The 211,725-nt window shown below is 32.0% G+C and overlaps 7 protein-coding genes across 20 annotated transcripts; 3 read left to right on the forward strand and 4 right to left on the reverse strand.

Annotated features, from left to right (window-relative positions):
• Nucleotides 1-10,067: 10,067 nt before the first annotated feature.
• Nucleotides 10,068-11,342, reverse strand: LOC132758295 (neuronal acetylcholine receptor subunit alpha-6-like). The gene has a single exon (XM_060749870.1). It carries the CDS (start codon nt 11,340-11,342, stop codon nt 10,068-10,070), a length of 1,275 nt encoding a protein of 424 aa, XP_060605853.1.
• Nucleotides 11,343-28,084: 16,742 nt separating this feature from the next.
• LOC132758288 (transmembrane protein 117-like) lies at nt 28,085-60,163 on the forward strand. Of its 2 annotated transcripts, none has more exons than XM_060749853.1 (6): nt 28,085-28,335; nt 31,173-31,923; nt 47,355-47,590; nt 52,322-52,579; nt 56,948-57,071; nt 57,591-60,163. In XM_060749853.1, the coding sequence occupies exons 1-6, from the start codon at nt 28,243-28,245 to the stop codon at nt 58,274-58,276; spliced, it is 2,148 nt and encodes a 715-aa protein (XP_060605836.1). In that variant the 5' UTR covers nt 28,085-28,242; the 3' UTR covers nt 58,277-60,163. The 2 variants fall into 2 exon arrangements, with proteins under 2 accessions (XP_060605836.1, XP_060605837.1); XM_060749854.1 differs by lacking the exon at nt 28,085-28,335 and adding an exon at nt 28,344-28,485.
• Nucleotides 60,164-69,946: 9,783 nt separating this feature from the next.
• LOC132758289 (splicing factor 3A subunit 2-like) lies at nt 69,947-78,790 on the reverse strand. Its single transcript, XM_060749855.1, has 8 exons — nt 78,636-78,790; nt 76,262-76,404; nt 75,358-75,476; nt 74,877-74,986; nt 72,339-72,388; nt 71,881-72,021; nt 70,817-70,885; nt 69,947-70,594 (listed from the first exon to the last, which is right to left on the reverse strand). Exons 2-8 carry the CDS (start codon nt 76,385-76,387, stop codon nt 70,139-70,141), a joined length of 1,071 nt encoding a protein of 356 aa, XP_060605838.1. The 5' UTR covers nt 76,388-76,404; nt 78,636-78,790; the 3' UTR covers nt 69,947-70,138.
• Nucleotides 78,791-79,002: 212 nt separating this feature from the next.
• LOC132758296 (uncharacterized) lies at nt 79,003-107,404 on the forward strand. Its single transcript, XM_060749871.1, has 20 exons — nt 79,003-79,149; nt 81,868-82,820; nt 83,673-84,127; nt 84,360-84,773; nt 85,018-85,216; nt 87,013-88,931; nt 92,073-92,406; nt 92,647-92,743; nt 93,160-93,413; nt 94,070-94,618; nt 94,735-94,856; nt 95,784-95,810; nt 98,418-98,464; nt 98,951-99,104; nt 99,621-99,781; nt 100,697-100,851; nt 102,291-102,483; nt 103,326-103,531; nt 104,359-104,475; nt 106,185-107,404. The coding sequence occupies exons 2-20, from the start codon at nt 81,892-81,894 to the stop codon at nt 106,384-106,386; spliced, it is 6,534 nt and encodes a 2,177-aa protein (XP_060605854.1). The 5' UTR covers nt 79,003-79,149; nt 81,868-81,891; the 3' UTR covers nt 106,387-107,404.
• A 6,916-nt stretch (nt 107,405-114,320) lies between these two features.
• Nucleotides 114,321-179,877, reverse strand: LOC132758293 (DNA damage-regulated autophagy modulator protein 2-like). Of its 12 annotated transcripts, none has more exons than XR_009629558.1 (8): nt 136,936-137,221; nt 131,988-132,098; nt 131,490-131,611; nt 119,088-119,233; nt 117,283-117,469; nt 116,722-116,801; nt 115,764-115,843; nt 114,321-114,458 (listed from the first exon to the last, which is right to left on the reverse strand). XR_009629558.1 is itself a non-coding variant. In XM_060749868.1 (8 exons), the coding sequence occupies exons 2-7, from the start codon at nt 132,056-132,058 to the stop codon at nt 115,793-115,795; spliced, it is 636 nt and encodes a 211-aa protein (XP_060605851.1). In that variant the 5' UTR covers nt 132,059-132,098; nt 136,936-137,223; the 3' UTR covers nt 114,321-114,458; nt 115,764-115,792. The 12 variants fall into 12 exon arrangements, 10 of the variants coding, with proteins under 10 accessions (XP_060605851.1, XP_060605849.1, XP_060605848.1 ...); XM_060749868.1 differs by having other exon boundaries at nt 115,764-115,822; nt 136,936-137,223; XM_060749867.1 differs by lacking the exon at nt 114,321-114,458 and adding an exon at nt 114,771-114,911 and having other exon boundaries at nt 115,764-115,822; nt 136,936-137,222.
• On the forward strand, nt 144,222-150,257 carry LOC132758291 (uncharacterized). The gene is made up of 2 exons (XM_060749856.1): nt 144,222-144,591; nt 148,588-150,257. The coding sequence occupies exons 1-2, from the start codon at nt 144,408-144,410 to the stop codon at nt 149,154-149,156; spliced, it is 753 nt and encodes a 250-aa protein (XP_060605839.1). The 5' UTR covers nt 144,222-144,407; the 3' UTR covers nt 149,157-150,257.
• On the reverse strand, nt 152,189-157,636 carry LOC132758292 (DNA damage-regulated autophagy modulator protein 2-like). 2 transcript variants are annotated; one of them, XM_060749858.1, is made up of 6 exons: nt 157,479-157,636; nt 156,784-156,905; nt 155,644-155,789; nt 155,002-155,188; nt 154,480-154,559; nt 152,189-152,632 (listed from the first exon to the last, which is right to left on the reverse strand). In XM_060749858.1, exons 1-6 carry the CDS (start codon nt 157,547-157,549, stop codon nt 152,453-152,455), a joined length of 786 nt encoding a protein of 261 aa, XP_060605841.1. In that variant the 5' UTR covers nt 157,550-157,636; the 3' UTR covers nt 152,189-152,452. The 2 variants fall into 2 exon arrangements, with proteins under 2 accessions (XP_060605841.1, XP_060605840.1); XM_060749857.1 differs by lacking the exon at nt 154,480-154,559 and adding an exon at nt 153,541-153,620 and having other exon boundaries at nt 157,479-157,635.
• Nucleotides 179,878-211,725: the final 31,848 nt, after the last annotated feature.

Raw genomic sequence — 211,725 nt, forward strand, 5'->3', positions numbered from 1 at the left:
GGATACATTATTTGAGGGTCTTTTTTAAATCCTAGTATAATGTAGAACCCATTTCAATAGAATAAATTGTTGAAAACCAGATTCTGAAATTTGAACATCATATCTTTAATTCTACTATAAAGAGGATGAAGTTCATCTTGCTATTAGACACTTGAAACAAGGGAAAAAACCTGGACCAGATGAGATTATACCGGAGTTCTTTTTATATAGTATTGACATCATAACACCTATTCTAATAAGGTTATTTTATAGGATATTTGCCTCTGGTGAGTTCCCATCAGCTTGGTGTGAATCAATCATCGTTACAATACATAAGAAAGGTGATGTAAATAATGTCGAAACTTATAGAGGCATTTCTCTACAAAAGCAAAATAAGCAAAAATATATCGTTGTATCCTTGTTAACAGACTCAATTTCTTTGCACAAGTGTTTAAGAAAATTTCTGAAAATCACTCAGGTTTTTAGGCTGACTGCTCAACGATAGATAACGCATTTATATTAAAATCAATTGTTGATAGTATATTAAGAAACAGAAGACGAAAATTGTATGTTGCTTTTGTCGATTTCCAAAAATGCTTTGACACTATTAATAGACAGCTTTTGTGGGATATATTAAAACAGAAAGGTATGGTATCAAAGGAAATTTATTTAAATCTCTCCAGAATATGTATGAAGGTGTTAAGGCATGTATACGTTGTAATGTCTCAATAACTGATTATGTTAGCAGTACTTTTAGGCTTGAAGCAGGGCTGTTTGGCAAGTCCGATTTTGTTCTGTTTTTTTATTGATGAACTGGAACGATTATTGTCTGAGAGTAATGAACAAGGCATACAGCTTCATCATAATATACTACATTTATACATGTTAATGTTTGCTGATGATGTAGCTTTAATGTCCGACACTGTAGTTGGTCTACAAAAACAATTAAACGTTTTTTTTTTCAATATTTTTTACTGACTATAAGGTCAAGGTAATCGAAGCAAAAACGAAAATTGTTGTTTTCAAGAATGGTGGCTTATTATCAAGACATGAAAAGTGGTTTTATAGAAACACAAGATTAGAAGTTGTTAACAATTTTTGTTACGTATGTTTAATACTGACACAAAAATTGTCTCTGAATTCTATGGTTCACGAACTGTGTGTAAAAGCAAAGCGTGTATTGATAATCTATTTTAAATTTATTGTATCATCATGACCAGTTAACAAATACTGTCTTTTTTAAAAATTTTGATAATAAAATTTGTCATCAACTATTATATGGATCTGAAATTTGGGGTCTAAATAAATTTGATGAACTTGAACGGGTACAATATTATGCTTGTAAACGGTTTATGTGCGCAAAACAAAAATCATCAAAGTGTGCTGTTTTAGGTGACTGCGCGGTATCCACTATATAGAGCTATAAGATATTTGTTGAAAATTATAAAGATGCCTAACGAAAGAATTGTAAAAAAATGTTATATAATGATGCTAAATGATGGCTCAAATGGTTAGATGCCAATTGGGTTACATCAGTGAAAAACTGCTTAGAAAGATACGGATTTGGTTATGTGTGGCTAAACCAAGGTGTACAAAATGAAAATGTATTTTTAAATGATTTTGTAATTAGAGTGAAAGATATAAGCCTTCAAGAGTGGAATATGAATTTTGACGATAATTTTAAGTTAGAAAGTGACGAATTGTTTAAAAATGTTTTTTCTTTTGAGCATTATCTTAATGTTTTGGATTTGAAAAAAAATTTCGATTCATATACACAAACTTTAGAATTGGTAGTCTGGATATTGAAGTAAAAGGGGAAGATATACGCATACTCCAAGAAATGTACGAATTTGCAAATTGTGTGATAAAAACAGTGTTGAAAATCAATATCAGTTCTTACTTATATGTGACTGTTATGATGATTTACGCAATAATTACCTGCCAAAGAAATATTACATGCAACCAAACTTGAATAGGTTTAACATAATTATGTCAACAACAAATGAATATCTTATTAAATCTGTCGCTGTTTTTTGTATTATGCATATGGAAAAAAAACAATATCTGCAAAATATATAATATGATAAATGTTGCAACAATATATCTATAAATAACAATATTAATAAACATTTGTTGTATTAAATGGTTAATATGTAAATTGATGTGCACTTACTATGCTCTGTAAATATGTTGTGTATTATATTTTGCATGGGCTGGAGGCCAAAAAGCAAATAAATTTTGTCATTGTCACTTAAATGTAGGTTACTCTTTTACTGGTCAGGAGTAATGTTTTATTCTGTTTAAATTATTGTATCTTATGCCTCCTACTCACTTTAATTTTATTAAAATTGATATAACATCAGCCCAGTGAATATCTGTATATAGTCTTACTAATACATCAGTAGAAATATGTAAGCTCTAAAGACTATTCTTTTTTTCTTATTTGTTAGGTTTTACGTCGCACCAACACAGTTAATGTCATATCACGACTTTCCTGCTTTAATGGTGGAGGAAAACCTCAGGTCTCCCTCCGTACATTATTTCAGGCACAAACGGGCTCTTGAGTAGAACCACCGAGGTTTCGTAAGGTAGCTGGACGTAGAATATCACACATAGAAAACGACGACGCTTGCGCGGCTACAACCTACAACGATGAGAGGTAAGTGGTTTGAAGCAACATCAAGGGTCAAACACCACATCATTTGCTGGAGCTTAGAGATGCATAGACTCCAGTTGTTGAAGCCCATTTAGTCACCTCTTACGATCAAGCAGGGATAAAAAGCTACAGGAATTGTAATCCGCTAATGTCTTACCATCTCACATAATTCTGTATTGAATGTCATGTGTATTTTAATCAGTTTTATTCAGTTTGATTGTGATGTGACTAGACGTAAAAAAACTATTTGACCTTGAACTTGTACAGTTATACTTTCTATGGTGTGAAAACGCTGTTGATCGGTTTACAGTTTTGATTTGCTTTTTGCTGATTATAAAATGGCATACAATTGTACGATGTATAGAAATGCAATACGGCTTCAAATTGTGTAGACAAAATACAGATACAAACGTCAAGCATCTTCATCAATACATGGGAGGTAATCTTGCCTGTGTTAGTTTCATTATCTATTGAAGATTTAGTGTTATTTCTCCAAACTGATATAAATTCATATGTAAATATCGGTGATGATATTATAATGTAACTATGTTCTCGGAGATGGTAACAACTATTTTGAGGAAATAGAATGCTGGAAACCCATTTGTTTTTTGGTGTTTTTTATGTAATACTGTACTTTGAAAAGTGAAAAAAAATGAATTAAGAAACATCTGCAGATACGGAAGTTATCATGGAATCTCCAATGGAAAACGTTAGCGGAATATGCAATGGACGGAACTAAATAAAATGTTGTTTTGAAAGGGGGCCATACCTTTATTATGAAACCTGCATGTCACGGGCAAGACATGAAATATTCCTACTGGTATATGTTTCATGACTCTTAGGATATGTGACCTGTTTTTTTTTCTTGTTTGTTTGTTTTTCTTTTTTTAATTAATGAATTAATGTGTCTGTTGGCGTCTTATCTGTAATATGCGGGCTTAAAAACCTCTGATGACCTTTCAAAGTTCCGTTTTATTTAGTTCCGCCGCATTCAATAGGCCGCTTTTCATGGAATGGACATTAAAGGTTACATGATCATCGCCATCTGCGGATTTTTCTTACTTCAAAATGTCACTATTACATGTTTAAATGTTGAATACTGTTTAAGCCGGTGCTAAGGGCGTGGTCGGTAGTTTTCATTTTCCAGTACCCTCCAGGAACAGGCTCAAACCGAGCCTGCAATATTGTCAACAGCTCTTTTTCACTATTTTGTTTATATCAAATATTAGGAATCTTTTAAAAGTTTATGTGTAGGTTTTGAATCTATCAATCCAAAAAGTCTTCAACTTACTGATCACTTGGTTGATTGTTTCCTTGCAAGATATATAATTTTGAAAAGCTGCATGGGTGTAATTTATAGGCGCAGTTCCGTTTCTCGAGAGGTTTATTTAAATAGCATTTTGATCTATTTGCTACAAATTTATTTGTTTTCTTATTAACTCAGCTGTCTAAGTTTGAACTTCTTGTGTTTATCAATACGTTCAAGTGTTCATTTTAAAATTCCGGAATTAATTTCTAGTTTCCTTCTGATTTACGATTTAAAGCGCTGAAGATTTAAAGAAGTTATATATATATATATGAGACTAAGTCAAGCATGATTATTCCTGCATGTGATTTATTGTCAATTAAAGCTGCACGTTTAAGTTTTTCTTGTTCATTGTCCCATAATAATTTAAATATAATTTCTTGTGCACAACTATGGGAATATAACATGTAACGAGACAAAGGTATCAATAAGATTTTATAACTTGAACATTTCGTTTAATCTCCAATCTATTCAGTTTTTTTTCTTAAATAAATAAAAAAAAGGATCGCTTTTCATGCAGTCAATACTATTTGAGTTTCTTATTAAACTGGCCAGCCATATTTTCAGCTGCAAAGATAAACAAGATAAGATATTATGGGCATCGTTGTTTGTAGTGTGTGCATTGTAAAAACAACACACGATTTTTCTGTCATGATCCACTTTAGGAAGTTTGTAAAAGTCAAGTTGTTTCAGTACAGTTAAACTTAAAGTCTCAGCTTTTTTTAATAAAAAACATTGTTGCACCATCTATTTATCTATTTATTTATTTTTATTTTTTATTGTTTTACATCACACGTATGTTATGTCCCTTTATGTTTTGCATTACACATATGTTATATCTACATATAATGTTATTCCAAGCGCATTATAATACTCGTTTGTAATATATTATATTAAGTTGCTATTTTATGGCAAGACAGTGAGCTGCAAATATTAATGAGATAGCTCGATATTTCTCTGATAATGATATTGGTCCCCTTTTGTAAACCAAAGATAGGCAGCTTATTTTTGTGAATAAAAATTGTTGTCTATTTATTTACAGATTCTGTGTGAGATATCCACCTAAGATATAGGAAACTTCTCGATAAAATTCTGTTCCTTAGGAATGTCATCTATATATAATCTCATCGGTGGTTTTGTATTTGGTACCTTTTAGTAAGCCTTAGAGTGTTGATTTTTTTTCAGGGTTGTAGTAGGGGTCCAGGGGCAGATAGGGGTGGGGTGTCCAAACACTGATACTGCCACCTGTGGCCGCAGGCAGGCGACCAATTATTTTTGTTAATACATATTATTAAACATTAACCTATTTAATGATCAACATTTTTTTTTCAACCAAAAACAAGGCATTTCTCTAAATCACCGATAGCTCCACCCTTTCGCTCTACAAGATGTCTACACCTTGTCAAGTTTCTAACATTTCACATTTAGATAAGCTAAATAAATGGCCCTTTCAACATATAATCTTATATAATTTTACTGAAATGTCACAGAATTTATACTTGTATCTACAGTAATTACATGTAGGTTAAAATAATGGAGTTAATGAAATGTGTACATCCTTTTAAAATAAATGGAAAATGTGACAAAAATTAGAGATTATTAATTGATACAAATTCGTTATTAGCTTCAAGTTATTCACTAACATTTAAAATCCCTATTGATTTGCTCATTTGAAAAAAAAAACAGTTCTTTTTTTTCTGTGTGTCAATTTTGGTTAACAGGTGGACGGGGTTAGTTTAAAATGAGTTTTCCAGCCAAAAATGTAATCATTGTATTCTTGATATCAAGGATTGTTAATGCATAATTCCTATCAAGTGAAAGAAAATAATTTTTTGGTGACTTTTTCTAGAAAATATAAAGTTAAAACAGTCAGCAATTTATAACAGACATTTTTCTTAGAGTTAAAAGGATATAAAAAAGTTACTATGTAATCATTTGTCTCTGCGTGCCCCACATGTATTATCTATGTAATAAATCAATTGATTGTATCCTCACATTTAGAAAGCCTAATTATTTTTACGTTGGCATTGTTTTGCTAACCTTTATATTTTACAATTCAGAGTGTAAACCATACCTCTAACTCCTCCCTAATATAATGCATTACTGAAATTTGTTAGACTGGTTAGACGACAGATTAAGTAAATTTTATTTAGTTAGTACACATTAACCAAAGTTAGACTTAGCAGAAATTTGAAAAATACTACAATGTGATTGGACAAAAAATAATGTTGATCATTAATACTTTTTTGTGGATATTATATTTAATTTATTTTTGAGCGAAATAATCGTTTTCCGTGTTTGTCCTGACTTTTTCATATTAAAACAAATAACAAACAAATTTTCATATCTAGTTGAAATCTACGCGAAGTGCAAGGGGTGTGATTCTTGCAGATTCTGAAAATCAATACTCAGATTACATGAAAATAGAAAGTGTCCAAGGCAGCAGATTAACCATAAAGCCGTCGTTTTCTGCATAAAGCTATCAACGAAACTGCTAAGTAAAGGATTGTCGATTTTATCAATCTTACTTTCACTTCTGCAAACATTTTTTTAAACTGTTTGTTCTTACACTATCACTTCAGTTAAACGTTTATTCAAATCCCTTAAAGCTCTGTGACATGGTGTACATCAGAAAAGCTATTTTTACTAGAAAATTTGAAAACATTGTGATTTTGTTAAAACAAAAAAAATACACAAAATCAAGTCAAAAATTTTCCCCATTGTTGTACGGACAAATGCATATCTACTAGACGCCGCGTGCAATGGGTACAATGAAAGATGGCTATTTTACGGAAGTCACGATTTTGTCTTTGTTTATACATTCAAGACTTACACTTTCCGGGCATATAATGCTCTGCCTAGCGGTGCTCAAGATTGTTTGTTTTCGCAGAACTACCTGTTCAATACTGCCAGTCTTTGATTAGTATTGATTTTGTCTATAATTATCGAAATTTCATGTGGATAATAACTTAAAAGTTCGAAAAGTTTGTTTATTTATACAGGCCCGTCTATTATATCCATTATTTGGTTTTAACTATTTAATATTTAATTGTAACTTTTGTTTATTTTTTTTGCTCTAGTGCTGCTGTATACTAGAGTTTGTACAATGAGCATAAATAGTTTACTGTTGATTTTAAATTGAAGTGCGGGAAACTTATAGATAATATATATATATATATACAGGGTACCGGGTATTTATTATTTATTGATATAATAATTAAAGTCGATATAAGTGGTAATTCTGTCAAAGAAATACATATTTTTGTATGATGCATGCACATCAGTGTTATTCCAAGTTTTTAGAAGTGGAAATGAGAAACAAATAAAACCAAATGGCTTGAACAAAATGAGTTTAATTTAACGATCGCCAGCCAAAAAATATCCTAACACAGGATTTAATCAGGTTCACTTTATTCCATCGAAATGCGTAGAGCTCTGTGTTCATACTTTAAATATGTTGAATATGGTCAAAATACATTGGATTTGTAGCAAAGTTAAATCTCAATCATGTAGTTATTGCAGAATGTTTTACTTTTAATTTAAATCTGGAAAAGGGTTGACCCATTGGAAGCAATGAAAACAACAATATAATATTGTTAAAGAGTTTTTTAGAGTTTATTTCATTTATTCCATAAAGCTATTCGCCAATGATGGCACTACAAGCATGCATATATACATGTACTATACATAGAGAGCATGATTAAAATGCATAATACAGCGAGCAAAATTAATATTAGATCTATATAAAATTTTCAGCATGACATATGTAAGCTTAATATTCTTAATAATTTCATTTCATATCATTTATAGTATGACTTGAATATAAATTTGTTAAGACTAGTAATCTGAAAACATTATGTTCTCCTTAAATTACAATCAGAATTTGTAGATATATACATTCAGATACATGTAGTAATATATTATCTTTCTCGTGACCAGAAAGATAACTCTTGCATGAATTTAGTACAATATTAACAATATTTGTATACTGTATAACAAGAACATACAAATCACATCCATTTTAACTTACATAAGACATTACTTTTCCGCATGTCTTTTTTATCTAGACCAATGTTTTAAATTCACATTTTAAAAACTATGCACATAAGTAGGTTTACAAGAAAAATAAATTATTACTCAACTGAACCGTATAGCATTTCATTTCTCTTTTCAAAAGATTTATATACAAAAAATCCTAGTTTCTTTCTATTTGTATCATTTTCATTGGTTAACAATTCAATAATTTTACCATATTTGGATGTTTCCAGTATTTCTTATGAATTAATTGTTTTCTTAATTCAGTATACATTGAACATTCTAATATAAAATGGTATTCATCCTCTAAAACATTACACGTTAAATATTTTCGTTCATTAACAGGAGTTCTTGTAGGTCTGGACAAACGTCAAGCCTCTATTTGTAGCCTATGTAGGAAACTCGCAATCTTACCATAGCCTGGCACACTTTGTTTGCATTAAAAAATATCTAGATATGATTGAAACTCAAAATTTGCTATTGTCTAATAAAATAAAGCTCTACTAGAATTATGTAATCTTTCATGCCAGTTTTGAACAAAATTGTCCTATAAACGTTGTTTTAAAATTGCTAGAAACACATCAATATCTCCTACACTCTGCTGTAACCAGACATCATAAAATCCTAAAGAACATAAAAGTTTTTTTTAATTTCGAACACCAGTTTACTATATTTGGGTGATTTTCAAAATCACTTTTCATCAATTTATAAACTCTACTAACATATTTGTTGTCATTACTACACGATATTTTCATCCAAAATTTTACAATATTGAGAAGATGTCTACAATAAAAAGATCTTCTACCAAGTTCTCCATAAATAAAATCATTTTGTGTAGTTTTTGAACTCCCAAAATCTGTTTACAAAATTGTAAGTGTACCCGTTCTATTGTAAAACCCATTATCTCATTACCGTAGTTTAATATAGGTGTAATTAATGTATCAAAATATTAAGCTCATGCCTTGGTTTTATATACGTAAATATTTATTTAGTTTAAAGATAGCTTACTGTGCTTGTCCAGCTAACATTGTTTGTGCTTTAGTAACGGATCCTCCACAAGTAAATACAATACCAAGATATGTAAATGTATTAACAATTTCAATCAAGTTACCATCATAATAAAATTGAAGATCACTTGGAAGTCTACCACCTCTTTTGAAAACATAACTATTGTTTCACCTCTTTTGAAAACATTACTATTGTTTTAGATACATTGACTTTTAACTTCCATGTATTGCAATAATCATACAAGAGACATATATTGTGTTGTAGTTCTTATGCTGAGTTTGCAAAAAATACGATATCGTCCGCATATAATAACAAGAAAACTTTAAACATATTTACTTCTATTCCTTCAACACCACTTCTTAAAAATGCATCTTCTAAGTCGATTAAGAACATAGAAAAAAGAAAAGGTCACAAACATTAACCTTGTCTTACCACTAGTGTACATGTAAATTCATAACTTAAATTATTCAAATACTTATTTTTTGATTTTACACATTTGTACATAGATTGAATGACATCTAAAATTTTCCCTCTTTGCCCTAACTGAATAAGCTTGTACAAGATATTTTCCCTCACAACGTAATCAAATGCTTTACTGTAGTCAAATTGTCAAAACAATTGTTTTCCTTGATTTATAAAATGCTATATTAAACAATTTAAAACAAAAACATTATCTATAATACTCATATTTGATCTAAAACCAGCCTGAGCTTCAATGTAGACATTATATTCTGCAGCCCAATTTTTTAACCTTGCATTAATTACACTTGAAAATAATTTACCAACACTACTTAACAATGTAATACCTCTATAATTTTCTACTTCATTAACACTACCTTTCTAATGTAACGGAATGACATATCCTTCTGATAAAAGTAATTAATTTAAAAATGCAACATCTCTTAGGCCAAAACAGTATTCACTTGCACTTGAATTTTCCGTCAGGATCTTTCAAAATATTTCTGTTATATAAAGACCCTGCTTACACGTGTAATTACTAGTGTACATTAAAATCTTCATAACATCTGTACATTTTTTTTTATATTCGAATGTTTGCAACAAAAACACATGGACGAGTACATTTTAGTTTTCTGGTAGAATTTGTGTTGATACCATGCTAAAAAACACCAATGCAGTCAGGCACAGCCATACAATGGCGCTGATACCGAATACAAGATCTACGGTTTCACTAACGTCACGCCAGGTAATAGACTCTGTATCATCAGACTCGGTGACCCAGTTGTCTTTAACAACTACTTCCGGTGATTTCTTTACGTCTGCGTCTTTACTTTCCGTTAGAGCTTCCACCTTTGTATCGTTTGTATAGCGGAATTTTCGCTTGCATTTCAAAATAAGCACGCACGACCTCAACCACCGAGGAACCTCTGTCTCTTTGTAATAAATTCTAAGATTTACCACCGTTACAACCATGATCAAGGAGCTAAGAACTAGATTTGTGAGGAGAAAATAGCATAATATCGACATTGGCTGTGATGTTTTCGGCATGTTGTCACCAACAAGTGTTAGAAAAACGGCTATTGCAAGCAAAATTGTGATAGCAAAAGAAACTCTCTCCCCTGAATTAGCGGGTAAATAGAAAACAAGAGCATTCAGCAGTCCCATAAACAATACAGGTAACACGGCGTTAACGATTATATACGTGGGCCTTCTCTGAAGTTCAATTACAACACTGTAGGTGGGGTACATATTGTCAATTAGACCAGTTACAGTTGTTGCCTTTTTAAGTTTCCATACTCCATTTTCCGAAAATAATTTTCTAGAAACTTCCTTTTCGGCTACGTGTATGAACATTTCACTTTTCCTTGATCCCCATGGAATGAAAGTTACCTCACAGCTTTGTTTATCAAAGGGGTAAAATGTTATATCAATGTTACACGTTGTCGTCATCACATCACCAGGGGCCCAAAGTGCAATTCCATTGTAGTTATAGCGCACAGGGTACCAACTGTGATCAAAACCAATTGCCTTTGTCATATCAATAGGATGAGCAAGGATTAAATCCGGCTTCCAAACATTTTGATTTGATATTTTTGTCATAAATGTGTTGTTATATGCCAAAGGGTTCCATGAAATTCTTGGATCTTCCCAGAACATCCATAATATTCCTACTATTGATATCTTTTCCATGATTTCGTCAAGTTCTCGTATTGATATGAGTTCAAATGAGACATTGACAAAGACAGGTTGTGATTGGTCAATAGCAGGTCTTATATCTTTGTTATAACCAGACATTACAGTTTTGTGTAACTGACTGACATCATCTATCGTCTGTGCATCAATGAAAGTCACGAGAGATGCCGCGGTAAGAACTGCACCAACATAACCAATTCTCAACATGTTGTTTGACGATTTGATTTGCTAATTCGCTTTTGTGGGTATGGTCGGCACATAAAACTATGAAAGCATGAAAATATTAATTTACAAATATTTGTTTAACACATCCAAGTAACATTCAGATAATAAGAACAATTTTCCTTCAACATTTAGAGCAAGGCATTAGAAAAACTGATTAATACTGATATTATATAATAAAATATAATTATGTTGTACAATATTCAAAATATTCTAGTCATTCTAAACCTTGTGTTGCAACAGCATTAGTTGCCTCCTTGTTTATTTTCCATGATTTTTTTCTCTAAAACTTTATGTGTTCAATAAATCTTTCTAATCTTTCTAATACATATTTTAAATATCTAAACATAACTTCTAGAAATACTCACATGTCACAAGAGCGCCTCTGTTTAAATGTTTTGATATCATTGAAACATGATTGTTTTAATCAGCCTGATATCACATGAGAAACGCTTTCCGTTGTCATAACACGTATTTCTTTTATAAATAAATCGAAAATATATTGAATTAAAATGGAGTGTCAGAGTATTTTATACGCCTTGTTTGTTTGTCAATATAATTTATATAATAGTGAGGGAAAAAACTCAGCTTGCCGTCCAGTTAATACTACAGTGAATTCTAATTTATAATTAATATAGCTATTCAGTAAATTTTAATCGTTTTAAATGATAGCATGACCGAATTCTCGTAAAAGGAGATCCTTCGAGTGCAATGAAAGGAATATTGAATAGTTGAAAATATTGAGTCTGTTTATGAAGATAATGACACATTCAAATTTACGCCCCATAGCCCAGATGTTCGATTTTGAAGAATAAATGACCAGGTTTTAACATTATAATAATAATTCATCAAAACAATGCGTTGTCAAGGCGAAACAGAGGTTGATAAGTTAGGAAACTTGCACTTAAAAAGAGATACACAGTGTCAATCTATTGAGCTTCTACTTTGTTTGGTCCGGATGTCTTCGCGCATGCGCAGTACGAATTGCTATGTCCCCCTCGCGTTTCTGACAAAATTGGTCTCAAAATATAGAGGTATTCGATAGAATCAGTACAATCAATCCTAAAAGACCTGAAAAATGTTATAACAATGACGTAAAGTATAGGGAACTCAGATAACTGATAAAACTAAATAATATACTTCGCTGGAGGTAGATTTTTTTAGATTTGACCCATTTGATTATCACATCCAAAATGTAACTTATGTAACATATTAAGCAGATATAAGATAACAAAGAGTAACCGTACCTGACGGCCCTTTAAATATTCTCATATATTGATGTTTAAATATTTAAAGATAATAATATAGGATATATTTACTGATTGCGTGATTATGACACAGTCGATTGGTATATAGGCTATCTCAATATATTCTGCTTTTTAAGTAATTTAAGTAAGATTTACAACGTATGTACCATTGGTAACGGTAACAGACCTTACAGATACATTGTAACTAAACTTTCTTCACCGATATATGATCAACTGAAAAGCATTGAATGTCAATTTAAAAAAAAACTTACCAAACAGAAGTAATTATGAACATTACATATCTGTATTCAAAATCATTCTCATTCTAGTAAAATGAATTGTCGATAAACAATTAAAGCAAACAATAATGATCATTCGTATCAAAACAAAATAAGCTCAGTTAGCTTTAAAAACAGACTTAATTGCTGGTGAAACACAAATCTGTTTGCGATTCTTGGTCAAACGTGTTTGCAACCAAAGAAATATTTAACTAGTTCAAATATTTGACATGTCAGAAATTACAAATAGGCGGGAAAGAAAAATTTTATTCTTTTATTATGTAGAAATTGATAATAAATGTAGTCAATAATTAGTCAGTTTAATTGATAATAGAACATAAAATGTGCATTTAAAAAAGCACGTTCCAAAGTAGATAAATAAAGTTTTAAATACTTTTAAATCATGATTAGCCAGGTAGTCAACACAATTTTCTTTCCATTCGATCCACAAACTAACTTTGTCACATACAGGACGAACACGTGTTAACCACAATAAACACAACCGAATCTAATTGTAATTTGTTACTGAATCACTTTGGTGGCCATGGAAATCTTATAGAACTAGAAAACGGATTTAACAAATCATTAGACGGAGGGAAAGTATTTCAGTGACATTTAAATAACATTGTTTAAATTCATCAGTTGCATTGTCGCTCAGTCATTGATCATGCCGCTTTCATTTAATTTATTGGAAGTGACCATCGCACCACCTTATCTGTACGGTTTTACATCTTTAAATTTCTTAGAAAGTAATATAAGATTTGGTCAACAGATCACTTTTGAACAATCAAAATAAAAAATAATCATTTTTTTGGACAACAAGTCATAAAAAGGGTTGATAGCGGAAGTCGCGTTATGAAAGCGATTGAATATACATATTATTGCACATTATACTAGTCTTTTTAACTGTAAACTTACGGAACGTCGGTGGTTCTACTCAGGTGCCCGTTCGTGCCTGAAATAATGCACGGAAGGGCACCTGAGGTCTTCCTCCACCAGTAAAGCTGGAACGTCGCGATATGACCTATACTGCCGTTAACTCATTTGATATAATTATGAACGTTGAGAAAATGCATATCGTTTTCCACAACCCATGTGTAACAAAGTTTACAGCAAAAGCCTGTTTTAATATTTCAAAACATAGGCGCCTTTTACTTAAATGTAGGTAACTCTTTTACAAAGATGTATATTATATGTCAGAGAAATGGTTGGGATTCTGTCAGCTGAGGGGATATTTTATTGGTCAAGTGTGATGTTTTATTCTTTTTTAATTTGTGTACGTTATGCCTCCTAATCTCTTAAATTTCATTAGAATTGATATAACATCAGGCAAGTGAATAGCTGTATATAGTCTAACAGTAGAAATGTGTAAGCTCTTTTTTCTTGTTTGTTAGGTTTTACGTCGCACCAACACAGTAAAGATCATATATGGCGACTTTCGGAGGAAAACCTCAGGTGTCCCTCTGTACATTATTTCAGTTGAGTAGAACCACCGAGGTTTCGTAAGCTAGCTACGTAGAATACGACGACGCTCGCGCGGCTTCAACCTACAGCGATGAGCGGTAGGTGGTTTGAAGCAACATCAAGGGTCAAACACCACATCATTTGCTGGAGCTTAGAGATGCATAGACTCCAGTTGATGAAGCCCATTTAGTCACCTCTTACGATCAAGCAGGGATAAATAGCGACAGGAATTGTAATCCACTAGTGGCTTACCATCTCACATAATTCTGTATTGAATGGCCATGTACTTTTAATCAGTTTTATTCATTTTGATTGTGATGAATATGATGTGACGAGACGTAAAAAAATATTTGACCTTGAACTTGTACATTTATACTTTCTATGGTGTGAAAACGCTGTTGATCGGTTTACAGTTTTGTTATGCTTGCTGATTTTAAAATGGCATACAATTGTACGATGTTCAATACATGGGAAGTAATCTTGTCTGTGTTTGTTTCATTATCTATTGAAGATTTAGTGTTCGTTAATACCGGTGATGATATTCCTATAATATTCTATTTTTACATATGATCTCTGAGTTGGGAGGAAACAGAATGCTGGCAACCCAATTGTTATTTTGTTTCTAGTGGATGAAACGCCGGTTATAGATATATCTTCTTCGACTTTCTATGAAAATGGAAAAAAATGAATTTAGAAACATCTGCAGATACGGAAGTAATCATGGAATCTTCAATGTGAAACGTTAGTGGAATATATGGTCCCCAAGTAAAAGAAGGCGTGTATTCTAATGAAATAGCAATGGGCGGAACTAAATAAAATGTAGTTTTGAAAGGGAATCATACGTTATGAAGCCTGTCTGTCACAGACAAGATATGAAATATTCCTACTTGCATATGTATAATGACTCTTAGGATATGTTGTCTGCTTTTTATGTGCATTTTGGCGTCTTAGCTAAAAAAAAACTTTGATGCCTTTTCAAAATTCCAAGTGATCTCCCTTGTGAGAGGTTGTAAAATTTTAGTGCTCTGCAAAAAAATAAATAAAATGTAATATTCTGGAGATTTACTATAAGCAAATTATCGGAAATTGTGATGTGAAATCTTGGACTTAAAATAAATGCTTTTGGAACTGCAGGTATTGTGCATTTTATACCGACAGACGTCAATTTCTTCATAACATTGAATCATATTGGCGATCGCCCGCCATTTTCCTAATCCTAGAACTGCAAACCTCCATATAACTTATGAAAACGACCAATATTGCATAACACATCGAAAATATTATAAATACTGGATAACTGTAAACTGTAACCGTTAAATTAGACATCACTCTACTGTTATTTTGTTTACCAAGAAGTATTTCCCGGACATACGCCGTTAAGAGTCAACAGGTCAATGGATACGTTCCACCCCTAAGTCAAAAGCATCATCTAAACGCGAACTGTCATCCCAATTGATGTTTTGGACAATAAAAAGACAAAACAGTCTGAATCATTAAACATAAGCAATACCGAAATACTAGCAGGAAGTCAAACAATGACCCAAATTACATTAACGTCGGAGAATCTTGAGTTCATCTCTAACCAGCTAGCAACAACTTTTAAAGCTGATATGTCTTCAATGATAGAAGACCTAATTAATAAGCTGGTACCCAACGCTCATTAACAATATTCAAACGGAAATGGCCAATCGGCTCGAACTCGTCGAGGCTGAAAACACTACATTGCGAAAAAGGGTCACTCAACTGGAAAATGATGCGGATCGTGCCCAGCAATATAGCCGACGCAACTGTCTGCGTGTATCAGGCCTGCCAGAAAAACCGGGAGAAAATACCGATTCACTTATACTGGACATGGCAAATACTATTGGCTCGAATCTTGCCTTAGACGAAAATTGATCGAAGTCACTGGGTTGGAACACCGAAGCCCATGAAACACGTCATAGAGACATTATTGTTAAATTCGTCTCATATAGAGCTCGACAAAAACTTTACTCTAAAAGAGCTTCACTTAAATCAAAAGGGTATAAGAATTCCTATATTAATGAAGATCTTACAAAAAAGCGAAGCTCACTACTCTTCGAAGCACGACAGCTGGTCAAGCATAAGTCGATACTTAGCACGTGGTCTTCTGATGGTACTATCCTGACTAAAGATAAATTCAATCAAGTGCACGTGATAAACTCAGAAGAGGATCTAGCGCACATTAAGACACATACATATGCAGAAGTGGTTCTAACCTCGGGATCTTCTGGCAGTTAATAATGTAACTCATATTATGAGAGTTCATTAAGACAACATTCATGTATATACTAAAATACTCATTGATATGCTACTTTAATAACTGTTATTTGTCATACAATTTACATTCAGTGATTAGAACATGATACAGTCGTTGTTGTTGTTTTATTGCATGTAGTAATATTGAGAAATGTGAAGACTGTTATATGTGCTACATTGTTATATGAATTATATAACCTTATTTCATACGATTTACGGTCTATAACATCTGTGATCTACATTCCACAAGTAATTGATATATTATCTTAGTAGAACAATTTTATTTATTATTATCTGTAACAAATACATTGTATACCTATACCATTAACATTACCAGGTCTCGCTTCTCTTTTTTAAAAATCTAATAAATTATGATAGATAGTTGATTATTAAATCTTATCAAATTAAAATAAATATTGTATATCTCTATCATCAAGTACTACCGCGGCTTCAGATAGTCGAATATGCCCGTTGTTGTGTTTTCATGCGTTATTTGACATGTTGACATCAACGTTATAATAATTATAATACTCAAGTAATATCAATCTCTCTTTTTATAATAATTAAAGTGCATAGTATATAATTGATCGATATTTAATAGTTCAATGAAGAATAGTCATTAAGTTTATCAGAATTGGCACTCGCCTAAGTTAAATTGTATAAACTTATTTAAAGAGATGTTTTTATTACTAAAATACTTTTGTTTTCCATAGTATGCTTTTTCTGTTTATGTTCTTGTATAATAAATACATTTGTATTTTACCCTGGTAGCCGATATATACATGCATTACTTTGAATGTACATTAACTATGATTTTAAGTATAATTAATGTGTAAATATTTATGTGCTTATAGGTCATTTTGCGTATATATACAAATGTACTACTGACAAATTATGGACTTCTTCGCTGATATTAATGCGTTTATTCAATACTTGTTTTTTTGCTTATTATGCAAATGGATTTAATCATCATATTTCCCCTTCTCTTTTTTTTTATTCTTCTTAATATAGGAAGTTCAAATCTTACTGCACACACATCATATAATGTAGTTTACAAGTCATAATGAACACTGTTTAATTCGATAATTTGCTTAATTATATATTTCACATACATGTATAACATGTTAAAAGTTATTATATATTTTTTTCTTTTTTTCTTCACTATCCTTGAAGATCACTTTAGCAGTCATGACATTCATAGAAATCTTGCATATTTGTAAATATTTGTTGATTACAACTTATCAATTACTATTATTTCTCCTTTCATCAATTACATAATGGAGTGTACTTTTGTTTTCTGGAACAGAAACCTGTTAGTAGAATCAAGATTTTGCCGTTTTCACTTTTTACTCCTAACAATTTGGTTGCTTCTTAATAATCCTGTATATTGCTTGTCTTTTAGTCAATATTTCGAAGTCAACGCTAGTCGTCTCCGTTCATTGAAAGGACTGACTAAAAACATATTCTGTAAAGTCTAGGGCATTCTATAGAAATCTTTCATTTTCCAAAACGTAGCTATTGTTTTCACTGTTTGTTTAATAATATCGTGGTCAACAATTTTCCTTTTACAGTGTGGAGACGTTCATCCGCATCCTGGGCCCGACAACTCATTTTCACATGCATCACTTGATACATCATTTGATATTTCAAATAACTTGTCCATTCTACATTACAATGTTCAGAGTCTTTTACCCAAACTTGACATTATCAAGACAGAGTTCGATTCTTTTGACATATTAGCATTTAGCGAAACATGGTTACATTCATCGGTTAGCACAAGTGCACTACTATTAAATAATTTTCATATTCCCGAGCGCAGAGACAGAGGACATGACAAATATGGTGGTGTTATATTATACGTCAACGAAAATTTAGCTTATGTTCGAAGGCATGACTTAGAATTCTTAGATATTGAATGTATTTGGATTGAACTTATTCTAAAGCGGAACCTTAAAATGCTTATTGGACTCTTCTACCGCCCACCAAACTCTGATGCCCAATATGACCTTAAAATTGAACAATCTTTTGACCTTGCACTTAATTCTGGTATTCAAAACATTACAATTGTTGGCGACTTTAACCTCAATCCTGCCATTCCCGCATCCAAGCGAAAACTTTTACACCTTTGTAACCAATTTGGGCTTGCTCAATGTATCAATGATCCAACTCACTTCACTGAAACGTCTTCATCCGTCATAGATCTTATTTTTTTTAAAAACATACGTAGTTTGGTACTTAGTGGCGTTGGTGAATCAGTTTTCGATCAGCAAATTCGTTATCATTGTCCCACTTTTGCACTTTTTAAATTTACTAAACCAAAATGTCAGACTCACTCCCGTCAAATATGGCTGTACGACCGAGGAGATTATAATGCATTGAGATACTCTTTAGAACAATTTGATTGGCAGACCATTCGTAACACTGATATTGACCAATGGGTCTCTGCATTTACATCTACCATATTTAAATTTTGTAACCAATATATTCCTAATAGGTTAATCACTATCAGACCCACAGAACCACAGTGGATATCAGGTGAAATTAAACGACTTATACGCAAACGCAAGCGTCTTTTCAAACAAGCTAAACTCCATAATCGAACTTCGGACTGGTCGAAATTCCGCCAACTTAAAATAAAATAGTTTCCCTTATTAGAGATGCTAAATCAGAATATACAGCCAAATTAACCCAGACTCTCACTAATAAAACATCTAATAAATCATGGTGGGCCACAGTTAAAATGTTTATCTCCCCTAATAGTCAAATAAGATCTATTCCTCCACTGCTCAATGACTCAAATATTCTATATGACAACGAGGAAAAGGCGGACGCCTTCAATCGTTTCTTCGCTCAACAAACATTTCTTGACGAACCTGATTGGCAACCCATTCCACCAATTTATTCTTTCTCCTCAACTCTATCATCACTTCACTTTGAACCATCTGATATCGAACCATTATTACGAACACTACCACTTGGGAAAGCAGTTGGTCCTGATTTAATAAACAATCGCGTTTTAAAAGAAATATCGTCTCAATTAGCTGTTCCTTTATCAGATATTTTCAATTATTCTCTGTCTATCGGTACTTTTCCTACTCAATGGAAGGTTGCAAACGTATGTCCAGTTCATAAAAAGAATGAGACCAATGTAATTAGTAATTATAGACCAATTTCACTTCTCTGTTCCCTAAGCAAAGTTTTAGAAAAAGCTGTTTACAAACACGTATATAATCATCTAATTAGCAACAACATTTTAACAGAATATCAGTCTGGTTTCCGCCAAGGCGACTCAACTATAAACCAACTATCAGTAATTTATAATTCTTTCTGTGAAGCAATAGACAATGGAAAGGAAATTAGAATTGTATTTTGTGATATAAGCAAAGCTTTTGATCGGGTATGGCACAAAGGACTCATAACTAAATTGTCATCTGCTGGAATTCGTGGAGATTTACTTCTTTGGTTTCAAAGCTACTTATTCAATAGGCAGCAAAGAGTCACTGTCCAAGGATCATCATCTTCTCTTCTTTACGTCAAGGCTGGTGTTCCTCAAGGATCCATTCTCGGTCCACTGCTTTTCCTTATATTTATAAACGACATTGTAATAGATATCGACGCCAACATCAGACTTTTTGCAGATGACACAAGTTTATCCCTTATCGTTAATACACCCGAAATAACAGCAAATGTACTAAACTCTGATTTACAAAGATTAACCAATGGTCTAAAGAATGGCTGGTTTTCGTTTAATCCAGCAAAGACCATATGTATGACTATATCTCGGAAAGCTATCAAAACACAACATCCTCCCCTACTTCTGCAAAACCAAGTCATTTCTGAAGCTTTTTCTCACAAACATTTAGGAGTTGTTCTATCAAACGATTGTTCATGGTCAAATCATCTAGAATATATTAAAAACAAAGCTTGGACAAGGATCAATATTCTCCGTAGTCTAAAATTTACACTCGACAGAAATACATTAGAAAACATTATATTTGACATTTATCCGTCCATTATTAGAGTATGGAGATATACTTTTTGATAATTGTTCAGCTAGCGAAAAGCATGAATAAGATATGATTCAAAACGAGGCTGCCAGAATAGTCACAGGTGCTACTAAACTTTGTTCTCTTGAAAAACTTTATGACGACCTAGGATGGGAATCATTATCAACTCGACGTAGTAATCACAAACTGGTCTTTATTTACAAAATTCGAAATAGTTTATGTCCCACTTACTTAAACACTCTAATCCCAACACGTCAAAACGAAAGATACACCTTCAGAAACTCCTCTGATATTCCTCCTATCTATTGTCGAACATCCTTTTATCAAAACTCTCTCATCCCGTCTAGCATCCGTTCCTGGAACACGCTCCCTCAGAATACAAAATCATCAGAATCTTTACAACAATTCAAGCGACTTCTTTCAAACCCACACAAACCTCCTAATTATTTTAACACAGGGCCTCGCAAACTTCAAATCCTGCATACTCGCTTAAGACTTGGCTGTAGTTCCTTAAATGATGATCTTTTCCGAAAAAATATTTCCGAATCAAACACATGCGCCTGTGGTCAAACAGAATCAGTGTGTCATTTTCTTCTAAACTGTCCTTTGTATCAACATATGCGAAATATTCTCTATAGGAACATCATACAACTGGATAGATCCCTGATCATAACTCACACTCTGCTATTGCATGGTTCTAATTCCATTTCAATCAACCAAAACGTAGAGCTTTTCAAGTCTGAATACCTTTATATTGATTCTACAAAACGATTTATATAATGTCTGACTGATACTGCTATGCTACTTATATTCTTTTCTTGTCCTTATCTTTATTTGTTTAATGTCCTTTTTGTGTTTTTTTCTTAAGTTGTTTTCTGTAGTTTGTTTTACTTAATTTTTGTCAAAACTTACTAAAATTTTGTTCTTACCATTAACATTTCATTTTTCCTTTTCAATCTTGCATTATCAAATGTGTTTTTTTTTTGGGTAACTTGTTAATTACAACCACCACAGACATTGAAGATTGTTATTGTTAGATAATGGCTTCTATAAGCTTCTGCTTTCGGCCAAAATCTATAATTATTGTTATGTTATTATTTACACATGTACAAATATTCTAAATAAAATATGTTTAAACCAAAATTCCATTTCATTTAATTCCGCCGCTTTCAGTATGCCGCTTTTCGTGGAAAGGCACGAATGTGTCATATTGAAGGTTCCATAATCATCGTCATCTGCGGATTTTTCTTAATTCAAAATTTCACGATTAGGCCTACTTTTTTTAATGTTGAAAACTGTTTAAACCGGTGCTAAGGGCGTGGTCGGTAGTTTTCATTTTCCAGTACTCTCTACCGTCCAGGAACAGGCTTAACCCATTACGCGATATATACGCCTTTTAACGCCTTTTCCACCCCCGACCCCCTTTTTGGTGTCTCAAATGGTGAAAAAATGTCCTATTTGGGCCCCCCCAACACATGTTTTCGTTTGAGAAATGTTGCTGAAAAAAGTGAGTACTTTTTCGGCGCCGCCCTCCACCCAAAAGATACATCAGGGGGTTGCCAGAAGGGGGGTGTGAGAAAAAGAAAATTTTTGGACTTGTGAGAGGCTAAAATGACCCCAGATCGATCAAAAGGTAACGGGTAACCAACGCTGAAAAGCATTTGACTCTATCTCAATCCATTGAGAAGTTGCATCACTTTGAAGTCAATTTTGATGGAAAAAATCAACTCAAAATAGTGATTTTTGGCAATTTTGAGATGTCCCCTCGTTGCCATGGTAACAGGAAATTTAAGCCTAGGCATGTTGTTGCAAAGGCAATGGTCTAGACAACATTTGTGCCAAGTTTGATTAGTATTGAAGCAGCTTTCATAGTTTTATAACAATTTGAACTTGTAACGGGAGACTTTTCAATGAAAACAGCCATTTTTTACAAAATGCTCATGAAGTATTAAATGGGTTAATCAAACAGAGCCTGCAATATTTTCAATAGCTCTTTTTCACTATTTTGTTTATATCAAATATCAGGAATCTGTTAAAAGTTTTTGTTGAATTATACCTATACTATATAAATGTGCAATGGTTTAAGCGAATACGCACTAAGATTTGATGTATAGGTTTTGAATATATCAATCCAAAAAGTCTACAACTTACTGATCACTTGGTTGATTGTTTCCTTGCAAGACATATAATTTTGAAAAGCTGCATGGGTGTTATTTATAGGCGCAGTTCCGTTTCTCGAGAGGTTTATTTAAAATATCATTTTGATCTATTTGCTACAAATTTATTTTTTTTCTTATTAACTCAGCTGTCTAAGTTTGAACTTCGTGTGTTTATCACGACGTTCAAGTGTTCATTTTAAAATTCCGGAATTAATTTCTAGTTTCCTTCTGATTTACCATTTAAAGCGCTGAAGATTTAAAGAAGTTATATATATGAGACTAAGTCAAGCATGATTATTTCTGCATGTGATTTATTGTCAATTAAAGCTGCACGTTTAACTTTTTCTTGTTCATTGTCCCATAATAATTTAAAAATAATTTCTTGTGCACAACTATGGGAATATAACATGTAACGAGACAAAGGTATCAATAAGATTTTATAACTTGAACATTTCGTTTAATCTCCAATCTATTCTGTTTTTTTTTTCTTAAATAAATAAAAAAAAAGGATCGTTTTTCATGCAGTCAATACTATTTGAGTTTCTTATTAAACTGGCCAGCAATATTTTCAGCAGCAAAGATAAACAAGATAAGATATTATGGGCATCGATGTTTGTAGTGTGTGCATTGTAAAAAACACAAGATTTTTTTCTGTCATAATCCACTTTATAAAGTTTGTAAAAGTCAAGTTGTTTCAGGACATCTCAGCTTTTTTAATAAAAAACATTGTTGCACCATCTATTTATCTATTTTTTTTATATTTTTTTTTATTGTTTTACATCACACGTATGTTATATCCCTTTATGTTTTGTATGGCATATATGTTATATCTACATATAATGTTATTCCAAGCACATTATAATATGTAATATATTATGTTAAGTTGCTATTTTATGGCAAGACTGTGAGTTGCAAATAATAATGAGATAGCTCGATATTTCTCTAATAATGATATTGGTCCCCTTTTGTAAATCAAAGATAGGCAGCTTATTTTTTGTGAATAAGAAGTGTTATTTATTTAGAGATTCTATTTGAGCTATATGAAATTTCGATAAAATTCTGTTCCGTAGGAATGTTATCTATACCTTGCGATTTTCATTAACAGTAATGTTCATCTTATTCGATGCATTGTCGGAGAGTTTATTTTTATATTGAATATCGTGAAAACTTCCATTCGTGGACATTCGACTCGATGTGTAAAGTGTTTTGTAAGAAGTTCGTGTCATCATTCGCAACAATTCAGCCCTTTCAGCCAGTTGTCGGATAAGCTGATTTGTGAATAATCGCCGAGGCCTTTCGATTAAGTTTGTGTTTTAGTATCACTTTTTTTCTTTCTTTTTTGTGGAAATAATAAGTAATTTATTTTTGAGCGAATTAATCGTTTTCCGTGTTTGTACTGACTTTTTCATATTAAGAGTTTGTTTCGAAAACAAATTTTCTCATCTAGTTAAAATTTACGCGAAGTGCAAGGGGTGTGATTCTTGCAGATTAAAAATTAACATTCTGAAAATCAATACTCCGATAACATGAAAATAGAAAGTGTCCAAGGCAGAAGATTAACCCTGAAGCCGTCGTTTTCTGCATAATGCTATCAACGAAATTGATTAGTAAGGGATTGTCGATTTTATCAATCTTACTTTCACTCCTGCAAACATTTTTTTTATTTTTTTAACTGTTTGTTCTTACACTTAAACCTGCATGTGAAATAGGTAATGTGAATATTATTAACTCCTGTGTTCATTAAATACCACCTTCCTTGTTGATGTTTGTTTTCATATTTCATGTATTGTTAAGAAAAGATGATTATGTCATTGAAAACTCTTTCAGAAAGTTGTATTGTAACAAACTGCATATAAAAGCTTTAAAATACATACTTGGTGTTCACATAAATTCTGGGAATGATGCTATTCTAGGTGAAACTGGGAGATAGCCTTTATATGTAAATATATTTACGCAGTCAAGAAACTACTCGATATATACCGGCTGATGAATTCAGTTCACATTTCTGTTGTGATGTCACCTTTAAAGTTCTCAAATATATTTATATCATGACAAAACCAACATAATGGGTTTGCGACCAGCATGGATCCAGACCAGCCTGCGCATCCGCGCAGTCTGATCAGGATTCATGCTGTTCGCTTACAAACCCTATTACAAGTAGAGAAACTGATAGCGAACAAAACCAACATCGTGGGTTTGCGAGCAGCATGGATCCAGGCGTTTAAGGCCGTAAATTATTCCTTGTCTCTATACAAAACGTTCCTTCCTGTTAGGTCGGAGCCAAACTGTCGTAACTGGTGATTAACACTCTATAGAAGTCCCTGTAGATTCTGGCGTCCCCCAAGGCTCTGCCCTTTGACTACTCTGCTTTCTGGTCTTTATTATTGACCTTCCATCTTCTGTCTCCAAGTTTCAAATTTGCCTCTTTGCAGATGACACTATGATCTACAACACTATAAGCTCTTCCTCAGATCACAATCCCTACAGGATCTTAATAAGATGCAAATCTGTTTAATTAAAGCGAGTGGGACATGGAATTGAACCCCTCAAAATGTCAAGTCCTTCACATCACAAAAACAAAAAAGTCATCAACAACACTTAAGTACTTCCTCCATGGCCAAGCTTTTACAGCAGTTCCAAACTCAAAATATCTTGACTTGAACATGTCCGCAAACTTAAACTACAGTATACACATCTAAAAAATTGCATCAAATTCAAGCAAAACCCTAGGATTCATCAAACGGAATATGAATACAAAAAAGTAAAACAACTAGCATATTAATCCCAAGTAAGAATGCATCAATTGTTTGGAGTCCCCATACACAGTCAAACATAAAGACAGGTCTCGACACTAACTTTTTCAGCAGGTGGTATGCCGGATCACTGGATCCAAAATTCAGGTGGTCCTTTCTGAACAAAGGTGGTCCATCTTTTTTTTTACTCATTTGTTTTTAAGGAAACTCCCGATTTAGAATCCGAGAAACCGAGACATATTTATTATTAGATTTATAACAACTGAAGAAAACATGTATATTTTCTATCTCAATTTTAGATCAGATAGTAAGTCATTGTTATTCCTATTAAGTATTTATTATCTCATTGAAAAATACATGACAGTACTCATACTTCGGTTAAGTGACTTCTTCCGCAGCTCAAGTTAATGAATAGTGAAACCATCTGTGTATGACTTATTTCCTTACTGTTATTCAAATACTCATTGCTGTTTCCTGGTACGACTTATAAGAATAATACTTGCTTTTTATAGATTAACATTTTTAATTAAACTATTAAGTTATTATTTTCTTGTCTTTGAAACAATGAAATATTATTGATAACCAGAAAAATTCCTACATTATAATTGAGCTTATCTTCCTCACAGATTTATTATACATGCTTGTTTGTTGAAATTTATTTATTTTTGACAAAGTATTTATAACCTTTTAAAGTACTTTAAATAAGAAAAAATGGATCTCTGATCGTTTAAAAAAGTAGCCAAAGATTACTAGATATTTAATTTTTCCTTTGCCTTTGTTTGCACCATTATTCATGTGTTTATCCATTATCCCATAGTGATACAATGTTATAAATTCAATGCAGTACAAGAGACATTTGAATGAATTCTATACTATAATTATTAAAATAATTTTCTACTTTTTTAACTACACTGTTAGCGAGTTAATAAAAGGTTATGGATGTCGTAAGATCTTTTTGAACTTATGAGATGAATGTACATATACCTGTACATCGGAGAAATGATTTAAAACGACAATTATAGAACACGTTTTTCGACCAAATAACCATTCTCCTAGATGAGCCCTGCACCATTTGGAAAATTCAAGTGGTCTAACGGACCAGTTGCCTGTAAAATTAGGTGGTCCTTGAAAAAATCAGGTGGTCTCGGACCAATGGACCACCGCTAATGTCGAGGCCTGAAAGATGATCAAAAAGGCGAGATCAATGAGTGACACACGCATATTCCTCATTGCCATCACTTCAACCATGCATGAAGATCTTGGCTGGCGTTTTCTTGAGCATCGAAGATTAGACTTTAGGCTTATTATGTTTTTCAAAATTTACAATACATGTATAGTTGCCACTAGCCTTCCTAACTACATTAAAACTCCATATAGGCTTATTAGACATATGCACCCCTCTCTCTTAGGCAAACACAAGTTACATCAGACAACTAGTCTATATAAGTTCTCGTCCACCCCCCCCCCCCCCCCCACCACACTCTGGAACCAGCTTCCTAGTAACATTGTTACCCTGTCTTGATATTGATCTTGACCAATTCAAACAGGCGGCGGTTTTAAAAAATACAGTATAAATTCAATTGTTTTGTTTTTACTTTTAATCTTTCTTTCACTCTTACTAATCAAAACATTTTTAATGATATGAATGTCTCTCACTGTCCTGATAATGTTCATTTTCAGGTTTTTACTTTCTCTCACACCATTTCCTATAACGAGATACTATACTTCATATTGTTTGTTTCAGAAAGGAACCATTTCAGTTCACTTCCATGCTGTACAGTAGGCCCTAAATTATTAATGACAGTCCATGGTAACTGGTCACTGGTTTGAACCTATGTGTCCGAGTTACTATGTCATAGTGGAAATATTTCTCACATAAATCATCTATTTTATAGAAAGTTGATCTCGTACTATGTACGAATTCGCTTTTCCTATCCTATGTTAACATGGTTAAGACTACTGTAAATATTATATAATATAAAAATTTAATCAATACATCACAAAATATACGTATGTTAGTGATATAGCCCTTATCTCTATATAAAAACAGTGTTTTTTCATACGTATATTTTGTGATGTATTGATTAAATAGATGATATTTGTTTAGTTCTATGTGGCTATGCCACTCGTGAAATATAACTTTTGGTGCTCACTCGGTGAAATAAATTCCGATCTTACACTAAACTAAACAAATTTTCTTTTTATTATGTGCAAAGAAACTTTTAAAAAGACGTTTTAACTTAGAACTTAATGAAAAGCGCGCCAAATGATAATAAAACGTGACGTCATTTACGACGTCACGTCATTAAGTTGGTTATACGCTGGTATTTAACTGAATCAACTAAACGGGCTTAAATTCAAAACAGTGAAGATTATCAAATTGATAATTTCACTGTTTCAAACAGTGAAATTACCAGTTTATAACTCACTGATATATTTCTATAAACCACCGAAAAGCATGTAATAAATTTCAAGTTTCTGTGAAATAACCAAATATCGTTTCCTTCCTATATTATTTAATCGAGTTAATATGAATATATTCTGATTTCTTGACGTTATAATTTATGACCAATCAAGCCGACCAGTGATATAAACAAAAAACATGGATACTTAGGAGTGGAAAATAGATAATAAATAGATCATTAAGACCGTGACGGTAAAATCAACGACTATTGGATAAATTTGTGCTCATAAATATTTATGAGGATGTCTGATGATGCACATCCAATAAGTGAAGTACAGACGGGAGCGAAAAATGACGGAAACAAACAAGATGAAAAACGGCTGTCACTGGTGAGTGGATTTTTCTGATACACGGTGTTTTGGTCATTTATCGTTTTACTTTCGTCAGTCTGGATGTTTATAAGTTATGAACAGTGCGCACTTTTGTTTAATGTTATCAAAACAGTGTTAGCTTATATGAACAGATAATCTGGACATAAGGTATTTCTCTTAGTTTATAATGTAAATTATGATTTGCAATATTTAGTAATAAACAGATGATTATAAGCAGGGTCTTTCAAATAGAAATTTGAAAGACCCTGTTATAAGGAAGTGGTTTAATATAAGTGAATGTATGAAAGTAGATAAAATAACAATGTGGATCATAATCTTAAAGTGTATGTAAAATTTTATGTTACTATGTGTGTCAGTCATGCTCTGTTTGTGCACATCCTAATCTAATTGAGTAATCTAGGTATATGTAGATTAGTATAGCTGTGTATTATTAATTAGTGATGACAGAGGGTTCTGTATACTACTGTTCTAAATGCTTGAACAAACAGACCACTGAACAGGTTATGACAGCATTGAAATGAATGCACCCCAGGCTAGACGTGAAGCTAAAGATATTTTAGTCTTTATTATGATTATGTAAATCAGCATTGATCACTGATCAATGTAGAGTTTTGTTTAGCATGAATGTTAACTGTTTTTCATGATCCAAGATACTGTATATATCTTATGTTTGGATCATTTGTTCTTGATTGCTTAACATTCAGGGAACTATTTTGATATAAATGAAAAAAAATTTTATTGATTGTAAGATAGACTGATGATCATTTTACTGAAGTACTAAGAGATGATAATCATGTCGCCCTCTTTGATCCAGTTTGTCAAATGTTAGTTATGTACATGCATTACAGTTAACTTGAATACAATTTCAGGGCCTTTTTACCTTCTTTAACAGGGGCCGGTATAGGGCTGCTTTCCTTTAAAATCATGCAGTTTTCCACAAAAATTGAATTTACATCAAGTTTTTTTCTTCCCCTTTTGCAAATATACCGTGTAATTTTTCCCCAAAATTAAGGGCTGGGCTGCTTCCCCAAACTGTTAAAAAAAGTCCTGAATTGATATTTCCTTAATTCCTTGTCAAACATTTCTCTGTTCTCGGTAATTCTGCCTTTAACTATTTTGGGGTCATGTCAGTCAGTTTTAAATTGTTAATCCTTTTATAACAATAAGTTATTGAATAAACTAATGTTTTATTCACAATAATAAGTAACTTAGATAATGTCTGTGTATCTTCAATTTTTAGCTCCTGATTAAATCATTTTACTGTGGTCATAATGGCCACTGACATTGAATCACTTAAACAACTTACCTCTGTGGATTTGATTCTTTTAACTGAGACAGCTTTCCAGCACTATGCTTGCTTATGCCAAAAATAACTCTTAAAGGGGAATCAGATGTCTTTGAATTTCTGTAAATTTGCCATCCATCTATCATCTGACACGGAAAATACTTATAACATATTTTAATGGTGCCTCCGCTTTTATCTGAAATAATGTGAGGTCCTCCTGCACCATGGAAAGTTGACATGTGTAATTGACAATGTTAGTGTCACTTAAAACCCATCTTAAAATAGAAAAAGGTAAATAAATAAAATTGTTTATCTCCACATTAAAATTCTCCAATGTTATTGTATTCTAAGCATTTATTTTCCAATTTCTTTATTATGAAAGAGAGAATGGTAAGGAGATATTTTAGGTTAAATATTGTCATTCTTGACTGTCTGTATTGAAATATGAAAACTTATTCACCTACTGCAATGTAGACAATTTATCTTGTCATAAACACAAATAATAAACATTTAGGTTTTACATTTGAAACTGTAGATGATCTGTAGCTTTAACTTGAAATACATTGTGTACATGTAAACTTTTTGTGACTAAAAATGAAAGAATATAATTCTAGCTTAAGTGCCTTACTCCCAAACAATGAACATATAGTACATATCCATTTATGTAGTTATGTTTAAAACAGTGAGCTATTTCGCGACACTCACAGTAAGCTATTTCATGACATCTACTGCCAGTAAGGTTAAAATTGTAAACACAGATTTATAGGTCATACACAGGTGTATATAAATACTCAGATACTCTAAAAGTTCAATATCAAGTCTGGATTTTTTGTGGTTTATCAGAATACTGATATCAGGGCTCTCGATTGACACCGGGATCCGGGTTTTGACTCGTGAAAATCGGGAAATGCACATATTTGACACGTGATAAAATCTGAAAGGTTTTACAGGATTTTATGCTCATTTGATATAGGATAATCGATTCAATATTTGTGTGTGGATAGCTACATTGTAAGTAACTGTTTTGCAAGTTTATTGTGTCTGTTGATGGGTGGTGCACTAAATCTAGGTTTTACACAAGTCACTGTCTCATTGAGAATTTGAAATTGTGTGAGTTTTTAGGTTTGTTTAACCTCGGCCCCGGGAATAATTAAACTATAGGGGAGAGCATATACATCATTTATGGGCGTTTAAATAGAATACCTCTAGAAATTTATATCACAAACTTGTTACACATCATTAAGCATAGATATATAGGGCAATATATGCTGTATAAACTTTAGTTGTTGCATATACATCAATATCTTCAATAGTTGCACAGCAATATCTTCAGTTGTTGCATATACAGCAATATCTTCAGTTGTTGCATATACAGCAATATCTTCAGTTGTTGCATATACAGCAATATCTTCAGTTGTTGCATATACAGCAATATCTTCAGTTGTTGTATATACAGCAATATCTCCAGTTGTTGTAGCAATATATGCTGATATAAACTTGAGTTGTTGTGAGATAGTAATAATAATTTATATATTTTTCATCATTGCAGAGACGACAAGTTTCCAAAAACAAAAATGGAGGTGGCCCAGTTATGATACAGGTACAGGGTCTGACAATGGATCCAAGCAGTCCAAGGTACGAAATTGTTAAAGATATGGAAGAACCACAAGATAACACAGAAAATCTTGACCCGCTTACAGAAGCAAAGAACAGCAAAAATAGAAATGAAGCAGAAGAATTGGATGTGGCAGAAGATGACAAAGAAGATGCTAAAAACAGGAACTCTTTAGTTAATGATAGAACTACTAGTGATTTAATTGACGAGTCTGCCGAAAATACTGAAGATGGTGCTGCCAATAATAACGATGACATAAAAGTGGAAAATAATAACATGCCTAAGGATGATGCTGAAATTAAAAAAGACGAGACTAAGGATGAGAGACCTGAGAAGAAACTAGATGATGATATAGTTGTCCTTGTTGCTGGTAAAGATGATGTTGATGCAGCAAGTACATACTCTCTGTTCATGGAGAAAGACTTTCGTTACTATTTCCAGCATCCTTATTGTCGCTTGTTCATCTCATATTTTGTAGTGTTTTGTAACTTTCTCATTTACGCAGAGGACCCAGTGGCTCACAGCAGAAAGGAGTGCCTTATTCCAATGATTGGGAATGATTTTGCAATGGTTTGCACAAGATATCCGCCCAATGCATGGAGTTTGTTAAAGGTTGTATTCTGGTTAACTGGACTTATTGTTGGACTATTCATTGGCAAACTCCTTGTCCATGGTCTTCTCTTTAGTAAGTATGAAATATTTACATATATTTACTTTCAATGTGTGGTTGTTCAACTTGTTCTACATATATTTACATTTTTATTGGATGTTAACATGTTAACATAAATTTATTAACTTAAAAAATTATAAGGCCTTTTCCTAGCCATTTTTGAAAAAGGACCTAGCGCAATACAGAAATTTTAGGTTGTAAAATCAGAATTGTGAAATCTTAATTCAAAAGTTTTTTTAAGGTCTTGAAAAACCCTTGAAATTGATGTCATTTTGCTTTTAAAACCCTTGAAAGACCCTCAAGAATTAACTGAAAAGTCCTGAAAACCCTTGAATATGAATATGAAATTTCAACATTGATCATAAAAAGTTTTTATAAAGTTGATAGAGAACTGAAAGGAAACAAATTTTTAATGAACAGTACAGTCAGAGATGTTTCACCTGACACAGTAGATGCCTATAACTTACATTTAAAAGGCTGCTTCCCAAGAGAAATTTCTTTTAAAATCATGCAGTTTTTTCCCCAAAATCTAAACATACATGTACACCAGCTTTTTACTTTCCTAAATCAGCAAATTTAGCAATAATTCTTCCTAAAATCAAGAGACTGAAGCCCTCTGCCCAATTAGAGAGAGAAAGTTCAAAAAACTTCTGACAGTGTTTAGGGCTTATTAAGCATCTCACTTACTGTTAAATTTATTTAAGGCCTTAAAAACCTTATTTGTAGATCTATGTTCAACCTGGCTTGCTGTATTGGCAGTGAATTCAAGCTTTTATCAACACTAGCATTTTAACAAAAACTTAAATTGTTAACATTAATGTTTTTTAATATCAAATACCACATTTTCTTTGCTGGTTGTTAAAATATTATATTAACTTAAAGGAAGTGCTGAGCGTAGGAGTGAAATAATTAACGAAAAACATGTACCTTAATCAGTCAATAAATTTTAGAAGGTTTTACATTGTAATATCAGTCTCAGTCCTTGATGAATTTCAAAATGTAAATAATTATCATTTAACTTTTAAGAGAGATATCTAGGAGAATTTAACCATCCTGAATTAATGAACAATATGATCTTATCCTACTCTTATCCATTGACCCGCTGATATATTTTGCCATTAGCTAGATTTATTAAATTTATTAATATTATAGTTTACAGCACATGTATGCATTATTCAAATTCAATTAGCAATTATTTCCCAATTTAGAATCCCTATTATAAAATTGTTTAAACATTTTACTAATGTAACATGATAGCAGAGTTATTTATATAGGAAATGCACATTATCAGTTTTTACACCCACTCAGCAAACAGTGAGAATGTTATCTTCAAGCAAGTCTTGCCATTTATTTACTTTTCTGCTCCAAATAGCATGAAATATTTGCAAATCTTAATATAGATTACCATATATTTCCTTATTTGAGCACCTAGTGTGGGTGTGACATTTTAGTTGCTTAACAGATTACAGTAAAACTAAATTAAACCTTTCAAAACCGTCATACACTTGAAGATGTTCAGATAAATTTTAATTTCTTTTATTTAGCATAAATCTGTTATAATTGTGACCATATTTTATTTCATTCGCTGTTCATTATCTAAATCTAAGCAATTCTGTTTTTATAAAAAAATGAAACACAATTGAACAAAAAATTGTACTTTTGGGGGAGTGTTTATTATAAGAAAACTAAAAATGAAAGCGAAACAGGATATGTACTTTACAATATTAATACATCAAACAAAGGTTGCACCTCAATTAAGTATGTTAAATAAATTACCAGGATATAAGTTTTTATCCTAAAAGATAACTTATTTAAGCAGGATGTAAATCTATGAAATAATTGGCATTAATAGGTCAAAATTGAAATGAGCATTTGAAGTCTCAAAGCACTGATAGTTTAAAAAAATTCTTTTAAAAGTCGCTTTTTCTCATAGAGTTGTATTTTTTCTATTTTACTCATACATGTGAACTTTTTTCAATGATCAAGTGGGAGATTTTTCTTCAAAAAGAGGGAGATTTTAGAATTTGCAAAAAACAAAGAAGAACGTTCTGACATCAAAAAGAGGAAGATTTCTTTATTTTGGGAAAATACCCCTTATTTTAAGAAAAATCTTTGAAAATATAGCTGCAGAAAGTGGGAGTCTCCCGCTGAAAGTGGGAGGGTTCACATGTATGTTAACTGGATACTCAGTAATGATAGAGGATATATAAGTAATAGAAAGAGCATTGAAACACGAGGCTTAGAGATCGGATTTGTACAAGGGGGCATAGCCCCTGAGTATAAATCAGATTGATGAGTGTTTTGATGTTCTTTCTCTTTTGTATCATAGTCAAACATAAAAATATGTTCCCTGTTGTCACAATATGAATCCCCAGAAAAAAGTAACCAATGAACGAGCATCTGAATATGATATTTCTATCACTTTCCCTTTCTCTGCCGTCACAATAAGTAAACCCCAGCAAAAATGAGCAAATCAACGGGCATGCTCTGGAGTGCGGGTAATTAATATACCTGTACACCAGTTAAGGCTCTGTGCATAATATATATTATTATTATGTATATATACGATTTAACTCTGACACATTTTCAACAGAAAGGTCCCCAAACTATGATACAATGTCCTGTATTTATAGTTTTGGCATTTCTTAAATTTTATGAAGAAGAGAAATGATAATATGTAAAGATTGAGTAACTTGCTTATTGCAAACCCTTCTGTCTTACTTACCAATGATAAATGTATTAAATGGACTAACCCATCTCTGAGTCTGGACATCAGGGGTGTCCTTGGAAGAGTGGTTAAGATTGTTGACTTTAAAACCACTTGCCTCTCATCCATGTAGATTTGAGCTGCGAAAGAGTCGTTGAACAAGGTTCTACTCGGTGTCTGTTTTTGCCTAATATAATATATACAGAAGGGCACCCCCAGTAAAGGTTAAATTTTGTCAGGCACATTGAGAATGAATGACCATTTCAGAATTGCCTGTTATTGATTCCTACATATTCTCTGATTGTAAAACAGGAAGTCACTTGACATCAAATAACTTTTAAATAGAAGAAATATTTAGAAAAACAGCTTATTACACGCAATTTGCTGCTTATAATAATAGACAGACTGAAAAGTGAACAGTCTTTTCTCTTGTTTATTATACTCTGTAACTGACATGTTACCATTCATTTATATTGGGGAGAAAAAAGGTGTTAAACTCCATCATCTCATTTTTCACATAAGGTTCAGTTATTGATGTCACTTCATTTATCAAAGTGTCAGATAATATTATCTCTGATTTAAGAAAAACAGCCAAAGTTAACAGTTACCTAAGATCATTGTAAGAAAGGTGTTATATGTGACTCTAGGGCATATAGCATTGTACCTGTGAAGAATTACAAAATGTATAAAGTTCAATAAGTACAAACAGTTATTTGTTGCCAATACAGATTAATTGATCATCCTTCAGCTTTTCAAAAATATTAGAAGAAATAAAAGAATCTATCTATGACTATGTACATTAATTGCGGTCCCATTAATTGTGTTTTGAAATTCAGTAGTGCCTGCATGAATAGTTAACGGCACAGATGATCGAGTGCCGGCTGTTCTTAGTCCTTACTGGTTGTATTGTTAACATTAGTTTTACAATTCAAATTAAAAACTTTATTGTCAGAGTCTTAATTTACATTCATTTGCCACCAGCTGGCTATTGTGAGATAAAGATACTATAATATTATAATAGTAATAAAATTGAACAAGCAACAGTTAACAAGAGTCTGGCTACACTGGTTAAATCAAAGCACAGAAGGCGCTGAATTTGTTTGGGTTTCAGAATGTCAGAAAGATGAAGGTTGTGAGATTATAAACTAATTTGTTTTTGTATAGTGCCACCAATGCTTTCCAGCGTTTTAATTGTAGTAAATTGGCTATAAGCCTAATTGCAACACTGATATTCAATTCAATGTTTATTTGACTTAAACAATTTGAAAAAAAAAGAGTTGCCTTAACTGGGATTTGAACTCCAGACCTCTCGCTTCCTAAGCGAGCGCAGAAACCCCTCGGCCATGGTGAAGTTATATGTTAACGGCCTGAAGAAAACCATATTATTCTAAATTAGGGTTTGTAACTCTTATTATTTCGACTTTAACACAGATGTAAATAATCATGGAGCTTCCACTATAAGCATGTATATCTATTAAGAATAAAACAATATTAGAAATCTTCGACCATTCGGGAACTATTTTGCTTGAAAATTAATGGGCCTGTCATTTGACCATCTTTACGCAGTGATCTCCCCTGAATTTATTTTTCGGCATTAGTGTACATATAAAGGGAAGTAACTGCTTCAATAAAGCGGACTACTTTCGGCATTTGCAATTAACAGCATCAGGGTCTGAATTTTCGCTACCACTGACCTTGCTGTATTAATGTGCTGACTGGAAAAAAACAGTCATTATCAGTGTAGGATAAGACAACTTTACACCTGACCTGGACTTGAACCTGTGACCTGGAAGTACTGTTTTGCAGGTCTTAACTGACTGATTTACCAAGTTGCTTAAACTCTTTTTAGTGACCAATTTTATACTACATAAAAAGCAAACATTTCTAACGCCTTTATGGTTATAATTATGTTGTTCATATTTGGCATGTTAAGAATTTTCTGGTATTATAATTATTATATGCATTTATATTTGATAAATTATGGCTGGGGTCAAAAATGACACGCCTAATGTGATTTTAATATACGCTTCTGCATTGAAGAATTGATACTTTTTCTAGCAGTAGATCCCAGCTAGGTGAACAATTGAGGGCCACAATGGTCCTCTTGTTTCGGAATTTGTTTAGATTTTATCAAATACATATACACATGTACTAGTTTTACATTTTAAATGAATGTATTCATATTTTATGTTTAAAATTATTTACAGAGGCAGGGTAATTGAAAAGAACTAAAAATAAAATCAATTAAACCATTGCTGTTCAGTGAAACTGAAAATATACCCAGGGCTTTTGCACATGTAGAGGATGTGGCCTTTCCCTTAAAAAATAACATGGTAACATGTCTTGGAAACTGCCACTACTATAGAAGGAAAAAAGCCCTCACAGCATCAATTTAATTAACATGTGTACATGTGTTCGATTTTCAAAAGCAGACAGTATAAACAATTTTTAAGCAAACTTTTAAAAATCGTTGAGTCACTGTTTGGTAGTAAAACAGAGAGTTCCAAAATCAAAACTGGGTATTTAAGGTTCATAAAATTAAATGATTAATGAAGAACAAGACTAGTGCTGTACCTCAATTCATTGACTGGAATCAAGACATAACAAAAACAAATATAGCATGATAATTCTGTGTTTTATAATAACTGTGTGTTATATTTGCATGTTTTTATTCTACTGGGAACAAAGCTGGTAAACAGACAAAGAGAATCCATGAATATTTAATGAGCCAGGTTCCAGTGGGAACCATAATAGAGTGTATAATCTGATACATTGACTAATAGATTAGATAATCACTCCTATAGATTTATGATAAGCTGGAGGGATGGTATCTTGTTTAAATATTATATCCTCTCTTAAATGTCTGTAAAAGATCATATTCATATAATATTTAGCTGAAAAAGGGAAAATCATTCATGAAAATTTATTGATAATAATATATAAATAATAATAAGTAGAGACTGATAAATACTATTTATGTGGGGAGTGGGGCGTCATTTTCCAGTGCTTCAAGCTACAGTCTCACTTACATCCCGGCAGAGCCCCGGTAGACGTCCGGGGTGATCCGGGTACGCCCAGGAACAACCGGAGTACATCTGTAACTCTGCCGGCAATGTCCGGGATGATCTGGGAACATCCGGCATTTGACCCCGGATGGAATAAAATATTAAATATCACCGGGATTATCCGAGAAGGTATAGCTTTGCAGGCTTCATCCTTAGCTCTGCCAGGAACGACCGGGGTTATACCGGGGAAGCACCGTAGCTCTGCCGGCACAAACCGGGGGTTGATCCGGGGATGATATAGCCGGTAGAGCTACGGTAGAGCCCCCGTATATAACCGGCAGAGCCCCGGTAACTACAGGCAAAAGAAGCCCCGGGGATAAAGGTATATAGCTACGGTTGATCCCGCAAAGCCCGAATCACCGAATTTCAAAGAAAGGAATAACGACCAAATTTTGATGATTGCACTTATTTGTATTAAAACCCTTCCATTTCCCTTCTATCCAGTATGGCATAAGGATTTTCCAGAAAATCATCATGAAAATTACTATTCTGGAACAATAGATATTATATTAAATAACAATTATGTATCAATGTTATCATTTTCGGGCGTTTTCAATAGATATTATATTAAATAAAAATTATGTATCAATGTTATCATTTTCGGGCGTTTTCAATCCACCGGATTCTACTGGGGCTCTGCCTGATCGTCCTGGGCTCTGCCTGGATTGACTGGGCGACGGCTCTGCCTGGGTCAACCGGGGCTCTTCCGGCATCATCCAGGATACGGACCGGGGAAGCACGGCATGAACCGTACTTCACTTGGGCTCTGTCCTGGATGAACCGGAGCGCATCCTGGGTGGTTAGTTGGGAACTACCGTAGTGCTGCCGTGGTAAGTGTGACCGCAACAACAATTTCACCCCGGATCGTCCCGGATCATCCCGGTAGCTTACCGGGATGGTCCTGGGCTCTGCCGGGAGTAAGTGAGACTGCAGCTTTAGGATACTTTTGGTATATAACCCAATCATTTGAGTGATCTAGATAGGTTATATGGTTATATGAAAGACTGGTTGTTCTTACTTGGGTGCTCTTTTCACAGTGTCTGAAATATTATACATGAGGAGGTTATCTGAGATCTAGCATAACTCTTAGTCTCTAACAGTGTGACTTAAAAGTTAAAACCCAACTTAACAAAATAAAACAATGCTGAACTATTGAAAACCTACCACATACTCTACATCTATCTGCATGTTTTCATTGTCACTAATAGTTTTTTGTTCTTATAATGCAAAAATACCCACTTTAAAACTACATGTACTTTTATCAGTTTCATCTGGTAGCCAACTTAGTATGTATATTCAAGTTAACAACTTTTTTTTAAAAAAATATCATTTGTTCAGTAATTTTATATTATTAATATTTTTTTTTCAAGAGCTTAATGAGCATAAGTTTCTGTTTCAATGTACTTTTATTTTATTTTAGGATTACAATGACTTTATTGAAACAGGAAAGTAGAAACTATAGTGCGGGTAGTTTTGATTTACAAATTACATTTATATCAAAATAAGAAGGTCAATTATGATACATTTATGTGCAGACAAAATGTATTATACACTTAATGTTAACTTTGCTTTGTCATAGCAACAAGGGAGAAGCAATAAGAGAAAATTAGCAACACAAAGAACAAGTTATTGATTACTGTATTATCTGATACATTGAGGTTGTAAATTTTCATTTGTAATGGTTTATGATAAGGTAGATAAGTAGCTGTTAATTAATTCTAGCACAAGATCAAAGTGTCAAGGTTTTCATAATGTCTGTTCCTCTAATTGTATGAGAGAATAAGATAATTTTCCAATCAGTAAAATAATGGATATCAAATTAAGCTTTATTAATATAGACTTTTGGCTTGCATTAATACTACTGTTTTCTAAAAAGTAGGTGTTCCCAGTCAAATCTGCTGCATTTTCAATATTGTCATCTTGGGCATTCTTTCATGTTTCTAATTTTTCTATTTCTTTAGCTTAATTTCACAAACTTTTGAATTTTTAAAGGTACAAAAATATTTTTTATTGAAATAGAAGACACAAACACCTATAAACTGATATAAAGGTTCTGCAACTTCACTGGTGTCAACATTTTTCACTTCTGTCGCTTATACATTGACATTTATTGAGACAGGAGTTGCACCTACTGTACTATTAGAACACACTATATTGTCACACTGTATTGGCTGCCTGCAGGGAATTGTGTCACATTTTCAAGATTTATTCTAAATGTCAGAATAATTTTCATTTAAATGGTAGCTTTACTATATGGATGTCTTACTGGGTAATAATTACCTGGAAAACAAAAACACCAACTACAATGTTGAATATGTGTAATTATTTGAGCTCACAAATCAGCGTGAATCACCAGTTGTTGAAAGGATGGTGACGTTGTTAGAGATGTACAATTTTCGACAGATTTTCTCAGCATTAACCCGTCATTAGTTAGATGAATAAATGACAGTAACTTTAATGGAAATTCCTGATTATACACAGATATAAGAGCCTATAGACTTTGAAAGACAAAACATGAAACCTATTTATATCCCTCACTGGAATACTAAACATGAGATTTTCCACTAGTTACATACATTTTGTTGATAAGTCAGATTTTATTACAATGTAAAAGGCTATTTTTGTAAGCACTTTTCTTGTTTCATAGAAACCAAAGCAGTATGTCTTATTTTGTCATTGGTATAAGATTAAGAAGCTTCATGTTTTAGAGAAGTTGTAGGTTTTGATGTAGTTAAATGTTTCATTGCAAAAGGATATATAAGAATATTGTATATTTAATTTTAGAAATTTATAAAAATGTTATCTTTTTTCATAATTGATTGCACAAATTGTGACAGCGTATGTTCAACTTAATATATCTACATTTAATGTGTACTGTATATATTATGTGTGATGTTGAGGAACTTCTTATATTCACATTATGAAATAAAATCTAATCCTTGCTGACGTGCCAATGTTTGTGTGCTTATTGCAATGAAAGTGTGCTTATTGCAATGAAAGTATATAAACAACATTGATTATATAGAGCCATGTTGGTTAAGCATTTGTTATAAATCAAAGTCCCTTTAGCCCTTTAACTATATATATATACTGAATATCTTAAATGAACTTTCAATATATTAAATTGTTCTGGAAAAATTTCTAAATAAGTGCAGTGTTATCATAGTCTTTCAAGTCTGCACTGGTCACGTGGGTAGATTCAGTAAATGCTGTGCCAGCAAGCCAAGGGTTAATGGAGTTACTTAGCACAAATTAGCTAAAAGGCTACAGATCCTTTAATATTTCATTTTGTTCACATTTGTTAATTTTAGACTGTACCAATAATATCTTTCTCAGTCATCATATCTAGAATTTATTCTGAAATGACATTTTATTCTTGTATCTGCTGGAAATAAATGTTATTAATAAGGATCATTATTATGATATCTTTTAGATCAATTCATAAATATTTTATAAATATATCCATTTCTACTCATGAATGAATAATATGTTAGTGTTACATCTATATTTTATTTGAACCACTTGTGCTGGTATTTTAAGTTTGATTTTATTTTATGCACAATATTCATCTTTTGGCAGAATCCCAAATATACATATGTTTGTAATTAAAGTCATATGTTCAAGTTATAAGTCTTTGGTAAATTTTTTAAGCCAAAAAATATACTGTTTCATAAAAAAATTTATCATGTGTCAAGATTACTTTTACAGTTACACTGCTAAATTTGTGTAGATAAATCATTAAACTGTGATGTCTGTCCATTGTTATGAAATTTCTTTGTTAAAACTTGCTGAAGTTGAACTGTCAGTCTGGTCAGACTGGTTAGATGTATTAGATGTGACATTAGCCTTGCTTTATACTGGTGCCATTATAGGCAAGACATTCCCACCAGCACTGGATTATAGTTTCTTTAGTATAGTTGATGTGATTATAACCCTGAGTATTCTTTGCTGTCTATTGAATGAAGTGCATTTTTGCTTGACACTTTGAGAGCTATTGAACACACCCAGCTGTTGTAGTGGCTTTCACACTATGGTGCAAATTGGTATCTTGAAAACTACTGAAGGGAATGGGTTGATATTTGAGAGCATATTATAGGAGGTCATTACTAAAGGCATATAACTCGATTTTGACAGTATTATCCCCCTTTAAAAAAAAACTAATTTTTTTTACTTTATCCACACTCTAATGTTTTACTATTTTAATCAAGCAGGCTATCCCTCTTGCAGCTCTTGTCTTTGGTAAAGAGGTGTTCAAACTGACAATACACTGACAATACAATGGTAAAACAACACTGTCACTGGATTTTCATTGGCAATGTATTTTTTTGTTCATTCTCTAAATATTGACTTGTTTATGTAAGTTATTAAAGCCGTGAAGAGTATGTTGTATTCCTAGTGTGTTATTGATTTAATGACAGAGGAGTTATAGCCCCTTACTGTTAATTCATTTTAAATGTTACAGTATTTAACATAGGCAGATTGGTTCAAGCCATAAAAGATTATGAAATATCAATTCTGATATATAACAGTTTTCTAGCCAATATTGTCTGATTAACAATGGCATCACTTTTTCTCTTATAATAGAATCAAATTCCATCTGTACAACAAGTGTATGGTTACACAAAAATTGATTTTCACATGTTTTATTATCAATAATTAGACAATAAAATCCGAACAATACTTTTTATTGTATTATTACAGTGTAATTTATTACAGTAAACAACAATTTGAATAAAAAAAAAACTTGCTTATTGTTCCAATGTGGCAGTTTAAAGCTGTTACATCTTTAAATGAGCTATGTCACGACAAAACCAACATAATGGGTTTGTGACCAGCATGGATCCAGACCAGCCTGCGCATCCGCACAGTCTGATCAGGATCCATGCTGTTCGCTTACAAACCCTATAGCAAGTAGAGAAACTGATAGCGAACAGCATGGATCCTGATCAGACTGTGCAGATTCGCAGGCTGGTCTGGAATCATGCTGGTCGCAAACACACTATGATGGTTTTGTCATGACGCGGCTCAAATGTAAATTTGTGGCATTTTGTTTTAAAGTAATTTAAGATAAAACATTAATTTGTTATTTGATTTAGAAGTGTTATTTCAGTGCTACTTTTTCTACAATCAAATCTAAATGTTATCGATATTCATTTGAATGTAATAAAAAAAACATTGGGTTTAAAAATAATCTAATTTATCTGGAGGACAAGGTTAGTTTAATTGAATGAACTGATTTCATTATTTTGATTATTTTCAATGGGGAGAAAGAACTTTACACAAAATGTACTTTTGTTGCTTTTTCCGTTGTACTTCAGGGATCTTAGACAAGTTGAATTCCCCAGTGACAATGTACATTATAAAGAATATTCAGTGTAACGTTTTAATACAGTGTAACCCATGAAGAGTGACCACCTGTGAACAATGTACATCAATAACCTGTTTACAACAACAATACTGATAGTTTCCAAGAGAAAATAATTGCATAATAAGCTGGTTTATTTTTGAATTCCATAATTCCACAATAATGAGCATTTGGACTGAAGGGCTTTTGAGAAGTAATCCCACTAAAAATATCTATATTTTCATGCAGTTGGGCATAATTTGAACCTGAAGAATCATGATTATGATGTCTATATTTGAGGACAATAATGTACATGTAAATCAGTATTGATGAAGGATAATTTCTTTATTCTAGCTCAACTGAACTAGAACATATTCCATCCTCTCTCACAAAAATTGCTAATCAAGAATGCAATCTCAACTTCATTTATAGACAGAATTCATATTGATTTGGCCAGTTAGTATTACATGCAGCAATCTCAAGTTTATCTATTGTACTCTTGTTATATGACAGACATGCGTTTTGTCATCAATTAGGAAATAAAGAGATAGAGACAGTAGAGTGAGTGAAGGAATTAAAAGTAAGATGCAGACTGTTGGTGATGATTTATAACATTGATATAGATATTATTCTTATGGTCAGCAAGTGACAAATAAAATTAATTTATGTCATATAAAGGCCGATACTGAATGAGTGTAGGTTCAATGCAGAATTTATTGAACATACAAGTTGAATAAAATTTATATTATTATGTTAGCCTCTGGCAAAGGAAATATTATTTAATTGAAAGAGTTCAATAAATACAGTAATAAACCTACATGAATATAATATTCTATTTATTACGCACCCAAAAACAAAACAAACCCAAAATCAAGACACCGCCTCCGGTAGGTAACATACTTCGGCGTGGTTCCATCCGAAAGTACGTGTAACTTCTCCAGGAACGATGGTAGGAACAACGCCTATAACTAAATATTTGGGAAAAGGGTAAAACAACACAGTTAAGTGAAATACATTTCACAGACACGCTTATATAACATTAAGCGCGTTTTCACACTTAGTATGTATAATGCAAAATTTTAATGTCAAGTCAGAATTATGGGCCCTGCAATACAATTTTTACGGAGTCGCAAAATAGGCACTGATAAGCATGTATATTAATAACCTATCACAACTATAATTTTTGTGAGGCTGAAATAATTGAAAGCTGCACTTTGAGGTATTTCAATTTTGCATTTTAAAAATAATTTTGTCCAAGTCATTTCATATTGAGGAATATATAAACTATGAATTATGTAAATCTAAATTATGTAAAACATTTTAATGTAGGAACACATTATAAACATGCAACATATCTCTGCATGTGCTCTTGGGAAATGAATTAATGGTAAAAGTGTGACATTTTCATTTTGATTACATATTATGGATCCCTGCAAACACAAATACATAATGCATGTCGTGCAAACACAAATACATAATGCATGTCGTGCAAACACAAATACATAATGCATGTCGTGCAAACACAAATACATAATGCATGTCGTGCAAACACAAATACATAATGCATGTCGTGCAAACACAAATACATAATGCATGTCGTGCAAACACAAATACATAATGCATGTCCTGCAAACACAAATACATAATGCATGTCGTGCAAACACAAAATACATAATGCATGTCGTGCAAAACACAAATACATAATGCATGTCCTGCAAACACAAAATACATAATGCATGTCGTGCAAACACAAATACATAATGCATGTCGTGCAAACACAAATACATATTGCATGTCGTGCAAACACAAATACATAATGCATGTCGTGCAAACACAAATACATAATGCATGTCGTGCAAACACAAATACATAATGCATGTCGTGCAAACACAAATACATAATGCATGTCGTTCAAACACAAATACATAATGCATGTCGTGCAAACACAAATACATAATGCATTGTCGTGCATAAACACAAATACATAATGCATGTCGTGCAAACACAAATACATAATGCATGTCCTGCAAACACAAATACACATAATGCATGTCGTGCAAACACAAATACATAATGCATGTCGTGCAAAAACAAATACATATGCATGTCGTGCAAACACAAATACATAATGCATGTCGTGCAAACCAAATACTATAATGCATGTCGTGCAAACACAAATACATAATGCATGTCGTGCAAACACAAATACATAATGCATGTCGTGCAAACACACAATACATAATGCATGTCGTGCAAACACAAATACATAATGCATGTCGTGCAAACACAAATACATAATGCATGTCGTGCAAACACAAATACATAATGCATGTCGTATGATACATTCTGAAATGATTTACACAATGTTGACACTAAGTGCTGTCATACATGTAATGTAGAAGTTCTGTTAGCAACCTACCAGCGTCTTTAGTTACCAGGGTCTTATTATCATTATATAATTTGTTATGCCAGTTACTTAGAGACTGCATGTAAAGTGTTATACAAAATTAATAGTGTACATATATAGCAACATTGTCATAACTAGAATTACTGTATAACATCAAACAATCATTGATGTATCAGGCTTAAAATCTCCTGATTTTGATTAGAGAGCTAATAAAGACTTTACTTAATTAACTCTTTATACCTAAATTTGTGTCATGGACTTCAACATGCACCAATATTCAGACTGTTTTGGCTGTAGTTATCAGCTAGAGGCAGTTTTAGGCCATTAGCACTCAAAATGTTTGATCATATTTGATGAAATGTTTTCCGCATGTCAAAACATATGATTTTATTCTACTTGTTCAATATATTCAGTATTAAATCTACATGAATATAATATTATTTTGACCGCATATCCAAAAATAACAAGGGTTTACAGTTAAAAGGGGTCAGTTTTCATTGACACACTTATTATTGTAATGCTAACTTGATATGGTGCGATTTAAAGCAAATAATGTCACATCAAATTGTTATTACACTTGTGTAATATTTTTCTTATTTAATGGCTTTATTACACTCCTTTGCCATGGATTATTTGATAATAAAGTGTAAGAATATCCCATAAGAAATAAATATACATATAGACACAGTTATATATAGGTTTACAACATTAATACTTGGGTCAGCATTATGAGGGTCACAAGACTTGTTTTTATGGCACATTATTTTGTTGCAACACTTTTTTTGTCCATGAAACCTTTTACAATTATAACATTTATATAGATTTGAATGCAAACAATCCAGCGTTTCTAGAGATATATCATAGTGTGATATATGTTATTTCTATTTGCTAAAAGTGATAACAGCATCTCTTTAATTACAGCTCTAACTGATACAGACGTTCTCTTTCTCTGAGAGAAAAAAACATTTCTCATCAAAAAAAGAAAAAGCAATTTTATTATTGATGTTGTGCTGTAGGCAGGATTCAATAACAAGAATGAGTATTGGGCTACATCAGTCAAAATGTCTGTCTCGATTGATAGTGTGTCAGGGCAATATCACACCTACTGGAAAAATATTGGCCCAGTTTATCACTTGTCTTAGTTGTTTCCCATTACTTCATTGTCTAATTCACAATCTTATTTCATTTATAAATGAAAAGAGGCTCTAATACTTTAGCACAGTCACTCGTTCTTCTTTCCCCCCCCCCCTCCCCCCCCCCCCCACTTTCTTGATCTTCTCTAAAAAGGGAGATAATTCTGTTGTCATTTCGTCTTTTCTGAGATGGATCCATAATTGATATGTCTAGACACATAGGAAATGCCAACAGTTTTGTTTCGTCCCGAGTATTTCTCACTGACATAGATTTTAAGTAAATCAAAGATAGTGGCAATAAAATGTTCATCGCATAATGTTTTGAATTTGAATAAAACTGAGCACTTGAGTTTTTGTTTTGTATTTAACTTAAATATATAAGAGGTGTTTTTCAGTTCTCTAAGATCCATACTTTTTTAGCAATTTTTTTTTAAATTTATGTCTTGAAATAGGCCTAATCTTATATTTCAGCCTGTACTGGGAAAATATACTTGTAAACGTAATAAGTGAAGTAAGATAATATCAAATGTTAGCATCAGACAGCCTAGAGATATAATTAGTGTGATTGCTGAAGTAAGGTGACTACTTTTGTCCGGGAGAATTTTTACTAAGTAAAAGCATTGTATACTTAGTTGTTTAATGAGAGATAAAAGGCTGATAGTATAAGGTCATGGCAATCTGGTGTGAGTATATATAATAGTGGTGCATGTGATCACAACTGCTAAAATAGCTTGTAAATTGTTATGTTATATAACCATGGTAACATATTGACATATTTTTATATTTACAGATGGTATATTCCGGTTGAAGATGTTCAGTGATGACCAAGGATCATGGATGGTTATGTTTCTAATATCTCTAATCACAATTTTCATCATGTCATTGTTCTATAACCTCTTCCTGATGATAGGGGGCGACGCTACAGACCCGTACAGGATCTCCGATCTCATGGGTGTCCGTAATGATATCTTTATGAAGGCAGCAGCGTGTGGCACTTGGTGTGGAGATTTCTTTACAGCATGGATGGTATATTGATAGTCATTCTTTTACATTGTGCTTATTAAATTATATTCAATTTTTACATTGAATATAAATTTAGAAAGAACTAAAAGCTTATTACAGTCAGGCTCAAACAGTACAAGTTGATAGACAGGCATTTTTGTCACAAGACCCACTGTCTTATAGAAAGTCTTAACAATACTTTTTACACTATGTTGATTGAACTAAAATAAAATATTTATGGTTGGTTCCAGGAAGTGGACTCGAAAGTGATTAATATAAGTTGCAAGAACTTGTTTCACAATCCAGATTTAATAAATATGTTTAAACCAAATGAAATAGATAATAAAAAGAATAGGAATAGGCAGTAACAATCTTATCTAAATAGATCTTAGACATTAGATTCTATAATATTAATGACTTTCCCTTTGTAAATTTAAAGGAATGATTTACTGAAATTCTCAATTGTGCCACAGTTGTTTTGTAATTTAATTAAAATGTTTGATCAGAGTCTGTTCATCATAGTAACATATGGTGCTTGCAGGTTATTTATCTTACCAGTTGGTAAAATTGCTTTATTGAGTAGGAGACTTAAATTAAAATCTTTCAATAGCCAGCTCTGACAGATGCCATTGACTAATATATCATCATGGTATTAAATCATGTTGTAGTACTGCTAGAATTTATCTTGTATGGTATTTAATCATGTTACACTATTGCTATATTAAAACATCATATCAGTATCATGTTACTATATTGCAATGATTTGTTTATCATGGTATCAAATCATATAATCAAAGTATCAGTACAATATTGCAATTGTTAGTGATATATTTTCAAATAAGAAAACCGAACTCATTTTTACATATCTACCTCCAGAATCATCTCCATTTTATACAGACAATGTTAAAGGTGTTAAGCTTTTGGAAAGTCTCTTAAATGAACTTTGTATTGATGACAATGTTGAACTTATTTTGATGGGGGATCTTAATGCGAGGACTGGTATTGTTGCTGAATTTATACAGGGAGTAAACCATTCAGTCGAAATAGATGCATTTGCTGATCTGTTTTCAACAGATGAAAATTTTTCTGCTAGAGTGTCTAATGATACAAAACTCAATACATTTGGTAAAGATTTAATTGAAATGTGTAAATCTTATATATTACGTATTGCCAATGGCCGAGCTGAAGGTGATAACAGTGTTGGCCATTTTACATACATAAGTGGAACAGGTTGTAGTGTTATAGACTACCTTATAGTAACAGATGATATTTGGAGTCGACTTGTTCAATTTGCTGTGGAAGAACGCTCAGAATCATCACATATGCCTATTACATGCAAAATACTTCGTAGAAAATACAATAAAGATTGCAATATAAAAAGTAATGATAATCAACACAAAACACAAGTAAAGCGCAATTTTAATAGTGGAAATAGTGCGGACTACAGAAACCAACTGCATAAAATGATTACACAAGAATGGGTTTTTAATATATCTAACATGATCAAGGACCTTGGTTCAGATATCAACCATATAGTTGATGTATTCAACAATCTTTTACATCAATGTGCTGAATGTTGTAAGAAGCAAACAAAGGGATTTAGATTACAGCAGCCAAAGTGGTTTGACACTGATTGTCGCACTGCCAAATATAAGAAAATTAAATCCTTGAGAGTATTTCGGAGAACCAGGTCTGACAGCAACCTCCAAATATATTTAAGTGCTCGTAATGAATTTAAAACTCTGTGTGACGTCAAACAAAATGAATATCATACTAAGAAATTAAACGAACTTATTGATAGTTCAGCTAATCCAAAATCATTTTGGAAACTTATTAACTCTATATGTGGTCAGAGAAGGACTGTAAATAATTCAATTACTCTACAAGAATGGCAATCCTATTTTGAAGAATTATTTTGTTCACATACAGTACCATTGGACGAAAGTGCAGGAATGAACCATTTACAAGGTATTGAATTAGATGAACTGAAAAACTCTATCTTTAACTCTGAAATAACAGAGGAAGAAATTTATAGGGCTGTAAAATCCCTCAAAGGTGGTAAAGCTGGGGGAGAAGATGGAATAATCCCAGAATTTTTTATCATTGGAATTGATATGTTTATACACATACTTACTCGACTATTCAACAGACTGTTTGATACAGGTGAATTCCCAGTACTATGGAACCATGCTACTATTGTTACACTGTATAAGAAAGGGGATGTCAATGACCCTGGAAATTATAGGGGAATATCATTACTGGACATATGTGGTAAAATCTATACAAGTGTGCTCACCAGAAGAATTAACTTCTACGTAAATGCATACGAAAAAATTCAGGAGCCACAGTCAGGATTCAGAGAGGGTTATTCAACTACAGACAATGCATTTGTTCTCCAATCCATTATTTCCAAACAGATGTCAAGGCCAGGTGGTCGGCTATATGTGGCATTCGTAGACTTTAAGAAATGTTTTGACTTAATCAGACGTGATAAATTGTGGGCTGCCTGTACTAATAATGGGTTTAGTGGCAAACTGCTGCAGGCTATGTATGGGATGTATAAGTCTGTTAAAGCCCGAGTTAGAACAACTGATGGTTTATCGGAACCATTCAACTGCCCAGTGGGCCTCAAACAAGGCTGTTTGGGGTCGCCAATTTTTTTCGTAATTTTCATAAATGAGCTAGTAAAACTCTACGAAAGTTCTTCCACTCATGGAATACAGCTATTTCCAGACACATATGAAGTAAAATGTTTGTTGTTTGCTGATGATTTAGCTTTATCAGCTGACACTGTAGTAGGGCTACAAAGGCAACTAGATACGTTAAAGAATTTCTGTGACGATATGAGTGTTCAGGTCAATAAAGATAAGACTAAAATCATGGTTTTTAAACATGGCGGTTGCCTATCACGTCATGAAAAATGGAATTTTGATGGTACCCCAATTGAAGTTGTTAAAAGTTTTTCTTATGTAGGAACTACATTCAGCTCTAACCTTTCTTTTTCAAAGATGGCAAGTGAACAAGCAACGAAAGGCAAACGTGTACTCATTCACACATTATCGAAACTATATAACTATGGTCAGTTACCTAGACGTGTTTTCTTTAACATTTTTGACACTAAAATAAGCCCAATTTTATTGTATGGTTCAGAAATTTGGGGCGTTCACCGCCAAACCTCAATAGAACTGATACATAACTATGCATGTAAACGATATATGTGTGTAAACAAAAACACTATAAATGCAGCTGTCCTTGGTGACTGCGGAAGACATCCTTTATATATTACAGCTGCAAAGCGAGTTATTCGATACTGGTGCAAAATTGTGAAACTACCTGACAGTAGATTAGTAAAGAAATGTTATAATATGCTATTGTATCTATCAAATAATGGAAAGAAAAACTGGGTTACAGATGTTAAAACATTATTATATTCAAATGGTATGGGTTATGTTTGGGACAATCAATATGTGCAAAATGAGCAGCTATTCTTAAATCAGTTTGTAACTAGATTAAGAGATGAATATTTACAAAATTGGCATTCTCTTATAAACGATTCTCATAAACTTGTTCTTTATGCCATGTACAAACAAAACTTTTCCCATGAACAGTATCTTGATGTATTAGATATACGTAAATTCCGTAGCGTAATGGCACGATTTCGTACGTCTGCACTTGACCTTGAAATTGAACGTGGTCGATACAATGGAGTAGAGAAGCATTTAAGAATATGTAAATTATGTCAAGTTGAGGTAGAAGATGAGTACCATTTCTTATTAAAATGTTCTAGACTTTCAAACATTCGAACACAATTTATTCCTAGAAAGTTTTATGACAAACAATGTATTCAATCATTTGTTATTCTGATGAGTAGCAGAAACCACTCATTAATTAAAAATGTTGCTATGTATATTTATTATGCTCAATTAGAAAGAAAACGTTTACTTGAACAACTTTAGATATATTCTCTGTATAAGAAAATTACTGTATTGATATCACTATATATGCTCTTGTATCACAGTAAGCATTGTATTATATGTATTTATGTCATTTGTTGATCTTGGGCCGCTGGCCATATGTCAATAAACTTTTTGTCATTGTCATTGTCATTGCAATGATTTGTATATCATTGTATTAAATCATGGTACATGATTGCTTTCCTTTGTGTATCAAAGTAACTAAATAAATCATGTTACAATATATTACAATATGTAACAGTATACAGTTATTTCATATGTGATTAAATGGGAACAGTCAAACTGTTGGCCAGAGGTGGAGGGGGTAGTGTTTTGAACTGTTGCCCAAGGCCGTAGGCCGAGGGCAACAGTTCAAAACACTATCCCCAACTGTCATAATTATATATATCTCACGCATGAAATAACTGTTTTATTACCTGATCAACTACTGTTTTAACAGTATTTGCAGAAGAAAAAAGGAACAAGAAAATAGTTTTGCACATATGTTAATAGTTAAACTTAATATTTTAACCATGTCACGTCACGTCTGGTTCATGATCGAGATCGATGAACGCTTCAAGTGGGAATCCTCTATGACGTCAATGACATCAGAGCACGAGAGGGAAACAGTCAAAACTATTGACCGGTCAACAGTTCGCGAACGTTGACGTTTTTAGAATTTCAGAAAACAGAAAATAATAACAAATTACATTTATATAAGGTATCAGGTAATGATACAATTTGTTCATTTATAAACTTTCTTACATTTTGTAGTACAATATTTCCTTTTGTTATTATTTAGGTAACAGACATCATGTTACAGGAGAAGTTGTATCCCGGCTGGGCGCGACCTGTCAGAACCTGGTGGAAGAGAGGCTGGAACCGGATTATTTTGTTTTGGATCGTTGTGCTTGTCACATCATTTGTCGTAATCTTTGTCATTGCCACCGACTATATACAGTGGGACAAACTCAACCGTGATTTCCTGCCAACCAATGAAGTCTCCAGAGCTTTTCTTGCTTCATTCATTCTTGTGATGGACCTTCTTATTGTCATGCAGGTAAATTGATAATTGCATTTGTTATGATAAACCAAGGTAGTACATATAATTTTTAGGCTCTTTTGTCACATCAGGTACATTATCTGCCAGTCTTGTAAGTGTTTAGTGAGTTTGTCACTAGATGACTGGCAATAGATAGATCTAACATAATGTAAGATAGGTTATGACTTTACCATAGTTTAAAAGACTGTCATACTTATCTATTCAATAAAATCATTTCAATGTTGCCTGACAAGATACCAAATTTGTTTTATGAAACTGAGCTTTCATATTCTACATCCTTAAAATGAGCTTCCATATCCAAAGTTATGAAATTGACTTACCATATTCTACATTCTGAAACAGAGCTTCCCTTTAATATGCCCTGAAATTGAGCTAATTAAGCTTCAATATTGTATGTCCTAAAATTGACTTCCCATATTCTAAGCCCTGAAATTGAGCTTCCATATTCTATGCCCTGAAACTGAGCTTCCATATTCTATGTCCTGAAATTGAGCTTCCATAATTTATTCTATGTCCTGAAATTAAGGTCCCATATTATACATTCTGAAATTTAGTTTCCATATTCAACGTTGTGAAATTGAGCATCCCAAATTTAATAGTTGTCAGGGTATTTATATGTAAATTCATGTAAATGGAAAGTCTCTCAAGATAAATTGGTTATAAAAGTATCTCTATTTATACAGCATCAGGATTATATTGTCATAGTCAATCAATATGATATGGTAAATAAACTTGTTGTTATTCCTTACATTTTGTTAGAGAGAAAAATATAGAATTGACACAAATGTTCATACAAAATAGAGAAGTTTGAAATGCGGTCTGTAGGTACTGGTGTAAAGAATGTGAAGCTTATATTATAACAAAGACAAAGGCTAGGTGGAAAGTTGCCACATGACCTTTTTAGAAATATAAACAGACTTGAATACAATAAAATTATGCAATCATACCAGATTTATACAAAACAGGTAATTACTATTTTATTATGAAATTACAGAAATTTACAAAATTAACAGTTTTTAAATTCAAAACTAGACAAAGCTATGACACAAGAATTACGTGAGAAGTGGAGATATAGTTTTCGGTCATTTCACGTCAGTTTAGAATTGAGTTCAGGGTGACAACTGCAATATTTAATTTGATGTAACTATAGTAACCACAAAAATCATAATCAACTAAACTTCACTTAATAAAAACTTTTTTTTAATTGAAGTATACAGGAAGGATTACTTTTAGCAGGTATGAAGTGTATGACAACAGTTATAATTTGGTGAAATATTGATTGATTTCTGATTATTGATAAGTGATCAATTTATCTTTCTTTTGTATGTTTTACTCACAATAATTCGCCTGTCACCATTTTAATGTTACAGTTTGTTTCTTTTCAAAGAATGGATCCTAGCTTTATAGGCACATACAATATTAATGAACAGCTTTTTTATTATGCATAATATGTAAACACCCGTATTTTTCCTATTTTATTACCCCCAAAATAATGGTGTAATGGTGTTTGATTGCTTTTATAAGCGCTTATTTTAGATATTCATATCTGGGGGGGGGGGGCTGAACGGTAAAGGTCACTGAATTTTGTGAAATTTGCGTGGTTTTTGTATTCTATCAATGGCTCCAAATTCATTCAAGTGAGGAAGCTATCCAGCTAGTTCAAGAAACTCAGTGGTTTTACATTGGTTCTAGCTTGTTCCTGAAATAATGCACATAGCGGGGCACCTGTGGTCTTCCTCTTGCAGTAATTATAGAAAGTCAACAGTTGTGACCTTTACAGTATTTGTGTGTATTAAAAAATTTGAAATCCAAAAAAAAAAAAAAATCCTCATTTAGCAGATATCATATGCTGTATTATATGCATACACCTGAATATACATTGTATGTCATTTTCATACAAAATGTAATTTGGTTAATTTGTATTTCGATATGACTGAATGACAATATTTGTATGAACTTGTATTATTTCTATATGATTTAAAGTCACTTAGGGAATTCATCATATCACACAATTGTCATTGTGTATGTTTTCAATTATCTATAGAGTGGCATGCAGGGAACCAGGCATTGTTTGGTATATGAATAAACTGAGTCTCATGATGACATTTATTATGTTTACAGTTTGTTTCTATATTGTTACATGCAGACTCATTTTGGAATGTCACTGAATGTTTATTCACCAACTCACATTTCATTTCATTGAGCTTGTCATTTCATATTTTATTATATTCAACATATTTATAAAAGTAAGTAATTATGATATCTGTTATAGGAACTGAGCGCAATTTGTTCAATATATTTTTACATACTTTATTCTGGTTATAGACCGCCTCTGTGGTCAAGGGGTTAGAGTCGATGACTTCTAATCCAGTTACCTCTCTGGCGTGGGTTCGATCCCCGGGAGATGCTTTGGTAGTTTAGCACGGAGGAAGGTAGTCTATTACTGGTGTAACTCTCCAGGAACGATGGTTAGGAAACTACCCGCCTATATGACTGAAATACTGTTGGGGAAAAGGGGTAAAATGAAACAAACAAACATATAGTTTAACCTTAAATAGCTATATGTGTTTGTTAACGCTGTTACCAAGAAACGTGAAATATTCAGTAATTTACTGTCAATCTACTTAAAACTTTTAAGATAACAAAGTGGTATACAGTGACAAGTGTTAGTGTAAGATTAATCAAACTAGCTCAAATCAAGTCTGCAATATTCAATATATAAATCTTGTTTAATTGCTTCGGATTGTTCACCGAATCTCCAGATTTCGATATGGATGGATGAGGGGAGTGGTTTTTTGTTGCATAGCGTTTTGTAACAAATCAACAACATGTTCATTAATCTATAGATTATTGTATTCCAATTTTCTATGACTGAAAGGGTTATATAAAGTTTCTGTAAATATGTCCAATCTCCATTTCCCATTGTTGATTACATCCTGGGTAATTACAGTATTTGTATGTTAACCTTCAGAGATAAGGGGACATAAATCTTCATAAATACCGCTGTAAAATGCTAACAAACAATAGAATAACTTCCTATTCCACTGGCAGCTACTATTTACTTGGCCACTTTATTGGACAACTTGTTTCATAGGAGGAATATGTATTGGCTTTAAGATAAATTGCCAGCAGATTTTTCCCCCTGTATTGTTCATTAGAGGCAATAGGTTTTTTTTTTACTGATATATCCTAAAGCAGTGTAGATTGATGTCTGGTAAAACTTATCTAGTGTGATCTTTTTTTATGGGCATATGGCTTTAACTTAATTTGGACTTTGGTTTTGCAACAAGATATACCATAGCTTAGATGATAGTAAAACAAGTCTTCTGGAAGTATGAAGTATTATTTGGAGAATTGTACGATTATCTCTTTATAAAGGGTCGTTTTATTGCAGTTATTTGAAGAAAAAAAGTTATTTAAAGATCTCCAAAATCTTTTATTCCTTTAAAAGGCATTGAAATATGTTACCATTTTATAGTCTGCAGTATCTCACAAAATGTCTGCACTTAATATTGATACATCGCCTGCAGGCAACCATTTCATTTTCCGAGATTATTTTAACTCTCCTACTGTAGAACTGTAATGAATTTATCGCCATGGAAACTAAAATGTTATTAATGATAAGGAAAATTGACGGAAAACATCATAGAAAATGTCGAACAGAAACAATTGATTTTGAGAATGTTAATGTCATTTCTGCTTGACAAACAATTTTGATATAATTTGACATTGCGCAGACAGAATGCTTAAAGAATCTGTTAAAATTAATGTTGATTTTTTATGTACCTTCAAATGTCTTAGAGAAAGGAGTCAGGTAGGGGGTGGGGATTGAGGGTGGTATGAGGGTTTCGGTGGGGAGAAATCAAAATTAGTTGCAATTGTTTTTAAGGCATTTTAAACATACCAATAATAAATTATTAACCAAAAAATAAAAATAAGAAAATTTTGCACATGTATTAACTAATTAATTTTGATAAACTTGACAAATTTTGTTGTTTTTTTCTTAACTTTGAAAAACAACAAAAAGCATCAATTTACATAATGCTTAACTGCTGCATGTTTTCATGAAACTAAAATGTCTCAAAACAAGTTATATTATGTCTACATTTTTGAGAATGTTTGGTAATTTGAATATTTTCTTGAAAAAAAAGATACCTTAATTTGATGTTCGGAGTTTTAAGTTTTGGAAATAAGCATTTTATAGATTTTCAATGTTTATGAATATTGTCTCAATGGTATAATAATATTGATTTGTATTTAGAGGGGAGTAAAACGTAACAGCCATCAATGATGACTGAAATATATACTTAACATGAATGTTTTATGTATATAATTATCATTTATATAATATGATATATATTTTAGGACTGGGATTTTCCACATTTTATGAGTGCAATAGACATTAAGCTGCCAGGTTTGAACATTGCACATATCAGGTTCAACATCCCAAAATTCCTGAAGAAAGAATCATGGCAAGTTCATATAACAGGTGAAATTTTTTATTCCATTCTTTAACAGTTTTATGTCAGCTTACCAGAATTCGACATGATATTAGACAGTATAATTATATATATATATATATATATATATATATATATATATATATATATATATATATATATATATATATATATATATATATATATATATAATATGTCCATTTTACCTTTCTATATCTTCCATAATGTATACCCCTTGTCAGGCTGTATTGACTGTTGCATTGTAGTTTACTCAAAGTTTTTGAAACTGTTGCAGTTGTAGTTTCCAACTGGCAGTGCAAAAGGTATTCAGCATGGTTTAACAACTGACTGTCCCAGCAGGGTAGAGTCTTTACCAACAAGGAATTTGATTATCCAACATTCGAAAGACCCTGCTATTTCCCAGGTTGTATTGACTGTTGCATTGTAGTTAACTCAAAGTTTTGTGAAAATATACTGTTTATTATCAAAATATTTGAATATTCTAAAAGCATATTCAATGATTATTTTTATTTTTTTGTTATTTACAGGAAAGTGGTTCAACTATGGTGTTCTGTTTCTGGTAATGTTACTGGATCTGAACATGTGGAAAAATCAAATATTTTATGCGCCCTATGATTACGGTCAGTACACAAATCCTGATGGTAGAATATACACAGTCCAGGATGACTACAGCTTGGAAAACTTCAATGAGACACAGATAACATATTCGTTCAGAAACGCAACAATTAATCCTGAAACTGGAAAACCGTACATAGATGGCGACACTCATATGAATACAAAGTTTTTCGATAACTCAATTGCAATAAAAGGTTTAGCTTTTATTCCAAGCATAGCTGCCTTTATTGTATTTGGCGTTCTTATTTGGATGTTTGGTAGATTTAAGCCTACAGAGCATGACCCATATGCTGGGAGGTTGAAGAAACGACTGAAAAAGAGGCTGTCCTTTAAGAATCTCTCGTTTAGGTTGCCATGGCGACGGAGGGAGGAAGTAAGGAGGAAAATTCATGCTGTGCCTAAGTTGCTGTATTTTATGAGGAAAGGTACGAAAGGTGAAAAAGAGCAAATTGAACAGAAAGAAATTCCGGCTGAAGGGTTTACTGATGATTCTGAAGCTAAGGTTGAAAATAAGATTGAGACAACTGTTGTTGAAGGTCGTGAAATAGAGGAAACAGAGGAAAAAGTCGAGGAAAAGGTCGAAGTAATTGATAAATAGATAAGAAAATCATGATGATTCTTTTAGATGAATACTTGGAAATTATATTATTTTTTCCACTTATGTAATGAATGAATTGGTAAAATGATTTTGTTTGGCAGGTTTGATTGACTTTGTCAAAAGATAACAGGCAATAATTTATATACAAAGGCAGTCAATGATTTTGTAAATAGTATATAAATGTATCATCCCATGATAATTTTATTTGGTATGTAAATGTTTTTTAATGACATAAATGAAGTGGTGACATCCACATTTTTATTCTAAGTTTAAAAAAAAGTTGGATTGGTCATTGAAAAGCATATTGACCTTTCCCCAGCCCATTGACCCCCCATTTGTACCCAGTAAGTTTCACTGAGCATTAACCAAAATATCAGAAGCTGTTATTTCTTTGTGAACAGACATTTTGTATAATTTTTCTGAAGACACGGTAAATTTTCTTTCACTATTTTATTGACGGGTTAAACACTTATGTCATAGTCTCAGTGCAAAACTGTGTTATCTTTATAAAATGAAGGAACAAGATACTTTAGTTTGACTGGAGCCAGACTAGAGATTCAAAAGTCATTATTGGTTGTCACCACTTCCTAATTGATGGATACAAGAAAAATACTGGAGTTTTTCAGTGTCTGTTAAAGCTGATATATTGTGAGGAAATGTCTTGTGTTATCATAATGTCAACTTGGTAATCTTATATTGTCTTATATGTTGTTTATACATATAGATGTGTTCCATGTTTCTATCAAGTGTAGATAATGTGCCTAAATTTTTTCTTTGTACCCATTTTGTAGAAAAAACATACAAACAAACCCTATATTTTACCATGTTTAGAGAGTATATTTGTTATGTGTTAGAAATGTGTATATTTTATATATTGTTCTACATTTTCTGTAAATTGCTGCTGTATGTAGTGTATTGAGGTAGCTACATTGTGTATTTATAAAATCTCTTCATTATCTTAAATGCCATTGTATTTTCTATTCAAAGATGTCTATTTTTCTACTTGCCATTCTTACCTTGATAAAATATATTTTGTAAGATAGTCAGATTTCAAACAAATCACCCAAGTATGTTGATGGAAGTATAATTATCCTAGAGGGTTGGTAGCACCTACAGTAGACCTAAGGCAAAAGTATTATACCAAATTAGCTTGAACATGTGTATAAACTGACCGGTCTCTGTTGAGATCCCTTTATCTTAGCTTACAACAGACTGTTCCAAAGTCCAGTAAGTCAAAGCATAACAAGTATACAGCTAGTTTTTAGATCTGTTTTGTAAAGTTTGTTGAAAGGAAACATGTATTTGGATTTTTAGTTATAACAGCAATATATCACAGTGTGGCTGCAGTTATAACAGCAATATATGACAGTGTTGCACGTTGTTATGACAGACTTGTTAATTAACATCACTGCAGGCAGTTGATTAAATGATCTAGACAGTTAATACATTAAGTTATCTAATTGACAAAGCAGTGCTAATGTATTTGATTGATTGAAGTATGTGATTAAAGAGAGAGATAGACAGTTGGAAACAAATTGCTTTCTGTTTTTTCTCAAATAAAACTTGCAGTGCAGGTCTTAGTTAATACTTTCACCACAGATTTTGTTTAATTTATTTGACTTGCTGCAAATCAGGAACTGTTCATTGTAAATTTTAGGGGTTTTAAGCCAAAAATATTTAAAAAGGGTTGGTTGACTGTATGGGGTCAGGTCACTTGACATGGCTTTTCTGGCTGTGTCATCCCTTATAACCTGTGACATTGGTGTGGGTTTATACCTGCTAGTTTTAAAATTGAAAGTACCACAGGACTGAGATTTAGTAATAAATAAAACCACCATTATTGTTCACATCTATAAAAAGACTATATATTTTAGACTTTCCTGAAATTGAATAGAACAGTAATGCGATAGTTATGTTTTAAAATTTGTAAAGTGACATAACGTGATGTTCTGCTAATGAAGGTAATCAGTTAGAGCCCGTGAAACTTTCTATTAGAGACTTGGGTGATGGATAATTTGACAGAATTTATTTTTCTAACTTGCACTAATTGATAGATGAGCACTTGTAGTTACAGTATTATATAATGGTTAGATCTGTTAGAAATATTATAGATATATAGAGTATAATCATAATGTTATGTCTTGATATTGAAATAAAAACACATTTATTTTAAATCTTACAAATGAATCTACTTAATATGTACTTGTTAAGTCTTTCAAATAAGTCAAAACTGTGTCAATGGCATTATGTATGTTCTGCTGTAACTTCTGTAAATTCACTTCTATTTTTACTATGGGGGCATTTTTTTGTGTTTTAGCATGAACTGTTCTTTTAGTATATTCTATATATTTCAGCATCATATTGTTATTTTAGCATGAATTATTCTTTTCATATAGGAACAAATAATTGGGAACATTTTCTTTCATGATTTAATGTTATTCATTTATTATGTTTTTATAGTCATAAAAAAGAGATATTTAGAATGATATCTTACTTGGCAACGTGCTCACATAATATAATTTTATACAACTTGTTCAATAAATTCAGTATTGATCCTACACTGATTCAATATTTTATATTTAAAATTGTTTAATATCATGGGTCTGTTATACAGTTTGTCGTAGGAGGATTATACATGCAATTAGCAATAGCCATATTAATCCTGCCTGATAAAACTGATAACAGAAAGACAGTAGCTTGATATTGTGTTTGTGCTATAAGTTAAAGGGACTCCACTGAAGTTTTTTTTATGTGACAGGACCGGGAATATTTTTCTGAGAATATCACATGTTCCATTTGATGTAGGTGGTATAGACAAATAACTGGTGTGCAAAACTTTTGATCATTTGCACACACTTTATCCAGAATAATTATTTTAATTGTGAAAAATGTGCCAGAATTGAAAAGTGTTAAAAGGCTTTTCACAAAAATTGGGCTAAGAGTAGCACAAAAATACGATTTTCAATTATTTCAAAGTATATTTCTGTATTAGCTTTTGCATATCTTTCTGTTTTAAGTGAACCGGCAATCTATGAAAGAAATTCAAATTAATGTTTTCATGTTTTGGGATCTCGGTTGAGTTCCTTTAATAAGACTGTTTCTACATGAGAGAGCCTGCCAGCCACACAGCCTATTCTGTATGTTTGGTTTACTGATCTTTGCCACCGGAATTACGCTATGTGCATGTCTATATTGTGTATATCATATAAATACATTTCTATATGTTGTAAACTATCTAGGTGCTATCTCTTCTCTGTAGTCATATTTTATAATGTTATATATTATATTGTTATTTCATTGTGTTAATAAACTACATATATCTTGTATCTTGGTTGCCTATAGCAACAATAATGTTCCATACCAAATTCGTTTTAGTTGAAACCTTAAATTTTATGCCATCATTGTTGTTGTTTATTGAATGATATACAATACAGACCCACTGATATTATATTCTACTTAAACCAAGAAACAGATACTATGTAACTATTGAAGACATTCTTTTATGTTAAAATCTTTTGAATAGAATAACTAACTTATTACAGAAATTTTGTCATCTTGTTCAAAAATATGGCCGAATAAATCACAAAGGGGTCAGTTGAGGTCTTCTGTCACCATTTCAGCTAGAAACTCAAAATTATCTTCACTTCCACTGGTTGTTTTAAATTTATCATGATCTTATTTGGTGTGATCTTTAACAAATGGCTTTTAAACTGGTAGTGCATTTTACTACACATCTTTAGGAAAATATCTTATACAAAAATATATATCAAACAAACATTCTATAGAACAGCTGGTATGGATATTTTATAATGATTTTCAATCACTTTCTTGCTGTTATATTTTGAGAGCTTTGTGTAATATTTTTGTAACTATGTATAGTTAAATTGAGATCACACAGTTTTGTGCTAAGCCTGTGGATATATTGACAAACTGCAAGCTTTGATCAAAATATCCTGCAGTGTCTTTTTCAATCATTTGTTATGTGGCGTTTTTATTAAACATTCACTCATCAATTCAATGTTGTATTTGTAAAATGTTTTACTAGAAAAGTGTCTCAATGCTATTATATTATTATTTTTGGTCCAATTTATATTTACATATCTCAAATTCATCTTTTTTTTCTGTGGCAGACATGAATTTTAAATATTTTAATACATATTATAAGTAACATTGTCTAAGTTTTACGTATAAATTTCAACAGATTTGGGTTATTGTTTGATATTCAAAATTTGGATCTCTAACTTTTCTTATTGTACTGAAGAATGGTATTTATATAATAAATGAACTTGGTCCATAAATTCATTACTAGCTTAAGATTCTAGAAGTTTTATTGTTACTCTGCTACTGATTATATTATTATTATTATACATAGTACTTCCAGGGTCATTTTATAGATTTGATTCATTTTTTTTAAATCACTTTTTGCATGGTATTTGTAATAAAAAGTTACTGCTGTTACAAAGTTTTCTATTCAAATACAACCTAACTGAACAAAAAAATATTGACTGAGCCATCAGTTTTTAATATTTTGAATATGTTTTAAAAAGTATAATAGCCTAAAGTGATCAGTGTAAGTAACAATGATCAAAGCAAAATCAGAATCACTTGATAATGATCCTGGTTACTTTGTGGACACTATAATGTCTGATAATGAGTAACATAGGGAATGTGACAAGGTAGATATACTGTAGAAGTTGCCATGGGTAATTATAAAACGTAGGCAATGGGAAATATAGGAGTAAGAATTATGTTAACAAATATTGCTAAGATATCATGGTTAACCTCCCTTTACATTGTTTACTATAGTTACCTCATTGTAGTAGTTGTTTTGTTTATGATTTTAAAAAATGTGATAATCTTCTAAAAAAAAACTAACAGAAGCTAGATATTTTACACTTAATTAACTTTTTTTATTGATATTTAATAGTTTTATTGATCATTTAATTACGAAAATAAATGTAATTATTTTATCACCAGGGTAATCACAAGTTGGTGTTCATTTTCTCAAGACTAAGTTGAAATGTATATTTTTAATTTAGCTCTCTTGTGCTAGCTGCAAAACAGTTTAATCCATCCCACTATTTGCCAACAAGACATGTATGCTAGCTGTTTAGATATGAAATGATTTAATTTGTTTTATTGTATCTCATTTTTTATTCAAGGTCAGGACATTTTTTTATCACCTTTTTGGTTCAAGGTTTGAAAAAAAGAATTTTATGTTAACTTATGATTGTGATTGGTTTCTTTTATAAAAATGCAGGTTTAATATATATTTTATATACATAAAGTGGGGAAAAAAAATCTGTTAATTCCTGTAATTCTTAGAAATGTCCCAGTTGCACAATGGTTCATGTGGAAGATTATTCTTTGGTCTATATAAAAATGGCTGGTAGAAATTGTTTTTAGAATATACAAATAGAATAGGAGAATATGAAGATGAATGGCAAGAATGACATTCGAGATAAAATTACTTACTTTTAAAGCTTTATTTTTATATAAAGGTTTTTATATCAAAGAAGTATTAAAATTGAAATCAAATAATTGCTTTATTTTGAATGGTATTTGAAAAAAGACTAGTAATATGCCAGTTTATATGGATAATAAGTTAAGAATGAAAACATAATTATCTATTGAATGGTAAGAAATCAAAATATATACATGTAAGTATGAAGAAAAATATAAGTAATGCTAAAATGCAAGTAGTTCTTCACCAAACCATATTTTTCTTCATCTAGAAACATTTACTGGTGACTGGACAAGAAATTGTTAAGAATTCTTACAATAACAGTGTATTTTGCATTTCAATTGTAATAGAAGATAGTTTTAGAAAGCCTTAGAATAAATGATTGAAATTATCATTGTATTGAATTATAGCATGATCGAAATTATTGATATAAATGAAATAGGGTACAATTAAAATAGAAACAGGTAATTATTTAATAATTTGTGTAAAAATATACATGTATTTATTAGTCAGTTAAATTTATATTGAACAAATTTACATTCACCATTATTATCTTATAGTTGATTATATCTTCCATTATTTGATGGCTTGTTAATGGTATAAATACGGTATATATTATTACATATAGATGTATTATATATATTGTAGTCCATGTGTACTTTGAAGCATTGTGATAAATAAAAAAGATAATTTCTGTAACTTGTCTTAAGTTCTTTTTCAAAATTTTCTTCTCCTTTTTAGCTCACCTGTCAAAAAGTGACAGCGTGTGCTTTTGTGATCGCTTTTCGTCCGGCGTCCGGCCGTCCGTAAACTTTTACTTTAAATGACATCTCCTCATAAACCACTAAGCCAATTTCATTCAAACTTCACAGGAAGGTTCCTTTGGTGGTCCCCTTTAAAAATTGTTCAAAGAATTTAATTCCATACAGAACTCTGGTTGCCATGGCATTCGAAAGAAAAAACTTTAATTATCTTCTTTGAAAGAACCCAAAGAGCTAGAGCTTAGATATTTGGCATGAAACATTTTCTAGTGAGTGTCTACCAAGTTTGTTCAAATAAAAGCCCTGGGGTCAAAATTGGCCCCGCCCAAGGGGGTCATTGATTTTCCCTATATGTATATAGTAAAAACTTAAAAAAATTTCTTTTTAAGAACTCAAAGAGCTAGAGCTAAGATATTTAGCATGAAACATCTTCTAATGAGTGTCTACCAAGTTTGTTCAAATAAAAGCCCTGGGGTCAAATTTGGCCCCACCCCAGGGGGTCATTGATTTTCCCTATGTGTATATAGTAAAAACTTAAAAAATCTTCTTTTAAAGAACTCAAAGAGCTAGAGCTAAGATATTTAGCATGAAACATGTTCTAATGGGTGTCTACCAAGTTTGTTCAAATTAAAGCCCTGGGGTCAAAATTGGCCCCGCCCCAGGGGGTCATTGATTTTCCCTATATGTATATAGTAAAAACTTAAAAAATCTTCTTTTAAAGAACTCAAAGAGCTAGAGTTTAGATATTAAGCATGAATCATCTTCTAGTGAGTGTCTACAAAGTTTGTTCAAATAAAAGCCCTGGGGTCAAAATTGGCCCTGCCCCGGGGGTCATTGATTTTCCTTATTTGTGTATAGGAAAAACTTAAAAATCTTCTTTGAAAAAACCCAAATAGCTAGAGTTTAGATATTAAGCATGAAACATGTTCTAGTAAGTTTCTACAAAGTTTGTTCAAATAAAAGCCCTGGGGTCAAAACTGGCCCCGCCCCAGGGGTGTCATTGTTTTTAACTATATGTGTATAGTAAAAACTTAAAAAATCTTCTTTTAAAAAACCCAATGAGCTAGAGCTTAGATGTTTAGCATGAAACATCTTCTTATGGGTGTCTACCAAGTTTGTTCAAATAAAAGCCCTTGGATAAAATTGGCCCTGCCGGGGGTGGGGGAGGGCAGATCATTGTTTTTCATTATAAGTGTGTACATCATGAAACATCTTCTTATGGGTGTCTTCCAAGTTTGTTCAAATAAAAGCCCTGGGGTTTAAACTGGACCCGCTCCAGGGGCCTACATACAGGTGAGCGACCTCAGGGCCATCATGGCCCTCTTGTTTTGTTATTGATTGCCATGTAAACAACTCTTCTGCTGACTAAATGCATCCTAATGGACCTTTCCAGTTTTTCGTAGCGGAACATTAAGCCACACCTTTTCCATTCATTGCTAGGTCAACTGCTCACAAACAGTATCACAAACAAAACCATGTGTTCTTTTGTGCAAACCAGGTCAACCAGTGACTATGTATTATCTCAGTGTAGCAATTGGATAACAAGTTAGCCAATTTACATGAATCTGTAAACACTGGAAAGGTCCATATTGTTTTATACTTGTAATATAGGACATTTAGAAATATATATGTATAGGTTAGAGTGCATATTGGGTGTTCTTCGTAAATAAGAAAGCTAAAAAGGAGCGGAGCTTGCGAAGCGACTGTAGCTTTCTTATTTACGAAGAACATCCAATATGCACTTTTACCGGCTTAGTGCTCCGCCCAATTTTTTTCCGCCCAACACACTGTGTGACCTCACACGATAGCCTAGATGTGTATAACCATATTTGGAACACAGTAGCGGTATATATATACATTTTCGGGTTACATGTATGGCGATATGGAGTTTATCGGGAAGAAATATTTTGATTAAACAATTTAAACAGTTTATTTCGACCACTTCATGTTTATAGCCTGTTTGTTTATCCACACATAGTGCATTTCTTTGAGATAAGAAATAGTTAACAAGTTTTCAAATACCCATACAATTATGATTTAAATAGGTTGTCTACCTTTACTCTTTAGCAAATATTTTAAATATTTAAAATAATATACATGTTGCCCATCATCTGTAGATGCCAGGTCAGGGCAACATTATACTTGTTTACTTTTTCTATTACCATTCATTACAACAAGTTCAATTTACAAACTGTGCATATGGTCTAAATTACATAACTGTACATCAAAGGGCAAGACAAAGGCGATCAGTGATGACTTGACTGTGTCTCCTCATGATAGCAAATTGCATGTTTCAGCCACTGTGTTATAGGAGACCCAAAAATCATTAACAGGGCAAAACACTTTATAATTCAAGGGTTATAACTCAGCTGAAAATCATTTAAGCGTAAAACTTGTGTACATGTATTATATATAACAAGAGGGCCATGATGGCCCTGGATCGCTCACCTGACACAACCGTATCCAAGCAATGTCTTAAACAAGCATCATGGCCAAGTTTGATGACAACTGAGTCAAACATGTGACCTCTAGTGTGTTATGAAGATTTTTCCATATTTGGGCTATGTGACCTAATTTTTGACCAGACCCGACCCATATTCAAACTTGACCTAGAAATCATCAAAACAACCTTCCTGACCAATTTCCAGGAAATTTGGATCAAAACTGCAGCCACTAGAGTGTTAACAAGCTTTTTCTATTTTTAGCTCCTGTGACCTAGTTTTTGACCGGACATGACCAATCTAAACACTTGACCCAGAAATCATCAAAACAACCTTCCTGACAAATTTCCAGAATATTTGAATCAAAACTACAGCCACTAGAGTGTAAACAAGCCTTTTCTATTTTTTAGCTCCTGTGACCTAGTTTTTGACCGGAGATGACCCGTCTTCGAACTTAATTTAGATATCATCTAAACAACCTTCCTGACAAATTTCGAGAATATTTGGATGAAAACTGCAGCCCCTAGAGTGTTAACAAGCTTTTTCTATTTTTAGCTCCTGTGACCTAGTTTTTGACCGGAGATGACCCATCTTCGAACTTGACCTAGACATCATCAAAACAACCTTTCTGACAAATTTCCAGAATATTTGGATGAAAACTGCAGCCTCTAGAGTGTTAACAAGCTTTTTCTATTTTTAGGTCCTGTGACCAAGTTTTTGACCGGACATGACCCATCTTAAAACTTGACCTAGATATCATCGAAACAACCTTCCTGACAAATTTCCAGATTATTTGGATGAAAACTGCAGCCACTAGAGTGTTAACAAGCTTTTTCTATTTTTAGCTCCTGTGACCTAGTTTTTGACCGGAGATGACCCATCTTCGAACTTGACCTAGATATCATTAAAACAACCTTCCTGACAAATTTCCAAAATATTTGGATGAAAACTGCAGCCTCTAGAGTGTTAACAAGTTTTTTCTATTTTTAGCTCTTGTGACCTAGTTTTTGACCTGAGATAACCCATCTTCGAACTCGATCTGTATTTCATTGAGACAAACATTCTGACAAAGTTTGATGATGTTCCAATCAAAAATGTGACTGCCAGACTGTTAACAACCCAATTGTTGACGACGCACGATGACGGACGCCGGACATAGCCCCATCACTATACCTCGCCTTGACCACTTTGTGGTCAGGTGAGCTAAAAAGGTGACAATATGCACAACTAGACTTGGTGTAAAGTTTGGATGAAATTGCACCAGTAGTTTTTGAGAAGTAATCCGGACAAGCTTTTGTGTATCTGGCAACACACAAGAAAAAGTTGAAAAACCACCTTTTTCATTAATGGGCCATAACTCGGCCAAAAATCATTCAACTTGAAAAACTGTGCAATATGCGCTAGAACTTGAACTAAAGATCAAGCCTGTAAAGTTTCATTGAAATTGTGTTAGTGGTAAACAGGAATAGTTCGGACAAACTTAAACAAGAGCCCGGTTTGGACCGGGTGATGCTTTTGACACAGGAAAGTACACCTCTTGTAGTTTTGTGAAAGTTCAAAGTGCATTAATTCCAGAATAAGGCAAGGCAGAGTAACTGTTCTTTACACTGGACTTCTAATAAATGAGATCAACATCTACCTACAAAGTTTCTTGATGATACCTGTTATGGTTTCTGAGTTATGTCCCTGACAAAGTTCGAAGTGTAAAAATAATAAAAGGGCAATAACTCCAAAATTTGGCAAAGCAGAATTACTGTTCTTGTGCACTGCACATCTACTCATTGAGATCTATCTACCTAAAAAGTTTCATGTTGACATCTCTTATAATTATCGAGTTATGTCTCGGAAAGATTTTTCTAAAAGGGGAGATAATTCGAAAACGGGGCTGAGCAGAGTAATAGTTCTTTTGAAATGCACTTCTACCTAATTAGATCTGTCTACCTACAAGCTTCATGTTGATATCTCATAGTTTTAGAGTTATGTCCCGGACAAGATTTTTCTAAAAGGGGAGATAATTCAAAAACGGGGCAAAATAAGAGTTATGGTTCTTTGACACTGCACTCCACCTCGATGTCCTCTACCACTGTGTGATGTTTAAACAAATTAAGGTCAAGGTGGCGACTATATGCTCTCCCTTCGGATAAATAAAATTTATTAAAGGGCCATAACTCTGACAAAAATCATTGAACTGGAAAATGCTGACAATATGCATACTACACTTGGTTCTAACCATTCCTGTAAAGTTTAAATCAAATAGCACCAGTAATTTATGAGGAGTAGTCCGGACAGACGACGGAGAAGTGACCATTACTCCGTAGAGGCGACACAAAAATAGGTCATTTTATCAAATTATCTAGGTTAGCCTATATCAAAATTCAATTTCAAATCTAAAACTGTGCACATGGTCCATATTTCATAGCTGTAAATCAAAGGACAAGAAAGTATGTATCTCGGCCAGCTGATATCAAAGTTCAATTTTTTCATCTAAAACTGTGAATATTGTCGACATTACACAGCTGTACATCAAAGCACAAGAAAGTGGGTAACTTCATCAAATTGTCTAGGTCAGGGATAACTATCTTAAGCCTGAAGTAAAGCGTTTTACAAATTAAGAGAAGTAAAGAATATTTTACTGAGCAAACATCTGGTCTCAGATGCCGGCACTAGTGTGACAGCTCTCCATAAACTTAGTGCAGTCAAGCTAATTCACTTCTTTTTGGACAATAATTTCAATGACACAAAATCTATATCATATATTTCCACTATAATTGGTCTATTCCTACAGAATTGAACCATAGCAATTAAATAACTATATATCTACATTGGATAATTCTATATTTAATCTTGAAATATTGATTACTTCAGTTGTCTGGAAATTTTGCTGATACAGCATGACTCAGCAAATTTAATGATTGGTAATGTAATATATGAACATTTAGCTTTGTCGATGCCATATATCAAATTTGTGGTATCAAATTTTCTCACAGAAATAACAAACACAAGATTTAATAAAAATCTTTACTGAGGCTTCAAATTTACCAAGTTTTTTTTTCTTCCTGTCCATTGATTTAATATACACAAATATTTACAGTACATTTACTTAACAGTAGAGATTACTTTGATCACTTTTATTCTTTCAATCAATGTCCTTGATAATACAGATGGTCCACATGTTTCATGACAGTCATAACTATATTTATGATGATGGGGGTGGTGGAGGGGGAGGAGCCATTCCTGGTATTCCTGGAGGCCCACCTCCTGGTATTCCTGGAGGCCCGCCTCCAGACATTGGCGGAGGCGGAGGAACTGGTGGTGGAGGAGGAGCTCCCATTCCAGGGGGTCCTGGAGGACCACCTCCAGCCATAGGCGGCATAGGGGGTGGAGCCATAGGGGGCGGACCAGGAGGAACTGGAGGTCTTTGCATTGGTGCCATTCCTGGTGGCCCACCTGCCATTGGAGGCGGTGGCATTCTTGGAGGAGGGGGAGGCATTCTTGGAGGAGGAGGCATCTGCATGGGGGGTGGACCACCTCCAGATGGGCCTTCTCTTTCCTCCTCGGAAATTGGAGGCTGAGATGGTGGTTCCCTCTTTGGTGGTGCTGGAGGAGGCTGTGGTAACTTTGCCTCTACTTTGAATGCAAACTGCAGGAAAAACTGAAAAATAAACCAAATAAATTTCAATAAACAAAATATCCAAGCAATTTATACATAAATCATTCTGTTAGTTTAATATTAAATCATGTATCCAGAGAATGTATTCTTTAAGTGCTTTTAGTTAAATATCAGAAATTGCTTATCTTATTTTCACTTAATGATAAAAAAACTCACATGTTGTTTAGATTAACAATATGTGTGTTTAAAGGAGTATAACAATACCTGTTTTGTTTCTCTGTTCCAATGACTCCACAATTTTTTAGGATCTTTGTCAACTTCTCTGCTGGGAACCTGTCAATACATCAAATATCATAAAATATCATACTCTAACATTACATAAAATATAATACTCTAACATTACATAAAATACCATACTCTAACATTACATAAAATATCATACTCTAACATTACATAAAACATCATACTCTAACATTACATAAAATATCATACTCTAACATTACTTTAATCTTCTCAAAAAGGCACACTCTATTCAAACAGGAATTCATTAATCAAAGAAGAAATAATATGATATAAAAACAAAACATTCTAGATTTCAATTTAAGGTGGTAACCGTAATCATTAACAACTTCTTTGGTCTATTGTATGGAAAGCTGAAAGCATTTACTTTCTGGATTCTGGGTTACATACACAAACATGGTATTCCTTTTGAGGGTAAAAACACCGGTTAATAAGGCACAGCAACACCACCTAATGTTACCTTCATTACAGACATAATTATAGTCTGATTTTTTTGTGTTTTCAAGTTAAGCTAATACTGTATAATAATATCATAATCTTAGGAGTCAGAGACCCAAACAACTCGATCAAATGTCTCACGGCATCCACATCAAAGTGACTCCACTGAAGTTTTCAGACATGAAGGGACTGGCAGTATTTTTCTAAAATTGTATACCATTTGATAAAGGACTGTACTAATAACTTGTGTGCAAATTATCAGACCAAACGCTCAATCAGTTTTCTCAAAATACTCGATCTTTATTGTGCAAAATGACCAAAACATAATAAACATTGCAATGCTTTTTGCTCTGCAAGGCTTGGGTCTAAAACCAAGCTAAATATCATACAAAATGATGATTTTCAATTGAGTATATTTCATTGCACATTTTTCCCTTTTAAGTGTATCATTTTATCTATATAAAAATTTCACATTTTATGTCTTTAGACTTTTTGACCTGAGTGGAGTTCCTTTAACCACAAACACTACCATAGTCCTCATTTATTGATATACACATTAAGTAAAATAGGTTATACATTATATAGTTTACCTTGAAAGCAATGGTTTCATAAGGTTCTGCTGCAAACAAGAGATATTGCCATCGCCTGTCTGGAGGCTCAACTTTTTGTTCGTAAGCTGCCATAAATCTATGTCTAGGTATGATCCCCTCTACGATCTCAGGGTAGTCAATCTATTATAAAACAAATCCTACTGATATACATGTATTATCCATGTATTATGTATCATATTGAAACTGATAAAACATAATTTAAACTGTACTTCTTAAGTTTTGATATTTCTCAAAAATTGTATACCCAGTATGAATAAATAGGTATTATATATGATCAGATGTAACAATTGATATAAAACAAATACTTAACTAAATAAATATTTTCTTGAAAATACACCAAAACAATTGATCAAAATGTTAAAACCAATTAAAGCAGTGGTATCCTAATGAACATTGAGTTTAACAAACCCAATAACAGATAATATAAGCAACATTACCTGAAATAGTAAACTTTGTTGTTGTGACTCAGGATCTCTTTGTTTGGTTACTGTAAGTAAAATAAGCAAATAATTTTGCTGTATTACATGTATATAATGATAAAGAATATACATAGAATTAGTTACTATTATTCTCAGACTTCTGTTTTACCAGGTTTCTCTATGAGATAACGGAAGACTTTTGCCAATTTCAATTATACAGCTTAACAAATCTAAAGCAGTTGTCTCAAACCCACATGGGTGCAATGCATTTTCCAAATTCTTTATAATGAAGAATAAATCATCACTTGATTTCACTCTAATATCTTCAAGCTTCTTTATTTCTGCAATTCTAGTGTAATGGAACAGATAAATTAAAATTAACTCTTATAGAGCAGTGAGAGCTTTGTTTGAGAGATTCTTTTATAAATTCATAGATTTCTGCACCTACTTTTGGTGGTTTGGAGATTTAGATAATTTTTATTAAGGATGGCAATGAAAACAAAAATCAATACTTGAGTACTCGGTCATATTTCCGATCGAAATTTTCTTAAAAGGTTTTTTTGAAAGATTTTCCCAAAGATCTTAATTAAATTTTTTACACCCCTAATTTAACCCCTGTTTTTGCAAAGCTTTTCTTTTGGGTTTTCCCATTCGTAAATTAATAGGATGCAAGGGAAAGGGTTTTAAGGAATTAACCAATAAAAAAAAATTTTAAAAATTTATCAAACAGCAAATTTTACATGTTTTAATTTTCAAAACGTAAAAAATTATTTTCAATACATTGGGATCAAAATTTAAAAACCAAAGTAAAAACAGTTTTATAAAAATCTTTTTTTTTCTTCTTGAAAAATTTGAAAATGCCCCTGCCCTGGGGGTGAATACCCCCCGCATACCCTTTGTCAGAAAACAACCCGTGGCCCCTTAAGAAATTTAAAGGACAACCCTCCCCTACCAAATCTGAGGTTTTCTAAAGCAGTGCATTGCTAAGTTTGCTATGTATTCTACATGCTTCAAATGTGAAAATGTCAAAATCAATACATTGCTGACAGGACATTCTTTAGCAAATTGAGAAGAAAAGCTTTTTTTTTGTCAAGGTCCCTGTGACCTTGACCTTTAACCCAGTGACCTCAAAATCAATAGGGGTCTTCTTATAGTCATGATCAACATCCATGCCAAATATGAAGACTGTGGGTCAAAGGAATCTTAAGTTAATGGGTGGACAAACTTTTTTGAAGTCAAAGTCCCTTTGACCCTTGACCTTTGATCCAGTGACCTCAAAATCAAAAGGGGTCATCTACTAATCATGATCCAACATCCATGCCAAATATGACGACTGTAAGGTCAACAGGAATTCGTTATTGGGCGGACATGCTTTTTGGGGGAAGTCAAGGCCCCTGTGACCTTGACCTTTGACCTAGTGACCTCAAAATCAATAGGGGTCATCTACTTATATGACTAACCTTCATGCCAAATATGACGACTGTAGGTCAAAGGAATCTTAAGTTATTGGGCGGACAAGCTTTTTGTAGTCAAGGCCCCTGTGACCTTGACCTTTGACCTAGTGACCTCAAAATCAATAGGGGTCATCTACTAATCATGACTAACCTCCATGCCAAATATGAAGACTAAGGGTCAAAGGAATCTTTAAGTTATTGGGCGGGACAAGCTTTTTGAAGTCAAGGGCCCCTGTGACCTTGACCTTTGACCTAGTGACCTCAAAATCAAATAGGGGTCATCTACTAATCATGACTAACCTCCATGCCAAATATGAAGACTAAGGGTCAAAGGAATCTTAAGTTAGTTTGGCGGACAAGAAAAAAACCGGCGGAGCGCCGGACGGACGGACGGCCGGACGTATGGACGGACAGACCGGACGGACGGACAAGCTGATTCCAGTATACCCCCCTTACAACTTTGTTGTGCGGGGGTATAATAATAGAGACTGATGAGTGGCAATGGATATAGCTAGCAAATACACAATAAATATAAGAGAATGTCAATGACAGCATATATTTATGTTATTATAATTAACAAGTTTCGGCTAAAAACTGTTACACAATTAAAGGTGATAAAATATCATAAGAGACCGAATGATGTAAGCAACACAGGACTGTGTTCAATTCCATGCCAAACTGCTGATCGCCTAGTCAAATTTACGATCTCATTTTCACACCTCTGCAAGGATGTTTAAATTGCATTTAAAAGGTGTTTATGAAGATATGCGTACATCTCCTAATTTCTGAACTATATTTGTAATTGGATACACCGCAAGAAAAGGAATTATATACTTTTTTTGAGTTATCGAATATCAATTTTGTTAACCGATATTCGGACGTTCAATCGAGTACTCGATTAACCAGTTACTCGTTGCCATCCCTTATAAATATGAAGGCAAATGCAAAATGTGAATGTATCTACATCAAAATATATGCATAGTCATCCAATACCAACTATGCACAGTTGTAAAATCAGCAAGGCTATGTGATAAAAACTAAATACTCAAATTCTTCTTAAATTGTTTTCAAATAATAAATCTTGTACTGATTTAAAATATACCTTTATAACCAGGTCTACCAATTTTAACAAACTTTTTGATATCAACTCGAGGTTTTTCTGGAGCAGGCTGGGCAGGTGCTTCCTTTGCTTCTTTGGCCGCCCTTCGAGCCCTGCAGAAAAAAAAACACTCACAAGAATACAGTTTTTGTAAATCATAAATATTGAAATAACTCCTATTTTGTAACACCTTGATAAAATAATATAATATACATACTACACATTTTAAATTATTAACTTAACATACATTATTAACTATCTTTTCATTTTACACTTTTCATCAAATTTTAACAATACAAACTAAAAATTTTAAAAAACATTTAAGAGGTTATAACAGTATATTTCAATAGAAACAATGAACTTTTGAATGTTTATAATAAACTAATCTAAGCAGGTTTTCAGTATTTAAGTTTACACAGTTGTAAAAATAAGGACATATATTTTTCTAAAAAAAAAAATCAGTATAAGAAACTAAAAATCTTACAGATTGGCCTGATGTTTTTTGCCCTGTGTATGTGCTAGGTAACTGCCTTCATTGTTGTGTAGTGTCAGACATAGTTTACATTCATATGATCCCAAATGATTCTTCATAAAATATGGGTCCTGAAAATATCAACTAGACAATGACAATACCTTATCCTAAACAATCAAACACAGAAAAATATATGAATACTAGTCTACAAAATTAATGTTAATGCAATATTGAATATTAACAAGTCAGACCACTCTTTTTCCATGCTAAATACCTCTGAAAACAAAGGTACACCCAAAGTCCAAAAGTATAGTTTTTATCTTAATTGGAAAAAAAAATCTACCCTTTTCATTACCTACTGGAGCTTTTTTAAAAGACAAGAACATTCTCCTTTAATGCCCTTTTTGAATATTTTGGGGTTTTGTTTTTTGTTGTTGTTTTTTTCATTATTGGATCTGGAAGTCCTATCAACACTTTAAAGATCACATGAAGACTTTCCAGCTTTACTGGTGGAGGAAGATCTCTGTGCATTATTTAAGGCACAAACAGGCACCTGAATAGAACCACCAACATTTCGTATTAAGCTAGCTGGATAACTTTCTCACAGGAATAAATCCAAAGACGCTTGCACAGTTCAAAGCTTCAGCAGTGAGAGGCAAGTGGTTTGAAGTCAACAACCTTAACCACTCAGCCATGGATGCCCCTGCCCTTTTAATGTAAAGAAGTTAGAACCCCATTACTATCCTATAAAAACAATTCTACTATATTATAGAATTATTTAATCTTACCACTTAAAGTGAAAAGCTGTATTTAATCTTATATCTGTTTTTGTTTCAATACACAATAGTGTACAAAAACTAACTATCAAAAGGCTACATGTACATAAACTCTGGTAAAACTATTATAAAATGATTACCTTATTTAGGTCTATAGTTTCCAGCGCAAGCTGTCTCAGTCTTTCCCTGCGGTCCCTATTGGTCTCAGAAGAGGAGGCCACTCCTCCTGACCCAGTTTTCCCTCCAACACGGTTCTGGAAATCCATGACACCTTATTATCTACCTGCAAAATACAAAATGTTTCAATAAATTTAAAAATACTACCTGCATCTAAAAGAAGATTTATTTAATGAAGGAAATTATTTTATGTGGGATGAATTGAATAGGCTGAAGTTACATTGATGAAAGCACAGCAAACTTGGCAAACTTCTAAATAATTTGAAAAAGCCTTTCAACATCAAAGCAAACTTTTACTCTTGATTCTACTTACTATATTTTTTATATTTATTTTTCTATACATTTAAGCACTAATGAATTTGTTTAAAAATCATGACAGTTATGCAGTCAACAAAATTTCCATCTGGTGGTAGATCTTTGACCATGTTTACAACACTGTTTTGTTTATTCTCTAAACGGTATTGCTAGTCATTTTTAAAGCAGCATGCCTCCAGATTCATGCTAATTTTCATGAAAATTTTGAAAATGTATTTAGAAGTAAAATATTGTGAAGTAAACATAGAAAGTAATTTACACATTGCAAATGGCACTTACAACCCATGTTAATAAGCAAAAAGAGGTCAAAATATACATAAATACCTCTTACTGCGTTAGTAACGCAGTAGAATTATAGTGATTGATACTGCAAAAATAGTAATTAATCGCACATATCATGTAAATAATTAATAAGATTGAATCTTTTTACTTTCATTAAAATCTTAATACATTTTTCATAAGACTGAATTTCTTGAAAAATTTTCGCTCTTCTGGACAATAAATTTGCAAGTTACAAGCTTCACACTATTCCCCTTAGTATCAAAAAGATATCATCATACCAAAAAATAAGGGTAAAAAAAGATAATTTCAGGATTAATTGGTTAGGGATGGAATTTTTGCAACAAAAAAAAAATGTGAAACTATAAAGGACCATTTGTAATCATAAAGTAGTGTTTACCTTTAACAGGTATATAATGAAAACACTGCTGCTTGCAATGTAAATATCTATCTTTGAATACAACCAACCCCTCTCACTGGTGTTATAGACAAGAAATAATAAATATTTCATATTTTAAGTAACCTAGATAACACCTAATTTCATATTTAACAGATATTTAAACAGATCTATTTAGAGTGCATTGTTTTATACACAGTAAGTCCGAGCGGGGCAACGTCTATAATAATTATTATAGACGTTGAAATATGAATTTTTTCAAAACGGCTTATATTAAGTTATATAGATACATATGATCAGTACATGTGTTGGGATTGACAAATATGCATTTTATTTGGATTTTAAAGGCGTTTTGAGCTCCACACCCAAAGTGTCTGTGGTTGCACCTAATCAGGCTGGTGAAATTGCCAGATCGGGCTTAAAATGAAAAAATGTAATTTCTCAAAAACAGTCAAAGATATTGCTTTTAAACTTGTGATATATCTTAGGCATTATAATTAGATAGACTTTAACAAATGTTTTATTTTTTATTATGAGTAATACGGATTTCACATCACTTTTTTTCATTTTATATGGTCCAATTTTTTTAAGTCCATAAACACATCTTTTGCATTTGCCTTTTTCCTCAAATCTGGATTATTTTGCATCCTGGGTATCTCTTCTAATGCGCCAGCACCTTAAATTTCTGTATTGTATGCTGTATTTTTAATTGCATAACAATTGTTGACCACACTCACCCACAGGGGTTACATGTTTTTGCTAAAAAAAATTTACACAGATTAGAACTGCCATATTTTACATGATGGCGCATTAAAATGAATATATCTGATCATATAAAACTCAAAATTCAATTGGAATTCATTTTAAAAAGTCATGTTCTTGGACTTGAAAATTTTAGCTGCTTAAAATCGAACAAAGGCAAAATATTCTTGTGTAATAACTAAAATTCATTTAATTTTAGTTCTTATACATCACAAATTAGGTAGGAAATAATATGCTTTAAAAAGGTAAAAATAACTTTGATACTTTCCAAGAAATGTGCAATTTTCATTTTAAGCCCGATCCGGCAATTTCACCAGCCTGCTAATTTCATATCATGCACTTTTTATCACATGTCAATGTTCTGGGTGAATTTTCATTGCAATTTTCCTTTTCGAAACATTATAAGCATGGCCAGTGACTGTGTAGTTCGCAAAATGACCTTTTGCCAGAGAAGGGAAAATCCACTATGACGAGTCGCGAAATAACATGACAAATTGCAATTATGTTCCTTAATGTACGCTTTAGTCTAACATCTTCAGTTACAAAGAAAATGAATTGCATTTTAATCAAATCTATAAATATACCTGTTAGAAAATTGTTTCAACTAAATGATCGCAGATTATTTCATTCTAATGACCAAAAAAAAACAACGTACGCTATCGTTTGGTTTGTTTGATTGAAAAAAAAGAAGAATTAGTTCACACAGATAGACAAAAAAAACACACAGAACTTCAGAACCTTCGTAAAATAAACGAACCAATGAAATTTCATACTTCCAAATGTTATAAATTAAGTTTTGAATATCAAGTCCATTGGGAAAAAAACAACAGAAAATTGATTTTGGGATCTCATATGTAATTTATTTGAAAAAAAAATCAAGTTTCGAGTACCTGCAAAGATGGACTGCTTCTAAATTTTTGCGATAATCATTCAGATTATAACAGAAATATGGAGAACCAAACAAAAGATTGTTTACTGGAAACAAAATGGATGCCAGACATTCTCTGAGATGCAAGTTGTCGGAAATTTTAAAAACAGTTAAGCTTTCATTGTAAAGCTTTATCATCCATATAACAGTTGGTCAGATTTGTTGTACAAGTATGCATTATTTTAATCGTAAGATTTTTATGTAGAAAAATAAAAAGAAGAATTTATTTTATTCTGTAGAATTCACTGAACTGCTGATTGAATTCATAGATGATCGACTTCATGATTTTTAATTTAATCTCTTGCAATGTTACTCTCCTGTAAAAATTAAAATATATTCTTTTGGTCTTAAATGATAACAGGGATCGAAATATCGTTAAGATTCACTCTTCCAACATGTCCAAGACGACTGACAGTGACTACGACTGACAAATTATAACAGTAACAGACCCTTGACATGTCATCATAGTTCATTGCCTTTATATGAAATTAGGCAAAGCCAATGAACGGGGAAGTCGGATAAAAAAATTGTTCATTTTTCCATTTTAAAGGTGTCTTTCGGTATTTCATGCACTGTTTCTGTTTTACTGTAAAAGACCCTTCCAGATTATTAGAGAGCTCGAAGAGCTGGCCCTAAATGCCTGCATGCAAAGCGAGCTTTATGGTAACGCGGAACTCCCTAGACAGTGATGGTTTTGAAAATTTTCATCCGAAGTACGAAATTGACACATCACAACTTTTGGAATTACAAGATAACGATAAAAGACTAGGTATTCTGATTGAAAACGGAAGCGTAAACTGGTGTCCTGCGTACTTATATGACAACCATAATAGGACAGAGAACCAGAAAAAAGGAAGCAGTGTATAAAATACCGAATGACAATTTTAAAACGAAAATATAAAATAAAAATGAACAATTATTTTATACTATTTCACAGTAAAAGTAAATCGAGCTCGCTTTGAGGCTTTGCCTTTTTCATATTATTAATCTGAAAAGTTGCGATTGTTGGTTATCGGAATACCCCTCATATTTAAATGATATTATCATTGATTTACATTGAAAATGGCGGAGCCCGACTAGAACTGATACAAAAAATTTCATTGAAAGGTATCTAATTTTATATATTCTTTAATTGTTTTTTATTTGATTATTTTCTTGTATACATATGAAGTGTATAGCCAAGCAAGCCAAAGCCGGGGCCTTTGGCTTGCCCAGCTATAGACTAAATGTATATATTTAAAAAAAGATCAAATAAAAACAATTAAAAAATATATAGATTTCTTTACCTTATATCAGTGAAATTTTCAGTGTCACATTTAGATGGGTGCTGCCATTTTCAATGTAACTTTGTGATAATTTGAGCGAGGTATTCCGAGAATGGAAACAATCGCAACATTTTGGGATCTCAACTGAAGACAAAGGTGTCAACTCAGTGTGCACTCAAGCTTTTACATCATGTGTCAAGTCATGTATACTTGATCCCATTATAGTAATTAGTTGTCTAGAGTTATTCAGGGCTCGAATTTAACACTCGCAAAATGCTAGTTGAAAAATGATTTTGCGAGTTAGATTTATGACTACTCGCATTTTTTTACGGAATACGCTCGTCAGGAAAATCCGAAATATAAATGGGACATAATATTCGCAGGTAGCCGAGTTATAAACTATGCGCGCACTTGCTGTCTGATTTACATTTTCTATACCTTAACCTCGCTTAAAAAAGTACACAAATTTAAACCAGTCCAAATGTCATTTTGTCCGTGTAAATCAAGCGTGATCGGAATAAAATGTCTAAATGAAAAATAACGAACTTCTTCCCACTTACTGAACTTCAGTGAAGCAAATGTGTCTTCCGATAACAATACTCTGAGTACAGAAGATGATTCACTGTCTATCAAAAGAAAGGCAATCAGACGTTCAGTTAAAACGGTTAAAAAATGGGAGAAAGAACTGCACGTCAGTCTTTCGTACGAACTTGATGACGATGAAAATGCTAAAATGTTGCCAAAATATTTTGCGCCGAATGTTGTGCGCATAATCAAGACCAGACATCGTCGGTATGGCGACAATATTGCATTATTATTTTTTTTACATGTAGATTGACATTTGATAAGAATCCCTGTCCCCTAAATCAAGTTTTTGAGTAGAAAGTTACGTTGCTGATTCGTACCCAGGGCAGTTCGAACTCGTCCAAATAAATTACAATTTTAATTTTGTTAATGTAGTTTAAAAAATAAAATTTATTATTATGATACATAATTATAACAACAATGAATTAATTATTATGGTACATGATGATTTAAACAATTAATGAATGTACACAAAAGTTTAAACAATTTTGGAATTAAAAAATCATTGTTGTAAAAAGTGCTAGTTGAATTCAGTTTTTGCTAGTTAAAAATTTGTCCACTAGCAAATAATTGCTACTGGCCAAAAAAGTTAAATTCGAGCCCTGGTTATTGGATTTTTTTTTCTTCAAACATATCATTTTTTATTTAAAGTTTTATTTTGATAAAGTTATCAATGTAAAAATAATTTAGAAAATTTACACATGTAGAAAGTTGCTGATTTACAAAGAAGCAAACTTATCTTGGGATAAAATTTAAGCATATTATATTGTATTTCAGTAAATTACTTGATGAAAATATGGATCAAATTTAGGATCAATTTCAATCATTATAATATTAAATAGCAACAATTTTTACATTTACAGAGAGATGTGTGATAAAAGCAAGTTGAAAATTTTTTAATATTAATGATAAATGTCTACATTGTGGATGACTTGTTGAGATATAATAGCTCTAAAAATGTTTTTAAACTTTATAGTTTGATAATTAAAAATAAAATCATTAGAATATATAGAGAATTTCTGCTTCTATTGTTTTCAGCACAGCACTAATTAGAAGTGTAAAATGGATGAGGATGAACCAGGTGAGGGTCTTGATGACTTGAGGAAGAAAAGACTAGCATACTTCCAGACACTGAACAACTATGGTGCTGAAAATGTTAAACATGTGGATGCTCATGAAAGAGAAATCTTGCTTGGAAATGTTTCATCTTACAAGGAACATAAAGAGGATAATTCAATAAGCAATGGAAACTGTACTCATGAAATTGAACATAAAAGACCACATTTCAGTGAAAATGTGGGCAATAATATCTCCAGCATAAATAATGTTAAATCTGATATGCAAACAAAATCTTCTTTAGATATTCATAATGTTACAGGCAAACAGAATCATTTGACAAGTGATGTAAGGGCAAAACCAAGACATGAGACTGTTTTAGAATCAAAGACAAATGTAAGGGAAACAAAATGGCAAGACTATAATAGACAGTCTGAACAAGTTCATCATAATCAAGAGCATCAGCTCAAAACATCCTCATTCTTTTTCTCTAATCCTGAACATCAGCAAACTACAGTTACTGAGAAATCAGAAAATAAATCAGACAATCTTGATGCTTACAATGAAACTGTTGAAAGGCTTATTAAAGCTACAAAGGAAGAATTGTTGGGAATCAAAGTAAGTGATGATATCTGGACAAATTTTAGAAAGGATCAGATTGAGTTAACTGATGATGAAGAGCAAGATAAAAAAGATAAAAGGTTAGAAAAAAGTAAAATGCAATCAGACTTAAATGCTCAAAGTAACTGGACTAATGTGCCAGCTGCAAAAAATCCAAGAGATTTCAAAAGGTCATTTTCTGAATCAGGTTATTCTACTCAGAAAGATATGAATGGTAATATAACTAAAGAACATGAACAAAAACAGGGCAAAGAGAGCAAAGATCTTTATTTTAAAACAAAAACTTCTGACACTAAAACCAAGATATGTTTAAGGTGAAAACCCACTCCAAAGTTTTACCCAAAGATACTGCTGAAAATTTGAAAAATTATAAAAAACTTCAAAAAATTAGGAAAATTTAGTTTCCAAAGGGAAGGATGCAAATTTTGAAAGCAAAGAGACAAAGCATTAATGCATGGTCTCGGAGTTTGAAAACCAGTGGGGTTAAAAACACCCGGGGATTTTAAAATTTAAACAAATGATTTTGGGGGGGACTTTTTTTTGGGCTACTCATAGACCAGGGGGCTGAGAAACAGATACGTAAAAGGGTTTAAACAGAGGGTATCAAACTTTGGGTACGTTTACAAAAGAACTGAGAACTTTTTTTTAAAGGGGAGGAAAAAATTTTTTTCAGTTTGTAATGAAAGCTTAAAAAGGATATAGATGATTTGCACCATGACCGGGTCAAAATGAAAAATTCTGCCTCGAAAAGATAAAACTCCAAACTGGTTTAAAGAATAAAACCGAACTAAACCATTAAACTTTCAGTCATACCTTTCCTAGTGAATTCTAAAGCAGAAATCCTCCAAAATCTTATCTTAAAAAAAATTTAAGAGAGTGTTCAGAAGATAGAAACAGGAACCAGAAATTCAGCAAGAAAACAAAGAAGCATGGGCTGAATCTAAGGACATGCATAAGTTAGTGTTCATGATTCCAATGACTTCACAAACCCCAAGACAGCCAGATGGGGAGGTAGTTGAAAATCTAATTGGAGAGTATTTTACTATCAAAGGAACAGTTTTTTAACCCAAAAAGTTCTTACTTCAAACCTGCTTATAAGAACAAAAAATGGTTGAGAAGCCCCAAGTGAAGCTGAAGATCATGTGAAAAATTTGCAATTCCCTGCATTGGATTCTCGAAGGTATAACAAAAGCAGAGTCTCCTAGACCAAAGCTAAACAGACCAAAGTATGAACCTCCAACAATTTATCAAGAAAGGTCTGATAGAGAGGAAAACCATCAGGAAAAGAAAAAGCCAAGGGATATGAATCTAACAAATAGTAAGAATTATGAACAGGTTACAGTTCCAAGGAATGTGGCATTTTCATCAAATGAAATATATAACCAAGCATATGGTTCATTTCACCCTGGCCAAGCTGCTCCAGTGACTCATCAGTTCCAGGGAGGGCCTGTTATATACTCACCTTACAGTTCCCCACCTGGCACAGCAACCAATGGTCCAGTAACCCCTAGCACACCAGTAGGACCTGCTGTTATTGCACAGAATTTTCATAACCCAGACCAACTTGCAAGTCAAGAGTTTAACAATTACAAGAGTTATTCAAGACAAGCTTCATTTAGTAGTGAAAGGGTCTCATATAACCCCCTCCACCTAAAACCAAAAACAGACACCTCATCCTTCCCAAAACAGCAACACATTTCTCCAAACCCCCCCGTAGCATCAACAATAGCTCACCCCGCCAGGTCTTTCAAGGAATTCCAAAAAGCATCCCTACAGTTCGTATTATGTTATTCTGCTGACTTAAACAACTTTTTCCCCCAACAATTTTTTGCAAAGGGTTTTCTACTCCAAAGACAACCCTATGATCAACCCTTTTTATGTTTCCCCACCCCCCCACAAAACCCCCGGTACTTCCCTAACCAGGGGGCTTTTGGGCCCAAATAAATTTTTTCCCCCACCTTATTTTCCCAACCCCACATGGAATTCCCTTCCCGGGTTTTCCAAAATCAATATCAAATTGGGTACGGGGCCAAATATGGTGGGACTAGGAGGAGCCCATGCTCCTTACATGCAGGTTAGTGGGAGTGGCCAGGTGTTCATACCACACCCACCTACGAGTCTTGGAGCACAGGTGTACCAGCCAGGTCATACAACATACAAAAAACATGAAGTAAAAACTGAGGAATCGCAACAGCCACCACCCACGCCATCTACATCAAACGCAGAAGTTCAAACTGACAGAGAAGATTTTATAGAAAATGAAAAAGGTAGTTTTATTAAGAAAAATAGCTACAAATTTCTCCTTATTGATATTTTTTTAATATTGTACATGTTATATCTTTCTAGTTTATTCTAACCAGAGTATGATCAGGGAAATAAAAATTTGAATTATCTTATCATAATGGTACTCCAAAGTTATATTTTATGTAAATTAAAGTACAAGAGACTTTGCTTTTGAGAATTGAATACTAAGACATTACAGTTACATTACATGTGTCTTTATTTAATTAGCAACTATGGTAGAAGAGTCAACATTTACATCAGTAAGTCAAATAGTGGATGAAGATAAGTTTATACCCCACCCACCTGCAAAAAAGAAGGAGGGAGGTCCGTCCCCAAGGCGTGCTCATCTCAGTAAAGATATAACACCTAGGAAAGCTCAGGATGCTAAACGCCATATAGATGGAATTAGACAACACCATGAACAAAGGTAGGCATATTTCTTGCTTATTCAAGGTATGACACAAATTTTCTTCTGAACAAAATACCTTTAAAACAAGCTTTCATGCTATGAAGTTACAGTTACTTTTTAAATTATCAAGGCTCTTATTTTACTATAAAGCACTGAGAATAGTTGAGCACACTGTCCTAGATAGCTCTTGATATATACCGTTTGAAAAACAGGTCATATTATTGGTCTGGGTTAACAAAGGTCAAGTAAAAATATGAATATGAAAAGATAAACCTATTTCACACCCCCTATATGAGACAAGTCATGTTCTTTGAATGATATCATTCTTGCAGGCCTTTAATAAATGAATGGTATTGTTAGGATGATGTCATTTTGCCGTAATGAATGAAGTTGTAAATTCATATTATATTCTTTTAGAAAAAGTGCTAAATGCAAAAATGTTTGCAAAATTTATTTATATGTTAAATATAAGAAAAAGAATCCAACACCAACTGCCAACACAGACAAGAATATCTTGCTTCTGTATAAGTTAAATTTGGGGGAAAAGGGGAAAATTAAGATGATATTTTTGCAAAGGGAAGAAAAACTTAGTGGGAAAACTGCATTATTTTAAAGATATTTTCTTAAACAGCCCTTGCTATAGAAGGACATAAGGTCTGCATTGTGAGGCAAATATTGGGTCCTAGTTGCCAATGTCAAGGTCACATATGCAAGTCAAATATCAGCTTAAAAAATAAAAGATGTCTGTATGGGCCATAATTGTAGTTGTCTTAAATTAAGGGATTATGTTATAAATGTTCACAATCATGAGAATAAATGTACCAGCATAATCCAGGTCAATATATGCAAGGTCAAGGACACTGCAAAATAGTAAATGTCCATATTTTGTAAGTAGTGTATCTTCTATGGGTTCGATCCCCAGGAGATGCTTTGGTAGTTTAGCGCGGAGGAAGGTAGTCTAGTACTGGTGTAACTCTCCAGGAACGATGGTTAGGTAACTACCCGCCTATATGACAAATACTGTTGAAAAAGGCGTAAAATGAAACAAACAAACAAACAAAATCTTCTATGGATTTAAACATCATCAAATCAGATTAGTATCACAATGAGATGTAGTATTCTGAACATTAACCAGGTCGCTAGGTCAAAAAGTCACCCTTATAGGCAAATGGAAAGTGCTTCTCTGGAGCAGAATATCTACATTCATTGCAAAGTTTATTATGACTTGGCACAAATGTTCATCATTGTGTAGCAGAGATGTGTGGTGTATTATCTGGTCCCTGTGGCCAAGTTCAAGTTCACACATAAAGGTCAATTGTCAGATAAAAATTATTAAAAATATGTGTATGGACTATTTAAATACAGTGTTATAGAGAGGAGTTTATATCACAAGTTTTGACAATTATGAGACAGAGTGTTACCCACATAATCCAGGTCAATATACTCAAGGTCACCAGAGATAATTAAATGTTAAGACTTTGTTTAGACATAATTTCTTCATGCATACATTGAGTTTTACTTGATGCAAATGTTCACCACCATGAGATGTGGTGTCTTTATGTGTAACAGGTCTCCAGGTCAAAGATCATGTTCACGCTTAGGTCAGGTGAAAACATTTAGCCATAGTTAAGTCTCTACATGCATTGATTTGATGTATTTGTAACTGAGATAATAATTTGACTTTACATAATGTTATCATTGTGAGAGACTGGTAGCTTTTGAAATCATTGTCATTGCAAGCAATTGAAACAAGAGGTTGATGATATTATCCTGGTACATTAACTTGATATAAAATATGAATTTCCTGTTTTAAGGAGGCAACAGTATGAGGGAGACAAACTTTCTGAAGAGCAGATTATTGAAAGACAGAAGAAGTTTGCAAAGGCTTCGCTTGATAGATACTTCTCTTCCCTGGAAAATATCTTCTCATCATCATCAAAGGTCTCTGGGATAAAATCTGAGGCGAATTTACCTACGGTTGAAGATGAAGATGATTTAAAAGCCTCAATAGAGACTGATAATGAAGCTGGACAAGTTGAAAATACTGTTATTGATGATGTGTTGAGCAATGTTCATGAAGAACGTGATCTGAAAGTGTTAAATTCTGGAAGTCAGGACAAAAATACTAAAACTAGTGGTGATTTTGTACCAGTTGTTCATGGGTTTGTTGACTTTTCTGAAAATGAAGAGAACAAAATGACAGTAAAAGCCCCAGTGATCAAAAGTTTTGTAGAAGAGATCAAAATGACAGTAAAAGCCCCAGTTATGAAAAGTTTTGAATTTGAAGACAACAGAAATGACTTTGAAAATGAAAGAAATGAATTTGACAATGAAACTTTAGTTAATAGCATGGCTAATACAGATGCTACACTGCATGCTGGTGGACTTACTGAACGTCTCAATGAACTTGGTATAGATGTTTCACATGTAAAATATTCAAACAAAGATAAAAAACAGATTGGTGAGGATAAAAAACACGGAGGAAAGAAAGGAAAAGTTCTGATTGTTTGTCCAGATTGTGGAGGTCTAAATAAAGAATATATGTCCTGGTGTACACAGTGTGGGGAAATGATAATTGGTGTTGAGCCCATGCTGGTAAGCAAAAATAGGGATGGCAAAATACGTATGAAACCTGTAGACAAAAATGAAATTGCTGAAACAGATGAAATAAGAATTAAAAATCCTGAAGTGAAAGAAATTAATATGTTGGCACCCAATACAAATGAAGTTGATTATGTACAGGAGGTAGATGAGAAGCCATTTTCTCTAGATCTTGATGGCATAAAATCAGAAAAAGAAGAAAACATAGAAGTGTATGAAAGTAAGAAAGTTTCTCCAATAAAATCAGAAGGCAGAGATAGCGGAAGGCCTTCAAGTGATGACCCTGATTTAGAATTACAGACTCAGAAAATTGAGGAAGAAGTTGTGAATGATATTTGTGCGTCAATTTCTGACCCAGTCTTAAAGGGTTATATGAAATCACATTTTAGTAAGTCCAAATCATGGCATGATAATGAGGGGAAATCTGAAGAGCCTGGATTCAATAATGATATTGATATGTTTCAAGGCACTGTTGAAAGCAAAAACAAAAAGAACTTTGAAAGTAGAACACATCACGATGTTGTTAATTTTGGTTTTAATAGTAAGGGTTTAACCAGTAATAATAAAGATATTGAAATAGATGTTAGATTTTCCAAGCAAGACATTAAAGACAGGCACAGAAGTGATGAAGATTATAACCCAAAAACATATGAAACACCGATGGAAGGTGAAGTTCAAGCTAAAATTGCAATGTTTAATCAAAAACAGTCTGAAATTGATACTGAAAATGACAAACACCTTTATAAACACAAGAGTAATGATAACTTTGAGGAGGATGTTTTATTTGAGCCTCCGCCTCTTCCTAACTTTAGCTCCGCCCTTCCAGTATCACATAATGAGCTAAAATTGAAGTTACCAGCAAATTCAATGGATTATTCTACAGATATGTCTCAGGTTGTGTCACAAAACTTTGACAATGCTCATAATGTAACTGAAAAAGGAGATAACATTGTTGAAGTTGATAAAGAAGCTGCTGAAGAAAGAGACCGTCAGAAAGCAGAGAGAAGAAAAGAAAGGAGGAGAAAGAGAGGGCATGGTGCTATTGATGTAGAGGTATTTGGATATGAGGAGAGCAGGGAAAGTAGGAACTCAAGTAGGGCAAACAGAATGGTACCACTGCTTAATCTAGCAGGTAGGAGCAATATTTATGTAAATCTGTGAAATTGTACGTACGATAGTGTTTTTAAAAAGCAACAAGTAAAATGTTTGTCCAACCTATACTTGTGGAAAAGGAATGAAACTTATTATAACTGCTAGCATTGAATGATAGTGAATTTTACAATGTTATAAATTAGTTTACACAAATATTTTAATTTGATTTTGTTGGGAGATATAAGCTTTTTGAAACACTCAAATTCATTTCTCGAACCAATTAGTACCAAGCAATACATGTAAAGTTTCTTGCTCATGGAAACAATGGCTTGCCTCAGACATGGTTTGAACTGAGACTTCCAGCAACCCTTAAATTACATGTTAAACATTTATGATTGTTTTGCAATAATCATGTTAAAAGCCCTAGATTCATAGGTCATAAGTTTTAAGATTGCTTTATTTTTAAGGTACATGTTTTGATGTTGATAGTAATTTATTGTCAGCCTGTAGATAGGGCTGTTGTATGTTAATCAACTAAATATCATGTATCTCTTGAAGTACTGGATTTGTTGAAATGTATTTTTTAAAGGGACTCCACTGAGGTTTAAAAGCCTAAAAACATGACATTTGAATTACTTACATAAATGAGCTGGGGCACTTTAAACAGAAATTAATGCAAAGGTAGTAAAGAAATATACTTTGAAATAAATAGAAAATCGTATATTTATGCTTTTCTGAGCCCGATTTGAGTGAAAAGCGTTTAAACGCTTTTCATTTTGGGTCCTTTTTTTACAATTTGAATAATAATTTTTGAAAAACAAAGTGCGCCAATGATCTGATATTTTGCACAAAAGTTAGTGGTCTAAATCTACATCAAATGGTACATTTATCTTGAAAAAATATTTTCAGTCCCATCATGTCAAAAAAACCTCAGTGGAGTCCCTTTAAATAAGAATTCACATTGGAGCATACTGTATTTAAGTTACACAATTATATGTGTACAATATCATGTAATTCTTAAGGTAGTGGTACTGAAATTATTGGAATGTACTTTTAAATATGAATTTTATCTTGGAGCTGTATTATATTGATTTTATTATCTTTGTTTATATATTTAGTTATATATTTAATATCAAATGATTATAACATGATTATTATATTGTTGTGTATTATATTAACTGGCAGTTTGACTAATATATTTCCTATGTTTGTTTTTTATTCACAGAGACTAGTGAGGAAGATTCCCAGTAACAATGTCTCAGTTTCTATAACACTTGACTTGTTATAATATAACCCAATATTTTATATATAATATATTTTATATCTCATCATATTATACATGTACCTCATCAAAGCTTTTAGCTTGATTTTTAGCTCACCTGTCACAAAGTGACAGGGTGAGCTTTTGTGATCGCTTTTCGTCCGGTGTCCGTCCGGCATCCATCCGGTCGTAAACTTTTACTTTAAATGACATCTCCTCATAAACCACTAAGCCAATTTGATCCAAACTTCACAGGAATGTTCCTTTGGTGGTCACCTTTAAAAATTTGTTCAAAGAATTTAATTCCATGCAGAACTCTGGTTGCCATGGCAACCGAAATAAAAAACTTTAAATATCTTCTTTTAAAGAACCCAAAGAGCTAGAGCTTAGATATTTGGCATGAAACATCTTCTAGTGAGTGTCTACCAAGTTTGATCAAATAAAAGCCCTGGGGTCAAAATTTGCCCCGCCCCAGGGGGTCATTGATTTTCCCTATATGCATTTAGTAAAAACTTAAAAAATCTTCTTTTAAAGAACCCAAAGAGCTAGAGCTAAGATATTTAGCATGAAACATCTTCTAGTGAGTGTCTACCAAGTTTGTTCAAATAAAAGCCCTGGGGTCAAAATTGGCCCCGCCCCAGGGGTCATTGATTTTCCCTATATGCATATAGTAAAGACTTAAAAAATCTTCATTTAAAGAACTCAAAGAGCTAGAGCTTAGATATTTAGCATGAAATATGTTCTAATGGGTGTCTACCAAGTTTGTTCAAATAATAGCCCTTGGGTCAAAATTGGCCCTGCCCTGGGGGTCATTGATTTTCCTTATATATATGTGTATAGCGAAAACTTAAAAAATCTTCTTTGAAAAACCCAAATAGCTAGAGTTTAGATATTAAGCATGAAACATCTTCTAGTGAGTGTCTACAAAGTTTGTTCAAATAAAAGCCCTGGGGTCAAAATTGGCCTCGCCCCAGGGGTGTCATTGTTTTTAACTATATGTGTTTAGTAAAAACTTAAAAATCTTTTTTTAAAAAACACAATGAGCTAGCGTTTAGATGTTTAGCATGAAACATCTTATGGGTGTCTACCAAGTTTGTTCAAATAAAAGCCCTTGGGTTAAAATTGACCCTGCCGTGGGGGGGGGGGGGGTGGGGGGAGAAGGTCATTGTTTTTCATTATATGTGTGTAGTAAAAACTTAACATCATGAAACATCTTCTAATGGGTGTCTTCCAAGTTTGTTCAAATAAAAGCCCTGGGTTTAAACTGGCCCCGCTCCGGGGGCCTATATACAGGTGAGTGACCTCAGGGCCATCATGACCCTCTTGTTTTTGTTTGTATCACATTCCAGACTCTAATCATTTCACAAAAGTGTGAAGAATTTTTTTTCTCAATTTTCATTTGTTTCTTTTCTTTATAAAGGAACTGAAATAACTGTTATATATTTGTTATATAAGTGTTATATATTTAACTGTGATATGAAAAATTAAAAATAACAACAAAAAACAACCACTAAAAACTTGTTTTCCTCATTTAAAATGCTTTCTAGTGATCCTTTCTTAAAAAGATTCTTTATTCTATCATTTCAAAGGCATTCATGCTTAAAGCACTTGTGTTGTTATAAAAGTCTTCAAAAGGCTTTACTTTAAATTTCTCAAAGATAATGAATTTCTAGTCAGTCTTTTGTTTTTGTTTCCACATATCCATGAAGTACAGTCTGTTTTTTTTTTTGGTTTTCTAATATAATCTTCATAATTATATATTAATATTTTGATTTATCTATTTCACAGGGTAATCAAGTTTGCTGTGTTGACACTGCCCTCATTTTATGTTTTACACCTCTTTAATATTAAATATTTACTGCCAGTTTTATATCCCAGCATGCTTCCTTCTTTTATCTCTAATCATTAACCGTTACCTAGGCAACAGTAGTGATGAGGATGACAGTATCCTCTCTGACACCAAACCAGATTATAAACCTGAAGTCCAAGAAAATCAGCCAATTAAACAGAAGCCTGGTTCCTTGTCTGAAGTGAAAGCATCAGTGAATGCATGGGGACCAGCTGTTATCCATGAGGAATCTAATGAAACAGATGAGCAGTTTTCATGGCAACAACCAATCAGGGCAGAGAATAATTATTTAGATGAGAGCCCATCACTATGGAAACATAATGGTTCACCTGTGAGTTATGAATATTCTGAAGAAAAAGTTGATCCACAAGCTTATATAGAAACTAAGGCAACAGACAGCACAAGGTATTCAAACATTTTTACATCATTCTGAAATATATACATATTCTAAATTGATGAAGACGGGAACAATTGTAGTTTTCTTTTTTTATTTAAAAAATTGTTTGTAGATTTTTAGTCGTGTATTGCAAGACAGTGAGTGTGGCATGAAAATTATAAAGTATTAAACATAACACTGGCTTTAGAGAAGACAACTTTAAACTTTAATGGGGAAAACCAAGATGATTATTGTTCAATATATTACAGGGGTCTAGAAATTGTGAGTGTTGATCGTGAGTCAGAGATACCGGAACAAGACAGGGAGGAATGGAAACACCTGTTTGATCCAGCTGTAGAAATACAGGTAAACAATGTTACATGATTTCTAATGTGTTATGAAGCATGCTATTTCATATTAATTACGAGTACATGATAGTAAAATAATTGCCCTTCCAGAACTTGATGTTAACATTTCAGAGGAAATGGATATTTATAATTAGGGTCTATCTGCCTGTTAAGGCACAAAACAGCTTTTGCTATTAATTATGAATCCCAGACATGTCATCAATATTGCCCTTTTAAGATTTATTTTTGAAGCACAAATTAGTGATAATTTACCTCTGTGCATTTCCACAGTGTATAATCCAAACAAATGAAATTTAAGCCAAATTTCATGATTAGAAACCTATCATACTTACAACTTACCTTTGATCTGTAAATTAAATTTTTCAAAAGATTTTATCTTCTATGATTTGTCTTCTATCAATTTGCTGTATTAAGCAGGAAGAAGTGCAGGAACCAGCTGAAGTTGTAGAAGATGATGTGGAGGAGAACCAGCCATTCCTTATGCAGCTCATTAACCAACCAAAACCTCAAAAATCTAAAAAGAAACCTACTTCAGCAAGAGGGAAACCAGTAAAGTCAAGAGTAAGACAATCTATAGAGGAAGCTGGGTACCAGAGGAAATGGAGTCGTTCCAGTACAGCATGGTCATCATACAATCAGGGAGAACTGAATACAAGCTCTAGTTTAAGGTAAACTATTTAACACTAGAGTTCAGTAAAAACAGACTGCCCAAAGTAGGTTTACTTTATGTTTAACAGCGAAATTGTTTTTGTTTATCTCAATTTTCCATTTAGACATGTTATATTTAGTCTTCAACAGATTTTCTGATTTGGTACAAAATAGCTATGTCAGTGTATACTTAGTATATCTTAAGCATATCATTTTATTAATAAAAACATATTTAAGATCTTAAATTGTTTAATGGAAATGACAATAGCTGTCATGTAAATAGCTTGGCTTAAAATTACAAAAAATATAAATGTTCAAGAAATCAAACTTTCTTGTTTAAGAAATGTCGCAGGGTGCGTAAAAACGTGTAGCCTGACCGGGACTTGAACCACTGGGACCTTTAGAAAACCGTATCGATTGTATTTTGCAAAATATGATGGAATTTGCAATATTCTGCCCTGTCAATGATGGACTAAGAGAATTCTTATGCAGTATATTTTGAGTTTAAGGCAACATTTGTAGATACATGTAGTTAGATTAAATCACATTATTTGTACATTTGAAAACATTTTTACTCATTTGAACAAAACTTTTTTTCATAAAAATATACAGAAATCTGAAAGAATACTGTTTAATATATTATTTTAATATAAGTTTATTATACTTGTTTTTTCAGATCAAGTTCTGAAATTACTAAAGCAAGACCTACAAGTGCCCCAAAATCCAGGTTTAATAGCAGTCTTGATGTAAGAGCATCAGGTGGGAGGAACTCACCAAGTACAAGTATCATTGGACAGAAAAGAAGACCTGGTAGTGCCCCAAAATCTCGAGTTCTAAGCAGTGATGTACAAGCATCTGTTGATACTGACATGCAAGCATCTTTATATCAAGATGCTAGAGTCAATTCACCTAGTAAAAGTAGAGACAAGCTGGCAAGACCAAGTAGTGCTCCCAAGTCACGCACTGCTTATAGTGATCTGCAAGCATCTGTTAACATTGATGTGTCTGAAGTCAGTGAAGGACACAGACTGCTAGCTAACCTATCACAGGCTCACATTGGGAGTAATGACATGCAAGCTTCTGTCAGCAATGATGAAAACAAAGCTTTTGGTGATGTTGATGATCTTTTGGCAAGATGTGATGACACTTTAGAACAAAGACCCCCACAAGGTGACACAACAGAAAGCAAAAAAGTTATGCCATCTTCTTCAGAATCACGCAAAAGGTAAATTATTTTTGTAAAGTTACTTGATCAAAGTAAAAGAAAACTAAAATAGAAACAAAATTTCATTATTTGCTACTTCAGTTCCTTTTTAAATATATACATGTGTTACATTCCAGGAAATTCCAGAAAAAGAAAACAAAGAAGAATGATGACCTTGGCCTTGACCTTGAACTTGAACTAATTAATGAAATGGTGGAGCATCGCCTTCCAAAACCAAGTGCGATGGACAGACTGTCAGGTAAATTTTTACAAAATTATTACCATTCTACATTAACAGTAAATTATAAAGTTAATATTTCTTAATTAAATATGGAGAAGTTATAATCTTCCTTGAGTTAAAATATCTTAACATGAGGATTTATTTTAAAAAACACACAACCACTTCTGAAAATAAAGCATAAGTGATAGACCTAATATATTTTTTGGTAAAGTCATACAAAAGTGTACAATTAAACAACATGACCAGAGTGATACAAGTTTAAATGTCACATTATTATAGCTATTCTTGAAGTTTTATATATTTCCAAATTAAACTAATTAGAAATTGTTTTTCATGTACTTTGTTCTGTTCTCCAATGTAAGATGTGTTGCATGTTTTTGCTAGTATCCTTTTTATGTGTTTCTAATGTTTATCTTTTGTAAAAGTATATATGATATTTATCTAAAACTATTTTTATAAGATACTTGGAAACAACAAACCATTTACTTGTAAGAATGTTTATAAAATATCTTAGATAAGTCTGAAGTCCACATACTATATATAGGTACATGTACCAAGGTTATTAAGTTGAAATACATGCACACAGATAAAGGGTAAAATATGCAGTTTAAACAGAGTAAATATGCAATTTAAAAAATGAAGTATAGTTGAAGAATCTTTTTTTTTTCATTTGAAATACTTTTAAAATTCAGTTATAAATATATTCTTAAACTCTTAAGAGTTGAAGATTTTTTTTTTCAGATTTTCATTAGAGCTATAACTCTTTTCAGTGTTATAATACAAAAATAAGACTAAGTTTATGTACTTATGAACATCAAAATGGAACTATTCATTATATATTATGTTATGTTAAGACATCATGTACTACATGTAGTTTATGTGCATGTTTGCTTTAAATGTTTGTAACAACTCATGTAATCGAGTCGTCATTACACCAAATTTCAGTTAAATCACCAGAGTCAGCTGACCCGGGTATATCATCTTTATATAAATACCCCCCATGTTTTATTTGTTGCATTCTCTCCCTTGGTTTTTATATTGATGTATTGAGTTAAAGTCAAAAATTATTGTCAAAGTTTTTTAACTTTTTTTATATCACATTATGATCGCACAAGTTATCTGCAATTTCTTCTATCTCACCATACTACATGTATATACAGAGTGTGCTTAATACTTCTTCTATAAAGTTTATATTAGTTTCATGTAGAGGTGTTTTGTTGATATGTACATGTACAACAAAAAAGCTAACTAATTTAACTACTACCATGTAACTTTCATATTGAAATAAAATTTGAAATAATACAGTCAAAGCTAGTAAAGGTTTCATTTTGGACTGAATATGTTGTGTCTTAGAAGTTTTGTTTTAACATAAGTTATGTAAATAGAAATGAAAATGAAAAATTGTTTTTGGACAAATTTCTTGTTTTCACACATGTATTTTAGTGTTCAAAGTTGTTGTGTTCACAATATACATGTATGTCTGTTCACAAGAAATATGTCTGTTTACAAGCTACATGTATGCTTTATATAAAATTTAAATGTTAATTTTGTAAAATTTCATTGTGTTTTGTTAGTTTGATCCGATAGCAATCAGTATACAGTTATTTCATATGTGATTTGGGAACAGTCAAACTGTTGGCCCGAGGTGGAGGGGGTAGTGTTTTGAACTGTTCAAAACACTATCCCCGACACCGAGGGACAACTGTTTGACTGTTCCCAAATCACGCATGAAATAACTGTTTTATTACCTGATCAACTACTGTTTTAACAGTATTTGCAGAAAAAAAGGAACAAGAAAATAGTTTTGCACGTATGTTAATAATTAAACTTAATATTTTAACTATGTCACGTCACGTCTGGTTCATGATCAAGATCGATGGACGCTTCAAATGGGAATCCTATATGACGTCAATGACGTCACAGCACGAGAGGGAAACAGTCGAAACTATTGACCTGTCAACAGTTCGCGAACGTTGACGTTTTTAGAATTTCAGAAAACAGTAAATAATAACAAATTACATTTATATAAGGTATCAGGTAATAATAAAATATGAATTAAACCTTTATTTCCACAGCCTCATATTTACATGCCGATTTGAACACTGTTTCTGATATAACAGAACATAACATAGCAATTATTCAGTTATCTTCATATACAACTATATCATCTATTTTCTCATGAGCTTGAACCTAAATACCAGGACATACAAGACTCTGTGGTTACCACTGATTTCAATTATTTGGAGATTAATTTGTTATTTGATTTTGACTCAATATATCAATATTAAACCAGGGCTTTGCCTAACAGACTTTCTATACTTTCATTTTGTTAACCTATTTTTCTCTCCTATACTAACATATGTCTTGTTTTATGCTATGAAATATGATAATAAGGGGATGTAAAACTTGATGGGTTTATCTTCATAACAAAAATAAAACTGTTGCGCATTTAATCTTGAAAATGGGCTAAAAGTCTTTTCCTGAAAAAAAGGTTTTGTAAGAAACTCTAAAAACAAATACATGTATAAGAATAATTTTTAAGTGACAGTTAATTGACCATTGTTTTTGAAAAATTACATCTTGAAAAAAGAAAAGGAAAATATGTTACGGCTCTCAAGATTTCTTTCATATTAGTTTACTGACGAAAAGTTTAACATTTAATGGAATATCTGATATAATCAGCTAAGTGGTAGTTTTGAAGAGTTTACTGTAACAATGTCAAGTCATGTGACACAAGGAAAGGATCTTATTTAGGTGTACTCAGACCACATGACCTTTCATTGTTACATGACCTTTCATTTTCTTTTTCAATACTGAATTGTTCCAAGTAATTAAGATATCCTGCTGACTTACTGGAGGCTTGCTGTTCTACCAATGTACTAATTTATGTCCAAAACGACATATGGAGGAATCTTTGGTGTCTTTAGATAATCTGAGCTTAAAAGAGTTGTTGTCACATAATATCTGTACTATATCAGCATGACTTTAGACTTGTCAAAGTAGATACACTTTTAAAATGCATTAAATGTTGCACTACCTGCAAATTTCTATCACAGCTTGCCTGCCATGTAGATATTTGTTGTCTTTGGTATTTGTGTGTTGATCTATGTAGAGAGCTTGTACTGAGGGTTAAAGGTAAACTTGAGATTGTAAACTAGTCTCAAACTCTGTGATATGATTGGTGGATTCTGAATATTGATTTAGAATTGACCAATGACAATGTTTTGTTTGTAGATTGGTCTCCAATTTTAAGTTTGTAAACTTTTACCCCTGGAATATAAAATCAGACTAATCTAATGCCTTTAATGTTTTATTCTTTAATCTCAAAGAAATAAGCTTTGTTTGATACTACACACTTACTTATGGTACACCCAGCTTTCTTTTAATCTTTCCTCTTCTTGATGAAAAGGTTTTTTGAAGAAAATGTGACATTTTGTATCATGGATTGAAAGGAATTGAATGCATAAACATAATTGTACTCTCACTTTATATATTTTACTCTTGTTAAAAGTTTAAATACACTTTTACTGTTTAATACATAAAGTGTTGATGATGTTATATTTTAACATATATTTACAGAGCACATGGCATCTCCCAGATCAACATATGATAAATATATTGAAATGGTAAGTATGATAAACACATGACAGATCTGTTAAGAGTAGTTTCTACAAAGATTTTCTAGTTAATTTTATTTAATAAAATAGTTGTTAAGACAAATATTTATAGAAATTATCAATTAGTCATGATATGGTCATTATTTTTTCTTTTCTTTTCGATTTAAACATACTTTATTGTCAAATAATAAACATGTGAATTGTGTGCATATAATGTCCCATCAGTACATTGTATTAAAAATCTATCAAAAAGGTTGACCAACAAAGTCTTAAAACATAGCAAGTATTTCCTGATTAATGAAATATTTACTTAGTTAATTCTGATATAAATGTTGATGTCTTTGATTAACAATGCTTGTAGTCTGTTTATTTAAATACATTACAGTATGATATAAACTGGTTAATTTCACCTGCTACATGTATATTGCATTATTTTTTCATCTTGCATATTACGCTATGGTATCAATTGGTTGATTACACCTGATATATTTTCAGACACCCCGTATACAGGCAGGAACTGTATCCAGGTGGCAGTGTTTACCAGATGAGATTCTCATACATGTTTTCTCATATCTCGACCAATCATCATTGACCAAATGTGCTCAAGTTTGTCAACAGTACTATAGAGTTGCCATGGATGAAAGTTTATGTAAGTTCTAAAGAGTAGGCATGGATGAAAGTTTAAATAATTTTTTCACTTTGACATGCTTATATTTAACATACTGATAACTTAAATGTTTGATGTTCAAGTAACTTTAAGTGCATCTCTCAACTCCTTTTGCTATGAATTGTCAATTTGCCTTATGTAGGCCTAATGAGGAATTTTCAGAATTTCCTAATGTAAATATAATTGTTATAACAATTGTTTCAATGTTTGTTTTATGACATACAAGTGTTCTACACTAGTACAAACCTATATTTCTGTAAGTAACACATAAACCAGTTGCATTGGCTCTCAACACATCATTTGAAAGACTGGCTATAGGTTCAAAATTTACACCATGCCTTCACACAAAATAACAACATCTTACTTCATAAGTTATTGAACATGTGAACCATCAGTTCAACTTTTATGGAGTACTTCAGTTGTTTAGTGTTTTGAAGTAATTTATTAATGTTTTAGAAAAGCACATAACTATAATGACATAATTTATGCATGTTTTAGGGAAGTACATTACTATAAAGAAGAATGATATAGATGATAGTTGTTTGGAGGAGATTGCTAAACGACACCCGGTCAGTCTAGCCCTCATACAGTGTCAAGGTGAGAGAGTCACAGCTAGGGCTCTGAGGGATCTCTTCAGGGAATGTTCTCAATCTCTCAAGGTAAAGTGAAAATCAAATCTGTTGCCCCTCATTGCTTTTGGATGATGTCCCATAAGGAACTTTGGATTCATTCATGTTAGGGAACTTTCCAGTAAGCTTATGAAAAGTTAGATGTTTTTTCACAGGTATCCTCTCGTGCCTAAAATGTATCCCCTCATATGTAAAGTAATTCATGGAGGGGCATCTTAGGCCTTCCTGGAGAGTTTCCATACAACCTTATTAGTGTTGGTTAGACTTAAGGTAGTGAATGCAAAACTTTATGTTTCATGTCAGATTTATTAAAAAGCCTATTTTAAAAAATACTTTCAATGTCTTTATTATGACCCAGAACAAAAATGGTTTTCTTTGCTCAAATCACCACATGACCTATAATTATGTTTCTTTTACTCAGATAATTTAGTCTTTACATTACCTTTAATAGTGAGCATTATCTTTACTTTGCTAATGTCTCCATTTTATTTTGCTTAAGCAGGGTGGTCGAAAGTATAAATTAATTTGTTAAATTTTGTGTGGTTATCTTTTAACTATATTCATCCAATTTATTTGTCTAACATCTTCAAAGATATTTAGGGCTTGGAAAAAAAGAAGAAAAAAATGTTACTGCTCTCACACATTGTATGTTATGAGCTTTGTTTGAATTCATACAGCTTAGTGAGCATGAAAATAAATTTGTAAAGTTTAACTTGTATGGGTTGATGGTTTGTAATCAGTCTTCTTTTATTACATTATTAACAACTTTTTCTTACAGATAAATCCATGTACATTTGTGCAATCAGTTTTTTTATGAGAACTGTTTGTCAACCAATTCGCCTATTTTGGTCAATTTAATGTTATATGTTTTTATACAGTTATAAATTTTGAAATCTTTCTTTAAGAAGAACACATGTATTATGTTTTGATTTTGAATGATTGCAGGAGTTGAATATTGCAAGATGTAGTCGAGGAGCTTTAAATGGTGACAGTTTATTACTACATGCCGCGGCACGATGTCACAATCTGACACACATTGATGCTAGCTGGTGTAGTCTCACAGATAGTGGGCTCATGGCGATATCTAATAGTTGTAACAGGTAAGGTGTAGTGTGACAGATAGTGGGCTCATGGCCATATCTAATAGTTGTAACCGGTAATTCTTATTCTTACATCATCTTAATGCCATGTGCTACTTATTTTACAGTTAACAAGTACTAATGCATCATATTTGTAATCTAGGGAAGGCTGGCCTGGTGGGTTTTAAAACCATGTCAGGTGCAAATGTTTGTTTCTTTAAGCAAAATTAATCACTCATTGCATAGTAATGGTAGGTTCCAGGAACAGATTTGTGTCCATAAGCTTATTGCTTCCTATACAATCAATCTGAAATAAATTATTTTAGTAACTTATTAAATTCAACATTTAAAAGTTTGGCCTTAATAAATATTTTTGAGTTATAATAATTATCCAGGCAATATTTTTACATTAGCAGTAGACAAAATATAGAGCCTTATATCATGTATATACAGTAAAAAACCTCAATTAAGACCACCATCGGGACTGGACCAAAGTGGTCTTAATTGCGGGGTGGTCTTAATTGTGGATATTCTTATCATTGCTTACACACGTTATGACCAGGGCCTATTTTAGTCATTTTGTATGAACAAACAATATGTATCTTAACCTGCAAATACAATATGAAAGTATGTTATAATGTTACATCTGATGGGAAGAAAACATATTTCTGAAGAAATTTAATATCAAATTTTCTTTGTTCTGATTTCAATAGTAATTATTGTATGATGTACATAATTCACATATCATATCAGACATTATTTCTTCACAAAACAAATGTGCATAAAGCAACATTAAACCACTATGAAATTAACATTCTCACCTTTTTTCATTAAATATCCCATAAATAACAGTTTTTGACACCTTGTGTAATCAAGTGTCATGCCTAAGAGCAATCAAGCAGATAATAACAACATAACAACACATTTAAGATCTAGGTAGGTGTTAATTTTAATATCAGTGGTCTCAATAGTGAGGTCAAATAAAGAACAAAATAATGAATTGGGACTGAGTTTGGTGGTCTTAAAAGTGGATAAGTGAGGTGGTCTTAATTCTGGATCATGTAATAATTGACATAAAGAACAGAAAATTCTGTTCTTTTAAAAACTGGTCTTAAAAGCGGGGTGGTCTTAAATCCGAGGTGGTCTTTAGTAGGGATTCTACTGTATATATGTAGTGTAAAGCTGATCCTTCATAAGTAATACTGTTGTAAATGTACTACTAGTATACATATACAACATATAATGATGAAATATAGCAGGAACAGCATTTTCTAATATACACATTTTGTTAACAATTCTGAGTGAAACTTGACTGTGATTTTCATTGTTTAATGTGCATTTACAAATAGGAAAGCTAAATTATAAATTGGTAGTGACATTTCCCATTCCTACTTGTTAGTTCAGAAATATAGATCCTGTTATGGTGTGATAGTTTGAAACATTTGTAACAAATATTTCAGACTGGAGAGTTTATGTATTAATGGATGTAGTGCAATCAGTAATGATGGACTTGAGACAGTCATGAAGAAGCATGGAGTTCACCTCCGGGTCCTAGAGATGTTTGGATGTTTTAATCTATCTCCAAGAGGACTCAGATCAGTGGCCAATAACTGTATAAACCTTATTACACTCAACCTAGGACAGTGCTATAAGGTACAGTAGTAAAGTGACACAAGTTAATTGATGTAACTTTAGGAAACATAGTAACCAGTAATATTATACCTTTATAATACTGCACATTTGTAATGTCGCTTTTCATTGGATAATCATGAATGAGCAGTTGTCAATTTATGAAGAAATCTCAGTGTTTTGTCTAAAAAAAATTATGCTTGCTGTATTATAAATTCACAATAAATATTTCTGACGGGTTATATGGTGGTATGTGAACGGTTGTTTGCAATATAATCCTTACCTAGCGGGTTGGTCTTAACAATTTTATCGGATAGCTAAAATTTAGTTGTATATAACCTCCAGGATGATTTTACAAAGTCTCCAATCTGATTTCCAAAAATTTTCAGTACATATTCTAAATACAAAATTTATTAACAATATGATTTGTTTCTTCATTGAACTTCACCATTGTGGTCTGGTAAAATATGGTATGATATAAGAAATAGCTTACAGTACTTCACACATTATACATGTAGTGACCTCCCAGTCAGCCCTAAAGATTTAAATGATTGCTTGCTTACTGATCAGTCAATATAATACTGTGAGACCCTCAGTGATGAGTAGTTTTTTCTTTTTAAGAGTATTTTAAAACTTCTCTGGGTACCAATGTTTTATTTCTAAAGATGATTCCTACTTTGCCAAAAATTCTAGCAGTAGAACTTAAATGATAAACTTTTGAATTTGTTTTGCTCAAAAGGTCGGAGAAAGTTGGCATAAAATATTTTAGGTATGATATAGCACCTAGAGTAATTCACCATCATTCTATATTTGGTTTATGCCTACATCATAGAAGAATGGACATTAATTGTTTGTTTTTGTTTCAGTTAACAGATTCATGTATATCACAACTATCTACAAGTTTAGGTCGGGTAGAATGGCTGGACCTGCGCGGATGCAAACAGATTAAGGACAACTGTATGAGGCGTATTGTAAAGAATTGTACAAGGCTCAAACATCTGTCCCTGGCCAACTGTCCTAACATTACTGATGTGTCTATCCTAGAAATCTCCACCTACCTCACTGATATTAGGTCTGTTTTTGTATTCTGCTGTGTAAATATAGCAAAAAAGCTTATAGGATATCAAAGTCTTTGATTAAATAGATTCTTATACCATATATTTTAATGTTTTCAAGTTTTACCAATATTTTGAAAAAAAAAAAACAACTGAATTTAGTTATTTTGTTTTAAGTTTGAAATACTAACAAATACAACATAACATATTGTCAACATATTTTTTTTAGAAATAATAAGACTGTAAGGCTTAATTAATGGACTTATAGGATTTAAATAAGGTAGCACAAAATCTAGCCTTGATAAGACATGGTAGATTGAGATAATGAGTGTCAAACCGCAACTTTTTATCACTTTACTGTTTAGTTAAAATGCATTTGTATGTAATTATAAAGTTTTATTTAAGAGATGATATATCCCCAACAGTGACAATGTGCATACTTATGCACATTTTCAATCCTTCTATGTTCAATATGGAAAAATGGGGGTCATATTAAAATGTATATTTGTATGTGATGTATTTACATGATTTAAGCACAGAAACAATGATAATAATAATGATAATAAATAATAAAGTCTTTATTTAAAGAGGCTACACAGTTGCAACAAAGGCAATCTACCCTCTGGGCCTTATGAAATGTGCATATTACACAGTGTACATATAACGGGATGGACCAAAACTTATGTTTACCTACATTATCTAAGGTCCTTGTATGTTTATGTTTACCACTGCCTGCAAGATTAGTATAAATATTGTTTTAAAAGATGATGCAAAAAAAACTATAATTATTTGGGTTTTTAATGCTTGAAGATAAGTGAATGTTGAATATAATATTTTGTTACAGGAGCATAGATCTGTGCGGATGTAAAAATATAACAGATGGAAGTATTCGGGCATTAGTTAACACATGTTCCAATCTCAGGCATATAGATATCAGCTCAACTAGTTGTACACATAGAAGGTATGTTACATTATTTATTCAATATATTTATTTAGCTAAGGATAGTTTTATTGTAAAGATGAATAAGTACCATTGATACATACTCATTTATTCTCTTAATGTAATTTAGGTATTATTATAAGTAAAGGTGTCATAGATAAAGTTTTCATAAATGACACATAATTTAACATATTCTTATTTATTATGTTGGTTAAGACTCGATCAAACCGAGTCTGCAATTTTCATGTCATTTTGATGTAATTTTGAGGGATCACCTCTGTCCAGATTTTAAATTAGACGTTATTGGTTAATCCTTAACACACTAAATAGATTTGTCCATGTTTTATTTTGGATGAAACCATTATTATATTCAGGGGAATTTCCATTGTATTTACTGATTATAACAAACATTTTGATCATGAATGTGTTGGGTTGATCTTGATCTGCAGTGGTTGAATGTGTAGAGTTTGTTGAAATCATCGGGCATACTGGTCAGGGACAATCAACCTGACACTTTTTCAACATTTTTCCATACATTTCATAATTTTAAAGCTAGAGAATTTAAAAGTACTGGTTTCCTAGCAGATTCCGTCCCCTAGCAGTTTTCCGGCCGTTTATCATTTTCGTCCAGTACAGTCTATTTTTACCGGTAAGACATCCACATTACTTCATCAATCACAGAGACATTTGTTTTCTATGCTAAACATCATTTAAAATAGTACAACGATTTACATAAGTTTTGCCTGTTATCTAAAGTTACATAAGAGAATATGCGACTTTCAAAAATAAGCAACACCTGGGGAATTCTAGTTTGAATATCCATGCACAATAACTAAGACCCCATTTTAGGAAAATCAATTCTTCAGAAAATATTTTTGCAGACAACATGAATAAGGTTGGGAAGTTCTGTTTGTCTGATAAAACCATCTTAACAGTGCTTTAGGGTACTGAATTATATTCAAAATAAAAAAAGGTCCGGAAAACTACTATGAATTTTTGAATAAAGGTGAAAAAAGGTGTTACATTTCAGGCATATATTCAAATTAAAAAGTAAAATGAAAGTGCAACATTAAAGACGTGGCAATGCTGGACAGGTACCTAACTTTGTTCTGTCAAAGTTTTGTACCACTCCCTAGACTGATTTTTATTTTATTTGTTAAAAAGTGCGATTTGTGGCCGGAAACTGCTAGGAAACCAGTACCGTTTGTTTATTTCTGACTATGTCAAAGAGGGTATCAAAATTACCTAAATTGTCCACACTACAGTATCATGTGTCCATACCGATATGCATATGACCTCTATTTAATCCAGTTAAAAGCTTGAGTGGTTTAAGTTCTTATTTTTAACATGATATACAATATTTAAGCAGTAAATGCTGAAGTTTTGAATATTCTATTGTTTACTCTTTAAACAATTATAGCTAGTATAATAGGTTAGGTATTGCACTCTTGATGTCCAAATTTTCAGTGTCAATGTTCTTGAAATAAACATTAAAATATTATCGTTTACAAAAGAAAAATAATGAATTTAATTACTTTTCTTATATAAGAAACATGCATTAATTGTTGATAATAAGCAACTAATTCACTTTAAGTAAAAAAAAACTAAATCCGGCATTTTCAGGGCCATCCAGGTTTGATGAATGACCGGGTTTGTTGGTCCCCAACCAGTAGGGCTCATATTTTAACTAAGTAATAAATAATAGGCTAGCTACATATTCTTTATTTCAGTGTGTCTATGATAGCAAATTTTAGTGGTCAGAGACTAGAAACATTGAAGATCAACTTCCTGTCAGATGTTACCGAGCAGTCGCTGATTAAACTGGCCAAACATTGTCACCGTCTGCAAACAGTGCACATGTACGGATGTACCAGTGTTAGAAACATTGACAAAATTAAAGAAGAAAGACCAACCTTCACTATTGAAATGTAAACTCTTCACAACAAATTATACAATCAATCAAGTGTCAATGAAACGTTTTAGAATGAAGAAAATTGAAACAGACAAAACCTTTGTTAAGTTTAGTTGGCTCTTTGACTGTTTAAATGTTGCAAAGATTTTGTAGACCGAAGATCTTATAATACATGCCCTGTGTAATCAGTATAGTCACAAAACATGCTGTACATCACTATTGTTTCCACAAGTTTAGTTTTGTAAGATTGTAAGAATTAATAAATAAACATTAGAATTTCAAAATGAGCTAAATCATTAAATTTATTAAGAGGGGCTTAATAAAGGGGAAGTTTTTCTTGTTACCATATGATACTTACTTACTTACTTACTGGCGTTCGCTGTTACCATATGATGATCCTCAATGTTTTTCAACTAAGTTTCAAGTATTTAAAAACAAAAATAAAACCATTATTTATAAATTAATAAAACTATTATTTATACATAAATATGTGTCATCCAAACTTTTTTGTGAATTTGGTTAGATTGAGACTGTTAGGGATAAAATTGAAATTATTACTGAGGGTTCCTCAGAAAGTAAAAAGCAATGAGTTTCCTGTAAAAGTCTTATATTTGTTTAAGAATCTATTCTTGTGTTAAACTTCATACATGCTTAGATTTATATTGTGTAGAAATTTATAATTTTAATCTTATATAAAAATAGAAAGATAATGAATAACTTAAATCATGATTATAATGTGCTGAGATAACAAGATTTATAACAAAATCAGTTTCTATTTTGATACACATGCTATCAATGTATTGATGTATAAAGGCTAAATATTGCCAATAAGGTATTGAAGAATTTAGTTCAACTAATATAATGTCTCTTGTTCAGAAAATATTTCAACACTGTTACGGGAAAATTGTTCTAACTGACATGTTATAATTGCATAAATGAAATATTTAAAAAATGTAGAAAATTGCAAATTTTGTAACTGTTATATGTTAAGAGCAAGCATATTTTATTTGAAATCATAGATTGTAAGTTTTAAGAATTTAGTATTTATAGCCTGACGAAGTTAGGTTGCTATTGGAACTTTCATAGTTACTCATTTATAAACTGATTTTCCAAAGTTCCTCAAAATTTTGTGAGCAAGTAAAGAAGTAAATTATTTTATTAATGTATACTTATAGAAGATCTTACTAAATTTTCATTTCCTCAGTAATTATTGTTATTTTGGGGAAAAAACAGTTACAGGAAACTTCCATAAAGATGATAGATTATTTTTTTTATTATTAAATGTATACATTTTAGACTATAAAAGAATTGAAGGCCATTGTATAAATAAGAGTGAAGTATTGTACTAAAATGTTTATTTAGCATTTATGATATTTGATCTTACATATTGATCTGATTCCGTCCCAGCAATTGTCTTGTTTATATATTATACATGTTTATTGATTCACATTCATTCTTTATTATATCATCCATAAAATATTCTGTGATATTTTCCAGTTCAAGTTGTTTTCTTTGTTTAAACATGTGATTCTCTGCATCATTTTTTTTCTTCAAACATTCATGTAATAGAAATAAAAATAGGGTAAATTGTATTTCATTAATATATAAATAATTAATGTAATTGGATATAGATTAGTTCTATTACAATGGTGCAGAGATAGTTTATTTGTTTATTTATGTAGAGAATCTCTGTATTAGAATTAAGGTGGTCCATCCATCCATAGATAGTATAAATTCAGCTTTATTTGATCACTGTTTTTATTTAATAAGGTAGTTAGTAAATATTAATTAGCATGTTGCTTATTGTTGTTGGTCCGAAAATAATTAACATGATGTTTATAGGAAAAATACATCAGTTTAATATGGTAAATATATATTTAAATATAATAAATGATATGGTGAACTTGTCACCTTAAAGACATTCTACCTTTATAAATCAAAGCACTAAAAGTGATGTTTTATATATAAAATTGTGTGATTTTGTGTGTTTGTCTTTCAATGTTGATGAAGCTATAAAAATTTAATGAGCTGGGCCATGACAAAACCAACTTAGTGCGTTTGTGACCAGCATGGATCCAGACCAGCCTGCCCATCTGTGCCAGTCTGTTTAGGATCCATGCTGTTTGCTATCAGTTTCCCTACTTGAAATAAGATTTGTAAGCGAATAGTATGGATCCTGATCAGACTGTGCGGATGCACAGGCTGGTCAGGATCCATGCTGATGCACAGGCTGGGCTTGATTCATGCTGGTTGCAAACGCACTATGTTTGCCTTGTCATGGAGCTTCTCAAGTAACTGATTCTTTTACTCTGCCATGCTCAATTATGTTTTCATGTGATATATTCATGTATTTATATGTAATGTTCTTTATTTCTCTGTCCCTGTGATCGACTGCTTCAATGAACTGTGTTCATAATTTATTAATGCATTTATTCTATGTAAGTCCTTGTACACTATCCATTATTCCCATCTATTAATTTACAAATGAGCTGTGTCATGACAAAACCAACATAATGCATTTGCGACCAGCATGGATCCAGATCAGCCTGCGCATCCGGGCAGTCTGATCAGGATCCATGCTGTTCGCTATCAGTTTCTCTACTTGTAATAGAGTTTGTAAGCGAACAGCATGGATCCTGATCAGGCTGCGCGGATGCACAGGCTGGTCTGGATCCATGCTGGTCGCAAACCCATTATGTTGGTTTTGTTGTGACACGGCTCAAATCATTTAATTACCTGATGTTGGTCAATATCCTTGTGTCAAATTTAAGATCCAACTCTTTTCATGTAATGTGACCTTTGTAAGAAATACGAGTACATTTCAAAATGAAAATGCAATACTTTAATATAAACTCTGTATCTGTTGTAAAAATATATTTTTTAATAGAAAACACTTAAATTTGATGGCATTTTGATAAGATTTAATCATGTTTCAATGATGGCCTACAAATCATGGTGAATAATTAACAAGTTATAGAAGTCGGTGCATTAAGAATAAAAAGAATTTCTAATATTACAATTAAACAGATTGACATATGTCTACCTCTGAAAGTATATTTTTCATTCAGATTAAAATTTAATATTTGGTACTTTACCTGTAATATCAATAAAATTTGTTATGATCTATTGAGAAACATGATATTGTAATAATATTTTAATATTTTTAATTCATTGAGGATAAGATTTTGACACAAACTTTAGTAAAATTAAATTTAGAGTTAATGTTAAGCCATGGTTTGTTTTATGTTCAATTAAATCACATATTGTCAAAGCTAAATAAGATGTCTTGGTGTCTTATGTTACAGTATTGTTCAAAGTTAAATCAGATGTTTTGGTGTTAAGTGTTACAGTATTGTTCAAAGTTATATAAGATGTTTTGGTGTTAAGTGTTACAGTATTGTTCAAAGTTAAATAAGATGTTTTGGTGTTGAGTGTTACAGTATTGTTCAGAAAGTAATTACTTCAACTATGCAATGTTTTCACTACAGTAGTGATACATGTATGTTCTTATGTGTGTATTTTCTAGAAGTGTTTGTTAAAGTTTATCAGATGTTTAATATCTTGTTTTGGCTTGTAAAGTTGTGATGTTTAAGTTTGTCTGTATATATTCATATTTTCTATTTATTTACAAGAATTAATATATTGTTTAGCATAATATATGTTTTAAAATGTTCAGAAATGCTTCAATGTTCATGAGCGATCTATCCCTTTTAGATTATATACAAATGTAATAATTTGTTTGTATAGTAGACACGTCAAGTAGTAGTACATGTAGTGGTATTCCAGAAACAATAAAGGTCATTTTGACCATCTAGAGGTCACTTTAACCTTTAACATAAGTGGTCACAAGCCGTTTTGTGTTAATTAAGTGTATTTTGTATTCTTTTTTTTTTTCGATGTTCAGGTTAAATGTTTCGAATTCTTGAAGGAAATAAGGAATATATTAAATGTCCGTATTATTTTTTATTTTATTTTTCCCCGAAATGGTCATACATGATACTGTTATTGACTTATTGATAGATCCCTACTTTGACCTTTTTATTGGAAAAACAATAGATTTAACCACAAGCATTGACATGTGCTCTTTTGTTAACAAATATGTTGTGGTAAAATTCTTATTGTATCCACTAATCTGATAATTTTAACTAGACATTAGACAGGTTAGGGATTGATGGATAAAAGGCATTCTAACTAAATCATAGCACAGAAATGTTTCAAATGCTAACGAAGATTGTGCTTTGACTACTAGTATGTCATTACTTTAAAGCAAGTTTACAATATCATAACAAACTGGACAAATCTATGATATGTTATGATATTGAAATCCCTAAAACTGATAATGGATTATACTAAATTAAAAGCAGGACAAGTACATTTGAAATAGATAGCATGGTAAGGATTAAAATACAAATGAGCCGCGCCATGACAAAACCAACATAAAACCTTTGCGACCAGCATGGATCCAGATCAGACTTCGCAGATGCACAGGCTGGTCTGGATCCATGCTGGTCGCAAACGTTTTATGTTGGTTTCGTCATGGCGCAGATCAAATTATATAATTTTCTCATGAATATTTTATAGGAATATTATTACCTTAATTCAGTTATGGGTTAATTCTTTATATTATTTAATAGGATTTAACCGAGTACTGCGCTCAGGTGATGATATGCATATGTTTGTTCAATTCAGTTTATGAATTTTGTACTTCTGGTCATCAATCAATACTTGTGAATAAGTACCACTCCCACATTTTTATAATTTATTTTATTTCCTCTATTTAAGGTAGGTTAGGTAAATCACATGCTTGGATTTATGCCTGGTAAATTACCATTTTTTATTATTGTATATTTATTATGCTTACTATCTTTCAGTTGTTCTTATTGGAACAGTTAATCATAAATAAATCTCTAAACTTGTTCTTAGTTTATCTTTCCTTGTATCAATTTTATCTTTGAGGTTAACACAAATGTTACAATACAACGTAGCATGAATAGAAAAAAAGAAGATACATTTTATATATATATATATATATATTTTTGTTATTATTATCATATGAGTCATAAATCATTTTATTGCCGACTACTGTAGAAGAAATCACACAACATTGATGGGAGAAATATTGTAACAAAAAGCAGAACATACAAATATCAACCCAGTGATGTTAGTCTGAAGGAATACATATCTGTTACACAATATAGTATGAGTTGCTTATTAAGAGAAACTAGTTTGCATGCATTACTAGTATACTGATTTTGGACAGTAAGCAAAGCATTGTGTTTTTGGTAAAAATAACACGCGGAATATGTGTTATGTTGTTATTTTAGAGAAAAATCGAAAAGCATAATTTTATGCATTGTGTTGTTGGTAAATAAATAGCCCACAGAATATGCATTATGTAATTATGTTACAGATTATACCACACAAATATGCATTGTGTTAAAATCGGAACAAAACACATGGTTTGTGATACATGGTGTTCTTTTTGAAGGAGTAAACGCAATACAAATGTATGCATAATTGCTGATGAAATGGAAACAAAACACAGAAATATGCATTTTTTTTTGTTGCTGGGAGAAAGAAAATTCGTGATGTTTTGCATTGTTTTGTTGTTTGGAGCGAAAAAGATACACGATAATATACATTGCTGTGTTGCTTGGAGAGTAAACACCCACTGATATATCATAATATGCATTGTGTTATTCTTAGTAGAAAAATATAGGACATTCATTGTTTCGTTGCTTGGATAGGTCATAAACACAATGTGATGCATTGTGTTCTTAAACACAGAAATATATACGCCGTTTTGTTGCTGGGAGACAAAATATACAATGATATGCATTTTGACAGAAAAACATTTGCTTCACCTATAGGAAAGGCATAAGATTGTCTTACTTGTGTCTTTCACCAGCACATGAACTTATAGAAATGAAGAATATAAAGCTAAGCACATTTGCAAATTTTATTTCTCGGAGCCAATGATAGTGTTACAAGTATTGGTTCTATGGACGAATAAACCAATAATGTTGGAAAATAACATAGCATTTGCAGCGTCAATTTACACTGAATACATATCAAAGAAATAAAATAGCTTACAGTAATCTTAGTCTTCTACAAATTGTTTAAAGGTATTCAGTCTGATACTCATAGAGATAGACAGAGAGTCAGTGAAGATTAAAACCAGAGATGTAGAAATACTGAAAAGGACAGAGACCGCAGGGAATAACTTACTAGTAATCTTAGTCTTCTACAAATTGTTTAAAGGTATTCAGTCTGATACTCATAGAGATAGACAGAGAGTCAGTGAAGATTAAAACCAGAGATGTAGAAATACTGAAAAGGACAGAGACCGCAGGGAATAACTTACTAGTAATCTTAGTCTTCTACAAATTGTTTAAAGGTATTCAGTCTGATACTCATAGAGATAGACAGAGAGTCAGAGAAGATTAAAACCAGAGATGTAGAAATACTGAAAAGGACAGAGACATGTAGCAAGATTTATACATCAAATAATACTGATTTAATATTTCATAATATATCTACTTTTTTGTGTGTAAAATATGTGTATAAAGTTCTTTCCTTTGTCCTGTTCAGTAGGTCATATTTTGGAAAAGTTTATGTTTAACTTGATACATTATCGATACCACATATTTTACCAAAAATGTACTTTAATTCACATATTCGTGACCTTTCAAAACAATGTTTGAGTACTGATAGACAAACAGGAAATAAGCAATTATAATGTATATTGTGTTAAATTTGATTTTATCTGCACTACTAGTATATGTAGAGCATTAATAAAGTATTTTTGTTACAAGTAATCAAAACAATTTCAATCTAACCAGGATACCAATTTATTCGCGCATTCATTGCACTTCACTGTACTTTCATATTTAATAATAGTACTTTCATATTTAATAATAGATACATATCTATAGATAGAAATAATATTATGTGTAAACTGAAAAGGGTCGATCATGTTTATAAAATGAGACAAACTAATTTCACTGGTGAAAAAATCACAAAATTTAAGCATTGTAAAGAAGCGTACAAGCACGACTCATCCGTTTACAGTACACAATCAGAGTTTTAAATAGTTCAATTTGTTATTTAATAAGTGATATTTTTATTTGTACAGAAAAAAAAACATTCCAAATGTAATAGTAAGATTACAAAAAAATAGATATACTGCTATTCCAAAACGGTGGGTAAATGGCAAAACATTAAACTGATTTATAAAAGAAAACCAACTGAAACTGTAAATTTCTTTCTGTACGTTGATTTCAACTTCCACAATGAAACTCACGGTGTTGTATAGTATGACAAAAATAGTATGAATGTGTTAGTATGGTCCATTATCACGACATGTTTGTTTCAACAATTTTGATTCAGTGTTAACGCCTATACTTTTGCATGGTGACGAAATATGGGGAACACATCACCAAGATGCAACTGAAACCGTGTATAAGTACGCAGTTTTAAAATATATGAAACACGCAATATGGCCACTTGACATTGTGATCGAGAGTAACACTCTGTTCATTGCAGCTACAAAGGGTATAAATTTTTGATAAAAACAAAAAAATGCAGATAAAAAGGCTGGTTAAAAAGGGTCTTAACAAATGAGCAACTGGATATCAAGAAAGAGACTTTGATTACGCACGGAAAGGGGACCAAACTACATACGAAACTATTTTTTTGCATATGTGTTGCCATTAAGTGACTCTTAAATGTCACTAGAAGAGAAATGAAAATAGATAGAAACTTATATTTTATAGTCAATGCTCGTGTACACAAGTCAAACACATCTTGTTTACACTTTTATCTGTTTATATATATCTAGACAATTGAGATTAGCAAAGTCCAACGACATACATGTATATTAGAGAAAGCACAAAGCTTTTTTCTGAAAAAAATACCTTTATGAAATTAAAGAAATGTAAAATTTTCCCAGAAATTTGTTCAATAATCTCTTAAGGACAATATATAATGAGTATAATTAAAAGTACGAAGCAATGTTCCTTTAGTTAGTAGCCCCTGTAGAATTATACGAAGGGTTGTTTGTGTAAATTCTTGTCGTTTCACCAGGTGGATCCTAAAATAAATGAACAACTTTGTAGAGTACAGTAACAATTTAATACAAAACAGTATCACAGAAGATCGTGCATGCATTATAAATGATTTATCATAATTGTACAATTTGATCTATATATATGATGTAAAGGACTAGACAAGTAAAATATTTGTCCGGCGATGTAATGATGATATGTATTGAAGGATGAACTTAAACATTATGCTGCTCACAGAACATTCAGCTTGAAATACGTATTGTAAGATATTTTTTTGTTGCTTAAAAGTCTGTCTGTTTTTGTCAACTTATTACAGATATATTTAATTCTTGCTCTTGTTGTTGTTGTTCATAGTAAACGACTTCCGGTGCCTTCATTCGGAAATGTTTGAACTCTTTGTAAAACGTGGCAAAATATATCACGGTGATAAATGCGACCAACCATTCTGATATCGTCGCCACCAGATGTTCTGCATAACCCTAGAATGAGTTTTCGAAGTTTCAACATATAAAATTTTAACAAATTATCCAAATTGTATTTGTCTGCTTCACATTTTCTTTGGCCCAAAAAAGAAGCTAAAACAATCCTTTTACACTTAAATGTATATCGAATACAAAAGAAAAAGAAAACGTATCAAAAAAGTATTGGTATTTCAATATAACATGTTTAACTATATTATTATATCACTTATAATGATACATGTACATATATATTCTTACCGTAGTATATGTAGAAGCAAAATATATTTGTTCAAGTACGAAAGTATATGTGTTAAAATACGATGGTTTTAATAGTATCATGCAAATTTACAATGATGTACACATATAGTAACAAAGTTAGGATAAGGTTATATATTATATAACTTAGCACCGGAATTATTTTTGTTGTTCACACTTTAAATGTAAGATATTTCACATTTTTATATGTGCTTTCGAAATAGAAAACGAACTTCAAAGATTGTCAACAGATAGTCAAAGTATTGCTGTGTACATATACAATTCAACAACACTATAAGCAAAGCTGTTTATTTAAAAAACTTCCATAAATTACGAATTTATAAACAATGTCCTTTTTGCCATAAACTAATTGCAGACTAAAAATAGCTCATCCGGAATATTCACACATTAAAAACAATCAAGAACATGACTCGCGTGACAGTGGAGATATTTACATTGGTAAAGGGCACAGCTAGGAAAAAAACATGTAATCGGTGGTAAACTGTGTATATTTGTACTGATTGTTTTCATTATTAATCATATCATTAGCATATTCAATGAATAGGAAAACGCATTTCCTGTTCCCAACTAATATTGGTATAAGATAATACATACCGGGTGATCTGACGTCCAATCATATATTTCTATACCTGGTCCAGGACCTTTCTCTCCTGCTACAAGAGTCATAACGGATACTGCAGGCATCAGTGAAGGTAACATAGATAGAACGGGAGAATTACAAACATACATGTGCGACTTAGATACTTCTAGCATTCAAAATGAGATGATTGGAAAATAGGATACACGGAAAAAGAAAGGTTTGGTGCATCTGGCATTTATTTCCACAAAACTAGCATTAACGTAGCCTAATTAAACCTACAAATGCTTGCATAAACAGCAAAAAAAATCAAAGTCTACTTATACAATTATGATATCTTACAACATAAAACATTTAAAAATGTATCTACCATCAATAGTCGAATTAATGCAATACAATGTATTATGAAAAGATTATGATTATACATTAACATTTTATTTGAAGTTTAATAGGACTTCAAGACATTTGTACTGTAGTAAAGATGTTGTAAATATTGTTTTCTATTTGGTAACTTTCATCGCGATTATTGGCCGTGTCTATAGCGTTTCAAGATTATTGTTTGAAGACTGTCATAAATAAGCCCGAGTATCGTCATATTTTATTACCACAACATTTTATGATTATTAAACATAACTGTAAATTTTTCAAATCTTGTAAAATGCATATATAAAGTGTAGACAAAGGAAAATAAGTTTCTTTAAATAGGAAATTTTTTTTTAGAATAAATGTCATATAGTAACGTGCAATAATAACTGGAATGCTAGCATACTACTGGGGGGAAATATATATAATACATTGTAAATAATATGTACATTTCTATACATGCAATTAGGTCTGTTCTGTGTTTATGTATAAATTAACCCTCAAATCATTATTCCGAATCAGAATTGTTGATATTGAACTTTTTAACATGTACATGTATATAAAGATACAGTGTTTATATTGGATACCCAAACCTTAAAAGAAAAAACTTACAGGTTCGTCGGAGGACCAGTGTTGTTTAGCTTTACCTGGCCCGGGACCCTTGGAATTTGCAACTACCGCCGCTATCACCACTGGCTCGAGTTAAGGTAATTGTAGTACCTAAGGACATATTAGTGTATCATTGGAAAAGACAATTTCAGAAAAACATGGCGAGGAGCTTGAGCTATACAATCCGCTTAAAATTTTCCATTAAAATGTTGTTGTTTTTTCTCTAGAAATACCATGACGGAAACATTTTGAGTAAATGTCTTACCTTACAAACGAAATCTAGGCCCCTTAGTAAGGATAGGTGATATGTTTTGCACAAAATTTAAATACAAGGGTGGATAAAAAAATACATGGCTTTTCGTTACATTAATTTTGTTTTTGCAGATAATAAGATCAATTATACATAGTAGTTATATATCGGCATTTTTATGTACATTGTATATGTTAAATTTGGTGCTAATGTTGCTTAAATTATTTTTAAATCAGAAACATTTAATCCACATGAACCTAAACGGACTGTATGACTGATTTGTGTCTGAAATGAAATAGTTAATCAAAGGATACACATAATAAGTAAAATAAAGTCTGCAATACACAGTAATATCCTAAACTTTGTTATAAAAAGAGTATTTCCGGCTATATTGAAAGACTGAGACTTATATGAAATTATCGTCTGCAGCACCATGTAAAAGAAGCCTACCACGAACGCCAGGAACGCACCAATCAGATGTACGGTTAAAACATTTGTTTCCTGAAATGTAAATTTGGTTTTAAAGGAAATAAAAATAAGAGATCATCAAGACATTTTTAAGAAAATGTTCCAAGGCATTCCATTTTTGTTTGGTATGTTTTAATAAAGACTCTTTGTTTCTTATAATTTATGTTACTTATTTCACAATTAAGATTATGAATTAAAATTGTCCTTTCTTTTATTACGACCATTATTATAAAATATAATTTTGCTCTAGATGAGGTAATACTATGTACAAATATAAGTAAAGTGTAAGCTATTGTTAATAAAAGAACAGAAAAACTAACATTTCTTAAAGACAGTGTACCCATTAGCATTTGAGAAAACAGGGGCGTATTAATAAATTTAATTTATTTTATGCTTTTCAGTGGATTACTGATTTATCCGTGAAATTTATATTTGATAATTTCACAGTAAAAATTATCAAAATATAATTTCACATGTTTCAATGACGAAACTACTTTTTAAGATTTTCCCCATGTGGTACCTCAATTTTATTTTTGCTGACAATTTTGACAATGTCAGGCTGTTTAAAGAAAAAGCAAAGCTGAAATTGATAAATAACTTAAATGTCAAAAGTAATAAAAAGAAGAAAACTAACTTCTATTCATTCAAATTCCAATCACCAAATTTCGTGTTTCATTTTTTACAGTCTGAAAAATACATTCCTACCACATGCAAAACTGCTCTTCATTACATTTGGGCATATTAAGTATCCTACAAGCAATAACTGCCGTATGCTTTATGAAAAATTGAAAAGCAATGACAGCCATCAGCTCGTTGAACAAGTAAACCACCGCGTTCCTGAGCCGGCTTCCAAGTTTTCCATTTTCCTAGCTGCTTTTTTTAATCTTTTCACATCTGTCAACACTTATTTTTTGTCTGTTACAATCCTCAAATAAGTTTTCTTTCTTTTAAAAAGGTGTATGACTAACAAATCCAAATGATATCCCTCTGAATCAAACACAATTAATTTCCCCCGTGAAATACACAACTTTAAAAAATGGCTGCCGCTTACATTTAACAAAGCCAGGTCTAATATAAATTCGCAGTAAGTAACAGAAATATGGATGGATGGGTGGACTTTTCTCCTTCAAGAATTGTTTGTTTTTATTATTAAAACAAGCGATCATTCATATTTTTTTAATTAAATGAATGGATTCACCGTCAGTTAACGTTGGTTGTCGAACTTATTTTCAGCTTAAGACTTCTTGTTTTTAATGAGAATTTCCGACTAAATGGGTCTCTCAATGGGGAAAATAGATTTTAATATTAAAGTTAATATTATGGAAATTTCGTTTTAACTTGTTTTTAAGCATAAAATAAAAAGATTTTTTTTTTGTTGTGTAAGATGTAATTTTATTTCATCTCGTGAACTTTAAAAACAGTATTCTCACTCGTGCTACGCCACTCGTGAGAATACTGTTTTTAACGGCCCACTCGATGAAATAAAATTTCATCTTACACACAAACAAACAAATATCCTCTATATCTGTTAGTAAATGCTCTATATTATTGAATAAATGGCAATAATATCAAATCTTAAAATTAATTTATTTTCAAAGAAATAATTTAAAAAGAGAGGAAAAGTAGGAAAATGTTTGATAAATAGACGTACCTGAAAATTACCAACTAAGCTAACACCAAATATTTTAAGCAATCCGATAATAAATGCAATGGTATTTAAACAGAGCAAACATCGTCTGCCGCTTCCCTCAAAATGATACAAACATTGTCTATATCTTGTATAAATTATGATTCCCGCTGCAAAACAAAATAAATTGAAACAGAAATAAAACGTTTACTTTTAATCAATTTATATAACATAATGAAATGATATAATTATGATAATGTTACAGACAAAATGTGTGTATATTAATTAAATCTGATTAAAATCAACTCTAAATAACGCTCCGCGTTTAGATCTGACCATCACCAAATACGGAGACACTTTTCAAATACTCAAATTATAGACGAGCGTTCATAATTTTGAAAGCGATTCTGTGTCTATTCTTAAAGGCTGGGAAGGTCATCATCACGATTTTAAGATATTACGCTGGAACAAACATGGCGTCGTCCATGAACGTAATTGGCGTCCGCGCCGAAGCGCGGCGCCCTTTTATGTAATGAAATCAGATTTTGTGAAAGGGCGACAGCAACTTCTCGAGCCTTTTATAGTTGTTCATAATAATAGCCGATCATTCCGATTGGTATGAGGGTGCTTGATTATTAATTAGTCGTGATTTGTACAATGAATAGCGAACTGGAGAATTTCGCAATGCAAACATTTTCAAATTAGAATCTAAATAACCTTTTCCGTCAATCAATCGCGCTCTTCAGGGTATTTCTATTTATCATTTTGTAGTACACAGTGGATTATTATGGTATGTTATTCCGAAAGTTGTAAATAGAATGATGAGTTGATGACCTAAATATTCCGAAAATCTATTTATAGATGGATGTACTCCTGTCGGTAAATCCCGGTCTCTCCTGGTCTATTTTGACGACCGGCGAATAGTACCACACGTTTATTGTCCGGTCTCTCCCGGTTTTGGAGTAGATGTTTGATATCGTAACAGAACAGAACAAATATTTTTACAGATAAACACGGATTTATTAATATAAATCCGTGAGATAAATAAGCTTTTTTTTCTTCAAAATGAATGTTTGTCACTTAGTTTGGTTACAATAATTAAGAAACACAGATCAACTCTCAAAATTATTGATTATTATTATAGATAAACATACAATTCGAAAAAAAAACCCAACAACACACATCGCATGTTTTATTTTATCTTTATGAGATAAAAACAATAAATATGTACAATAATTGAGAAAAAATGTACATTTTTATGGCATTAATATGACACTATCAACTTTGAAAATCAGATTTTATGAATTATTTAATTGATTGATAATTTAAGAAATGATAAAGAAAAATACAAATGTACATGTATATGGTTTAAGAATAAACAATATTATATATTGAAAGATTAACCATAATTTACTGACTTTTTGCAGTTAAGTTTTGACTTATAATCGTCGGTCATTATGACAATTGAATTCTTAAAATAATAGTAAACGTAAAAATTCAGTATTAAAATAGTGCATAAAACACAAAAAAGAAAAGCAAACAATATTCATAAAATCTGTATTTTTTTTATTAAAAAAGATATTACAATTAGTGTATAATAAACATTTATGCTCAACATGATCAACATGGTAATATAACAAGTGTCTTATTGTTACTAAGTGTGAACAGATACCTTAAGAGGGGGTCTTCGCTAATAGCGATAACATAATAAGGGACAATTACACAAGTGTGGTGTTGATCATGCGTTACTCAAATGGATTATAAATGATTGTATACATGTATATCCGTTGCTATTAATAATCACGATCATAAAGAAATAACAAGTAATATTCTAATTTCTAGCATGCCAATCAAATTTATAAATAATGAACAATGTCTTTCGTTCCTTCGTTCATAAGTGATATACAATTCTGGTAAAAACCAATGAACCATTGAACAGTTTATCAACATATATCTACTAGTTCATCTGCACCTGATGCATTTCTTGCTTGGACGCCCTTTGATGCTTTGCATCAATGCTTTTCTTGTTATCTATTGTTAGTAAGCTTGATATGTGTTCCCTAGTTCGGTAATAGTAAATATTAAATAGTAAAGTGATTGAAACAATCACCAATACACATGTGAAAATTCATTCAAAGTTTGTGTACTATTTTTATTGTAAGCCTGAAAAAATCCTAAGGTGGTGACCGGATTTTTGAACTCCGGACCTCTTGATTACAAGGCGAACACTCAACCATAGTGCTGTTTAAGGGTAAACCCAACAGCAAGGCTGTTGGAAATGACCTACACCTGTAATCACGGCGGGAGATTAGAATAGCTAATCGATATTATAGGAAAAACAAATCTTCTGAAAACACACTGTTATTAAAAACTAAACGCAATTGTTATAAAATTTCAAAAAAGAAAGCACGTGCAAAATACAATATAAATCAAAAGCAAAATCTACAATATTTAGCAAAACATCAACCAAAAATATTTTGGAAAGAAATACGTAAAATAAAAAATAAAAAATCAACAGCGAGTGACATTAGCAAAGAGGAATTTTTTGAACATTTTAAAACCCTTTTTTCAGCAGACAATGTATTTAGCAATGATGAAACAGAGAGTAATTTGGCTGAGGCTTGTTTAGAAGAGAATGTTATTTTACAATTAGATAAAGAGTTTACTATCTCAGAAACTGAAAAAGCAATTTCATCATTAAAGTGCGGGAAAAGCGGAGGTGTTGATAATTTAATAAGTGAGATTTTTTTAGAGTGTAAAGATATAATTACACCAACCCTTTGTAAATTGTTCAATTATATGTATATAAATTGTGTTTATCCTGAAACCTGGACAAAAGGAATTATTGTTCCCGTGCCTAAAAAGGGAAACTCTAGTGATGTAAATAATTATAGAGGCATTACTTTAACTAGTGTTTTTTCAAAAATATTTTCAATTATGTTAGATTCTCGCCTACGAGGGTGGGCAGAAAGTAATAATTTGCTGTCCGACTATCAATTTGGTTTTCGTAAAGATAAAAGCACTATAGACTGTATTTTTGCTCTTAACTCAATTATAAATAAAGTAATAAAAAATGAAAATAAAACATTATATTGTGCATTTATTGATTTTCGTAAAGCTTTTGATGTTGTTTATAGGAATGGTATATGGTTAAAACTAATAAAACACGGAGCGTCTTCTAGAATTGTAAATATGTTAAAAGTCATGTATGAAAATGTTAAAACATGTGTAAGAGTAAATGGCTCCTTAAGTGAATTTTTCGATTGTAACACAGGCGTTAAACAAGGAGAACCATTATCTCCTCTGTTGTTTATATTTTTTATTAATGATATGTATGACTTTTTATACGATGACAATATAGATTTTTTCTCTATTGAAGATTTAAAATTATTTCTTTTATTGTTTGCTGATGATACTGTGTTGTTCTCATATACAAAAGAAGGATTACAAATATTATTAGACAAACTACATTTATATTGTCAAAACTGGGGAATAACTGTTAACCCCGACAAGTCAGTTGTAATGATATGTAAAAAGGGCAATAGGCCTTCAAATGATGTTTTTCTTTACGATAATAAAATTCTTAATATTGTTAAAAACTTTGTATACTTGGGTGTAACAATTTCCTCAAACGGTAGCTTTAATCAAGCACAAAAATGTTTATCTGAGCAAGCCTTCAAGGCTTTATATGCACTCAACTCGCTTTTTGATAACTTGTCATTGAATGTTTCTGAAAAAATTAAACTGTTTGATTCTATGATAATGCCTATTCTTAACTATGGGTCTGAAATATGGGGCTTTCATAATTCACCAGATATTGAGCGAGTTCATAAAAAGTTTATGAAGCAAGTTTTAGGTGTTAGACAACAAACATGTAATGCTACCGTATATGGTGAATTAGGTAGAGTTCCCCTTCTTGTTTTACGTAAGATTAGTATTGTAAAGTTTTGGTTTAGAACTGCTAAGAATCCAGATTCGTTTTTGTATAAACTTATGATGATGACAGATAATAACAATCAGTTTGTTAATAAATGGACCAATGATGTAAAATGTCTCCTTCAAGACTTAGGCTTTTCTTACTTATTTGATAACCCGCATTCTATTTTTCTTAAGTCTATTATCCAACGTATATATGATCAATATTATCAACAATGGTTTTCTGAAATTAATAATTCTAGCAAACTTGATACGTATAGTTTAATTAAAACACGTTTGGAAAAGAGAAGTATCTTGATTGTATTATAAATAATAGATATAGAATAGCCCTTTCACGTTTTAGATGTTCTGCTCATAAATTAATGATTGAAGAAGGAAGATTTAGAAATATTGAAAGAAATCAACGATTTTGTTTAAAATGCAATATGAATGTAGTGGAAACGGAATATCATTTTTTACTTGCTTGTCCGTATTACATTGATCTACGAAGAGAATATTTACCTAAATACTACTGCTCTTGGCCAAATGTACACAAATTTAAAATGTTAATGAATAACTCACAACAGAATGTTATAAAGAAATTATCACAATTTATTTACTATGCAACTTTAGCTAGAGAAACAACTGGTAGCTAATTCCAACTAATTTCAAACATTAATTATAATAGTCTTAATATTTATTTCATGACTGTGATATTATATATGTAATATTACTTTTCTCGTATTTAGATCTTTTATGCATTTGTTAATATGTTAATATGTTTATATGTATGTATACACGCCATTATTGTTTATGGCAATAGACATTATGTTTGTGCCTTAATAAAATCTCTTGAATCTTGAATACACCTTCAATAACAGAATTCACACTTGTAATAAGAGATTAAAACACTGCAGAGTAGGACCGGAAGGTGATAGATCTAATAAAAAAACACACACACACACTTTGAAATTTCTTTTGTTGAAATTCCTGTTTACTTTTTGTATGTTCAAAGTACTACTGTAGAATCTAGAAACAAGTTTTTTAAATGGGTCATTCTATTAAACTTTCCTATTTAGATACAAATAAATGCAAATATATGAATATATAAAGAAAGTACTATGTAAGTAAAATCAGTTTGTATTTACACTTATGGGAGTGTAAAACACTTTTAATCATATACATATTTTATAAAAATCGACGAAATATATGAAACCTGCAAAAAATTGTATGTCCCAATTCCTAGGTGGCATAATTTGTGTTTAATTATTATTAAATATATTGCCATTTTAATTACAGTTATTATTTATACATAAAACATAAAAGATATGTCATTTGATAAGTCAAACATTTTCGCTAAATTCCATGATTAAATTTGACTTTTTATGTCACATAACCCGTCCCATCACTTAATTATCATTTCTGTAACATTTTATTAAAAATCAGTGTATACAAATGTATTGAATTGCCTCCCTTGAATACTCATTTTATGTGACGTCATACAACCTTTGAAAGGCGGGAACAATTTGAGCTAGATTTTTGTGTGCTAGATGGCAGAAATAGGAGGAGACATTTTGATTGGTAAGTACATTTTTTTGCTTACATTTAAGGAACATCATTGCCGAACGCTGTGTAAATGTATAACTAACATGAAATGCATAAATTTTCAAAAATCTACCTAAGTATTCTATTGTAATCTTAAACATTACTTAGAAATGATTATCAATTGTAAACACTCATAGGGGCTTCCAAAAATAAAAATTGATCATATTTATCATTCCCGTAACTCTCATTTCCGTAACCTGTTAACTGGTTACGGTAATGAGGAAAGTGTTACGGAAATGAAAGGTTTCAGGTCTAGAATGATTATATATCTATAAATAAGCAATGGTAAATAGGATTAACAGAAATTCTGAATCAAAATCAATATCAATAATAAGCAGCATAGGTAATAAATTTAATATATTTAATTAGAGCTATCATTATGATGGGAAATATAAAAAAAAAGAAAAAGAAAAAAAACAACGATCACTATATGAAAATCCAAACAATAGACATAAAATATTAGTCAGCACTATAACTGTAGATATTTGTTTTACATTATAATAACTCTGCAACTTAAAACATACATGTAAATAATAAGGATACAATTTTAACAATAATAACAGTAATATAACTATAATGAATATAATATTATATATTATAAATGATAATATTTTTATCACTATCATAATGATAATATAATTGTTATTTTTATTTATCTAAAACAATACAAAACCCTTTTATAGACTAAACATGACAATTTACATAACATACCAATTTTTCAGCGTTACGACGTGAAATTGACGCAATAGACAAGTGGCTTGGAAGTCTTCAGAGACAACTTAGTGAGCTTTTGCTTGGTGATAGTGAAAGAAATTTTGAATGGACCTGCAGAGTTGTTACCTTGTTTGAACATATCCTTGACACTAAAGATTTACTCCATTTGAAAAGAAGACAAATTGCACAATGGGGAAGTCAAACAAGGAAAGGGTAGCTAGGTGGAGGGAAAGAATGAGGGCTGATCCGGTTAAATATTAACAGTATAAGCGAAAAGAACATGAACGATATCTAAAGAAAAAAGAGGTCTTGTTAGACCAATCGAAGATATGACTCCTCGAGAACAAAATAGAGCTTGGAGAATCAGAAGTCAGAGGAAAAGAAGCAAAAGACGCAAATATTTGAAAAATATGATGACTCCACCAACATCACCAGATGAACAAAGATTAGAAAACAGATGTCAGCAGGCCGCTCAAAACAGTGGCCGTAGAAAGAAGCTTAAAGACAGGGCCAAGGCATACAGAAGAAGTATAGAACTAACAACTGCATTGAGAAAAGAAACACGCCTGAAGGAAAGGTACAAAAAAGGAATCAGCGACTGATGAAAGCAGAAGGGAAGAAATATAGCAATAAATTTGCTCAGACAAAATGAAAAAGAAAATCATAAAACATTTAGCAGGTTGATGAAAGATCATATAAGAAGAAGATACCAAGACACAAAAAGCTATAAACAGAGGCAGTTGATTTCCACACTCATATGCAGCCATGCCGTTTTGCAGAAATACAGGTTAAGAAAATATGCGTCGAAAGTTCTTTGTATGACCATGAGAAGATTGAAGGGCACACCAATTAAATCTGTTGCGAGAATTGCTACTCATAAGAAGGAGGTAATGGATTACTTTGAAAGAGATGATAATAGTAAAATAAAGGCTGATAAAAAAAGCAACTATTACAAAATTTGGATGTAAAAAACAGATTCGACTTCTGAATGACGATATAATAAATATACATGAAAAGTATCAGTCTGAAACAGGCAAGAAGATATCTTATAGTTTATTTTGCAGATTTAAGCCTTTCTGCCAAATTCAGCAGACAGACAGACATGATACCTATGTAAAATACATGACAACCTCCATATGAAATTAATACTAGTAACTGCATTTTCAGCAAACATGTACAAAACAAAAATATAAATAAAATTATTCACGTTTCCCATTGTTATTTCATTCCAGTCCATAGTTTAGTTTATGCTTTAATAAGTCTACAACATATTTTGTTTCATGCATATTTCATTACATTGCACGGTTTTCACGTGTTTTGTACCAGTGTGTAGGTATATATTCGGTGTTTTACTATTGTTTAACAGCAGAATTCCCAGAGCCGCAGAAAGGACGTCGTTTTTGGTCAAATACAATGCCTAAATCCTATTCTGTTGTTTTGGTTTCTTTCTAGTAAGAATATATAACATGGGATAAGTGGAATAATGCATTTTACTCAACGACACAGGTGAGTAAAATGAATCTGGTGAAAAGTATGACCTGCGACAATTCTCTAAACAAGAAAGAATGTATGTATAAAGAATGTACAGAATGTATACTACCATTAAACGATACCGTTACAATAGGAAGGCAAGTGGTGTGGAAGATATGGCGAAATAAAAGGGTTGAAATACCGCAAACCAGTAGCGATATGAAGGTCATTACTAAAACTGTAAAAGAAAATTAGCAAGGCACGATTCAACAACTACACGATGAAGTTCAGGTTGAGGCAAGCAGATCTCTAAGACATATTTATAACATACGACACCAGTACAGAGCAATAAGTCAACTGAAAGACAATCTAAATGATGATGAGATATTGATGCACACAGATTTCAGCGAAAACTATCAATGTAAGTACCATCAAGAAATCCAGTCTATACACTTTGGAGTATCACAGCAGCAAATCATTTTGCATACTGGGATGGCCTATGTAAAGGAGCAAGCGTTCGCCTTCGCAAGCGTCTCAGATTGCCTCATGCATAATCCTGTTGGAATTTGGGCACATTTAGAACCTGTTGTAATCTGGTTGAAGCAGAAGTCAAATTATATTCTCCACATATTGTCGGACGGTCCAACAACTCAATACAGATATAGGCAAAATATGTATGTTTTCCATGAAGTTGTTTGACCTTGGGTTCACAAATGGATCGTGGAATTATTTGAGGCATCGCATGGCAAAGGGGCAGCTGATGGAGTAGGTGCATCAGTAAAACAGTAAGCTGATAGGGCAGTTAATGTAAGAGGAAATGACATAACATGTGCCAGAGAAATGATTGAGTCCATTAAAGAAGCTGGAACATCTGTGGAGATATTTCAAATTAAAGAGGCTGAAGTTGAGAAGATGGAGCAAGACATTCCAAAGAAATTGAAATCTGTTCCAGACACTATGAAAATTCATCAGGTTTGTTGAATTTTAATCATAAAATAATATAATAATCCATGTAGCAGAAAGTTAAAAGATACAGGTTTGTGCTGTTGAAAATGTTGAAATTTAATGGTTAAGAATTGCCTTTGAATTAATCATCGATCTTAAACAAAACGTATGGAAGTGAAGTAATACGTATATTTATTGCATTTATAATATATTTCAATTCATAAGCATGCAATGCATTGGCATAATTTTAACATAGTAAAACTGCAAATTTATATCTAATGAGGAATTTTGCAGCAATTCTGTTAATCAAAATGCATCATATTATATATTTGTTAAACAATATTTAAAAAAAAGATTGACTTTTATATGTTTTTCAGTCCTGGTCAAATCTCAAGGTTAAGTATTAACAAGAGTGTTATCGTGCTTCTGTAGTCGTCCCAAAATGTGCTATTGTTACGGAATCACGGAAACAACATTTATTGACAAGGTAAAAACAGTAGTTTAGTAGTTTAATATGCATTGTATAATTTATCAGATCTGCCTAGAAAGTCCCAGGATCTTTAATTCATTGCTTTTCGGCAAATAACTGAGAGTATACCTGTAGATCTGTCGACAGATATGACTCTCTGTTTATATTGTTCAAATATAGGATTTCATATATCAGTGAAGTCGTTTTGGAAAATACTGACGTATAATAGTTATTATTGGTTAAGCGTTTCGGTTAAGGCTCTTTTAAAATTATCTGTACTTAATCAAGTATACAGAAAGTATGCATATTAACTAATCACACTTTTATTAATATAATCTAAGTGTTTGTATTTGAGTCTACAGTTGTCAACTATTTGTGTTTGTTTTCTTTGCTTTTGATGATATCTCTTTTGTAATAGTTTTTGTGTGTATATATTAACAATAATTTTATTTCAGTATGATCAAAGTTCAAAGTCTCTTGATTACCAGTCTTACGTTTCTAATGGACATTCAGAATTGGCACAACCTGCTATTACGAATCCACAAAATCAATCCGAAAGTCTGCCACAGATGGAAACAAAAGTAAGTCATCACAATTTTCATTGACATTTAACAAAACCTTTAAATAATCGAATGATTGCCAATATAACTTTACTATATATGCATTTGTAAATTGATTAAAACCAAGAATGATTGTGTCTACTATTATCTTATGCCAAGTGTTGTGAATAAGCATATATCTTTATATAATTGTATTATTTGTTTTTCAGGACAATGAACCAGTACTTCAGTCAATAGACACAGTAGATGAAACATTAATTGATCAGTACATTGTTGTTATATATGACCGTATTCCATATCCAGGCAGGGTGTTGGATGTTGATGAAAATACCTACAAGTTCAAGTGATGCATAAAGTCAGCCCGAAATTACTAAACACATATTTTTGGCCTTTCCTTCCTGATATCTGTTTGGTACCCCTTGGATAAGGTCATAACATTGCTTAAGTCGCCCCCAGAGAGCACTTCTAACCGCCACTATAAAATATGTGAAAAGATATGGGAAATCATTGAATGCAATCTTTAAAAAATGTCATTAGTGACTGCATGAGGAATGAAATATGATTGTTCGTGGTTAAAAAGTTTGTGGTTAAAAAGTTAAGGTTCTTCTAAGTTTTGTTAATTATAAATATGTACATGGAAAACAGTATAGTTCGTTAAATAACGCTGCGTTAAGGGTGTACAAAATTGTGGTTTCACCATATTCCAGTCATCTAGAATATAATACTGTTGTTTTGTTTTCTTAGAAAGCATTTTATGTATTTGTTACCATCAAAAATGAGCGGTCTCTAAACTCCATTTAAAACAATGAAATATTAATAAAAGAAATATAAAAAATGCTACTCAGACTTTGCATTGATTGAAGCTTACAAAATTTAAAAGATTAAATGTTCCGTGATATAAAATCATAAATGAAATTCCATTTTTTATACTTAAAGATTGTTAAAAGTTATCTTTAGTTTAATGATTTGTTTCCAGGGATCTCGTTTGGTGCAATGAAGCTTTTAACTAGTTAGCTGTATCAATAATTGTTAATCCTATACTTAAACGATTTTTATCAAATTGAAATACAATCATTTCTACATATTTTCATGAATTTTATCTCTGAAATATGATTTGCTTTAATTGTTATATTAATTAATGAAAAGAAGGTTTAAGGTGCAGATTACATTATCTGTAAAAGTTTAGTGGTTAACGATGTTATGAGAATAAATTTGAATTAATTCCTTATGTTTAGTTAATTGTCATTTCCGTAACTCAGTTATCATTACCGAAACCAACATTTCATTTCCGTAACATATCAAAATATTCATACTATTTAAATTGGCAAAAGGCATATTATATAAACTAAATTAACAATTAACAGTACAGTTCATAATTCATATTTAGACATAATTGTTTATCTTCTACTTTGATCGAATAGATCCTGCTATTACAAATACTTGACCATTTTCACTTATTTTTTTCATGAACACATAAATTAAGCAAATTGTTTCTTTCCAAAAGCATAAAACGCAGTTTTTGACATTTTCTCGGCACTAAAATTTAAAAATATATTATCTGAATTTAAGCTTTGATTAAAATCATCACTTTCTAAAAAAATATCACAATGAAATGTTCGGTTACGGAAATGATATTTCCTTTCTCCTGTGCAGACAAACCCCAACAGTTTCTTATTGTTAAGTACATTTCTAGTCATAATCATTACCAGAAATGTACTGTTACACAAGTATGTAACATAAGGCACACTTCTGTTATATTGTAATTGGCACATACTATATTATCAAAGTAGCCAAAAATAATAGAATGACCCATTTTCATTTTTTTCGAAATGAATTTGTCGTATTATTTCTTTAAATTTCAATAGAAAAAAAACTGTGTGTGTACGAAATACGCTTAAAATCAATAGAGGATATTGAATGAGTGTAAATTTAATACTGAATTTATTGAACGAGTTGAATAAAATAATATTCTGCTAGCCTTTGGCGAGCGTAATATTATTTAATTCAACGAGTTCAATTAATTTAATATTAAACTTACACGATTTTAATATTCTATTAATCACATACCAATGCTAAAGACCGTTTGAAGCGAAAAAGACCCATTTTTCATTGACGCGCCTATAGTACAACGCTAACATTTAACTCAAATATGTTTATATAAGGAAAATGACGTCACGTCAAAATAATTATATGCACGGCCGTGCAATACCATTTTTTCGGAGTCGTAAAACCTACTTTCACTTTTACAGACGTAAAATGTGACGTCATTATTTCAGTTTGTGCACGTGCACATGTTCAGCGGGCTGATAACTAGTTCTCGGCCCGGGCCGCAAACTCATAATAGGTCACGTGACACTCATAATTAGTTGAAATCATAGGCGATTTTGTTACTTTATATAGTAACAAGTGTATTAAAGGACGTTTTAATTGAGCAAACTCTGAATGAAGGCGAAACAAATAAAATCTAAGGTGGATTATCAGATCTACATGTCAGAAATAAGTAGATCTTAACTTGAGTCAGTATGATATTAATTATATTAGAAACAGATTTAACTGATCATAATGCAATGTTGATCCGGAAACTTCTGTATTCACTAATCGAATATGCAACAGTTATAGATATTTTACAGTAAAATTAACTTTTTTTCTTATTTGATATATTCGTCTGGTCATTTTTGCAAAATTAAACGAATACGTCACAAAGTCTTGCTCATGTGCCGTAAGTGTCATGGGTTTTATATATCTTACCTAGAGCAGCACCAATGTTAAGCAACTGACCAAATACACAACTTTCGGGGGAACTGGTTCCAGTGTCGCTGATGTATGGGAAGACGGGTTCAACATGATCATTTCCTACAGCTATAGAGTATCTGGAGAAAAAAAAACAACACAATGATCTATAAATGAAAGGTCGATCAGATTTATGGGACCAGCTGATTAGTTATATAGTGGTTTACATTTATGAACGCATTTCTTATATTACAGTAGATCCCCTCTATGATAACTTTAAGTTCGAGTAAAATATATCCTTTGATGTAAACCTTCATATATTTACATCATTGAATAGATTGAAACTAACCTCTATGATCTAGATTCTATTCCACAATTCAGCACAAGTTAAGCTAATCTAGATTTTATAGACAACAGTTCTAAATGCCTGTGTAAATTCAGCCCTTTAAAGTTCAGGCAGAATCTAGATTCAGAACTTCTTACAAACATAATAATAGTCAACTTGAAAGTTCTTACGTGATAATGAAAGACACGGGTAGATATACTGCTATGATGATGGGTAGCCAGTGATGCCTAGTTTCTAACATAGCTTCCGGCACTTACGTCGTCACGTGATCATTAGTATGTCTGTAGAAACGAAAATAAAAATGAATTAGTTAGCTAAATGAAACATTCCTTTTTATCCGATAATTTTATTTTTGACTGTTTTGCTTTGCCATAAGCAAAGGTTATGTTTACAAACATTTACTAAGTACTAGCTATATGACGTCATTCCTGATGACGTAATTCCTTTTTTAATAGAACTTACATAAGTGAGCACCACACTGAATACCGTATCCCGGTATATAATATAACGGGCAAGGCGCTTGAATCATAAAATGCTAAAATCTTAAACTTTAATAGGTCTAATTCATCTTTTCACACCGATTTATGTATGATAATGAAGGAAAAATGTAAAAATCGGCGAAAAAACTATATTTGTCTATTTTGTGATCATGATTTCAGGCGCTCCAATCCTGTATTGAGTTAAATCCAACTTTTCATACTACAGTCAGCCTAATGGTCTGTAAGACTTCAGAGCGTGTTCTATTTTAGTCTGTCTACTTATTACGAATACATATGATGCGACATACTGTAGCCTTAGATCTAAGCTTATCAAAACTTTATTTTTTTAGTACAACAGCAAGTAGATCTTAAATAAGACGCAGATGAATTTAATGAATATCTTTGTTTTGTTTCCTTGCAGTAGGAACATGATTACGTCATATTTATATGTCGAAAAAATAGTGAAAATAAGAACCCCTAAAAGAAAGCCCAAAACGGTAAAATTGAAAATGTCGCAGAATCGGTTTGATTGAGCCTGTTCATGGACGGTACTATCAAGTGCAAACTGGTACCGTCCACGCCCCCCCCCCAGCACCGGCTTAAGTAGAATTCAACATTTAAACAAGAAATGGTAAAATTTTGAATTTAGAAACATCCGCAGATGTGTTTATACGGCGGTTATCAGAGGACGATAAATAAACAAATTCGTTACGTGTACTGTACAGCTTTGCCAGCACTTCTAATGTTACTGCAAAATGAAGCAGCCTAGATCTACCGGCTAAAATCGCCGACAGATCTTTATATAGATCTTAAACAATGTCATGGAACCTTTATAGATATATAGATCTCTATCTACAACCCCGAAAATTGCTACGTATGTTAGAAATCTACAAATGTTTTGAGCACAACATGATTCATAACGTTTAAACAAATATATATTTTTTATAAGAAATTTATATGTAGGCCTATACATCATGAATGAATATTAATTAAAGATCTACAAGTGTGCACATATTTGTTTTAATCTTAACAAATAACCATATACCCCTCCTCTTCCCCTTCCACTCCCCACACCTCTCATTACCACCTTTATCAGAGACATGTTTAAGTATATCAATAGTTAGGACATGTGCTGTTATAAGTTCATTAAACATATAAATTATGATAAACAAGATCGACAAGGAAAGGCGGCACTCAATGAAAACATGATTTGTCATATCTCTTTAGATAATGAATCTTTGTGTATGTAAGAAAACTATCCTAATTTACAAGAAACCAACTTGACATTAAATATAGAATGGGGGTCAAACCGATATAGGTCGTAGCATTTATTTGTGTACTGAAAGAAATAATTAAATTTTGATTATAGATAAACAAGAAATTATCAGTTACAAATACGTTTAACTTATTTCCTGCCACTTTTAACAACAGTCAAATAATCTGATACATGGTAACATCAACTAATGAATTAAAACACGACTTGTCATATTATTATGATTTATCATCACTTATTTCTAATATTTCAAATAGACACCAAATTATTAAAGTCTTAGTAAAGAGGGCTCTAAAACATACAACAACAATCATGTTAAAAGAAATAAAATGTTGACTCTTCTGGAGTATGGTCCGACACCCCTTTGATTTAATGCAGTAGATCATAATTCTAACCTATTTAGATAGGTAATGCATTTGGGGGGTTATACCTTTATGCGCATTTTATAATATTGCACGTTTGTAACGATAATCGTGATATTAAGTTCATGTTTATAATCTACGAGTATAATGTACACGGCTGCAGTCGACTTATGAAATAATTTCTTTTAGCTCTGTATAAAGGAAGTTTGCAGTGTTATATATTTTCGTTATAAAATTCTTGTCAGGTAATATGACTGTATTTAAACGGTTATTTGCAATACTACAGTTTATACATGGCCATATAAAATGCAAAAAATATACCTTAAAATATGCGGGCGACTTTAAAACTATCGCATGAGTGTCAATAAAAAGTCAAATCATTTGGTGTGTAAGGTTTAAATTGCGTGATTTTAACAACCCTATTACAAGTAGAGAAACTGAGAGCGAACAGTATGGATCCTGATCAGACTGCGCGGATGCGCAGGCTGGTCTAGATCCATGCTGGTCGCAAACGCATTATGTTGGTTTTGTCAAGACACGCTCACATGCTCCGTTATATGACACGGTGACAATAATTATTTTTATATTTTCTAACATAACGTAACATGAACAATGCGTTAACGCGTCCGACTAGGAATCTAAGGACTGCTGGCCGCGTGGGTATGACAAGCCGTTGTTTCCGTGAGCAAGATACTTTACACTCACTGTCAAGTACTGGTCGGTTCCAGGTGTTTCAATAAGCTTACAGCTTCCAACACAATCGAACTAAAATATAGTTGTAATAAACTAAACTTACATAACATATAGCCCTGTTAGGGCTTGGTTATAACCTATGATGCAGTGTATTTTGTTATTTATGTGCATTGTACCCTTTATGCCGGCTCGCCACGGCGAGCCGGTATTACGTTAGGATTTTACTGAGAAACAACCTAAAACTCCGAAGCCATCAAAAATTTAATCGAAGCTTGGCTTCCAGCTTTCTACAAAATTTATCTATCAGGGCTAGGATCCAAAATTATTTAGCCAATCAAATTTAATCTTACATAGCGTCAAAAAACCTTTAATTTTCACGCCATTTTTAAAAATCAGCAAGTATTGTTTTGAGCGCAAAGATATAATGATGATTAAAATGTTTGTCTTTATTAATTCTTTTCAATAAATCATATTTACACTGACTTTTGATTTAGCGATTTCACCTGTTTTCTCTGTAGTAAGTTTTCGTTTGGTTAATTAACAGAAGTGTACAACTGGTTCTGTGCATTTTTTATTTTGTCCTTTTTTCCGGTCATTTTATCCTTTCCGGTATTCAGTGTATGTATTAACTAGCCGGGATCCGGGACGCCCGGAATCCGGGATCGTATAAGATATTGAGGAAAAACCTAATGAACTATATTTGTGTTGATTGTTGTCGTAATGAAAGGCCATTAAACGTTAATTTTTTTTTATTGTATATAATGAACGTTAAATTAATTTAACTTAGAATATAGATATATTTAGAGCTATTTATTAACAAACTTAAAATGCGGAAATCACAATACTTATAATTATATGCCTAATTAATTGGAAAGATCAAAGACTATATTCTTGAATTGGTCAAATCCCGGGATCCCTATATGTTTTAATACGATCCCAGCTTCTCTGAAAACTATATACTTGAAGTGGCCAATCCGTGAGATCTATTTACATTTTAATACGATCCCAGCTTTTCTGAAAACTATATTCTTGAACTGGTCAATTCCCGGGATCCCTATATGTTTTAATAGGATTCCGGCTTATCTGAAAAACATTTTCTTAGACTGGTCAATTTCCGGGATCCCTATATTTTTTAATAGGTTCCCGGCTTTTGTGGCTGAATTGATTGACAACTTGTGTTTACTTTAGGACTTGTGCCTCTCATTCCAATACTAAATAACATATTACAACTTAATTTTGTATAAAGAGACATCTTTATGAAATCTACCTATCTAACATTTTGTGGTCAAGGTCAACAGGCCATATGGTAAATGTGCATAGACATAGGGACTTCATTCTATCTGTTTACATGCATCTTCATATATACTCATACTCATCTTGGTTAAACTGAGAGAACTTTATATAATATAGTCACTTTCAGTCAATGAGTTTTAGATTTTGAATTTACCGGCCCGAATTCCAGTTTTGAATTTATTCTACTAAATAATTAACAAAATTTTCTTAAATTTACACTGGCCTGAACTTATTTACACTGGCACCGGGCCAGTGTTGACTGCACTTTTATTTTGATGTTCGCTGAAGTCTCTTCAGCTAACAGAACTGTCATTTTCACATTTAAACACACGAAGCGAGTCGCTACTAGCTTTTTTAAAAGCTAACCTTGTAATATACTACATTGGAGCGTTAGTTTTATTACTGGTGAGTTAATGCTCATTTTTTCATACATGTTTCAATAACGAACATGATAAGAAACAAATATTTCTATTATATTATATATACTGACAAGTGAAGTTTGTTTTCTGTGTTACAGCTTATAATTTACTAATTGTTCCCGTAGGTTATTGTTTATACTAAGTATTAAGATGGAATCGTTATTATAACACTCCAGAAACGAAAGCAGAACAGTATTTACCTATTGTATATCAATACCCTCCTACCTCTGGTAAATCATCAATTAAATAATATCGATAATTTCGGATTTTTATAATAATTTTGATTTCATTATTTGTCCGTTTCTCTTGGAATTTATCTATATTTAATGATTTATAGGCTAAAATACATGTATATGTGTCGGTATGTAGCTATATAATTTCCATATATATTTTCAATTTACATATTTCTTAAATATGACGAAAACATAAAAAAATGAACATACCGTTAAATATTTCCAAAAACATCCAGTAATATATTGATAATAGGTTTTATATAACAACGTTAGAATTTATTAGGCAGGTAGTATAATAAAGAATGCACAATTTTGTCACTTGAACCAATTTTAAAAATCAATAGATATATTTAGTAAAGTACTTACATTTTCACCACTATACTGTTTATATATTTATTTCCTCTTAGTATGTCGCAACAATCAAACACCGTCCTTCTATCGTTGACATTACTTATTGTACTGGCAAAAACTTCCGACTTAGCATAAAGTGGTTAAATTTAAGACCTAAATTTAGACATACACAGAAAAGAAAATAACAATAATTAAAAGAAGATTAAGCTAAATTGCTCTGAAATAGAAATCAAGCGAAAAGGTAATGACACGATTGATTAAAATTTCAATCAAAGTTTTGTGTTCAGTTTAGACACAGGCTTAAGCCCAATATTTTGTCCGATCACTAACAACAACAACAACAACAACATAAACTTTATTTAGCTCAAGCAATGATAACAAGCATGTGAGCATACAGCGAATAATACATTTGAACAAAAATACCTTGTGATGTCACGTGACAGATTGTTTGCTTAACGGGTTTGACAATAGTAATAGTGTATTATTCCATTTATTTTTTGAAAAGGACTATAAATTTTTGTCTGAGAATGTTCCATTTTCGGATATTGGGTGGCTGAAACTAATTTAATAATCTACGATGTTAATAGTTATGTGACTTTTGAAGACGATAACACCATTTTTTCTTGCTTTTCTTCAAAGAAACAGAGTTTATTCTTATTGTATTTGTGCAGCCTTAATTAAATCGCTGCATCGAAACCGCGCTATACCCAAAAGGTAGTGTAATCGTCCGCTGTGTAAAGCCTTACCAGGTATTTTTTAACTTCGCGTAAAATGTGTTAAGTAAGATATATTAATTAAGGTGATTCCGCTTTGTCAGCCATGTTTGTTTTCACAAAGTCTGTCCAAAGTGAAAGTAGGCCAAAATTCATATAACAACAAAGCTAACATTGTATATGATGAGCCATTTGCAAGTACACTTCCAGTTCCATGTTTTAAAGACTATTTAAATTAAAAAATAAAAATGAAAACAATCAGAAAAATTTACCTTGAAATGGGCTAAAATTTCTGAAGACCAAAAAACATTCTGTTGCAAAGTTTTATGCCATTTATGAATGCAAAAAAATCCTTTTTAAAGTCTGTTTTAGTTGCTACCAAAAGCTATTTTTTTGCATAAATAAAAAAACTTTAAAAAACATAAATCTTAGGAAAGTAGTTTATCTGACCTTGAAAAAAAAACATGACCACATGACATGGGTAAAAAAAGTAGTACATGAAAATAACATCATTTACCTATTACTTGTGTACATGAAAACAGACACACTTCACTGTTACATAAAAAAGGTTAGATTTTTAAAAGTTTGATTGTTGATTTTTATTTTAAAATTGTAATTCATAAGGCTATAAATGATGATTGTTTTCTTGCACTACTTTTTTACAAAAATAATGGAGGCCATGTGCTTAGAAGGACATGAGATACAGATTTATTTGGAGTTAAGTTTTTGAAAGATTTTTGTTTTGCTGCAAAAAATAGCTTTTGTTAGGCACTAAAACAGACTTTAAAAAAGGATTTTGCCATTCATGAAATGTGTATAAAACTTTGCAACAAAATGTTTTTGGTCTTCAGAAATGTGGCACATTCAAGCTAAATATTCTTATTGTTATCATTTTTATTTTTGTTTATAATTGTCCTTAAAATATAAACCTGGAAGTGTACTTTCAAATGGTTCATCATTTTACAATAAGAGCTTTGTTGTTATATGAATTTTGGCCTACTTTCACTTTGGACAGACTTAAGTGAAAACAAATATGGCTGACAAAGCGGAATCACCTTAATAGACGATTATCAACGAATGATTAGTTTTAATATTCGAAAGATGGATATAAAATGTTTCGAAGCATCTGGAGTATTCACCATTCGATCATAAAAGTATCAGTTTAGCAAATTTAGCAGAAGACTGAGATGATAATGTTACGTGTCTTCACAGAAGTAGAACATGTAAACATCAATTAAATAAGAATGTGCATAGTTATTGTATACTCGTGGAAAAGGATTAATTTGATTGTATACAGCTGATAAACTACATCTATATAGGCATATTGACAGGTGTAAAATATTAATGAAAAAAAGCATGGCCTATATTCAACATAAGGAAAAAAAAGTGTGCTAGATCTAATGAAAAACCAAAAAAAAACAAACAAAACAAAACCTGACCTATATTCAGCATGACTCAAGACTATAAAACTAGAACTATAAAAGTCAAGGAAAAAAGCTTGACCTATGAAAAAATAGAATAGAAAATGACCATATGAGTTAATCTGTAACAATGAAGTGACAGTTTGCATTAATTACAAAAAAAAAAAAAAAATGAAAAAAGATTGTAATATTTGTATATAAAAACTGGTGAACTATACTGACAGCAGTTTCGAGGAAAAGCAAATGGAATATCAATAAATAAAACATTAATAGTATTGGTGTACAGATCCTATGACAGTATTACCATTTTTACAGAGAAAATATTCATGTGATTCTTACTGTTTAACCGTTTCTAAAATAATTTTAATAAATGTTACATAGCTTTTTTTGACTGTGTATTAAGTAGCTCTTTAAATTTAAGAGTATTAACATCTTCTTAAATAATAAGGTTTTATATATAATTTTCTAGTCTGATTAAAAAAGGGACAGGTCAATAAATAGTGAAACTCATCTCCTATTTCTGGGGTACTATTCTCATTTAAACACAGTTGACATATTCTTTCATTATAGTCTATATTTTGCCACCTTCCAGTTTCACATGGGAAGTAATGATTGCGCATCTAAATTTAATTAAAGACAGCCAGTCAGACTTTTTTTGATTAAGTAAATAGCCCTCAAGGTTTTTAATTGACTCTTTGAAAATTGAATAATTTAGTCCTTTAGTTGAGACTTGCATAGAAGCATGCAGTTTTTGATAATGCTTGGTCCAATAATATTTGTTTTACTGTTTTTTCCCAAATTTTGACTTTGGAGGTTATTTTGATTGTTCAAAAATATCATTTCGCCCTATTTCATTTAAAATGTTTTTTATTCCTTTTATCCATTTTGATTCAAAATTTGGCATTTCAAGCATATATTTATATATCTGATATGATAGTTTATTTTGTTTCCAGTAACTAGTCTATTCCAGTAATTAATCATTCTAGTCTTTATGTTAATATTCAAGGGGTACCTGCCAAGTTCGGGCATATAACATATATAGTGGTGTTGAACGTCTTAAGTGAGTTAGTTTTCTCAGGAATTCTGAATGTATTCTCTCTAACATTTGATAGTTTTTCATAGCCCCATTATTTCTGCAGAGAACAGAAGAATGGGATAATAGTATGATCAAACAGTTTAATGGCTAAGTCAATAGGAAGAAGTAAATTATTTATTCTTTTATATAATAAGTTCATGGCGTTTTTTTGCTTGTGCAGCCAGATGTTTTTCTAGCATTTAGAAAAAGCTTCCGCTCTTTGAGAAATATACACCTAGATATTTGTATGAGGATACTATTTCAATGGTGCTTCATTTATTTTAAAAGATAAGTTCCTGTCATTATGTGATCCAAAATACCATTTGCTTTAGTTTTTACTAACATTAATTTTTAAATTTCCAGGTTCTACAGTATTCGGCGAAAATCATTTGGCAATTTTGTAGTTTTTTTGGATCATCACTTACTAAGATTGTGTCATCTGCATATAAAAGTATCAATATTTTTTTTAAAAGTATCTATGTTGTGGTTCTATATCGATGAATTTCACTCCGTGTGACCTTTTTTCTGCAAGAATTTGTTCTAAGTCATTAATTAAGAAATAGGCTGAATAAAACCGGTGAAAGATTTTCCCCTTGACGGACCCCCACAATTACATGAAAAGAAATTACTGTTTTCACCATTTAGGGAGATGCACGATTTTACATTTTGGTACAAATTTTTAATCAGTCGGAAGAAACTTGCCATTTATATCATATTCAAGATTTTTTTGCCAAAGTCCTACACGCCATAAAGAATCAAACGCCTGTGCAAAATCAATAAAGATACAATAAATTTTCTTTTGTGATATCTCAGTATTTCAATTAGAGAAAGTGAAAGACATGGTCAAATGTTGCGTATGCTTTTCTGAAATCCTGCCTGATTTTCTAATAGAATTTCATTTTCCTCAAGAAACTTATTTAAACGGGTATTTAGTACAGCTGTTAATAACTTACTAACACAAGACAAAAGTGTTATAGGTCTATAGATCTCTGGACTAGTTGAGCTGCTTTATTTTTGTATATTGGTATAATAACCCCTTCTGACCATTTAGATGGTATTAAACCGGTTTCTAGAATTACATTTGAAAAAGGACACATAAAAAGGAATCATTTTATTCTTACTGTATTTTATATATTCATTTATTATGTTATCATTTCCACTGGCTTTATTATTGTTTAATGAATTTATTGCTTTCATTATTTCATCTGCAGTTATTGTAGTGTTTAATATGTGATTATTATTTGTCAAATCTATGTTTTCATATATATCTGAATCATTTTGATCATGTTCTGGGTTATTATTTATATCTTTAAAGAAATTGTACAGTGACTCCTTTGTAGGTTTCTCCTGTGTTGTTTTTTTCCCTAATTCATTTAATAGTTTCCAGTACTCTTTAGGTTGATTTTTTTCAAGTTTCCAGAATTTATCTTCATTAATTTTGTTATACTTATTTATATATTTATTCATTGTTTTCTTATACTGCTTACATAAGGAAATATAGGTTGTTCTATTGTATTCTGTAGGATTTTTACAATATTTTTTTCTTGCTTTTGTATAAGACTTTTTTGCCTTTTTACAGTCACTGAAAACCAGGGCTTGTAGTTTGATTTCTTTTTTGCGGTATTATTTATACTATTTTTACTTATAAAGCTTAAGTTGGGCACTCACAAGATAGATTTCAGCCATGTTTGAGAAAGTATTGTCCATTTGAGTTTGACTTAATGTATCCTTATTTTGTTCTATGTCATTTATAATAGTGTGTATAGTTTCAGTATCTATGTTATTTTCGAATATGCTACTTTTGTTGTTTTCCCATATTTGCTTTTTTATTAATAAATGTTCTTGAACTGGAACTTTCTTGTTGTAAGTTCCCTATTTTCAAATAAAATTCTACCATGCAATGACCATCTGACAGAAGATTATCTACCTCTATAATTTCAAAATTATTAAGTAAACTATCGTATTGATTCGTTAAATATTTGCACAGTTAATATCAACTACATTGATGATTTTACTAATGGTTTATTATAACTTAAAAGGACAACTAATCTTGATTCTGATATTGTGCAATATTTTTCTGCACAATGATAGTTTAAAATTGTCTTCATTTATATGTAGTGTAAGGAACCAGCGTGATGGTGAAATCATGTGTGGTGAACTTGAAATCTGCAACAAAATCATAGTTATTGAAGGCCCACTGTGTCCTAGAAATGCATTTATTTTTATATCTCAAATACTTATTTTTATTTTTGATGTCCAGTTATAGTTTTCAAAATGTTACTAATTGGCAAACTATCTGAACTGTTGCCATTTGGCAATTAGAACAGTTATAGTGATTTAGAATTTTAAATGAGAGTAAAAGCACTTCTTTGTTTACATTTGCTAATTATTTAAGGGAGATAAAAAAATGCATATGCATTGTGTTGTTGGTAAATAACCCACGAAATATGCATTATGTTATTATTTTAGAGATTAAACGATACAAATATGCATTGTGTTGAAATTGGAAGAAAAAACACATGGTTTGTGATACATAGTGTTCTTTTTCAGGGAGTAAACACAATACAAATGAATGCATTATTGCTTATAAAATGGAAACAAAACACAAAAATATGCATTTTTTGTTGCTGTGAGAAAGAAAATTCGTTATGTTTTGTATTGTTTTGTTGTTTGGAGCGAAAAAGATACACGATAATATACATTGCTGTGTTGCTTGGAGAGAAAACACCCACTGATGTATCATAATAGGCATTGTGTTATTATAGGAGAAAATATAGGACAAGCATTGTTTCGTTGCTTGGATAGGCTATAAACATAATGTGATGCATTGTGTTCTTAAACATAGAAATATATACATGTACACCGTTTTGTTGCTGGGAGACAAAATATACAATGATATGCATTTTGTCATTTTGACAGAAAAACATTTGATACATTATTCATATTCACCTATAGGACAGGCATAATTAAGAGTTGAAAGCCAACATTGTTTTACTTGTGTCTTTCACCAGCACATGAACTTACAGAAATGTAGAATATAAAGCTAAGCACATCTGCAAATTTTATTTCTCGGAGCCAGTGATAGTGTTATAAGCATTGGTTCTATGGACGAATTAACCAATAATGTTGGAAAATAACATAGCATTTGCAGCGTCAATTTACACTTAATACCTACCCAAGAGGTAAAACAAGTAAAATGGTTTCCTGTGGGGAACATTTTTAATGATATAAAGATATTTTATTTAACTATTTTCAACATTGTTTGGGGGATAAATAAACGTTTGTACCAGGAATAAAGTTGACAATAATCGATCAATATAGAAAAAGGTCTTTGGAAACCGGTGACCGTTGAAGACCTGAGACCGGAGAATGTCGAACATAAAACAATTATTTCTTTTTAAGAAAATAATTAAATACCATTTTCTGAATAATTCCGAGCAAAAAAATAAAGTAAACACACAAGTTTACGCAGAAAATATCTCTATTTAGACTAATATTTTAATTTTGTAGATTTTCAGTATAAAACAATTTATTGTTTATAACATTTGAGATAGATATTAAAGAAACATTGATAATTTTCAAACACATCATTCAAGTTTTTCCGCCTTAAACGGTAAAATAATTATAGAAAATTAGAAATATCACATAATAGTTTTTTGTAGTTAAATACGTGTAATTCGGACTAATTCTCTAGAGGTAAATCCGTAACGTACCGGCAAACGGTATTTAGCTAGGTTTTCGAAAAGGTCAAAAAACTTAATAAAATAAATTTAGTAAAACTTAAAAAAAAAAAATGGAAGCCAACGAAGAAGGTAGTTGTACTGACGCTATGTTTAAAACTTAAAGTTTAAATATTTTTACATAATAAACATGCTTTTAAGACAATTTTAAGAGCATGTACATTATTAAAACCTAGACTATTTCTATTTTAGAAAGGAAATATATTTCTAAATTGGCTATTTATGTGTTTTTATAAAAAAATATTTTAAACGCCACGTGGCCTGACTGACCCCGAGCGATTTTCGTGTTAAATGGGTAGATAATATATATATTTTTTTCAGAATCTTAAAATACAAAAGGAAGATTACTGTAGATTAATTTGTTTAATCTTTGTTAAATTTATTAATTAAAATTGTGATTGATAAGTTTTACGGTTGACTGTCTGAAATATTAATGTTTAATGACGTCATAGTGACTGTTGATTTCTGACGTCAGAGCACGTACACTTTATATTTATTTTTCTTTCTTTCTTTCATATCGATTTCGTACTGAGTCAAAATGCCGAAACGAAAAGCAAATTCATTGCCAGCACAAGTAAAGGCTGTTCGGAGTGCACGGTTGCACACCCAGAGGCCACTTGGCAGACCGGATATAGTCGCTACACAATCACAGTCAGTTATACCGGAGGTGGAAAACAAAAGTCGGGCATCGGTATTGGAAGACCAACAGCAGCATGATAATGGTAATACTGTTGATTTTCCTTCAAACATTGTCAAATCTTGTGGTACTAATATGTTAGCCGCTAACGTTAAAGAAAGTATAAAAGGAAAAATATGGAATAATCAATTCATTGAGCTTCATGACCTGCTGCAAAATAATATAAAATCAGAACAGAAATTACATGTAGTCAATGGTGAAATAATCATCTCGGAGAAAAGTAAACACTCCGATAAGACACTAGAAAAGATCGAATCTTGGTCGGATGCCTTTATTATTTTTATTTACATATATACTCAGAAATTTCCTAATGAAATGCATAACCTTTTGCAGTATTTAGCCAATATAAGGCTTGCTGCAACAAGACACGACGGTTGGGCAAACTACGACAGACAATTTCGTTTAAAAGAAATCTATACATGATGGTATTGGCTGGCATTCCTTAGACCGGAGCTTTGGCTCATATCCATGAAACCTCTACAATATAGTAGTAACGACAATAATGTAAATGCAAAAAAGTGTTTTCAGTACAATAATTTTGGAACTTGCACAAGACCTAAATGTCAATATAGCCATACCTGCTTAAGGTGTCAAGGCATGCACGCCATGATAACGTGCCGTCAGTTCAGCGGTTTACCGTTGCAAAGCAGCGGTTTACCGTTGCAAAGGTTCCATAACCCTGTTAACTTTTCGGGTGCCCCTTATCGTCCAGTCAGGACACACATATCTGGTGTTCATTTCAGGAGCCAGTTATCACCAAGACACATTATACCGGGAAACCAAGGCCCTGGAAGGTTTATGGGACCTAGGCCAAACCCCAATCAACGTTAAGAATGTAAAGCACGAACTTGCAAAATATCCTAATCCGTCTGATGCTAGTTTCCTTCTGGATGGTTTTCAATATGGTTTTAAATTGTATTATACAGGTCCCAGGATTCCTATATTCTCAACAAACTTAACTTCAGTTAAACGTGATCAGACGATGTTAAAACTTAAACTTCACGAATATCGCAAACTTGGTAGAATCACAGGTCCTTTTACGATATCCCCTTTACCTAATCTTAGGATAAATCCTGTCGGTCTCGTCCCAAAGCGGACAGGTGGATTTCGTCTGATTACAAATTTGTCGTTTCCGGCTGGTATCAGCGTAAATGATTACATTGACCCAGATTATAAGCACGTGACATATTCTTCGTTTGATAATGCAGTAAATATGGTTCAAAAACTTGGAAAATGCGCATTTATGGCGAAAGCCGATATTTCGTCAGCATTTAATTTGTGCCCAATTTGGCCAGGTGATTTTGATTTGCTAGGCATTAAATCAGATGAAGGGTATTGGATACAAAAGACATTACCAATGGGAGCGTCTTGTTCCTGTTTCATTTTCGAAAAATTTTCAACTTTTATTGAGTGGTTGGTCAAAAAGGAAGCAAAGTCTGATTATTATGATCATCTTTTAGATGATTTCATTATGATGCATAATTCGTTCGATAACTGTCAGTTTCTCATGTTAAATTTTTTAGAAGTATGTGCACGTCTTAATGTTCCATTAAGCAAAGACAAATGGGAGGGTCCAGTAAAAATTATTACGTATTTGGGTCTTGAGATTGACGCGTGCGAACAAATGATACGCGTTCCGCAGGAAAAAATTTATAAAGCAAAATCGGCATTATTATCTTTGATTGAAAGTAAAAAGGTTACCCTTCAACAGCTGCAAGCGCTTACCGGTTTGTTAAACTTTTTAGCTAAAGCGTTACCGTCAGGGAGAGCATTTATTCGAAGGTTCTATGATAGAATGTCGAAAGTAAAAAAATCATTTCACTTTGTTAGGGTCTCTAAGGATATGAGAGACGACGCTTATACTTGGTTACAATTTCTTGAAGAGTTTAATGGTACACGAATATTTAATGAGTCCGAATGGTTTGAAAATGGCGTTCTTGAGTTATATACGGACGCTGCTGGAAACAGAAATATGGGATGCGGTTGTTATTTCAATGGTTCATGGTCTGTATTTAAATGGCCCCAGACCTGGGAGGAAAACATATTTAAAGACATTATATATTTAGAACTTATTCCAATCCTTCTAGCGTTACATATCTGGGGTCGGTTTCTAGAAAGGAAAAAGATAATATTAAGGACTGATAACGCTGCCCTGGTTGATATTCTGAATAAAAAGTCATCAAGGAACAAGAATGTAATGGTACTCATACGTTCTTTAGTCTTGGTAACTCTCAAGAGAAATATTCAAGTAAAAGCAAAGCACATTCATGGTAAACGTAACAAAATTTGTGACGCTATTAGTCGTTTTCAGTGGCAAAGACTTCACAGACTTCTGCCGGACTCCGCGTCAAGGACGCCATGCTCGATCCCGGACTCTTTCCTTCAGATATTGCGCTTGAACATGAAGTAGATAGGCTTATATATGCATCTTTGGCAGACAGCACTCGCAAGTCTTACCATTCAGCCGTATCGGCGTTTGAAGCTTTTTGCAAAAATGTTGGTTTTAAAAACATTTGGCCTCCAAACGTTGACGTAATATGTCAATATGTAGCATTCATGTCTTTAAAACAATTTTCGTACTCACATGTGAATATCCACTTATCGGCTATTAGTTATATCAACAAATTGAGTGGTTCTGTTGACAATACAAAACAATTTATCGTTAGAAAAATGGTCGAAGGTTTGCGACGAGTTAAAAGAAAAAACGATACAAGAGACCCAGTCACACACGATATTCTTGAGAAAATCATTCAATCATTACCATTAATTTGTAGGTCAAAGTTTGAGTCTCTATTATTTGCAGCAGCATATTCATTAGCATTTATAGCGCTGCTCAGAGTAAGTGAGTTTACTCTCCCAGGCAAGAGATCAAAAAAGCCGGTGCTTCAGTTCGAGGATGTAACAATCTCGGATACTTGTTTACGGTTGATAATAAAATCCTCAAAAACTGATCAAAGGTGTAATGGTTGTTCTGTCGTTATTCCAATAGATCCCCAGAATAGATTCTGTGTAAAGCATATAAGGTCATATATATATTACCGTCCGACTCATGGGGGTCCACTGTTCTGTCATTTTGATGGTTCCCCATTAACCAGTTTTCAGTTCAATGCAGTATTAAGAAAGACCTTGAGTTTTATCGGTCTTGGTACAAAGACTCTAAAGTCGCATTCCTTCAGGATTGGCGGGGCCTCAAAAATGTTTAAAGACGGGTGTTCAATCAGTGAAATCAAAATAAGAGGTAGATGGCGTTCAGGTGCTTATAAAACATATATCCGTTAATCCATGCTGTCGCAAATGCTTTGTAAATTCTGATTTATGTGTTATATCAGTGTGGGTTTTATTTTGATATTTTTTTTAAGTTATTTTTTTTAAATTATTTATCCCACCATTCTTATTGACTGATTTATAAAAAAGGTTTAACTGTACCTCCATCGTGCTCTGTCACTTGCATGCACATATCATAAGTTTTCTAATATGTATATAAATGTTTAAATTGAATACAATTATCAAAAAAGTATATATATAAGAATAATATACATTAACTGAAACAAAGATAAATATAGATATAAGATATTATGATCTGTATATACGTTGGTACATGATGTTACCAAGTTTGTTTGTTTATTTGTTCGTGTCTAAAGGATCTGCCAAATGACCTTGTTATGGTTTGCAATAAAGTGATGTCCAGCGGTTTTGGCTTCGTTACTGAGTCAATTTCGCAATTTTTAAAATCTTAATGGAATATGATTGCATTTCTTAGCTATTAATTTACTTACTGTCTGTTCCCGATATTATATTAAAAGTATATAGGCAAGATTTTAGACTAATTCATTGTTATCCAATTTGGAAGTAACCTTTTAGTCGGTTAGTTTATATTTCACATTTAATAATACCGATAAATATTCCTGTACAAGAAACATGGATACAACCGTTTTCTCACAGTAGTTAAGAATTTAAATGCTTTTAATCATTCAGCTTTACAGTCCAAGGGAATTCATCTATATCAATGGTGTGATTTCAGGTTACACCTATGACAACATATTTCATGTATGGGTGTGTGGTTCGTCGCTGGTCACTGGGGCATCGAATCGGGCCTCGGAACGCCCTGACGGACATAACATTGGGATGGAGAATTTAGGGGTGAAGGTTACATGGTTAGGTATGAGCGGGATGAGGGTACACCATTTAAAGGAAACGATAAGTTACCATCTTCAGTTTAATCCGAAGCCTGATATGCTGATCATTCATTGTGGGGGAAATGACATAAGGTGCCAAGATAGACCTGGTCTAGAACTCAGTTGGAAACTTAAAAAATGTATTTATGACGGTAATGACGACTACGACCTTAACGGTGACATTGAAAGTATCCAACAAAAGTTGCCAAACTGTAGAATGATATATTCTCAAATTTTACCACGTTTAACATGGCGTTACTATGCAAATCATCGGGAAATAGCTAATCGAATCAGAAAAAGGGTGAACAGTTGTATTGGAGCTTATACTGTTAGGAAAGGTGGGGGTTACATTAATATCCAAACATTACCGAAGACCCTAGGTTTTTTTCTGACGGCACGCACCTTAGCTCTTTAGGTTATGACATCATGCTAAATACAATTGGGTCAGCAATATATTCATTCAAATGTTTAGGAAATTCTACATATCCTGTCTCATAATTAGTGCATAACATAGCACAGATGTTGTTGGTTTTTTTTTATTTACAGCATATATCATATGTACGACATCTTTGCGCGAACATTGTCATAGCTGAAAATTCATCCTATACCGCTTTGGCGGAAAGGTCGTAAGAGACCCTTTTTGGCATTTTTATAGCATGAATTTCAGATTTTTGCTGCCGTAATCGGAGCAAAAACGCAAAATATATTACATAAAGATAATAAATTATTCAATTAGCATTTCAAATTTTTATCTTTGAATATGATACTCAGCTATGACAATGTTTACGCCAAAAACTTAATAAAATAAATTTAGTAAAACTTTAATCGGTGTTGAGTCTTTGTCGATGGGTAATTTATTCAGGTTAATAACCTATATTATTAACCTTATTACACATCGCAAGGATCAGATACATGTACAAATATGGTATACATGAAGCGGAGGGATACATTAAGTACTACTTTTCTTAGAAAAGCGCAGCACCGATCGTTGTTCTTTCTTTGCAATCTGGAAGCCAACGAAGAAGGTAGTTGTACTGACGCTATGTTTAAAACTTAAAGTTTAAATATTTTTACATAATTAAAATGCTTTTAACCCACCCTCCCACCTCAGATATTTTTTTTTGCTGTCCGTATTTTGTTGTATAATTTCAGATAGAGTTTAGCAGACGATCGTCATAGCGAGTATAAAGGCAGACAAGGAGACCAGTCCAGCACGTGTGCAATGATATATAATGCAAATGGACAACGAGAAGATACTTAAAATTCTTTAAAAGTGTTCAAAGACTCTAATTTTGCTACAGTCACCTGGGCAAATAGCTTTTTAAGTCTGCCGCGTTTTTCAAGTTGTTGCTATCAGTGTAACTTGTTGCATTTTTATAGCATGAATTTCAGATTTTTGCTGCCGTAATCGGAGCGAAAACGCAAAATATACTACATAAAGATAATAAATTATTCAATTAGCATTTCAAATTTTCATCTTTTAATATGATACTCAGCTATGACAATGTTTACGCCAAAAACTTAATAAAATAAATTTAGTAAAACTTTAATCGGTGTTGAGTCTTTGTCGATGGGTAATAGTTTTTTGTAGTTAAATAGGTGTAATTCGGACTAATTCTCTAGAGGTAAATCCGTAACGTACCGGCAAACGGTATTTAGCTAGGTTTTCGAAAAGGTCAATTAACCAATCATGTACGGGTTACAGATCACATGCTCCTTCATGTACCGAAAACAGGTCACGTGCTCCTCCATGCCTCAAAAGTTAAACGCGTACCAATACACTGCGGTCTTCAGACCGCAGGGAATAACTTACCAGTAATCTTAGTCTTCTACAAATTGTTTAAAGGTGCTCAGTCTTATACTCATAGAGATAGACAGAGTCAGTGAAGATTAAAACAAGAGATGTAGAAAAAAAACAGATATCTAACAAGATATATACATTAAATAATACTAATTTAATATTTCATAATATATGTACATTTTTTTTTATAATATGTGTAAGACGTTCTTCCCTTTGTCCCGTTTAGTAGGTCATATTTTGGAAATGTTTATAATATTACTTGATATAGTATCGATACCATATATTTAACCACAAAAGTACTTTAATTCACATATTCGTGACCTTTCAAAACAATGTTTGAGTATTGATAGACAAACAGGAAATAAGCAATTATAACATATATTGTGTTAAATTTGATTTCATCTGCACTACTAGTATATGTAGAGCATTAGTAAAGTATTTTTGTTATAAGAAACAAAACAATTAAAAGCTAACCAGGATACCAATTTGTTCGCACATTCATTGCTCTTCAATATACTTTCATATTTAATAATAGATACATATTTATAGATAGAAATAATTGTATGTGTAAACTGAAAAGGGTCGATTTTGTTTATAAAATGAGACAAACTTTTTCACTGGTGCAAAATCACAAAATTTAAGCATTGTAAAGAAGCGTACAAGCACGACTCATCCGTTTACAGTTCACAATCAAAGTTTAAAATAGTTCAATTCGTTGTTTAATAAGTGATATTTTTATTTGTACAGAATAACAACATTCCAAATGTAATATTAAGATTACAAAAAATAGATATACTGTTATTCCAAAACGGTGGGAAAATGGCAAAACATTAAAAAATGATTCATAAATAAAATCAACTGAAACTGTAATATGTCCGTATGTTGGTTTCAACTTTTACAATGAAACTCGCAGTGTTGACAAAAATAGTATGAATGTGTATGGTCCATTATCACGACATGTTTGTTTCAGTGTTAATGCCTATACTTTTGCATGGTGACCAAATATGGGGAACACATCACCAAGATGCAACTGAAACCGTGTATAATTACGCAGTTTTAAGATATATGAACACGCAATATGGTGACATTGTGAGAGTTACCCTCTGTTCACTGTAGCTACAAAGGGTATCAATTTTGGATAAAAACAAAGAATGCAGGGAAAAAGGCTAGTTAAAAAGGGTCATAACAAATAAGCAACTGGATGAAAAACTTACTTTCAAGAAAAAGGCTTTGATTATGCACGTAAAGACCAATGTTACACACGAAACTACTGTTTTTTGCATGTATGTTCACTTAAAGGTCACCAGAAAAAAGCAGATAGAAACTGTTATATTTATAGTCAATACTCATGTACACAAGTCAAACACATCTTGTTTTACACTTTTATCTGTTTATATATATCTAGACAATTAAGATTAGCAAAGTCCAACGATTTACAAGTATATTAGAGAAAGCACAAAGCTTTTTTTCTGAAAAAAAAACCTTTATGAAACTAAAGAAATGTAAAATTTTCCCGGACAATAATGAGTATAACAAAAAATAAGAAGCAATGTTCCTTTAGTTAGTAGCCCCTGTGGAATAAAACGAATGATTGTAAGTGTAAATTCTTGTCGTTTCGCCTGGTGGATCCGAAAATAAATGAACAACTTTGTAGAGTACAGTAACAATTTAATACAAAACAGTATCACAGAAGATCGTGCATGCATTATAAATGATTTATCATAATTGTACAATTTGATCTATATATATGATGTTAAGGACTAGACAAGTAAAATATTTGTCCGGCGATGTAATGACGAAATGTATTGACAGAATGAATGAACTTTAACATTATGCTGCTCACAGAATATTCAGCTTGAAATACGTATTTTGTAAGATCATGTTTTTGTTTGAAAGTTTGTCTGTTTTTGTCAACTTATTACAGAAATATTTGCTCCTTGCTCTTGTTGTTGTTGTGGTTCATAATAAACGACTTCCGGTGCCTTCATTCGGAAATGTTTGAACTCTTTGTAAAACGTGGCAAAATATATCACGGTGATAAATGCGACCAGCCATTCTGAAATCGTCGCCACCAAATGTTCTGCATAGCCCTGGAAAGAGTTTTCAAAGTTTCAACATATAAAATTTGACAAATTATCCGAATTGTATTTGGCTGCCTCACATTTTCTTTGCCACGAGGTTTTCAACAAAAAAGTAGCTAACACAATCCTTTTACACTTGAATGAATATCAAATACAAAAGAAAAAGAAAACTTTACTGAAAGTATTGGTATTTCAATATAACATCTTTAACTATAGTATTATAATGATACACATGGATATTCTTTTCGAGTTACATGTAGAAGAAAAAAATATATTTGTTAAAGAACGAAAGTATACGAGTTAAAATACGATAGTTTTAATAGTATCATGCAAATTAACAATGTTTTACATATATAGTTAACAGAGTTAGGATAAGGTTATATATTATATAAATGAGCACCGGAATGCATTTTTGTTGTTCACACTTTTAATGTTAGGTATTTCATATTTATATACGTGTTTTCAAAATAGGAAAAGAACTTCAAAGATTGTCATTAGATAGTCAAAGTATTCCGTTTTTTATAGTACAGTGTACTTTGCTGTGTACATCTACAATGCAACATCACTGGCATAAGCAAAGCTTTAAATTTAAAAAAGCTTCTATAATTTACGAATTTATAAACAATATCCTTTTTGGCATAAAATAATTGCAGACTAAAAATGTTCATTCGGAATAATGTCTATCTATTTTTATTCACATTTAGACATTGAAAACAATCCAGAACATGACTCGCGTGATAGTACACTGGTAAAGGACGCAGCTAGGAAAGACAAACATGTAATCGTAGGTAAACTGTGTATATTTTTACGGATTGTTTTCAATATTAATCATATCATTAGCATATTCAATGAATGGGTTAACGCACTCCCTTTTTGTCTTTTTTCCCCAACTAATATTGGTATAAGATAATACATACCGGGTGATCTGACGTCCAATCATATATTTCTATACCTGGTCCAGGGCCTTTCTCTCCTGCTACAAGAGTCATAACGGATACTGCAGGCATCAGTGAAGGAAATATAGACAGAACGGGAGAATTACAAACATATTTGTGCGACTTAGATACTTCTAGCATTCAAAATGAGATCATAGAAAAATAGGGTACACGGAAAAAGAAAAGAAAGGTTTGGTGCATCTAGCATTTATTTCCACAAAACTAGCATTAAGGTAGCCTAATTGAATCTAAAAATGTTTGCCTTAACAGCTAAATTTTTCCTAGTCTACTTATACAAAATTTTATTTTATGATGCTCTTACAACATAAAACATTTCAAAAAATGTATCTACCAGCAATGCAATATAATGTATTATGAAAAAATTATGATTATCATGAAGTTTAATAGGACTTCAATACATTTGTACTGTAGTAAAGAAGTAATAAATATTGTTTTTTCAATGTACATATAGCGTCTTAAGATAATAGTTTGAAGACTGCCATAAATAAACCCGAGTACCAATAACTATAAATCGTCATATTTTATTACCATATCATTTTATGATTATTAAACATAAACTATAAATTTCCAAATCTTATAAAATACATATAAAAAGCGTAGACAAAGGAAAATAAGTTTGTTGAACTAGGAATAATTTTTGTGTATAAAAATGGCATATAGTTACGTGCAATTACTGGAATGCTAGCATACTACCTGGGGAAATGTATATATATATAATTCATTGTAAATAATATGTACCTTTCTATACATGCAATGAGGTCTGTTCTGTGTTTATGTATAAATTAACGCTCAAATCATCGTTCAGATTCAGAAATTGTTGATATTGAACTTTTTAACATGTACATGTATATAAAGATAAAGTGTTTATATTGATACCCAAACCTGGAAAGAAAAACTTACAGGTTCGTCGTCGGACCAGTGTTGTTTAGATTTACCTGGCCCGGGACCCTTGGACCGTGCAACTCTAGCTGCTATCCCCACTGGCTCGAGTTAAGGTTATTGTAGTACCTAAGGACACGTGAGTGTATCATTGGCTTAAACAATTTCAGAAAAACAGATTTCCATTGAATTGTTTTTTTTTTCTTCTTCTAGAAATACCATGACGGAAGGATTTTGAATAAATGTCTTACTTCACAAAAAATCTAGGCCCCTCAGTAAGGATAGGTGATATGTTTTGCATAAAATTTAAATACGAGGGTGGATAAAAAATACATGGCTTTTCGTTACATATATTTTGTTTTTACAGATAATAAGATCATTTATACATAGAAGTTATATATCGGCATTTTTTCTGTGTATATGTTAAATTTGGTGCTTATGTTGCTTAAATTATTTTTAAATCAGAAACATTTAATCCACATGACACTATACGGACCGTATGACTGATTTGTGTCTGAAATGAAATAGTGAATCAAAGGATACACATAATAAGTAAAATAACGTCTGCAACACATAGTAATATCCTAAACTTTGTTATAAAAAGAGTATTTCCGGCTGTATTGAAAGACAGAGACTTGTATGAAATTATCGTCTGCAGCACCATGTAAACAAAGCCTACAGCGAACGCCAGGTACGCACCAATCAGATGTACAGTTAAAACATTCGTTTCCTGAAATGTAATTTTGGTTAAAGGAGATACAAATAAGAGATCATCAAGACATTTTAAAGAAAATATTTAAAGGCATTCCATTCTTGTTTAGTATGTTTTGTTATTCTCTTATTCTGTTTCTTATAATTTATGTTACTTATTTCACAATTTCAGATATGGTCATTTCTTCTTTACGACTATTATTATTAAATATGATTTTGTCTAGATGACGTAATACTAAGTACACATATTAATAAAGAACAGTAAAACTAACATTTCTAAAGAACTGTGTACCCATTAGCATTCGAGAAAACAGGGGCGTATTAATCAGTTTAATAATCTTTTAGTAAATTTATACACTTTACTGTATTATTGAATAAAATAATGGCAATACTATCATATCTTTATTTTTTTTCAAAGAAATAAAAAATGAGAGGAAAAGTAGGAAAATGTTTGATAAATAGACGAAGGCCTACCTGAAAATTTCCAACTAAGCTTATACCAAATATTGTAAGCATTCCGATAATAAATGCAGCAGTATTTAAATTGAGCAAAACTCGTCTGCCGCTTCCCTCAAAATGATACAAACTTTGTCTATATCTTGTATAAATGATGATTCCCGCTGCAAAACAAAATAAATTGAAACAGAAATAAAATGTTTGCTTGTAACAATTAATATAACATAATGAATTGATATTTGATAATTTTACAGACAAAATGTATATATATTAATTCAGCTGTAAATAACGCCCGCATTAAGATCTGACCATCAACAAATATGAAGACACTTCTGGAGACTTTTCAAACAGCCAATCATCGACGAGTTTTCATCATTTTAAAAGCGATTCTGTTTCTATTTTTAAACGCTGGAAAACCGATATCGTGAGGGTAATCATCACGATTTCAAGATATTACGCTGGAACAAACATGGCGTTGTTCATGAACATAATATCTATTGTTAGTAAGCTATATATGAAACGACTTTTATGTGTTCCCTAGATCGAAAATAGTAAATATGAAGTGATTGAAACAATCACCAATACACATGTGAAAGTTCATTCAAAGTTTGTGTCCTATGATATATTTATTGTAAGCCTTAAAAATCCTCAGGTGGTGACCGGATTTTTGAACTCTGGACCTCTTCATTACAAGGCGGACACTCAACCACGTCGCTGTTTAAGGGTAAACCTAGCAGGAAGACTGTTGGAAATGACTACAGATGTAATCACTACACTTAAAACGACACACTTCACACTTTGTGATGCCTATTTGTAACGGACGGTTTAATTGGTTGGCTATGATAAACAAACTCTGAATGAAGGCAAACAAATAAGATGGATTTCAGAATAAGTAGATCTTAACTTAGTCAGAATGATATAAATTATATCAGAAACAGATTTAACTGAAAATAACGCATTGTGAATCTGGAAAGTTCTGTATTTACCAGTTCAGTATGCAACAGTTGTAGATAATTGATAGTAAGATTAACCTTTTTTCTTATATGGCATAGATCAACTCATCTGGTCGTTTTTTGAAAAATTAAACGAATACGATTCATAGTGTTACTCACGTGCCGTTAATTAAGTGTCTTGGGTTTATTATAAAAACCATCTTACCTAGAGCAGCACCAATGTTAAGCAACTGACCAAATACACAACTTTCTGGGGATCTGGTTCCCGTATCGCTGATGTATGGGAAGCCGGGTTCAACATGATCATTTCCTACAGCTATAGAGTATCTGAAAAATATTTTTTTTAAAAAGCATTAATTAAAAGGCCGATCGCAAACCTAGAGAAGATTTATGGGACTTTATTAGTTTTTTAGTTGGTGTTTACATCTTATATTACAGTATGATAACTTTAATTTTGAGTAAAAATATATTCTTTGATGTAAACCTTCATATATTTATATCAGTGAATAAATTGAAACTATCCTCTTTGATCTAGATTCTATCCCACATTCAGCACAAGTAAAGCTAATCTAGATTTAATAGACAGCAGTTCTTAATGCCTGTGTAAATTCAGCCATTTAAAGTTCAGACAGAATCCAGATCTATAGAACTTCTTACAAACATAATAAACGTCTCCGTGGTCGAAGGGTTAGAGTCGATGACTCTAGCGTGGGTCTATCCCCCGAAGATGCTTTGGTAGTTTTACACGGAGGAAGGTAAATCTAGTCTTGTACTGGTGTAACTCTCCAGGAACGATGGTTAGGAAACTACCTGCCTATATATATAACTAAAATAATGTTGGGAAAAGGCGTAAAATGAAACGAACAAACAAATAATAAAAGTCAACATAAAAATTCTTACGTGATAATGAAAGACGCAGGTAGATAAACAGCTATGATGATGGGTAGCCAATGATGTCTAGTTTCTAACATAGCTTCCGGCACTAACGTCGTCACGTGATCATTAGTATATCTGTTGAAAACGAAAATACAAATGAATTAGTTAGCTAAATGAAACTTTACTTTTTTATTTGACTGTTTTGCTTTACCATATTAAGCAAAGGTTATAAGTACTAGCTATATGACGTCATGATGACGTAATTCCTTTTTTTTATAGAACTTTCATACTACAGTAATGGTCTATCTAGAGATCAATAAGACCTGCAGAGCGTGTCGTCGGTTTTTTCTTGTCCGCCCAATAACTTAAGATTCCTTTGACCCACAGTCTTCATATTTGGCATGGCGGTTAGTCTTGATTAGTAGATGACCCCTACTGATTTTGAGGTCACCAGGTCAAAGGTCAAGGTCACAGGGGCCTTGACTTCAAAAAGCTTGTCCGCCCAAAAACTTAAGATTCCCTTGACCCACAGTCTTCATATTTGGCATGGGTGTTAGTCTTGATTAGTAGATGACCCCTATCGATTTTGAGGTCAAAGGTCAAGGTCACAGGGGCCTTGACTTCAAAAAACTTGTCCGCCCAATAACTTAAGATTCCTTTGACCCACAGTCTTCATATTTGGCATGGAGGTTAGTCTTGATTAGTAGATGACTTCTCTTGATTTTGAGGTCACCAGGTCAAAGGTCAAGGTCACAGGGGCCTTGACTTCAAAAAGCGTGTCCGCCCAATAACTTAAGATTCCTTTGACCCACAGTCTTCATATTTGGCATGGGGGTTAGTCGTGATTAGTAGATGACCCCTATCGATTTTGAGGTCACCAGGTCAAAGGTCAAGGTCACAGGGGCCTTGACTTCAAAAAGCTTGTCCGCCCAATATCTTAAGATTCCTTTGACCCACAGTCTTCATATTTGGCATGGGGTTAGTCGTGATTAGTAGATGACCCCTATCTATTTTGAGGTCACCGGGTCAAAGGTCAAGGTCACAGGGGCCTTGACTTCAAAAAGCTTGTCCGCCCAATAACTTAAGATTCCTATGACCCACAGTCTTCATATTTGGCATGGAGGTTAGTCGTGATTAGTAGATGACCCCTATCGATTTTGAGGTCACCAGGTCAAAGGTCAAGGCCACAGGGGCCTTGATTTCAAAAAGCTTGTCCGCCCAATTACTTAAGATTCCTTTGACCCACAGTCTTCATATTTGGCATGGAGGTTAGTCGTGATTAGTAGATGACCCCTATTGATTTTGAGGTCACCAGGTCAAAGGTCAAGGTCACATATTTGGCATGGAGGTTCGTCATGATAAGTAAATGATCTGTATTGATTTTGAGGTCACTGGGTCAAAGGTCAAGGTCACAGGGACCTTGTCAAAATAAAGCTTTTCCCCTCAATTGCTTCAGAGTGCCTGTCCAGAGTGTATTGATTTTGACATTTTCACATTTGAAGCATGTAGAATATATAACTTAGCAATGCACTGGCTTAGTAACCTCAGATTTGGCAGGGAGGTTGTCCTTGAGTTCTAAATGGCCACTGTTGATTCTGACAAAGTGGTATGCGGGGGTATTCACGCCATGATAGTGGCAGTTCTAGTTCTTGTTGCTGGGTCATGTCGGGGTTGCATTCATTGAACGCCGCCTTTCCTTGTTGATCTTGTTTATCATATTTTTTGCAGTAAGAACATGATAACGTCGTATTTAACTCTCGAAATAATAGAGAAAATAATAATCCCCAAAGAAAGCCCAAAACGGTAAAATTGTAAAATGTTGCAGAATCTGTTTGATTGAGCCTGTTCATGGACGGTACTATCAAGCGCAACTACTATCCACGCCCCTAGCACCGACTTAAGCAGAATTCAATATGAAATGGTAAAAATTTGAATTAAGAAACATCCGCAGATGTGATCATACGGCGGCTATCAGAAGATGATATATGAACAAATTCGTTATGCCGCCTTGCCTACACTTCTAAAGTTACTGCAAAATGACATGAAATCGAAAGCAGCCAAGATCTACCTGTTAAAAATCATCGGCTGATCTCTATATTTTGTTTGTTTGATTGAATTTTACGTCGCACCGACACAGTGTAGGTCATATAGCGACGTTCCAGCTTTTCTGCTGGAGAAAGACCTCAGGTGTCCTTCCATGCATTTTTTTCAGGCACGAACAGGCACCTGAGTAGAACTGCCGACTTTCCGTAAAAAAGCTGGATAGCTGCCTCACATGAAAGTATCCAAAGTCCCTGTCGGGGTTCGAACCCACAGCGATGAGGGACAAAATAATTATAGTCAACGACCTTAACCACTCTGCCACGGACGCACCTGTTCTGTTTATAGACCTTAAACATTGTCATTGGACTTTTACATATTTATAGATCTCTACCTATACAAACGGAAAATTGTTACGTATGTTAGAAATTTACAAATGTTTAAACATGATTCATTACGTTTAAACAAATATTTATTTTTATAAGAAATTTATATGTAGGACTTTATATCATGAATGAATATTAATTTAAAAACCTACCAAGTTCTGTGTGCAAATATTCGTTTTAAACTTAACTAATGCCCCTGTACCCCACCTCTTTCCCCCGACACCCCACACTACTACCTGTATCAGGGACATATATGAAATGTATATTTGTAAAAGTAAGGACATGTGCTGTTACAATGTTTATTATACATATAAAACATGATGTATCATATCTCTTAAGATAATGAATCTTTGTGTATGTAAGAAACCTATCCTAATATACATGAAACTAACTTGACATTAAATATATAGTTTGTGGGTTAAACCGATATAAGTAGTTTTGTAATTGTATAAACAGTTATTTGTGTACTCATTCTTATTTCACTTAAATAAATAATTAAATTTTGATTATATATAAATAAGAAATTATCAGTTACAAATACTTTTAACTTATTTCCTGCCACTTTTATATCTGATATAATTATGGTAACATCAACTACTGAATTAAACACGACTTACCATATAATTATGATTTACTTATTTCTAATATTTCAAATAGACACCAATTTATTAAAACCTTACTTAAGAGGGATCTAAGACAATTACATTAATGTTAAAAGAAATAAAATGTTGACTCATCTGGAGTATGAACCGACACCCCTCAGATTTAATGCAGTAGATCATAATTCTAACCTATTTAGATAGGTAATGCATTTGGGGGGTTATACCTTTATGCACAGCTAAAACTGGCATTTTATAATATTGCACGTTTATAACGATAATCGTGATGTTAAGTTCATGAATATAATCTACGAGTAAAATGTACACGGCTGCAGTCGACTTATGACATAATTTCTTTTTGCTCTAATAAAGTTATAAAATTTCGTTATAAAATTCTTGTCAGGTAATATGACTGTATATAAACGGTTATTTGCAATACTACAGTTTATGCAGGTCCATATAACATGCCAAAAAAACTATAACTTAAAATATACGGGCGACTTTAAAACTATCGCATGAGTGTTAATAAAAAGTCAAAGGTTTAAAATGCGTGATTTATTGTACTCTGTATCGTTGATCATGTTATTATATCCTATAATGTACACGGAAGTACATGATATTCTATTTCACAATTTTTTATCTACGTGTTTATTTATTATTTTATCGCTGAATGAGACTGTCTCTACTAAAAAAACTAACTAATCTTTTCCTCCTATTTTAATAACCTTTGCTAACTATACAATTAGATTAACAACACCACTATCCCCAATTCAATCTAGAATTATTAAAAGTAAATTTCAATAGATATTGAAGTGTCCTTTATTGATCTTGTTAACTTAACAATATACATGTTGTATTATTATTTCTATTGTTTACGCATATGAGCCGCGCCATGACAAAACCAACATAATGCGATTGCGAACAGCATGAATCCAGATCAGCCTGCGCATCCGCGCCGTCTGATCAAGATCCATACTGTTCGCTTACCAACCCTATTACAACTTAACTTACATAACATATAGCCCTGTTAGAGCTTGGTTATAACCTTTGATACAGTATATTTCGTTAATATGTGCATTGTACCTTTAAAATATATATTGGAGGGTTGGTTTAAACATATTTATTCAACAAAACATTAAACAAGTGAACAATATTTACAAAGTACATTTTGGGATTGGGCAGAAAGCTATAAAGCTTATAAATGTCCTCTCCCAGTTATAATAATTTACAATAACACAGTTCATGGCATTATCATACACAATGGTTAGTTGAAGTATTCAATAGTTAAAAGAGTTAAGTATTTAACAATGTAACATATGTAAGAGCAAACAGTAAAAAGGAGGAAAAAAATGATTAAAGAATAAAGCAATTCACAAAAAAGTACAAATAGACAAACACCTATTTTAGTATTTTTTGGTTTAGAATTTAGTAAGAAGAAGAAAAATAATATCTTATTTGAATGCTTACAGCTGTATATTAGCAGATACGCACAATAAATAAACACTGAATATTTAAAGAAAAACAATATATTAGAAAAAGGAAGGAGGAAATGGATGAACAATGATGGAACAATAACGAGGAACTAAGATGCATAATCTAGTAAATGTCAAATATGTTAAGACAACTCTGGTTTTAAGTACGCTAAAATCGTTTTGTATCTCGGATATATTTTTGAACTGATTTAAAGATTAATACATTAGAATCATAAGGTAAAGTAGTGGAACCTGTAAGAATGACATTGATGGAAGGATTACAAAATTGAGATATAGTACTTATTAATTCAGGTCGTAGGTTTGTATATTTAGGGCATTCAAGAAAGTAGTGATAAGCATTTTCTCTTGCACCACATTCACACAAAGGAGAGTCGGTAATGTTCTTGTCAAATAAATCGGCAGAAAGAGAGCTGCAGTTACAATGTGGCCATACCACGTGACTTTTCGGGTACGGAACACGCCGATTTTTCCCCCGATTCAGGTATGTTTTTTTATTCACAACTTATTTATTACTCAACCGATTTTGATCAGATAAGGCGCAGAGTACCCGTAATTATATCAGCTATCCACGGTATATCAAAATTCTGAAAACCCCTGAATGGTTTTTGAGAACATTCGAGTACAGTTTTTTTTCATAACCTGGGCCGAGGGGAACGGTACACACTCATTTGTCATAACAAGCAATTTCTAGCAAGTCATATGTTTTTTGATACTATTTCGTAGAAAAATACATGTTAAATCTGATATATTCACTATGTCCAATGTATCGAGTGAATGCAGTGATGTTTTAGCATATTTTCATAAAGTTATGTTGAAATGGTACGGAACACACTGTTATTTCAAAAGATACGGTACACACACAATTTCTGTCTTTGTAATAATTCTAAAATAAAATATATTAAAATTTAATTTCAATTATAATGTGAGTGATTTTTTTCATAGTTATACATTTTATTAATTTAAACGAGAACCCAGGGACCTTTTTTGCAATGTATCATAATGCTTACTTTTAATGTTTACATGTATTTGTGCACTATATTTCAAGAGATCACGCTTAACATTTACAACTTCCATGTAATTGTCCTATTTAAAATCACCTAGGGTATGTTAAACACTTCGATCTTCACAGAATCAGGTAGTTGCGCTCTATAGAAAGAAAATGTTGTTATAAAATGCTGTGTTTATTGTTGCTTATTTTTTTATTTTTCGTTTAGTTTAAGTGAAGTAAGATATGTCTTTTTGCTTCATCCTGAAAAAATGACCTAAATCGCTGAAAAGTATCATTACTTGATAACAATTAATATATATTTATATTTTGTTAATAATAAGCAAGTCATTAGGTACAGTTTTGCAATATCATGGTCATGTTTAATTAAATCAAACCACAGAAGGCGCTGAATTTGTTTGGGTCTCAAAATGTCAGAAAGGTGAAGGCTGTGAGATTGTAAACCAATTTGTTTTTGTATAGTGCCACCAATGTTGTTTCTAGTGTCATAACTGTAGTAAATTGGCTATAAGGCTTATTGCAACACTGATATGTAATTCATTGTTTATTTTGCTTAAAAAATTTTAAAAAAAACAACAACAAAAAAAAAAACATGAGTTGCCGTACCTTGGATTTGAACTCAGGACATCTCTCTTCCTAAACGAGCGTGTAACCCCTCGACCACGGGGACGTTATAAGATAACAGCCTGAAGAAAACCATATCATGTTCTAAATTAGGGTTTGGAACCCTTATTAATTTCGTTTGACACTGATGTAAATAATCATGGAGCTTAATATTACATTTATATCTGTAAAGAATTACACAATATTTGAAATCTTTGACCAATCGGGAACTACTTTTTCTTCTCCCGAGAAGGCTTGAAAATTAATGCGCCCGTCATTTGACAATCTTAACACAGTGATCCCCCCTTATTTTTTCAGCGTTAGAGTACATATAAAGGTAAGTAACCGCTTCCAGGGGTTCGGACTACTTTCTTATTTTGCAAATAAGCATATCAGTGCCTGAAATTTCGCTACCATTATTTGTTTGCTCTGACGACCCAAACAAATAAAACTGTAGTCGCCATTGCTTAAATTTTTAATGTTTAAAGGCATAAAGCTTTAAAAATAACTTTTAATTCAGGTAATTAGGTCATTTTGGTTTGGTTTCACGTCTCATAAAACTGACATTATTATGTGGCGACTTTCGAGTTTTACAAGTGCCCCTTTGGGTATAAATAAAGGAACGAACGGGCACCTGAGTAAAACGACCGACATTCTGTACGGTAGTGAGAAAACTTTCTCACATAAAAAATCAAAACATCGAAGTCACTTGTGGTCTCGTACCTACTTCATGTAGTATATAAAACAGAACGCAGTCTCCAAAATCCATAGCATTTGCTTGACAAAATGGGTATTATTAAAATATCATTTTATTTTTAACACAAACACGCAAGCACACTTATCCATGAACTCAAGTGTTATATGCATCTTGAAATGAAAGTCCAAGATAGGCATAATTTGACCAAATTTCCTAACATGTATATCCTTACATGTATATGTAACAAGGTTACCTTGTAGAAACTACGTAACGTTATATAACAGGCCTTGTTCCCATATGGGTTCTTCAAATTATCAAAGTATTAATTTTGATTGCAAGTAAAACTACGAAATATATTTGTCCATATGTAGATAATTTGATAATTAAGATACATGCAGTTAGTTTGGGACCCTGGCAGATGATTCATACCAAATATCATGTGGCCGAAAAAAACTTTACACTTTCCGTGATTTTAAAAAATCCACTTACATCAAAACCAGCGTTTTTTCTCCAAATTCTATTATTTAAATAACATTTTGCAAGGAACATATATTTCCAACTTACTCCTAACTTCTTGTTTGTTTATATATTCATACTACGTTTAGACAGTCATTAATATATTCGAACAAACAAATTAAATTAAAATAATTATCGCACATAACAGATGTCCATGAATTTCACAATTCGTTTTATAATCCAAAAGAATAAACCTAATTGCAAATATTTTTCACAAACCTATATATATATATATATTAGCCTATAAATCATTAAATATAGATAAATTCAAAGAGAAACGGACAAATAATGAAATCAAATTTTATAAAAATACAAAACTATCTACAAAATACCTTTCAAAAACACTGGATCCAAAGAAGGATACAAGAACGTGGAAAAAAAACAATAAATTTGGAGAAAATAAACGTTCATACAGTGCTAAAGTATAAATACCCAAGTACTTTCGGCGTATTATGCCTTCATCAGGGGTGTATTACATGTATAATGTGCACACAATCGAGCACAAAATCTCAATACGTGTGTACTGTATAGTATCAAAAATTGAACTCAAAAGAAAATTCGTTATGTTTTGTATTGTTTTGTTGTTTGGAGCGAAAAAGGTACACGATAAACATTGCTTTGTTGCTTAGAGAGAAAACACCCACTTATGTATAATAATATGCATTGTGTTAATCTTAGGAGAAAAATATAAAATGGTATGCATTGTTTCATTGCTTGGATAGGCAATAAACACAATGTGATGCATTGTGTTCTTAAATACACAAATATATACATCGTTTTGTTGCTGGGAGACAAACTATACATTGAAATGCATTTTGTTATTTTTAGAGAAAAACATTTGATACATTATTCTTATTCACCTATAGGAAAGGCATAAAAGTTCAAAACCAACATTGTTTTACTTGTGTCTGTCACCAGCACATGAACCTATAGAAATATAGAATATAAAGCTAAGCACATCTGCAAATTTTATTTCTTGGAGCCAGTGATAGTGTTACAAGCATTGGTTTTATGGACGAATTAACCAATACTGTCGGAAAATAACATATAGCATTTGCAGCGTCAATTTACACTGAATACCTATCCAAGAAGTAAAACAAGTAGAATGGTTTCCTGTGGGGAACAATTTTAATGATATAAAGATATTTCATTTAACTATTTTCAACATTGTTTGGGTGATAAATAAACGTTTGTATCAGGAATAAAGTTGACATTAATCGATCAATATAGAAGAAGGCCTTTGGAAACTGGTGACCGTTGAAGACCTGAGACCGGAGTAGGTCGAACATAAAACAATTATTTCTTTTTAAGAAAATGATTAAATATCATTTTCTGAATAATTCCGAGCAAGAAAATAAAGTAAACACACAAGTTTACGCAGACAATATCTCTATTTAGTATGGCAGATGCCACTACGAATATTTTAATTTTGTAGATTTTCAGTATAAACAATTTATTGTTTGAGAAAGAACATTTGAGATAGATATTAAAGAAACATTGATAATTTTCAAACACATCATTCAAGTTTTTCCGCCTTAAATGGTAAAATAATTATAGAAAATTAGAAATATCACGTAATAGTTTTTTTTGTTGTTAATTAGGTGTAATTCGGACTAATTCTCTAGAGGTAAATCCGTAACGTACCGGCAAACGGTATTAAGCGAGGTTTTCGTAAAGGTCAATTAACCAATCATGTACGGACAGATCAAATGCTCCTCCATGAACCGAAAACAGGTCACGTGCTCCTCCATGCCTCAAAAGTTAAACGCGTACCAATACCCTGCTGTATTCAGACCGCAGGGAATAACTTACTAGTAATCTTAGTCTTCTACAAATTGTTTAAAGGTATTCAGTCTGATACTCATAGAGATAGACAGAGAGTCAGTGAAGATTAAAACCAGAGATGTAGAAAAAAACAGATAACAGACAGTGTAATCTAACAAGATATATACATTAAATAATACTGATTTAATATTTCATAATATATGTCCATTTTTTGTATAATATGTGTAAGACGTTCTTTCCTTTTCCCCGTTTAGTAGGTCATGTTTTGGTTAAGTTTATATATAACTTGATACAGTATCGATACCACATATTTTACCAAAAAAGTACTTTAATTCGCGACATAGTATGACAAAAATAGTATGAATGTGTTAGTATGGTCCATTATCACGACATGTTTGTTTCAACAATTTTGATTCAGTATTAATGCCTATACTTTTGCATGGTGACGAAATATGGGGAACACATCACGAAGATGCAACTGAAACCGTGTATAATTACGCAGTTTTAAAATATATGAACACGCAATATGGTAAATTGACAATGTGATCGAGAGTAACACTCTGTTCATTGCAGCTACAAAAGGGTATCAATTTTTGATAAAAACAAAAAATGCAGATAAAAAGGCTGGTTAAAAAGGGTCTTAACAAATGAGCAACTGGATATCAAGAAAGAGACTTTGATTACGCACGGAAAGGGGACCAAACTACATACGAAACTTTTTTTTTGCATATGTGTTGCCAGTAAGTGACTCTTAAATGTCACTAGAAAAGAAATGAAAATAGATAGAAACTTATATTTATAGTCAATGCTCGTGTACACAAGTCAAACACATCTTGTTTTACACTTTTATCTGTTTATATATATCTAGACAATTGAGATTAGCAAAGTCCAACGACATACATGTATATTAGAGAAAGCACAAAGCTTTTTTCTGAAAAAAATACCTTTATGAAATTAAAGAAATGTAAAATTTTCCCAGAAATTTGTTCAATAATCTCTTCAGGACAATATATAATGAGTATAATTAAAAGTACGAAGCAATGTTCCTTTAGTTAGTAGCCCCTGTAGAATTATACGAAGGGTTGTTAGTGTAAATTCTTGTCGTTTCACCAGGTGGATCCTAAAAATAAATGAACAACTTTGTAGAGTACAGTAACAATTTAATACAAAACAGTATCACAGAAGATCGTGCATGCATTATAAATTCTTTATCATAATTGTACAATTTGATCTATATATACATCTATCTATATGTATGATGTAAAGGACTAGACAAGTAAAATATTTGTCCAGCGATGTAATGACGATATGTATTGACAGAATGAATGAACTTTAACATTATGCTGCTCACAGAATATTCAGCTTGAAATACATATTGTAAGATCTTTATACCCCCAAAAACAAAGTTTGGGGGGGGGTATATAGGAGTCACCCGGTGGTCGGTCGGTCGGTCGGTCCAGACGTCCGTTGCATTTTCCTTGTCCGGAGCATAACTTGAAGACTAATGGTTGGAATTCAATATAACTACATACAATGGTCAAGCACATTGAGAGGAAGTGCAGTGCACAAGAACCATAACTCTATCTTGACTAATTACAGAGTTATTGCCCTTTGTTACTTTTCCTTGTCCGGGGCATAATTGAAAACTACTGGTTGGAATTCAAAACAACTTCATACAATTGTCAAACACAATAAGGGGAAGTGCAGTGCACAAGAACCATAACTCTATCTAAAGTAATTACAGAGTTATTGCCCTTTGTTACTTTTCAATTACTTTTTTTTGTCCGGACCATAACTTGAAGACTAATAGTTTGAATTCAATATAACCAGATACAATGATCAAGCACATTGAGAGAAAGTGCAGTGCACAAGAACCATAACTCTATCTTGACTAATTACAGAGTTATTGCCCTTCGTTACTTTTCCTTGTCCGGGGCATAACTTGAAAACTACTAGTTGGAATTCACAACAACTTCATACAATTGTCAAACACAATAAGGGGAAGTGCAGTGCATAAGAATCATAACTCTATCTAATGTAATTACAGAGTTATTGCCCTTTGTTGCTTTTCCATTGCTTTTTTTTGTCCGCACCATAACTTGAAGACTAATAGTTTGAATTCAATATAACTACATACAATGGTCAAGCACATTGAGAGGAAGTGCAGTGCATAAAACCATAACTCTATCTTGACTAATTACATAGTTATTGCCCTTTGTTGCTATCCTTGTCCGGGGCATAACTTGAAAACTACTGGTTGGAATTCAAAACAACTTCATACAATTGTCAAACACAATAAGGGGAAGTGCAGTGCACAAGAATCATAACTCTATCTAAAGTAATTACAGAGTTATTGCCCTTTGTTACTTTTCCATTGCCTTTTTTGTCCGGACCATAACTTGAAGACTAATGGTTGGAATTCAATATAACTTCATACAATGGTCAAGCACATTGAGAGAAAGTGCAGTGCACAAGAACCATAACTCCATCTTGACTAATTACAGAGTTATTGCCCTTTGTTACTTTTCCTTGTCCAGAGCATAACTTGAAAACTACTGTTTGGAATTCAATACAACTTCATACAGTTGTCAAGGACAGTGCAGTGCACAAGAGCCATAACTCCATTTTAACAAAATACAGAGTTACTGCCCTTTGATACTTTCCTTGTAAGGAAAATAACTTAAAACGTACAGGTTGGAATTGAAAACAACTTCATACAATGATCAAGCACAATAAGAGAAAGTGCATTGCACAAGAACTATAACTCTATCTTCAGTATTTATAGAGTTATTGCCCTTTGTTCCTTTTCTTTGTCTTTCTGGACTTATTACAGAGTAATTCAATTAAACTTCATCAATGGCCAACCACATTGAAAGGAAATGCAACATATAAGAACCACAACTATCTTTAATTACCCACAACCATAACTCTATATTTCAATTCTTTTACAAGGTATTCTGTTACTAGTAACATCCTCATTTCCGAAGCAGTCTTGTGGGGGTATTAATCACATTTAGTGATAGTTCTAGTTTTTTTTATGTTGCTCAAAAGTTTGTCTGTTTTTGTCAACTTATTACAGAAATATTTGCTCCTTGCTCTTGTTGTTGTTGTGGTTCATAATAAACGACTTTCGGTGCCTTCATTCATTTCAAAAAATGTATAGATCTACCAACAATGCAATACACTGTATTATGAAAAAATTATGATTATACATTAAAATTTTATTTGAAGTTTAATAGGACTTCAATACATTTGTACTGTAGTAAAGAAGTAATAAATATTGTTTTTTCAATGCGATTATTGGCCGTGCCTATAGCGTCTCAAGATTATAGTTTGAAGACTGCCATAAATAAACCCGAGTACCAATAACTATAAATAGTCATATTTTATTACCATAACATTTTATGATTATTAAACATAAACTATAAACTTTCCAAATCTTATAAAATGCATATAAAAAGTGTAGACAAAGGAAAATAAGTTTGTTTAACTAGAAATAATTTTTGTGTATAAAAACGGCATATAGTTACGTGCAATTACTGGAATGCTAGCATACTACTGGGGAAATGTATATGTATATAACACATTGTATATAATATGTACCTTTCTATACATGCAATAAGGTCTGTTCTGTGTTTATGTATAAATTAACGCTCAAATCATCGTTAAGATTCAGAATTGTTGATATTGAACTTTTTAACATGTACATGTATATAAAAATAAAGTGTTTATATTGATACCCAAACCTGGAAAGAAAAACTTACAGGTTCGTCGTCGGACCAGTGTTGTTTAGATTTACCTGGCCCGGGACCCTTGGACCGTGCAACTCTAGCTGCTATCCCCACTGGCTCGAGTTAAGGTTATTGTAGTACCTAAGGACACGTGAGTGTATCATTGGCTTAGACAATTTCAGAAAAACATGGCATGGAGCTTAAGCTATACAATCCACTTAAAGTTTTCCATTGAAATGTTTTGTTTTTTTTCTCAAGAAATGCCATGACGGAAACATTTTGAATAAATGTCTTACCTCACAAACGAAATCTAGGCCCCTTAGTAAGGATATGTGATATGTTTTGCACAAAATATAAATACGAGGGTGGATCAAAAAATACATGGCTTTTCGTTACATTAATTAATAATAATATCATTTATACATAGAAGTTAAATTTCGGCATTTTTCTATGTATATGTTAAATTTGGTGCTTATGTTGCTTAATTAAATCAGAAACATTTAATCCTCATGAACCTAAACGGACTGTATGACTGATTTGTGTCTGACATAAAATAGTGAATAAAAGGATACACATAATAAGTAAAATAACGTCTGCAACACACAGTAATATCCTAAACTTTGTTATAAATAGAGTATTTCCGGCTATATTGAAAGACTGAGACTTGTATGAAATTATCGTCTGCAGCACCATGTAAACAAAGCCTACCGCGAACGCCAGGAACGCACCAATCAGATGTACGGTTAAAACATTTGTTTCCTGAAATTTAATTTTGGTAAGAAGAGATACAAATAAGAGATCATCAAGACATTTTAAAGAAAATATTTAAAGGCATTCCATTCTTGTTTGGTATGTTTTGTTATACTCTTTGTTTCGTATAATTTATGTTGCTTATTTCACAATTTCAGATATGGTCATTTCTTCTTTACGACTATTATTATTAAATATGATTTTGTCTAGATGACGTAATACTAAGTACACATATTAATAAAAGAACAGTAAAACTAACATTTTTAAAGGACAGTGTACCCATTAGCATTTGAGAAAACAGTGGCGTATTAATCAGTTTAATATCTTTTAGTAAATGCAATATATTATTGAATGAATGGCAATAATATCATATCTTTATTTATTTTCAAAGAAAGAAAAAAGAGAGGAAAAGTAGGAAAATGTTTGATAAACAGACGTACCTGAAAATTACCAACTAAGCTAACACCAAATATTGTAAGCATTCCGATAATAAATGCAGCAGTATTTAAATTGAGCAAACCTCGTCTGCCGCTTCCCTCAAAATGATACAACTTTTGTCTATATCTTGTATAAATTATGATTCCCGCTGCAAAACAAAATAAATTGAAACAGAAATAAAATGTTTGCTTGTAATCAATTAATATAACATGATGAAATGATATTTGATAATTTTACAGACAAAATGTGTATATATTATTTCAGCTGTAAATAACACCCGCATTTAGATCTGACCATCAACAAATATGAAGACACTTCTGGAGACTTTTCAAACAGCCAATCACCGACGAGTTTTCATCATTTTAAAAGCGATTCTGTTTCCATTTTTAAACGCTGGAAAACCGATATCGTGAGGGTAATCATCACGATTTCAAGATATTGCGCTGAAACAAACATGGCGTTGTTCATGAACATAATTATCTATTGTTAGTAAGCTATATATGGAACGACTTTTATGTGTTCCCTAGATCGAAAATAGTAAATATGAAGTGATTGAAACAATCACCAATACACATGTGAAAGTTCATTCAAAGTTTGCGTGCTATGATATATTTATTGTAAGCCTTAATAAAGTTTCCTTTTAAAAGGAAAGGCTTGCACAGTTGTGCCTTCATCCCAACATATTTAGTTGTTTTTATTTTTGTAAAAACGAATATTTTTGTCAAAACGATTTGAAATCTATTCTCTATTGTTTAAATCTAATAAAGAAAATAATCAATCGTAAAAATACTAACGTGGAGATCTATCTATGATACTGAAAGGAAACAAGTGTGCACATTTCATTTCCACTTCGTTACGTGGTACCAATTAATAAGCATGTTCACAGATACGATGCGTGATCTATAGATCATCACGTGGTAAGGTTAATGATATGCAGGGACTATTTTAAGATTACCTCACCAAGTTCAGTAGATCTAAATATAACTCGATCATACACTAATATTCTGTGTGATTTGGACCACCCTTTGAAGACGGAATACTACTACAGTCAACATCCTCTATTGTATAAAACTAATACAGACAGAAAACAATTATAAAAGAAACTAACTTTTGCGTCTTGAAAAAGAATTGAAACGGAACAATTTCGTTTATATAATTTATTACGATTTAAATCAATAAATCAAGTAAAAATACGATTCCTATTTATATAAACAAACTGGGATTACCGAAGTAACTAAAATAGCTTAGATTTCCGTAATATTACTTCGTCTGATTCCGCAGCATTCGGAACTGCCTTGGCTATTATCTATAATATTATCTGAAGACTGACGGAAAGGGCCGAGTAGTTGCGATTGATTCTGCAGTATGACGGAATCGCCCGAATTGTCACGAATGCAATCGGAACTACATCGGCTATTATCATTAATCCGAAGAGTGACGTAAAAGGCCGAAAAGTTGCGATTGGCACGATTGTAGCTGGTTTCCCGTTCAATCAACCTAACCGGAACAAGTTTTCCATATGAAATGGCAAGCCAAAAATCCTCAGGTGGTGACCGGATTTTTGAACTCTGGACCTCTTCATTTCAAGGCGGACACTCAACCACGTCGCTGTTTAAGGGTAAACCTAGCAGGAAGGCTGTTGTAAATGACAACACATGTAATCACTACACTTAAAACGACACACTTCACACTTTGTGATGCCTATTTTTAACGGACGGTTTAATTGGTTGGCTATGATAAACAAACTCTGAATGAAGGCAAACAAATAAAGTGGATATCAGATCTACATGTAAGAAATAAATAGATCTTAACTTTAGTCAGAATGATATAAATTATATCAGAAACAGATTTAACTGAACATAACGCATTGTGGACCCGGAAAGTTCTGTATTTACTAATCGAATATGCAATAGTTGTAGATAATTGATAGTAAGATTAACATTTTTTCTTATATGACATAGATCTACTCATCTGGTCATTTTTTTGCAAACTTAAACGAATAGTCACATAGTCTTGCTCACGTGCCGTAAGTACCATGGGTTTAATATAAAAAACCATCTTACCTAGAGCAGCACCAATGTTAAGCAACTGACCAAATACACAACTTTCTGGGGATCTGGTTCCCGTATCGCTGATGTATGGGAAGCCGGGTTCAAAATATTTTTTAAAAAATCATTAATTAAAAGGCCGATCGCAAACCTAGAGAAGATTTATGGGACTTTATTAGTTTTTTAGTTGGTGTTTACATCTTATATTACAGTATGATAACTTTAAGTTTGAGTAAAAATATATTCTTTGATGTAAACCTTCATATATTTATATCAGTGAATAAATTGAAACTATCCTCTTTGATCTAGATTCTATCCCACATTCAGCACAAGTAAAGCTAATCTAGATTTAATAGACAGCAGTTCTAAATGCCTTTGTAAATTCAGCCCTTTAAAGTTCAGACAGAATCCAGATCTATAGAACTTCTTACAAACATAACAAACGTCTCCGTGGTCGAAAGGTTAGAGTCGATGACTCTGGCGTGGGTCTATCCCCCGAAGATGCTTTGGTAGTTTTACACGGAGGAAGGTAGATCTAGTCTAGTAAAGGTGTAACTCTCCAGGAACGATGGTTAGGAAACTACCTGCCTATATATATAACTAAAATAATGTTGGGAAAAGGCGTAAAATGAAACGAACAAACAAATAATAAAAGTCAACATAAAAATTCTTACGTGATAATGAAAGACGCAGGTATATAAACAGCTTTGATGATGGGTAGCCAATGATGTCTGGTTTCTAACATAGCTTCCGGCACTAACGTCGTCACGTGATCATTAGTATATCTGTAGAAAACGAAAATACAAATGAATTAGTTAGCTAAATGAAACTTTACTTTTTTATTTGACTGTTTTGCTTTGCCATATTAAGCAAAGGTTATAAGTACTAGCTATATGACGTCATGATGACGTAATTCTTTATTTTTATAGAACTTTCATACTACAGTTATGGTCTATCTAGAGATCAATAAGACCTGCAGAGCGTGTTCTATTTTGGTCTGTCTACTTATTACAAATGCATTATGTCATATGATGCGACATATACGTTTGAGTATTGTTAGCCTTAGCTTAGCTTATCAAAACTTTATTTTTTTGAGTACACTGAACAGCAAGTAGATCTAAAATAAGACGCAGATGAATTGTTTTGTTTCCTTTGACTTGTGTCCCTTGTTGTTTTTTCGTCTATGGTAAGTATCTTCCCCCTTTGCCCTTGTTCTTATTTCTTTAATTATCCCCCGACTGCCCCTTCCCCAAGTCTCCTGTCCCCTTCCCTTATACCTTTGTGGGCTTATTGTTAAGTCTATTTGCTTTCTTTAAATTTCTTGTCAGTTGTTTTCTTAGAGTTTCTTATCAGTTACATAAGTATTACTTATCATTCTAGTTATTAGCCTGTCTGTGCTCTGCCTTGTGCCCTGTCCTGTTTTTTTTGTTTGGGGTCTGCCTGGGCACCTTGCCGCTAGTTCTTGTTGCTGGGTCATGTGGGGGTTGCGTTCATTGAACGCCGTCTTTCCTTGTTGATCTTGTTTATAATATTTTTTGCAGTAAGAACATGATAACGTCGTATTTAACTCTCGAAATAATAGAGAAAATAATAATCCCTAAAGAAATTCCAAAACGGTAAAATTGTAAAATGTTGCAGAATCTGTTTGATTGAGCCTGTTCATGGACGGTACTAAAAAGCGCAACTACTATCCACGCCCCTAGCACCGACTTAAGCAGAATTCAATATGAAATGGTAAAAATTTGAATTAAGAAACATCCGCAGATGTGATCATACGGCGGCTATCAGAAGATGATATATGAACAAATTCGTTATGCCGCCTTGCCTACACTTCTAAAGTTACTGCAAAATGACATGAATCGAAAGCAGCCAAGATCTACCTGTTACGAAAATCATCGGCCTGATCTCTATATTTTGGTTTGTTTGATTGAATTTTACGTCGCACCGACACAGTGTAGGTCATATTAGCGACGTTCCAGCTTTTCTGCTGGAGAAAGACCTCAGGTGTCCTTCCATGCATTTTTTCAGGCACGAACAGGCACCTGAGTAGAACTGCCGACTTTCCGTAAATAGTCTGGATAGCTGCCTCACATGAAAGTATCCAAAGTCCCTGTCGGGGTTCGAACCCACAGCGATGAGGACAAAATAATTTAGTCAACGACCTTAACCACTCTGCCACGGACGCACCTGTTCTGTTTATAGACCTTAAACATTGTCATGGACTTTTACATATTTATAGATCTCTACCTATACAAACGGAAAATTGTTACGTATAGTAGAAATTTACAAATGTTTAAACATGATTCATTACGTTTAAACAAATATTTATTTTCATAAGAATTTTTTATGTAGGACTTTATATCATGTATGAATATTAATTTAAAGACCTACCAAGTTCTGTGTGCAAATATTCGTTTTAAACTTAACTATAATCCCTGTACCCCACCTCTTCCCGTTTTCCCCCTCCCCACACCCCTCACTAATGTATATTTGTAAAAGTTAGAACATGTGCTGTAATAATAAAGTTCATTATACATATAAAAACATGATTTCTCATATCTCTTTAGATAATGAATCTTTGTGTATGTAAGAAACCTATCCTAATTTACAAGAAACCAACTTGACATTAAATATAGAATGGGGTTAAACCGATATAAGTTGTTTAGTAATTTTTAAAGCATATATTTGTGTATTCACACTTATTTCACTTAAAAAAATAATTAAATTTTGATTATAGATAAACAAGAAATTATCAGTTACAAATACTTGCCACTTTTAACAACAGTCAATTTATCTGATATAATTATGGTAACATCAACTACTGAATTAAACACGACTTACCATATAATTATGATTTACTTATTTCTAATATTTCAAATAGACACCAATTTATAAAAGCCTTACTTAAGAGGGATCTAAGACATACAACATTAATGTTAAAAGAAATAAAATACAACATTAATGTTAAAAGAAATAAAATGTTGAGTATGAACAGACACCCCTCAGATTTAATGCAGTAGATCATATTTCTAATCTATTTAGATAGGTAATGCATTTGGGGGTTATACCTTTACGCACAGCTAAAACTGGCATTTTATATTATTGCTCGTTTGTAACCATAATCGTGATGTTAAGTTCATGAATATAATCTACGAGTATATATGAAATGTACACGGGCTGCAGTCGACTTATGAAATAATTTCTTTTTGCTCTAATAAAGTTATAAAATTTCGTTATAAAATTCTTGTCAGGTAATATGACTGTATATAAACGGTTATTTGCAATACTACAGTTTATTGCAGGTCCATATAACATGCCAAAAAAACTATAACTTAAAATATACGGGCGACTTTAAAACTATCGCATGAGTGTTAATAAAAGTCAAAGGTTTAAAATGCGTGATTTATTGTACTCTGTATCGTTGATCATGTTATTATATCCTATAATGTACACGGAAGTACATGATATTCTTGTTCACAACGTTTTTTTTATCTACGTGTTTATTTATTATTTTATCGCTGAATGAGACTGTCTCTACTAAAAAAACTAACTAATCTTTTCCTCCTATTTTAATAACCTTTGCTAACTATACAATTAGATTAACAACACCACTATCCCAAATTCAATCTAGAGTTATTAAAAGTAAATTTCAATAGAAATTGAAGCGCCCTTTATTGATATTGTTGACTGAAAACAATCATACATGTTGTATTATTATTTCTATTGTTTACACATATGAGCCGCGCCATGACAAAACCAACATAATGCGATTGCGAACAGCATGAATCCAGAACAGCCTGCGCATCCGCGCCGTCTGATCAAGATCCATACTGGTCGCTTACCAACCCTAAGTCGCTTAAATGATGTTAACGTTGTAGCAGTTTGTGTTTGAGGTGGAAGAGAGTTGAAATCCCTAATAACAGAAAGTAAGAACGATTTATAGTAAAAGTCTGTATTTGTACGGATATATTGTATTGAACGTTCTTGGCGTTTCCTTGAGAGGGTAACGTGCTCACTGCCAATCGACGGAGGGACAAGATCAGAAAGAATTGTGAAGGTTGTTTTTTCAATTTCAGAAAAATAGCAATAAAGTTTATTTTTTTCTCCTTTTTTTCTAGGGATTTCCAGCCCCAATTTCATTTCATGAATTTATCGATTGATACGAGTTAGTTTTTCCAGTAATTTATTCTACGGCTTCTTGTTGATATTGAATTTGTTCGAAAGGTCCTTTTTAATCGGATTTGCGTCAAATTATTAAAAGCAAATCTCCATATTCTAAAATTCGGTTTATGAAAGATTATAAAAAAATATTCTAAATGATTTCCTATCAATTGGAATTTTAATGTTTTTCAGAAACATTTATTCTTTTCCCAAGCTTTAAATTTTTGGACTATATTCAATATGAGTGGACCATCTTAAATCATGAGCGAAAGTAATCCCAAGTGTTTATGAATGCGTACTTCTTTTATTTGTGTGCCCATGCATAAAGATAGGCAGGATGGATTACATTTTGGTTTGTTTTTCGTGTTATTATTAGTGATTCTGTTTATTGGGATTAAATTTTACCAACCATTGTTCGGCCCAAGAAGTTATAGTTATCAAAGATCTGAATTAAGGATAGTTGAAGCAGTCACGGGGTCTTCGACCACAATAAAAAGGTTAGTATCGTCGGCGAAGAGTCTTATATTGGCATTGATGTCTATAACAATATCGTTAATATAAACAAGAAACAACAAAGGCCCAAGAATTGACCCTTGTGGCACACCAGCGGCAATAAAGTTAAGAGAAGATCTACAACCTGGTAAAATAACTCTTTGTCTTCTGTCCTTTAGATAGGAAGAAAACCAAGAGGAGAGACGGCCAAAGAAATACCAATCAATTCAATTCAAATACAATCTTTATTTAGACAATCGGCATAAATATGCCTTTTGGCCATTTACAAGTAAATAATTATAGAATATGGGCCAGACAAAATAACATATAAATGTACAATAATAATTCAAATGCATATGATTAATCAAACACATATAAAATTACAATACAATGAAAATAAATTTACAATTAAGCACTGTTTGTCTGTAAAAATTCATTTAGCCTCAATAGCCAATGTTCTTACTTTAAACGCCTCTTTAATATAAGTTGCTAATTTTACTTGAATAGTTTTATTATTGTTATTCATTAATGCAACAAATTTATTAAGTGAAGCCAAGATGTATAATATTTTGGAAGTAAATCTTTTCTGATATTATTATATTTTGGACAAATGCAATAAAAAAATGATATTCAGATTCAATCTGTTTCTGATTACAAAATAAACACAATCTTTCATTTCTCTCTATATTATTAAATCTACCAGTTTCAATTGCAAGATTATGCGAAGACAAACGGAATCTAGTTACCGATACAGTTTAATTTATAAATAAGTCCCTTGTGCCAGACCCGATCAAACGCTTTACTGATGTCAAAAATAAAGCCCTGACTTCTTTACCAGAATCAATGGCCTGTGCAAACAAATTATATAAGTATGTTAATTGGTTGACAGTGGAGTCTCCGGGAACAAAACCAGATTGAAGAGATGTAATGATATTATTATCACGCAGAAAATTAAATTTGTGTTTAAATACGATTCTTTCAAAGACATTGGAGGGTTAGTTTTATTACTCAAGACTTTATGCTCATTTTTTCAAATATGTTTTAATTACGAACATAATAAGAAACAATTTTGTATATTGACTTTCATGTTACTACAAGCGAAGTTTGTTTTTTGTGTAACTTATTATAATTGACTCATTGTTTCTGTATGCAATTGTTTATATGGAACCGTTACAACACTGCTGCCTTATAGAAAGCAGAATAATATTTACCTATACTATATAAATACACTCCCTCTCTGGTAAATCATCAATTTCATGAAATCGATAGTTTCGTATTTTTATAAAATTTGATTTCATTATTTGTCCGTTTCTCTTTGAATTTATCTATATTTAATGATTAATAGGTTAATATTAAATATATATTTTCAATTTATATATTTCTTAAATATGAGGAAAACAAAAAAATGAACATACCATTAAATAATTCCCAAAACATCCAGTAAGATATTAATAATAGGTTTTATATAACAACGTTAGAATTTATTAGGCAGGTAGTATAATAAAGAAAGCACAACTTTGACACTTGACACATAACGTTTATAACCAATCTTAAAAATCAATAGATACATTTAGTAAAGTACTTACATTTTCACCAATATAATGTTTATATATTTATATCCTCTTAGTATGTCGGAACAATCAAACACCGTCCATCTAACGTGTAATAAATGTGAATTACCCACTGACTATATATCGTGTTACATCTTGTAAGTCGCCGGTAGAAACCGGCGACTAGATTTGTAACTGTTTAATATTATATCTATGGTAGGAGAAGGCCTTAAAATCTGAATATAAAAGCAAATCAATTACTGAACAATTAAGGACCACAATAAGTTTTCATAATCTTAAAAATTCAAACAAAAAGTAACATTGCTAAATGAAATGAAATATACAAATATTGACACCTTAAAAAGCAACATTACAATTTTCATAAAATGAATTAATAATGTATCCCTATGGACCAGTCATTGAATTTAGAGATAATTTTACTTTTTTCTAAGTGTCAAGCGTTGCTATTTTATGATATTTGAAATAACACATGTAAATTATTTGGTTGTTTATTTTTATGAGACCCATTATTATGGAATGCCGGTAGGGACATGCCACTTTGCTTATTTGCCAACTACTTAATTGCTTATTTGCTAATTGCTGATTTGCCAATTTGCTGATTTGCCAATTTGCTTATTTGCTAATTGCTTATTTGCTTATATACATCAATTTTTATGCTATTGTCAGGCGACACGTCCGAATCGCGAAGTTCTTGTTTGATATAAAATAACAAGTCTTTGTAGACTTTATTTCAAGCTCATGAACCTATATCATGTTATTATGTTTATAAAGTTTTGTTAATTATAATTTTTGTGACAATTATTATCAATCCATCATTACCTAGAATATAGGTAGAAAAGACAGAATGGATACATTTTAATCAATTTCGAAAAAAAATAAATTCAGTTTCAGAAAGCAGTTTTTTTTAATTATCTTGATTTCAGTTTTAGCTCCACTATTTCAGAGAATAGGGATGCTATTCTACCCACCAATGCATTGGTTTTCTTGGTAAACTTGTTTTTTCTGTTCATATCTCTGTTACTTTTGCCGATTCATGCATCTTACTGCAACTTTGCATAAACTTTGCGTTACAAGCATGCATACAAGGTACATGAAGAAGCTGCGCCCGTTATATACTTAATGTCAAGGTCACCCAATGTATTGTACTGAGAAGCCTTTGTTTTTCTGTCATATCTCTGTTACTATTGCTTATATCTAACTGTAACTTCAAATAAGCATTAAATAGGCAGCATGCATACACAATATTCAAAGAGGCTTTGTCATTATACCCTAGGTCCATGATCATGGTCATGGTCACCTGATAGCATGTAAAATGTACAACATGAAGAAATGGAAAAGTGTGACCAAATTTTCAAAAACATTGAACCAAAGCAAAATGTTGATGCACACACAGACATAAGTGATCTCAAAATCCTCCACAGAGCTAAAAACGCAGCCTATTGCTTAAGTGCAAAGACAATCACCCGTGTTAAGCATCCGAAATGTATCATTCGTGATACATGTGTTCGTTACCACTACCAATGAGGCCCTCTGTGACAAATCTGCTGAGAATAACGACATTTTATATGCCATAAAATAAGAAATAAGTTTTTTTCAAGTTATTTTTATTTTCAATCTTTTCCCAATAAAATTTCACTTATATATGACTAATCAAGTGTTTATTATGCCATCAATCTCTGACTTAACTGCACAAACAGATCTATAGCTTGCAACACATTATAAGGCATCCTCAAGCACAGATGCGGGGTTTTGTGTTGGAGATGGCGGGTCAGACCCCTGCCCCTAACGTGATACGCGTCTGCTAAAACACTATATCAAATCTATTTTGATATTTATTTAAATACGAATTGGACATTTGTTACAACGATAAAACCATTAAGTACTTTTATTGAACTTGGGTGGTATATGGTATTTTTTCATACCGGTATATGTTAAAAATTGCTTGAAACCCAGTTTTAACGATGTCCAATTCGTGCTTAAAATATTTTAAATATTTTAGATAGAGTGTTTACAGGGGCACGTATCACGTTGAGGTACAGGATCCGACCCCCAAGCGTCTGTGTGTTCTCAAGGACATGTCAGCCATCAGTTGTAGACATATATCTGCGTAGGCATCACTGCAACTAAATTCATTGACAACAGTATTCTTGGAAAAACACTGAATTTACAAGAATACTGTTGGTAAAAGTTAACAGATCTGACTCAACTGGCTGTCTGTAGTCAGATTTTCCATATATTTCCGGCACAGTGTAAAGTATTTCTAATTGCAAAAAAGCAAATTAGCAATTGGCAAATAAGCAAATACGTAAACCAGCGGTTAACAAATAAGCAAATTAGCAATTCAGCAATTGGCAAATAAGCAAATTTGTCGTTAAGCCTATCAGCCATTGGCAAATAAGCAAATCGGCAATCAGCAAATAAGCAATTCAGCAATTGGCAAATAAGCAAATTGGCATGTCCCTACCGGCATTCCATACATTATATTTCATTATTTTATCTAATTATAAACAGATTCTCCCTCATCTTTTGTAAGAATCACGTGACTACACGTGGTGTGTTATTGTTATAAAATCTATTAAAAGTAACAGATTGCTGATAAGACATACAAATAACTTGTGAATAGTTGGCAAAATGTATCGAGGCTGATAAGATGCAAATGTATAAATAATTACAAAGTTATCTTTCATTAATCAATTTCATATTTTATATCATTAGAAAGGTCTGTATACGCATAATTTACACATTAAAGAATAAGTTTTCAAAACCTTTTCATTTTTTCTTGGTAAAGGGTTAAACATGGCCATTTCTGTCAACGTTCAATAGTTTAGTTTAGGTTGAACATCACAAATTAGATTTATGATAAAGAGGCACATTTATTGAAATAAATAGTGGTAATCGTCGTCTTCGTTATATTCCGCCTATTTCCGTCGCTCGATATGACGATACAGATCCAGAATCGTATTAGATACATAAAGAAAACTAATAAAATATCTTTTTGTTTTTGATATTTTATCGAAATGAAAGGCATTTAAACGTTAACTATATCGTATGTAACGACAGGAATATTGATTTCAACAAAATTATTTATTTTTTCGATAGCGCATAATAATATTTTTTATGCAGATACCACTTTTACGGTAGAATTGCATTGTTTCATGCACAGTAATTTTTCTACCTCTGTATCCTGAGTCCAGAACTCAATGAATTTGATGCAAAGTTTCAAATAATATCTGCATCTTTTGGACAGTAATAAATACCAAATTGTGTTCAAGCTATGTCAATCATATTCTAGGTCTGCAAATCTTCTACAGATAAAAAATAATAATGTGCTATACTGCATGTAGATAAGCATAAAAAATGAAGTTTTGATTAATATCAAACTAAATTAATGGAAATAAACTTATTAAATTGCTTGACAGTTTTAATAATTTCAGAGTCAGAAGCATTGTAATTAATGTATAAATCAAATTCATGTTTTCTCCCTTTTATTGTTAATATACCTTTCATATCACTAAAGCAATATTAAGCATTGTAACTTGGATTCGTCGCTGATCATATATTTATAGCACAGCGAGTCCTAGGACCCACACTGGTGAGTTTGTAAAAAATAACTGCATGCAATATTAAATTAAAACATATATATTTTCAAATATTGATGACCGTTAATTATTTGGCGGTATTCGGATTCTGAAGTATACAATAAGGATTTCGATGTCTGGTATAACGGTATATGTATAAGGTAGAATTACAAATAGAATTACAAGAATATCACTCGCCTTACAAAATAAGTCAAAATTATGAAATAAAAAATGCTAGAAATGAAACACGATTTATCAACTTATGTTTCATACAGTTAAAAGAAATGATAAAAAAAATAGTTTTATGAAAACTGCAAAAGGGATTTTCAAAATTCGAACTTGGCTTTCTAAGTCACAACTTCGTCATACTTACCACCACTAGGCCATCGAGCAATATTAATTGATTTAATAACGAGATCTATACTATCAATAAAATCTTTAGCATTAATCATAATAAGTTACGTAAACTAACGAAACACCACCCGAAAATTAATGAGTCTCAGGTCAATATTGCCAGACAATACTTGCTTATTCAATAATCCTAGTAGTTCCTTGACAATATTGCTAAGCAAGTTTGCTTCATATATGATATTTTATTGTGTTCAGTTACTTAACATATTGTTTCTCTTTTCTTTAAATAAACTGATATTTTCTTAAATTTGTGATAATTCAATCATTTTTCTATCCGGCGACTTGATGCTTTAGCATCAAAATCTCTACCTGTTTTCTTCTGTGAGAAAATGGAGAGTATCAGATCTACATTATGGTCTAACCTGACACATATGTTAGGCATACAACAATTCGAAATGTTTTGTTTTCACCAGAATCACAACTTTTAGAAATGTTTTGATTCTTTTGACATGAACGATAGCCTGAGAGTATCATGTTTTAAGGTGTTTCTAGCAAGTGTCTATAACATGACTACCTAAACAATGTATAAACTGTGATATAAGTAGATGGCGAATAACTTCATTGCATTATAAGCTATATTGAGTTATGAACGCGTACATAAAGATTTAATACTGAATGTTATATATTTTCAATTATTTATGCTTGTTTTATGAATTTTCTTATTATAAATTTACATTTTTGTGATATCATTACTCTTTGTTCACAACACAACTTACACACCTTAATGTTTCGTTTTCGGTTTATGGTTAACATACAAGTGTTTTTTTCATTAAGAATCCCTTTTTTTTCACTATTGCTCAATTTAAATCATAGACAATGTAGATTATAAATAGTCAATAATTGATAGTTTGCGTAAGTGCCCTTATTCATATATAGAGCCTAGCTTAAACACATCTGAATCGCCTTGATAATTTCGTTTCGGTTAAGGCTAATTACTTAATGTATTTTTGGCAATCATTTAAATATCATACAAGAAAAGCATTGATGCAAAGCATCAAAGGGCGTCCAAGCAAGAAATGCAGCAGGTGAAGATGAACTAGTAGATATATGATGACAAGATATTCTTATAAACTTTTCAATGGTTAATTGATTTTTACAAGAATTGTATATCACTTATCAATGAACGGACGAAAGACATTGTTCATTATTAACTTTGATTGGCATGCTAGAGATTATATAGAATATTACTTGTTATTTCTTTATGATCGTGGTTATTAATAGCAACGGATATACATGTATACAATCATTTATAGTCCATATGTGTAACGCATGTGTAATTGTCCCTTATTATGTTATCGCTATTAGAGAAGAGTCCCCCTCTAAAGGTATCTGTTGACACTTACTAACAATATGACACTGGTTATATTACCATGTTGATCATGTTGAGCATAATTGTTTATTATACAATAATTGTAATATCTATTTTAAAAAAAAATACAGATTTTATGAATATTGGTTTCTTTTCTTTTTTGTGTTTTATGTGCTATTTTAATACTGAGTTTTTACGTTTACTACTATTTTAAGAATCCAATTGTCATATTGACAAAACTTAACTGGAAAAACTCAGTAAATTATTGTTAATCTTTCAATATATAATATTGTTTATTCTTAAACCATATACATGTACATTTGTATTTTTCTTTATCATTTTTTAAATTATCAATCAATTGAATAATTCATAAAATCTAATTTGTAACTTTGAATAATTCCTCGGCATCTTTACTAAACACGAATAACAAATTAAATAAAATAAAATGTTTCAAAGTTGATAGTGTCATATTAATACCATAAAAATGTACCTTTTTTCTAAATTAGTGTACATATTTATTGTTTTTTATCTCATATAGATAAAATAAAACATGCTATTGTTGTTGGTGGTTTTTTTTTTCGAATTGTATGTTTATGTATAATAATAATCAATAAATTTGAGAGTTGATCTGTGTTTATTAATTATTGTAACCAAACTAAGTGACAAACATTCATTTTGAAAAAAGCTTATTTATCTGTAAAATATTTGTTCTGTTCTGTAACAATATCAAACATCTACTCCAAAACCGGGAGAGACCGGACAATAAACGTGTGGTACTATTCGCCGGTCACTAGTAAATCCCGGTCAAAATAGACCAGGAGAGGCCGGGAATTACCGATAGGAGTACATCCCTCTATACATAGATTTTTGGAATATTTAGGTCATCAACTCATCATTCTATACATGTACAACAATAACATACCATAATAACCCACTGTGTACTACAAAATGATAAATAAGAATACCCCGAAGAGCGCGATTTCTTGACGGAAAAGGTTATTTAATTGGCGAAATTCTCCAGTTCGCTATTCATTGTATATATCGCGCGTTTCATTTTTAATTAATAATCAAGCACCCTTATACCGATCGGAATGATCGGCTTTTATTATGTCCGACTAAAAGGCTCGAGAAGTTGCTGTCGCCCATTCACAAAATCTGATTTCATTCCATAAAAGGCGCCGCGCTTCGGCGCGGACGTCAAAAATTTATTTTTCAAATAATTATTCATCGTCTTTCCTCAAAATTGAAATTATTGTAACTTCAAACTTTACTTAATTGATTTGGATTTTTATCTCTGCCTTCAACCAGGTAATTTTATTACACTAAAAAAGCTCAGGTCTGATGCTCTTGATATATACATATGAACCTGATATCTATGCAACTAAGTAGCTTATTCCCTTTATATATATTTTCATTCAATTGACATTTGTTGATAGATATCACAGACAAATTGCATTAGTTATCTTTTAGTATGTTTGTACATATTATAATTATGCCTTTTCTTTACTAATTTATATAATTCTAAAACAATCTTGTATTTACATTTACTGTAGTACTATCTGTAATATATATAATGTAAATGCTCTTCAGTGATGGAGGTAATAAAGATAATAATAATAATAATAATAATAATAATAATAATAATTGTACTGGCAAAATTTTCCGACTTAACGTGAAGTGGTTAAATTTAAGACCAAAATTTAGACAAACACAGGAATGAGAAAATAATAAATAAGACAAACACTTTGCTGATAGATATCAAGTGAAAAAGAAATGACACGATTGAATAAAATTTCAATCAAAGTTTTGTGTTCAGTTTAGACACAGGCTTTAGCACAATACTTTGCCCGATCACTAACGTATTGATTCGTTAAATATCTGCACAGTTAAGATCAATTACATTGATAATTTTACTAATGGTTTATTATAACTTAAAAGGACAAATAATCTTGATTCTGATATTGTGCAATATTTTTCTGCACAATGATAGTATAAATTTGTCATCAAATTATATTTAGTGTAAGGAACCAGCGTAATGATGAAATCATGAATGGTGAACTTGAAATCCGCAATAAAATCATAATCATTGAAGGCCCACTGTGTCCTAGAAATGTTTTTATTTTTATATCTCAAATACTTATTTTATTTTCGATGTCCTGTTATAGTTTTGATGTTGTGAAGCATTGTGTTCTTAAACACAGAAATATATATACCGTTTTGTTGCCGGGAGACAAAATATACAATGATGTGCATTTCGTCATTTTGACAGAAAAACTTTTGCTAAATTATTCATATTAGGCATAAGAGTTCAAAGTCAACATTGTTTTACTTGTGTCATTCACCAGCACATGAACTTATAGAAATGTAGAATATAAAGCTAAGCACATCTGCAAATTTTATTTCTCGGAGCCAGTGATAGTGTTACAAGCATTGGTTCTATGGACGAATAAACCAATAATGTTGGAAAATAACATAGCATTTGCAGCGTCAATTAACACTGAATACCTATCAAAGAAGTAAAATAACTTACAGTAATCTTAGTCTTCTACAAATTGTTTAAAGGTATTCAGTCTGATACTCATAGAGATAGACAGAGAGTCAGTGAAGATTAAAACCAGAGATGTAGAAAAAAAAACAGATATCTAACAAGATATATACATCAAATAATACTGATTTAATATTTCATAATGTATGTACATTTTTATGTAAGATATGTGTATGAATGTTTGTCCTTGGTCCCGTTTAGTAAGTCATATTTTGGTAAAGTTTATGTTTAACTTGACCAGTATCGATACCACATATTTTACCAAAAATGTACTTTAATTCGTGACCTTTCAAAACAATGTTTGAGTACTGATAGACAAACATGAAATAAGCAATTATAACATATATTGTGTTAAATTTGATTTTATCTGCACTACTAGTATATGTAGAGCATTAATAAAGTATTTTTGTTATAAGTAATCAAAACAATATTAATCTAACCAGGATACCAGTTTGTTCGCGCATTCATTGCACTTCACTGTACTTTCATATTTAATAAAAGATACATATTTATAGATACAAAATTATTATATGTGTAAACTGAAAAGGGTCGATCATGTTTATAAAATGAGACAAACTTATTTCACTGGTGAAAAATCACAAAATTTAAGCATTGTAAAGAAGCGTACAAGCACGACTCATCCGTTTACAGTACACACTCAGAGTTTTAAATAGTTCAATTTGTTTTTTAATAAGTGATATTTTATTTGTACAGAAAAACAACATTCCAAATGTAATATTAAGATTACAAAAAATAGATATACTGCTATTCCAAAACGGTTGGAAAATGGCAAAACATTAAAAATTGATTTATAAAAGAAAACCAACTGAAACTGTAAATTTCTTTCCGTACGTTGGTTTCAACTTTCACAATGAAACTCAGTGTTGTATAGTATGACAAAAATAGTATGAATGTGTTAGTATAGTCCATTATCACGACATGTTTGTTTCAACAATTTTGATTCAGTGTTAATGCCTATACTTTTGCATGGTGACGAAATATGGGGAACACATTACCAAGATGCAACTGTAACCGTGTATAATTACGCAGTTTTAAGATATATGAACACGCAATTTGGCCACTTGACATTGTGAGAGTTACCCTCTGTTCATTGCAGCTACAAAGGGTATCAATTTTGGATAAAAACAAAGAATGCAGGGGAAAAAGGCTAGTTAAAAAGGGTCATAACAAATAAGCAACTGGATTAAAAACTTACTTTCAAGAAAAAGACTTTGATTATGCACGTAAAGACCAATGTTACACACGAACTACTGTTTTTTGCACGTCTGTTCACTTAAAGATCACCAGAAAAAAAAGGAGATAGAAACTGTTATATTTATAGTCAATACTCGTGTACACAAGTCAAACACATCATGTTTGTTTATATATATCTAGACAATTAAGATTAGCAAAGTCCAACGATATACATGTATATTAGAGAAAGCACAAAGCTTTTTTTTCTGAAAAAAAAATACCTTTATGAAATTAAAGAAATGTAAAATTTTCCCAGAAATTTGTTCAATAATCTCTTCAGGACAATATATAATGAGTATAATTAAAAGTACGAAGCAATGTTCCTTTAGTTAGTAGCCCTTGTAGAATTATACGAATGGTTTTTCGTGTAAATTCTTGTCGTTTCACCAGGTGGATCCTGATATTTGAAGATACTTTGAAGAGTACAGTAACAATTTAATACAAAACAGTATCACAGAAGACCGTGCATGCATTATAAATGATTTATCATTATTGTACAATTTGATCTATATATATATATATATATATATATATATATATTATATATATATATATATATATATATATATATATATATATATATATATATATATATATATATATATATATATATATATATATGTCTACAAATATAATAAAGAATGTTTACAATTTGTTTATCTGCACCAAAATGTAACTCATGAAAAATGTTGCAGTTATATAGATCTTATTGTATAATTGGATGTTTACCAAAAAAATATCCCTTTTACCGCGTGATCTTTTTATGATTAGCGAGGGACAAAAGGTCCAGGCAGGAATGTTTTGTTATAGCTTTTTAAATTAAACTCTCAATGCATATGTTAATCACTAGAATGAGCGCTCTTTACACTTAATTCCATAAAAAATTAAATATTCAAAAAGAAATTAAAAATTTGATCGTAACCACAAAAAGTCACGTGTTATTAAGTCACCGTGAATATTTTCAGATGGCATTCTTAATGGCGCTTATTTTGTATTTTACTCAATATATATGAAGACATTTATACGACGTCTAGGCACTGTTAGCTGTGTTTCTGTTAAGCTAAAAATATTTTATTAGCAGAAGCCTTCACAGAATACTAATAACAAAATAGTATAAATGACTATAAACCAAACTGTCTTTTCGAAGATAAGCAGACTTGCATTTAGTTGTGTCCATTAGCATAATTCTTATAGTCATATCTATCTTATATGCATATTAAGGTTATTATATTTAGGTACATTATTGTGTACAATACTGAATTCTATCGGACGAGTACACGACTGTCAGATCTATATTGAACGAGGAGCTAGCACTTAAGATGTAGCCTTTGTAGGTGTCCAATGAAATAAGTGTTGTTCTCAACAATGCATAAGGAACTCTTTATTTTTTATTTGTTTGGGTCGTCAGACCAAACAAATAATGGTAGCAAAATTTCAGACTCTAATGCTGTTAATTGCAAATGCCGAAAGTAGTCCGCTTATATGTAACACTAAGGCCGAAAAATTCAGGGGAGATCACTGCGTAAATATGGTCACATGACAGGCGCATTAATTTTCAAGCAAAATAATTCCCGAATGGTCGAAGATTTCTAATATTGTTTTATTCTTTATAGATATACATGCTTCTGGTAAGCGCACAGGTGTTAAACAACAGTTAGCGTCGTTACAAACCCTAATTTAGAATAATATTGAGGATATTTGTTTGTTTTGCATGTAAGATTGAAATTTATTTTATGCTTTTCAGTGGTTTACTGATTTATCCGTGAAAATTATATTTGGTAATTTCCCAGTGAAAATTATCAAAATATAATTTCACTTTTTTCAATGACGAAACTACTTTTTTAAGATTTTCTCCATGTGGTACCTCAATTTTATTTTTGCTGACAATTCTGAAAATGTCAGACTGTTTAAAGAAAAAGCAAAGCTGAAATTGATAAATACCTTTTAAAAACGTCAAAAGTAATGAAAAGAAGAAAACTTACTTCTATTCATTCAAATTCCAATCACCAAATTTCGTCTCTAAATTTTTTTGTTTCATTTTTACAGGCTGAAAAATACATTCCTTCCACATGCAAACTGCTCTTGATGACATTTGGGCATATTAAAGTATCCTACGAGTAATAACTGCCGTATGCTTTGTGAAAAATTGAAAAGCAATGACAGTTACAGCTCGTAGAACAAGTAAACCACCCAGCGTTCCGAGCAAGTTCCAAGTCTTCCATTTTCATAGCTGCTTTTTCATGTTTTTACATCTGTCAACACTTATTTTTTGTCTGTTTCAATCCTCAAATATGTTTTCTTTCTTTTAAAAAGGTGTATGACTAACAATTCCAAATGATATCCCTCTGAATCAAACACAATTATTTTCCTCCCGTGAAATACACAACTTTAAAAAATGGCTGCCGCTTACATTTAACAAAGCCAGGTCTAATATAAATTCGCAGTAAGTAACAGAAATATGGATGGATGGTTGGAATTTTCTCCTACACGAATTGTTTGTTTTTATCATTAAAACAAGCGATCATTCGTATTTTTTTAAACAAAATAAATGATATCACTGTCATTCAATGTTGATTGTCGGACTTATTTTTCAGCTCAAGATTCTTGTTTTTAATGAGAAATTCGCACGAAATGGGGCTCTCAATGGGGAAACAGATTTTAATATTTATGTTAATATTATGGAAATTTCGTTTAAACTTGTTTTTAAGCATAAAATAAAAAGAAAATTTGTTTGTTTGTTGTGTAAGATGTAATTTTATTTCATCTCGCGAACTTTAAAAACAGTATTCTAACTCGTGGCTACGCCACTCGTGAGAATACTGTTTTTACAGCCCACTCGATGAAATAAAATTTCATCTTACACACAAACAAACAAATATCCTCTATATAATTTCACTGAGTGAACACAAGATGCAATATTTTCACGAATGAAATATATTTCAATCCTGCATGTAAAACAAATAAATTTTCTTTTTATTTCATGCTTTTTAAGTGATTTTAAGTATTTTTTTTACTGATTTTGCCGCGTAACGTCGCGCATTCTCCATTGTGACGTCATCACACCATGACGTCACATCATCAATTTTGAAATATAGTTCTGTTAAATTTCTCTCATTTTGTTACATTTTTAATATGATGTATGGTGACATCGACTTTGTTTTCCTAAAGAAGCAAAATTTACGCATGACGGCATTTATTTCTGCCTGTTATTCCATTAAGTTATGATTTTCTTTTCATCCGCATTCAGATATAGAGTCTAGTCCGGCTACAGTGAAAATTATATTTTATAAATTTCACTTGTGGTTTATCACAATATAATCATCTAATATATTACAATAAAACAATGGAAAGCATGAAATAAATGGTTTTCTTCAGGCCATTTATATGTAAATTTACCGTGGCCGAGTGGTTTGAGCGCTCGCTGAGGAAGCGAGAGGTCTGGAGTTCAAATCCCAGTGAAGGCAACTCTTTTTTTCTTCTAAATGTTTAAGTCAAATAAACATTGGATTGAATATCAGTGTTGCAATTAGTCTTATAGCCAATCTATTACAATTAAAACACTGGAGAGCATTGGTGGCACTATACAAAAACACATTGTTTTATAATCATCTCACAACCTTCACCTTTCTGACATTCTGAGACCCAAACAAATTCAGCGCATTCTGTGCTTTGATTATATAGAACTTTTTGACTTCAAATGCATTAAGGTATTAATGAATTTTGACCCTTAAAATACGCAACAGACAGATTAAAGTTTGCATTTGATATCTTAGACTTTGAAATGAAAAATTTTATATAGAATACAATATGGATTTGATGAAGTTTTTGGACTCTGAAAATGGAAACGCGGATAAAGTGAAAAGATAAGATCCGATAATGATGTTTATTGGAACATCACGTGGTTCAAACGTTGAAAGTGCATCGTTCATGAAATAACTAATATAATTATCAATTTGATTGCTTAAAATGTTATGGTTTAAAACCATAGGATAATTGGATCAAAAACCAACACAAATTAAGTATCAAAACATGTTTCGCTTTATTAAGCTTCCTCAGTTGATACATATATTAAAATGACGTAAACGTACAAAACAAACGTCTACGTTAATAGACGTTACATTTCGCGCGTAAAAGGAACGTGATAATATTACAATATTAAAGTAATTTATCACACACCCGTGACGATTTTGCGACTCCGTAAATATGGTATTGCACGGCCGTGCATATATTTTGACGTGACGTCATTAGCGTTATACAAACATAGTGTAAAGACGCGCTAAATGTTAGCGTTATACAGTAGGCGCGTCAATGAAAAATGACTCTTATTTCACTTTAAACGGTCTTTATTTTGGGTATGTGATAAGTAGAATATTAAATTCGTGTAAGCTCATTACTAAATTTATTGCACTCGTTAGATAAAATAATATTATGCTCGCCAGAGGCTCGCATAATATAATTTTATTCAACTCGTGCAATAAATTCAGTATTGAACTTACACTCATTCAATATCCTCTATTCAATAAAACATGTGCATATGTATGTATAAACTTAATTTTTTTAAAAAAACGAAGCATAATTATATAATTTTCGAAAAGAATTACATAAAATAACTGGATCAAAAGATAAATATATTTTCATAGAGAAACTAGGCTAGTAAATAATTACAACAAGTATGAAAACAACAGTTACTTATGTGAAAGTTTAAAATTCGAAAAAAAATGTGCTTTAATCACATGTTGAAAATTGTAAAAAAGGGAGATAATAATTTAGAAACATCGTTATTAATCAGTATATTTTATAAAGCTATCAAATAAAATGAAAATGATCTATCTATCATCTATTCAAAATATGGCAATATGCTCAAAATCAATTTATGTTATATGAAATAATGAAAAACCATATGAATACATTACGAATAATGTAGTATATAAATGTAACAATCAAAATTATTCGTGAATAAAGGGAGGTAATTAAATACTTATATCATCAACATAAATAATGTATTTGTATAGATTTAAATAAATTAATAACATTTTTAGATACAGTAAATGATTACTAAAATAGAACAGTCTTTTTATACCGATATGTACTAAAAAAAATATTGACGAGTTTGTAAAAAGTTGCAAGTATATAAAATTTACTTGACCACTGATGTTAAATTTTGTAAAGCACTTTTGCATTGAAACACTTCGGGTACATGATACTAACTTTTGTATCCAGTATCAAACTCCTCGCAGCGGTTACTTCCCCTGATCTGTACAGTACAGTAACAAAGTTATAAAGTAGCAAAGCGTGACGTAACCGCTATGAGGAGTTTGATCCAGTATGTCTCTTTCAAAAGTCTCCCCATATAATCATGAAGTTTATCAATCGGCATAAAGGAAAAGTCATCAAGTGAGTGATCTTCGGAATTGAAATGAATTGCAACATTAGAAGAAAAATTGGGATGATTATTACTTCTTATATCAAATTTATGGCTATTCACTCTTTTTGATATGAATTTGACATACTGTATTTTACATTTTTTACAAGTAATTAAATAAATCACGTCACTATAAGTACAATTTCCATCAAAATGCATTTCGAATGTTTCTCCAGTATTTGTACTTGTGAATTTACTATTTTCTTCAATATTTTTACAGTGAGTACATCTTTTTCTATTACACTTATTAGTTTTACCGTTCATATTCCGTTTATTTAGAGTTGAATGGGTGAGTGAATCTTGAAGATTTTTGGGACGGCTGTATGCTAAGATTGGTTTATGATTATGTAAATTTTTAACACTGTCATTTTCTGACAACATTAAAAGATGGTTTAAAACCAAAATGTTATGCATTACATATTACATCGTATATACATATCATAAAAAGTTTACAGTCAATTAGACCGACTAGTGTATTACGATGTTTACTAAAATGACCTTTCAACAGTTAAGCATATTTATGAGACTGTAACAAAGGCAACAACATTGTTATTAGTTACAAATACTGTAGATTCCGGTATCTAGGTCAGACCCTACAAAGATATTGCCATAAAAGAACTAATTCTTGATTAATTTTCATCTCTCAGTTGGCTTTGATATGAAAAATACAAAAAGAAAGAAAAGTTCATATTACTGTTAATTGTATATTCTTTACAAATGTGTCCAGACGTCTTTGTAACTGTGTTCTTTCGAAAAATAATTAGATCCTCACAACGGTGTCTCTTTCCTCCATTTAAACTCATATGATTTTTGTTTGTCATGGCACATTTCTGAATTCAAATACAAACTGTATCATTACTTCATTAAAATTGATTAAAGTAATGATGAAGCTTTGAAATAACTTTGGTTTGAGTAGTGTTTGCTTAGCCATTTTAAATGGAAAAAAAAGAAAATGTGTTTGTCTGTCATGAATCCTAATATGCTATAAATATCACACACCGAAGTGCAGTGTATGTATGTAATATCATAATATACGCACTTAATGAGCGCATAATATACGCACTTGTGAAAATGTAACCAATGAAATTCCAGCGTTTGTGATCTAACAATTTAATTCACTATTGGTGTTATTATTTCCAATAATTTACTTACTTCACGCACGTTGTTTAGATTATGAATACTGATAAAATAAAATAAGCACTTATGCGTATATCTAAATGAAAAAATGGTCAATGACTATATAACATAACATAGCATAAATTGTATTGCACATAAAAATGTAAACATACAATTTATAGTCGAATCAGATTCTGTATTATAGTGTAAAGTGTTACAAGTTACAATTAGCCGAGAAGTATTGTTAACGAGTATGAACAAATGTTATGATATATGTAACAGAGTTTGCATAAGAAATATCTATACATGTAAGAAACAAATGTACTTAAACAAGGAAGAAAAAATATCTGTTTACGTTGCCGAGAAGCATTGTTGATAAAAATAAACAAAGGTTACGACATAATTGCATAAAAATATACTTACACATGTCGAAGTAGAACGACATTAGTTCACGTGCCGAGAATTATTGGTGACAAGTAAAAACAGAAAGTTGGCATAAATACACTTAAATATGTCAGAAACTAAGTAGAAAGATATTTGTTAACATTATATTTTATCGATATCCACAAATCAAAACAGCAATTATAATATTTCCAAGATGACATAACCGTTGCATATATGTACTAATCATTTATTGTCGTAGTTATCTCCCATTTACCAGTAATCATAAGGAAAAAGTGCGTTAATTAAGTTATGTCCTATAAAACTGTTAGGTTGATATTTCGGGAGTTCCATCGTTATAAATTATTTCTTTATTGGCATGACCATCGTTTGTCGTCTTTACCCGAGACTTGTGGATAACAGAAATTAGTTGACCTGATTCAAATTGTCGCTGATAAACTGTGAACTTTAGCATTTTATTTCTAATTAGATTGGTGTATTGCGGTGTTGGTGTGTCGTCACCACGACTTAGCTATCTTGTGGCCACGACTTAGTCACTCGTGGCCACGACATATTATCTCGTGGCCACGACTTAGTAACTCGTGGCCACGACTTAGCAACTCGTGGCCACGACTTAGCTATCTCGTGGCCACGACTTAGTCACTCGTGGCCACGACATATTATCTCGTGGCCACGACTTAGTAACTCGTGGCCACGACTTGGTAACTCGTGGCCACGACTTAGCTATCTCGTGGCCACGACTTAGTCACTCGTGGCCACGCGATAAATAAAAACACACACACATGTCACATTTGTGCCACCGTAAATATTACATTTCCTATTAGTTAACACTTAATAATATGTTATATAATTCTATTAATATAAAATATACTTTTCCACGATATCACTCCATGAACGCTGTTACCTATTTATTGCTTGTTTTCGTAATGCTACATCATCAGATTTTTGTTTTCGTAATGCTACATGTACTTGAGGAAAATGATAGAATGATATTCTTTAAAAGGTAAGATTTAAGAATATATTTTAATGACTCGTTTAATCTATTGAATATATATTTTTTCGTTTGCTTCCTTAAAATTTGATAACATTCTAACGTTTTACTGAGTCTAAAGACAGTCCAAGAATCAAGATATAAATGAACAAAATGAAATGAGTAACGTACCAGAAATGCAACTTAATGTCTTGAAATGATATCTGTATGGTCCTGGCAAGTTTTTTTTTCAACATTACCATTTGATTAAATGCAAAAAAGATTTTATGTTTAGCTTATTAAAATGTTAAAAAAAACAATCTTTGTTGTATACAGTTCAATCGCTTAAAATTGAACTCTTTATTCCATTTTTATAACGGCCCATTGGTTGGTTCAAAATTAATGAGTTATTTTTAGCGCACCTGTCACAGGGTGAGGAAAATGTGCAGCCTAACCAGGACTCGAACCCGGGCCCACGGAATACCGTACCGCGACTCTATCGCCTGAGCTATCCGGTCAGTTACACATCCTCTCCCCAAAATAGTGAACAGTTCTGAACCGTGACATACCCCCTGCTTTACTGAATTTCGTCCTCGAATTTCACAGTTACAGAGCAATGGGAATTAAACTCTCAGCTATATTCAATCACGGTCCCCCGTTAGGCGCCAAGCGCAGGCTGGTCTGGATCCATGCTGGTCGCAAACCCATTATGTTGGTTTTGTCATGACGCGGCTCATTTGTTCTTTCTACATAATTTGTTCTATATACTTAGAATAGCACATGACATTAAAATACAAAATCTGTTCTCATATAATGAATTTTGCTACATTATTATGAAATAAATGGTATCTATTATGTTATAAAGACTGTTTGCATACGGTATTTAACGGCATATTCTTTTCTGTTATTAAAACAAATATAAAACAAATGCTTATAGCATTATGCAACATGATACATTCTGTTATGAAGATTTTTGCATATGGTATTATGCAATATAATCTATTATACTATAAAGAGTTTTGCATTAGGATATATTCACATAATCTCTTCTAATATAAAAAGTTTAGCATGTGGACTGATGTAGCATAATCTGTTCTGTTAAAAAGAGTTTAGCATATGGTATTATGCAACATAATCTGTTCTGTTAAAAAGAGTTTAGCATATGGTATTATGCAGCATATCTCTTCTAATATAAAGAGTTTAGCATATGGTATTATGCAGCATAATCTCTTCTAATATAAAGAGTTTAGCATATGGTATTATGCAACATAATCTGTTCTGTTATAAAGAGTTTAGCATATGGTATTATGCAGCATAATCTGTTCTGTTATAAAGAGTTTAGCATATGGTATTATGCAGCATAATCTCTTCTAATATAAAGAGTTTAGCATATGGTATTATGCAACATAATCTGTTCTGTTATAAAGAGTTTAGCATATGGTATTATGCAACATAATCTGTTCTGTTATAAAGAGTTTAGCATATGGTATTATGCAGCATAATCTGTTCTGATATAAAGAGTTTAGCATATGGTATTATGCAGCATAATCTGTTCTGTTATAAAGAGTTTAGCATATGGTATTATGCAACATAATCTGTTCTGTTATAAAGAGTTTAGCATATGGTATTATGCAACATAATCTGTTCTGATATAAAGAGTTTAGCATATGGTATTATGCAGCATAATCTGTTCTGATATAAAGAGTTTAGCATGTGGAATTATGCAACATAATCTGTTCTGTTATAAAGAGTTTAGCATATGGTATTATGCAACATAATCTGTTCTGTTATAAAGAGTTTAGCATATGGTATTATGCAGCATAATCTCTTCTAATATAAAGAGTTTAGCATATGGTATTATGCAGCATAATCTGTTCTGATATAAAGAGTTTAGCATATGGCATTATGCAGCATAATCTGTTCTGATATAAAAAGATAAGCAGCATAGAATGTTTTGTTATAATAAGTAATGCATACTGTATAAATAGCCTTGATTAAATGAAATTTGCATACAGTGTTATGCAGCATAATAGTATTATAATGAATTTTGCATATGTTATAACGCTATAAAAAAACAAAGAATGTTGTTTAGGGTTTGCCATTGCAAAGTATGGTCCGGCAATCCGATTTTAGCTCATTTTACTTTAAGTTTCATATATAGTCCGATGTCGGGTTTATGCGATGGTAGGAGTTAAGAAGGTCCACAATTTTAGCTCGTCTTTTGGAATAAAAGGGTGAGCTATTATAACGAGAAAGCTTGAAGAAGTGGTAACAAACAGAACAGAACATAAACTTTGAGATACCTTAAACAAAAAAAGAAAGTTATAAGGATTTGTTATTGCTAATTATGGTCCGGCAATCCGATTTTGGCTCATTGTTACATTAGGTCTCGTTTAGAGTTCGCTAATTATTATATTAGGTTTCGTGTAGAGTTCGCTAATTGTTACATTAGGTTTCGTGTAGAGATTGCTAATTGTTACATAAGGTTTAGTTTAGAGTTCGCTTATAATTACATTAAGTTTTCGTTGAATTCGCTTATTGTTACATTAGGTTTCGTTTAGTGTTCGATATATGTTACATTAAGTTTCGTTTAGAGTTTGCTTTTTGTTACATTAGGTTTCGTTTAGAGTTCGCTATTTGTTACATTAGGTTTCGTTTAGAGTTCGCTTTTTGTTACATTAGGTTTCGTTTAGAGTTCGCTATTTGTTACATAAGGTTTCGTTTAGAGTTCGCTATTTGTTACATTAGGTTTCGTTTAGAGTTCGCTATTTGTTACATTAGGTATCGTTCGAGTTCGCTATTTGTTACATTAGGTTTCGTTTAGAGTTCGCTTTTTGTTACATTAGGTTTCGTTTAGAGTTCGCAAATTGTTACATTAAGTTTCGTTTAGAGTTCGCTTTTTGTTACATTAGGTTTCGTTTAGAGTTCGCTATTTGTTACATAAGGTTTCGTTTAGAGTTCACTATTTGTTACATTAGGTTTCGTTAAGAGTTCGCTATGGTATCCTCTATTTTGGCTCATCTTTTCTAATTCTATTTTTGTTTTCTTTTTCTTACTTTTGTTGTTGTTGTTGTTTTCAAATATAAAAGTGTTTGATCTGTAAATGTATATAATTATCTATTTGTGTATATTCGGGAAATAAATGTGTTTAAATCATTTAGTATTTACAAAAAATATCTGTCAATTTTTAATTTAGAAGGATTAATGCCTATCTAAATACCTATATATAGATGTAATGTATTTGAAAATATCTTGGGATAAAGTGTTTATTAATATGCAAGGTTTGAAATAAAATAGTATTTCTTTCCCTTCCCGATGCTTACCCACAACAGTCACTGCTTCTCACAGATATAGATTGCACAAAAAGGAACATATTTTTCTCATATAATCATATTTTTGCAATATGCGAAGTATATTGAATAATACTTTATAATGTCTATTTATATTTTTTTTCTATACCCGACCCAAGCTGGCGCGAGAGGGGCTGCAAAGATACTTTCCATATTGCCTGAAAAGATATACGTAAGTGGGAATACAGCCCAGCTTTTATTTTTAATTTCCAAAAGCTCTTTAATTATGATAAACTTTTATAGTTTCCTAAAACTTACTTATCGGCCTATTACCCGAACCATGTTTGTCTTCTGTTGCATACTAGCAATTAGTACAGATATGATTAAACAATATTTAGTATAGGGAAGTCAAAATAACACCTTTTGTACATTTTGCTACTTTTATGACAAATAATTTCATATAAATCCCTACTTTCCTAAGGTAACCTGTATCTAACATGGCCCAAAACCATGATATAAACTTCATAGCTCTTAACCAAAGATGTAAAGATTTACTTGTCTCTGAGGCATAATATGCCTTTAAATGATCCCATGATCTACAATTTTCAGTATGTATTATTAATTATTTGCTTCTTTCGTGATTGAGTATCTTAATAGTTTTGGCATTTTTATCTTTTCTAAGATTTAACAGTTTTATACATGCTATGTCTCACAGAATTTGCATACATGTATTATTTAACTCCATCACTAATTTAATTTGATTCAATGAATTCGAGAATTCAACAAAACTTTCAAACTTTATTGAATCCTTACTGTAACATACTTTCTATGCATATAATAATTCACATTTTCCTCGTATGTGTCAACAGCATATGAGCTGCGTCATGGCAAAACCAACATAGTCTGATCAGGATCCATGCTGTTCGCTTACAAACTCTATAACAAGTAGAGAAACTGATAACGAACAGCATGGATCCTGATCAGACTGCGCCCATTATGTTGGTTTTGTCGTGACGCGGCTCATATATGCAACATAAGATTTAAAAGATTAATAAAGTGTGATAAAAATCCAATTGTAATACATTTACATATCAGACAAGATATATCACTAGTGAATAGATAATTTGACAGAAAAGTTTATTGTACATTTCATGTACTTTGTCGTAATTTTCTGATGATAACATTAAACGTTCCAGTTCATTAAATGTTTTCGTCAGCTGACTAAGGTGTGCAGTTCGCGACTTCATCGCGTCAGGAAACCTTTTAGAATCCATTTCCACCTTCTGCTCAGTAGGTCTTTAACCTTCGACTTGACAGTTATCATATATTTTGTTATCACTTCAATATATACATTATAAATAAACATTAAAACAAATTCTTTTCATTTTTATTTTAAAAGTTTGTGTGAATTTGATGAATTTGAGCACCTGTGCGTGTGAAAAAAAGAATGGGGGGGGGGGCTTTTGTCCTACCGCTATTTTTGATGGGGGGGGGGGGTTGTCCTATGTGTAAATTTCATGGGGGGGGGGGCTTTTGTCCACTTTGTCATTTTTAGATTGGGGGGCTTTCGTCCGGGAGTCCGGGGGGGGGCTTTTGTCCTACACTCGAAGATAAACGTATTTTAGCTAAAATATTTCTTAAACTACGACATTTCATTTTATTTATATATTCGGACCTTTCAAAATCTGGCTTTAATTCTTTAAATGAAAACAAAGATGACTTTGAACAAATATCTTGTCTTTAATTATTTATATACATGTCAATAATTCTAGTACGAAAAATAGGAACAAACATATTAATATTTACCGAAGAAGGATACATCCATACTTCATGAAAACCAGTGTTTTGTAGTAAATCTCGGACTTTAGATGCCCAGTTCACAAAGTTACAATTTTCAGCTTCATATCTTAAAGTGTTCATTGTGCTTGATAAAATACAGTTATAATCCTTTTCAACATACAACTTTAGGAAATATTTAACAATTCTAACTTGTCTACTACAACCAATTCACCATATAATGCAGAATTAGCAGTAGACATTTTAACATTGAGTATCCATTTCATGAATTTTCTATGTATTCGTTCAATATTTTCTGCTTTTTCAAATAAATGTATAAAAGGGGAGAATAGAAAACTGTTATAATTTTGAAAAAATGTTAAATCAATATAAAACTATTTATTTCCTTCACAGATTTATGATCTCTTATATTGAATGATAAACTTTAATATCAAGACACTTGTCTATGTGCACACTGACACCCGTATTTGGTAATTTTCAAATTTTAGTGTCATACCAAACTACTCGGCCATTTCCGTCAGTCTTCGGAGTTATTATAGATAATAGCCGAGGCAGTTCCGAATGATATGTCAACAAACAACCTGGCGCGAAAAAAAAACTCAAATACCCGGTAAGTATATTTATTTTACCATAATTAGAAATAAAAAAGATTGTCTGATATCACATAACGATCAGAAAACCCATTACACGGCATGATGCTATACTTATAGTTTATATGGATGGAATTATATACAAATTTCCCTAAAACGGAATCGGCCCCGAGTCAGCTCGGCCCTATTCCAACTCGACCCCCATAACTATATATATATATATAATTGGTAAAGATTACTTTTATTAATTTTGATATGATTTCATTATAACTTTCATGGTTTGACATTTTCACATTAACGGATCTCTACACAAGGATATTGAAAAGCTTTTATATTGTTTGTTTGTATGTGAATTTGTAGAAAAGAAAGAATTTACAATTTATATGCATGATTTGCTACTCCAGATTTATTGTAAAAAATATTGTTAAAAAACCATTGGTCGTATTAAAGAGCAAACAGTATTAAACACAACTATTAATTGTCACAAAAATTCAATCTCAAAACTCTATTTATTGATCAATATTTAACATATATTGTCTTGATATCAAGATAATTTCAAACAATACATACAGGTACACTGCCAACTATTTCAATAGGGAACGATCTGCATGTATATTTAAACTGAATTGACAATTGAGGTCTGTAATTTAACATACACTGTTTACGTATAGACAATAAAATGCATTTGCTTTTTATTTTATGTCTCCAGGCCTCGACACTAACTTTTTTAGCAGGTGGTATGCCGGACCACTAGATTTGAAAGTTAGGTGGTCCTTCCAGAAGTCAGGTGGTCAGTTATCATTATTATATCATTTTACTGCAAATGTACAAAAAAAATGTTTAAACTTTATGACAAAGATGTATTATTAACCTTTAAAGAGAGCAGATATTTTTAGATATATAATTTTCATCTAATCAGAAAAGGGAGAGCAAGTCAGTAGGTATTTTATCGTAGAGTTATTTGTTTATTTGTTTTTATCTGAGTCAAAAATACACAGCAGAGCTCTTATTTATGTTATCTTTTATATTAATGTGATTTCTCCCTCAACTCAAGTTAGGGAATATATAGTGAAGCCATTTGTGTCTGTTATTTTCTTACTGTTATTCAAATATCCATTGCTGATACGTGGTATGTCTTATAATCATGATTATAAATAACATAGCATCTTTTATAGATTAACATTTTTAATGGAACTAATAAATTATCTTATTCTTGTCTTTGAAAACAAGGAAATATATAAATTATTAAAATAATGACAACGTTATTATTTACTATAACTTATCTTATTTTTCTCACATATTTATATTTTCTCACATATTTATAATACATAATTTTACCTCCCTGTTGCTTGTTATTTGATATTCATTTTTGACATAAGGTATTTTTAACCTTTTAAAATAATTTTAACTCTAGAAGAAACAGATCTCTTATCGTTAAACAGTTAAAATAAAGATAAATAGCATAGAATTACTAGATGTATTTTTTCCAGTTCCTTTCGTTTGCTGCCGTTATTCAAACATCTGAAATTTAAGTTTATCCAATATCATATAATTACCATCATCGGATACTCCCGGTTGATTAATATGTAACATAACATAAAATGTTAATGGTTCCGCCGTGGTAATCAGACAATGCATAATTACTAGCACCATTTGAATCAATTTTGTACCTAAATTTATATCACAAATTCTTAACTCTTTTAACTTGCATAAACAAAATTTTAGCGACTTAAAATGAAAGTTATTGATGACTTAAGAACTTCTGTAACTAATCAGAGATTAATGAACCATATACATGTACATCGGACATAGATTAATGATTTTAAACAAAAGTATATAACATGTTTTTGACCAAATCGCCATTCTCCCAAATAAGCCTTAAATTGAATCAACCAGAAAATTCAAGTGGTCCGACGGACCAGTGGGTTTTAAAATTAGGTGGTCCTTGCCAAAACCAAGTGGTCTCGGACCAACGGACCACCGCTAATGTCGAGGCCTGTGTCTCACACAAAATATTTGTTGTTAAAATCATCGCCAAATACTGGTGCACAGGGCTCTCAGTAGGGTCAGAATTTCACGAGTCAAAGACTCTTTGGCCAAAATTTTCATGAGTCAAATCATTTTTTTCTAGTGTCATTTGACTACATGTATCATTTTTATGTTACAAAAATGACTGTATTGGAATTCATTTTTGGAGATTCCAAAGTCTAAATTGACAGAAAAATTATAAATGTCTATATCCCCTCCACCTTAAAAAAAAAAACACATAAAAAAACAAATAAAACAAAACATGAATTGCTGTGAAAGAATAAAATAAGCAGCAGCTTTTCTGATTAAATGTATAAAATATATAAAAAAATATCTTTACTGGTATGCTATATCATATTAATTTTAAATACCAAAATGTACTAGGAAAATTTAATGGAAAAAGAAATAACAAATGCACAGGTACTCCAAGTAAATCAAAGACGTATTATAAACCTTTAAAAGCAATCAATAATTGACACCTCAAGTATGTAGTTCTTATCAGTTGTGTAAAGCTATTTTAGCGCCGTCAAATTGCAGCCACTGAATTGTCTTGCTTCAGTGCACAGGCTATAAACAGGCCGTGTGTAAAGCATTTTATACACATTTTGTATACTGCCTGTTGACATTTTTAATAAGTGTGATTTGAACATATGTAGGATTTGATAGATAATTAGGGTGGATTTAAGGTAATTATTATTGCATAGCTGAAAATCCCATGTGGCAAATTGACTCTTGAGCAGATTTTATCACGTGTCAAATTTGTGCATTTCCCGATTTTCACGAGTCAAAACCCGGATCCCCATGTCAATCGAGAGCCCTGCTGGTGCATTTTTTAAACTTTATTTTATTGACAAGGTGTAAAGATGTATATAGAGGCCAGAGCAGATTGTGACTTATGTTTAAATTTAACTTTTTAAAAGTACAGTGTGTAGATCTAGTTGTCCCTTTTCTTTTCACACTAAATTCCATTTCCAACTTGTTTGCATTCTACAATTTCTTGAAATATTGCATGTAAACAAAGTAAATATACTTTGATTAACATCATGTATAAATTGTGTTCTCCCTAATGCCTTGTCCGAAAGTCAGTACAGGTGATATAGTGGTGATTAGGTAAAATCTATTTTTAGAAAAGTGTTACCTTCAGATCGAAGGCTATTTCTGTTTGTAAGTGATCATATTTCTGAAAAACTTTAAGTAATTTTCTCCTTAAAATTAGAGATGACCTCTGCCAAGTTGACCCGTGCCGAGTTGGTACAGGGCCAAGTTGACCCTTTACCAATTTCTCGTGCACAACATGTGGATAAAAATGTGACTTTTTTAAAATGTAATAAAATTCTGTTTAAATTTGTTTATTTGTTTATACTGTTAGACACTAGAACGTATCATTCAAATTTTAAAAACAAATAAAGACAATTTGCAAATAAGAGTCCGTTTGACCCTTGAAATGACTCTTTGACCCTTCAAATTTGCTAAAGGCCTGATTTGACTCTCAGGATTTTAACTGGAGGGTCAAATTTTGGTAAAATCATGGGGATTTGTCCTTGTAGTAAAACTGAGTCAAAATGACCCTCAGGATTTCATGGCTGGTGAACACCCTGCAGTCTTTATTAGTTGCAAAGAACGGAACTTAAATTTGTCCAGCTATATTTGTAAAAAATTTTATGTATTGAAACTCTGTGGATCTGTTACTCAATATCATTCATTACGGTTACTTACACTGCGGCTTACATTGTATGGACAAATGATTTAGTTATTATTCATCAGGCCACTATGGTTTCAACATACATGTTTTGCATTTTCATACATTATTGATTACGTTACATAACTTTAACGAAATTTAAGCAAATGGTTACATACCATGTAAAAAAATGCAGTAGCATCATGTGGAAACAACGTTAAGTACGTTGTGTCTGCCCACACAATAACAAAATTCCATAACATACATGTAGCAAAACAGCGAAAAAAAATAAAACTAGGAAATGATATGTTATGGTTGTCTATCAATATGTTCATATGGAGGTAACACATTTCAATATTTTTGTGCCCCCACCTTAGTGGCGAGCATTTAGATTTACCCTTGTCCGTCCGTTCACTTTTGTGTCGCACGTAACTCAAAAAGTATTTGATCTAGAGTCATGAAACTTTACAGGAATGTTGATCAGCATGTGTAGTTGTGCACCTGGGTGTTATCGTCTGGATATTTTTAGTATTTTCAGAGTTATTGCCCTTGACTTAGTAAAATTTTGCAATTTTCAACTTGTGTCGCACATAACTCAAAAAGTATTTGACCTAGAGTCATGTTACTTTACAGGAATATTGATCAGCATGTGCAGTTGTGCAACAGGTATTTTCGTCTGGATTTATTTAGTATTTTTAGAGTTATTGCTCTTCACTTACTGACTTAGAAAATTTTTGCAATTTTCAACTTGTGTCGCAAGTTACTCAAAAAGAATTTGACATATTCATTAAACCTTACGGGCAGGTTGCTCAGCATATCTAGATTTGCACCTGGGGTTTCGCTTGTGGATTTATCCAGTATTTGTAGAGTTATTTCCCTTGACTAAGTAAAAAGATTGACAGAACAGTGGCGCTGTGGGGGCACCCGTGTCATATGGACACATTTCTAGTTTCATTTTGAAACACACTGAATGTTTTTTTGTTACAAACAGCTACAACAATAGATTGAGTTGTATCGAACGAAGAAAATATACACATAGCGTAATTCACGCATCCTACATAGTTTTATAATTTAAATAACATCAGAGTGTTTGAATAAAGACCTGTTCAATATTGCCATTTACAAACTTTCCTTCAAAACAAAATTAAATGAAAATTGCAGACACTGTTTGATTGAGTCTGTACATGAGATAAAATGAATAAGTGCAACATCCCTCACGCCCCCTAGCACCGGTTTGAGCGGTACTCAATGCTCAACACTCAATAGTGCTGGCATCAATGCTCCCGATTAGGAATTTCAATTACATTTCATCAGATGTGGTAAACTCATCTTCAGATTTTGATCTTTTATTATCTTGCTGTCTGCGTTCATTGAGTGAATTTTGTAATTTTTTTATCTATAAGATCCTGCAAGGTCATTTCATCTAACATGGTACAACTGTCAGTCTTACTTACAAGTAAGGAATTTTCAGAAATTCCTTGTTTTGATACGTTTCCAAACGTCATCATGTTGAGAAACTTTCATGTTTTTTTATGCCCCCGCCATGTAATGGCCGGGGCATATAGTGTTACCCCGTCCTTCCGTCCTTCTGTCATCATCAGTTTCCCTTCATTATACCCCCAAAAACGAAGTTTGGGGGGGTATATAGGAGTCACCCGGTGGTCGGTCCAGACGTCTGTTGCATTTTCCTTGTCCGGAGCATAACTTGAAAACTAATGGTTGGAATTCAATATAACTACATACAATGGTCAAGCACATTGAGAGGAAGTGCAGTGCACAAGAACCATTACTCTATCATGACTAATTACAGAGTTATTGCCCTTTGTTACTTTTCCTTGTCCGGGGCATAACTTGAAAACTACTGGTTGGAATTCAAAACAACTTCATACAATTGTCAAACACAATAAGGGGAAGTGCAGTGCACAAGAACCATAACTCTATCTAAAGTAATTACAGAGTTATTGCCCTTTGTTGCTTTTCCATTGCTTTTTTTTTTGTCCGTTGCATTTTCCTTGTCCGGAGCATAACTTGAAGACTAATGGTTGGAATTCAAAACAACTTCATACAATTGTCAAACACAATAAGGGGAAGTGCAGTGCACAAGAACCATAACTGTATCTAAAGTAATTACAGAGTTATTGCCCTTTGTTGCTTTTCCATTGCCTTCTTTTTTTTGTCAGGACCATAACTTGAAGACTAATGGTTGGAATTCAATATAACTACATACAATGGTCAAGCACATTGAGAGGAAGTGCAGTGCATAAGAACCATAACTCTATCTAAAGTAATTACAGAGTTATTGCCCTTTATTACTTTTCCATTGCTTTCTTTTGTCCGGACCGTAACTTGGAATTCATTATAACTTCATACAATGGTCCAGCACATTGAGAGGAAGTGCAGTGCACAAGAACCATAACTCCATTTTGACTTATTACAGAGTTACTGCCCTTTGTTTCTTTTCCTTGTCCAACGCATGACTTTAAAACTACTGGTTGGAATTCAAAGCAACTTCATACAATGGTCAAGCACAATAAGGGGAAGTGCAGTGCACAAGAACCATAACTCCATCTTGACTAATTACAGAGTAATTGCCCTTTGTTACTTTTCCATTGCTTTCTTTTGTCCGGACCATAACTGGAAAACTTATTGTTGGAATTCATTATAACTTCATACAATGGTCAAGCACATTGAGAGGAAGTGCAGTGCATAAAAACCATACTCCATCTTGACTAATTACAGAGTTACTGCCCTTTGTTACTTTTCCTTGTCCAGAGCATGACTTGAAAACTACTGGTTGGAATTCAAAACAACTTCATTCAATGGTCAAGCACAATAAGGGGAAGTGCAGTGCACAAGAATCATAACTTCATCTTGACTAATTACAGAGTTATTGCCCTTTGTTACTTTTCCTTGTCCAGAGCATAACTTGAAAACTACTGTTTGGATATCAGTACAACTTCATACAGTTGTTAAGGACATTCAAAGGAAGTGCAGTGCACAAGAGCCATAACTCCATTTTGACAAAATACAGAGTTACTGCCCTTTGATACTTTTCCTTGTCCGGAGCATAACTTAAAACATACTGGTTGGAATCCAAAACAACTTCATACAATGGTCAAGCACAATAAGAGGAAGTGCAGTGCACAAGAACTATAACTCTATCTTCAGTATTTATAGAGTTATTGCCCTTTGTTATTTTTCTTTGTCTTTCTTGACTTATTACAGAGTAATTCAATTAAACTTCATCAATGGCCAACCACATTGAAAGGAAATGCAACATACATGAACCACAATTATCTTTAATTGCCCACAACCATAACTCTTTGTTTCAATTCTTTTACAAGGTATTCTGTTACTAGTAACATCCTCATTTCCGAAGCAGACTTGTGGGGGTATTAATCACATTTAGTGATAGTTCTAGTTATCTTAAGAACGGTTGCACACATTCAACTCAAATTTGACATATGGATATGTCATGACAAAATACAGGTCAAGTTCGAATTTGTTCATGGTTCGATGATTTTTGGCAGAGTTATGCCCCTTTACTAAGAAAATAATATGAAATTTTCAGTTTCCGTTCATTATCTCCCCAACGGTACAACACATTCAACTCAAACTTGACATATGGATATGTCATGAGAAAATACAGGTCAAGTTCGAATTTGGTCATGGTTTGATGATTTTTGGCAGAGTTATGCCCCTTTTACTTTGAAAATAATATGAAATTTTCAGTTTCCGTTCATTATCTCCCCAACGGTACAATACATTCAACTCAAACTTGACATGGATATGTCATGAGAAAATACAGGTCAAGTTGGAATTTGGTCATGGTTTGATGATTTTTGGCAGAGTTATGCCCCTTTTACTTTGAAAATAATATGAAATTTACAGTTTCTGTTCATTATCTCCCCAACGGTACAACACATTCAACTTAAACTTGACATATGGATGCGTCAAAAAAATGCGCAGGTCAAGTTCAAATTTGGTCATGGTTCAATGATTTTTAGCTCGACTATACGAAGTATATGGAGAGCTGTCCTACTCGCCCCGGCGTCGGCGTCCGCGTCCAGATTTTAGATTAAAGTTTTGGTGCAGTAAAATATTTTTCACTATAACTTTGTCATTTCTTAAGGTATCAACTTCAAACTTCAAATATATGTTCCTTATCATCAACCACATCTTATGTGACAAGGTTCATAACTCTAGCACCAATATTTTTAGATTTATCTCCCCTTGAACTTAGAATTTTCCTTAAAAAATACTATTTTTTACTGTTACTTCTTTATTTCTTAAGGGATCAACCTCATACTTCAAATATATGTACCTTATCATCATCCCCATCTTATGTGACAAGGTTCATAACTCTAGCACCAATATTTTCAGATTTATCTCCCTTTGAACTTAGAATTTTCCTAAAAAAATGCTATTTCTTACTGTTTCTTCTTTATTTCTTAAGGGATCAACCTCATACTTCAAATATATTTACGTTATCATCATCCCCATCCTATGTGACAAGGTTCATAACTCTAGCACCAATATTTTCAGATGTATCTCCCTTTGAACTTAGAATTTTCCATAAAAAATATTATTTTTTACTGTTACTTATTTATTTCTAAAGGGATCAACTTCATACTTCAAATATATTTACGTTATCATCATCCACATCTTATGTTACAAGGTTCATAACTCTAGCACCAATATTGCAAGAATTATCTCCCCATAAACTTAGATTTTTTTTACTAGAAAAATGTTATTTTTTATTATAACTTTTTTATTTTTAAAGGTATCTACCTTAAACTTCAAATACTTATTCCTTATCATCAATTACATTTTATGTGACAATGTTCATAACTCTTGAAGCAATATTTACAGATTTTTCTCTCTTTGAACTTAGGATTTTCTTTAAGAAATATAATAACTTCTTTACTTTTTAAGGTGTCTACTTCAAACTTCAAATATATATTTCTTATCATTACACAAATGTTGTGTGACAAGGTCCATAACTCTAGCATGACTATTTCAAGAATTATTCCCCTTGATCTTGGAATTTATGTTAACAAATGTTATTTTTTTACTATAACTTAATACATAATTATACATAATTGATTTTTCTTTCGTATTTTGTCCTCCTTACTGCGTCCAGTATTTTATTAGTCGAGCTTCGCTGTCTCCTGTGACAGCTCTTGTTGGCAGAGTTATGCCCCTTTCACTTTGAAAGTAATATGAAATTTTCAGTTTCCGTTTATTATCTCCCCAACAGTACAACACATTCAACTCAAATTTGACATATGGATATGTTTTTGGAATGCCCAGGCCAAGTTTGAATTTGGTCATGGTTCAATGATTTTTGGCAGAGTTATGCCCCTTTCACTTTGAAAATAATATGAAATTTACAGTTTCTGTTCATTATCTACCCAACAGTGTTACATATTCAACTTAAATTTGACATATGGATATGTCAAAGGAATGGGCAGGTCAAGTTGGAATTTGGTCATGGTTTGATGATTTTTTTGCAGAGTTATGTCCCTTTCACTTTGAAAAATAATATAGATACATCTTAGGAAT

Source organism: Ruditapes philippinarum, unplaced genomic scaffold (assembly GCF_026571515.1).
Source record: "Ruditapes philippinarum isolate M1 unplaced genomic scaffold, ASM2657151v2 ctg1402_1_1_1_1, whole genome shotgun sequence".
Classification (NCBI taxonomy): Eukaryota; Metazoa; Mollusca; class Bivalvia; order Venerida; family Veneridae; genus Ruditapes; species Ruditapes philippinarum.

What these genes read in the sequence shown, in the direction of transcription:
- LOC132758295 (XM_060749870.1), bottom strand. Translation starts at nt 11,342, where the DNA reads ATGTTGAGAATTGGTTATGTTGGTGCAGTTCTTACCGCGGCATCTCTC.
- LOC132758288 (XM_060749853.1), top strand. Translation starts at nt 28,243, where the DNA reads ATGAGGATGTCTGATGATGCACATCCAATAAGTGAAGTACAGACGGGA. An exon ending in ATGAAAAACGGCTGTCACTG is followed by an intron (nt 28,336 to 31,172) that starts GTGAGTGGATTT and finishes TCATCATTGCAG; the next exon opens with AGACGACAAGTTTCCAAAAA. An exon ending in ACCTTCTTATTGTCATGCAG is followed by an intron (nt 52,580 to 56,947) that starts GTAAATTGATAA and finishes TATATATTTTAG; the next exon opens with GACTGGGATTTTCCACATTT.
- LOC132758289 (XM_060749855.1), bottom strand. Translation starts at nt 76,387, where the DNA reads ATGGATTTCCAGAACCGTGTTGGAGGGAAAACTGGGTCAGGAGGAGTG. An exon ending in TGGTAGACCTGGTTATAAAG is followed by an intron (nt 72,389 to 74,876) that starts GTATATTTTAAA and finishes TTTTACTTACAG; the next exon opens with TAACCAAACAAAGAGATCCT. An exon ending in AACAAAGTTTACTATTTCAG is followed by an intron (nt 72,022 to 72,338) that starts GTAATGTTGCTT and finishes GTTTTATAATAG; the next exon opens with ATTGACTACCCTGAGATCGT.
- LOC132758296 (XM_060749871.1), top strand. Translation starts at nt 81,892, where the DNA reads ATGGATGAGGATGAACCAGGTGAGGGTCTTGATGACTTGAGGAAGAAA. An exon ending in AGACAACACCATGAACAAAG is followed by an intron (nt 85,217 to 87,012) that starts GTAGGCATATTT and finishes TCCTGTTTTAAG; the next exon opens with GAGGCAACAGTATGAGGGAG. An exon ending in AATGTTCTCAATCTCTCAAG is followed by an intron (nt 99,782 to 100,696) that starts GTAAAGTGAAAA and finishes GAATGATTGCAG; the next exon opens with GAGTTGAATATTGCAAGATG.
- LOC132758293 (XM_060749861.1), bottom strand. Translation starts at nt 132,058, where the DNA reads ATGTTAGAAACTAGGCATCACTGGCTACCCATCATCATAGCAGTATAT. An exon ending in GCTTAGTTGGTAATTTTCAG is followed by an intron (nt 117,470 to 119,087) that starts GTACGTCTATTT and finishes TTTACATTTCAG; the next exon opens with GAAACAAATGTTTTAACCGT. An exon ending in ACTGGTCCTCCGACGAACCT is followed by an intron (nt 114,912 to 116,721) that starts GTAAGTTTTTTC and finishes AACTCATTCTAG; the next exon opens with GGTTATGCAGAACATCTGGT.
- LOC132758291 (XM_060749856.1), top strand. Translation starts at nt 144,408, where the DNA reads ATGCCGAAACGAAAAGCAAATTCATTGCCAGCACAAGTAAAGGCTGTT. An exon ending in CCAACAGCAGCATGATAATG is followed by an intron (nt 144,592 to 148,587) that starts GTAATACTGTTG and finishes GTGTGATTTCAG; the next exon opens with GTTACACCTATGACAACATA.
- LOC132758292 (XM_060749858.1), bottom strand. Translation starts at nt 157,549, where the DNA reads ATGTTAGAAACTAGACATCATTGGCTACCCATCATCATAGCTGTTTAT. An exon ending in CCTGCGTCTTTCATTATCAC is followed by an intron (nt 156,906 to 157,478) that starts GTAAGAATTTTT and finishes AATATTTTTCAG; the next exon opens with ATACTCTATAGCTGTAGGAA. An exon ending in ACTGGTCCGACGACGAACCT is followed by an intron (nt 152,633 to 154,479) that starts GTAAGTTTTTCT and finishes AACTCTTTCCAG; the next exon opens with GGCTATGCAGAACATTTGGT.